Source organism: Leptinotarsa decemlineata, unplaced genomic scaffold (genome assembly GCF_025532065.1).
Source record: "Leptinotarsa decemlineata unplaced genomic scaffold, Ldec_3_MD MMD2_tig00026282_RagTag_RagTag, whole genome shotgun sequence".
NCBI classification, from domain to species: Eukaryota; Metazoa; Arthropoda; class Insecta; order Coleoptera; family Chrysomelidae; genus Leptinotarsa; species Leptinotarsa decemlineata.
Window position 1 is genome coordinate 1908628 of NW_027412668.1, and position 226104 is coordinate 2134731.

The window sequence follows — 226104 nt, forward strand, 5'->3', positions numbered from 1 at the left end:
CGAAGAATTTAGGAAAGTTACATAAAATTGAAATTGCCTTGTAGTTTGTGATATCGCTAGAGTCGCCTTTTTTTAATATCGGACAAATTCGGGCCGTTTTCCACTGTTCAGGGAAGGAACAAGTTGATAAAATTAGTTGAATATATATTGAAAAAAATATTCGTTCAACAACTCACAACTCGAATTAAACACACATGAGTCTTGCAACATCAATGCAAGTAATATGAAGAGTTTCTTTTAATTTTCTGCCCTAAGGGGGTGACAAAGGAGCTATACCCTCTTACGATACGTCATTTCTGACATCATGAACATGTAACTTGATGTTTTGCATCTTGGTCAGATACAAAAGGACATCTGGGTTTTCCAAATTGTACCCTCAAGAAGGCATGAAAATATGAAATTTGGTACTGAGCATATTTGTATAGGTATAAACCGACACGCCATCCACCGCATCAGAAACAATCAATCAATCAATCAATGTATTCAGTTCAGATACATATTCTTGTCTATACTAGATGTTAGCATATCTTTAATGATAATCACAGTAAATTAAAAAATTGATAAATAACAATAAATAAGTGCTAATTTTTCAATACCATGTTTATAAAAAAATGTATCTTTCGCTTCAAATAAGTTTCAGTTTCAGCGATGACCTCCTCATTTGAGCCAAATCTTTTTCCCTGGAGCATTTTTTTAAGATCAGCAAAGAGCCAGTAGTCACTGGGGGCTAAATCTGGTGAGTATGGGGGTGGGGAAGCAGATCAAAGCCCAATTCGTTTAATTTTGCCATTGTTTTCATCGACCTGTGGCAAGGTGCATTGTCTTGGTGAAAAAGGATTTTTTTTTCTCTGCATGTGCGGTCGTTTTTTTTGCGATTTCCTCCTTCAAACGTACCAGTAAGTCAATATAATAATCACTGTTGATCGATTTACCTTTTTCGAGGTAGTCAATGAAAATCACGCCATGCGCATCCCAAAAAACTGACGCCATTACTTTGCCAGCTGACTGCTGCGTTTTCGGACGTTTCGGACGGCTTTCGCCAGCTGTGCGCCACTCAGATGACTGCCGCTTTGACTCTGGAGTGTAGTGATGTATCCATGTTTCGTCCATGGTCACGTAACGACGCAAGAAATCTTTTTTGTTGCGAGTAAATAGCGATAAACAGCTTTCTGAATCATCGACTCGTTGCTGTTTTTGTTCCATCGAAAGCAATCGCGGCACCCACTTAGAAAAAACCTTTTTCATGCTCAATTTTTCATGAAGGATAGTAAATACACTTCCATATGATATCTGTGTCATCTCAGCAATCTCACGGAGCTTCACTTTACGATCTTTCATTACAATTTTTGTCACTTCACTCACATTTTCCGGTGTAACAGCTTCCACAGGTCTACCCGAACGTTCTGCGTCATTTGTGTCGGTACGACCACGTTTAAACTCGGCAAACCACCGACAAATCGTTGCTTTTGATGGACAAGAGTCCGAGTAACATTTTTCAATCCATTCTTTCGCTTGCACGGTGTTTTTACCCATTAAAAAACAATGTTTTATCAGAACACGAAACTCGGTTTTTTCCATTTTTTAAACAAACTACAAAACGACTTTACTCTAACCTCGATAACTCAGCTGTTTCTGGTCCGATCGACTTAAAATTTCGACACGTTTCAAGCAAAGGTTAGTACTCTAGAAAGACGTGGTTACTGGTTTACTAAGAGCGCCATCTCTGGGTTAGTCTCGGGACTTATTGATCCATGTAGTAATATAACAATTCGTCGAATATGAATCTTTCAAATCGACCCGGTACGTAGTTACATCTGGGGTACCACAAGGTTCTAATCTTGGACCTCTTTTATTTTTAATGTTTACGAATAGCTTGGCAACCTATTTGAATATTCCTAGCCTCCTATTTGGAGACGAACTGAAACTATATTATACAATCGACGACATTACTGACTGCCAATGTGTACAACATGAATTAGATGTAATCAAACTTTGGTGTAATAATAATCGTCCAAATCCAAATGTAATATAATATCATTTACAAGAAAAAAGCGAACTTTATTGTACGATTATTCAATCAACAAAACTACAATCAACCGCGTACATGAGATAAAAGATCTTGGTATAACATACGACAGTAAATTAACATTTACAACACATGTAAGGAATATGACTGCTGATGCAAATAGGATGCTTGGATTCATTCACAGAAATGGCATGAACTTCAAAAGTATTGCCATCTTAAAATTGCTATATTTTGCGTATGCCAGATCTAAGTTATAGTAAGGCTCTTTGTTATGGAATCCGGTTTATGACTACCAAAAAACATCAATTGAGAGCGTACAAAGGAAGTTCCTAAAATACCTATGTCTAAAAGTTGATGGTCAATACCCCACGAGAGGCATCGATCAAAACATATTGTTGACACGATCTGATATGACATCTTTGGAAAATAGGAGAGTTATCCTTGGTATAAAATTCCTTCATAAATTACTCAACAACAATATTGACAGTACGGTTCTTTTATTCGAGATCAATTTCTTAGTACCAAGAAGTGAAGATCGACACAATCTGAAATTCTATTGCGAAGCATCACGCACAAATATTATGCTACTACCATTGAATTTTATGTGCAGTAGCTTCAATAAAATCTGTGAACACTGCGATATTCATTTCGACTCTCTGAACGCCTTGGTATCTTGTATCAATAATCCATAATGTGACTGACTTTTTATTGAGATGGATATGGTCCTATTCGAATAACAGATCACAAATGGTGGCCATAAATGGATTCACGTCACTCCCCTTCACGGTATCCTCCGGAGTTCCTCAAGGCAACCATTTGGGACCTTTATTCTTCATTATATACATCAACAAAATCTCTAGTTGCTTCAATAAGTATAAATTTTTACTATATGCCGATGACTTGAAAATCTATCACACAGTAAAGAATTCATATGACAGCGGAGAAATTCAGGAGGATATGAAGCGGCTCAAAAAATTCTGTGATGATAATGATTTGTTTCTCAATCCACCTTTAATGAAATTTGCAATGATATTCAATATTTTGAAATCTCTTTAGACTGTTTCAAACGCAGCATGAAAAAAATTTTCATTGATAAGTTGTGATCATTTCTGTAGTCTCTGTCACTTTTATAAGAAGTATGTTATTCTTCGATTGTCCAATGTAATTTACAAAAAATTAAAATTTACATTCTTTCCTCTCAAAGCCCACTTGAACTAAAATTATAAAGTGGGTTCTCTATTGGATTTGTTAATTTGTTTGTAACCCCTATATTGGTAAATAAATAAATAAATGAATTTGCCATAAACTTCAAAGAGTAGTACGATTTTCTCAGTTTTCTGCATAGACTGTCAATATGTGGGTCCGGATTGAGTTTGCGTCAAAAGTTATATGCATTTTAACCGATGTTGACATTTCTATTTGACTGGGAGTACCATCAAAAAGTCTGCATTTTAGATTTCGCCCACACATAGTAATCAATATAGCATTAGTCTTTGATGTATTTAAATTCAGATTATTATTTTCTGACCACTTCAGCACATTTTACACGGTTACAATTTTCAAAGCATTCAGATCGTTCTGGACTACTAGTACATTAGTATCATCGGCATAGCACACCATATGTATATTAACGTTGTTAGTCATGTTGAGATATCTTATAAGGTCATTTGCATAAACTACATAGAGATATGGTCCCAGGATCGAGCCTTGCGGAACTCCTTGGGTATGTTTAAAGGATCTGAGTAGTAGTAGTAGTAGATTAAGTTTCACAACTTACTTTCGATTGCTTAGAAAATACTCTAGAAAGTGCAGGGGTGGGTACTCCCCTGACACCAAATCTCGATAACTAAAACTGAGGCCTATTTTGGGGCAAAAAAAATCGTTCTATAAAAGTGGTATTGAAATGTTAAAGCGAGGATGGAATGTTTGTGTGTCTCGTGATGGAGATTCCATTGATGAATAAAGCCAATTTTGAACAAAGAAACTCGTTTTTTTCTCAGGCCCGGGCCTTGTTCATGTTGAAATTTCGCGTTACACATCCACCAACTCGCCCTACCCCGTACATCGTCACGTATCGCGATCCCAATATCTCTGTACCGGATATGCAAGAGCGAAGGGCCAGAGGTTGAAATGAGAAAATCCCGGCGCAAAGAGTCATTTCGGTCCAGGTCCAGCGGTAGCGGTAGATAAGGGTAATGAATCAGAGGAGGCCACGGTAAGGAACGGAAACGGAAGTCGACCGGACACGGAGCAGGACACAATTTCCGGGGCGCAAGCCTATATAGAAACTGTCACCGAGGCCTTGCGACCAATCTAGGATGACCAATGGTCGTTAGAGGCGACGTTGTAATGCGGTCGCACGGGAATGAATTCGCTGTTCGAATACACCGACTCGCCGAATGGAGATAGAGATCGTTTTCTCTTCGATACGTATGTTCGAATTCAGTTTGAATAAATGAAAACTGTATTTGTCATAGTTTTGATATAATATTCACACAAAGACGGCCTTAAACATCCCGAGGCTCTGGCCGGCAATTCTTTGTGGAGCCTTGTAACGTTATCCAGCTGTTAACACCGCCAGATCAGTTTTTTGGGTGCATTCCTGAAGTTTGCCTCATTTCTTCTAAAAACACTGTAGATCCTGATACGGTGCATAGTTATAGGGCAAAACTAAAAAATTACAAATTCAAAATCAAAGACGGAACGGCTAACTTTTATAAAACTAAACTAAACCAAACTAAACAAGTATGGAATATCATAAATAATGAAAATAGAAGTGAAAATCCGTCATGTATAGCTTTGACATATTATAACAATCAAGAAATTGAAGGTAATAATAATAACAATAATAATAATAATAAATGGTCTTTATTCTTATCTTGGCGGAGTTAAGCTTACCTACGCTATTCTACCACTCAACCAAAAATATTTTTATACATTAGTGTATTAATAGTGATACAGTAGCATAACTTAAAAGTAGGACCTAATCTAGGTTTTAACATCATATGACAAAAGTATATAAAGGTAAATTAATTTGAAATAAAAACATGATGTGAAATGCATTAAATAGTTAATTTAGGTTTAATTTAATTTAATTTGACTCAATTCATGCAGATTCATTGTTTACCGAAAAGAATGACTTTCTTTCTATTTTTAAACGCACAAAAAGATAATGATTTCAGTTCGTCAGGATATGAGTTGTACTCAGTTACAGTGCTATGAGAGAAAGAACGTTCAAAAAAAGATAGAGAGTGACGCGGGAGGGTGTGCATATTGATGTTACGAAGATTTCTAGAGTGGTACTGGTGACGTGGAGTAATTTTGGCGTCGACGTAATCTGGACATTGGTTTCTCAATAACTTATGAACGAAGCATACAAGGTGATGTTTCCTTCTATTTAACATTTTCAGCCACCCAAGATTGTTTAAAAATGTTGTTACATGATCTCTTCGTTTCAGCGAAAATAATAATCGGACACGGGCATTCTGAACTTTTTGGATCCTGGAAGAAGTTTCTTGATCAAGGCACGGGCCATAGACAATATCACCGTAGTTGAAAATTGATGAAATAAGTGTATCACATAGTTGAATTTTCAAATGTTTAGTCAAGTAGTGTCTGTGTGGGTATAGATGTTTTAGTAAACCATATGCTCTCGGAATCAGAGAGTTAATATTGCTAGTGAATCTCAAATTGCAATCTAATGTCAACCCCAAGCATTTTATTTTATAGCTATATTCCAATTTGTGATTATTGATAAAAATTGAGGAATTATCTATGGCCCAACTCCTGTCCCTCTTATTACCAAAAATTATGGCTGATGATTTATTTGGTTGATGTTCAAACAGTGATTTCTTGATATTTTCAAAAGGTCATCTATGTCATTATTCAAAAAGTGTTCAACGGATAAGAATTCATCAATTTTCGCGGAAAAAATCAGATTGGAGTCATCAGCATAGGGATGTATTTGGAAATTCTTCAGTATTTTGGAAAAATCCGAAGTGTTAATAATAAATAGGAGAGGTGCAAGTATAGAGCCTTGAGGTGCCCCATGTATTACGTTCAGTTCTGATGATGAGTTATTATTGATGAGAACACGCTGTGTTCTATTGCTGAGGAAAGATTTGAAAAAATATTGACTTTTCTCATCGAATCCGTAATAACAAAGTTTTGCACATAGTGAAGCATGGTTCATTGTATCGGTAAAATATTAATAGGTCTCAAGTTATTGAATGTTTCCGGTTTGGATATTTTATTGATAGGAAGTACTGGCGATTTTTTCCAAATATTGGGATAAATTCCATTTTCTATACATTTGTTAACAATGAAGGTTATAATTGGTGTGATATAGGGAGTGTACAATAGTAACATTTTAAGGGATATGCCGTCGCTTCCTACCGCATTTGATTTCGAATTTCGTAGAATATTTTCCACTTGTTGATCATTGACGTTATCAAGACTTAAAGTGGCAGTGTTATTGAATTTCTTAGAATTATAAAAATCGATGACTTCATTTGGAGGGTCATTTGCTATCTGATTCACTGATGATATGAAATGGTTTTTCAAATCTTCGGGGTTATTCAAGGTATCCGGTAAAACTGATTTCCTTTTTGTCACAACTATATCAAGTAAACGTAAGGTATCCCATAATTGTTTTTTATCATACTGTCTTTAAATAAAGCTCAAGTATCCCCGTTTTTCGTTCCTCACTGCTGATGTGACCATATTACGAAGTTGTTTGTAATGATTCCAATCGTTATCATTTCTAGAATTTTTGAATTTTGCAAGTGCTGAATTTCTAGTTTTCATCATTATTTTTAAAACATCTATCAGCCAAGCTCGGTATAGAGTTGCAGATTGTTTGCTAGGCATTTCTAAAGTCTACAGCAACTGCAACAGCTATTTTAGATCATTAATTCTACATGCACTTTTGCCAAGAATATTATCGTTTAAAATAATCGATCTCCCAGAAATTTCACCGCTGAAACTTCAAAAACAATATGATGGTATTGGTATTGGTGATATGTCTATTGTTCCTTCAGAACAGATTTCCGATATAATCATTGAACCATTCCTTTTTTGCTGAACCATTTCTTTTGTGGGGTTTCTTTCCAGATGAATTAAAGAGGGATCGTGTTTTTCCACTGCACAAAAAAGTCAGATAGCAGAAATTGACAATTATAAGGAGATTTCGTTGATTTTCTAGGAGGTCCACAAGGATATGTCCTAGGTCCATTGTTATCCTTGATTTTTATCAATGACTTGCCTGAATACATATCAGATTTTCACATAACTATATATGCTGACGAAACTACAATAACTGTTTCTGAAAAAAAATATTTTTAATAAATCTAAGTCAGTATTGATAAAAACATTCGTTGGGTGGGACTTATGTTGTAATTCATTCACTCTGAATTTTCGCCGAGAGTTTTCATCTCTCAGAAACGACTGACAAAACTAATATTCGATCTGAGGTACCAAGAAAGTTGTGGACCAATTTTTAAAAGAGAACGCTTGTTGACTGCACCCGCAATATACAGGGTGTAACTGAGTAACTGAATTATTGAAGTAACAAATTAAGAACAGAACAACAACACACAATTAGTATTATTTCAATTTCGAAAATTCACAAACTGACAGCGTCATACCAATTTAATTGTCACTATCGCTAATAGCGACCTACTAGATAGATTAGTTTCGTATTTTCACATTTATGACGATGTATCTCTGTAGTTGTTCGTAAAATAATTTTTTGCTGCGAACTGGTTTATTTTGGGCAAAAAAAACCAAGAGATATTTTTTGTTTACAATGAAACAGGCTATTGGAAATAAATTTTTAAATGGTCAACAAATAATAACACAAAAAGTTACATTGAAAATAAATTTTAGGGGTTGCGTTTTTCACCCCTCACAACCATGGGATAAACCAAATAAATTTCTGGCTAAGTGTCTTTTTGGTAGTACAAAACGTCAGTTTAATTTCAATATTGTAACTTTTTTAGTGCTTGTGAAAAAAAATTTTATACTAATTTTATGTACTCCCTTTAAGGGGCTGTATCTTATCAAGGGATGCTCCAATGAAATTTCTTTATATGAAAGATCCTATCTGTTTTTTGATGAGGAATCACCTCCTTGAATGTTTTACACCCTGTATATGATGAAATGTGTCATTTTTGTGCATAGGAACCTTAATTTGTACATAACAAGCTCAAATTTGCAAATCTGCCCGTTCCAATAATTGAAAATCGATTCCGGCAGTGAATGATCCTGCTATGACACCTGTCGGATATACCTAATCCAACGCCCTTCGTGGTATTAGCCAGGGGAGTAGTTGTTTTCTGATAGGCGTGAGTCCGTGTTCCTTTAGATGATTTCACTTCAAGTACTCTCTGCAATATCATGGAGCCTTTCCACAGCTTACTCCTTCCCCCGTAGTACTAAAGCTAGAACCATTCATCTTCTGTCCAGCTGTTGGTGTTGGCTGCTGATTTTCAAATATCCACTAATCACCAAATTTTGAACGCTTCAGTGTATTTCTCTTATGACAATCTTGTCTCTGGTGGTGAGGCTGTCCTCATTAAGGGTATTCTGCTCAACTAGAATCGGTTAGCTGGTTATACAGGTATGATCAAGTTGATATTATCGCATACTTTTTTTTTGACTCCTTTCAGCTACAAGAAGCCCTTGATGGCGCCCAACGGGGGGCTTTACATTGTTTCCAATCTTTTTTTAAAGACTATCAACGACATTTGGAAAGTACCATATTTTTTTGCCGACAACAATACTCTTTGTTTCATCAAGATGTCCGATTTAATCTACAACGACTTGTCAGAAACACGTAGCTGCATACGAGGTTCAAGTCAATACATCTCGAACTATATTTTTGTTGAGAAGCCTGTCGTTTTGAGAACTGCGTCCTTGAAATATCCCCGAATTGAATATCCTTGAATTTTTCAAATGTCCTCAACGACATGTCCCTTGCAATCGAACAAATGAAGGAAAGATTACAAAATATAGTTGATGCATCACCCCGTAGCGAATAAAACCGAAACAACCGACGATCAAAGTCGTCACGAGGGTTAAATCGGTCCGGACTCGGAAGCAAAAAACTCTCCTAGAGAGAGGATATCTGGAACGGGTAGACAAATGGGTGTCGCTGCATATGTAAAACGAGGAGCCCGGTCACCCTTTCGTCTGTCATTTGTCACTGTCGGAACGCAGGGGAGGCACACGTCGTCATGGAAACACGCACACGCGACCGTTGACGGCATCGTCATACTCGTCCATAGCCCACTTTGCATCGAGTCGATCGCAAGAAGAGGAACGCTGCCGCTGCTGCGGTTATTTATTTGAAGGGAATGCGGCGTTTGCCTTTCGTAGATCCACTTCGGATCTGAGTGGTCTCGGGTAGTTTTCTTTTTTCGCTCTTCTCGAAGATACTTCAGGATATATGACATGTATATGCCCATAAGAGATTGGGGAACGTTGGAAATATAACGGCGGTTGAGGAGGTCTACAATGAGTTAAACACTTTACCGGCATTGAATAACTCATTTGATAGTAACTCGGGAGATTAGAGTGAAGGTCGACACAATCTGAAATTATAATGCGAAGCTTCACGCATAAATGTTATGCTACGATCATCATTGAATTTTATATGCAGTAGCTTCAATAAAATCTGTGAACACTGCGATATTCATTTAGACTCTCTGAACACCTAGGTATCTTGTATCCACAATCACTTTTGATAATACTATAAATAACATTTGTGTCAGTACTGCTACATTGCATGATTTGTAACTTTTTGTGTTATATACTCAATTTGTCATTCCTCTTTTGTAATTCTACTCATACCAATATGTTATATATACTTTGTTTTAACATTTACTTTTATACATTTCTTATTCCATTATTTTTAATATTTATTTCATATATACTCTGTAATAATAGCATTTTCTGTAACTGGGTACTCCTGTTGGAAACAAATCGCTTTTTTTTCTCTCACCCTCACTCTACAGATACAGATGACAAACATAAAACAACAGACCTGCAGAAGTTGGTGCAGTGAACAAGCTCATTGAAATAGGTTTTCAGGAGAAAAGGAAGCAAACGAAATGATTCCATATGGTTGGAGTTTGAAGAGAGAGACTTGAAAGCAATTGAGTCAGACTTCTTCCAAACCACACCAAAAAATGACGTGACCTAAAATCTGTTTTTCCGTCGTTAACCAGCTGTCGCACCCCTACGAACGACAACCCTCAGAAGTAGAAACTTGTGTGATGGTTCCAAAAAACGGCATGATTGTTAATATGCCTGTGAAAGTGTCATTGAAGATCCAGTGAATATTTGGCCACCTCCAGTGTTATTGATGGTAACAACCATACAGTTTCTACGTAGACTATAGACAACTGAATAAAGTCACTAAAACAAATGGTAGAACATTATCCAGGATGGATGGTACACTCACTACACTTATAAAATCGGGGTGGTTATCAAGGCTTCTTACTCATAAACCGTGGTTTATCCCGACGATAAAGGCAAAGTTTTGTTTTCCGTTAGAAAAAAACTGTGCCCTTCGGGTTGTGTAATGCTCCGGTTACTTCCAAACGGTTGATGAATTTAATTCGGAGAGGTCTGTCTAAACCTAAAGCTGAGGCGGAAAATTCTCACATGAGGTAAAAGATGATTTTATTAAAGAGTGTGGTGGAAATAGCAAAAAATACATTTCAAGTAGTGGCAGCAGATGTGGAAGGGGACAATGTCTATGATACAAAGGACTAACTGTGTCATATCCTTGAGGGCTTGAGTAGACTGAAAACATAGAAGGCTAACTACTGAAACTGCTGTCTAAATTGTACTATACAGAATTAAAAAATCTGAGTTGAAAGAAATCTGTGTTTTTATACTTTGTTTCACATTATATTTTGACTACATATTTATATTCATAGGAAATGTATGTATATTTAATATTTATTTACTAGCTTTGTCAACAAGATTTTTTCTTCGGACAATATATATATATATATATATTTTTATATATATATATATATATATATATATATATATATATATATATATATATATATATATATATATATATATATATATATATATATTAATAATTGTCCTTGAAACAGTCTGCACAGAGCATGAGTTATGAGTTGCAGAAACTCCATCGGAGTTTCTGCAACTCATGTTGCAGAAATCTCAACAAGCGCATTATCCAGCCTGGAACCGAACCAATAAAATCTTGAAAAAGCAACCGGTCTCCGGGAAATGAGTGAGGAAACCGCACGCCAAACGACCGAATGAGTGTATAAAACCATAAAATGATCTTCATCATAACATTTGATTCGGGTTTATGGTATCGTCTCCATAACAGTGATCACCTCGTTCACTTTACGAGCTGTATCTCTTCCAGTTTACTCTGGCTACTACATTTGCACTAGATGAGTACTTCCACGATACTTTTATAGGACAATAACAACCGCCGAAGTAGTTATTAAAATGGTTTATGGCGTTAGAATTGGTCGGCGCGAGCTGGCGAGTTTACTGGCGACATCTGTTAGAGAGTAGTGGAAATCGACGCGAATAGCACGGGAGCTAGACGTGAAACAATATTGATGGGCGATGTTATCTAACAAGAAATTTAACAACACAGTAACCTCAATTATAAACAGTACTTGACGTGAATAACTTCACATTTCTGAAAACTACGATACAGTATGAATTTCAGGAAACAAAACAACTTCGTTTGAAATGAAAGAAAGTTTTTTGAACTCACTTGGTGCTGAAATAAAAACCAACAGACAATGAGGATACCGTTGGAGAGAGACATCCGGATTCACAAAAGCTCTGACAACTTTATATGGTAAATATTCGTTTTGAGGTCACTCGGCGATTTGAAAAAATTTTCAAGTGTACTTACGTATTTTGATGCGTAGATTATGAATCCGAAAGAAAAAAGCGGCGCTCTCCCTTATTTACAAAATTACGGCCCTTCGAAATTCAGAAAAGGGCAACTTTTCAACCTTCTTTTTCACAAGGTAAACTATTTAGAAACACAAGCATTTTTCACAGGTCATCTTTACACCTTATTCCTCCTTGCTTGACACTTTTCACTTCAACAATCAGAATTTTTCCAATAAAAATGTTAAAAAATGTACGGAGCTGCTTTTTGGTTATATTTATCTGTAGTTACGTTTTTAAGGTTAATGGCATAGTTGCTACGAGTGATACTATCAATATTCCTAAAGTAATTCAAATGGTTTCTGCCTTCATTCTTGTGTTTTTCTATTCACTCACGTCAAACTAAAAATTCTATTGTGACAGAAACCTAATAAAAACAAAACACACTTGCAATCGTGAAAGAGCAATTTAAAGAAGAAAATGCACATTTTTATCAAATGTTCTGATTATGATGTTATTATTCTCTTAAGACACATTTCCTAGTTTCCAGCAATTTTTTTACCTCATATATTTTCCGAATTTGAAGGGATTACATTATTACACGTTTGGCAATACTGGCATTTGGTCTGAAATGATTTATGTACATGTGCCATGCCTAGACTTGCGCAGTACATTTTGGGTACTATTTTCTTGTTAATTTCTGTACTTTTTGAATTGACGTTGCGGTAGCAGTGGATGTCAGTTATGAGGTCTTCGGGCTTGGCTAACGCAGTCAAAGGTCTTATTCGTGCCCCTGCGAGACCATTTAGCGAACACGTCTTTGTCTATGGTCGTTTACCTTTAGTTCCTGGGTCAGTTGAATTTTGTGTGGGTGCAGGCCCAAGTCACGATGCAAAATTCGCCAAATTTTGGTCTGCGAAAGGCCGAGTTCTTGTGAGCGACGTGAAATCGACTGCCTTAGATGATTGAGACGCAGGTACCGAGGTATCTATGATATAAATAAGGTGCATCACAAATAAATGACAATTGATTTGACAGATGAAGCTTCAACAAGATGGCCGTAATCAATTGTCAAAATTAGGAAGCCCCTGTTGAAAGACCTTCCAGTTACATCTTGCTATTAAAATGAAATACACTTTTGTTCAGATTTTAATAAAAGTTTCCACCGAATTTTCCCTTGTATATAAACATACTTATTAAAAGAATAACTTCCTTGCGGTGTAGAGAATATTGAAGTCGACGAGAGTCCATTGGCGCTCCCAAATCAAAGGTACACATTAGGGCGGACCAAGCCCGCGGGCACCAAGACCATGAACTCCTCGACTCCGCGAACATAATCGTTTCCGATCACGGACACTGGCACAGCCGATTCGTTCTGTTCTTCTCGTTCCGTGCCGTCCAATCGCCGACAACCCATCAAAATTAAACGGTGGGCAGGTACGGGGGGGACCCAGACCAGATTCTAATTTGACCTCGACTTTTGTGTGTGCACCTCCGCGATGTGGTGGAGGATCGCAATTATGTCCGCCACCCCTTCAATTACTTTAATTCGTAGCTAGGTTCGGCCGGATTTTATTAAATGATATAGCTACGTCTCATAGCGATGAGGAGGTATTATGATGGTACGGCTGATGGGAAACGACTCTGTAATTATTGGCTACTCTTCGATGTTTCTTTTTAATTGTTTTCGTGGGTATTTCACCGATGAGCGCGCAAGAGACGGTTATTTTATTCTTTTTTGTCGGGATAACGTAACGGCTTTTTCCAGAAGAAGAGAATGCCTAATTACGTGCTTGCAACAGATTAAAATCACATATTATAGCGAAGTGAACATTACTACAGTCAATTATCCGGCTCGAAGGTCCGAATATACGGAGAAGTCTATAGAAAACGTACGCAGATATATCTGTCAAACAAAAAGTTTTTTGCAAAAATTCTGAAATGTTTTTGAAAAGAGGGAATATTTTGACCTAGCATAAAAGTCGATTTTGGGCATCATTCGATAATATCCGTCAACTCTAGTCCACCTTTGTTATATACCACACGTTTGTCGGATGAGTGTTCTTCCAATAGGGAATATGCAGACAATTTTTTAATTTTTTTCATTCAATATTCACTTCATTTTGACAAGTTCAAACGCTTCTATTTCTCGCGCGCTTGAGGCGTGACGTCATAAGGCACGTCCTGTCAGTTTATTGTTTACATTGAGAGTTAGTTTGATAGTTAACAAGGTGTTTTAGTTTAAATATCATGGAATAATCATGGAAGAAGAAAAAAAGCCATTTTATAGATATTGCATGGTACCAATGTGTCCGAACACTATAAAAAGTACACCAGACAAAGTTTCATAACCTTAAAGTTCATAACCTTATTTACGTATGTCATGCAATGAATGTAAACAACATTTGAGGTTATAGTGAGGGAAATAATTTTATAAGTGCAGGTATGCATAAAAACAGATTTACTAAATTAAAAATAGCATGTTTTACAATAATTACCTTGCAGCTTTTACTATCTTAACCTCAGCAGATGCTGTTGATGACGCTTAGTATTTCTTGACATTAAAATATTAGAAAACTAAGCTAGCTAGAATAGCAATACAACCAATTTTTCTCTCCAACACAACCTGAATGTATGAAAATAAATCACAGGTGACTGACAAGACATGCCGTATGACGTCACGTTTCATTTCGACCAATGGTGGGGCATTTTACAAATTTGAATTTCGCTGGTAAATTTTTCACTTTTTGATTTATGTTTTAAATAATTAAATACATATTAAATTAGAAAATAACGAATTGAGTGTAATACTAGGACCTTAAAAGCTCAGGAAAAAATCAGGCCATTTTATTTTTTATGCATATTCCCTATTCCATAACGAATGTTTGGAATAAAAACTGAATTGGAAAAAGTGATGTTTGTATCATTCAACGTTCACATAAAAGTAGTTGTTACGAAAGGGATTTTCTTTCAGTTTGTTTTTGAAAGTTACTTCTTTTTGAAATTGATTGCTTCTTCCTTTCTTTGGAAGATTCCCTGATTTTTTGTGTAAATATGGAAAAGTAGAAAGAGAAAACATTCCTTTCCGAAAAATTAGTCTCTCCTGAAATATACTCCTTTCAATTCAAAATTAAAAACATCCTCAGTAGGTCTGCGTTCAGACGGTGTATTTATACTTGTAAAATCAGCTGTTTCATGACTTCCAAACTCATCAACTTCTACGCAGCATGACCACATTTTATTTGAGAAATCTACCTACAGTGTCATTGAAAATCTACTGCAATATATTTGAAGAGCACCAACATAGTGAAAGTTTGAGTTTTCGACCACTAGGTGGCGCTTATGAAGACATTTGAATAGTAGCCTTTGTATATAGAATACAATGGTAGAACTGAATCTAGAGGCCTTGGTCTTCTTACGGGTATAGCCAATGGGCGTGGTGTAATACTTGAAATAACAAGTTGCTTTCTAGTAGGTTTTTGTTGTTGGTTATTTTGAACACTTTTGAACACACAATTCTTTGAAAGTTTGAAATCGAAGAGTGAAATGAGGATATGTATTATTATCTTCTTCTTCTTGCTTTATTCGAAGATCGGGGATACTCAGAAATCAGTAACAAGCAATTGGGAACTGAATGTTTTAGGATCTGTACCATTTTGTGTTCTGTGTATCGGGCAGAACCGCAGAACCTAGACACAATGAGTTCATGTCATTTGCTGTAGATGTCGCCACTCACATTGAAATGAAAATTCTATCGCCAAGGCGTTTTATCCAAATCTATCGAAATCTACCGGCGAAAATTCATCCACTGCAATTTTTAAATGTGTTAAAAATCTACCGAAAAAGTAGAAATCTACCGCATGTGGTCACCCTGCTTCTACGTAATGCTGCATTTTACTCTCTACCTTTATATTATGTGTCCTAAATACTATTCAATTATATTCTATTTCCACTTGCTGTTGTCTGATCCACCGAGTCTATTTTCTCCAAAAAAAAATGTAAACATTCAACATTGAAGTTACATTTGCTACACAAATTCAGAAAAACAATTTTTCAATAGCCATAAACATCATCAAAGGAATGTGCCGTTGAAATTAAAGAATCTGGTGAGGACTCAAAGTCTACATTTTCATGTGACACAAATGAATCAGACATATTTATAGAATCTCCCAAAACATTATCAGGCATATCAGAAGCACTTTCCTCAACAGAATGCATTACTGGAGAAGAAATAAAGCTATGTATGCCTGTGGAAACATTAGAATCATTTATTTCTGAACTGAAAGAAAATGCATCAATTTTACCATCAGAACAGTTCTGCAATACCCGGCGTCGTTTCTGGCGGGAGCCCAGCGAAAAAAACGTCTTTCTAGACATTGTTTCTTAAATTATAAGCAATGTCTTCATCGGATTGAATGAAAAAAATATTCTGCTTACCTTTTTTCCTATTGACAGGAACCAATATTTGTTTGTGAACGAAAATGAACTAAAATTGTGGAAACGACAACAGGTAACACCATAGACATCACAAATGACAGTTCATAACAAGGAACACTAAAATTGTTTCAACTCCCCGCCGTCAAAAATGTCAACACGCAAAGAAATTGTTCTGAAGATATATTTACCATACTCTTTATACAATGATAATACGGAGATAAATATATTATTGATATATCGCATGAACATCATTTTGTTGTTTGCAAAATCGTGAATAAAGTATTTCTGTGAATTTGTTGCTGAGCTAAAAATAAGCCACAATACTTCATTTTCATGATGGGAGTACTATATTAATAATTCTGTGTCTTTCCAATGTTACCCCTAGTTTATAAAAACGCAAGGTAACGAGGTAAGGTAAGGTAAGAAAGTTGAAGCATTGAGAAAACACACTTGCGTTCTAGATGAAAAGTAAGGTAAAGTAACGTCGGTAAGGCAAAGTAACGCAAGGTAACAAGTCGGCTATTTTCAACTTTCTGCGTTGCGTTCTTACCTCCGACCAATCAAAAAGCGCCATACTACGAACTTTGACGGATATATCCGAATGGTGTAAAGGTAATGTCACCAGATAAACTTAAACGTCACATTGTGAAATTTGATTTTCCTTTTGATAGATATAAATACAAAAATTGCCGCGATCGTGTCAATAGTAAGTGTGTATCTTTTACTCAAGAGAAAGAAACTAAAAAGGAGGAGGTTTAATGTTAGATCCATTCTGAGAAGCAGAAAGACTCACGTGTACACAAGAATGAACAAAATTTGTTTTGAACATTTACTAAGTGAAATTGTTAGCGCTTTCGTGGTTAAAAAAAAATAAGGATCGATATCTCCAGAAGAGAAATTGGCTATAACACTCCAGTAAAGTGAATTGTTGAAGTTGTAAATATGTATCTAACAAAACAATGTTCAGCTATTTATCGCAAGAAACTTCGCAACAGTCGGACACGTGGGCATACCATTTGGGAAAGACCACAATCCATAAAATCATTAGGGAAATTTGCGGTGTTCTGTGTGTTATCATAAATTATTGGGTATTGTTCTTTTAATGATATAAAATATGCGTCTTCCATAATATTATAGAAATGAAATATGAATGATTGCTCATGTCGAGATTATGGAAATGGAATGTTATGTCAATATTTTTTGTTTATGCATTCCTGCCAACCCCAAAATTACCAAAACCTATAACCACTATGGCAATTCTTCATACTTTACTTTTTTGTGAACGTCAAAAAATTGATACCTTGCCTTACCACTCTGCATTACCTCACCTTACTTTACCTTGCATTATCATAAACTAGGGATTAGCTTATTTACAAGCAGTAGCCATATATATTAATCTAATATGGAGTATGTTACACATCTGCATTGTAATTCATTTCCTATACTGGTCATGTAATTCATTTTATAAATTTTTGCTGTACCCAAGGGTATGTCACAACAACATAATATGCAATATTAAAGTACTCTCATATAAAATATTGCATGTATTCGGGATATAATATTTTGCACATATATGTGCTATAACCTGAAGTATATCACATTTTGATATCACAGCTCTGTACATTTTATATATTATTTAAAATGTAATTTTGTTCACCTGAACCATCAACAGTGAATATTATATAGCGTTTTTGGAGCCTTTGAATGCCGAAATTGCAAAGAAACGACCGCATATAGCAACACGAATTGAAATGGAGATTACGTTGATGAATAAAGCCAATTTTGAACAAAAAAACGCGTTTTCTTTCTCAGGCCAACCCAAGTTTTAAAACCTATTCTATGTGTCCTATTTTGATGTTCCTCTCATACGAAATGTTTCTTCGCGTCCGTCCCACTGGCCAAAAACTCGAAATCTTATCGATCGAAGTGTTTCCACAACTGTTAATTAAAATTCATCGGTTTTAGAGGCGGCCTAGTCGTTATTTATCTTGTCACCCATTAATCAGCGTTCACTCTGAACCTGAAACATTCAAAACGCGTCGACGATACAGAAAAAATTCTTGAGTCGATTTTGTTATCGACTTTCGATATTTTTCAAGGAATTATTGAAATGTTTTCAGTACCGGTGACACAGGATACCGTTTGAACCGATTACAAAGTTTTATGGAGTGGAGAACGAGAAAAAAATTAAAATAAGTTCCTAATTTTGTTCTGTAGTGGGAATAAAATCATATTATTATTATTAGTATTATTGAATTTCAGGGGGAACGTGTGTTATGATTTATATCCTCATTTGGGAAAAATGACGTTTATTTCTTGCAAAATAATGACTCCTGATATTTCAACATCTTCTTCTTTGGGCTTTCAGTTAGTTTTAATTTATCCGTTAGATATGCTTGCTGAGAGTCAACTTTTAGCATGATGATTATCGAGTTCCCTACGTTTTTATCAGAAGTTACATCAACTTTCCATTTTTGAATAGAATTCCCTGTATATGATATATATTTGGAATCATCATAATTTTTTTATTTGAATCATATATAGTATATATGCATTACTTTCTAATCATTCTGTCCTTCCATCTGGGAAAATTTTCGCAAAATAATTACAAGGAATGCAATTAATTCTCAAGGTACCAAAAAAAGTTCTAAATGCAACTTTCAGCTATAAATTTTAGCGTTTGTTTGAAGGTGGTTGAAAAATTTCAGCTGCATAATATATACCTACCCATTTCTCACCACGGCATCAAAATAAAACTTTGATGATGATTATTATATTTTATTGTCCAAAGAAAAAATCCTGTTGACAAAGTTACGAAATAAATTTTTGAAAACTCATAAATGTCCTATGAATATAAAAATATAGAAAAAATATAATGTTAACTGAAGTATAAAAAACACCGAATAAAAAACCACAAACAATGGTGGTAACATACATACACATAAAAGCTAGGTTAAAAATGATCGGTTTAACTATAGTTAACTATAGTTGAGTCTAGAGACTCAAAATGTCTTCAATAATTTCTCTGTATTGGTTGGTATCAATATTTGTATCTTTTGAGTTCAGTAGATGGTGATTCATCTTCACACCATTATAAGATAAGAAGTCATTGACCAGAGAGTTGCAAGGGATAGGTAATTTCAAATTGTTTTGTATGCTCTGACGAGTTATATAGATATGGGTGGTAACCTCAAGTTTCACAAGATGTTTTTTTAATCAAAAACAAAACACTGTATCCAGAATGAAAAGAGCTACAACCGTCTTTTTTTTATCTATTTATAAACAGTTGTCTGCATGAGTCACGAGGTTCAGCTTTACACACGTATCGTATAGATCTTTTCTGTAATACAGATACATACTCCAGCAAATTGAGGCTAAACACACCTCAAAAAGATACACCGTACATTAAGTGAGGCTCTACCAAAGCGTGATATGCTGTTTTTGCAATTTAAACGCACTCCTCCTGACGAAAATCAAGTGTTTTTCATAGAAGAGCTCTAAAACAACGCATTTTAAACTCATCAGTCCCAGAAATTTAGTACTCTCCCTGTTCTAAATGATACCGCTCGCTACAGATAAATTCTGAAGTGGACCTTCAAAAGTCATAATATTTGTTTTATAAATATCGAGGTAGAGGGGAATTACACAAAGGCTGATTTTTCGTATATCATGAGCTATTGTCTGATTGGGTATATCTATACCTTCACTATGCCACAATATAGTGGTGTCGTCAGCAAAAACAGTGAATGTTCCAGATATATTAATGTTCACCAAATCGTTATTATACAACAGGAACAATATGGGACCGAGAACCGATCCCTGTGGTACACCAGTGTTTATTTCAATACTGTTTGGACATTTAGTTGTTTTTACAATCTGACTCTGACCATAGAGATGCGACTCAATCCACTCGATAATAAAACTCATTAGTTTTTATAATACTTCATTTCAGACATTTTTTTCAATCATCACAATATCACTGAATACCACAGACCTTGAAAAGTGTATACCTTACGATTTGAACGATCGTCTTAAATTGTCACGTTTCGAGGCCTGTTTTTCTATGCTTTTGCGCAACCAAAACGATCATTTTTTTTATTAAATCGTCAGGTGTGGTGGAAACTGATCCTGTACTACAAGGGAGACGTCCAGGACAGTGGTTGGACACCGATGCATTTCCGGGCCTACATTTGAATGAACCTGTTTTTCATAAAATTAGCTTTTGAACACTAGTTTGCATTTTTTCACCACAATTAGAAAACACCCTGTATAGCGGAATTAACAAATGAATGATCGGAGATGTTCAAAGGCGTATATTATTCACAGATGTGATACTACGTGCGACATCTACTGCAAAAATTGTTAAACTCACTCAGGTTGTCTTAGGAAAACTGTATTTACGGGTTCGAGATACCTATAAGTTTCATCAATAAGCAACTAGATGGCACTGATAAACGATGAAAAAATTTGAATATTGAAGAAAATTGAGGTAAACAGCATGGGCTCAACTCTGTAATGAAAGCAGATCGACAGGTGAGGGAGCGAGAATATATACAGAAAAGCAACAAAAGAGAACTCATATAGATTATTACCTATATGAGTCAGTATTTTCATCTTTACACAACTCTATGTATATAACAATAATATAATGACATATACACATAAGAATATACTTTAGTTCTAGACAAATGCGCCTGTCCAGGAAGCAAAAGCCAACAAGAATAAGGAAAGAATATACTTTAGGTTATGCCTAACTGAAAACCCAGATAATTTTAAACACATTCTAGAACTAGAATTTGGCTTTTTTAATTTGATGCGTTCGGACCATTCTTTATTTTCGCATAAATTTCCATCACAAACCACTAGATGATTGAATGAGTATATTGGTCAACTAATGGCGCCATCTAGCAACCAAATTATAAAACATGAGTGTTTATAAAAAATTCTGTTTCTCGTATTGATCTGAAACAAGGGAGCAAGATGCATATACATCCTAGTGTTTTATCTTTGTATATAGATCATTCTAGTAGCTTTATATATAGACTATCCCTAGTAGCTTTCTATAAACAATGCTAGTAGTCAAATATTATGTTCGGAGCGGAGTACAGTTTCCTATCTATTTGTGCTTTTTTCTATAGTCATAGATGGCGCCATTATAGTGGTGGATTTCCTTATCAATTTTCATTCTGTAATTTTGGTTATGATTAGAAATCTGAAAACATAGACAAATACTAATTTTTTGTGTTCATATCTATTTTAATAATCCTCTCAGCACTTCATTCTTTTTTAATGTACTTCAACAGTAAAATAAATACAATATTAAAAAAAAAAACTTCAAAAAACAATAATGTTGAAAGTCACTTCAATTTCCTCCTGCCAAAAGCGTCCTTTTATAGAATTCAAAAATATGTTTACTTTCTTCTCTGCACAAATTAATGGCTTCTTCAACCTGTTGTTCGGAAAAGGCTCCCATTATCTGAGAATCGAGTATAGTCCCCTTAGTATTGTCGAACACGATAACGAATGATGCCTTCAAGTCTTTCTGATTCAGTGGGGGAACAAGGGTGAGTTCTTCCGAATTAGTCAAAAAACAAGTGACGGCTGCGAACATGCACTTCATGTCAATTCCTGAGTCGAGGCAGGCTAAGCAAGCTGCGTTTACAGCGCAGGATACTAACTGAAAAATATGATGAGAGTGTATGGAAAGGTTGTTTCCTATATCTTACCTGACCGCTGTTTTGCATCTCCTGTATCGCTACCAACACAGCAGACCGAGGATACAAAGAGGCCACCAATGCCGTTTCACAAATATTCCTTATGATCGACTCAAAAGATTTGATTTGCACACCTGAACAAAATAATAATGGGTTTTACATCATCCAGAGCTAAGAATGGAGTCTTTTTCACCTGGTAAACCCGATTTGGGTCGAAAATGGCATTCAACTGAGGCTTTGTCTATAAGAATGTTTTTCATTTTCACTTCCACTGGGCCATATACGCCGGCAACAACTGTAGTTTCTCCTAAAAGATATAATGAAAGTGTTTGTACCGAACGGTTGTTTTCCTCATCTCGTACCTTCTGATAACATGACAGATCCATCTGGTCGGCTCAATTCACCCAATCTGCAACTGCGGCTGAGTTCCCCCATTGTTTTTATTAGTGTCCTACTGCATTGATGAATTTGAAAATAATTTCCAAGAACTGTTGAGGTTACGTTAACTTTATTTTCAGTTTCTTCTTCTTCTTATGGCTCTAGTTTGCGAGCAATTAGTCAGTTTTGCTTTTTTGTCTTCTTCTTCTTGTGGTGGCCTAAGCAACTGAGACTATCCGGCCAGAAGTTTCACTGCTTGTTCGGGATTGAAGTTAGGTCACAGTACTGTGAATCTGGACAGCACAGCCAATCAATGTTTTCATTGGTTTTCTGTATCAATGTAAATTTGACATTCTCAAAGAATTGAAAAGGAATTACACATTTTTTAGAAGAGATTAGATTTTAGGAACTCTGATTAAACATGTAGGAAGTTATCAATATTTGAACTTTCTCAGGGAGATACTAAGTTCAGAAATATAGATAAATAGGTAGGTAGTAAAGAAGGAACATGCATGTATCCGTTTTGAAATTTCAACATCTGGTTACCCCAAATTAGAAGCAGAAAACACAAAAATTAATTTTGATAATTCCTACAGCTCTGTGGGGGTAATGAACATTTTGAAATTCTAAAACTGAGACACATTACCTATTCCTTAATACCTTACTATTTCTATATAATGAAATTCAGTATAAAGAAAGATCCAATATTGATCACTTCACAGGGAATCAATACATGTCTTATCAGAGACATGCCATGAATTATTTAAAAAACAGTCGTTTTTCCGTAAACCGGCTGTTGCCCTTCACGAACGACAACTCTAAGAAGTCGAATCTTGTGCGAACTAAAGATTAACGAGGTCCTACCTTTTAGGGTGCGGTTCTTTTTTTCGTAATGGGTCATTAAATTAAATATTTGCAGGAAACTATCCTGACTGAGAAAGCTACATGTTCTCACACATCCCTCCAAAAAATCAATGAACATAAAAAAGGAGAAACACTTTCTCTTAAATTTATTGGTACATTTTTGCATCTTAGTCTTATGAAGGTGACGTATATAATTTCATAAACAACAGAAAATAAATTATCAAATAACAAAAAATTAACACAAAAAAAGCATAGGAATATATGAATCCATAGTAATCTTATAATATTCAATGAAAAAAGTGTTCAAAAAATGTGGAACCATTCAAACAAATCAATAAAATAGTATGTCCAGACAGATATTTCATTTGAATAGTTTTCGATTCAAAGATGAAATATCTGTTGAAAAATATAAAGGTGTACGTAATAAGTGAATAAAAGGAAAAACTACAACCTCTGACGTAGAATAAATTCAAAACAAATACTTTTTCCAATCACCAGTTGGCGTCTTCAGAAGATGACGAGACCTCCTGAAGACGTCAACTTGTTTGGTGAAACGCTCATCGGGAAAAGTATTGCAGTTCTGGTAATTAGGAAAAGTGCTCGTCTTGCGATTAGCACAAAACAACTATATTTATAGAAATCCTCGATATCAATGATTTTGATTTGATTCAACATTTCACAAACTGAATAAAATTTGACAGTTGATATTGGAAATGAATTCAAAGTTGTTGATATAGCGGGGTAAATTGAATTTTTGATTATTTTTTGATCCTAAAGTTGTTTTTCTTCAGTTTTGTCAACATGGAACGTTAAAAATAAATACTATCATACAAAAAAATACATTACAATACGAATCAATACTCCAGAAAAAAATGTCAAGGTGAGTTTATGCACCTTCATTTAGCAAGTAACGAGTAAAGATATGAATTATCAATTGCCAAGGAACACACAGATGAAACGATAGCTGTTGCATTCCTAATCAAAAAGTCACAATAAAATAGTAGTAAAATAGTAGTATAACAGAAAGAAATCTATATCGACTTTATATATTTTTAACTCACCACTCAAATATTTTCCAGAAAATGACAATCAAATTAGACAAAGACTCGGGAATCAACCAAATATTTCACACATTTTTTATGTCATCAATCATCATGAATTTCCATTCCACCAAATATAGAAAAAACAACATTTTGAAATTTGAAAACTATTATCCTCTATTCCTTCTGTCTGTGTTCTAAAATGGACCAATCAGTGATCATTCGCACAACATACGAGCCTTTCATAACTAGAATTCGAACCTACAAAATGAAATGAATGTTTTGAAAAACTTTCCCCTCGTTAGACCCGAAGCAGTGTCTCTCAGCATGCATTTTGCTAATCAAGTCAACTTTTGTCACTGGTTGCTTGATATTTGTGGATTTTTCTGCATGAGCATGTCTATTGGAAATTGGAATGTTCGACTTACAATTGATAATTGATATTTCTCAAATGTTATTTATTACTTGCTAATCAAACATGCATTAATTTCCTTTGAATAGCTCTAGAGATTGTTGCCTCTGAAACTGTGGAATGCAAAATTCATTCAGAATGCACATCACTCCAAATTATACATCAGTCTTGAGAACAAATGAAACCAAAGAATACCAACTACTTTGGACCCTGGAACGAGCATATTTAATCACAAAATTTGGCAAAGCTCCGACCGAAACAAAGTACGTTTGAATCGCTCCACATTTTTTGAATCCTACCTTCGCAAAGACAAACCTAAAATCGACATCCACAGTTCGAGGTCAGTTCTACGTACGAATCCAAGTCTGTCCACAGTAATTAAAAACGAAAAAAGTGGTAAAAATCTACTGATTTTGCGCAGCAGTCGCCTGTTCGAATTTCTGAAGCCTCCTTCTCCGTATCTCCTCCTCGGGACTGACTACTTCGCTCGTCTGTGGAATCTCCGCTTTCGAAGTGCTCGGCTTGTCCGAACCGCTATCTGCAGGGCTCTCAGTCGACGAACTAGCCGCAGCGCTCGTAGTGGGGGCCACTTTGGCCACCTTAGGGACGCTGGTCGAGTTGCTGGACTGAAATATGTTGGAGGGAGGGGTAGTGGGCGTTGGCGAGGTCGTGGGGGCATCTGGGCTGAGTGAGCCACCGTGGTGCTGTACTGCTGCATCATTACTACTGCCGCATCGAGGAGCAACTGAAAATGGATGGATATACATAAAAATCGGCATGAGGATGTTGAAGAAATAAATCCCCTGAAGTATTCAAGAGACTAAAATTTCACATATATTGATTCAAAAAAAACGCAAAAACCAATTCAATTCATCACTTCATCGCTTGGTTCTGCTTAGATGGGGCTAGCTTCTTGCTATCTCTACCCTCTCTAGAGTGTACTTTGTTTCTTTTTAATTGTTAGTGAAAGCCTAAACTCCCCGTAATAATTTTCAACTTATGAGGCAATAAACAAACGAAACTCATATATTACTAGTTAGGCAATGATACTTTGTGTTTCCAAAATGAAAATTTTGCAACTCTCATGTACATGAGAACGAACACGCCTATCAAAGCTATTTTATAAAGAAACATGTGTTGCTGTTTTGTGAAATGTTCATTGAGAATCTCACAATAGTGTTTTACTTGATACATCACTATAAAATAGCTCCGTCAGGCGTGTTCAAACATATAAAGAATGAACACGCCTGAGGAAGCTATTTTATAACAAAAACACGTGTTGCGGTTTTGCTGACTGTTCAGTGAGGATCTCACAATAGTGTTTAACTGAACACAGCACTATAAAATAGCTCCTTCAGGCGTGTTCATACATATAAAGAATGAACACGTCTGGGGAAGCAATTATATAAAAAAACACGTATTGATGTTTTGTAAACTGTTCAGTGATAATCTCACCATAACGTTTTACTTGGTACTTCACTACAAAATAGCTCCCTCAGGCGTGTTCATACATAAAAAGTGTGAATACGTCTAAGGAAGATGTTTTATGAAGAAACACGTGTTGCTGTTTTGTAAACTGTTCAGTGAGAATCTCACAATTACGTTTTACTTGGTACTTCACTATAAAAATAGCTCCCTCGGGCGGGTTCATACATTTAAAGAATGAACACGCCAGAGGAAGCTATTTTATATAAAAAAACACGTGTTTTGTAAACTGTTCAGTGAGAATCTCACAATTAGGTATTACTTGTAACTTCACTATAAAATAGCTCCATCAGGCATGTTCACATGTTTAAATAATGAACACGCCTGAGAAAGCTACTTATAAACACGTATTGCTGTTTTGTAAACTGTTCAAGTGAAAATCTCACAACATTTTACTTGGTACTTCACTGTAAAATAGCTCCCTCAGGCGTGTTCACACATATAAAAAATGAACACAGCCGAGAAAACTATTTTATAAAGAAGCAATGTTTAGTGATGATCTGATACGTCACTATAAGATAACTCCTTCAGGCGTGTTCATACATATAAAAATGAACACACCTGTGGAAGCTATTTTGTAAAGAAACACTGTTCAGTGAGGATCTCACAATAGTATTTCACTTGATACTTCACTATAAAATGACTCCCTCAGGTGTGTTCATACATATAAAGAATGAACACGCCTGAGGAAGCTATTATATAAAGAAACAAAGTAAACTGTTCAGTGAGAATCTCACAATAACGTTTTACTTGTACTTCACTATAAAATAGCTCCCTCAGGCGTGTTCATACATATAAAGTATGAACACGTCTGAGGAAGCTGTTTTATGAAGAAACACGTGTTGCTGTTTTGTAAACTGTTCAGTGAGAATATCATAATAACGTTTTATTTGGTACTTCACTATAAAAATAGCTCCATCAGGCATGTTCACATGTTTAAATAATGAACACGCCCGAGGAAGCTATTTTATAAAGAAACACGTGGTTTGTGAACTGTTCAGTGAGAATCGCACAATTAGGTATTACTTGTAAATTCACTATAAAATAGCTCCCTCAGGCGTGGTCATAGATATAAATAATGAGCACGCCTGAGGAAACTATTTTATAAAGAAACACGTGTTGCTGTTTTGTAAATTGTACCGTGAAAATCCCACAATAATGTTTTACTTGATACTTCACTATAAAATAGTTCCCTCAGGCATGTTCATACATATAAATAATGAACACGCCTGACGAAGCTATTTTATAAAGAAAAACGTTTTGCTGTTTTGTAAACTGTTCAAACAACAACGTTTTACTCAATACTTCACTGTAAAATAGCTCTCTTAGGCGTGTTCATACATATAAAGAATAAACACGCCTGAGGAAGCTATTTTATAAAGAAACACTGTTCAGTGAGGATTTCACAATAGTATTTTACTAGATAATCCACTAAAATATAGCTCCCTCAGGCGCGTTCATGCATATAAAGAGTGAACACGCCTGAGGAAGATGCTTTATAAAGAAACATTGTTCAGTGAGGAGCTCTCAATAGTGTTTTACTTGATACTCCACTATAAAATAGCTTCCTCAGGTGCGTTCATACATATAAAGAATGAAAACGCCTGAGGAAGCTATTTAATAAGATATATTGTTCAGTGAGGATCTCACAATAGTGTTTTACTTGATACTTCACTATAAAATAGCTCCCTCAGGCGTATTCATACATGTAAAGAATGAAGACGCCTTGAGGAAGCTACTTTATAAAGAAACTCGTGCTGCGGTTTTGTAAACTGTTCAGTGAGAATCTCATGAATAAGTGTTACTTGAAATCGGTTTCATGGTTGTCTATCTCATTGCAAATAATAGCCATTACTACTGCACACTCGACTTTTCAAAAATCTTTGACAGCATTTATCACGATGCCCTATTATAAAAACATCTGAAATATAGATAATGCAGTCCAGCTTCTACTCCCATCAAAATATTAGGCACGGAGTTCCACAAGGGTCAGTGTTGGGATCATTATTCTTCAAAAGTTATAAGAGTGACCCATAAACTTCAAAGGCACTTTTGTTATACTTATGTATGCACTTTCTACATGAATAATGAACATTTTAATGAAGCATGTAGAATATCAGAAGGAACTCTGTCAAAATGTGAATAGCATTTTTATTCAAATGAAATACGAATGTTTGAATGAAAGCAAAATCACAAATACATATTCCTTTAAAAATTGAGAGATTATACACAACAAGAGCAATGTAAATTTCTGTAAATTATTTATTTCATCCTTCTTGAACTTTTTTATTTCTACCCTCGCTTTCCTCATTCTTCAGTCTTTTTCTCTCTATGCTCTCACTACTTTCACTAGTTTTTTTCTCTCATATCTTTCAACCTCTCTTTTTTTTTCTAACTTTCGAACAAAGGAATAGTTTCCAGCCTTTATTATATTCAATTTTTTTTCAATTAGTGACATACAATATGCACCAAAGTGTAGGATTTTCCTCCCCCTTTTTTTCATATTTCTAGTGATCTATGTATCTCACCTGTATATTCCTCAAACACTGAATCCTAGCTTCGACGTTTTCCCTCTCGTTCCCCTCCATCCTCTGAAGCTCCTCAGGGGTCAGCGTAGCGAAATTTTGCGGCGGCATAGGAGGAGGTAAAAACGGCATGAACCTGAAGGGCGGAAACATGAACCGAGGAACGTTAGATTGAGGCTGCTGAGTGGTTGCGTTCGGATCTGCAGAGCTGGTCGGAGGCCTAGCCGGCTCGGGCACCGGAACGTTTTCGATGTTCTGCTGGTTGAACACCTGAAAGGGGTTCTGCCCCATGAAGAAGGGATTCGCGAAGGCATTCTGTATGTTCTGGGGAACCGGTCGCTGCCTTTGGGGATTAGCCGTGTTGTTGTTGAGAGGATTCCTTAGAATGTTCAGCCGGCAAGTCGGACAGGTCTGCTGCCTCTGGAACCACGATCGGAGGCAAGCGGTGTGGAAAATGTGGTTGCAGGGTAGCTTCTTCGACGCCGTGGTCATTTCCTCGCGGCAAATAATGCAGACGTTATCAGCAGCCTCAAGTTCTTCACTAGTGGCATCTGGATACAAAGTGTTCATGTTGTGAATCGCCCTCCTCGACAAAATAACGTCGCTGAACGCCTTCTTGAAGTTGCGGATCGTGTAGTACATCGGCCTGAAGGCAAACAGCGGCAGAGTATATATCCTCACCATTATCGCTACGAAGGCGATGTATAGAATTACTTTGATGAATCCCATGACCAGCTCCGTGTACAGCAGAAAAACGGCCTTGTTATCCCAAGGCGTTTCGCTGTTCAGGTCAACAGAGTGAAGAGCATACTTTATCGCTATGTTTATGACGACCGTGATTAGGATGGCGTACTCAAAGCCAAAAACGAGCTGCACCGAAGCCCCTTGGTCATAGTCGACAGGTAGGCGTGCTGGATGAAATGCAGGTCGAGAGAGCCTAGTAGAAGCAGCAGAGATAGTACTCTGACATGGAAAAGTAAGCTGATAACAGGGCTTCGTTCCATCTAAAAAAGATCAATACTTAGTATGTTAGTCATGTTTTACGAACTGAAGCAAACTATAAATTGGTTTCTATTTTTTAACACTGCAAATATTTCAATGAACTTATACTTACATAATCCACCCTGTCTTCTGCAAGCCAGTGAAATGATTTTAGAAATAACAATAATGTGAACAGGGCAACAAATTTTGGATTGAAATCATCTCGGAAAACTGTAAATGCCAAGCAAGTTTCTGTTATGGCATACCAAGACCTTTCCATCAAGTGCTGAAATTTAAAATTTGTTAAACAATTAAAAAAGATAGACCTGTTGAAACACTTTTTCAAATAGTAACAAGACAGAAAAGGAAAATTACAATATAATCGTAGAATATCATTTCAAATGAATATAAGCAAAATGCACAAAGCTGAGAAATATCTGATCAAATATTCCAAATTATCCAAATGGACAGATTGCGACTTCTTCATAAGAAGAATTGTAACTGCGCTACCACACATCGATGAATCTACTGATGAAAAGAACTAATAAACTGAACATGATGAAGGAAAATTACAGAAATGAATACTTTTAGAAAAATTCAATACGAAAGACAAATGGAATGCTAATGGAGATTTGAAAAGATGAAATTTGTATCCTGCATAGAATTTTTTTTCATGGATATCAATTTGAAGTGATTGGTGTTATTTTTGTATTTCAAGGAATTGTAAACAGTAATGTCGATAAAACAAGTTATAAAAGTACCTCGAATTCAGTGGTCCTGAGCTGTCCGAAGAAAATCCTCCTCATGATTTTCCCACATATCCACACGCAGATAAAAGCTTGGATGTAAATTACCTGCAAGAATTGTTGTTATAAATTCAATCCACGATTCTAAAAAATACTTACAGCCATACTAGGGTTTGATTTTGTGATGTATACAACAGATGGATAAAATTGTTTCTTTTGATAGTATGCATTGGCGATAACTATTGAAGTTAAAGCTAAAGTTATGATTGATATACTAAGGGACCTCATGATTATTCACATTTAGACGTAAATGAAATAGATTTTTATTCACTCTTCACTGTTTTGATTTTACTTGAACATAATAATACGTCAACCAATTATATAGGGCAACGTCAAAACATTCGTGTCCCGAATCTAAAACGTCAGTGTCAACATGTCATATGTCATCAACAATTAAAGCTGCATTCATACTAATGTCCGATCGAACGCCACGTCAGTGACAATGATTAATAATTTTTTTCTCTTTTAATTTCAAAGATAAATAAATGATTATAAAAGGTTATGTTGTCGTTTGTGGTGTAAGAAAAACGACATACTTTCAAAATGAACTTATTTGTTTCTATGTTTGATGACGCTGATACAAAAGTAACAGATAGCCATAAATTCGAAATCATTCTAACGAGAAAACATGACTCAGGGTTTTTATACATCGTCAGGACAATAAATAACATTGAGCATTGTACTGTTTTAGAATTCACAACATTTAATTATTCTACATTGAATTTATTCGATATTTTATTTGCTAGTCATTTTCAAATCAGTAATTAATGTTCCCAATCCACAAATCATGAAAATATTATTTTCTGAAGAAAAAGGAATAGACCTTATTAAGAGATGCGACCCCATGGTTGCCAACTGCGTAAAAATAATGGCATTTGACATCTGCTAATAAATAAATGACCTATCTTTTTGATTTCCTTCTGCATTTTCATTTTTGGTAAATGAGAAACTGAATTCCAAAATATGTCTGAAAAGAGATTCCCAGTTGTCCTATATGAATTTGGGGCTCCAGAATGAAGAATCAGCTATGAAGAAATACAAGATGGTCTGTCCCAAAGATGAAAATGCAGAAGGAACTCAGAAAGATGGGTTATTTATTTATTAGCAAATGTCAAAATTTTACCGCAGTTGGCAACCATGGGGTCGCAACACTTAAGGGTCATTTCCATGAATATATCCCAGGGGATTTCGAATCATTGTTGCAAAATAGCATAAAGAAAAGGAATCATTAAACCATCATTTAAACATTCAATAATAATAAATAAAACTTGATCAGTATCATACATTCAATTGGTATACATACATAGTTTTTTACTGTCATGGAAATACCTGTTGGATCGAGAGAAGACTCAATCCATGAATATCGCCGCCCAAGGGACTCCTACCTTCAGGAACAGTTTCACAAAAATTTTTAAAAACCTACTTGAATCGTCAACTTGACTAGCAAATATTGAATATGTGGATCTTTGTTCAGGTGAATTCCTCCTAATTAGCATTCATTTCAAGAGAATAAAACAATGTATCCCATTATAAAATATATTTATTTAGGTACATTAAAATTCAACTATAAAAAAACAACATGGTTCAACAATATTAAGTTGCACTAACAATAAAAACATTCGAATATTATATAAAACTGGATATGATGAATTTTGATAAAAACTAAAAAATTACTAAATTGGCAACCAACGCATGTCTTATTCAACTGTAAACTGAATACAATAAAACTCGACTAGAAGAAAAGTTAAAAGGTGATTGAAAGAAATATTTCCATCAAAGTTCAAATTTCTGCCAAATATAAAGCTTCAAACATTAGATTTTTCAGGAAATCAAATATTTCTACCATATTTTCCGTTAACTGAATGTAAAAAGCCTTACCTATTTTTACAAGTTATTATCCCACTTCTGAATACCGTAGTGAGCATTCAAGGCCAAACTCGATCAAACTGAATATCCCCAGCTAAAATTCATCAACAGTAAATTTGGAAAAGAACACCACGTGATGTGATGGGTTAAAAGTCGGACTTTACAAAAACCATCCAATGTAGCACAATTTGATATGATTCAGACACATGTGGTTATCGGGTACCTTCCTGAAAACGGTGACAAATTCAAATATGACCTCCTTCCTTCAATTTACCGACAAGAGCATCAACATCCGGTAGGATAGCTCCAGCTTGTCGAGTGGGAGGTTCTTCTACACTCAATATTTGTATTCGAGGACTGATATCTACACCTAGATCCTTCGGGGTTGTTTTCTGTATAGGTTTTTTCTTGGCTTTCTGAAAAAGGCACAAACAAACTTGTTGAGCAACAGCAAACTATGTAAAACAACAATCACTCAGAATTCGTGAGCGATTGAACAAAACCATCAAATTTCACTACAAATATGTTTTATCTCACCATAATATTTGGTAAAGTGGCATAACGTGGTTCGTTGAGTCTCAAGTCAGCACTGATAACTGTAGGAAGTTTACACTTGATTGTTTCTAAACCTCCATCGATTTCTCTTGTAACCGTCAAATGTTTGTCGCCTTTCTCAATCTGAAATTAAGAATCAGTGAATGATCACACCAAGTCCAATGGACAAACATCAAATATCACCGGTTTTTCACAGGAGCTACTCGACAATGAATTGAGAGTTGATTCTACTAACCTTTGAGGCATTGGTAGCTTGAGACCAGTCCAACATGGCAGCTGTCATTTGTGCCGTCTGATTTGAGTCGTCATCAATAGCCTATAGAAAAGGAAAATTTATTAAAAACAATGTAGACAAAACTTCATTGTGAGATAGATCAGAAGTATGAGCGTTTACTTGTGGATCTCTCCCAAAACTTTATATTAGCCAAACAGGGAGAATCTGCTCTTAAAGAATGAAAGAACATAGAAATAGTTTCTAACTAGGATACTAATCATTTCACTTCTTTCTAACTCATTCTAATGAAATGAAGTTAGAGATGAAAATGTTGAAAAAAATATAGACATGATGAACATGTGGCAGATTCATGCCATCTATCAACCAATGCAGGAAGCACCACACCAGAGCCTAGATTGTCTGACAAAACAATATCAAATCAGCAATTACACCAGAGTTTCAGTCTCCCTAATTTGAAACATACTTTTTCGTGCAAACTGTAAACGGCTTTGGAGAATTATTGGTGGCTAAAGTCATGGGTATGTACGTTTACGAAAAGGGCCAACCTGTTTCCCAACAATTATGATATCAGCCTTTTCATTTTGGGCTATTTTCGCCAGGATTTTCGAGACGTGAATCGGCTGCAGGGTCTCGAAGTCAGGTCCTGATACTTCTACGTGAATTCCCTTATCGACTCCCATCGCTAGAGCGGTTCGTATGACTTCCTGGGACTGTGCGGGGCCGCAAGACACAGCAATTATTTCTGAGGCAATTTTTTTTTCTTTGAGACGAACGGCTTCCTCCACAGCTATTTCGTCGAAGGGGTTCATGGAATGTTTTACTCCATCCGTTACAACGCCTGTTTTGTCTGGTTTCACGCGGATCTGAAAATTTGGGGTTTTTCAACCTTTGCACTACATCAGTGATAGGAGTTTTTAGGAAATTGATAAGTTGACTCACTTTCACGGCATAGTCTATAACTCTCTTGACACCCACTAGAACACGAGCCATTATTCACTTCTAATAATTTTGAATCAATTGAAATAAAAAATTTGAATATTTTTGAAGTAAAAGGATCTGGACTTTGATACCCTGTGAATAAGGTCAATGGTCAATGTTGACGGTTGACGTTTTTGACAGAAACAAATTCACAAAGTATAGAACAGAACTATAGCTGCGTTTTTTTTGCGATTCCGTTAGTTCAAAAATCTGTTTAAAATCTGTTTTTCCGATCAGCTGTCGCCCCCATACAACGAAGTTGAGAAACTTCTGAGAGTCTTACGAGGTCTTACCTTTTAACGTGTGATTCCTAACACGGTTGCAGAATCATCCCAGCTTCAACCAGATAAATTCTCCCGAAAAAAATATCTGATCGAGGTAGGAATCGAACCCACGATCTTCCGATCGTGAGTCGGATTTAAACAGATGAAAGATCTGTTAGCTAAGATTAGTTGATGACTTTACTGAACGAACTGAACAAACGGCATCACAACGATATATTTAAGGAATACAATTCAAAAATTTATCGTTAGTTTAACGATAATCGTTCATGAACGACGTATCAGTGAGTCACGGAATGCCCCTATTGCTATTGTTCCAATATTTCCCATAAAGGCCCCATTGGCAACACTGCATGTTAACCTGCCAATACAGTCGGTAAAGTAGGTAGCCACCGTGACATTTTCTTCTGGTCCGGTTGTGCACTTTGTAGTGCATTGTGGAGGTGTGATTTTCATAAATTAATTGCCAAATTACCCTTTTGTGTGCTCCAAATTTTCTGCTAACGTTAAAATATGGCAGATCTAGATGATTTTTTTGCCAAAAAAGACCGAAAGAAGTCCAAAAGTACAAAAAAATTCGCTACCACGGAAGAAGTAGCAAAAAAGTTGGAAGACAGTGCGAAGAAGACTGAGAAATTGAAGAAAGAGCGGGCCCCCGGTGAAGGAGAAGACAGTGCTGCACCTATCCACGTAAGTTTCTGACAAAAAGTTACCCTGCATGACGTATGAAAACTGGTCAGTGGAGGTTAGGTTCAGTTTCAGTAGCCATATTGTATTGGTAAAATAAATATTTCCAATTAAAATAGTCATCAACTACAGAACGGTTTCGTAGAATTACCCCTCTTCAGTGCAGGTGTTAGCCATGAAAGTACTTCTTTCTTGACAGACATCTGCCAGATCTATTTTATACCTATGTATCTCTTCTAGACACAGTCTTCTGACTTATTTTTTATAGGAACAAGACGAATGGAAAGACTTTGAAGAAGAGAAAAAAGACTACACCGGTTTGAAAATCGGTAATCTAGCCATCACGACTACTGCGGAGGGCACTCCGGGAACCAAGGAACAAACTACGGAACAGCAGCAAGAGGAAGAATCCGCCCAAGAGATAGATAGAAAGGCAGGGCCCTGGAGGCGTATAGACAGCGAAGTCCAAGAAGAAATTCCCGTCAAAGTTGTTGAAAAGAAACCAGAGACTCTCCCAAATGTCACTAAAGGGACTTACGTGCCCCGGGAATGCGTAATATGGGTAACCAACAGCAGGCCCCACCAAGTCGGATGAAGACAAAAACAGCCCCTGACATACACAATGAGGAGTTTTTCCCAACTCTTTCCAAAACCGGTGGAGACTACAAAAAGTGAGTATAACCTAATTAGGTGTTATTCTTTCTGGTTTTCACCAGTTAACTCTAGGAGGATCCGATTTCAAGTTTGAATGAGTTATGCATGACCTAATTGCCACAAAAGACATTATTGTACAGTGCTAGGAATCGCACTGGTGGAATTAGTTGATTTTTCTGTTGATTATGAAGTAAAATGTATATCTTAATAAACATTTTACAATAGATGAATCATTTATCATCAAGGACAAGGAAATCAAGTTTCTTTCAGGCAATACTCTTACTGCAGTAAACTGGTTTTAATATTTTTTCTACGGTTGTTGACAATTCATTTCAATAAAATAATGTTGCATTCTTCTTATGAGCAACTAGTATAGATTGTGGAGCTAAACAAGAAAAGACGTACTAAAATGAAGTTCAAAAAAGTTTCAAATCTATTCACATCAATACAATCTTACAAAAAGTTGCAACTTATTAACTCAATGAACTGTTTGAGTTACAAAACCATATATCTTCACAGAATTATGTACAGACTTGCAAATGGAGGAAAAGAGCTGTAAATCTCTAATTCATTCTACAAGTTTCGATTCTTCTAAATGATTATATTTTCAGCTTTTGCTAATTTTTTCCTGTCTATATAATAAGTTATTTATGTCTGCTGTTGGTAACAAAACCTTTACTACTATTTTTTTCTAATTTTATTTCACACCCAAAGCTTATATTTTCAATACTGTATATCTCGTTCTTTTTTTCTTTCATTTATATTCCCATTGTGTAAGGGGATCAATTGTTCTTTAAAAAAACCATTTGTTTTCTGGCAAACGTTTCGAATTTGAATAAATTCTTCTTCCCATTTCTGAGACAATGAATTTTCACAAAACTTATAATTTTACGACAAATCATGGATTCCTAATTAAATTACTCACCGTAAAAGAAGTCTCTTCTAGTTTTAAAAACATCAGCCATATTAGATACCACAATAAAAATAGAAAAAACTAAAATAATAAAATTTTCAAAACAACACTACATAAAGACATGAAACGAACAAATAGCTAAGATGCTGATAAGGTGGTGTCTGTTTTTATCAATGATAGAAAAAATGAGAAAGGAAAAGGGGAATTATTCAGGTATTTTACTGATTAAATCGAAAAATGCAGTTATAAGGCCATCGATATTCCTTCCAGTGTTAACACTATTGTGTGTCTTTCGTGTGTTCTGAAACCCGTGTTTTAAGATATCATCCGGTTTGACCAGCATAGCATCTGGGAAAGCTTTCACAGTTCAATTTTCATTTGAAAAGGTCACTCAATTATATTTGTTACTATGTAACATTTCATTGGGTATATTTATGAAAATTCATCGTTACAGAGCCGGGAGGAAGAATTTAATTGAATTTAGAAACGTTGGCAAGAAAACAATTGCTTGAAAAATTGATCCTGCTACTAAACTAACCCTTCTTGAGAATAAAAATTGGATAACTATGCCAGTTAATTGATTATATTTGTATTGATGCAGTAAAATTTATTCTGTGTTTTAATAACCGCCATTCAATTTTGACTCTAAATCTTTTTTTGCAGGAATCGTAGTGAAGGCTCTTTCGAAGTGGTGCAGCACAATCGATCTTCCTCACACAGACAAGTGGAGTTATCGAAGATCAGTTCGTCGCAGGGCCCCAAGCTGAGCCTCGGAAACCGTTATAATACTCTCAGTAACGATAGCTAGTGTTGCTATCAACTCCTAGGGACATGTTAATATTGAGTGGTGGCCATGGAAGATATCCGTTTCGCCTGATTCACACCATCGGCTCGGCAAAAGTTTGAGATTACGAATCAAATCTCGCTGAATCAACCGTTGTATAATTCTTTTGTGAGGACTTTTCTGTCTGTTTTGATGGTGTGAATCAGGCGGTTGGTAATGTCTTGTAAGAAACCTATTGAAATTTTCGCATCCAGTCGTTGTTTTTCCATTCCCTGATTGTGCCGATCTGTTGACTAAATTTATGTTGCATCCAGTTCTAACGCCCTCCACCGAGGGTTTCAAATTGTGGCTTTCGATTTTTGAAGATCATTACTAGATTTTTTTTTTACAAAATAAATTATATTATTTCCATATAGTTGTCTTCTTTTTGATCCCTGGATGAAAATAGATTTTTTTGGTAGCACAATTTTTAGTTTCCGATTTGTTTGCTGAAAATTAGGAGTGTTGATCATAGTCTACTGATCAGATCACAAAACTTTCGTTCTACGGTATTAGAGGGCTGCTACTCGAACTAATTACGTCCTATTTGAAATAGACAGCAATGTGTTACTGAAAGGGATACTGATGGAAATGTAATGAAATCAGAAATGCTATACATTGTAAGAGGTGTACCCCAGGGGTCAGTGTTGGGCCCACTACTATACATTCTTTACACTAACAATGTGCCTGGAGTTGTTGATGGATACATGGTTCAGAATGCCGATGACTGTTCTGTGGTTTTCAGTTCAACCGATCACAACTACCTACCGCAAGATCTTTTTCAAGCTAAAGATTCTGGAGGAGTACTTTACATCACACAATCCCAAACTGGACAAAAACAAGACACAAATCATATATTTTACCCAAAACGGCACAAATAATACTTTTAGTGATGGTGTAACTATGTTAGAACCAGTGACCTAACTTTCCTTTCTTGGAATTATAATTGACTCGAAGCCGAACTGGAAGAGCCACATCGATAAAGTGGCAATACAAATGTTAAGGTATTGCTATGCCCTGAAAATAATTACCCAAAATATATCCACCGAGGCTGCGATGTTAGCATATACTGGTTATATTGTTCTGGGGAATGTCTGCACATATACAAAAATATTCATATTGCAAAAACGGTGTCTCAGAAAAATATTCAACCTTTCTCGGAGAGGAAGCTGTAAAAAAATAGTCGTAGAGAAAAAATATTAACACTAACAGGTATCTATATTTATGAATCTGTGGTATTTATCAAAGAAAATATATCTATCTTTGCGACTCATGATAGGAACCATACCCACAGCACATGAAACAAAAATAACCTTTTGAATATGAAGACACATTTGACCTATCTTCAAAATAATATACCTTTTTCAATCATTAATATTTGTAACATGATACCTAAATCAAATCAAACTGTACTTTATTGTCCAAGAATAATTATTCTTATTGACAAAGTGAGTAGATAACAATGAAGTGGATATCCACAAAAACCCCAAAAGGGTAGTCCGTATCTAATATGGGATTCTATGAGTGAAAAATATGTGTTTCTGCCAATAGCTGTACCAAGCTCGTTTGTCACTACTCTAATAGCATAACAGCCCGATGCTAGTCTTTTTTTCAAGGACGTTATATGTTCCTCAAACCCTAACTTTCTGTCAAGGTGTATACCCAGGAATTTAGTGCTCGTTTTGTTTTCTACTTGATGTGTTCCTAAGACCAAGTTTTCGAATTTGAAGGTAATTATATTAGTTTTTTCCACATTGAAACAAAGATTATTTGAGTTACACCAAGATTCGATTTCGCTGAGTTCTCTCAGAACTTAGTCTTCTATGATCATGTAGAATAAATTGAAAACTTTGCTTCTCTCCAAAGCTTATTATTCGCTGGAAGAATTCTTCAATGATAATTTAAACTGATGTTGTTCGCGTTGAATATTTCATGTCCTATCATTCTGCACTGTGATGTAGTTTAGTCTCTTTTTGAACCCTACATATAGATGTATATATTTGTGTTCTGTATCTAAAATATATTACATTAAGTATACTGACTGTGATAACCATGTTATTCATACATCCAATACTAATCAACCAATATTAATGATATTGCCTCATGATTTTCTACTACTTCTGTAATGTTTACTGTAATTGACATGTCCTACACCTGAAAAGATTTTTTATTACAAATAACTAATAAAGGATATCTATCTATCTATAGCAAGGTGCTGGTAAGTATCTCTCAATTGTCAAAGTCATATTTTGTACTACTTGAGGAAAATGAGAATCAATCTTAAGGCTGCAAGAAACGCAGCATATGTGTCTCAAAATCCATACTATATGACGTCATCCAGAGCTCTGAAGAAAGATTATAAGGTCCAGTTACAAAAGCGAAAAATAGAAAAGAAAACATATAGGAATGTGGACTTTCCAGGATGTGCCGTGGTCTTCTTCGGTGATAATCTCCAAACGTTTCGACTTCAACTACGTCAGTCATCTTCAGTGGCGTGATAGAAGTACTCTTGTTGAAGTGTCAACTGTACCTCAATCTTAATAAAAAAAATTACGGCGGCCATGTTTTGTAACCTAACCAAGGCCTTCGATTGTGTAAACCACATGTTATTTCTTCGCAAGCTAGAAGTTACGGATTTAGAGGTTCTGCATTATTTTGGTTTGAGACGTACCCTTCTCATCGGCGGCAGAATGTTCCATTAAATGGAATTTCATCAGATGAACGTTTCATTGGCAGTGTGGTCCCACAAGGTTCCGTTTTGGGACCGGTGTTGTTTCTCATTTATGTCAATGACTTAGTCCATGTCGACATAAGTGGTAAATTCACATGTTTTGCTGACGACACCAATATCCTTTGGCATAGCAATACTGCCTCAAATTTACTTAATCAAATCATCGTCGACATAAGAAGGGTGAAAGAGTGGTGATTCCAATCTTTTATCATTCAACATCGACAAAACAAATGTGGTCACGTTTAGATGTAACATAGGGGAAGTACACTTGAAAAATGTAAAAATTGATTGGAGAAAACAAATTTTTAGGGCTTTTCATTGATGAAAATCTAAAATTTGTTTCCTATGTCGACTACTTATGTAAAAGACTAGCAGCATGATGTCATGCAGTTGTTGCAAGAGAATTAAATACTGTTATTACAAGATCGCGATGCATTTTCACTGCAATCAAAAGAAAACATTCACTTCAATATTGAAGCCTTATAATCACCATTGATGCGCAAATACCTCACAATGTATCTTTTCCCATGACTCCCAGAGTCACTGTAGCTTTCATAAAAATGTTCGTTCAAGAGCTTTTCCTTGTAATTTTTTATCAAATAAATCCAGACTTTCATCGTAGATTCTGGACCATCGAGCGGGATAACGTCATATAAATCTCTCGCGTAAAAACCTGGATAGCCCTCCAAATCGTCCAGGTCTGCCATCACTTTATCATCAACTTCATACACTTCCCCTTTCACTTGATAACCGTTACCTAAAAACGATGAAAAGCATAAAAAATCCCGCTACAAACAGAGCATTTACTTTCCGGTCTAAATGGCCTAGTACGAACCTGGACTGTGCAGCAGGAAGGGAATGTTATACTCAGTCGCGATAATCAGAGGGAATTTCTCTTTCGTTTTGGCGTCGCAAAGGTACTTGCAGAAACCCTCGGAAGATTTAGAAAACCAAAAGTGATTGGGTTCCCCTTTTTTCAACGTGCCGTACACGAAAACTTTGTGAACCTTAGCGGTACTCATAACGTCGCTTTTACCGGTAGCCGGAACACTAAAAAATGAAAAATATAACTGTAGTCAATAGTCTAAAAGCCGGTGGAAGATCGAACTTCACCCATCAGATAAAAAAACTAATAAAAATAGCTATGTAAAGTTTACGATAGGCAAGTTATCATAAGCATGTTTGTTAATAAATTATATTTGATAAAAATATATCTCGAGTTATCTCCCACGGTCTCATCTACTTTAATGAGAGGTAGGTAATGAAGGTAAACGTTCATTGTAATTGGAAATACGGGTCATTTGAATGAGAAGCAGCAAATTACTAAAATAACTTACTATCCTTATTGAGAAACAATATTCATACTACGAACTTTGGTCAAGAACCGTGTCATAGTGTGAAAATTGATTGAGTATCTAACGTCATTTTCATCAAGTATTAATAAATAGTCGGGTACGGTCCTGCAGAGCCCGCTAGCGCCCCTATCATTTTTTATGGAGATCATCATTAAGTTAAACAGCTGATTGAAATGCAGAGGGGTGTGGTGAAGGTCTAGTTGCCATCCAGCGGAACACGCCTAAATCCTGAATTTCTAAAGAATTTGTTTGTGAAATACTTACAGGTGAGGCTTTTCTATTGATTTCCGAGGCTAAGCTATTCAACTACTGATTTATCAACAGGTTGTTCAAATAAAATAAAGACCCCCTGTGAGAAGTAAATAAATGAGTAGGCGATAAAATTCAAACGTTCGTTTATTGGCAAGGTTGATTGGATTCGCTTTGTTCGTGCTACAAATTTCAATCGGCGATTCCACGACCTAATTTCCACTGCTTTTCGTCTTTTGGCTTCTGTTGGAGCTGATACTGCCGTACTTCGGCTTTTTGGCGAGCAGCTTCTCTATTTCGACGAGGCCGTTAACATTGTTTCCTTCCAACGAAATACGTGATATGCCTTTATCATTGCTGTAATTACTTCTCTGATAGTCCAGCATGTCAATGACGTTTTGTAGTCCTTCCTGTTTGATTCGATTGTCTGTAAAGCATAGTGTTGGTAATTGAATTGCTTTTTTTAAGGACAGTGAATACATGATAAGTTGAGGTTCGTCAAAATGTCGTTTCCTCTGCAGTAGATTTCGGCCTCCAGTTCCTGGGAGTCCTGAATGAAGGGATGGTATGTCGGTTCGTTTATCGAATAACGATTCGAAGAGTTTGTCGTTCGTACTGAGTGTGAACTGTGAGAGGATTTTTCTATAAAGGAAACAAATATTGGTATGTACATTTCTATGTGTGGTTATTGAACATTCGAATTCAACAATAATAATAATAATAATAATAGTCACCATGGTGAGTGAAGACCACAATTTTAAGACATCGAAGTATGTTGCTTCGAAGTCCAAACGGTTTGAAACTTTCTAAGCAAAGATGATTGACTTTTAATATGTAGCAAAGTTTAGAAAATACTAGGGGGGGAAGGGGGGCAATCAATTCACTGTACTCTCAAACTTAATTGTAGAGTTCCTCATGGATCTGTCCTTGGGCCCCTGTTACTTTTCATTTTGATTATTGGTATGATAGCATTTACCTCTAATTTATATTCAAAACTGTGTCAAATTCATTCTCTCAATTTTAAATGAAAATAAAAAGTTCATCGAAATGATTCGATGCCTGGCAAATATTTCCCAAAGAGGTTCTTGTAGACAGTATTTTGGAAAATATAACTTTCACATCAGCCTATATATTTGAAATGTGTGTATGTGTATTTAAAAGTAAGTCAGATTTTTTATTGAATAAGAGTGTTCACCACCACGATACGAGAATCAAAAACCAGTTCCATGTAGCAATTGTTAAATTAAAAGTGACTTTTCTGGGCCAGAATATATTAATCCAAAAATTCGCGAATATCTTCCTGAATATATGAAGGCTTCAAAGCAACTGAATAATTCTCAACAAACACTGAAAGCATATCTGTTAGAAAATTGTTATTGTATAGTAGCAGAATTTTTTCATAAACATTATGTATTTCCTAATGTTTTGGAACTGATTTTCAATAGTTTAGTGCAACCCCTAACAGACCTAATAAATATGTCTATCGAAACACATGAATTCCCAGATGTGTTGACATTGAGTAAAGTAATAGCAGTACATAGAAGTGATAATAGATCAGATATCGATAATTACAGACCGATTAGACTGAAAAATTTTAGAAAGAATAATGTACCATAGACTCATAAACTTTTATCTGATTGTCAACATGGATTTCGCATTGACAGGTCAACATTTGGCAGGAATTTCCTTTGACCTGTGGAAGCTTTCGGCTGGATTGATAAGGTGTTTTTTGCTTCCAAACCATATAATATTGGTATTAGAGGAAATATTCTTAACTTAATCATTTTATTCGTAACAAATAGACAATTCTTCGTAAAATTGGATGGTGCAGAGTCAGATAAATATACAGTTGATGTTGGAGTAGCGCAAGGTTCACTTCTGGGGCCACTGATTTTCTTACTCTTTCTCAACGACCTCCCACTTAATACTGATAGGTGCTTTTATCTCATTGGCTGATGTCACAATCTCTGGTATAGATGATTCAGCTTTACCAAAGTTTGCGTCATCATGTATGATGCCTACTATAATCTTTGATTCATGAATAAATTCTATTATTATACGGTGAGAGCAGTTTCTAATGAGCTCGGTTTCCAGACCGCCGAGGGGGTGGAAGTGACCAGGTTGATAATAGGCGCAAAAGGTTTAGCCACATTGGTAGAAGCGAGTTTTTTTCTGAAGGAATGGGTGTTGTTTATTACTCCCTGCCCCCCCTTATGATTCAGTACAGCAGCAAAATAACCTCACACTAACCCTTGGCTGGCTTTTTCGAAGTTTTCATTGAACTTCTCTTTGATACAGCACTTTTACCTCCTTCAGCAAGTTCCAACATCTGAAAAGTTATTGTTAGATATATACAGTGTGTACAACACAATTCAAAGTAGAATGTAACCTTACATTCTTCCGCAGTTTCTCAAACTTTATCCTTCTCCTAATCACAATTTCATCCTGATTCAGACAGAATTTTTGTAACGTGTTGATAACAAGCTGGAGTCCCTTATTTCTAATTTTATTGTCAGCTAGATTCAAGGATAGAAGCACCCTTGAACAAAAGGAAGGTTTTAAAAATTTAAAAGTTGATTTGAAGACAAAATACAGAAATAATAATCAACCAGTAAGTCAACTCCCACCACTTTCATTCATAAATTCACAAAGTTCTCGGTGATCTCGAAACGAAGTGCGGAGCCGATTGCGTTCTTTTACCATAGGCGTGCGTTCTTTTACCATAGGCGTGCGTTCTTTTACCATAGACGTGCGTTGGTACTTAATTACCTTTCGGGAATCTATAAAATTTCTCACTACAATTATAGGCCTTGTTTTTGCAATCAAACAACAGCGAATAAACTAAACACAATATCAATTTCCGACCGTTTATTATAACCAATCCAATGGTTGTATTATTCTACTGTGACAAAACATTGAAAATCTTTTTTTTTGGAAAGATTTTCAAGGAATTAGGTATGAAGGTGGTTTTTAAAACAAGTCGCCCATCATATTTTGCAACGAAACCATTCCATAGACTTCAGTTCATTAAGATTAGTTAGACAAGTTAACAACAACAGGCAACTAGATGCCTATGAGAGTGTAGAAATAAGTAAACACAATAATATTATGAATAACGATGATGGACCTATACCAAAGAGCATACTATATAGCTTGTTAAAATAAAATAAAATAATGTTGTTGGGTTTACTGATTACTACATAAGGACACATTGCAAAAATAAATTTGGATAGGCAATATTGTGAAATTAATTTTTATATGGCTGAAAATTGTTTTATATAAACATATATTGTAAAATAATAGATAAGGCAAAATTGTAAAATTAATTTAGGTTGGTATGCCTGTATGGTTGGTACGCCTGGATGGTTTACCTGTATGAGGTACCTTTATAGCATAAATAGGGTTAGCAACGCGTTAGTTTCTAGTTTTAATCTTCCTCTTTGAAGATGATCACTTGGTGATCGAAAAATAACGATTTGGTGTTGGGAAAAACTCCAGTAATATTTATTACTACACCAAAAGTTCCAAACAGTGCATCATAAATACATACATACAGATGAAGCTAATATAAAGCGTGTAAAAAACAGCGAAACAATTAACAGATGAAAGAGTATAAATTTATGAGGATTCTACTTATCAATGAACATAAGAGAAGAAGGAAAATATGCTCCTCTAGCCAAGAAAGAAAAATTTCCATGGCAAAGCCCGTATAGTATGAAATATTAATATAACATTATGGTTGAAATGAAAACAAACATGGTTGAAAGTTCACCTGAAAAAAACATGGATTTCACATTAAAGTATGTATTATATGTATATAATTTTTGCGAAATAAAGGATTTGGCTTTCTATTTTTCCATCCTTATACAAAAAATGGAGGAATCTTCCTAAGGAAGAAAAAAAGCAAGGTATTTTGTAGTGCTCGCCGAGATGATAGCAACGTTTGAAAATTGAAACATCATTTGGACTAATTCTACCAAAGCAAACAAAAACAGTGTCTGTATTAAATATCCTGTGCAAAATTAAAATAAAAGCTGTAACATCATTTGCCACTAATAAGAATTGGTATGCTACATCCAAAAAAATTCTAATCACTCATAATTATTTAGAGAAATATCTCATATTGATTCACATATGTTATTGTAGTACCTCATTGTGAATTTAGAATGTCACTCATTGTCAACAGCGTTGCTAATAATGATTTATATACCTATTGATTCTCAAAAACTTTGCCACGTATTCCATTCCTTCGTCGTAAAGATTGTTACTGGCCAAGTTGAGATGAAGCAAAGGGTTATCTAAAGGTTTGCTGAGCTCTTCACAAATCATCCTGATTCCATCTAAGTTAATACCACATAATTTCAAGGAAAGTGATACGAGTTTGGTGTCCTTCAACAGAATATAAAAGTTCTGTTCTCTGTTTGGATTTCCGTTAACGCTCAGATGTTGCACCAATCGTTGACTCTCGATTAGGTCTGCCAGAAGTTCAATTTTCTCAGCTGTTAGGCCACAATTTTCAAACCTGAAAGAAATAAAAGGCAATTTGATTGTTGATTGTTGTATTGTTAATATTGCTGAGTCGATTCTGTTATCAGAATGTATCAAATGTATATAAAAGATCATTCGCATATATTGTCGGTAAGAGAGGGCCTTTCAGAGATCCTTGTGGTACGCAGCATATACCCGGCTCAAGATCTGATATCTCTATGTTAGAATAAGTGGCATTGATTTATATTTTGCAAAACGAATTCTATTCTATTAAATATCAATCATTCTTCTGCTCTTTTTTTGTCTTTGCTTCCTTTCGGCGCAGTAGACCAGATCAATCATTATCTTCGATGAGAGAATTTATCGTCTCTCTTAAAATTATCAGTGATTTTTTTTTCAGGATAACTATCGTATGCAAGATAACATAACACCAAATCTACTTGTATAATGATGGAAATTTTGATGATTAGTACCTATTGAAGGGCAGTTTCTTCAATTATTAACCTCACCAGAATGTATTATATTTTTTTAGTTGTATTCTTTTACTATTTGAGTTGAGTTGCACTATGTTCCGAAATTACGGTTTGAAGATAAGAATCCAAGTGGGTTGAACAATGAAAACTAAGTTTTTTTATTACACGCTTTATATTAGCTTCACCTGTATGTATGTATGTTTGTTGGTAACTCTAAAGCTCGGGATCTGTATTTGACAGAATTATCAACATTACTGCTTGATCTAGTCGCGGGCAGATGGCGCTGTACGTAACCTTGATATATCGACATTATTGCTTGATCTATTCGCGGGCAGATGGCGCTGTACATAACCTCCTTGGTAAATCGACATTATTGCTTGATCTATTCGCGGCAGATGGCTCTTTACGTAACCTCCTTGATATAATTCGAACTCACTTTACATGTATTTCTTCATTTGAAAAAAGTATTTTTCTATTAACACGCGCGCCTGCTGCCTTGGCCTTTTAACTTTATAGTTCGATGTTCTTTAAAAGCGTGTTTTTTTAGTTTTTTAAACTATATTCATTAATGTTAGACTCTAGGTAATATCCCGGTAATTTTTTTTCTGTATGCGTTAAATAAATATATTATTGATGACGTTTACAAACACCTACACTGTTTGAAAAAATCTAATTAATACTTTTTGCATTTTTTTTGCATATGACCTTGAAATAACCATATTTTGGATTATCGATAACTTCCACCTTCACATTTAATCTAACATGGAAATGAAACAACCTGTTTCTATCTTTTTGAATACATCAGTAATAAATGACATCCCAAAACAAAGGTTTTTCAGATGATAGTCATAAGTAGGTACATGATTTATAAGTCGTTTCAAAAAGTATCAAAATAATTGGTCTTTTTTACATTCATGAAATGATGTATTCAAAATCAGCTTGAAATTACGTCATTTTGAATACGGAAATAAAACTTTATATACGGAAATAAAATGTGCTTCTTGCGTTTTTTAATCCATTACAGATTTAAGTTGAACGAAAAAATACGTATTTTCATTTGCTTGAAGAAAATTATTTGATATGAGAAATACTTGTGAAATTCAATGTTTCACCATGAAAAAAATGTATAAAAGCATCCAAAAATGAACGTCATCCAGCTGAGGATCATCTAAACATAATTTATGAATCAGTTCTATGATCATCTCATCACGAACGTAATTTACAACTATTTTGGTATATCTCAGACATACAATGTTCACCGGGCGAACAAATTTGAAATACGAATTTACGACTTGAGTCAACTTACTTTAAAACAGTTATGGATTTATACAATTGTTGCCATTCTTTCAGTACAGGAAATATGCTGTTCTCAATATTCTCATTTTTGAAAATGATCGTATCCAACAACTCCTCTTGAGTGGTTTTTTTAAACGATAACCATATTTTTGGATCGTCGGTGTTGTCACAAGAACTGCGTTTCTGAAACGAGCCAAATTCGTATATTATGGCCTCGTTACTTGATTAAATGTTCTTAAAGAAAAATATGAAGACGATTGCTAAACAAAACAAAAATAACTATCTCAAATATATTCTTTTCGTGCTATTACTTCTATCACAATTTTAATCTCCATACAGAGAATCTACAAATATTTCGTTGAATTTTTACAAACCTTTTCATCATATACTAGGGGAATGGGCATTTTCATCCATTTGTATTTTTGACAGGTAGATCTGAATCTCAGGATAGCATCATCCACAGGCGACAAGCGATAAGCAAATTTTCCAGACTGAAAATTTTCGAATGAATAAATCACTCGGTATATTCCAAGCATCTACAGCTCAAAATTGTTGTCAAATTAATGATAACCCCTTTGAGATCCCTGCTAATTAGGAAATATTGGACAACAAATTCGTTCAATAGTAGAAACAATTGAAAAGTTCCAAAATGTGTGGTTTCACGTATATATAGGTCAAACTGGTTATCAAAAGAATGAAAGAACATATAAATGCTTCAATAGGAGAGTAATTGAATATTTGCAAATTATTTATTGATAAAGAGAGGAGTTACAGCATTAGAAAGAAATATATACAAGACCTCATTTTTCGGAATACTCAAAAGTTAACATAATTTTTAATGTCCAATAATCAGTTGGAATCGAATAATTCTTCTATTTTCAGTCTATTTTCTTATCCTGTTTCCCGACATTCAGGTTTTATATTAAACCATATTTCAGGACTCAAAGAATATTATGATTATACTTTCAAAATTTTAGTAATAGGCACTAAATTTATTGATCAATTATTGAGAATCAATATCGAACGTTTCTCGTGAATGAAATTCTTGATGTATCCACTTCAGCATTTAGAATCGGAAATATATCTGCAGTAAAAACCCGAAAATGTTTTTATACTTTATGATAAGGAAAATAAATATTCGTCATTCCATATAATCCGCTAAGAACAATGATATAGTCATTGACTCAATATAAAACAGATGAAAATGATTAATTATGTGACAAAAGTCAAAACGATTTGAGGTAATTTTCATACATTTTTACAATTTTAACATATATCAACAAAGTTTTATTTATTATTATTTTCTATACATACCTGCATGCATACGTACATACCTTCTATATCCCTCCATTCCCCCTCCCTCCCCCATCCATCCTTTCCCCTCCCTCCCTCCTCCATCCATCCATCATCCATCCATCCATCCATCCATCCATCCATCCATCCATCCATCCATCCATCCATCCATCCATCCATCCATCCATCCATCCATCCATCCATCCATCCATCCATCCATCCATCCATCCATCCATCCATCCATCCATCCATCCATCCATCCATCCATCCATCCATCCATCCATCCATCCATCCATCCATCCATCCATCCATCCATCCATCCATCCATCCATCCATCCATCCATCCATCCATCCATCCATCCATCCATCCATCCATCCATCCATCCATCCATCCATCCATCCATCCATCCATCCATCCATCCATCCATCCATCCATCCATCCATCCATCCATCCATCCATCCATCCATCCATCCATCCATCCCATCCATCCATCCATCCATCCATCCATCCATCATCCATCCATCCCATCCATCCATCCATCCATCCATCCATCCATCCATCCATCCATCCATCCATCATCCATCCATCCATCCATCCATCCATCCATCCATCCATCCATCCATCCATCCATCCATCCATCCATCCATCCATCCATCCATCCATCCATCCATCCATCCATCCATCCATCATCCATCCATCCATCCATCCATCCATCCATCCATCCATCCATCCATCCATCCATCCATCCATCCATCCATCCATCCATCCATCCATCCATCCATCCATCCATCCATCCATCCATCCATCCATCCATCCATCCATCCATTAGTATAGATAGATTAGTATAGATTTACAACTGAAATTTATTTTAAGATTTGCTAATAATTTCCATGAAATTGTAATATTTACTATATTCTCCACCTTTAACCGCTTAAACTTTCATTCACTTAGATGGAAAATATTGAAGAAATTAATTTACTGTATTAAATATTCAAAAGATGTTTTTGAGCCTTACCAAAACCAGATTCTATAATTTGCCACATATTAAAATGTATTAATCATACAGTTCAGATACTCTGTACATCATACTTTCAACATATTTTTCGAATGTAATACTTGTGAAATGAGAGTGAACCATTAACCTGTGCTATCGTCATAGATGGTGAACTCTTTCTTGATTTAATTTTTGGTATCATTTCCAGATTGCTTATAGCGGCCTTCGAAGTAGTCATTTTTCTGGTGTTCACAGAATAAACTACTACAATTGAAATTACTTTTACTTGAAGTTTTCATTTGACAGAAATGTCAGAATTGGTTCCAATCAAGATGCATGGTGTAATCACTTAGATCTTGTAAAATATTTTGATGGAAGCGCTAGATCTACGGCAATCTGGATTCTTCATGGAATAATAAAGAGATCCAACGTACTTCGGCATTCCGTTCACAGAGGCGCTAAGTGCACGCGAGTGTTTACAATTAGTACAATTAGAAACGATTCTTGCACCATCTGTCAACATGTATACAAAGTTGAGTCGATGTCATTTCCCGCGTCGAGAGTTTTTGACAAAACAAAAGTGAATCGGTTCAAACACCGGTTTAAAACTGCCAATGGAATCGATTTCAAATCATGTAATTTTTATTATTATTGTCGGTTGGATCGTAATTACCTAAATATGATAATATAATATCAAATATGGATAATAATTATGTGCACAGTGAAGGTTACAAGTTTGTATGACTTTGACGTGATTGTTTATTTCCAGTTTCGCTGTTAAGGAACGTCTGTGTTGGAGTAAATTGGACATTTGTCTTTCTGACAAAAATCAGTATGTGGTCATGTTAAATTTGCAAAACTTTGTTTATGAATTTCCAAGGATTCCAAATAATTGAATTTCCTATCCTTGTCTGCAAACAAAATTTCCGTATTGTTTAGATCAGGAAGTTGTGGTTGCATTCCAAGAAATGGATCTTATGGAGAAATCTGGAGTATATAAGCTTGAGTGTCCGGATTGTAGTATTGTTTATGTGGGACAATGTGGCCGAAATTTCTCAAAACGGGATGCTGAATATGAAATGTCCTTCAGATCAAATGTCATTCCGTCCGTCCACAAAAAAGATACGCGGATTTCATGGAATATCGCATGACTTTTTTTGTGTTTTGTGCATTGTGCAAAGTCTCCAATATGTTGAATTTTATGCAAGAATGTAAAGTGAGGGCCCCTTTCATTCACGCCGGTATTCAGGCAGGGTGGTTCGGATAAACACGTAAAGGGGGGTTATATATGTGAAAAACCCGAAAGTATCTCGGGGAGGAGGCGACTTAAAAAAGACGGGTGTGTTTCATTAAACAAATATACGAAAAAATTTCGGGTGGAAGCTTTGCTTCGAGCAAGACAGATAGAAGGAGGGTCAAATTCGCCCGAGTTGGAGGCAACAGCTATTAAAAAAAGAGAGAAATTACAATGAAATCATGAATTTTGTCTTTTTTTATAAGTATCTGCTTTCAATTATATTTTCCACAAAAATATACCTACGGTAACTTTATTTTGTAGTCAACTTATTAGAATATTTTTGGTCGGGTGCTCATGCAGAGCAAGATTTTTAAAAAAGTTCTTTTTTAATGTCTAGGCATTGAATAGGTAACTTTTAATGTCATGATCGATAAATGTCACCGAAATTGACGTTCCAGATGGAGAAAGACCTATTTTATGTATTCGTACTAGTGGCATTTGTTGAAAAAAGAATATATAAAAAAGTCATTTGTTATAATCAATTCTGCAATTATATTGTGTAATGGCTCATATAGAGAAAATTATAGTGACTTTCGTCAATCCTCGTGATAAATTATTATTCAATAAAACCTTTCAAATTTGATAGTATTAGTACAGTAGTATTCAAAATACACACATCGGAAAAGTCTAGGGATATTTTTATAACATACTAAATATCATAAAAATAAATGCATGAGGTCGTTTAATTTCGATTAAATTGGTACACTCGACCACCCTGTAGATTTCTATGGGTTGAACAAAGCCTGCAAAAACGGTAACTAATCTTTTATCAAGTTTTTTACAAACTGTAGGTTTTCGGCTAAAATGAATAATCTGAAAGTGTCGAGTTTGTACATTCTATGCAGTTCTTGCTCAGCAATTAAACTGGAAATATTGTGCTTCAACATGGAACGCCATCACTTACCATTGGCTGAGATGAATAGAGCTGTAGGGCTTCTTCAAGGTGGCATGCGACAAAATGATGTAGCTCTTCGTTTGGGGGTCTCCCAAAGTGTTATCAGTCGAATGTGGCGGCGTTTCCGTGAACCTGGCAGTCCAGCCGAACAACATCCAGGGCGAGGACGCGCTACAACTGCAGTTCAAGACCGATTTTTGGTCTTAACCGCAAGAAGACAACCGACAATCATAGCACCTGAGTTGGTTAACGTGTTGCAGCAGACGCACCAGGTAACCATTGGTCGTGATACTGTCAGAAATCGACTGTATGAAGCAGATCTCCACAACAGAAGGCCACTTAGATGTCCACCTTTGTCGAGAGGCAATCGCGGTAGAAGATCAGAGTGGTGTCAAGAACATCAAAACTGGGATGCAAATGATTGGGCCACAGTTTTGTTTACAGACGAATCTAGATTTGGATTTCATCCAGATTCTCGTCGAGTAAGACTGTGGAGACGACCTGGAAATAATGAACTTTTGAGACACGTCCAGGAAGTCCACACATACAGAGGTGGTACAGTAATGCTATGGGGCGGAATCATGATCGGCGGCAGAACCGATCTCGTTTTTCCAAATCGCTCCCTCACAGCTCGACAGTACCTCGACACCATTCTTCTACCTATCGTCCGTCCGTTTGCTGGTGCTGTTGGTGAAAACTTCCACCTAATGCACAATAATGCTCGTCCACATGTCGCGCGTCTAGTGACTGACTGGCTCACCAACGAAGGAGTTGATGTATTGCCATGGCCAGCACAATCACCGGACCTGAATCCCATCGAGCATGTGTGGGACATGCTTCAACGAAGAATTACTCCGCATATGGGGAACATTCACACAACGTTTCAATTGAGAGAGCTTTTAATCGCTGAATGGGCAAATTTACCTCAACAAGACATTGACAATCTCATTTTGTCGATGCACGATAGATGTAGGGCCGTAATAAACCAGCGTGGAGGCCATACTTTGTACTGATTCCAATTTTTTTTGTATTATGATTTTTTTTCGGGGTGCCAAAGAAGAGCCATATTTTTTTTAGTTTTGCTTATATGCGCACTCAGTATTTTTGACCATTTAATAAATTTTGTTGTAAGTTACATTCGTTTAATAATCACCCGTCAACTTTTTTTCCCTAAAGCGATCTAAAAAAAAATGATTGCCATTTTTTAAAATATCCCTAGACTTTTCCGATGTGTGTATGTATACTTACTTTTAACAATTGTACTCTGTACTCTAATTTTCCAAAAGAAATTGATATTAATTTTAACAGTGCTTCTCAATATGTCTCATATTGAAATTTTGACAAAATAACTGCAAAAATTTCAAGCAAAGCCGTTTGAGGTATCAAAAACTAAAAAGGTGAGATTTTTTTCCAGATGATTTTCCAATACTTTTGACCGCTTCCTGACCATAAACGAACACCATGTGGTACCTAATAGTCACAGCGAGAAGCCTGATATGGATGCTACTTGCCCTATTCTCCTCTCTGCTACTGCTAACCTCCCTCCTGAGCCCTTCTTGGCTTGTGGCGGCCCCAGAAACCATCACAGTTGGCAACGAAACCATCAAATTCAGACCCAGCTTGGGGATCTATGCCAAATGTGGGAAGCCCATAGGAAATACCTACCCCATTTGTACTCTGCTCGCAGTTCGGGGGTTGAGCGCTGATCCACATATTTATCCAAATGTTTGGAAAGCGGGGACTGTGTTTCTGGCTATGGGTGAGTAATGGACATTACTATACAGGGCGTTTCTTGAAAATGTGGCGTTCAAGGGGCTTTTTGGAGTCCATTTTGAGGAATAATTTCATAACAGAAAACCTATTTTTTTCTACATACTATTTGTATAATTCCCAAGGGCTTTCAATAAATTTCCCCATGATCCTGATTCCAAAACAGCTTTCTATTTATTTTGAGCTTCATCCATGTAATTGTCTCATTTTAACAAAGATTTTGAATTTAAGAAATCACAACCCTTTTACAGGTATATTCGTCATGTCCTTGACTGTGTGTACCGGCTTAATGAGTTGCTGTTTCCAAAGCATCTGCAAGAAGAGCATTTTCAACATATCGGGGGCTGCACAAGCAATCGCAGGTATAGCAGCTTTTAACTTTGTCTTATAAACAGGATTTTCATTCTAACTAAATTCAACTTGGTAGATAGTTGTATGCAGACACTTATTTCAATGAATAATCATAATTCTCAACCCTATGAATATCCCATTTCCGTAGCATTTATATTTATGAATTTTGTTATCCGGCTCGAAAGACCAAACTTCTATTCAATCATTTCAAAGAAAAGTCACTCCCACTTCCGGATTATTTCGACTTCTTAATCTCCAGGGATCTTCTACATCATCGCAGTTATGCTCTACCCAACGGCCTGGGGAATCTCGAAGGTGCAAAAACTGTGCGGCAGAGATGCTTCTCCTTTCTATCCAGGCGATTGTTCTCTGGGCACCGGACTCTGGTTAGCGATTATCGGGACTGTTTTGACTTTTGTGTCCGCCTGCTTGTCGGCGTCAGCAGAGAAGTCCACTAGCAGCGACAAGGTTCAGGACAAGATTTATGAAGGGCAGACGCTTATATGTTTGACATAGGAAATGTGAGTATCGCTGTTTGTAGCTATGGCTTGCGTGTAGGTTTTTGAACTGGAATGAAGCTGTTATGAAACACAAGTTCAACGAGTATAGAAATATCGAGTCAATAAATAAAAAAAAAGGGTCAAAAATCATTTTGAATAAGAAACTAAGCAATTTCTGGGACAGTAACTGAAAGCTCAATTTATTGAACAATAACTGATAAATGTTGTAGTCCTTATAGATTTTATGCAGCAAATGTTGAAAAAATTACTAAAAAATGATTTACCACGTGGAGATCCTTTAAATTGACAGATATTATACTGCCTCAAGAAATTTATCAGAGACATACATATATACATCAATTAATTGATTGATAATTGAATGTCATATTCTTCATAGATTTTATGGAATTAATGTTAAAATAAATACAAAGAAATTAATAAATTACCAGCAGTTTTTATAGTGGAATCAATTGATAGTTGTAATATGGCTTGCCAAAGATATAATACTGCTTTAATATCAATAGTTTTATCAGAGATACTCAATTTTATTGACAATTATTAATGAATGAATATTTATCAGAGATATTGATCAATTTACTGTGCAAGAATAGATAAAGGTAATACTCTCAATAGATTTCATGGAGTAAATGTTAGATGAGAACTAAAACATTTATCAATGATTGGAGATCTTTGAAGTGCAATTTATTACAATATAATACTGCTTCAATATCAAGAGTTTTATCAGAGATACTCAATTTCATTAACAATTATTAATGAATGCAATACTTTTGTACCCCATGGAGTAAATGTTAAAATTAATGGCTCACCCAGAGGTTTACAATTGGCAGATGAAATACTGCTTTACAAAGATGTTTATTAGAGATATTCATCAATCTACTGTGCAAGTATAGATAAATGTAATACTTTCAATAGATATTATGGAGAAAATATTAGATGAGCACTAAAAAGGTACCAGAGGTATTCAAAAGTGCAATGAATTATCACAATATAATACTGCTTCAGTATTGGTTTTATCAGAGATTCTCAATTTATTACCCAATTATGGATAAATTTAATACTAATAACATATTTTATAGAGTAAATGTTTGATGAGTACTCAAAAAAAAATATGTTGTCAGAAGTCTTTTACAGAGCATTAAATTATCACTATATAATGTGGCTCAATTATTGATAGTTTTATCAGAGATACTCACTTTAATTTGCAATCATTAATGAATATAAATACTCTCATATTTCCTGAAGATGTTCATCAATTTACTGGGAAGATATTGACAAATTTTATGGAGTAAATGTTACTGAAACATTCATCAATTATCAAAGGTCTTTCACAGTGTAATAAATTATCACAATATAATACTGCTTCAATATTAGTTTTATTAGAGATACGCAATTATCGATAAATTTAATACTCGTTATAGATTTTATAGAGTATAAATGTTTGATGAGAACTCAAAAAAAATTATGTTGTCATAAGTCTTTTACAGAGCATTAAATTATCACTATATAATGTGGCTCAATTATTGATAGTTTTATCAGAGATACTCACTTTAATTTGCAATCATTAATGAATATAAATACTCTCATATTTCCTGAAGATGTTCATCAATTTACTGGGAATACATTGACAAATTTTATGGAGTAAATGTTACTGAAACATTCATCAATTATCAGAGGTCTTTCACAGTGTAATAAATTATCACGATATAATACTACTTTAATATTAGGTGTTTTATCAGAGCTAATTAATATATTCATTGATTTATAGTTCAATAACTGATAAATGTAATACTTTCTGATAAATATATTCTAAATCAGATCTGAATACATATATCATGTTGGCTCATCCAAACATATCTCAATATCGAATACAAAGTTGTTTCCCAATTTATTCATCCTGTCCTAGCTTCTGCCAAACCAACAGCTTATTATTAGCCGGCATTTCATCGATATCAGAAAGTTTGATGCGATACTGCTCTGCAACTTTAACCAAATCGCAAATGTCTCTCACTCCGTACTCCGGATTCTGCTGCCGAATGCTCCTGTCAAAATCCCTGTTGGACTTTGGTTCCAGCACACCCCCATTCGCGTATGGTCCATAAGTAACTAGCAAACCCCGGGCTTCAACACCTCACTAACGTTTTAAACAACCCCACAGAGCACTCGAAAGGCGCCACGTGCATCATGTTGATGTTGATGGCGTAGTCGAAACCCCTGGGAACGTTCCACTTTGTCCAGTTATCCCTCACGTCTATCAATAAAGGCTGTTTGATGTTTGTTGCAGAGGTATCGGACACGTACTCTCGGATGCTGTCCAGCAAGTATGGCTCCTTTTCGGACGGTTGGAAAGTCAGCATGGGAAAACTGTTGGCGAAGTGCACCACGTGTTGGCCTGTCCCAGAAGAGATCTCCAATACGCTGCCCCGCTTTAGTCTGTCGAAGTATTTCAGTAGGCTTTGTAGGATGGGCGTCTTGTTCCTGTCCGTTGCGGGATAGTATATTTTCCTGCTGGAAATTTGTGCCTTCAGTTAACATATCGAAGCGAAATTTTGGAATGCGAGCGTACTGTATAACTGTGCTATACGGTGTGTCTCAGTTTTGCAAGACAATATTATTGAAACTTCTTTGCTAACTAATCACGAATTGATGGATATGCTTTTGAATACGGGTGCGGTTTGAAAAGTTTCTGACCTAACAAAGATACAAGACATTATTCAGATTTTTTTTAAGAGTAATTTTTCAACATAGTCTCCTTTTAACTCTACGCTCTTCCCCAAACGATGCTCTTGTCTCTGCAATCCGTCCAAATAGTACTCGGCGTTTTTATCTGTAAAATAATTGTTCACGAAGTTGATTGCCTCTTCATTTGACGACAATTTCTGTCCGACGAGCTCAATTTTTCAATCAATCTATCATATATTTCATTCAGAGAAAGATATTCTACTTTATAAAGGAACATTATCTTTATAAATCTACAATTAAGGCAAAATATAAATTATAGTTCAATACCACCTCCACAAGCCACATAAACAACAGTTGTTTTGTTATTTATTTATATGAAACATTAAAAGTCTCGCCATCTTCCCAGTCTTGACTTTCGTAAAGGCTCTTAAGTGAAATAATATTCATCTCGTATCATAATGAAGAGTACATTGTAGTGCATACTTGAGTATTTTTGTTTGGTAATTATAACAGCTCTGAGTATTATTTATCAACACTTCCATATCATATTCGACACTTTAAACTATGAACTGAGTATATTAAGGCTCATAAAAAGTGCTTTTGTGCTAGTTTACGTTTTAGTCTGACTCCTGTGATAGAGTTGAGGTCAAAAATATAAAAAATTGATTGTTATGTGTGAAATTGGTATTGAAAGAATGCTTTCAAAAGAATTCATATTTCGAAGTGAAATCTGGAAATAATCATCTCTCCCAACTACCTGCACAGCAGGTTCTCGTAAATGTCTGCCGGAAAACACTACTTCCCCGGCTATTACTACGCTGGATATTGAATTATATCCGACAGACATGAAGACGTGGCTGTTACTAGTTAACAATCTTTCTTTTAGATAAAGGTTCCATACATGCATGCCACGTTGAAATTATTCGAGTTCCAGATACTTTGCTGTCTGTGTAGGATCTTTCCTGCACTGACGAGACGTAATACCGCGGTCTGCGGGTGATCTGCTTGAATAATTTTAGCGTAGTCCTGCTGCATGAACGAGAAACATCTGCGAGACTTGCCTCTGTGAGGAATCTTGCACAACTGTCTTTCGGATATAATTCAATATCCAGCGTGGTATTAGCCAGGGAAGTAGTTGTTTTCCGGCAGGCATTGAGAGATGAGTATTTCGAAAAATGCGTATGTAACTCTCCTAGATACATTCTTCAGACACGGTTTCAAATCATACAGATTTTTCTGTAAAAACTGAGGCACACCATATGAAAATTTTAACTACTCAACATTCATCTCAAAGATGAATGTTTTTGTGAAACATTTTTGGACCAAGTACCACTCAAATTGTGATATTTACGTAAGCTCTCTGAATCCTACAATTTACCTCATTTTTGGAACCGTCTACTTGTGAGTTTTCGAATTTCTGCACCTGAAACAATTTTCATAATAATGGACTCCAATTTTTGTATACCAAATATCTAATCTTAATATACGTACTTATTGTCATATTACCATAGTCTTATATATTTATTGGAGCTTTAAGCATAGTAGCTTTTGTATTACCACCCGAATATCGTCGTTTTTTACTTTTTGTAAGTTTTTACTGTTTGTAATAATAAAATCGTATTCATTCAACAAGTGTTTTTATTTTACATCTGACTTTCTACTAACACGAAGGTGTTTTATATAATTTTTACATTTTTTATTTATTACATGTTATATCATTTAAATGATCCAAAAGAAGAATAAAGTTATTATCATTATGTTTCGATGTATATAAGAATATACATCTCAAGTTTGGTTTCGAGGGGAAAAACTATTATAAGCAACATCAGATTTGACCGAAATTCCTTTCTCAACTGGACATAAAATAGTCAAAAACAAACCTTATGAACGCAAGACGCAATGTGATTGAGAATTACCAAAACCTTTAGATGTTCATTTAAAAAAATCATTGAAAAAAACAATATATGACTGTTACAAAAGCAATGAGATTCCTACAACTGAAATCATAAAGAAGAAATTGAATACGTCCGGCCATAAAGTTAGCTGCTGTGACAAAACTCTTCAGAATTGGATAAAGAAACTAGGATTTAGATTCGAAATAATAAACAGACATCAAGAAGTTATGGAAAGCAGAAGAATAGTGGAATTGCGTAACAAATACTTGGAGCAAATAACTATATATATTGCAGCAGTATTTTAAGGAATCAAAATGCAAAAGTGTATTCCATTTTATATTTATTTTTAGTGTATTTGTACCTGTTTTATCCAAACCTTTATAAATTGCCAGTTTTTATCTATACACCATTAGTTATGCTTATATTTATACCTACAAAGCTTTGTCAATGGGATACAGAATCTGACAATAAAGTATATTTTGATTTGAAGAACAGCGGCAAATTTTCTATTTGGACAAAACTTGGTATGACACGACACAGTTACGAAAGGGTGGACTGATGGTTCGAGAATGTGTACGCCTAACATGCCTGTAAACAAAGGATCGCGACTAATCATTGTGCATCGCAGAGGAAGTAAAGGATGGGTTCCAACTATCATAAGAACATGAAAGCTAATATTTTCGAGGAATGGTTTGAAAACACACTGATCTCAAATTTGGATGCGGATAGTGTAATAGTTCTTGACAACGCTCATCAAAGTACCAAATATAAATTCGAGGAAAGATGAAATACAAAGTTTTTTAATGGATAACAATTCGTATTTTGAAGATTACTATACCAAAAACCAACTACTTGAAGTTTTACGGACAAAAACATTTGAGAAAGTGTATTCCCTTGAGAGTATTGCTGAAAAGTATGGACACACCATACTGAGACTTCCTCCCTATTTTTGTGTTTTCAATCCCATCGAGTTGATTTGGGGAGAATTGAAACAAAGAAACAGGCGTAAAAATAATTTTCCGGTAAAAAAGCTAATTAAAAAAGTAATTTTAGTTGAAACAGACTGTATGGAAGAGGAATTATCAGAAGCTTTCGAAGAAAATTAGTGAAGTGTTTTTGAAGCAATCGATTTCATATATATGTAAGTAGTATTCAGAAGCATTTTCAATTATCACCCTGATATTTGGATTCCTACTTTCCCACTATTATATAGTTGTGATTCTTATATTATCAGAAATGATTATTGAATAACGAAATTAGTTAGCTCCCCAACTATATTATTGAAGAGGAGCTGTTGGAAGATAGGTTGCACTATATCTTTTACTTGAAGTAAACCTCAATATGATATCCAGTGATTTTATTTATTTACATGTGTGTGTATTTTTTTATCGTGTCCAACTTAAATTCTGATAAGGCTGAAGTAATTTAAAAAATAACAATTGATTACAGTAGTGAAATGTTGACTATTTCAATAAATGTCTTAAATGTTGCCAAGTAATGTTTTCGATTTTTTTTTGAATTCTGTTAAAATCCCTAATACCTATAATTTTTTTTTGCAAAAAAATATCCTTCTTTCAATTCACTTTTCTATGATTTTGCTGATCCCTAATCAATGGTAACATTGAATTCCAATTTGATTTGGGTTAGAAAAACTAGAGAAATAAATAGGTCATACATATAATAAGTCAACAATAAATAAACTGAACAATAAAACAATCACAATATCTACTTTTCTCTCAAACTCTTCTTATTTTTACTTTTTAAATTTGATGGAATATACACCCCGTGTCCGGTTTTCTTCAAATGGTCAAACAATTTATTTTTAGAAGGAAAATTCGATTTACAAGTAACGCAACTGTGATCCGTGTCCAGTTCTTGTAGATCACTTCGACTAGGGGCTTCCTTTCTGTTTTTCTTGTCTTTCCTTTTTTCTTTTTTAGAACTCCTGATGAGAGTGCTCTCAGATGTTGAAGCTTCATTTTCGACTGTTTCAGCAACGATTTCATTGCATTCGTCCGTTTCTTCTTCCTTTATTTTAGCATTGTTTTTCTTCTTTTTGTTTCTACTTTTTTTACTGGAGCTAAAATCTTCATCAGAGTTATTATTTGTTTCTGAAATACTAATAGGCAGCGTTTCTTCATCACTGAGTACCAGAATATTACGAGCCTTTTTCTTTTTCTTCTTGGTCTTAATAACATCTTCCAATGAATCTGAATCTGACAGAACAATGTCCTGGACTATTTCTTCTTCTATATCTTCAAGATCTTTTTCAATACCTTCCTTCGAACCTTCTGAAGGATTTGACGCCAGTTCTTCATCCAGCATAGATTCTTTCAAGAGCTCAACGTTTTCCTTATGCTTTTTACTGCTCTCGTGGTTCTCAAATGCTTTCGGAGTCTTGAAAACTTTGTTACAAGCAACGCAGTATAAATTATTGAAATCTTCTTCGTCGTCTTCACATTCAGAGTTGGAGAACTCTTCTCCGAACTCTTTCACTAAACTCTTTTCAATTTCTTCCAGCTCGGATTTAACATTGTCGAATTTCGCCCATTCCGGTTGATTTATGGATTGGTTCAACTCCTGCTGCCTCTCTAACCGTTTCTGCTTACTCATCTCGTCTCTTTTTTTCTTATCTTCTGCTAATTTCTGCTCCTGAAGTTTCTTCTGGGCTTGTACTCTCTTGTCTCGCTTCCTTACGAAGGCTACCAGGTTCTGCACTTCTTCATTGCGTTCTTTTCTGGCCTTTTGCCTGACTTTCTTATTCTCTTTTTCTACCAATTTGAGATACCTCCGATCCCGGATATCCTTTATGTCATAAGGATCCAACCAGACATAGCTCTTTTTGGTTAAATAGTTGAGCCAGTATGCATAGAATTCAGAAACTTTCTCGTAATCGGTAGAAGAGTTACCAAAGCTCGGTATTTCACAAAATTCTTCTTTGTCTTCCATAAATTCCATATCTTCCTTAGCAATTTTGTCGAAAACATTGCGATAAACAGAGTAAAATCCATTTTTGTCATCACCATAACCCTTGAAACAGGTGGTGGTGAAATATTGGAAGACATCCAAGCTTTTGTCTTCGAACGCTGAGTTAGAACCTCTCAGAATCTGTTCTCTGTGGTTATCGTACCATGCTCTTTCTTGTCTGTCACTCAATATTTCATAAGCTTGCTGCACAATCTGGAACTGTTCTTTCGCTAGTTCGGCGTTGTCCAAATTCTTATCGGGGTGCCATTTGAGGGCCAGTTTTCGGTATGCAGATTTTATTTCGGCATCGTCTGCATCTCTAGAGATGTCCAAAACTTCATAATGACACTTCATTTTTGGTTATGTTTGATATGTTGTTAATTTTTTGACAACTACAAGTAAAACGAGAAATATTTCTTGTATTGTTAACTTTAAATAACTTTCAAGCAGCTTGTAACTCACTAATTGAAGGAGAAACGATTTCGGAAACGTTAATAAATTTAGATTATTGGTTTATAAAACAACGTGCAAGTAGAACCAACTACAAATAAATAGCAGAATTTGAAATTCTTACCCAGTGTTGGACTAAAGGAAAAATGGTGCCCACAATTGATCAAAAGTGCCCACTTGTCATTTTCTTCTTCTTCTCACAGTCAGTGGGAATCTTCCACATATTAATCTCTCCTAAAAATACATCCCTTTCAATTTAATCAATAATTATATTCCTTTATTACGTCGAAGGGCAATCTATTACGTTTTCATAATTCTACCGGTGACAAAGTCAGAAGTTGAACTAATTGCATTCTGAGTTTCTGAGCAAGCATAACTTGAGATATTCATTGAGTAGAGAGACTTCACCTTCTTTTGTCTAAGGTCTAAGGTTTTCAGTCACTGGTTCAGCCGTTGACAATAATGTCGATGTTTATGGAATTCCCAAATAACAACACTGTATACCATTTCCCAAGATATAGTAGTGTCTAGATACAAACATCTGTCTTCGGTTAGCGGCTGGTAAGCTTATTGACAGTTCTAAAAACGCAAACAAAAATGGGCGCGAATTTTGGGGACTTATTTTAAATGGATTCAGATAAAAATTCGAAAAACTGCTAGTATACTATCCTATTCTGAATAAATTTCAAGCATGAAAAAATATGTTTCATTCATGTAATATGACAGTCATATTCACGTCAAACTATGTGATAGAACTGACAGATACTTGATAAACATACATAACATATATATCCTGTAACCATTTATTGTGGTTCGCAGACGTTTCTCATTACTCTCGTGACTAAGCTGTTTAAGGAAAATCTCACAATAAAGTATCACTTGAACAATCAGAATAATAAATGATCTCACAAAGGGGCCACATAAATAGTTGCCCCGTATTGAGAGAGAAATTCAGGTAATCCACAGTTTTTTGGTTAAACTTGTAGCAGGAAATATAAATATTTGCTTGGTTTGTTATGTTACCTCAGACTGGGAACCGTTTCAAATTGATGCAGAATCAATGCGAAGAACACTGTGGTTGAGGATCAAAAATTCTGTAACAGTTTTTACAAATGAAAACAGAAGGCTTCATGTTCACGCAGTTGGGGCATTATCATTTATTTTTTCTTATTTTTTTTTTCGTGAATGCAATTGTAATTACAAATATTGAAATGGTATAATGTGAGAGTGTAAATAACACAACTACTCATCTTCGGACTTTAGCGAATTGAGAATCGAAACAAACCTCCTATCTCCCTTGTTCTCTAGCCTCTTGTCAGTTGTCAATTTTTCATCGCCGCCATTTTGTAGTGCTCTCACCTGTCATGTATTTTTCTACTGACTACCAGAGGTCGACTCTATCATTTTATTTCATTATAAAATATGTATCTGTCGTACAGGGACGGACTCTTATTACTATCGAGAGTTTTCGTTAATCTGCAAACAAAACTACATTTAGTTGAATGAGATAAATATGGAAATCGATATCATTGAATAATGATATCAATATAAATCAGCTAATCTGGGAAAGTGATGAATCACATTGCATTATCATTTATCTAAGGAGATAAGAGTAGAATTTGAAGTACACATTGAAACGTTGTTCACAAATGTTGAAATAAATGTCAACATGATTTCGCTTGTTCCATTTTTGGCTTGCTTTGTTATTTGTGCAGCCGTAGAAGAAAATGTTCTGTGCGGTCCAAAATCTTGTGATGTAGGTATTTTTTGTCTAATATAATCGTCAAATCATAATGATCAGCTGATATATATCATTTGGTATTGAAATTTTCAGGATGCCAAGTGTCCAGAGTTGCCAGAGAAGTGCAAAATCCAGAACGCTACTCACAATGGAGTTTTTCTTCCATCTCTTGAAATGTGCAATTGTTGCCAATATTGCTTGGAAAATTTAAGTAAGTATTTTTGTTATTTCAGACTCAATAATTATATTATGAAATTGGCCGATACTCAATGAATATACAACACAAAGGGTCTTTAACTGTCACTTAGTAAGTAGGTGATCCACATATTAGCCTTTCAAGCCAGAATTTATGATAATAGAAAAGTTATACAGGGTATAGCCACATATCGACGCATAAATTCGGGTTTTTCAGGGTGGAACAGCTTCAACGGCCTCCATAGATTTCAATATATTTAACTTGAAAAAAACTAAACTTCTTCTTCTCAACCAAACGTTAAAACCTGTTTTGATGATCTGGCATTTTCCATTATTCAAAATTCTAATATTCATGTTGCATAGTATTTGTGTTTTTTATGATTTAGCATTGAGTCCTATATCTTCATTGTCTCAATATAATTTCAGTTTTGTTATTTGTCTAATTAATTTATTGATTGATTTAGTAATTCTAAGTTAAGTTGATATATAAACACTTTGCAATGACACTTCAGCTTTTCACATTATAACACATCGTTTTGTCAAAATCTGTTCGAAATGCGAATAAATCCGATTTATCATTACTGATCAAACAAATCAACAATTTATAAAATGAAATAAAATAGAACTATTATAATTTTCAGATGAAGGGGAAACATGTAGCATAGGCAACCCCTCTACAAAAATGTCTCAAACCATCTGTGGACCGAGGTTATCCTGTACGCTTTCGCCAAATCAACAATATGATGGGACATGTGAAAAAAGTAAGGACACCGAATGTTCTAGTTGAAACGAGTATATAATTCACTCATGGAAACAAAATCGACAACTTTGACAAGTCTTGTGTGTGTCCATTGAGACAAAGGTTTTTTTTAAAACACGTTTATCTTCGATGGTCACAGTGCGAAGATTCATTTTTACAAAAAAAATTGTTCGGCTCAGATATCTTGCTCCTTCCGAAGGTTAAGAGGGGAGGGGGGACTTTAAGGTCCCATATACTACGAAACTTCCGTGCAGAGGTTCTCAAATTTATAATAGTCTACCGCCCACTTCGAGAATTAATTATTTTGTAGCGCCCCCAAATTCTTTTACTTTACTACATCGTAAGAATCACAATCGCAGTCATTAATTTAATAATTAATTATGTGTGTAATGTGAAAATAAAACTTTCTGATGAGGGTAATGTAAAACACCATTTTATAATATTAGGAAAACTTTTATTCATGTTATTAAAACAAACATTTCAATTTGAATTTTAAAACAAGTCTAATGTGAAGGATGAATTTGATGATTTTTAACAAGATTGTTAATATCAGGCTCGAAATTACTCAAAAACAGCCGTAAGTCACCGCGTTCGGTAATCTGCAATCGATTTCTCTTTTTAGTTAGCAACGTTGCCACAGCACTAAATCCACGCTCACACAAATACGATGATGGGAATGCTATCAAAAATTGTTGAACGATGGAACACAATCCAGCGTACAATTGCGGGATTGGCTTTTATAGCCAAAATTCTTGGTTCTATGAGTTCTTCTTCCAGCTGGGGTGATCCTGCTGTGTTGACATTTGAAAGAGGATCCAACACCCAGTCCGGTATTTCCAATTTTAAAATGTCTTCAAATCGTTCTGCGAAATTGTGGAGGTTCTTCAAATGTTGGCAGTAAACAAGCAAGTCGTCGTTGTTGAAGGATACATCTGACAAATTAGGGAAATTGTGAAACTCACGTCTGCCGATATTATTCTTGTATAAGGGCAATTTGGCTACAAAAGCTACAAACGCCCTTACGGGCGTTATCGCCCACTTTGAGAAATACTACTTTAGTGGATATTTATCGTCGCTTTGATATTAGAAACACTGGGAAATCTCTACAAAAACTTTTCATTTTCAGTGGATACATACTGTGTCAAAAATCAAACTAGTTTCGATGAGCGCAAGAAAAAAGGTACTTTGGGAAATATGGAGGTTAGAAAGAAATGCGATGACGATGGCCAATTTCTTTCTTATAACTGTATACCGGGACAATCGTAAGTTTGTGTAACATTTATTGTATTTATTGTATTAGTTTTAGAATGCCCATGTAGGACGAAACTGCAGTACCGTTAGTTACAATTAAAAGTGGTAAAAAACATAGAAATTTTCATTTCTCTTTTCATTATGATCTCCTACCACGTATCTCCTACCACGTAGTAGCGGCTACATCCATCATTTTTTTAAATCCTGAAAAATGTAACTTTTTCTAACTTTAAATAATCCAGTTTCATCATACAAGGACTGAGTACAATATCTCTAATCTTTTTTCGTAATTTTCATTTATGAATTTTAAATCACTTTTAAGTAAACTACAGACGTTTTGAAGGTACCACACCATACTACAATAGTAATTTAAATAGTAATACATGCCTGGGTATGGCTGATCCAACTAATCCCTTACAGACTTGAAAAAGTCTGGGACGCATCACTTGTTGAATCCGTAGGTGACTAAGAATTTGATGCATTTCCAAATGTGAATCACCAATCAGATTTTCCTCTAGATATATGGGACTACCAATATGATTTCCCAAAATTCCTGCCCAAACATTTATTTTCTCAGAAAAATATGTATAGGTTCAATTCTGACCAATATCGCATATTTTGGCGGTTGACATTCCCGTTCTTGTCAAAAAAAAGTGCATTCGTTAGTAAAACGAATACTCACAATTACTAACAAAACCCAATTTTTAAGGCTGACACGAGCAACTATTGTGGACCGCAGGGGGTTATTCACTTCAGACGAAACTATTTATATCTGTATCTCGTTGTTTGAAAATATTCAACCCAGTTTCCTGGTTGGGGATCATCAGGAAATCTTGCATTAAACACCGGCCTCAACATAAATAAGGATTCTTTTCATTTATTCCTCTGAAGATCTGGCGCGAAGCACTTTCGAAAATTTACACGAAATGAAATGAAATGAAATGAAGCGAATTCTTCTTCTTCTTATTTTCATTCAATGGCCTGAGCAACTAAGGCTATCCGATCACGAGCAAATTGTTAGTATCAGTATTGACAGCTGTCAAGATGACAATACTGATTATTCTGTTACTCGGTAACTCGGTGTAGATTTTTATGTACATAGTCGATTACAGAAGAGTCCCTAATCGAATTAAAACAGAAATAGGCTTTTTTTGTCAAAAACTCGAGTTCAATTTCATTCTGAACACGATTCATTTCCGTGAACAATTTTCATCTTGTACACATTAGAAACTTTGTGTAATCTGTGAAAACTAAGTTCAAAGATGGTTCTATCCTCTTCTGGATGTAGAATAACGAATTATCATTTTTCCTAGTCTCCAATACATACACCAATAACTCCGAAACCGGTTATCCAAATCCAAAACAGTAAAGGGTCCCAAGACCCACATTTCTATTTGCCCCGTTCATAATTGTGTGGGCTATTCACGTCTGCACCGTATATTATACATTTATACGTATCAGTAGAAAATTAAAAAGTTACATCGATATTACAAAAAATTGTGCTGAACAGTTGGCATATTATAGGTACTCCTTAAATATCAGAACGTTCCGTAATTTTTCACATGATGAATGATTTGTAAACAAATACTTGAAGAGAATCTGATTAAAAACTCATTAATAGTGTTTACTGTACAATTTTCACTATTTGAGGTTTTTCTAAAACGCCGACACGTTTTTCGCATTACAATAGCTTCCTCTAGCAGGAGCTACGAGGAAGCTATTTTAATCTTCCTCATTGAGGAAGCTATTGTGTAGCGAAACACGTGTCATGGTTTTTGTAAAGCAATTTATAAATAAAATCCCTCAGTAAACTGTGTATTAGTGAGTTTCGAACTGGGGAGCTTTATTCTGAAAAGTACTCATTTATGAAGCCTTCAAAATATTAAAATTTTTCCTAGGTGTTATTGCGTTGACGTAAACGGAAGCAGAATTTTCGGAGAAATGGATTTTACGTCCCTACCCGATGTTGACCTTCAATGTAGTGAGTATTGAATAAGGTGAAAAGTTCGCAGGTTAATACACAGATGGCGCTACTAGTATTAAATCCATATGATTTTTATCCTAACGTTATATCGCCCTTCACTAACATACCGCCCTCGACTCGAAGGGCGATATAACATTTGAATAATAAATTCAAATTCCATTCTAAGCTATGTTAGCTTACCAACTTCTCAGCCGATAAAGAAGTAACAAAATAAGCACTTATTTCAAACCATTATTCATAGCAACCTTCTAAAAAGTTGCATCTACAATTAAGTGCCAGCATCTATTTCAAAATCAAAATCGATAGCTGTGAATCGTATCGAAGGCTATTATGAAACTATGACACAAATAATGCAGTATATCTGTATCGAAACTCCTGAAATAATTCTCCGATTTCCTAGAGTGTTCCAGAGACTTGGCTCTAGCAAATATAATCATTGGCAGAGAACTGAACCCCACCGAGCATTTCCGTTGCACAGCTAACGGGGATTACGATAAATTCCAGAGAATTAATGATAAGTTCCTCTGCGTGGATTCTTCAGATGGGGCACCGACCTATCCCGATGAGCTCATGGTCAACAGTTCTCTTGCGACTCAGCTGAAGTGTTGTAAGTATGTTTTTCGCGGTGAAACATTCATTCTTGCCACTTTGAACCTAGTTTAGCTTCGGAAGATCAAATGAGTTCTTAAACATTTAAAGTAAGTTTTTGGGCATATTTTGAGTAGACCTATCGAAGGCCGTTTTACAAAGTAGTAAACATGTATTTAAAAAACGTATTCGTCTGTGATTCAAATACATTTATTATGACGTTAAAACGATGACGTTACATCAACTATGATTTGAAACGTATTCAGAACTAGCGTTTTGAAACGGAATTTGACGTTACGTCAGTTTCTGCTTTAATTTGATCGTTATAGTTTGTAAACTTTTGAAAACTTTTCATCAATTATGTAGTAAGGATATACAAAATAAAGCTGAAAATTATTACTTGCACATATTCGATTCTAATTGAGGGTATAAAAAATTTAAAGCTTCGTCTCGAATACGATTAATTTCACCCGCGCAACTCAGTAAATGGTACCTAATTCTCTGAATATTCAGCAGTTAATTTTTAAAGCTGTCGTCTCGACCAAATATTTCTTAGCTTGAAATAATGATTTTGAAAAGTAAAAATAAATATCAGTTTGTTCATGTTTGTTTCAAGTTAGAATCAGACAGCCAATTGTTGAGAAAAAGTTTGTTTTCGAGATTTTTCGGATGTAGAATTACAAATTATCATTTTTCCTAGTCTCCAATGCATACACCAATAACTCCGAAACCGGTTATCCAAATTCATAACAGTGAAGGTAGTTATATAGAGAATTGAAATACCTTTCGAGCGAAGGGTCACAAAACCCACATTTTTATTTGTCCTGTTCATAAGTGGAGTGGCTATTTACGTCTGTACTGTATATCATACATTTATACGTATTAGTAGAAAATCAAAAAGTTACATCGGTATTACAAAAAAATTTGCTGAACAGTTTACCGTTCGCGTCAATTTCAACTGCGGTAGCTATTTCGCTCGAGCTACAATCAGATGAACTATCTTCCATTTTCACTGTAATTATCTACATATAATTCATAATATTTGAAGATGTTGGAGGTTAGTTATATGGTTTATGATAGTAATGAATATATACAAAAATATTCTTCCTTTCTTTCATTATGTAATGGCCTCAGCTACTATAAGACTATAACGTATTCACTGCATTCAATTAGTCAATTGTCAGCTGTCAGCTTCAAGTGCTGTCCACTGCATCTTCTTCTTCTATTTTTTTTCAATATTGATTATTGGTAGAAAATTCCGCTACTTTATGTTCAAATCCGCTACGGTTGGCAACTCTGTAGAAAATATTCCCTATTGTAATAGATTTATTATGAAAGTAATAGAAGTGGTAACCCTACCTATGGTTTGTAGAAGTTGAAAACTGCACATGCGCTGTAACGTTTTTTCACAAATGAGAAGAAGAAAATGACAAGTGGGCACTTTTGGACAGTATCACAAAGGGGTTATAGAAATAAAAAAAATACTGAAAATATTTAAAACACAGTTTTTCGGCAATTAATTCTCTTCTCCACTTTTTTAACGTGTAGTTACATATGTAAAAAGCTACTTTATGAAGACGTATTAAACTATTTTTGCAGACCATAAAGGAGAAGATGACGATATGTATTACAACAAATGTGAAAAAGAATATGTGGAGGTTCTGAAGGAAGTCCAGAAGTACGACTATGACATTGTTTTTGGATACACATATCCCAAATGTGACCCGGACGGGACCTACCAGGCCGTCCAAGAAAACTCAACACAGTAAGAAATTGATCGTTTGAATATATTTAGTTATTTCTTTTTATGTTTTATTATTTCTTTTATACTTATATTCACTCATTTATATTTTCAGCAAAATGTGTGTGGATAAGCAAGGCGAGGTCCTGAATGTTGTTGATAAAAAAACTAAAAAGTTTTAGCGAATTCTATGAATTGTAGTAAGTTACTGAAATAACTTAACCGAAGTTTTTTATTTCGATGCCTACTGTTTTACCATAATTCAATCTCCCGTAGAATCAGATGAAGGCAAATTTTTCTGATTATATCAAGAGTTAAACTACGCGAGAACTAACTGTGTCTTGCACCATCTACTAACATGTTTAACGAGGTCTTATCTTTCAACATGCAATGGGGAATGTTCCTCAATTTGGGTTATTACAGCAAATGCAAGTTTGAACAAAATAAAGTTGGGTTTAATTCATGAGTTTTTCAAATTTACTTCGAAAAGTATTCAAATTGATGTTTCAAATGTTGGGTTTTCATTTTTAAAGGAATTTGTTTCTAATTCACATATTGGCAACAGCGCCTAGAACTTTACCTGCCATTCCTAAAAATATTTTACCTCACATATACTTTCTCAAGTTGAAATAATTTATACGTACCTAGATATTCTACTTTGAAAAAGGAAAATTATCTTTATGAATCAACAATTGAGGCAAAATATAAATTATAGTTCAATACCATCTCCACAAGCCACATAAACAACAGTTGTTTTGTTATTTATTCATTTAGAGGAAGATAGGTTAGGAGCACAAAATGTCATATGTTACAGAATGTCTCGGAACTCGGAACGTAAGTAAACAGAACAGCAGGCCTCTGAAATATGTCATTTTTGTTTGTCTCATACAGGTAACAGATTCATTGTCCTTTATTAGCTATATCCGATGTTGCCAAATGGTGAAATAGACGAACCCCTTTAAATGTTGAATGCATTATTTCATTCCTCTTTTTTAAGTATTTAAATAATTATTTAAAGAGAAAGGTTGAAATGATAAGTTTAAGATGCGTTGTTTCAGAACTCTTTTATGAAAACTACTTGATTTTCGTCAGGAGGAACATTCCTCGTTCGTAGCACTATAAATATTTCATTATTTTGATTTTCAGAGTGCAGCAGAGCTGTGTTAATAATGACGTCCGACGAAAAACCCACTTGCAAGGAAAATGGTAATTATGATCCGACCCAATGTAGGAGAGGAATGTGCAGATGCGTTGACATCGACGGAAATCAGGTGTGCACCAAAGCCAATTGTGAGGTCGAAGAACCTAAAAAAGCTACTTTGAAATGCAAGTAGCGGCTTCAAAGATTCATTGTGTAAATAGATTGAAGAGAAATGTTACTATATATTACTGTTATGAATAAAATGTACATATGTTTTTTTTTCGATACTTATGTTCATATGTTCTATTGTACACTGATTTATTGGGCTGACCTATGTAAGTAATGGAAGGTTAGCACGGTGTTCTATATATAACCACTATCTAATTGTGTGTCGTTCCCCTTTGACCCGTTTTTACTTCTCAGATATTCTAAGGTCATACTGAATAACAATTCTGCTCTCATTCATTCGAACTCTGTCTTTCAATTTATTTGGATGGATGTTCCCATTTATATGGGTTACTGCCACTATCTGTGTTTTCTTGACTACCTGTTTTGGCCCTATTACCTGAACTGACTCTCTGGCCTCTGCTATTCTACCTGTATTGCCCTGATGGAGCGGGGTACCTGCTCCATCATCAGTACTACCATGGTTTCTTCAGAACGGTTTGAACCGTCTGAGTATCACGACAAAACCAATATAATTCCAGATAGCCATTTACTCTTTCTACAGTTGATTCAGTGAAATATTCACTGCGCCACCTGCAGACAAAGCCAGGAATCAACTCCACAAACACATACGCCAGGGTGGGAATCGGAATAATGATTTATATTCCGGAGATATGAGATGCTCCAGGTTCAAGTGTAAACACCTTACCCCTTACCTCTCATGTAGACCAACGATTCTGTATGTACGTGTGGCAGATACACAACTCAAAAACAACAACTAACATAGCTAATGCCGCGCAGAGAGTTGCCGATTCCATTGAATTATTGAATCATCCGTTAAAAATAGCGCACACAAAAAAAAAGACTGGACCGAAAACCGAACCTTGCGGTACACCTGAATAACTTTGGAATCCTATCGATATATCGTTCATTCTCATCATATGATTGTGCTAAATACATACACAAATATTCATTGGAAAATTGGATATACTGTACATGTTTTGGCTAATTTTTTATTTTCACACTCTCTCTTTTGGATGACTGAAATAGAGGCAATACTTTTCCATAGTTATTCGTGATTCAGGAAAACCTCTCACCGACATCCTTGAACAAGCCCACAACGTTCTGAACAACGAATAAATATACGAAATAGTTGCCAACAAGAAAGGACATCAAAACGAAATGGTACACAAACGGGTCAAAATACTCGTCGATCTACGGTTTGAGAAATATCTTCGTTATATAACAGACTGCTTTTACGGAAAGTGTTGCGAAATGTCGAATCTAGCTTAAGGAATGCAGACTGTCGGCATGTCTTGCGAGCATTTTGCTTGGAGTGTTTAACAAAATCGGTGCAAGTATTTTGTTGTTGTTTCTGGGTCAACAACAGAAATTCGACCCGGCGCTATACTATTTCTAATTGATTGGTTATGGGAAATTGAGAAAACAACCATCAAGTTGTATCATTAGCTGCTTTTTTTTCTACAATTCCGATTACCGAAATGATCGCTTCCGTCGCTTTTATCATTCCGCATCAAAAGTATTTGGTAATATTATTGACAGTATTAACAGTTTATTCTTCTTCCAGAGAGAGTGGAAGATAGTCTTTTGTGAATCAGACAGTAATCATGGTTTTTTTGTGGGTTTTTGCCTTTGGACACTCACGTACCGTTTGTGTCCTCAAATCCTCGTCCTGGATTACTGTAGGTCGACCACTTCGGGGCTCATTTTCGAGGCTAAAATCTCCGGAAAGAAATGAAAATTGTGACTTTTACGTATGAAAATTCTCGATTGTTTTCAACGTATCTCTTTTATTATGAATATTTGTTCCTCATACCTAAATACAGAAATTGAGAATGGTGAGATCCAATATTTGGAAATCAAAACCAAATTCGGATATCGTAAAAAAATGATATAGGTACTGGAAGTACTTTTTTTAACATTTATCAAAACCTTTATTTGTGAAATTATAAAACAACAATAATAATTAATTGACGCTCCGGGGCGACTTCATTCATTCCAGTGGCGCATTTGCTTTTTCAGCTGAAGGAAAACCAGGAAAAACCTGCAGCACCACTTCATCTGAAGATCTTGAACTGCCAATGTCCTCTCTCTCATAAAACAAAATGTAGGGTGTCTCCAGAGGCTCCAATAAATGCAATACATCGCCAGAACACTTCGTGGCAGTCCGTTTCGTCTTTGACCAAGGCGTAATAATGACCAAATTCAACGCCAGAACAACATTTTTCGAAAAAAATCAATTCAGGGGCAAGAAAATTGGTATTTGTAAAAAATGTGATTTCCAACTTTTCATTCCCAAATTAGTTTTTGAGAGTTTTCAGATACATTTTGTACAGAGGAGTTTTGAGTAATGGTGAAACTGAATATGAAATCTATTCCAACATATAAATGTTTACAGCAATTAAACCTTTCCTAATACCCCGTCAAACAGTACGCCAATGCAAACCCAGCTATTTTTGAGGGGTTGAAAACTATTTGACGTGTTCCACGATTTTTTCACAGTCCCAATATTAAGTGACCTATTTAGAATGGCTCGTTTTAACTGCAATGCACTGTATATTGGTCTCTCTACCCCTATTTAGAAACAGGCCATCACTTCGAAAACCTCCAATGGTAACTTTCAGAGTTCAACGCACGGTCTTCAGGTTAAAACACGATTTTATATTCAACAATAACATATCTTATATCATTTATGATCAATCCTTTGAGCTCGATGTTGAAATATTGAGAAACACTGTAAAATTTATGAATATACTGACCCGTTGCTTGATGAAATTAAATAACACCAATATCTACGACGATTGTCATGGATACTGTAAAATTCATTACGAAGAGTCGATTCGAAATCGGCACGGGTAATAAAATTATAAGAAACAGATTTCTCACATATTAATTGAATTCAGTTTTAGGTTTATGAAATATTTCGTAAGCTTTTCTTTGTCTAAATAGGTAACCATTTGAAATGTAACACTTCGTTAGTAACGAAGTCTTTAGGTACTACGAAATAAATTTCAACAATTAGAATGATAATAGTGTTAATTCGATGTTTGATCAACAAGATTGGTTTGGCAAATATATTTGCATGATAGAAATGCTCGAAGGCACTGATTAAATGTGATAAACACGTGAATGTGATAATATTAACGGGTTTGTTGGAAGCAAATTCTTTTATGACCTATTTGATTCAAGGCAACACCGAAACAATTTCTGTGTGGTTGAATTGAAAAAATACCATTCAAATTATCCTAAATGGCTTCTTTCTCTCTCTCTCTCTCTCTCTCTCTCTCTCTAGGTCTGTGCTTCAGGTACCTAGTGGCCGTAAAATATGCTCGTTCTGATATATTAATCAACCGCAGATGTTGACTACTTTATATCAATGTTTTTGTATTATAGTATAATTCCAAAATAGTACCTACTATTACGGAGTAGTATAGTCCACAGTATACATATATTGAACTAAACAGCAAACACAGAAAGCCAGATTACAGTACTCAATTTGGTTACTATGGTTACGACTGACTGGTTTATTCCAACATGTTTTTCCATCCACTTTCGTTGGGAATATGGTTCTTTTCCCAATTTCAACTTAATTTTTCGATCACTAAAGACTTTATTGTAAATAAAGGAAAGTACTTCGCAGCCCTATATGGATAAACTTGTCTTTCAGAATCATAAGCATAACAATGTCGTCTCCACCAAATATATACATATATATTTATAAGTCAGAAAATTTAAAACATTGGAGTCAATGTTAATTAGAAATGTTTCGAGTCGAGGAAGCCACCCATCTTCAGTAAAACCAGAAACTGCTACAAAGATTAATAAATATGAGACACACTTGGTGATTTCAATAAAGTAGTACTTACATTATGAAAATTATGTAAATGAACATTAAGTTAGATTTGCAATTTTCTGACTTACAAATATATATGTATATATTTTGTGGAGACAACATTGTTTTGATTCTGATTGATTACCTTCACTTTGAGCTAAGGACTATTTCTCAAATAAACTTGTCTTTCTCACATGAAAGTTATCAAGATAGCCTATGTGAAAGCTATTTCTCCAATTTCCCCCAGCTGAGGCTGTTAGGCAGTATTTCTAAACTGATCAATTAATTAGTTATTGGTGATAATGGATAAACCATTTCAAAAACGTTCAGAAAAATTATTTCATTGAAAATCTGAGTAAGAAGTCACCACCAGGTGCAAAATATTTTTTATTTCAAGTCGAAATGAACCAAAGATCTATGAACCCCAAATTTACTAAAGTACCTTGAATTGTCAAAAAAGGATTCAGCAGTAGCTTGGGAATACCCGAACGAAAACAGTAGAAAACTCGTCGAAGTAAATATTCGAACCCCTAACTGATTTTTTCAAGGTCACCGAAATAGGGGACAAAAAGATCAAAGGTTCTGACCGTTAGTCTCTTCTTATAGGCAGAGTACTCTGTGTATTGGTTTCGGAATAGCTCATTCGCAACGAATGAGACTTCTTCGAGACTTCTACATTCTTTATCTTCCACGGTCTTCAACTTCTTCACTCTTTAGGTAATTTCTACGCTCTTCAACTTCTATGTGGTGATTGCCACCTAATGGTGTCACAATCTAAAAACGATGTAAATATTAATTGCTTCTGATTTATTGTTCTGAAAATGTGTCACAATCAATGTGTCAATTCATAATAATCAAGAAGGTTCAACATGTATTCACGAATATATAACAATATCAAGTGATCTTTCACGTATAGTCAGTGGGCATACTTGAAGACTGGCTATAAATCAAATCATCTAAAAGAACAATTCGTTCAGGCCAGTCTCAACACCCTACACAGTAGGTTAATGGACTGACACCTATCAGAAAACAACTACTCCCCTGGCTAATACCACGAAGGGCGTTGGATTATATCCGACAGGTGTCAGTGCAGGATTCTTCACTGAAGTTATTCCTGCATATGCTGTTTGCGATACAACTGCCGCAATAGATTTTCAATTATCGGAACACACTTGCAGACCGGTTTCGGGCTGTTTGGCCACTCGTCAGTGCAAGGTAGTGTATATCATCAACATAAAGTCGATGATTTCCGATAATTGAAAATCGAATTCCGTCAGAGTATCATTCCTCGAACTAAGCTGAAGACTACAACAAACAACAGGTTTGTCGTCGCTCCATCTGCCTGTGAACGAGGTAACCAACTGCATATCCAAATTTGCCCAATTCCTCGTAAAAGGAAAGAAATCTTTCACGTATAGTCAGTGGGCATACTTGAAGACTGGCTATAAATCAAATCATCTAAAAGAACAATTCGTTCAGGCCAGTCTCAACACCCTACACAGTAGGTTAATGGACTGACACCTATCAGAAAACAACTACTCCCCTGGCTAATACCACGAAGGGCGTTGGATTATATCCGACAGGTGTCAGTGCAGGATTCTTCACTGAAGTTATTCCTGCATATGCTGTTTGCGATACAACTGCCGCAATAGATTTTCAATTATCGGAACACACTTGCAGACCGGTTTCGGGCTGTTTGGCCACTCGTCAGTGCAAGGTAGTGTATATCATCAACATAAAGTCGATGATTTCCGATAATTGAAAATCGAATTCCGTCAGAGTATCATTCCTCGAACTAAGCTGAAGACTACAACAAACAACAGGTTTGTCGTCGCTCCATCTGCCTGTGAACGAGGTAACCAACTGCATATCCAAATTTGCCCAATTCCTCGTAAAAGGAAAGAAATCTTTCACGTATAGTCAGTGGGCATACTTGAAGACTGGCTATAAATCAAATCATCTAAAAGAACAATTCGTTCAGGCCAGTCTCAACACCCTACACAGTAGGTTAATGGACTGACACCTATCAGAAAACAACTACTCCCCTGGCTAATACCACGAAGGGCGTTGGATTATATCCGACAGGTGTCAGTGCAGGATTCTTCACTGAAGTTATTCCTGCATATGCTGTTTGCGATACAACTGCCGCAATAGATTTTCAATTATCGGAACACACTTGCAGACCGGTTTCGGGCTGTTTGGCCACTCGTCAGTGCAAGGTAGTGTATATCATCAACATAAAGTCGATGATTTCCGATAATTGAAAATCGAATTCCGTCAGAGTATCATTCCTCGAACTAAGCTGAAGACTACAACAAACAACAGGTTTGTCGTCGCTCCATCTGCCTGTGAACGAGGTAACCAACTGCATATCCAAATTTGCCCAATTCCTCGTAAAAGGAAAGAAATCTTTCACGTATAGTCTGTGGGCATACTTGAAGACTGGCTATAAATCAAATCATCTAAAAGAACAATTCGTTCAGGCCAGTCTCAACTGGCCTGTTGATGATATACACTACCTTGCACTGACGAGTGGCCAAACAGCCCGAAACCGGTCTGCAAGTGTGTTCCGATAATTGAAAATCTATTGCGGCAGTTGTATCGCAAACAGCATATGCAGGAATAACTTCAGTGAAGAATCCTGCACTGACACCTGTCGGATATAATCCAACGCCCTTCGTGGTATTAGCCAGGGGAGTAGTTGTTTTCTGATAGGTGTCAGTCCATTAACCTACTGTGTAGGGTGTTGAGACTGGCCTGAACGAATTGTTCTTTTAGATGATTTGATTTATAGCCAGTCTTCAAGTATGCCCACTGACTATACGTGAAAGATTTCTTTCCTTTTACGAGGAATTGGGCAAATTTGGATATGCAGTTGGTTACCTCGTTCACAGGCAGATGGAGCGACGACAAACCTGTTGTTTGTTGTAGTCTTCAGCTTAGTTCGAGGAATGATACTCTGACGGAATTCGATTTTCAATTATCGGAAATCATCGACTTTATGTTGATGATATACACTACCTTGCACTGACGAGTGGCCAAACAGCCCGAAACCGGTCTGCAAGTGTGTTCCGATAATTGAAAATCTATTGCGGCAGTTGTATCGCAAACAGCATATGCAGGAATAACTTCAGTGAAGAATCCTGCACTGACACCTGTCGGATATAATCCAACGCCCTTCGTGGTATTAGCCAGGGGAGTAGTTGTTTTCTGATAGGTGTCAGTCCATTAACCTACTGTGTAGGGTGTTGAGACTGGCCTGAACGAATTGTTCTTTTAGATGATTTGATTTATAGCCAGTCTTCAAGTATGCCCACTGACTATACGTGAAAGATTTCTTTCCTTTTACGAGGAATTGGGCAAATTTGGATATGCAGTTGGTTACCTCGTTCACAGGCAGATGGAGCGACGACAAACCTGTTGTTTGTTGTAGTCTTCAGCTTAGTTCGAGGAATGATACTCTGACGGAATTCGATTTTCAATTATCGGAAATCATCGACTTTATGTTGATGATATACACTACCTTGCACTGACGAGTGGCCAAACAGCCCGAAACCGGTCTGCAAGTGTGTTCCGATAATTGAAAATCTATTGCGGCAGTTGTATCGCAAACAGCATATGCAGGAATAACTTCAGTGAAGAATCCTGCACTGACACCTGTCGGATATAATCCAACGCCCTTCGTGGTATTAGCCAGGGGAGTAGTTGTTTTCTGATAGGTGTCAGTCCATTAACCTACTGTGTAGGGTGTTGAGACTGGCCTGAACGAATTGTTCTTTTAGATGATTTGATTTATAGCCAGTCTTCAAGTATGCCCACTGACTATACGTGAAAGATTTCTTTCCTTTTACGAGGAATTGGGCAAATTTGGATATGCAGTTGGTTACCTCGTTCACAGGCAGATGGAGCGACGACAAACCTGTTGTTTGTTGTAGTCTTCAGCTTAGTTCGAGGAATGATACTCTGACGGAATTCGATTTTCAATTATCGGAAATCATCGACTTTATGTTGATGATATACACTACCTTGCACTGACGAGTGGCCAAACAGCCCGAAACCGGTCTGCAAGTGTGTTCCGATAATTGAAAATCTATTGCGGCAGTTGTATCGCAAACAGCATATGCAGGAATAACTTCAGTGAAGAATCCTGCACTGACACCTGTCGGATATAATCCAACGCCCTTCGTGGTATTAGCCAGGGGAGTAGTTGTTTTCTGATAGGTGTCAGTCCATTAACCTACTGTGTAGGGTGTTGAGACTGGCCTGAACGAATTGTTCTTTTAGATGATTTAATATCAAGTGATTAGCAATAGCGAACAAAAGACGTATGAACACAGATCCACTTCATATTGTTGTAATTCTAATGCTGGAAATTACAATGAAATAATCCAACTCAAATTACGATCCAACCTTGTTTCTTGTGCGTTTACAGAAGGTAATGCAATCATCACAATTGCCTGCAATTGGCAAATTTAATAACAAAACGATTCCGAGGAATTGTAGACAATGTCATTTCCTTCATTAAAACACAACTTGAACGATTTTTGTTTGTCACACGAAAAATAGATTTACTATAATGTAGTCACTTTTTTCGAGGTTCTACTCAGCGGCGGCTCGTCAGAGGAGACAAGGGAGGCTTAGCCTCCCCATAAAATTTGAGGCTATTCATCGCAATAAGTTAAAAGCTATTGACAAATAATTATGATTTTTTTTAATGCTTGGGTATCATTACTTTACCATTAATTCTTAATATAAATACATAATATGCCTGAAAAAATACTATCACTCACTACGTAGTACGTACCACATTGTATCCTGCATCAACGAACCTCAAACGTATCGCCCACCCACGAACGAATAACGAAGAAACCGTCAACCCGAAATAATAAATGCCATACGTTGATACGTTGCAAGGGAGCCAAGCCTCCGACCGCTTTAAAAACACAAGACCCGCGAGACCGATCCAGCCGGCGACATATGTCCCGATTTGTAATTTTAGTTGCAGAAATTATAGGGTTAGAGGAGGCTAGCCTCCAGTTGGTCTTCGTTACTGTACGACTGCGTTTGTTTTTGATGTTTTTGATGTGATGATCCAAAATTACAAAATACATCTTTCAATTCACCTTTCAAAATGCGGGACCCTCGCAGACTATATTGAACTTGAATAATCGCCGATTAAAAGTAGTTTGCGGATGCCTTGTGAATTCACTTAAACAAACCAGATTTAACCTTCCTTCCTGCCCCATCCTTTCTTTCCTTTCCTGGCAAGATACGACTCGTGCAGGAGCTCCATCCATATGATACCATAACTTGAAACGGCATTGTTCAGAAACATGCCTTATGGATTCACCAACCACATTCCTAATTATATGCGAATATTTATCTCTATTCAAATTCTCTTCATAAAATACGGTCTTCCTTTATAGCGCAAAAACATTAAAACTTCATGAATCCTGGAAGTTGCGCTGGCGAACGAGCTTTGGATTTTTTGCTGCCCTAAAATGACTATTATGGCGGTTATACATACCAATCTTGGCAAATTTGGCTTCATCTGTCCATATGTTCTTCATGAACTCAGGGTCCTCCTGTATCTTGATAAGAAACCATTCGCAGAATTCCACTCGTGCAGGTAAGTCGTGAGGTTTCAGATTTTGAAGCTGGTGATATTTAAAGGGACGCCAGCTATGTTTGAATAAAATCCGGTTATTGACGAACATGAAATTCTAAGTGACTTTTTTGCGTCTTTCAAGGAATTTTCTGGATAGGCTGTGAAGTAGGCCAAAACTACAATTTCGATGTCCTCATTGTTTACGAGTGTTTTTTTTGGTGCTGACAGACGAAAAAAGATCCGAAATCACGGCAGTTTCTCAGAAGTCTTCTCAGAATATTTTTATTGGGTCTGTGTAAATTTGGAAATCTTTCTGCAAAAACACGACAAGTTCTGTTCTTTATCTTATTGCATTCACCATAAATGATTATTAAATTCAGGAAACCTTCATTAGAATACCCCAAACGAGACATTTTGCACACAAATAGAAAACTACAAAATACACGTCAATTATATCGCATCAAATTTTGGTGTAACTTCATTCGTTTTCAAAGCTTTCTTAGTTTGGTATTGCTTTGAATGATTTACATTTCAATTATTTCCCAAACTCGGATATATCTTGCCAGGGGTGTATTTTAAGGACAGGACATTCATCATGAATTTGATATTTTTTTTTTCATAGTATCCAAAAATAATAGAATAGTGTATGGTTTCCATTTGAAAAAATCGTGTTTCATCAGTTGTCTCGATGTTATGTTTTAGGTAGAAATTTCGACCACCCTGTAAATTATTTTCGAAAATTCGATGGACCTGTTCATGACTTGTTGCTTAAGGTGTGATTCTGTGACATTTCACATTTTCAACTGTTAATCTCTATGAGTTATGATTTTTTCGGAGTGGTGCTGTAACTGTCAAATTTTTCATAAAAAAAATAATATCTCGAAAACTAACAAATTTGGGTATAGGCATTGTTTATACAAAGTGGGCCTAAAATGTACTGAGAAATTCAAAAATGCAATAAAATACAGGGTGTTCAATTTGAAATAAGGAAGTTGCCCTCAACTTCCGGTATAACGGAAAGAGACCGGAAGTTGAAAATATTTCGGTTGAGAAGGCCATTTTGTAAAACCCACTACCTGTATACAGACCAGAACACTCATCGAACGATATTGTGCAGATACTAATAAGAATCAGCGAGATCGAAGCAAATTGACTTCCCGCCTACCTCTTGATCTTGCACAATGCGCGAAGGACCCCTCCATTCTTAAAGTTTATAAATTTAATCCGAGACGCATTTGACTGATAAGTAGGGTGTAGATTGGTCCTTATGATTTTGGTGTGTTCGAGGAGATTTTGTGCTTTGATGTGATTTGGATTTTGTGTAAGTTTTTCATATTGATGTGAAAATGTTGTCTTCGTAGTCTTGAATGTTTTTAAAAATAATCATACGTTTTCAAATTGTCGATGAATGAAGTCTCAGTGTAGGTAATTTTATTGTCAAAGGGTCTAATTGAATGTTGGAAGCTGATAGGAAGACGAAATCAAAACTTATCAGTTTGTAACATAAAGTTTAATGATGATACCCAGAAGTCCGTACTAAATGTTTTATCATTTAAGATAAACACGTGACATTTGATTGAATTGAATCATAAAACATTAATTAGAATAATGAACAGTGAATGAATATATTTTTTTACGAATATTTCACAAGGCTCTACTTGAAATTTGGGATTTAGAGCGTGAAGTTTATGAATTCAACCCGAGGAGATTTTGTGCTTTGATGTAATATGGATTCTGTGGCAGTTTCTCATATATCTCCTAAAATAATCCACCGTTTGCCGTTATTTCGGTATACCCAATATTACGAGTCTGTCGAATCTTTTGAATAACTGTCTCAAGCCGGAGAATTCCAAAATAACACTTCACAATGAAAAAACACAATATAATGATGTCTCTTACAAATTGATAGATGGGACATCACTCATGGATAACAATAATGGCGTTTATCGTTTACCTTGTAATGACTGTGCCATAAAGTACGTTGGACAAACGAAACAAAATTAGAAGAAATCATTCAAGGGCCACGGATATGATTGTTCCGACTGAAACAAAAAAAATAATAACAAAAACAGCTCTAAGTGTATATCACTTTGATTTCAGTCACACCTAATGTTTTTGTGAAAAAAAATTCATGGAGATGATGAAAAACACATTACCCCTTGCCTCTCATGTGGACCTACGACTTTGTAGGTACGTGTGGCAGATACCCGACGGAAAAACAACAACTGACCCAGCTGCAGAAAGCTGTAGCAAAACCATCTGGCCCCTGTCGCAAGTAACTTACTATAAAAAATGAAAAGTAGACAATAATTTCGTTTAGTCTGGACGACTTTCTATAGACCGGTTTCGGAGTACTTGCCCCTCGTCAGTACCGGGCAGGTCATTTCAGACGGAGTGAACCGTCTGGGTATCCCGAACAAACAAAATTAATTCCAACTAGTCATAATCTTTATCTGCACTTGATTCAGTAGGATGTCCACTGCGCCATCTGCAGACAAAGTTCGGAAGCAACTCCACAAATACATACATGTAGGGTGAAAAACACCTTAGCCCTTGCCTCTCCTGTGGACTTACGACTTTGTAGGTACGTGTGACAGATACCACATGAGAGGCAAGGGGTAAAGTGTTTTTCACCTGAACTTGGCCATGTCTTATGCACCTCTCCGGAATAGGTATGTTTACTGTTAGATCCACATGAGAGACAAAGAATAAGGTGTTTTTCACCTGGACTTTGAAGATTTCATATACCTCTCTCGGAAATAGGTATGTTCTTTATTAGATCCACATGAAAGGCAAGAGGCGAGGTGTTTTTCACCTGAACTTAGGGCATGTCATTCACATCTCTCCGGAATATGTTTATTGTTATATTATTAGGTTCATATGAGAGGCGAGAGCTAAGGTGTTTTTCACCTGAACTTGGCCATGTCATATGCACCTTTCCGGAATAGGTATGTTTACTGTTAGATCCACATGAGAGACAAAGAATAAGGTGTTTTTCACCTGGACTTTGAAGATTTCATATACCTCTCTCGGAAATAGGTATGTTCTTTATTAGATCCACATGAAAGGCAAGAGGCGAGGTGTTTTTCACCTGAACTTAGGGCATGTCATTCACATCTCTCCGGAATATGTTTATTGTTATATTATTAGGTTCATATGAGAGGCGAGAGGTAAGGTGTTTTTCACCTGAACATGGCCATGTCATATGCACCTTTCCGGAATAGGTATGTTTACTGTTAGATCCACATGAGAGACAAAGAATAAGGTGTTTTTCACCTGGACTTTGAAGATTTCATATACCTCTCTCGGAAATAGGTATGTTCTTTATTAGATCCACATGAAAGGCAAGAGGCGAGGTGTTTTTCACCTGAACTTAGGGCATGTCATTCACATCTCTCCGGAATATGTTTATTGTTATATTATTAGGTTCATATGAGAGGCGAGAGGTAAGGTGTTTTTCACCTGAACTTGGCCATGTCATATGCACCTTTCCGGAATAGGTATGTTTACTGTTAGATCCACATGAAAGACAAAGAATGAGGTGTTTTTCACCTGGACTTCGAACATTTCATATACCTCTCTCGGAAATAGGTATGTTCTTTATTAGATCCACATGAAAGGCAAGAGACGAGGTGTTTTTTCACCTGAACTTAGGGCATGTCATTCACATCTCTCCGGAATATGTTTATTGTTATATTACTAGGTTCATATGAGAGGCGAGAGGTAAGGTGTTTTTCACTTGAACTTGGGCATGTCATATGCACCTCTCTGGAATATGTTTATTATTAGGTCCACATGAGAGGCAACGGGTATGGTGTCTTTCACCTGGACTTTGGACATGTCATACACACCTTTCCGGAATAGTTATGTTCATTATTAGATCTACATGAGAGGTAAGGGTAACGTGTTTTAATCTGAACTTGAGCATGTCAGACGTACTTCTCCGGAATATGTTTATATTGTTGAACATATTGTTGAAACACTAAACCATTTTTAGGAAGTGCACAAAGACCTTTATAATTCTATCAGTATTTAAAATAAAATCCTTACTGCTTTATCTTTGAACTGGCACGATAAATATCAATTCATCAAAATGAACAACAGAAAACCGTTTAGATATTTCAAAGGGTATTTTAATGTGTAATTTTAATTGTTCTAGTCCCATAGTTTTCATCGCGTTTAAAATTTTTAATTATAAATGCACCTCATATTTTTCTAACTTCACATTTTTCAGAGATTTTCCACAAAAATACGATCCGCATTGGTAATAAAAAACTTTCTTTAGTTTTTTCTAACGAGTGGATCGGTGAAATTGAGTGGCCTGCTCATTCTCCCGATACGTCCTCGCTGGACTATTATTTATGGGTTCATTTAACATCTGAAATCTACTACCTACAACAGAACAAATAACACCGATGATTATAAAATTTGCCCAGGAATCAATGCAAAAACTTTTAAAATAATTTCAGCGAAGCCTTCACTATTGTCAATAAACAAGGGATACGAAGTTTCAACTTCTGATTCAAAATGTTTCCTGGTCTGTCGTTTACTTAGTGACATTGAAAATGTCAAAGTTCTCAATAAAAAAGTCTGGGAAATTTAGAAAACAGCGAAATGAAAACCATTTCAAATGGGACACCACATGAACCTCATTCTGTTTGAAAATTTTAAAGCCTATACTGTCACTACAACTTGAAAAATGCCGTTTCAGAAATGAAAATTGTCAATATAAGAATTTATGCATTACTTTATGAAATTACTGTAAATAGCTCGTATTCTTCGAGAAAAACTAGTTACCTATATTATAACATAACAAAATTATGACAAAATTCTGACAAATCTATGAAAATAAACGAATGCTGAAGCGAATACTAGGTACATAGTTTACGATTTAATGATCTGAAGAACACATATAGTAGTATTATTACAATGTTGCGTCTAGAAAAGTCATTAATATCATTGAATAAACACGTCGGATGTAAGATCCGCAATTCATAAACAAACTGCATACGGAATCGTATCTTTTGTACCGTGAATCAGAATCTTTTTTCCTAGTATCGAACATTTAGTTCAAGGTATACATTGCGACACTAACCTTTCTTATTTGAAACAGAATACTGCTTGCCCACATAAATAAAACAAAACTTAGCTAGCGGAACCGTACAACACCTATGCGGTAATTGGAACCTCCTTTCATTAACAACGAATGAATCATTATTATTTTTTGTGAAGTCAATGAAACAATAAGTTTGGATGATCATCAAGAAGACTTTTCACGTTTACTATACGGATAAATTTTCAAAAATACTAGGAAACTTCAAGTGATGAAGGATCATTTTATATACCCCAAGGAGAGTTCCTTGGGGATATCATTCAGTCACATTGAATTTAAATTTTAAGAATGTCAAATCACAATTCCCTACGTCTAAAAAAAAAGTATTGCAGTTCTGGTGTTTGGAAAAAGTGCTTGTTTTGTAGTTATTTCACCCTTTTATCAGAAAGTCTTTTAAATATGACGTTTCAATAAATTTTCCTTGAGTTGAGCAGGAAATGAGTTGGAAGGTTTTTTCAAAATATGCTAGCATGGCAAGTTTTCTATCGTTAATTCACAAAATTTTCTAGCTTAAAACTTAGTCAAGATGTCAAGTGGAGCAACTAGAAAGTTATTAGCACCAAAAGTCATTCGAGCTTTTAAAAGGTCATACTCCAAGGACCGGCCTTATTCCACCGCCCTAGGTGTGATGCCACGAGTTTACGAGGATGATATTTACGAGTACAAAGTCGAAAAAGTCGACGTCATCACCAAAGACTACAGCGAAATACCCGGACCAAAAGAGCTACCCCTCATCGGCAATGCCTGGAGATTCGCCCCTTTGATAGGTGAGACGAATACGGAATACCTCAAGGCGCAACCTTAGCGCCACGTCTTCAAACTCTCTATACATTTTCAGGTCAGTACAAAATCCACGAGCTGGATAAAGTAATGTGGTCTTTGAGGAAGGAATACGGGAAAATAGTCAAAGTAGGAGGTCTCGTCGGGCATCCGGATCTACTGTTCGTGTTCGACGGTGACGATATCAAGAAGGTATTCAAACGAGAGGAAACCCTGCCTCACAGGCCGTCTATGCCGTCACTTCATTATTACAAGCAGCATCTCCAGAAGGAGTTCTTTGAAGGAACGAGGGAGTCATAGGAGTGTGAGTTTTATTTGCTTACTCACTTATTTATCTCCAACTCCACTATCCACGGTTGTGAGGAGGAGCTAAATGTGTCAAAGCAGTATTTTGGGTTTGTTGACCATGGTCTGCAGGTTTCTATCAAAGGCGATGGAGCAACGGATATCGTCTGTTACCTCATCGACGAAACATCGGGCACACAAACCTGTAGACCACGGAGAACAAACGAAATGAAATACATTATCGATTTTCAGGCATGGTCCAAAATGGGATGTTTTTCGAAAACAAGTCCAGCAAATTTTGTTGCCACCTTCAACCGCAAAAAAATATGTGGAACCTCTAGACATTATTGCTAGCGATTTTTTGGACAGGTAAGAATCTTCTACCAGAAAAATTAAAATTGATACAATCAACAACAACAGAAACAAAATTATCGTATGTTATCTATCAATTGTCATCAAGTGGTGTAAACCTTCCTTTAATTATTCAAAAATTGTCATAATTTTTTAAGATTAGAATTAACATAGAATCCTAGATATTCCAGTAACTGTCAGTTTTTCTACATCACAAAAAAATCCATATTTCCAATTTTACAATATATGTTTTTGTGTGTGTGAGAGAGAAAGAAGCAGGGGTTTCATCACTATAACCACTATACTGATGTCATAGGTCGTATCTAGGAACCGACAAAAATGTATACAAAGCGTAAAAAATCGTCTACAAAGTGCCATGAACGCGTCTACGAAGCGTCAAAAACAGGTCTATAAAGCGTCAAAAAGGGGTCTAGAGAGCGTCAAACCGTCTACGAAGCGTCAATAAATGTTTTAAAATGTCAAAAAGCATCTACAGAGCATCAAAACGCCGTTTTGATGTTTTTAGACGCTTTTCAACTACCATTGGGGCATCAGGTCACTAATTGACCCCAGGCAGCACTTGACAAACATCTAAAAATCTCAAAACAAGGTTTTGGCGCCTCGTAGATGCTTTTTGGCGTTTTTAGACACCTTTTACCGCTTCGTAAATGCATATTGACGCTTTGTAGACGATTTTTCTCTTTATTTTGACGTTTTATCAGTCTGTCACTCAGTTCATCGAATTGCCATCTGTATGAAACAATTGTTATTTGATTCTCATATTCAAGAATTCTGGAAATAAAAATAAGGTTCAGGATCATTGCGGTATGAGTAAATTCTGTATTTTCAATAAAATCAGTAGAATCTCTGAACCAATTGTTCAATCAAGAATGATTGAACAAAGCGTCAAAAAGTGTCTACAGAGCGTCAAAACGTCTACAAAGCGTAAAATAAAGTTTAAAAACATCAAAATTTTGAAGTCAGTAATTATCAACTGTCAGAAACAGCTTCCTTGGGGGAAAATTACTTTTTTACCCTTGAAGCTGAAATGTAGCATTTCTACAGCTGTCCTTGATCCTCTTTTTAGTTCCTGCCAAAGACACTAGAAGTGGACAATCATTTTATGTTAGCTGTATTATTGGGTCAGGGTATCATTGACGTGTGTGAGACTGAAATGTCTGTTTTTCCTTTGTCAATATATTCAATATCTTGCCTTGAGAACCTCCATGAGAAAAAGCATGAAATTTTGAGGCAGAAGCGGTCTAGCCCCTTTACTAATATTCACCTATGATGACACAATACGTATGTGATTTCAGCCAAAATATTGAAAATTTTGTTATTCCGACACCCGCATTACTCAAGAATATAGAGCACACAATAGCGTATTTGTTCCAGTGAAATACCAAAGTTCATCAACAATCTCGGGTAACTGCCCTGTAATTGAACATCAAGCGATAACTTTGCTAAATATCAGCTGTTTGCTTACGCATCCGTTCATCTCACCTGAACTTGACCCACTTGAGTTCTGGTGACCGGCTGAAAAAATATCGCTGTGAGTTCGTTATATAATTGTGTTTGCGGCATGGTTTCAATTCGAGCCGATCTTACAGACGTAGACAAACAGGTTGAGAGTTATATAATATCTAGAAGAATTATTGAACTGGATTTTAATGAGGATCTTTATGGGCGTTATATAACGCAATGCACCGCATTGCGAGTCAACCCAGCTTGTGGTGTTTTTGGTTTGTTTTGAATTTGTTGAAAGTAGTCAAGAATGTGGTTTATGCCCTCTTTGGTATGATACAAAGTTGTTGGGTTATGTTTCCGATGGCGAAATAATAAAAACGAATATGGATTTATGCTTTTAAAGAGCATTATGTTGATTCTGAGAATATTAATTTAAAAAGTACACAGCCAGTTTTGAAGATTAGTTCCTATATAAAATATTCAATGCAGTACAATCTACGAAATCATGCACTCTTGAATACAGGGAGGTGGAGAAGTTAGGACCGTTTTAATTTTTTCATGTTTTATTATCTCTCACATCATTCTTATTATGTTTTTTTAATTATTTCAGCACGCTTTTTTTTAACACGCTTTTATTAGCTTCACCTGTATCTAACTATGTAACTCTCCTTTCATTTCATTTTTTTATTATTAGTTTCACCTGTATGTATGTTTGTCAGTTTGTTTGTAACTCTCAAGCTCAGGATCTGTATTTGACAGAATTAACGACATTATTGCTTGATCTATTCGCGGGCAGATGGCGCTGTACGTAACTTCTACGATATAATGTATAGGCCTTTTCATCACAATTTTTGTGTGTGTGCATGCGTCAGTATCAGCCATCTTTTTCGTACTGTTTTTTGTAAACAACCATGTTGAAAAGCCCGCAACTCATGTTTTAAAAATTATAATATGAATTGAAGTTTATTAATTGTAAAAAAAGTGAAAAAAAAAGTAGTAAGTCAAAATAATCAGAAAAAAATTTTTATACTCCATTATAATTATGTTATCTGTACGAAAAGGAACAACAAAACGGTGTTGTTATGGAGTATGTAAAAGTTGATGCACGATATAAATCATTCAAAACCGGTGCATACTATTTTATAAACTTTCCAAAGCCTTGTCTTAAATATCGCAAAAAAAATCAAATTATCAAGCAAATTACATATTAAAGCATGTGCAATGTGTGCGAAATGTGAATTATGGGTGATAAAATGTGGCAGGAGTGACCGAGGCTTTAAATCTAATGATGATGTTTCCAAGGATACTTATATTTGCTCACTACACTTCATTGGATAAAGTGGTCCAACTGAGCAAAACCCTGATCTTTTAAGCTATACTTATCAGGAATTTCAACATACGTAAATTATTTCTTATTGCATTTTTGACTGTAAATTTCATATATATTATGTTTTATCAAATATTTCCCTCTAATAAAAATCAATAAACATATTCAACCCAGTATTTACATATTTGTCTAAAGCAAATTCAAATCCAAGATAGAGTGGATGTAAACATTGACATGCCCTACGCACGTGATATTGAAAATCCCAAGAATTGGCCAGGGTCGTATTCAGAACCAACATCTTGTTGATCGCAAATGCTATATCATACTTAGGAAAACTTTTTTATAATAACGAGTGAAATGCACAAGTTAACGGGAAAAATGCAGATAATATGTGTAATATAAAAAGATTTTCATTGAATTTTTCACAGCGCACTCAAGCATTATATAAAAAGAGACGTAATTATTTCTTTATTGATAATTTTTATTTTACGTAAATTCAAAAGGAATATTAATCAAAATTATTCAACTTGATGAATTTGTCTCTTCATCTGTAGTGTCATCCTCACCAATCTGAATTATCAACGGCTCGATTTGTGCCTCTATTATGTTATCAAGCTTCCACATCTTTGTCTCGACTTCCGATATCACATGCCGAACACACTTCTCCCATTTCTCCGCTGTGACTCTTTTCAAAGCCTCATCAAAAAGTACTTTGAGATCTGCTAATTTGAACGTGGTGTTATGCTGAGCTACAAAATTCTTCACATCCGGCCATATTAACTCGATGGGATTGAGCTCGCAGTGGTATGGAGGCAGGCGAAGGACAATTTTGTTTTGGCCTGCTGCCATCTCATCGACTATATATTTTTGGTATTCAAGCTTGCGCTCCTTGACAATTTTTAGTAGATGTACTTTTAGCATTGAGTCTTCAAAGCTAATATTCTTTGATCGCAGCCAATTTTGGATTTCAACCTTCTTTGAAGACGTTGTCGGAATCTTCTCTAACCGTCGCGAATAATAAGGTGCATTGTCCATTACAATCACAGCATTATCCTCCTGATGGGGTAGAACTTTGGAAAACCACTGTTCGAAAGATTCACCGTTCATTTCTTCGTGATAATCTCCAGTTTTCTTCGACTCGAAACACCACAGCCCTTCAGCAACAAACCCATTCTCATTGCCGATGTGACAAATAATAAGCCGTTTTCTTTTACCTTAAATTATGAAGAGGTATGTAAGTAAATAAAACAAATAGGAGGGTTACTTTTTTATATTGAGATTGAGGCAGGTCTTAATATAAATATAAGTTTACCTGATGGATTTGTTAATCTGGTGGATAGTACATCTAGAAAGGCCCTCCTAGATGAGGTCACAGTTTCTTCGACCCATACTTTAGGGGTAGTATGACCAGCATTAACCCAGGTTTCATCCATATAATAAATCGTTCTCTCTTGTTCCCTATAATATTTAATTTTGGTCAAATACTCTCTCCTCCATAACACAATTTTCTCTCTATCCAATAATAAATTAATGGTTTGACGATTATGATTTGTATTCGGTTTGGAAAATGTATGATTTTGTTTATATTCCCGTAAAACATTGTAAATCGAAGCGCAACACACTCCAACTTTATCGAAAACTTTCGATACGACTTCGCCGACAGTCGATGTCTCAATTTCTTCCATCCCTTTATTGAACACAGTTAAAATCACTTCTTTCATCTCAACACTCAAATGTGTTTTTTTGGATCGTTTCCTGGCTGAACTCAGAGGATAGCTCACAGTGTCATCAGCAGTTTCTGTAATGGACATCTTGGAAAACAATTTTAAACAATATACTATAACGCACGCCACACAAACACACAAACGACTGATTACAACCCTGTGCTGGTACCGAACTCGTACCAAGAAGGCGAATTCACCAATGAACGCTGCCCTCTACATCCGACACCAGGCGATCACGTGATCATCACGCTTCGGTTTTGTTTTGTTTTACTCTATCTTGGATTTGGATAGACTTCAATTAATAATGTCATATGTACAGCATCAAAATAATAATGGCTTGATTAATTTATTAGTTTCATAAGTAATACTCTTGTCAACTGAAATATATTTTCAATTACATCGAATAAATTGAAATTATCCATAAGAATAAAAACTGTAAAACTGTAAATACTATTTTTTATATGTTTTTAGATAGTAAACAAATGCTGATACCTAACCTCTCAATCAGCTCACTTTTTTTCCTTTTTGCGGACGCACATGACGTTTTAACTACCTTTTTAATTGTTCACAATTTGTTTGTAGAGATAATATTCCTTGCCCAGCCATTGTTGATTAAAACAGTACGAATGTTTTGAATTACCGCCATTTCAATATGACAGCTACGCTTGCGCTCATCTTATGATGAAAAGTCCTATGTCTAAAAGAGGATCTATGTAGAAGGAAAATAGATAGAAGTAGATAGAATAATTAGACAGAAAGTTGGAATAAAATATGGAGAAATTGTCAGTATTTCATTGTTTTCAAAAAAATTAGTCGGTATTCTTTGCATAACTAAAACCGCTTGTATTATATGTTTAGAACATACTCCGCAAAATGCAACGCCGTACCTTGGATAAAAATAAACCTCTGCTAGTCCAAAAAACTGTTTTCGTACATTATTCGCATCAAATATTGGAATTCGAACAGAAAAATTCCAATTCTCATTTTTTTCTTGGCATCGACTACATTGGTCTTAGCCTCGTGTCCTGGGTAGGCAATGTTAATAACTCCACGAGCCACCTAGGGAGCATCATGACTATTCACAGTCCGTCAGCCATGTAACGTTACAGAATCATCCCAACTTCTCATTTATATTGTTATTTATATGAGAATTCGAGCACATTGATTGATTTCATCTGAATATTTTTGAACGGTCTTGGGAATCTTGATTTTGTTTGTGAGTGAATTGTCTGTATATCTTTCAGCGACATTGGTAGACTTCCAGCCAACGCGCCTCTTCAAATTTGTGATGTTTCCACCAATTATCATCAAATTACCTCGCTGAAATTCGACAAATGCTGTGGCCTGTGTTATTTTTGGGATTGAGTACATTTAAAATTTCTGAGATTCTCAGTACGAGATTCCCAAAACTGCAGATACCAACAGGCTGAATCGAACAATTTCCTTTTTTGTAATTCACGAGTAATCTGTAATGTTGAGTATGGAATGGCCTTAAAGATAAATATCGCCTATGCAGCAGCAGGTTTTCTCACCCAATTACAACAAAAGTTTTCTCGAAACGTGTCTTAACAGAAAAATAAGATACGGAGTAGGAGAAAACATAACTTATACATACTTAAATTATACCGTGACAAGTTTATCAGTCATATTTGTTTTCATAAACTGAGCTTCTATAGTATTCATACTGAAATACGAGTAGATAAAATATTTCAACAAAATCATTCAGTACAACTGTTCCACATTTACCATTTTTCCCAACGTTCAAGGCCTCAAACACTTCACTTTTGTGTAATACGTCATATGGTATTTGGGCTGCAGTAGCTTGTTATTACGCTAATATTCAACTATTAATTAATTGAAAGAACCGTATTCTCGACCAGCGCCTTCGTTAGTTCCAGATTATTTACGTTTGATTGAGGCTATTGTTTCGAAACCCATGTCTGCCAACTGCTATACAAAAACAAAAAAATGTTGGTGTTGATGAAATATTGGTAATAGAAGGAAACAATTAAATAATTCACGTTTTCATTGATAGGGGTTAGGTTGGGTTCAGAGTGAGTGAGATTGTTCGACCCTCCACCGCAACCCGCAAGGATTTATTGTGGCTCACACCTATTCACACTCTACCAAATAAACCCAGCTTCTTAACGAAGCGTAAACTTTATACAAACTATCGGAATTGTCTCTTTATCTCTGTCTAAAAAAGCCGATAATATTTATAGCCAAATAACTAGGTATACTCCAAGGCACAGATTTGAGCGTTGTACTATTCAACATATTCATGAACCTTCACATGGAAATGCAGCCTGACAGACTTACCTTCATTTTTGCAGATGACACCGCTGTCTTTCACGACGTTGATACAGAAGGAGTTTTCTGGCGCTCATGTATTCAAAACGTATTCGTCTGTGATTCAAATACATTCATTCTGGCGTAGAAACGATGACGTCACATCAAATATGATTTGAAACGCATTCATCATGATTAAAAACTAGCGTGAGTTTGGTTTTGAAACGGAATTTGACATAACCTTACGTCAGTTGTCAGTTTCTGCTTCATTTTGATCGTTATAGTCTATGAAGTGCTGAAAACTTTTCATCAAATACGTACAAAATAAAGCTGTAAAATTATTACCTGCACAAATCCGATTGTAATTGACATTAGAAAAAATTGAAAAGTTTGTTTTTATTATTGAATTTGACATCTGACACAAATTGAATCATTCCATTCTGGCGAATGTCGTTATTAATGACGTCACTACGAATAGTTTTTAAATACTAGTTCGAATATGATAAACCCAGAAAACACCTAAAGTAACTGATTTTAGGCGGAAAACGCTGTTTATATCATCCAATTTTAAATGTAGAAGAAATATTAAGTATTCATTTTTGCCTTTACTCAAAACACACACACATTCTAGAATTCAGAATTATAAAATACATGAAACTGACTTTGTATATATCATATTCCGTCGCTATCGATAATGAAACTTCTGAAAAAATACTTACACCCGAATATATGGCATTACTGATCAACAAGTAGTTTTTTTGTACTTGTGATGATCTGCTTGGAACCTTTGGTGTAGTAATGAATATTACTGGAGTATTTTTCCCAACCCCAAACCGTCATTTTAACACCTTGATACGTGTTTCGATCACCAAGTGATCATCTTCAAGAGGAAGATTAAACTGAGTGCTGAGTGTTCCTTATATCTTACTTTTTGTCTGTCCATAATATTTTGTATCGCAGTCTTTACATTCAATTTCGTAAATTCCAGACTTTTCCGAATTCTCGACTTAGTTTTTTGGACTTCCCAAAAGGTGCTGTAGTGTATGACTTATTTTAAAAACCACCTTCATACCTACTTCCTTGAAAATCTTTCCAAAGTTCTTCGTGTATTGGTGGTATGGAACTGAGATATATTTGTCTTGTTTTTGTCCTTTTTGAAAGTCGAGATTTCTTAACCTAACCTAAACTTCATATTATATTACAAACCCCATCTACAATACCCCTGTTAAACCGTTAACGTTTGTTTTTTAACCTGCATTACGTTTTTCTTTTGATGAACCTCAAAAATTCGGAATCAAAAGACGATGCATAAAAAATTCAACCCAGCATGCATGTTTGTGCTGTCCACAGTGAAACTCCATAATATTTATGTTTTGTGTTGTTTTGAGTGCTTTTTTTTTTAAGAAAATATAATAGTAATGTGTAAATTTAGGCTTATACACAAAGGAGACTTTTCATTTCATTTTTTAAGATAACATTGTATATATTGACGATTTCTCAAAGAAATGTCATGGAGAATTGTGGCATTTTGGTAAACATTTTATTAGACAATTACTGAGCGAACTCGTATCTATCAGTAAACACGATTTTCAACAGACTATTGAAATTATATATGCGATGATATCTTCTGAATAGTATGAGAAATCTTTATTCAAATAGGAAACATTAAATTAACACTAATTTCCCAGTAGAGGTCTGGTTGCGTTTGAGAATTTCCACACGATGAGGTTGCGAAGAAGATGATATAACAATTTAGTAATTCAAAGTGTAAATTGGATGTTTCAATTATTCGCACAGATAATTTCGACAATATCTGTTGTGTCGTTGGATAAGTTATTTTACTGTTTATCCATATTGCTTTAGGATATGGTGGCAAGCAATTTTTGTTTTTTTTTTATTTGATTTCATCCTAGATATTTATAAAAGTACCTACCTAAATAACGTGAATTTTAATTTTCCTCAAAAAATATTCATTTATTCATCAATTTCTATTTAGTCATACAATACCTTACCAAAATAACAGTGAGCAAAACTTTAGCATTTGATCGAACTCCAGAACCATTTTCTTAATTTCCTCAACATTTTCATCGGTTTTTTAATGTGCTGAGGCGTCCAGGGGGAGCGTTGTCATTCATATCTTCTTGACCCTCTGTGAAAAGCTCATACCACTTGTCAACAATTTACTGGCTCAGAGTATAATCACTGTATGTCACTGTCAACATTTCAAGTGTTTTTGAACACTCAACTACATTTTTTTCACAAAATTTGATGCAAATTCTTCGACTAGCGCTGAATTTGCTCTTTTTGGAAACTGTATACAATAACCACTTCAATTTTTTTTCAGAATGGAACAGATGCTGGATGATAATAGAGAACTCCCTGACCATTTTCTATCAGAAATTTACAAATGGGCGCTAGAATGTAAGTACATATAAATTTACTTCCTCGAGGTCCAGTATTAGGGCCACTTTTGGTTTATAATATATATACCTTCTATACAGTGCATTTCTTTGATGTCAACTCAAAAAATTGAAATTTGGGATAATGAAATTAATGCATGAATATTTTATTTTGAAGATAGATGAAACTTTCAAGATGGCGACTGGACGCCATTTGGGAAAGAATATTAAATGGAAAGGGGGTCTTGTGACACATAATTTTGAAGCTCCTGACGAATACTTCACAACCATGGAATATGAAGTCAATATCTTCACTTACTACAAAATGGCGAAACAATAAATAATTTCCTGAAGACAAACACATTAATATCGATATTTCTAGAAATATTCCTTTTTAATTGCCATATGGCAATTCCAACAAGCCGATAAGGTTTGTTAAGTTATTGTTTGTTTATAAAAACGACAAAAAATGTCAGTACGACAATGAACATCATTGTTCAGTTAGAATATTCTCATTTAGTTTTCGGTTTTACTGGTAAAAAGGTACCACGTCAACAATCTCTAAAATGGTCAATTCTCGTCCATTGAAAGAAAAAATTGAAGCGATTTTTATTTACGGTGCGACGCGTAACTTTCACGAGACCGAAAGGATTTTCAATGAACGTTTTCCGAATCGTCCCATCTGTAGAAAATATTTGGGGGACCTTGTATCCAAATTCACAGCTACCGGTAGTGTACATACCAAAAAGCCAACAGGTCATCTGTCCATTCCGGAAGAACAGCAAGTGCAAATAATTGGTGAGATGGTAGTAAATCCTGAACAGTCTACTTATTCTGTCGCGAATGTTTGTTAGGTGTCTCCTTCTACTATGTGCAGATTTTTGAAGAGGAATAGGTATCATCCATACAAAATTGAAAAGGTACACCAATTAATAGACTTCTGCGAAATTATGACAGAAACCATTGCAAGGCATCCTACCTATCTCCATAATATTTGTTTTAGTTTCAGTATCGAATGTACATTTTTTTAAAACGGCAATGTTCACAGACACTGGAGTGACACAAACCCTCACGTTTTCCGGGAAACACATACCCAATATCCAGGAAATCGGGAAATCATATTGTCGGACCTCTATTTATTGATAAAAATTCAACAGGGGAAACTGTATTTGAATATGCTGGAAACTACTGTTGACCCTCTCATCACTGAAATCGTCGAAGCGAATCCTAATGAATTCGATATGGATATTCTATTCCAACAAGATGGAGCACCACCACCTTACTCCAGACAAGTAAGACACTATTTGGATACTACTTTTTCCGGTCGTTGGATTGGCCGTCGAGGTCCTACAGAATGGCCAGCCCGCTTGCCAGATTTGACACTTTTGGACTTTTTTTATGGGGCTATTTGGAGCAAAAGGTGTACGAAACTGAACCTGCTTCAATATTGGATATACGGCAGAGAATAATAAATATTTTTAGAGATATTGACGTTACTGTGTTCGAACTGACCTCAAGCTTATTACCTCATATTATGTAGTTACATGTCAATGTATTCAAGCAAGTATTAAAAAGTTCGCCATTTTGTAATAGTTGAAGATATTGACAGTATATGTTGTGAAGCATTTGTCAGGAGCTTCATAAAGATGTGTCACAAAACCCCCCCTTTCCATTTAATTTTTTTCCCAGATAGCGCCCAGTCGCCATCTCGAGTGTTTCATCTGTCAATTTCACTTCAAAGTAAAGTATTCATGCAATAATTTCATTATTCCAAATTTTAATTTTTCGAGTTTACCTGTTCAAAAAATAAAGGAGAGGGTGCATTAAAGAAAAGCACTGTATATTGCTGGTGTGACATTTGTAAAGTTCAGTTTTCAATTAACTCCTTATATTTGCTGTTATTGTTTGAGGAAAATGAAATTGATGAAAAAATTATATATTTTCGTGAATTTTTGAACGATTATGTATTATTTAACTCAATATCAATCTAACTTTCCGCCTCATTTGATTGGTGAAGATCAAACAATTTAAAATTCAATTTTTATTCACGAAAGAAACTGAATTTAAAAAAGAGTTTATAAATTACTTGAATAAAATATAGTACTCAATATTATGTGGCTTCAATTGTGGTTTCCTGATCAATAATTGAATATATTTTCAGTCGACCATAATTTTTGTTCTTTAAAAATGTTTTATTGGAGGTTAATGTCATCGTTCATTTATTATTTCTGTCAAAAATCTACAACAACATTCAGGGGTATGATTTTCTATTTGTTTCATTTAAAAAGCAATCGTTTTTAATGTTATTTGCAAAGTTCTCGTATTCGTTTCAGCTGTGGCAAGAGTTTCTCTCAATACGAGGCTAGGTTGCCTGGAACCCACTTTATCAAAAGACTCTGAATCCCAAAGAATTATAAATTCCATCAACACATTCTTCTGGAACGTCGCAGAGGTGGAGCTGAAGTTCCCTGTGTGGAGGGTGTACAAAAACAAAGCTTTCAGAAAATATATCGGAGCACTTGAAGACTTCAGAACGTAAGTAGTAATTTATTAAAAAAATGAAAACTTTTCACACCGATAAATAGTTGGGAATTTATTTTTGGTGTTTGAAAATATATTCATCAGTTATTTCGCTGGAAACAGAAATTCGTTTTATTTAGCGAATTTACAGGTTTTTTATTTACTGTTTTAGTCACTTTTTCTCTCCTTTTCATCTATTTTCTTGTTCTGTTTTTTGGTATCTTTTCTTGTTGACCTGATTGTTTTACCAACCTCTTCCACTCTTTTTTCCCTCATTTTATTTCCATAATTTTCTATTTTCTCCTCGATTTACTATATTTCGGCTAATGGGGTTTCCTTCTCGACTCATCATCGATTGTTCTGTCAGGTTTCAACCCATTTTATCAAGTTTTTGAGATTTTGACAAAACTCTATTATTTGGCGAAGGAGCTAATGTTTATGTAGCTGTGGATTATTCTAAAAGTTCGACAGTGGTACAAAAATGCATTCGCTAAAAATATCCTATCAGAGTTGAGCATTTGATGCAATTGTAAAGAGACAGGGCCGTACTAACTCAGTTGTAACAGTGACGCCATAGAGACCATAGAATTTTACAAGACAAAAGATTCCCTTGCCGTTTTCAATTCTATGTCGAAAATCGAATAAACTAGTGGAAAGGTAGGTCTTAGGTGAATAGCTGACCTGCACAGAGGGAGTTTCTTTTCTCTCCGATGCAAACTCCAAGGAAAACTCCCTCAGCTGCAATGTAGGTACATTATATTAAAAATTCCGGGTATTCCTTGAAGGAGACGGGTTGAGATAGGAGGAGAGAGAAGGACAAGATGAACAGTAGCTAATGAAGTAAAGAAATAGAACTAAAACTCTTCCAATGAGTAAAATCCACCTTTCAGCAGGTACTTTCTAAGACATTATTGGAATGGTCACAGTTAGTGAGCTATATGAAAGATTAGTCCTTAAAAATGGCACATGTAAGTCATTTCGCTGTCTTGTATTAATAGTGTGAGTTTGATTATTAGTTCTAAAAGAGTTTGAGTTACAAAATACAAAAACACACACTTCAAATATGTACAAACACGGCAGGGTTAAAATTTGATGAGTTAAAAAAAAATATCTACAACTAGAGGTATGAGAGATACCAGTGATACAACGAATACATTTTTTTTGCGATCACATCATCAAAACAAGTGGATGGCCCTCAATAACATGTTCCGGATCTTAGTCGCGATTCGACTTGTGTTTAATATAACATTATCGGTTGTTTCTCCGTCAAAACTGATCTCAAGTTCCTGAATAGATAGCTGATTCAGTTAAGTTTCGAAAGTACCGACTCACAGTGTCTCCGTCAATCAAGACACTCATCGATGTACAGGACCAAAAATCTTACACATTATACATTTTCCAAAACTTCAGTTATTATTGATATTCACATGAATTTTAGGCACTTGTGTTTGCCTTTCCTGCATTTAGTTGCTATGCATCCATGCAGAACCAGCCATGGAGATTGGAAAGAACTTCATTACATATTTTTTCTAGAGAATAATTAGATGGGTTTGCTCTAGCGATATCATTTACATATATTAGGAAAAACATTGGGCCCACTACTGACCCTTGAGGAATACCCAAACTTATGTCAAGATTTCACGTATAGTCAGTGGGCATACTTGAAGACTGGCTATAAATCAAATCATCTAAAAGAACAATTCGTTCAGGCCAGTCTCAACACCCTACACAGTAGGTTAATGGACTGACACCTATCAGAAAACAACTACTCCCCTGGCTAATACCACGAAGGGCGTTGGATTATATCCGACAGGTGTCAGTGCAGGATTCTTCACTGAAGTTATTCCTGCATATGCTGTTGGCGATACAACTGCCGCAATAGATCTTCAATTATCGGAACACACTTGCAGACCGGTTTCGGGCTGTTTGGCCACTCGTCAGTGCAAGGTAGTGTATATCATCAACATAAAGTCGATGATTTCCGATAATTGAAAATCGAATTCCGTCAGAGTATCATTCCTCGAACTAAGCTGAAGACTACAACAAACAACAGGTTTGTCGTCGCTCCATCTGCCTGTGAACGAGGTAACCAACTGCATATCCAAATTTGCCCAATTCCTCGTAAAAGGAAAGAAATCTTTCACGTATAGTCAGTGGGCATACTTGAAGACTGGCTATAAATCAAATCATCTAAAAGAACAATTCGTTCAGGCCAGTCTCAACACCCTACACAGTAGGTTAATGGACTGACACCTATCAGAAAACAACTACTCCCCTGGCTAATACCACGAAGGGCGTTGGATTATATCCGACAGGTGTCAGTGCAGGATTCTTCACTGAAGTTATTCCTGCATATGCTGTTGGCGATACAACTGCCGCAATAGATCTTCAATTATCGGAACACACTTGCAGACCGGTTTCGGGCTGTTTGGCCACTCGTGATTTATAGCCAGTCTTCAAGTATGCCCACTGACTATACGTGAAAGATTTCTTTCCTTTTACGAGGAATTGGGCAAATTTGGATATGCAGTTGGTTACCTCGTTCACAGGCAGATGGAGCGACGACAAACCTGTTGTTTGTTGTAGTCTTCAGCTTAGTTCGAGGAATGATACTCTGACGGAATTCGATTTTCAATTATCGGAAATCATCGACTTTATGTTGATGATATACACTACCTTGCACTGACGAGTGGCCAAACAGCCCGAAACCGGTCTGCAAGTGTGTTCCGATAATTGAAGATCTATTGCGGCAGTTGTATCGCCAACAGCATATGCAGGAATAACTTCAGTGAAGAATCCTGCACTGACACCTGTCGGATATAATCCAACGCCCTTCGTGGTATTAGCCAGGGGGTAGTTGTTTTCTGATAGGTGTCAGTCCATTAACCTACTGTGTAGGGTGTTGAGACTGGCCTGAACGAATTGTTCTTTTAGATGATTTTATGTCAAGATAATCCGAATTACAAGGGTTCACTGTTTTCTCAGTTACCCCTGGAAGACTTCTGAGGTCACAGAAGATCCCAACAGGGCACTCACCCGCATCAGCCAAGTTAGTCAGGTTTTCATAAAATGAGTTGACAAACTGTCATCACTATCTTACTTTGGACCAACATTATCCTGGGTAAATAACTCAGGTTCAGAGGTCTGCTTGACATTAGTCAGTAGTCATTTGCTACACTTGTTGAAAGAGATAGATTAGGTTAAGATTTAAAAACATAAAAACGTTTCTTATCGTATCAAATTGTACAGTAAATTGTATAAACGAATCATGCAAAAATCTCTCTTTACAAATCCAATAATGCCGTCAATATGAATCAAACAAGAATGTCACCAATTCATTACATAAGGACCTAACGACAGGGGCAAAATTAATTCAAATCATCCTCATCTGGGTTACATCGGTTTTTTAATCTCCAGCAGCATGAAATGCTGACACACTTAGAACCCAAAACTTTCAGTTTCATTCTCAGTGAAAGTCACGGCAATGAACTTGAACTCGCTCTTGTTGCGTCGATGTAATAAGTATTGGGCTGTGTTTACACTGAGATTATATAATAATAAAATGCTTGGGAGATTACAGTTGTCGATGACCTTCAGGTTATTGGCAATATATAGACATTAACTTTTAATTTAAATCGGCTCCTCAAAAATAGTTGAATTGGAAGCCCCAGAAATTGTTTTAGGAAATATTTATTTCTATACAGAATAGTTCCTATAACAAAATGGGAAAAGTATATTTTCAATGTGTAACGTAGGACAAGTTATAAGATACAATAACTTCTACCTACATACCTACTACGTGAGAATTTGACGTTGTATTGACCAATTCTCTCCCAAATTCTTGTAAATTATAAACATGTTCTTTCTTACAGTTTGTGCTTGAAATACATCAACCAATCAATGGAGAAGATGGAAAGTAAAAATTACGACAACGTTAAAGAAGAAGATATTTCAATTGTAGAAAGGATATTGATCAAAACTGGAAATCCAAAATTGGCAGCCGTCCTAGCCTTGGATCTTTTGCTAGTTGGCGTTGATACGGTATGTAGGTACCAGAAATGAAACTATCAATTACAAAGACAGTCCAAAACAGGCACTTTTTTCAAAACCAGAACTTTAACTCTTCTCGAAGCGCGTTTCACTAGCCAAGTTTGCTTCTTAGGGAAAAAAGTAAACTACTCCTTGACTATGAAACTGGTAAGCAATGGGCAATTTGGAATGGGACCTGTGTTAGCTAATAGGAAACATCTGATAATCTAGTGTCACGTAAATATTATTAAAAAAAATATTTCTACATAATCAAATAAAAAATAAAGTAGACGCCAGTAACCAGGCTGGTTGTTGACGGATTCGACAAGATCGTCAGTGCGATAATAGATGTGTTATTTTTTTGTGAAAGTCATTTTCAGAGGACTGACGGCACCCTAGTAGAAAGTGAAATGTTTTTGTAAAAGGTAAAGTGAATGAGAAAACTTAGGGTGGCAGCATAGCCTCGAGCAAGACAGCTGCGCCCCCGGACGATGCTTTTGTTCACTATGGACAGATGGAGTCTGGCCAAATGCGCTCGACTAAGAAGCAACGGCCATATAAATTAAAGAAGGAGAAGTTGACTTCAGGGGGTTGGTTTTTCGTGGCGTTTCGCGCGCGCATCGTAATAATTTACTTCTATCATTTTTTTCCAGACGCGCGAAAAGAAGTTTAACTTGAAAAAAATAAATGGCTTTTCAGATTTTGAGATACGAGTTGTCAAAATATTTTGTTTGAGCTTTTTTGTATTGCCGAAAAGTTAGTAAGGTTTTTATAAACAGTTTTATTCCATTTGTATACCTTTTGATAAGCATTCTTCACCGGGTAGGTGCCGTTTTACGAATTTTATAATCTGCAAAGAGTGTGTTAAAAATAAAAAATACGTTGGACAGACTAAGCGAGCTGTCAAACCTGTCAAAATGAAAGCCATCTGAACTTGTTGGAGATGACACTGGACTTTTGAGTGCTTTCGGCAGTCTAGAAATGGCGAAGTGTGGCATGAGAACTATGAACACTGACAAAGCTCCCATTCCAAACAGTCCATTGTTCAACTTTCTGTGTATTTCTCTGTTGAACTAGCAGGAACTTTCACGAAAAATTATTCCGCATATGTCTACCCGAAATCATTGATGTGTGTTGAAAAGTGTTCGTGTTAGAGTTAAAAATTAGTTCACCCCCCCACCTGAAGACGTCAACTTGGTTAGTAAAACGCGCCTCAAAAAAGTATCGAAGTTCTGGTGTTTGTAAAATGAGCTTGGATTCATTCTAGGCCAGAGATTCCAGTTTTCTCTTTTTTAATGAAGACACAAACATATTGTACAACTCAAAAGAAAGTTGATTAAACTATATACGTGGTAAAAGCGAATATAAACTTCATGATACAACGTATGTGCTAAGAACTAGTATTTTGTAAAAGAAAATTTCCACATTGTGATAATCACACAAGACACAAGCTGATATAATAGCAATGTTGTTGCAATCAACATCTTTGAAGATGATGCCTATAGTCCAATATCAAACTATTCAACATTCCAGACATCCATAGCAGCTGCTTCAACGATATACCAGCTAAGCCAAAATCCAGAGAAACAGCAAAGGTTGTTCCAAGAGTTACAAGGCATTCTTCCCAATCCAGACTCAAAAGTAGAGGCATCGACTCAAGAGCATATGCCTTATCTGAAGGCATGTATAAAAGAAACTCTAAGGTAAACATGTCTTTGTTTTTAGTATCACCGATTATCACTTTAAAACACATATAATATCTCAGAGGTACCCATAAAAATAAGCTAATGGTGGTAGACATAGAAATCGAAAAGATAAAAGTCATACAAACCCAATAATTATCTTGAATACTTGAATCCAATATTAGGTTGGCTGATAGTTCGCAGGCTAATACACAGATGGCGGTATTAGTATCAAATCCATATGACTAGTCAGTCCTGACCATCAAATCAAAATGCACGTGCACAAATTTCACAGCTATCGGATTGTTAGTTTGTAAGATATAGAACATTTTAAGTGGAGCAACTTATGTTAGTTTGAAGAAAACTGATAAAAGGAATGTCGTATGTTGGTGAATCATTGCTTTTTAATAAATTGATGCATGTAGCCGTTAGTTACTACCACAGAACTATAAATTAGGGTTATAATTTTAAGTTATAGTTCTGTGGTTACTACGTGCTTTTTAGCGAAAATAACTGTTTAATCCAAGGCTTCGCTTGATAAACTTTATTCGAACTCTGCACCAGGAAAATCAACTGTTGAGAAGTGGTTTTCAAAGTTTAAACGAAGTGAAATGAGCACCGAGGGCGAAGCACGCAGAGATATCAAAAAACCGTGTTGAAAATATCGTGCATGAATATTTGGGTATGCGAGAGCTTTGTTGTAAGCGCGCGAGCTCACAATTGACCAAAAACAACGAATTGAAGATTCTGAGCAGTATTTGAAGCTGTTCCGCCATAAAAACCCCGAATTTAGGCATCAATATCCCCACATCCAGTGGGGTCCGTTAGTAATTGGGCCCCACTGGATGTATTTCCGGGTAACCTACTATGGAGCCTTTATACCCACTCATTAACATCAAAATCATTAAACGATGCATGATAACGACTTACAATAAAAGATATCTGAACTGAATTGAATGAGGAAAATCAACTATCAAAAGTATATAGATGAAAATCGAGATGACATAGAACAATTACAAGATATTTGCAAGCACAGAACACAACAGGAGAAGCACCACGGCATACAAATCAACTCGTGTTCTGAACAAACGGATCCCATAACATCTATGCATGCCATCTTGTTACAAAAATAAGGATTCATGGAAGATCCGGGCAGGGGAAATATAGTTATAGTAAATTGTGGAGACCATTGAGTTTTTATTCTTCGCAAATCTACTGCACTCCACTTTGAGTTATAATGGACTTCTACCGGAGGTTCATGAAATATTGATTGAAACTCGAAGTGTTTGAATAATCTATATTAATTAGACTATAAATCCGAGCCCGAAATAATAATGTTACGAAATCAAATGCTGAAAGATATATAAATTTATTATTTATTTCATATAAAGCAACTCAGATTCAGGAAAACTACTTATAGATTATATTGTCTACTACATTTACTAAATCGGTGATGAAATTTGAGTGAAATATGATTAATACATAGATTATTTTTTTAGGATGTATCCTGTCATTATAGGAAATGGAAGGAGTCTGCAGTCAGATACTGTCCTTGCGGGATACAAAGTACCAAAAGGAGTGAGTAAATTTTCAACATTCAATAGAATGTCAGATTCAATTTCATTTATATGAGAAATTTAGATGAAATCAGAGCCGAAAAAACGAAACATTCGTGATCCAATAGCGAATATCACTGTTTATACCTGTCATAGGAGTCATCAGTGATGTTATGCTGAACCATGTTTGCATTGTTGAACACGGCTGTTTTGTTTGAACTCTGGTTTCCCTTTTGATTGCTTTGCAGTGACAACTACAGAGGAAGATAGGTAAGCTTAGCAATTAACCACCCTGGAGAACTTGTTTATCATGGATAAATGAAGTTGAAGTTAAGATCCCATAGCTTCTTCGCATTACTTACTTATATGAGTTTGTTCATTTTACATTTTCCCACCTCTCCTTGACAACTTTCATGCACTTGAACCATTTCAACTATTTTTATAGTAATCACTTGATACTTATTCCAATACAGACCCATGTGATATTCCCTCATCTGGTGGTCAGTAACAGCGAAGAATACATTGAAGAACCAGATAAATTCATGCCAGAAAGGTGGTTGAAGTCGAGTCACCCCGAATGTCCAGTGCACCAAAAGAAAATCCACCCTTTTCTATCGTTACCATTTGGTTACGGAAGGAGGTCTTGCTTGGGCAGGAGATTCGCAGAGACTGAACTGAATATTTTATTAGCAAAGGTAAGTAAAAGAAGTAAAGTGACGTGTCTCATAGTTTATGTTTGGTATACTCATTCTGTAATAATTTTCTTATTTTTCATTTCTTTTCAGATTTTCAGGAAATACGAAGTCGGTTACAAATATGGACCACTAAGTTACAAAATAACCCCCACCTACGTTCCAGAGCAGCCTTTGAAGTTTAAACTCACAAAACGACAGTACTAGAAGAATATCTGTCACTTATAAATTTATTTGTTATGATTAATGTATTTTATAGTTTGGAATATAAATATTTTTTGTTACGACTTTTTTATCAACTGTGTATAAAACCAAAAGCTAAAGGAACGATATGAGTGAACCTTTTGGCCAGATGGCCTCAGTAGATCAGGCCACTACACGAAGAAGAAGAAGCAGACTGAGCGCCCCCATCAGAAATGTTAACAACTTTGAATAACAACAATAAACAGTAAACCTCATTTTATATTATATATTTTGGATTTCAACATTTCTCAAATTCCCTTCTGCAATTCACAATGGACGAAAGTAAGGGCACGCCGGAAAGTGATTTCAGCATAGAATGCTTCCAAAACTACACAGCTCCCGAGGTTTTTATTCAGGGTCTCGCTGGCATAGTTGACCAGCAAGATGTGGAATCAATGATAAGAGCTCAAAAACATATGTACGTTCGGCAAATAACAAAATTGTATTCTCTAAGTGCTTTAAATTTTTGAAGGTTACAGCGTTTCGAAAAAACCAACGAAATGTTGACCAACTGCAATGCTCTCAGCGCATCTCGACTGAAAACCGTAGGCCCAGAGTTCAAACGACACATGCAACTACTGAGTGAAACTAAAAAGGATCTAGACTATATTTTCAAAAAGATTAGGATAATCAAATCCAAGTTGTCAACACAGTACCCTGAAGCTTTTGCTGAGGCTGTTCGAAGCAGTTTTGCTGAGGAATGTGAAGAGGATGAAAGTGTGAAGACGCAAAAGGCTGAAAACGAAAACAGGAGAAGTTTGCATATCAAGAACGAAGCTGCTCAGTGTTCTGATACCAATAGAAGGGCTTCTAAGTAGGTCTCAGTAATATAAAGCTTTTGCTAAACAATATACAGTATGTTCAGCAGTGTGGTAGACAAGAAGAGAAAATTTCATTTTTCGAAGAGCATTTTTTTTTTAATGTTTACTTGCTGAAAAACAAAATTGTATGCACAGTGTGGTCTTTCCATTATTGATACGTTACAAATTTTTTGATTAACTTTATCATTAACTTTAGGTCGATGATGGCCACTATCTTGCACTGACGAGTGGCTAATAAGTCCGAAACCGGTCTGCAAGTGTGCCCGTTCCAAAATTGAAGGTCGACTCTTTCAGTTGTATTGCCAATTGCATATGCAGGAAATTTTCTGTGAAGATTCCTGCACTGACGCCTGTCGGATATAACCCAACGCCCTTCGTGGTATTAGCCAGGGGAGTAGTTGTTTTCTGATAGGCCTCGGTCCATTCAACCTACTGTGTAGGTATATCCGAGACTGGCTTGAACGTTTAAAGTTCATTTCTTTAGATTATTTATTAAGAGTTGAAAAACTAATTCATTTACAATAGTAAATACATTGTCACATTATAAATAAAATAATATTAATATGAAAAAATACAAACATTCTGATAAATAATACAAATGTATAAATAAAAAGTTACATTAGAAAGTCATACATAGGAATTTACTATATTTTCATCAAGAAATCCTTCAATTGTCTTTTGAATATATTTATCGAACCACTATCTTTGATTTCTTGAGGGAGGTCATTAAAACAATGTACTCCTTTATGAAATAAAGAATTATGTGTACTATATGTACATTTTATGATAACTATATGACAATCCCAAGACAATAAACTTAGAACACGAATCTATGTGTATGGCTTTTCTTGTAGAATGGTATATCAAAATTTAAGTTCTCGACAGCTCTAGTTCTTACTTTGTATGAGTCCGAGAACATCCATAATAGACACTGGTAACTATATAATGATCTTACACTAAGTAAATTATTCTCTTGATATAGATGATACCTTGAAAAACTTTTAAAATTGAGTTCTGTGCTATTTGGTAGCTATTAATGTGGTTGTTGAAAATAACACCCCATGGAATTATACATCTCATTATGAATTCTGCCAAAGCCTGATATATTAAAAATAAGTTGTTTTTTTGAAAGAATATCTCTGGGAGTATAAAATTTACGTGTGAGTAGTCTCATACTGTTGTCTACATCGCCGGACGCACTGTATATTGTGAATTCAATATTATGAAACACTGTATTGATTATTTCTCACTAGTATGTATTTTACTGAAAATCTGGTATGTTGGAGGAAAACAAATTGTATTTGATCTCAATTTTAAGTTTAGTGTAGTTTTTGAAAACTAAAGTTCTTGACATAGACTAAAGTGTGGCAAATTATTTATAAATTGGTTAAATTATTTTAATTTTTTAGTAATATATAATTGTTTGTGATATACAACTATTATTCAGTGAGTTTTACTCCAAAAAGGTGTTTAACATTAGGTCATATATCAGTGTTGAGGCATAATGAGTCATAAGTAGTTGGATCATTCATTTTGGAACATTCATGCAGGATCAATCTTCATTTTACATTTTCTACTATCGAAAAAAAATTGATAAAAAATTTGCAACTTTTTTTTTTGTAAACATTAAATTAAGTGCTCAGGGAGAGGCGGCCCATGGCTGGATCCGCCACTGTACTTCGGTAAAAAACATTGATTGGTCTTAGTTTGAATACGTTGATAGATTCTGCTATTGCAATGAAACAGACAGGATCAATGAAGTAATTCAGAACCATCCATTCTCTTTATCAAACAGTAGAGAAACAGGCATAATAAAAACTATACAACAAAAAATAAGAAAAAATTATCTTGTTTTCACGAAATCTGATAAATCGAATGCCATCGTTATCCTTGAACGAGAAACATATGTTCAGAAAATTGAATCAGTCATTCAAAATGAAAACCTTACTGTCATCAAGAAAGACCCAACGAAAAATAGTCAAAATGAACTGAAAAATTTTCTCTCAAATATTTAATCAGTGAAACGGAGAATCACCAACACGAACCCCTCTTGCCCTAATAAAAACACATAAAGAGGATAACCCCATAAGACCGGTAGTTTCGTATATAAATAGTCCGGTAGAACTGGGAATACGTCTAAAAAATTTGTTCAAAAATATTACCAATTTCGTCTCACCTCACAGCATCAAAAATTCACTGACTTCAGTAGAAAATATAAGGAACCAAACCACAATTTTAGTTTCATTCGATGTAAAGAGTATATTCTCCAACATACCGTGTACAACGAGTGTAAGCCCCTCATTTTAGACATATTAGATCAAGCCAAATCAGATCATATCACTTCCTTTGAAGTTTCGACAGCTTTCGATGTGTGCCTGAATCAGAGCTACTTACAGTTCAACAACAAGTTTTATAAACAGGATTCAGGTTTACCAATGGGCTCACCTCTTAGTCCACTTTTAGCTGAAATATTTATGAACAGCTTGGAGACCACTATAGTAAATTCCGACCCGGGTAAAAAACATCTTCTTTTTGGTACAGATATGTAGACGGTATTCTCGCCCTGTTTTAGAGGTACTACACGACAGCTGAACCAATTTATGACATTCTTGAATAATTTCAACAGCAACATTCAGTCCACACTCGAAATAGATACAGAAACAGATAAATTTCTTGACTTGACCATTACACACAATCAGAATAAATTTGAGTTCACTGTTTTCAGAAAACTTAGCTATACAGACATTACCATCTCAAGCGATTTTTTCTATCCAGACAGTCATAAATTAGCAGCCTACAATTCTATATTGCACAGAGCATTCACACTGCCTTTGTTTGCTAACATGAACGGTATGCTGAACATGAAAGTCCTAGCCTGAAGACTAGGTAAAAAGGATTCGACGTTTTAAAACCATTTCTTGGCATGCAACCATAAGTTCCCTAATCTAAACGATACAGAAATTTTGCACTATACAAGGAAGGGTTACAAACTCAATTATTTAGAATCCTTGGAAAGTCACAAGCATAAACATTTCGGGGCAACCTGTTAGATAATCAAATCGATTTAGTCAACCCAGATTGACAGTTACTGGAAACTCGTGAATCAGGTGGTTCAACTATTGTAACGGGCTTGATATTATTGGGACAAATAGCAGTTGAGTGGTGCTCTATGAAGGACACACCAACTATATTATCTGAGACAATTTTACTTTTTTGTCTGCGATCATCTGAATAAGATTTGAGCCATTCCAAAGCATTGCCACTTTTTTCCGACAGGGAAAAAATGCTTAGTAATATATTTCCTTTATCATGTGCATTGACAATAATTTCTGTAAATTATATAATAACAGTCTCGACAGATCTACTCGTTATACACTCATGTTGTTATTTTGAAGATTACGGGATATTAAGAAATACATAAATTGATTGCACATGATTCCTCATCAATATGTAAGTGAATGAGTAAAGTTTTTACAGCAACAAACAAAAAACATGACTTCATACGACTAGAAACTTATGGCTTAAGACTGGTTATTGGAAAGTAACAAAGACTGGTAAGTAATTGGAAAGTGACTGAAATAAAAATGAGTTTTATTGTCTTAAATTTATAAACACTAAAAAAATATATATCACATTCTTAGAACTTAAAAATTATCATCTGAAGTATAAGCACTTCTATTCTGTAGCATATTTTGCGGTCATCATCTCTGCTTTCTTCACATACTCGTCGTTATAGTTTTTGAATTCTTCGGCGATGTCTGCCATTAGAGGATCTTCTGGATTCGGATACTGCAAAAGCATCCTTATAGCAATCAACAGGCCCTCTAGGCCAATCGTGGGCTTCCAGTTGCCTGACGGAGGCATTTTAATCAAATCTAAGCAGATGCGACCATTGTCATCAATATTTGGATGATAGATTTTTGTAATGAACTTAATTGAAGGAGGCGTAAAAGGATACTTTTCTGGTATTACTATTTCTAACGTGAATATGCCTTTTTTGTACGGAGAGTCTTCAGGGCCGGTGAGTTTAACTTCTAAATGTTGTAGTTTGTCGTTTTTCTGGAAGACGCAAATTCCCCTTGGGGGCGAATTTGTCATTTTTTCCAATTCTCGAGTTAATCGATATCTCTGCATTTTGACTACAGATATGAAATAAGTAAATGTGCTATTTTTTACTTTATTTTTTTTATACCGGAATTCTGAAGACTAGGTTAAATATCAAATTTGAAATAACCACACAACACACAGATGTTCTATTGTCATTCTCGTTGTCATTTAACATGGACATGGCATAATTATGACAGCTCTGGCTGCGAAGAAAGTAACGAAGTATTATTTCAAATAAATTTTCGTAGTCCTTATGTGCAAAAACGTTCGATTCCAACAAGTATGTTGACTGTCAAATTTGAAATAATCACAGAGAGTACAGATTACAGATGTTTTATTGTCATCCTGAATAAGAAAAGAGGAAGCTCCTTCTCTCAAATATCAAATGTTCACTATATCGATAGGTCCTAAAAAATCATACTTATCTGAATTTGGATGAAAAGGAGTATATTTTTTGAAGAAATTAATTTTTCCCAAACTAATCTTTCTCACAACTGGAATCACAACACCATTTATAGTCATCGAAGGTCAAAACCTGAATAACCGTTATAAATATAATGCAAACCAATTTCCTTGACAAAACTTTTCTTTATTGTTTCTTGAGAAATGTTTTATATAGAAAGGAAATAATATAAATTATTTAATAGGAATTCTGAAATTCTTTATTACAAATCAAATGATGTGGCGCTGCAGGTTTTTCCTGGTTTTTCTGCAATTGAAAAAACAATTTCGCCACTGGAATCAATGAAGTCGCCCCGGAGCGTCAATTATAGAAACATAGTTAGATTTGGTCACAATACGTGAATCACATTTATTACATTTTAAGAGAAGAAGTTAGTTACAGAGTACTACGAGATATTCTCACGAAATATTACCAAACATCCAAAAAAAGCAACAATGTTCTCTTCATTTTCTATTTTTCTTTTCCTATAGTCTATACCTCAACGTATCCTCAGTTATTAAGGTAAATCCAGTGATTGCGTTCCACCGTTCAAAAATCTTTCAGTGGAGTTGCAATATCATGATACAATTATCCCTTTGGTAAGTTGCCGCTAGCTTCGGCCTTTTTTTATGTCAGCCTTGTCTCCAGAAGATCTCAGAGTTAATTTCATTCCGTAAAGAGAGAATTTCAACAAATAATTTCTTCGACAAAAAGTAACCACCCTTCTACGCCAGTCGCAAGTGTAAGGTTGCTAGGTTTCAACCTGTCTACTTCGCGCAAATATCATATGATTGACCGTGAGAAACATCTCTTCGACCATTGGTCCAGTAATTTGTTAGAAATAATAGATTATTTACGCTGACATACTTCGACAATGTTGGAATTTCATTCAAAATGTAATTTTCTGTTTCCTTAGGATTTTGCACTGCCATCTTGCGGCAATGGTCGTCTCGGATAAGGTCTAGTCCATTTTTTGTTGTCTGGAAACAAAGGATCCAAAGAAACAAAGAAGAAGAATTTTAATAATATGTTCTTTACCGTGATTGGTCATTTTGAAACAAAGTTGTTAGTTTTGAGTTCGCCATTTCTTTTCTACATTTCCTAACGAACTTTTGACTGTCAACAGCAAATCAATTGATTTTTTAAATAGCTCAAAATGGCCCTAAATATGAACTCGATCGTCGAGCAACAAGCTGATTCGAGAAAACAGAGCGATGACCAGGCGAAATCCGTGACAGACAGTCACGCCGTGACCAAAAGGTAAAAAAAATTCTTAACCTCAGTTATAAATTTACTAATTTTTCTGATGGATTTCTCCAGACTTCACAGGGAACTGATGAATCTAATGATGACTCACGACGAGAATATCTCTGCATTCCCGGACGGGGAGAACCTTTTCAAGTGGGTGGGCACCATTATGGGCCCAAAGATACCGCCTACGAGACGCTGAAGTTCAAGTTGAGTCTGCAGTTTCCCAACTCGTATCCCTACTCAGCGCCCACAGTCAAGTTCGTCACCCCCTGCTTCCACCCCAACATCGACATAACTGGAAACATTTGCCTTGATATCCTCAAAGATAAATGGTCAGCCCTGTATGACGTGAGGACTATCCTGCTTTCCATCCAAGCTCTCCTGTCCGAACCGAATATCGATAGCCCTTTGAATGCTCAAGCCGCCGAAAAATGGCAGGTTCCCGAAGAATACAGGTTATTAGTTTTACAGACCCATAAAGAGGCGTGAGGACGTTTTGAATATTAAATTAATTGTAAATTATTAGTTAGGGCGATCAATATAGAAGCTGCGGGTTATGAATTTGAGCGTATGCTTTCAACCTGAAGTATTTCAGGGCTGCGACGATCGATGGACAACTCAATATACAATTTTTTATGTGGTTGTATAATCATTCATATAAATGTTGTTTATTTTTATTTTTTATGGTAGTCTACCTCAGAATTTACTATCTTTTATACATTTTTATGGAAAATTGTATCGATTCTGTTTCTGGATTTGAAGTGACGCAGGTAAACGTAAATTGAATATCAAAGGCAGATTTCATATGTATTATTGACAACTTGTATTTGTAATTTTTTCTTATTGCGAGTTCAATAAAAATTATAAATTTCATTGCTTTGATTTATTACTACAAACACAAATTTCAGAAATGAATTTTTTTGTTTTTTCGAATGTGTGAACACGATGGTCCAAAAATGATGGTTGAATATAAAATTAGTGGAATCAAGAAATATTGATCACGAAAAATATTGGAAAATGTATTTGGAAGTTCAAAATGAGTTTTGGGTAAAAACACTTGCTACCCTCTCATCATGTTCATAACAAGCTTCTTCAATCTTGAAAAATGATTTATTGATAATATTCAATTATTAATATGTTTTATATTATTTCACACCTTGATGGGTTTTTAATACTAAAATAGCGATGCATTGTGTTGTTTATGCATCATAACGCACAAGCTTCAGAGATTTACTTATGTTCATTTCTCAATCTTATGTTAAAAGTCTCCTTTATGCTATTGAAATATTTCATCTTATTTTTGGAATGAACATTATTATTATTAAAACACAAATATACTCAATATGCTTCCAGTTTGGATTTTTTTTCAACCATGGAGTTAAAAAACGCTTTAGTACTTTCGAGAATACATTTTTTGAAACCTTTTTCATGGCTGGATCAAAATATAAATAGTAATAATATTTATTCACCATTTGTGATACATAGCGTATACATCGTAGGTCAATGATTAATTAGGTAAAACAAAGAACAGTACGTCATTTATGAATAAAATAATGAAATCAAAGCTTAAATAAAAATTAATATTTGCATATACAAAGGTATAGGTACGTATAGACATACAAAATACTAATGAAAAAAATGTGGCAATTTTGCTTGCCGTAGTCAAATAAATATATATATATATATATATTTACATACATACACATATATAAAAAAACGATAAAATCGCCAGTCAGAACACTGAAACTAAAGCAAAACAGCAAGTAAAAATTAGAACGATTATATATCTTATTATTCTTCTGTGAAAGAATCCTCTAAATATTCTTTATGACTGTAGTAACATTTGTCCAGTAATAAGTTTTTAACTTTCTTACTGAATAAATTTGCAGAATTCAACCTCTTTATAGAAAGTGGCAGTCTGTTATAAAAATTTATGGCACTATATAATGTAGATTTTTTGAAATGACCACTCTTATGCGAAGGGACCCTCAGAGCAGTAGCATGGCGAGTAAGTATCACGACCGTGAATGCTCAAGTTCGTTATGTACAAGTCAAGGTTCCTGTGCACAAAAATGACACATTTCATTATATAAATTGCGGGTGCAGTCAACAAGCGTTCTCTTTTGAAAACGGGTCTAGACAACTTTCTTGGTACCCCAGGTTGAATGTCAATCTTATCAGTCGTTTCTGAGAGATGAAAACTCTAGAAAATTCCTTCGCACATCCCCAAGCCATTGTGTTGAAACTGATGTGGGAGTATGCATTTGCAAAATAAACATTTAGTAAACCAAAACTATCTAAACAATGTTTTAACTGTTTGATCGAATAATACGCTGAATTGAGTTTACTGCACACTTTTTGTATGTGACTTCTCCAAGTGAGATTCTCATCTAAAATAGTTCCAAGAAAATTAACTTCTCTTGATATTTTTACGTCTTTCAAAGTGACTAAATTACAACAGAAATCCCTCCTAACAAATGTTTTCATCAGCACTGACTTAAATTTATTTAAAATCAGTTTGTTACGTTGACACCAACTACTGAATTCGTCAATAGCTGAATTAATTTTAATTGATAATTCATTGTTGTTTTTTTCAGAAACAGTGATTGTAGTATCGTCAGCGTACAAGGTTATGTGACAGTCTGATATGAATTCAGGCAAGTCACTGATGAAAGTCAAGAATAACAATGGACCCAGAACAGATCCTTGTGGAACACCTAGTTTCACATCATAAGGATCTGATGTAATTCCATTATGTTTAACCACCAAACTACGGTTTGGTGGTTGATAAAAGTCAAGAATAACAATGGACCCAGAACAGATCCTTGTGGAAAACATTGTTTCACATAATAAGGAACTGATGTAATTCCATTACATTTAACCACCAAACTACGGTTTCCATGTATGATTCTATCCAACACAACACGTCATTGGAAAATTTCAATAGAAATTTGGAAGAAACAGTATCGAATGCTTTTGATAGGTCTAAAAAAAGTGAAATAGTTTTTTGTATCTTTTTCCCTCATTGTGTTTTCATCATAAATATTTAATCTAGTCTTCATTGGATCTTTTCATACTTCCTAAATGTGTTTTTTTGAATATCTCATTTAATATTATACCAAAAGTAAATTGAGATCAAAATTAATCTGCATGTTTTCAGCTCAAAATGTTCTACAAAACTTGTTTAGTGAAGAAAGGATCGGGACCAAGATTTGTCAAAAAGATATGCATTTTAGGACGATAACGCATATTTTTACTCACACTTCGAATATTGGGAGGCAGGAAATTATTGATTCAAAAACGAACTCTACTTTGATAAATAAATAAAATCACCGAGTTTAATACTTTGCTTAAAATAACCATCTTATATACAGAAATGACTAGGTTTTGACAATAATCAGTATAAAAAACAGCATCACAATAGTGCCAGCAAGGACAATTATAGCGCACATCTTCCTGTTTTTTCTCTGATAAGCGTCGGCCTTCTGTAGCTGTTTGAACCCCTCCTGCACCTGCATCGAAGTCTGCTCGATGTTGAAGTCGATTCTGTCCAGCACGGTTCCTTGGTCCACCACCATCTGGCTCAAGTCTTTGAAAATCTCGTTCAGATCCAGGATGGATTTAACAATGGCGTTTACTTCTTGCTCGTGCTCCTGGGCATACCTACGAGCAATGAGGTCATATAGACATGACTATTGACTTTAAATTTACAAACTTTAATTGAAATTGACTGTTTATTGTAGAAGGTGCCGGAATTAAAATTGCTAAAGTAGTTCCTGTCTACAAGAAAGTTGTAAGAACGACATTAATAACTAGCGACCAATATCATTACTAGCATTACCTGGTAAGATATTTGAACACGTAATATATAATAGGCTCATCTCATTTATAAACTTAAATGATATTCTGTTCACTTTAAGTGATATATATATATATATATATATATATATATATATATATATATATATATATATATATATATATATAATGCAATTGTACAAATAACAGAGAATGCTGATGGCAAAAAACCTCGTACTACGTACAGTGACCTCTCAAAGACCTTTGACATGGTAAACCACGAAAAACTTCTAAATAAGCTGGAAAAGTATGGTATAAGAGGTGTGGGTTATGAACTGATTTGGTCATACATAACAAATCGATCCCAGATTGTTAGGTAGGGTGTACCTCAGGGCTAAATCCTTGGGCCGATACTCTTTCTTCTATATGAGATCTTTTTTCGAACTTTTAAACATTACTTCGACATTGCTTTTCCTCTAAAAAAAGTAAAAGAAAAACATGCATCATATAAAAGAAAACCATGGTTAACTAAAGGTTTACTCTGGAGAGAAATTGAAATATCTGTATACGCTAACCTTAAACGGAAATGAGGATACCAAAGAATATTATAAAAAATATAAAAAGTTATATAAACATCTATTAAATGTATCAAAAAAGCAATATAATAATGACATTATTGCAAACGCAAAAAATAAATCTAAAACAGCCTGGACTATTATAGGATCAGGCAAAAAATCAAAAAGGAGGTTGGAACCAATTCACTTAACTATTGATAACAATATTGTACAGGCACTCCAGAATGTAGCAAATCACTTTGTTGAATATTTCAATACCATACCCACACTACTGGCTAGCAATGTTAAAGAATCATCAGAAGAACCCACACTTAGATACTTCAATCCTTCTACTTTTTCATTTAAACCAACAACAGAACCAGAACTAAAATCCTAAAAGCATCTCAATCTACTGGTGATGATGAAATAAGTCCCAATCTTTTAAAAAAGTGTTCGTCATTAATTGCAGGCCCACTAACTTTTGCTCGTTGGAAGAAGGTATTTACCCTAGCTTAAAAATTGGAACAATAAAACCTATACATAAAAATGGAAATAAAACCCTAGTTGAAAATTACAGGCCCATCACTGTCCCCAGTGCTTTTGCAAAGGTTTATGAAAAATGGGTGTCAAATTCAGTCGTTTCATTCTTTTATCTTCATAAGCTATTCAATGAAAATCAATTTGATTTTAGAAAGGGACGTTCAACAACACAAGCTACAATAAAACTACTAAAAGAGCTATATAATAGTCTAGATATGATCTTGTAGACCACATAATTCTACTAGACAAATTGGAAAAGTATGGTTTTAGGGGAAACTCACTTAGATGGTTTGAAAGTTATCTCCAAAATCGAACACAATACGTTGATATAGATCAGTATCAATCTAAACGATTAAAGTATACTATTGGAGTACCACAAGGCTCTACTTTGGGACCTCTACTTTATATAATTTATGTCAATGACTTTGAAGGAAATTTTGTAATGTATGCGGATGACACTACACTACTGGTTAGTGGTAAGAATGTTACATCCACAGTAGACCTGGCTCACAGGGAAATTTTAAAAGCGCAGGATTCGTTTTCTAGCAATAAATTATTCTGCAATGATAAAAAATCGTCCTTCCTAAGATTTAGTTATGCCCCAAATGGTCATGATCACAGTTTACTGTTAAAATCACAGCACGGTTTAATGAAACAGGCGAATTCAATAAAATTTCTAGGACTTACTCTCACTGAAGATTGTAAATGGAATCAACATATTAATGAAATATGTAAAAAAATAACGCCTATGTGTTACTGTATCTATCAACTCAGTAAAATTATAGATAAGTCGGTGGTACTCATGTACTATCATGCCCAATTACACTCAACAATCTCATATAGTATAGTAGCTTAGGGCCTATCACGTGAGGCACAAAGGGTATTTATTTTACAGAAGACAGCTGTCAGAAACATTCAGAGTGTAAATAGACGTACTAGCTGCAGAGATCTATTCAAATTTTTAAGAATATTAACTCTCCCATGCATTTACATGTACCAGCTGTTGATTTTTGTAAAATCGGATCAGCGAACTTTTACTTTCTTAAACAAAAGTAATTACGGCACAAGAAATTCAACATTGTTAGAAATACCAAATCATAGACTGGCTAGATCAGAATCAAGTCCAATTTTCATGGGTATCAGGCTATTTAACAAATTGCCGAATCATGTTTTGGCTGTGTTTTGGGACCCCTTCTATTTTTGGTTTTTATAAATGATCTTTTGAGATTTTATTCAAAAGCTTCCATTCCTGTTATTTTTGCGGACGATACTAACATCTTAGTATCTGCAAGAACTATGTCCGAAGAAATTGTCAAAGCTAATGAAGTAACTGATCAAATTTCTGAGTGGTGTTCTATAAAAGGTCTGCACCTGCTACTAAATTCTGCTAAATCTCAAATGCTCAACTTTATTACAAAAAATACAACAATTGATAAAAGTTATTTGGTTAGATTAAATAATGAAACTTTACATCAAGTTAATTGTACTAAATTCTTAGGTGTTGATATTGATAATAAACTTACTTGGAAGTTCCATGTTGATAGTGTCAAACTGAAGCTCAATAAACATATATATTTACTTCGTCGGTTAAAACAAACAGTCTCTCTTGATGTTCTCAAGCTTTTATACCACAGTTTAATTCAGTCAGTAATTTCCTATGGTCTTTAAGCTAATGACGTTTTCGTTATTCAGAAAATCCTCAAATATGAATGTCTTTAAAAGGCGACTCAAGATTTTTCTATTGCAAAAACCATACTACTCTGTGGATGAGTTTCTCCTTGAATCCTTTTTTTTATGCATGTTTTATGTTTTATATTGACTTTTTTATGTTTGTTCGACCTGTTGAATCAGCCAGTATTTTATGATGATGTTGATGTTTTTTTTGTTCTAATGTGATTGTGAAGGAAAACTGATTCAATAAATGTTTGATTGATTGATTGATCACACTAAATTCTTATGTGTCACGATGGATGCAAACCTCAGTTGGTAAACCCATATAAACTTATTGAATAACAGATTGAGCTCTGTTTGTGGTGTGATACGATATTTGGAGGATCAAATCTATGTATGTAGCCTGAGAACATATTGCTATGCCCATTTGCAGTCATTGATTTCATATGGTATTATATTTTGGGGTTCTTCAGTATACTCACAAAAAATATTTATTACTAGAAAAAAATTTCTGAGATATATTCTAAATCTAGATCGAAGAAGCTCTTACAGAGAGTTCTTTTGTGAACTTGACATTTTAACAGTGCCCTTGTTGTACTTCTTGGGTCTTCTCTGCTTTGTAAAAAAATGTAACCTAAATATGAATATTAATACCAGGCATTGTAACAAACTGGCTATCCCTAGTCATAACTTTAATACTCTGAAAAATAAGCTTACTATCAGGCACTAAAAACATATAGTACTCTATCGAAAGAACTAGAAAAATAAGTCTTAATAAGTTTAGAGGTTCAGTCATTTCTTACTCGAGACATAAACGCTACTATTGCTGCAGGCTTGGTTGAAATTCGTCATGATTTTTTTTTAATAAAAACAGATATTTCAATTCTGTTTATCATGAATATTTTTAAAAAATTCCCATTAACTTTATGTAATTTTCAACTGTATTTTGTCAATGATGAAACATTTACTTATTGTAATACTAAATTCAAATCATTGTTCAAATTAATACCTACTTTTCCTTAGGGTGAATGAGAATCAACTTCTCAAAAGTTTCACTTTTGCTGTGTCCACTGCTGATCGTATGGCAATAAAAAACAATTATTATTATTACCTCGTGTTCTCCTCTTCCAACATGAGCAGCTGCTGATGCGACATGGGCTTGGAATTTACGAAGTGAGAGTCGATATCCTCCATGTCCTGACCGTTGAAATCCTCGAGATCAATATTCTGGTCAAAGTACATTTTTGATCTGTCCTCTCTTGACTGAATCTGCCGCAGATAGCCATTTTGGGTTGAACGAAATAACGTCGACATTTCTTGCAGAGCGACAGCTAGCGATGTGTAGACATTAACTGTGAGTCGCTTTTCCTTGGGCACTCCCTCCGAAGCATGGCTTTTAATTATTTGCAGCAGCCGATGGCATTCGTTGAACATCTTCGTTATTTCATGCGTACAGTTTTCGATGGCAACTTCATCGTCTGAGCTTTCGTCGAATGTTGACTTGTGTAAATGTCTGGAATGCAGGGATTTCAAATCTGTTATTTTGGCTTTCAGTTTTGGAATAATCATTTGAGCCTTTTCTAAGTAGTCTATCCATATCGGAGGCATTAAGTTCTCGTTTCTAGAGTGTATGCCATCTTCTAATTCATTCAGAGATACTAAGTGCATTCGTTCTGAAGAATCCTAGAAAAAGTGTCATTGATTTGTTTACCTCTTCTTCAAATGAAGTCCTTACCTGATCGGGATAAATGTTTCTACTTCTAATAGCATTGTTCCTCATCAACAGGAACACATCTGTTAAGCTTCTAGTGGCCATTTCAAAATTTAGATTTGATATGGAAAAATCACTAACTTCTGTTCAGCTCAACATATTTGACGTTTTACATTTTCAATGTTTATGTTTACGATAACACATGTTTCGCGTTTCAATCAAAAAAAGTTCTATATGCCTTTGATGACATTTCACGGCTATGTTCGTCGACAGGATAGCTCGATTTTAATTCTGTTAATTTAGCCAATCGTTTGCAACGTCACCAGCTCTGCTAATGTGCTAAGTCTGTATCTTTTTAAAAATCCGTTCTTTTTTCCGAATTCATGCTGCATGTTATTAATTTCTTTGTTTTTTTTCTGAAAGTATATATATTGAGTATTAGTACGCAGTGACCTCTCATTCAAACCGTATTAAAAATGTTTTGAATCACTGAATATTTATTTTCATTAAATGTCAGACGTGCATCTGAGATGAAAAAAAATTATTTAATTCTATTATATAAAAAAACTCGTATCACGATATCAGCACTCGTCTAAAACGGTATATTTGATTTTTATGAATGTTTTTATTATTATTTGGTAGGTATGGAAATACGTCGTAAAGTATATTTCATACCTATTTTTGATGGAATCGGCCGATACTTGATGAAAATCCATGACGTATTCAAAAAACAAATACGTAACACGTGTTTCGTCATACAATGGATTCTTCAGGCGTGTCTTTACTGTAAGGTCTTTCTCAGAGCAATAACATATTTAGAGGCATCATAGCTATCTATCTACTAAGTGTTGTATAGACTATGTCTATCCTTCAATGTCTAGTTTATAGACGAGAGAGGTGAGGCATATAGAAATCGAGTCGCTTACAGAGAGCCATGACACAATGACGTGGCCGAAGATGTTATATTCATTCTTCATTAGAAATGACCTACTGCTCATCAGGAATAATAGAGAAAACAAAATCCGGGCTGGTTGGCTCTGGTCGAACGAAACTTGTTGTACCAACTACTGCGGCAAACATGTTCAGCAGCTATTGACTCAACCAGCCACATCTTGTTTTCTCTACTCATGACCCGGCCATAGAAGTTTATTAAAAATCCACTTTTTTTTCTTCTATTTTTTTAATAATATAATAATAATCTTTATTCAAAATAGACATCCTAATATACAAATGGTAATATGATTGTGAATATTAAATAAAATTCTAGACGAAATATATAATATTATTAGATGTTAGATATAGTATTAGATATAACATGCGAAAATAAGAAAATGTACTAGTGGGAAAATGGATAATGAAAAGAAAACAATAGATGCAGATCTTAATCTAATAATTCTGTGATCGTATATATTCCATAAGGGAGTGTTTAAATTGTTGGAGTGAATTGCTTTTTTTAATGTTGATAGGAAGTTTATTATAATTCAATAATCCCTTATGAAATAACGAGTTCATTGTTCTTGAGAGACTAGTTCTTGAAACCCACAGGTCACTGCTACCTCTTGTAGGATAGTTATGAATTTGATGGTTGAAACTGATAAATTCATTGAAATAAGGTGCTATTTGACCAGTAAGTATTTTAAAGATGAAAATCATTGAAAAATAGTATAATCTGTCTTTTATTGTCAACCAGTTCAACGCGTCAATCATTGTTGCAATAGGAGTATATTTGTTGCACTTTAACAGTATTCGCATACCTCTGTTTTGTAGTTTTTGTAGCATTGATATGCAGTTTCCGTCAAGCAGAAAAAGTAAACTGGCACAGTAATCAAAATGCGGTTGAATTATTGATCGGTAAACTGTTAAGTTGGATTGAAATGTTAGTTGACGACTTATCCTTGTAAAGAAAAACATTTTTTTAGAAATTTTGTTGTAGATGTATTGAAAGTGTTTTTTCAGATTCAAATTGTTATCAACTATGAAACCCAGATATTTATATTCTTCAACAATATCAATAGATTCACCATATATATTAATATTGATTGTATTCTTATCAATTGAATTATATTTAAATGGAGTTGTTAATATCATGGCTTTCGTTTTGTTAACATTTAATTTAAGTTTATTTCTGTTCAGAAAGACTGTAATATTAAGTAAGCTCATATTTAGTTTGCGAATAGCATTATCTAAATTAACATCACTTGCTGCGAGTAGTGTATCGTCTGCAAACAAATTTATGAATTCACAGTCTGGAATATAGTTAATATCATTTAGGTATAGTATGAAGAGTAGGGGACCTAATACACTACCTTGCGGTACTCCAGTATTAATATTTCTTTCACTCGAAAATACATTGTTGACTTTCGTACATTGGGATCTATTGACTAAGTAACTTTTAAACCATTGTAATACATTGCCAGAAATACCATAGTATTCTAATTTAGAGAGAAGGATTGAAATGTCGATTGTTTCAAAAGCTCTTTTGAAGTCTAAAAATACTGCCACTATAAATTTATTTTCGTCAATTAATAGTTTCCATTTGGACAGAGTAAGTTGGAGGGCAGATTCACATGAATGCTTTGATCTGAATCCTGATTGATATTCCATTAATAAATTGTTATTTTCAATATATGTACTGAATTGGTTATATACAGCTAGTTCTAATACTTTTTCAAGTGGTGGTAAAGTGTTTATTGGGCGGAAATTGCAGACTTCATTAGTATTTGTAACCTTAGGTACTGGAACTATAGTACTTAATTTGAGCTTTTCAGAAAATTGACCATTTTTCAAAGATGTATTTACAAAATTCAATATAACATGACCTACAGCTTCAAAAATACTCTTAAGAACTCTATTGTTGATAATATCAGCATTGCATTTGTTATCTAAACTAGATATGATTGTTCTTAATTCTTTCATAGTAAGCATTTTGAATTTAGATAGTTTGGTCTTTGCTGTCCTTACGGCGCAGTAGACGGATCAAAATCCACTATTGTGTTGGTGACGCAATTATTTATTAATTGATGCATTAAATGCCAATTTGTCACGCCACTATCTTCAGGCCCTCCATAAACGAGTGTTTATGTTTTTTTACTCTGAGGTGTCTGTCAAGAACAAATCCCGAGTGAAAGTCGAGTTGGATTAAAATCGAAGAAGAATTGACAGCGACAAATGTATGTTGACATTCAGTTACAAATAAACAAAAAATGGCGACATATAATAGAAACACTTTGCCACAATCCGATTTATTACACTGTTATTTAACTGTGAACGTAAATAATATTTGCAGAATATGTCTGGAAAAGGGGCCAAAACTCATGCCCATTTTCGATCCAATCAAACCCCCTCATTTCTCAATTTTGATCATGGCATGTGCAGCTGTCCAGGTAACACATTTGCACCATTTTCCATGAAATACCCTGCCTCATTTATAACTACGGTTCGACAACTATTTCTAATTTTCAACTATATCTGTCCAATTAGGTGTGATGCCTGATTTCAGGTTCTACAAGGTGACGGCTTACCCCCATACATTTGCCAAAAATGTATATCGAAGCTAAACATTGCATTTCAATTTAAAACACAATGCGAAAGCTCAGATGCAAAACTACGACAGTGCTTCGACAACTTTCACCATTTGCCTTCTACACCTGACCTAACAGGCTTTGTAGAACTCAAGAAGGACTTCTCTCAAAACACGTTCACTGAAAACAATGATGGTGGGACAAATATTATACTGGACAAGCCCCAAGAAGGGATTCGTTTGGAAGGAGTGAATGCAGCTGAATTGAACTCTACAGAACAAGAAATTCTGCAAAGCATGCAAACAGATGCCGGGTCATCGTTATATGATTTTAGTAGAAATAGTTTGATGGATTTGAAATCGGAGATGGCTGACAGTAAATCTCAGGATTTGAAGGAACTGAAGGTTTGTTTACAAATACAAAAATAGCTCTCAAAGTTTGTAATACTAAGTCTATCCTTCCGAAACGTTACAAATCAAGTTTTCATTGTCTTATTGATATAGATTTTCATTAGGACACCCCCCTTTGGATTTTAAAATCTTTCATCCACCTACAGCAGTTTGAACTATGGAATCGGTAGTAACATCTTCCAGAATAACTTTTATCTTTTCTAAGGATGTCTCACTTTAGACCAAAATACTCGAATGTCTTGCAGTTATAAAACTTGATGCCATAGTTGTTAGATCGCTACTGCCATACTCCTCAAGTTACTATTGTAACTTTCTTATTCTTTTAAGATACAATCACTAATATTTAACCATCATTATCATCTTACACATCGTTTATATTTACAGACCTATTTATATGTTAATACTGTTTTAATTTGTTATTGCATGTATATTATTTTAAATTTTTTGAGCTACTTTATCGACTCCCAATTAGTATATAAGATCCTTCAAATATCAGATCATTAACAACAGCTTTAACGGATTCAAGAAGCGCACTTTAATGTTAGATTTTCCACCGAAAGTTTTTAAAATCTTGACACTTGTTTTGCTATACAATAGCATCTTCAATAGCATGTATTATATTGAACGAGACAATCTAATTCTGACATTTTTCAGTTGGAAGACATGATTCTGATTGGTACAGATGACACTAAGAAAAAATTCAAACGGCATCAGTGTGATACCTGCAACAAAATATTTCGAACCAAACCAGGCCTCGTCCATCATATCCGTATTCATACAGGAGAACGTCCTTATGTTTGCCATCTCTGCGAAAAAAGGTAATTCACATTAAAAACTCATTTATTTCAAGAATGGGAATTATTTGAGAAGTCATTGATGCTCATGTATTCAGGAGGACCACAGAGTGGATGACTCAATCTCAACTATTCAAACTCAAGGAAAACATTATTGCCATAAAGAAAGTTAGTCATAAAATTCATATATTCCTTGTGTTGTTTTATCTGGTGAAATTATCCAGTTTCTAATACTATGGGACTATTGAAGTCCCATAGTATTAGAATTTACATTGTAGAAACTAAATTCAAACTTAAAGACAATTTTGGGTCTATAAATTATCACAAAACATGTAATAAATCTAAAAGTATAGTTATAGATAATGAAAATATACACATTTCTCTTTATCAGGTCCTCTATGTCACAGAAATATCACATGATTTATACAGAGAACTGCTTTGCCTTTGACAAGCAATCTACTATTATCTTTCAAATGGTGGATTATTTCTTCTCAGAAATAATTCTTTCCAACAGATATTTTAAAATATATTTTGTTAATATAATCGTAATATTTCTTGAAATTCAAATGTTAACATCATTTTGGGATTTTCTTTGTTTTCCTTGAGTTTTACACCACCACCTTGTGCTAGAATAGTGTCAACTGTTTTCCAATAGAGTGGAAAAGAACAATAAATTGAAAGGAATGGTGTTTTCTAGTTTTGCGTTCATATTGGCCACATATCTTCATGAGCAGTGGCCATTCTTCTTTTTTTAACTGCTTATGGCCTTATCCCTTGAGGCTACTAAGCAACTTATTGTCGTTTTGTTTTGTCATGTTTAATGTTTTCAAAAAGTGAATTGTATTATTCACATAAACTATGCCATTACGTTTTTGTGGCTAAGTATTTATTGTTTAATTTCATAAGTTGGAGATGAGTGGATAAATATTACAACCGATTTTTTTTATGAAACTAATCATTCCTTTACTTATTGATCAATTTTTATTTGCTTTTTTTTACATCATCTCTTCTAGTGATTGTGTAGACTGCATGTTAAGATAATTTCGTTCCTGCATTATTGGGTAAAAAAAAGCAATTATGCATCCCAGTGCATGATACTATGTGATCTTCGGCGTATTTGATTGTATGTGTTTGGAAAATAAAGGCTCATCATTTTTATCATTTAACAAAACTATCACCACATGAACTTCCCTATTCAGGATTCGATTTTTTTGTCCGATAGGTTCATAAACGGTGGTCACCTCCACACTCACATGCGCACACATACCGGCGAGAAAAACCACGTGTGCGCAGCTTGTAGCAAAGCTTTCGCAACCGCGCAACAGCTGACGAAGCATACCATTGCCATCCACACATCGGAAAGGCCCTACGGTTGTACGTATTGCCCCAAGAGGTTCGCCAGCTCGAGTAATCTGAACACCCACACCAAAATACATACGGGAGAGAAGAATTACCACTGCGACCAGTGCGGAAAAGCGTTTTCCACTAAGGGGCAGCTGTACCAGCACATGCTGGTACATACCGGGGTGAAGGCTTACCTTTGCGAGTACTGTAATAAGAGGTTTTCGCAGAAGGCCCATCTTGTGAGGCACCTCAAAACGCATCGGGCGGCTTCCTAGTGAGGTGTTGGTGTGAGGATGTTTTATTTAAGTTAATTTATTTGATATGTTTTATATTTACTTGATGACTTTTTGTGTCTAAATAAAGTACATTGTTTTAAGACGGATTACTATTTTTGTATGTATGAGTTACTTTATGATTGTTCGAATGAGTCTGTCGGGAGTTCTATTGACAGTTATGTGCTATTTTTATTAAATGAGGTGTTATAAACGCTAACGCCCTCACTGATATATTTTTTCTCTACTTCCTTTCTGTAATTCAAAGAGATTCAATGTTAAAGGTATTCTCGATACTGATCACTTGAAAATAAACACGTTATATACTAGTGAACACTGTTCAAAAACAGCGGTTAAGATAGCATCCGACTTGAAGGAAAAACTATTCTCCAAGAGTTTTGCTTTTTAACTGTCCGCCGTATTTATATGAATTTGTTTTTTATTCAGTAAAGACAAAGTCACATGTTCAGCTTGGTTTAACTCGATTATGGAACTGGTATATTCATATTAATATCAGATTAGTGGCGGTCAGCTAAATTAGGTTAAAAATATTAGAAATTACGACTATTATACTTTCAATGAATTCTACAATATATTATTTGTTCAAATTATTTTCCATTTATATAACTGTTCATTGTTGGAATTATCAACAGTCTAGTCACATATTTTCGAGTGCTGTGATATGGACAAGCAGTTGATTGCTGTCTCTAAGAGTTAATTTGTTCGTGAATTCTGCTCTCCAGTGGTTTCTCTTCTTTTTCCATTAATGGCTTCAGCTGCCAGGGCTACCCAGCCAGGAGTTCCAGGATCATGTTGCTACTACAGGTGGAGCACACACTGAAGTGGATCTGAGTTGGACCCAAACCCTCCTGGGTGTTGGTTTCTCTGTGTATCTGTCATTGACACTAGTCAGTTGTACGTTACCACAGAATAACTTACAGAAGAGACATTCAGCACGGAACAGGAACCATGAACTGAGAATCTCGAGGTAGTTACTGTCAACCTAAAAATTTTATTGAGTCGTTAGTGAACTTGCACATGGTAAAATTAAGCTAGTTTGGTTGAAATGTTGGCCTAACAACCTGCTGATATGACATCGTAATAATTCTTCGACTGCAACCAAAATATATATATGATAAGTTTCAAATAATATGAATTTACCGCTAAAAATGACATTAACATAACACCTCGAACACAGATTGTAGGTCACAGAAACTTGACCACTCAATATAAAAGTGTTGCCTGCCAGATGTGTGTCCCTTCTGTAAGGTATTCTATGACGTTACTTCAACTAAATGTTACGAAAACTTAATGAGACATGAATATGATGCAAAGAAAACTACAAAAAGTGGATAATACAAACTGACATTGTCAGTTGACATAGGTAGACAAAAATACAGAATTGCCAACATGAAAAAATACGTTTATCATTTCCGAAATGGTATTTTATATTAATAAATTGAAAAAACTTATGAATATTAAAAATAAAATTCTTTCGGAAATGTTAAGCACAAGAAAATTATAACTATTTGATAGGACTCTGTTCTCGTTTCACTGTTTGACTTGACTTGGTTCTAATATAGACGACAATAGACTATAATTCCTATATTAAAGAATGAATACATACTATACGTAGCCTAAAATAGTTGAAGTGGGATTGAATGATGATATGAAATGAACAATTTTTAATGTATGAATGAGGTTTTATTCTCTTTATAATTCATGAAGTGAATTATATAAAACAAACCAATAATTATCAGGTACCGGAATAATAGACATAGACAGGAGGAACTGAAAGGATTTAAAATTCAAATATGGCATGAAGAAAAAAATATATTTTTTTAAACTGGTACTTTCTGATATTATTTCAAAATGAAGAACGAACATTCTCCTTCAGAAGATCCAATCTGGTTACAGAGTGCAGAATTATTATCTGCAGAAACTGTAGAATGCTTGCCAGTTATAGGCAGTTCTCAGGTGTCTTCAATACTCGAAAACTTAGAACAGTCAGGATCTGAAACAAATAATCAGAACTTGGATCTGATTATTCTCCCTTCGACGGATTTCAAACATACAGCCGAGAATCCACTGAGCCTGCATGACAACTACATTGTTTTAAATGAAAGTGGCAACGCTAAACGTCTACAAAGTGATTATACGAAAAGGAAAAAGGATGACTACGAAGACATGCTCTATTTCGTGTGTAACATGTGCCCGTTTTTATGTACCGAAGACACCAAAATCGCCGAGCACTTAGAAAACGCCCATATAAACAACACATCTGTTAAACTACCAGAACTGAAGTGCCCAGCATGTCCCAATATTTTCTACCATAAAATTTCACTGAGGTCGCACTTGATCCACGACCACGGAGTAGCAAACTCCGACTTAAGTCAAATCATCCAAGCTGTGATATATTATTCGCAAAAATCGAAGACGAAAGAGAAGGAAGACCAACTGAAGGAACAGAATCGTATCGCTGAGATTGTCAAAAAGGCCCTTGAACCTCAGAGCACCAGTTCTTTCGAGGCTGACGGTATTGAAAGGGGGCTGAAAATCTCGACGACATTTACTTGCCAGATATTAACACTTTAAACCAACCGGACGCGGTTATGAAATATATTGACCAGAAAAACAGAAGTAGATGTATTTTCCCAAATTGTAAGGTTCGCCTTTGGGGGGAAGAGAAAATTAATTACCATATGGCTTGCCACGTCAGCGATGGATTCTCATGCAAAGACTGTGGGGAGCAGTTTTCTGTCTGGAAGCCTCTGGCGTCGCACTTGTGGCGACTCCACAAGATCGACATGGACCTTTACTCGTGCGACAAGTGCGATTACAAAACCTACAGCCAAGCCAAGTTGAACAACGTACACAAACTCATACATAGCGATGCCAAGAACTTCCTGTGTAACGTGTGCAATAAGGCTTTCAAGAACAACAAACAGCTGAGGAATCACAAGTTGACACACAAGGATAAAGCGGAGAGGTTGATGCACCCGTGCGATGAGTGTACCAAAGTTTTCGTGGACCGCAGGCAGTTGAGGACCCACAAAGATGTGGTCCACAAGAAGATAAAGCCCTATCTGTGTAGTTTCTGTGGGTACAAGGGATCTTCAAGAAGTTCTTTGAAAATGCATATTCGGCAACATACGGGTAGGTATTAGGTGAAGCCAAAAAATATGAAAAGTATCAAGTATTAGATAGATAGATAGATAGATAGATAGATACTCTATTAATCTTCTTAGATTGTGTTTACAACAGCATTAGGCACGTCAAACAAGGTGCGAAAACAATACTTTCAGTTTACATTTATGAGATGAAATATATGGAATTAAACATATGAGAAGCTAATTATAAGTTAATTAGTCATATTAAAAGCTAATTACATAACAGCCAGGGTCATTGATAATAGTAATAATAATAGCCTTTAACCCAACAGTTAAAAACCATTTACAGGGTCAACTAAGTAGGTTAAAAAAAAGTAATATTGATCCTTATAATTACAAAGTTACAATTTGAGAAGATGATTAACAAAATTATAATATAATAATATAAAATTAAAAAAAAAAACTATACCAGGAAATTAAAAATTCTCCATGAAATACTGAGATGCAGTTTCGAAAATATATTCTAGGGAATCAAATTGATATTACACAAATTTGAAGTTAAATTGAAATTATTGCAAATGCTAAAGATAGGTGACAAATTGGTTCTGGCCAGTTGGCTGTAAAAAGTTTTTATACTTCTAGTTCTAAAATGAGGCACACAGAAATTTATAAAAGATAACACCTCCATAGCATCCACATTGTTGTGCAGTAATTTATACAAAAAAATTATTCCAGCAAGTTTTCTGCTTAATTCAAGACTTTCGATATTGAATGTTATGGTAAGATTAATACCTCTATCAGGATAGATACCATAGGATTTGAAGTAAATAAAGTTTAGGAAACGACGTTGAACTTTGTGGTTGGAAAAAGACAAATTTTGATAAAAAAATATACACCAAGAACTTTAATTCAGTTACTTCGTGACACTGATATGATATCTACTCGATAATTGTACTCGATGACTGACATTTTCCTACTAAAAGACACTACTTGATATGCGTTGAGATATAGTTTGATAATTTCACACCAAGTCTGTATATTTTCTAATTGTCGTTGCAATGTATTACAGTCTTCGAAAGTTTCGACAGGTAAATATATTTTCAAATCATCTGCAAAAAATAACTTATTACAATCGACATAATTACTGAGGCCATTAATAAATAATAAAAGCAGAAGTGGTCCGAGATTCGACCCCTGAGGTACTCCAGATGAAGGATTGTAATAAAAAGAATTATAGCCATTATAAGATACAAACTGGTCGCGTTGAAGTAAATAGGATTTAATGAAAAGTACTGCTGAGTTATGGAAACCAAATTGTTGGAGTTTTTGTAGAACGTTCATGTAATCAAGTCGGTCAAATGCTTCAACAAAATCAGTATATATCACATCAACTTGACCACGATTATCTAAGACATCACCAACATTTTGAGTCAATACAAATTTGTTATGTTGGATCTGTTTGACATAAATCCATGTTGTTGCTGAGAAATGATGTTACGAACTGAGGAATGTACGTGATTGTAGATGACAATTTCGAGAAGTGTAGCAAAGTTCGATAGGATTGAGATAGAACGTTTATTTCCGAATATCAGATGGATCTTCAGACTTAAAAATGGGACAAACTCGTGATATCGTCCATAATTCAGGAAAATTATTATTTTTAACTGCAAGATTGAAAAGTGTCGGTAAGGGATAGACCAATACACCAATGCAATCTTTTACCAAAAAGGGTGGTATCTTATCAGGATTAATATAATCTAAGGAATAAAATGTTTGAATCAAGTGATTTTAAACATCTGTTTAAACATTTTCAAAAATTGTTTCTGATTATGAAGGCGATCTTTTGTGCTGTGACCTGAGTGTTTATTGGAGATGGAAGATCAATAGATATATCAATATCAATAGATATATCAATAGTTTGTATAGATGAGTAGATGTGAGTATCAAAATATCTGCACAGTCAAGATCAAATATCATTCTGATAAACTCTTTCTGGATTATAAAGCCTCTAGATGTATCTGTGGACCTTCCCCATACCCCATAATCATATCAAGGTAATTGGTTTTAATGTGGTGTTAATGATTCTGAGGGTAAAATAAGTTCAACTTGTTCAGTGATATTGTTGATGATGTTGGAATAAATAACATTGGAATCACTCAAGTCCATATTCCTCAGTTCCATTTGATGAAGTGCATCTCAGCTACTATTGGTCCAATAACCAAATAATATACAGCAGCTCAGTTGAAGTAACATTTTTTGATGTATTTGAAAGAGCCAAGGTACTGCCTATCTACAAAAAACTGAATTCTACAAGAAATGTACAGATAAATTCTTTATCTTTCTCTAGTAGTGTTTCTCTTCTCTACAGATAAATTCCTTATCTTTCTCTAGTGGTGTTTCTCTTCTTCTCTACAGATAAATTCCTTATCTTTCTCTAGTGGTGTTTCTCTTCTCTACAGATAAATTCCTTATCTTTCTCTAGTGGTGTTTCTCTTTCCACAGATAAATTCCTTATCTTTCTCTAATGGTGTTTCTCTTTTCTACAGATAAATTCCTTATCTTTCTCTAGTGGTGTTTCTCTTCTCTATTTGTGTACTCCTCTCTATTTGTGTCAGTTTTTAAACAATCATCCACAACATTTGTCATTTTCAGGCGAAAAAACCTTTCTCTTGCAACAACTGTTCCTACACTACTTCGACCACAACTCGCTGCGTCGACACAACCTCCGCATACTGGTCACAAGCCATACAAATGTAGCTACTGCTCGTATGCATGTATCCAGAGCAGCACGTACAAGACTCACCTCAAGACGAAGCACCCCGGTATGGAGAAGGACCTCATGTTCACGTGCCACGAATGTCAATTCAAATCTGTCAATAAAGAGATGTACGTCTCGCACATGATTACGGTGCACAAGACGACTCCGCAGGAGGATTAGCAGGTTAATGGGCCGAGATCTTAGGAAGATATATCATCTGTGTTGAAGATAATTCGGAGGAGGTGTGTCACAGAATATTGAGAGGTTTTTTGTTTGGTATCGAGTTTTTGACGTAATTCACAAGAGAATTTCAGGTAATGTTTTTTGAAGACGACGGAGTGTATTGTTACATGATGCTAAATTATAACTCTGAATGCGTTCAGTTGAATTATAAAAAAACTTGGGATCTGGACATACCGGATAGATATTTTTCAGAGAAAAGATCTCATTTTTGTGTGAATGAAACTGTCTTCAATGAATGTATTATTGAATGGATCCTTTATTTCCAGATTTTGACGAAATTCGCAAGATAATTAGAAATAATAGAACTTTCAATATAAGTGTATTGCAATATAGCGAACTTATAACTCTAAATAAGTTCAGCAAATTAAAGACATTTCCTCAAATTATAAAAAACTTGGGATCAGGACATTCTATATGGATTTTTGTGAAGGAAATATTATATTTTTCTGGAAGAAACTGTCTTCAATGAATTTATTCTTGGATAGATCCTTTATTTCCAGACTTTTGACGAAATTCGCAAGATAATTAGAAATAATAGAGCTTTCAATATAAGTGTATTGCAATATAGCGAACTTATAACTCTAAATAAGTTCAGCAAATTAAAGACATTTCCTCAAATTATAAAAAACTTGGGATCAGGACATTCTATATGGATTTTTGTGAAGGAAATATTATATTTTTCTGGAAGAAACTGTCTTCAATGAATTTATTCTTGAATAGATCCTTTATTTCCAGACTTTTGACGAAATTCGCAAGATAATTAGAAATAATAGAACTTTCAATATAAGTGTATTGCAATATAGCCAACTTATAACTTTGAATAAGTACAGCAAATTAAAGACATTTCCTCAAATTAAGAAAAACTTGGGATCAGGACATGCTACATGGATTTTTTTGAAATGAATATTACATTTTTCTGGAAGAATCTGTCTTCAATGAATTTATTCTTGAATGGATCCTTTTTCCAGACTTTTGATGAAATTCGCAAGATAATTAGAAATAATAGAACTTTCAATATACGTGTATTGCAATATAGCGAACTTATAACTCTAAATAAGTTCAGCAAATTAAAGACATTTCCTCAAATTATAAAAAACTTGGGATCAGGACATTCTATATGGATTTTTGTGAAGGAAATATTATATTTTTCTGGAAGAAACTGTCTTCAATGAATTTATTCTTGAATAGATCCTTTATTTCCAGACTTTTGACGAAATTCGCAAGATAATTAGAAATAATAGAACTTTCAATATAAGTGTATTGCAATATAGCCAACTTATAACTTTGAATAAGTACAGCAAATTAAAGACATTTCCTCAAATTATAAAAAACTTGGGATCAGGACATTCTATATGGATTTTTGTGAAGGAAATATTATATTTTTCTGGAAGAAACTGTCTTCAATGAATTCATTTTTGAATGAATCCTTTATTTCTAGACTTTTGACGAAATTCGCAAGATAATTAGAAATAATAGAACTTTCAATATAAGTGTATTGCAATATAGCGAACTTATATCTTTGAATAAGTACAGCAAATTAAAGACATTTCCTCAAATTAAGAAAAACTTGGGATCAGGACATGCTACATGGATTTTTTTGAAATAAATATTACATTTTTCTGGAAAAATCTGTCTTCAATGATTTTATTCTTGAATGGATCCTTTATTTCCAGACTTTTGATGAAATTCGCAAGATAATTAGAAATAATAGAACTTTCAATATAAGTGTATTGCAATATAGCGAACTTATAACTTTGAATAAGTACAGCAAATTAAAGACATTTTCTCAAATTAAGAAAAAACTTGGGATCAGGACATTCTATATGGATTTTTGTGAAGGAAATATTATATTTTTCTGGAAGAAACTGTTCAATGAATTCATTCTTGAATGAATCCTTTATTTCTAGACTTTTGACGAAATTTGCAAGATAATTAGAAATAATAGAACTTTCAATGTAAGTATATTGCAATATAGCGAACTTATAACTTTGAATAAGTACAGCAAATTAAAGACGTTTTCTTAAATTATAAAAAACTTGGGATCAGGTCATGCTACATGGATTTTTTTGAATTAAATATTACATTTTTCTGGAAGAAACTGTCTTCAATGAATTCATTCTTGAATGAATCCTTTATTTCTAGACTTTTGACGAAATTTGCAAGATAATTAGAAATAATAGAACTTTCAATATAAGTGTATTGCAATATAGCAAACTTATATCTTTGAATAAGTACAGCAAATTAAAGACATTTCCTCAAATTAAAAAAAACTTGGGATCAGGACATACTACATGGATTTTTTTGAAATAAATATTACATTTTTCTGGAAGAATCTGTCTTCAATGAACTTATTCTTGAATGAATCCTTTATTTCCAGACTTTTGATGAAATTTGCAAGATAATTAGAAATAATAGAACTTTCAATATAAGTGTATTGCAATATTGCGAACTTGTAACTTTGAATAAGTACAGCAAATTAAAAACATTTCCTCAAATTAAGAAAAACTTGGGATCAGGACATGCTACATGGATTTTTTTGAAATAAATATTACATTTTTCTGGAAGAATCTGTCTTCAATGAATATTACATTTTTCTGGAAAAAACTGTCTTTAATGAATTTATTCTTAAATGGATCCTTTATTTCCAGACTTTGAGAAAATTCGCGAGATAATTTGAAATAATGGAACCTTCAGTATAAGTTTGTTGCAATATAGCAACATATAATTCTAAAAAAGTTCAGTAAATTGAAGAAATTTCCTTGAATTATATAAAAAACTTGGGATCAGAACATGCTAAATGCATTTTTTCAAAGGAAATATTATATTTTTCTGGAAAAAATGGCCTTCAATAAATTCATTTCAATCTCATACTATCTATAGAACTTTTCATCTCGAATGGATCCTTCATTTCCAGATTTTGACAAAGTTTGCACGATAATTTGAAATAATAAAGCTTTCTGTATAAGTTTCTTGCAATAAAACAAATTCATAGCTCTGAATGAGTTCAGTAAATCAAAAACATTTTCTTGAATGAAGGAAAACAGGAAGACACGCTAAATATATATTTTTCAAACATAAGATCGGATTCACTTCAATTAGTTTGTTCTTCCTAAATGAAATATGAAATGTTCTGCGGAAAAAATGTTTTCTGTTGCATTCAATGAATATTTTTTTGGTCAGCAATTTTTATATGTGTTTCAACATTTATTCTATGTGCAATTTGAGAAGTGTTGGAATTTTCTTGACAAAATACAGTAACAAGTAATTGAAGTAACTGACGATTCCTAAAAAATTAGAGTTGATGTGTATTTTATTGAATTCTGATTAAAATTTATCATTCTCTTGATGATAGATCAAAATGAAATATTAGATTCAATATTAGAAGATTTGAAAGTAATAATTGAGTAAAGATACATTTTTTAATATATTTGTAAATATGTAACATTGAAATTATTGTAATTTTCAAAACAAAAATATTTATTTGTACATAATACTGTCTTTTATACATCTTGTATATACAGCTATGAAATCTTTACTGTCTTTCACTTCATTATAATCCTTCAACGTCCACCTTGAACTGCCGAAATCTGGGTCGAACGGTTCTGGATCCGTATGTCGTCCTTTGCCATTTCCGGGACCGATTATGAGCACCAAATTTCCTTTATACGCTCGAATGTAGTCCTGGAAAGCTACTTTGTTGTTGAAGTAACAGAACAGCAAGGCGTGGCTTGAGTTGAACATACCCTCTTGTATTTTCTCGCAGTACTGTAGCTTTATGAATTGGGGATTTGAGTATTTGCTAGTCCACCATTCACGGTTTATCTCGTAGCCGATAACGTGAAGTCCTGAAATATTTCATAAACGCTACAAAACTGACCTGAAAAATGCTCATGAATGATGATATTTATTTTCATATGACTGCAAATTGTTTCTCAACAGTATATTGAAGGAACCAAACATTCAAATAAACCGCCATTTCGCCAACCAATAAGATCGGTTTCGGAAGAGAGAAACCATTAGCAGTGTTGCCATTTTACGGGTACTGTGGTTTTGGTAAAAAATATTTGATTAGTAAAAGTTCTGAACACAGACTACAGAAACAAGTTTACAATCAGTATTCTGTGGTTCTGAAGAAGCACTGGAGCAAATGAAGATTATCTTTTTCATTCTCAATTTCATTCAATATTTTTTTGTGATATGTATGACGTAACAAGAGTTTATCAATGAAAGTAGAGAGGAGTGTTTTGAGACAGTTGAAACTTGGCTCTAGTGGCTGGAAAAGGGGAAACCTAACCTCACTTTCTAAAAGAAAATTTTGAAATTGCTGATAACATTAGTAGGAATAAAACAACTTATATTAGCGTTCCATTTGCATGAATTTCAAATTTTATCGTCAAGAATGTGTCCTGATTAAAAAGTTAATGAAATTGTATTCCTGTAAGTGTCTTATCAATTCTATTGAATGGGTATTTCGTACTGACAGTATTTTTTTTCAGTTGATTTTTGGACTGCATTATATTTTTAGACATCATGGTTAAAATATGTTTTGTTCCTACTTGTAAAAACCGTTCATCCATAGTAGATAAAAAGTTTTTCAGTGTTCCAAAAAACACAGCTAAAAGGAATATATGGTTTTCTGCTGTTGGATACGGATCCACTTCAAAAGGTCATGCTTATTATTGTTGTGAAGATCACTTTCATGTAAGTATTTCTTCTGTATGAGTATATGTTAGATAAGTGGGCAATTACTCATTTTAGAATACTATGAGAGATACCAAAGATATCAGGTTGTTTGCTATTGAAAATTTTAGGTCGGGAGTGACACCTTTCATAATGTATTTATAAATATCATATTTTGCATACTAAATCTAATTATCAAAATCTCTGCAAAGAAAGAAGGTAGACAAGCAAATAGAAATTCATATTTTTTCCCGTACATTACTGGAACTAAAAAAAGTTGAAATTGGTTTGTAGACTACCATCTCTTACAGATCTTATGGACCGGAATTTGAATAGCCCCATATGAAACTTTTTTTTTTTCAGTTACCAGAAGATACTCGGAACTGGATGTGTTTCAGATTTGTTGAAGGAACAGTACTCAAACTGAGAGAAAATGTGGTGCCTCATAAAAACATAGAACCTCAAGTGTCAAGTACACCGTTAAACTTTCTTCCTACTTCATCGTCCATGAAAATTCCTCCTTCAATAGAGGTATCCCTGAAAAGTTCTTCCACTTCAGCTACCCAAATGTCTCCTCCACCAAAAATTGAGGAACTGTCATATTTAAAGGATTACGATGCTAGCCCCTTGAAATCAGATATATCTCCCACACACAATTCTAGTTCGTCATATAAAGTAAGTAATCAAAAATTATTATTAATTTAAAAAAAATCACCTGTGGATTTGCTAATAATCCATTCCAAAAGTCCACAACCACATCCTATAGAAGTGATCCCTTTACAACCAGAATCCTCGACTATTTTTTTAATAAACCTCAAGTTCTCTTCACTTGGCCACACCCACAACAACTTTACAGCACACGACAGGTCGGAATTTTCGTTCAATTTCAGCAATTCCCTCCAATTTTCTGCCTGATATAATTTCAATACTTCGTTCTTAAATACTTTATCCAGCATAATTATCAAACAATAAAAAGTTGAAGTCAATAGTTTGATCTTGAGAGCTGTCCGACTCGACTGTAAATGAGATGTAATCAGATGACGTCCGAACTCAAAAATTGGTTTTTAAATTAGTTTGCAGAACTATTTTTAAATTCTGCTGGCATTGAACTTGCATTAATCATTTGCCAAATAGATGAAAAAATTTCAGCAGGTATGTTTCTTGGCACGATTTTTTTTTGTGTGAGTAGGCACGTGAAGATCATCTGTTTTATATACAGGGTGAATAGAAAGTTTTCCATAGCCCTCACTTGAAACGAGTTTGATTTTTTTATTTTGTTTATTGTGTAATTCAACTAACTGGGAAACTTTTATCAAAGAATATAGAGGTTTTCTTGCGGCGAAGTTCTTGGATTTATTCTCTCTCTTTTCAATTCAAGAAGATTCAAGTCAACACATGTATGAAGCTCTTTATTTTTGAACATGAATCGACGACTAGTAAAATATAAGTTTTAAAAGGGTTTGCATGATCTACATATTGTTGTGAAAAGTTTATTTTGAAATTGATTGCTTTTCTCCTTTCTTTGGAAATTCCCACATTTTTTTGTATGAAGATGGAGAAGTAGAAAGCCAAAACCTTTACCACAAGTTTGTAATAACGAGATTCACTGATAATGGCGAATTTGTGTCTGCTCATCTAAGAGGTAGGCCTGAAAATTCGCTTCTTCTGATCGAAGTGATAGTTTTAAAATTTATTCGTTGAAATTCAACAGGTAAAAGCATATTTCCCTCTTGGCCACATTCAATAAATCTGGAAATAACTCTATATTCACAAAATTATTTTATGTAATGATTTCCAGTTTTGTTCATACAGGAAGATTAAAAAATCGATATAAAAGAAAACTAACTGTAGCTTCTGGTATTTTCAGCCAAGTAATAAATTGGATATAGTCATATGACAGATAGAACGCTGTTAGTAACTTGTAATAATCCTGTCTCACATGAACAGGCTGTAAAACTAGGTATATCTCAGGGTTCACTTCTAGGCCCTGTAGTTTTCCTCTGTATGTAAACGACTTTAAACCATATTTAGACCATGTTTATGTAACTGTATGTTTGCTGACGACACAAAGATAACGATATCTGATCAGAATAAGGCAACAGCTTGTAGCTAGAAGAGACATTGTCATAAATCAATTTTCTTCTTGGTGTTAGAGAAATGAGTTGAATTTATATACCTCATAATCGGAATTTTTTTCCACCAAAAACCCCGTCGGTTTTTTCAGTCAACCCGATAATACCCATATTCACGAAGATATCACAAAGAAGTTCTCTTCGAGATGTCAAAAACATCTTCAGGATGTCTTCTATTTCCGGAAAGATATATCTCAAAGGTGTCTTAAAGAAATCATTTGTTACAAATAATATCTTTATGTTATCTTTGAAAAACATCTCTAAGATATTTTTTAAACACACCTTCGATATCTTTGCAAATCATCTCAAATATGTCTCCAACCGATATATTTAAGACGTCTTCTTAAAGAATTTCACAAGATAAAAAGTAATTGTAATGTTTTAAACGCATTATGCCTGACGTTTCGTCTACGGCTGCGGTATACATCATTGAAGACGTATGTCTCTCTACCACATAACCAGTCTTTCATGTTCAGCCAAGTAAGTTTTATCAGCAATGATTAATGCGTATTTATATAGTGTATAATGCGCATGGTAATCAAATATTCTATGAATTCCAATAAATCGATAAACTTGGCAACGTCGCCCAAAAATTACAGTACGTTCTATGCTTTGCTATTCCTTTTAACCTCAAAATTAATATCTCAATCCTTCATTTATTTGGCTTAAATGTATCTATTATTTACAAACGTCAGTTCAAAGTTGTCTTGTGTTTTCTCATGGCAGTGGCTGTAAAGAAGTGTTTTGTTCCATCTTGCTCAAACAACAGTGAACAAAATATAAACAAACTGTTCATAATGGTCCCTTCAAAAGAAGACCTCAGAGTGAAATGGTGTGTCGCCAGCAGCAGACCGTATACAAGAACAAAATATATGTATTGCTGTGAAGATCATTTTGATGTAAGTATTATTTCGCAAAAGAGCTAGATTCCTTCTGAATCTTTTTCATGGATGATTATTACAATCAACAATTGGAAGTAGGACAATTATTCCAAAAAGAGAACACAACTGTCGAAAATCTGGATTGTATTACATTGTTTACTAAAGTATAAAATGAAGGTTATGAAAGTTTGACTTCCACGGTTACAGCATTGCCAAATATTTGTTACAATATTTCGTCGTTAGAGCAAACCAGAATAAAATTAGTGCCAAAACACACCTTATATGGTATGTTTATGTTTGTTAACGGTATACTAAAGGAGCTAATTAGTGAGATAATTATGAAATCGAAAGTTTACAAGTGGTGTGCAGTTCCTCAGTATGATATCACTTCAATGTAATTTTTATTCGTATCACACTCAATTTTAACGAAGTTTAAAGCCATTTATGTAATATTTTTTCAATAGTGCGCGAAAACAGCTGGCAGGTCTCATGACGTCGACTCTGACGTCACGCTTAGGTAAACATGTCATTTTGTCTATGCATAACAAAGAGAGTAAACAAACGTTAAATTAATTCGTGAGATGAAAATGAATTCCAAAGTTTATAAGTGGTGTGCAGTACCGCAGTGTAAAAACACATCAATAAAAACATCCAACAAAGTGTTTGTACATGTTCCAAACAAGAAAAGTATAAGACATAAATGGTTAAAGCTCGCGCGGCGAAACCCTAACGACGTTGTCACGAATTCGCCACTTTATTTCTGTGAAGACCACTTTGATGTGAGTATGTTATCATATATTGATGGGCCTTAAACTTGAAACATTTGTTAGACGTGAAATAGTTGAAATATTGAGGCTATGGAATAACTAATTTATTGAGGTTATGTTTGTTATCGTCTGGGCTATAATTCTTAATATCAGTTTTAATTGTTTACGTTTCTATTTGCAGTTGCCAAATGATATGGAGAATTATATGGAGTATCATGTGATGGGGTCAGTATCACAAGTTCGTATGAAACCAGGATGTATGCCCCATAAATTTACATGCCAACCAGACAAGAAACCACGAATATCTGATACAACAGAGCGACCCTATATAGCTAAGAAACGAAAAGTGATGATTCTTGAAGAGTGTGAAAAGGAATTTGAAGAAAAATGTATAGTTACAGAACAATCGGGTTTTGAAGAAATTGCATCGGGTAGTTCAGGTATATATTATTAACTTATTAGAATATAGCATTGAAAAAGTTAATTTTATTCTCAGTCTTATTACATAGCTACATTGTTGATACACTAAAAACTACATGGATTTTTCTGTGACCTAGTAATCTCCTATTTGTATTCATACTTATAACATTGCACATAACAAAATATTTTTACAGTTCAGTAGAAAGACAAGTTTATTGTAAAAATAACCTGGAGTAAAGATAAATACAAAATTCACTTACAAGGAAGTTTGCACGTTTCTAAACTCAGACGAGTAAAACATTAATATATCAATTCTGGCCAAATTTGAGTTATTTGCATTAACAAATCTAGGTTCCATTGTTATAGTAGAGTGGAGTCGATAAATCACACGTTACATAATAAAAAATAAATTCAAATGCGTAATCTGTAGTATTCACAACAAAACACAGTGAATGAGAGTATTAACAGCGGAGTTGACCTAATCGTGATGTCATGTGCTGTGATGTTTCAGTCAAAATAACCGATCGCAGTATTTTAATGTTTCATTTTGTTGAAAATCTTACTAATCTGATTTTTTTAAATAAAATTAAAGCAGTGAATTTTTACTTAAATTTCATGGTGTATTTTATTTTTCAGGTGTAAAAGTAGAATCATTAGAAAATACTCAACAAGATCTCCCTGAAAAAATAAAACTAGAATGCCTTCCTAGTTCTCTACATAGTCACAAATGTGAAGAACTTGATATACATCATGAACATATTAAACTTGAAAGTGTTAAAGACGAACCGAATGATAGCGAACAATTATTTCCTTGTGAAAGTTGTGAAATGGTTTTCAGTAGCGAGAAAGAATTAACTGAACATAAAATTGCTGAGCGTGACTGTATAACTCTAGAAGAAGATGAAACCGCATGGAACATTGAAGACTCTTCAATACAAGGTGAGGGTACAGAGTTATCTCTTTTTTTTGAGAATAGAGTAAGTGAATTTATTATAATTTTCATAGGTATATCCATATCTCGTAAAGGTACAGTTGAATGTTGGAAATGTTTCGAAATGTAGAGTACCAAGTTAAGTAAAAGTTAGATTATGTTCATCCTGTACAATTTTAGGATAGTTGAAGTCATTTTGTTCATTTTAAAATTGTGATTTGAAGTAAAAAATTTCATTGTTTGAAATTTTTCATGTGCCTGGGGGATCAGTGTCCAGCCACTGTCCTGAACATCTCCTGTTGTCCTATACAGGATCAACTTTTCATAACATGTAACGATCCAATCAAAAAAAGGTGCGTTTTGGTTGGGCAAAAGCAAAGAAGTTCTCAAAACGTGACAATTTCTGTCTATCGTAGTGGGGCACCAACTTTTCGAGCTCAATGACCTTTCCAATACCTTTTTAACCATCAAAAACCGCATGGGAGCTGACGCCCAGTTCTTCCTACATCCCACGCATCGTTGTGATGGGCCAGTCTCCTGTAGGGTACCCAAATCATCGTCCAGGATTACTGTAGGTAGCCAGTTCGGTGCTCATCTTTATAGCAAATGCAAGTTTGAACAAAATAAAGTTGAGTTTATTTTATGAGTTTCTCAAATTCACTCATCGTTGCCAAACAAATATTAAACAACGCGTGTTGAAACTTAAAACATATGCTTGATAAATTGTGTACTTTCCAATATAGTCACATTTTTCCAACACCTACTGCCATCTCTAGGCCAGGCCGGGTACTTCTGTGGCCACCCTCTGTGTGAGAGTAGCACTTATGTCATCCAATACACCATTGTATAAATTATGGTTCAAATTCACTTCTAGAAAATTGTCAGAGGTTGGCAATGCGAAAATATTGCACATATTACTATTCCAGAGAAATCAGAACTCATTATTGAATGGAGCTGTTTAAAATATCATTGGATGAAATAACAAAATGAATGTATCAATGCGGAGACGAGAGTGAAGACTTTCCTATACCCTACAAATAAGAAAACTATCAAACAATGTGAAAACAATTCAGAGAGAAGAATAAAGGTGTATGTTTACAATGGGGAATGTTCCTCAATTTGGGTTATTACAGCAAATGCAAGTTTGAACAAAATAAAGTTGAGTTGAATTCATGAATTTTTCAAATTCACTTTGAAAAGTATTCAAATTGATGTTTCAAATGTTGGGTTTTAATTTTTAAAGGGATTTGTTTCTAATTCACATATTGGCAACAGCGCCTATATCAAGTTGAAATAATTTATACGTACCTAGATATTCTACTTTAAAAAAGAAAAATTATCTTTATAAATCAACAATTGAAGCAAAATATAAATTATAGTTCAATACCATCTCCACAAGCCACATAAACAACAGTTGTTTGTTATTTATTTATATAGAGGAAGATAGGTTAGGTGCACAAAATGTCATATGTCACAAAATGTCTCAGAACTCGGAACAGAACAGCACGCCTCTGAAATAAGTCATCTTTGTTTGTCTCATACAGGTAACAGATTCATTGTCCTTTATTAGCTATAACTGATGTTGCCAAATGGTGAAATGAAAACGAATCCCTTATTTCATTCCTCTTTTTCAAGTATTCAAATAATTTTTTAAAGAAAATGGTTGAAATGATAAGTTTAAAATGCGTTGTTTTAGAGCTCTTTTATGAAAACTACTTGATTTTTGTCATTCCCCATTCCTGGTTCATTTTTTGGTCTGTTTTGGCAGCGCATTGGTTCAATTGGAATTTGTAGAGAAAAATTGTCCGAAAATCCCTTTACATCATATGCTGAAGAGAGGCAAAAAATTAAAATTTGTATAAAGTACAAAACTCTGTATCCATCAGTATATACTAGTACACAGAAGACTAAATATTTATTGAGATATGAAGCTACAGAAACACCTTTTGAAATAACTTATCATTCACAAATAGCATAAACAATAAAGGCTCAAGATTGATCCCCTCTTCTACGACTATAAACACTAAAAATATCTATGTCGAGTTGTAAACAGCGTATATTTGTTGTTAATAAAACTACGTGTTGAATATCTCCATTTGCGTTAATCATGGCCCAAGTTTTTTGTCTTTCTTGGGTGTCAACAGCATCGACTGCTTGGTCATTAGCCTCGTGTCTTGGGTAAGCAATGTTAATAACTCCCCGAGCCACACGAGGAGCATTATGGCTTTTCGCAGTCTGTCAGCCATATAATGTTGCAGAATCATCCTACCTTCAACTCCAAAATTTCATTGAATAAACATTCTTTTGTTATTTCAGATTTTGGAGTGCATCAGCCTGATATAAAAAGTGACGTTGCTCACGAGAAAGTACAGGTTAGTAAGATTTATCAGTGTAGAGCATGCCGAGAACGTTGCCGACAAAAAGAAGATCTAAGGCATCATGAAAAAATCCATGTCCACCTGTTGGATCACACCTACGCACTCTTTCCATCAGAAAACTCGTATGGATGAAGTATGTATGTGTGAGTCTTGTTGAGGTACAATTGAACTACTGCATCAGCAGGGAAGATTTTAAATATCGAAAAAACAAAGATGTAGTGAGCCGTCCTAGAAATGGAAAATAAACAAGAGCAGCTCTAAAGGTAAATAGAAACCCAATACAACTACAGTTGATTGATCAGTAGAAGATTCATGAACTTGAACAAACAAAGCAAAATTAAGATCCGGGACACAAGAGATCCACCCGACAATGTTCCACTTTACAAGCGCCTCCATAATCATTTCAATGGTTGATTGTGCCGCTTTCATAACCTGGAAGTTACAAGAAAAGAACCAGCCCCGGCAAGGGTAAATCTGCCCGTAATGAAAATGAATCAGTATCCATCTTGTTTTAATCTTAGGAATAAAAGAGGTAGGAAGCTGGGTCTGCTGACCAAACTTCACACGGGGTTAGAGTTACTTCTGCTATTCCAGACATGATTGCTAATGAGTATATGTGAAAGACAATTATATTCATTCCTGTTAGTAAAATTACTCTGTCAATAAAGTCTTTTTGAAAAAGTTTCATTTATTTAATAGGTAACTGACATATTTTCCAATTATGGTCTCTGATCCTGAAGTATCTCAAAGAATTACCACAATACAACGCTGGGTGCTGATTTCAGACTGAAAGATGATTTATGTAATCCAAATAATTGGCATAAGAGTGTAGCCGTAAGATGCTTTGACTTCAGAAAATATCACTCATACCAGCAACAAGGGAGTCCGTACACTGTTAACAAAGAAGAATTTTTGAGTATGAAACACCCAGCTAGCTATTTTATTTTCATTTATATTTGATCTGTACATATATACTTCGTGTTTCGACCACAGACCTCTTTTTCACTCTACCATACCTTCTTTCAATATGTGTACAATAGAAGAGTATTTTTGTTTTGGAAAGGGTGTTGAAGAATGGGTTTGACAACACTATTATCAATTCAATTTTATTGTATCTTATGGCGTTTTTCGAGTTTGTTAGTAAATCCCACACCTGACACCAAAATTGAATTACAAGGGATCAGACTTAATACATAAAAATGCAATAGGAAACTTTGTAGCGTTTTTGAAGATTAGGTCATACACTAATGATAGTTTAAAAAACAACCAACATGGTGTCTTCAGGAGATGAAAACACCAAACTGGTTGGTGAAACTAGCATCGAGAAGGGTATTGCAGTTCTTGTGATTGAAAAAGTTCTCATTTTTGGGTTCATTCAAGCACTCAACTATAGCAGCACACTCTTTATTATGCCAGAGATTAAAGCTATTAGAATTGTCCAAAATTTTGAAACCGACAATATCATTAATGAAAAGAAAGGATTTGAGAAACCGCCAAGATATGATCTGATCTTATCAAGAGCTATACACGAAAAATCCAGAGCTTTTCAGCAGAATTGAGAAGAAATAAATACCGCAACTTCATCATTAAGTCTTAAATAGACCTCTTCAAGAAAAATGAAAAACTTACGTGGAGTTTCATTATTTAATTATAAAATTTAGTGGAATCTTTATTAACGCTACAAATCGCACGACTTTTGTTTAACCAAAATGTACTGAACTTACCCTCTATTTAAACACAAGGACAGCAATTTTGACTTGAGTAAATGAGCACAATTTTTTTACTTTACTAGTTTTATTAGTAGAATCAGTTATAAAAAACATCAAATGCTTCCCCCCGTTCATCAACTTATCAATGCAGTAAAGTAATTCATAAAATACGATTATGAAATGTACTAAACCTATAATACTCGAGCTTTGTTAGAAATCGATATTCTAAACTAGCCAATTGAAAATATAGTCACAGCCCCTCACGGGTTGGTTTTAGAAAAAAAGTAATTTAAATGTAAATCAGAACGAAACCAAATATCTTGAAATGTTTGCGATTACAACAACCACAGTTATCAAAAGAAACTGAAATAATCCGTTTTGATTAGGGGGATTCAAACTCCTCACTGCCGAGAAAAAACCAAAAGCCGAGCGAAACCTGTTCAAGATGTTTCAGGTTCTTTGTTGTACGTCTCCATGACCTTTTCCATGATTTCCCAGTGCTTTTCCTTGGGGAGATCCTTGACGAAAATATTATACCACGCCTCGTCGTCGCTATCTTCAATCAGCGGCAACTGAATTCCGTAGCACTGAAGGGAAAGAGAGATGCAAGCGATAGCTACGTGTCTTGGGTTGTAGTCCAGGATGCTGGGGTCGTGATGGAAGTCTTGAAGAAATGCCGCGGAAGCTCTAGCGACGGGAATGGTTTCCCACTGGTCTTTTCCTAACCAACCTTCCATAGATCTGGATGGAACAGATTAATCGTTGTATTTAATATAAACAAACTTCCTGGATTATGAAACTTTTCATATTCCAGCAAAACCAGAATTAGTCACTTATCTAATTAAGTTTTGACATAAAAAGCCAAAATATAACCAAGTTTTGATATAAAATGCCAATATTTTACCTGTGTTTCTGAAAAAAAAAGGCATATTTATTACTATTTTTCAAAATCTGTCGGTTTTCACAGAATTAATAATTTATCAAATCAAGTTTTGGCATGAACTGCCAATATTTCATCTGATATACAGCGTTTTCAATTATTTTTTTTCAAAATTTACCTGTTTTAACAAGATTAATAATGTATTTGATCAAATTTTGGCATACACTGCCAATATTTTACCTAAATTCTTGAAGTGATATTGCATTTCAATTGTTTTTTCAAATCCTATGTGTTTTACCAGAATTAATCATCTAATTGAGATTTGACGTAAATGCAAATATTTTCCTAAAACTAATTAATACAGTTTATTGTATTATTTTCATTATAAAGGCTTTTACGCTCGAGGAAGCTATTGCATAGCGAAACGCGTGTTGCGGTTTTTGTAAAACCCTTTATAGTGAAAATCATACAATAAACTGTAATAATTAGTTTAAATATGGATTCTCATCAAGTATGGGCCAGTGCTATTCAATAATATTCCACCAGTTTTTCTAAAAGTAATACTGTATTTTAATTGTTTTTCAATATCTACCTGTTCTACCAAAATTAATTATTTATATAATTCAGTTTTGACATAAAATGCCAATATTTTACTTGATCTGCCAATATTTTACTTGATCTCTTAGAAGTAATGCTGTATATTAAATAGTTTTTTCAAAATATACCTCTTTTACAAGAATAAATCATTTCTGTAATTGTTTCCACACAAAATGCCAATATTTTACCTGATTTCTTAGAAAAATTGCTTTATTTCAAACAGTATTTTCAAAATATACCTGTTTTACAGGAATTAATCTTTTATCGAATCAAGTTTCGACACAAAATGCCAATATTTTACCTGATTTCTTAAAGGAATGCTTTATTTTAAATAGTTATTTCAAAATATACCTGGTTTACTAGAATTAATCATTTATCTAATAAAATGCCAATATTTTATCTGGTTTCTTAGAATAGTTTTTTCAAAATATACCTGTTTTACCAGAAATTATCATTTATCTAATTAAGTTTTGACATAAAAATGTCAATATTTTACCTGATTTCTTAGAATTATTACTTTATTTTAAATAGTTATTTCAAAATATACCTGTTTTACCGGAATTAATCATTTATCTAATCAAGTTTCTAACCAAAATGTCAAAATTTTACCTGATTTCTTAGAAGTAATGCTTTATTCTGAATAGTTTTTTCAAAATACACCTGTTTTACAGGAATTAATCATTTATCTAATAAAATGCCAATATTTTACCTGATTCCTTAGAAATAATACTTTATTTTAAATAGTTTTTGCAAAATATACCTGTTTTATTAGAATTTATCATTTATCTAATCAAGTTTTGACATGAAAATGTCAATATTTTACCTGATTTCTTAGAATTAATACTTTATTTTAAATAGTTTTTTCAAAATATACCTGTTTTACAGGAATTAATCATTTATCTAATTAAGTTTCAGACCAAAATGCCAATATTTTACCTGATTTCTTAGAATTAATACTTTATTTTAAATAGTTTTTTCAAAATATACCTGTTTTACCAGAAATTATCATTTATCTAATCAAGTTTTGACATGAAAATGTCAATATTTTACCTGATTTCTTAGAATTAATACTTTATTTTAAATAATTTTTTTCAAAATATACCTGTTTTACGGGAATTAATCATTTATATAATTAAGTTTTGACATAAAATATCAATATTTTACCTGATTTCTTAGATGTAATGCTGTATTTCAAATAGTTGTTTCAAAATATACCTACTTACCAGAATTCTACAATTATTATCATTATTATTCATCAAGTATCAGATCAGTTTCATAATCATAAACCACAACCTATCGATTCCTAAAACTTTTATACGAAACATTTTTTTGTAACATCCTTTCTCCTCCCGAACTTCTAACAAGAGCTCGATGCGACACATAAACTGTACATATCAGATGTTACAATCTCACCTCAAATAGTGCAGCATGAACTTGTGTGGATGAGTCGTGCCTACTTCGAACTTGAGCATGCGCATAATAAGCAGCTCCGCTTGAACGATGGCATCTCTCATGCTCCAGTATTCGTCACCGATTTCCAAAGGGCTGCTTCCCCTGTGGAGCGTGTTGTGGGCGACGTTTATGATGTCCCGTATCTTCAAGGGATCGTCCTTCACTTTGCCGGCCAGGTAGAGAGACGACGCTCCGATCAGCTGCAAGGTTTGACAGTTGTTGGTAAAAATTATCAATAATGATTTTGAACAAAAAATGTGAAGCTCTTTTTACAAGCTTTATATTATTGTCTACTGTACATTTATTTGGTAATAAAATGTTAAATTTTCAGAAATATTCCTATATGTTTAAATCAAAAAAGACTATCAATTGATTCAAAAGGTCCGATTATATTCCATAATGAAATTATTAAATTCATCATGGAGACAACATATTGAAATAATAAGAAAGAAAATAGCTCCATAATTTAAATTTTATTAAAAATAAGAACGTGTGTACCAATAAGATACCTTAAAATTGATTTATTTTTCATTGGTTTATTCAAAAATTTATTATCTATTAGTATGGATTATCGCAAAAAATTCCTTATTGAAACTAATGGAGAAAATTCAAAGTAAAATTATGAACTGTACATTCAAATTGAACTACAAGGAGTCTACAATCATCTTATATAAACAAAAAAACCATTAGATTTGTTATCCCTACATAAATACCATGTATGTACCTTCATTTATCTGGTCGAAAACAAGCTCAAACATTAAATGCAGTTGACTTGTTTACTGATAGTAATTGATTTAACAAAACTGAGAGGAGACAGGAACAACTACTGGAATGTTGTTTAGACTAGAATAATTAACAGAAGTGATAGGAAAACTTAAAAATAGAAGATAATAAACTACAAAATAATTACTTTGTTGATAATTTCTGTGAGCAGATAATTACAGCTCAGTTCAGAGAAGTATTATGGAATATGGAAATGAGTTGATTTGCTCAGCATGAATTTATTTGCATATTTTCAATGAACAATTCATGTCACACATACTCAATTGAATTTAATTTTCTCTTCACAGATAATGTATAGGATGAGGTAAATATTCATATAAATAATGATAGAATTTTTTTTCAAAATGTTCAGCTTATTTTGTGTGAATATGAAGACGAAATATCCCTGAAAGGGTTTTTCAACCTTGAGAAAGAAATGAAGCAAACAAAAATGTACTCAGGAAATTTCCATACATATTTATTTGAAATTATATTCTATTTCGACAAGCACATCACTTTTTTCATGCGTTTTTCGCTAACCATATTGGTATCATCAGGAGATGAGTGAGTCATTGAATGAAACAACAATTAATATTCTGGAAAATTGTTTCCTCTCCACTTCAGAGTTGTGTCATTTTCCACTTCAAATTAGTTTTTTATTCAAAAATATTCAGACCTTTCAACTTGTTATGTGAAATTATATAACTAGAAATTGCATAAAAATATTTGTTTTTAGGTGAATAGTATTAAAATGCTTTCAGTTCAGATGAATGGAATAGGAATTAATTAACAATCTAACTGAATAATTGATGAGGTAAGAAATGGATAAATTATGTGTCATAATCCGCCGATACGTGATGAAAATCCATAATGTATTAAGAAACTCTTTATTGTGAGATATTCACTAAACAATTACAGAAAGACGCAGCTCGTGTTTTGCTAAACGACAGCCTCTTCAGGCGTCTCTACTACAAGCCTGGTAATAGAGTTTCAAGTATAAAATTTTATGTTTGGTCATAGTGTTTGCATGTGAAAAATACCCTGTTTCAAGACTCATCAACATCAACTCATCAATTTTAAAACAAATCTGTTTAGAATGTTTCTCTATTTTCTGCAAATATTTCTATAAAAAAATATATTATTTCTTCCTATCAACCAGGAATCTACTTACAAAGCAATCATAATTTGATGGATCCACTTCTCTGAAGAACCTGTGCATGATAACTGCAGCTGTGGCTAGTGTTAGAGGCTGCGCACTAAGTTTCATTCCACATTCAAAGATGAATCTCGCTGGTGTAAAGCCATTGTTAAAATCCAACTGTTTGTAATCCACGGGGCTATTTTTCCTAGTTTTCTCTCGCTGCAATTCCATAACGTCAATCACGTCTTTCATCGTGCACTTCTATTAAGAAAACCTGAAAACGTGCTTTTATAAGTCCCAAGTTCATCGGATCTAATTTGTGATTTACCTCGTATAAATAAATTGATATTCGATCTGTAAGAATCTGCTACAACCCGATTCGAAGTGTGTTAGAAAACCTTTCGTTCTGACTAGGCATACACCAGATAAAAATCTATGAAAGTGGGGCAAGAAATGTGGGCGTTCACAATTTGTTTTCACCAGGGCACTGTATTTAATCTGTGACTAGAGATAGACTTCAAAACGAGAAATGCTGGAAATTGATCTGAAAAATCTCAAGCCATGCCATAGACAAGCTTGTAAACATTGACATAACCTGAAATAATCTGGCCATGGTTAAACAACCGACACCGGACTTTTACATCCTTAGCTGTTGGTCTGACCTTTCCCCAACCCTATTGAAAGTATATCAAAGTTTAGCATTTTTGGAGGATTTCATATCATTTTTAGAATACTCTTTAATGCAAATAAGTTAGAAACGATCTCAAATACCTATTCAATACGAAATTTGTGACATGTTATAAATTGCCAAGAATTCGAGTTTTATTATGTCGTAGACCGGAGGTATAAACACTTCGATTTTGAATATCTTTCGTGAGTAGACGCCACCTCGAGGCGTGGCGAATTCTGGAACTATTTAAAGGAGTAGTAAAGTTTCAAAACTCTCTAAGAAAGTATTTCTACCGATGATGGCGCTACTCAAACAGCTAACACCTGATATGCTTCTTTTTGGGGAGTTTTTTGGGTTTCGATGAGTTATTTAATTGTGAATTGTAAGAACAATGTTTGAATGCATTTATTATAGACAACAGAAACATGATGAGGTGAAATAAAATCACTTTCTCTCACGGAAAGCATAATGAACCAACAATAATTTAATAAATGAAAACAACTGACTTGACTTCGTTTTTGTTTTACCATCTATCTCACTTTCAATATGTCCGGTAGATGTCATATCTGGACAATGAACTTTCCTCTTCATATACTTGAACAGCTTCCAGCTGCCTTTCTAAACACATTTCCATGCTCACGCGATGGTATGTTAATCTCAAATAGGATAGAAATATATCGATCATTTTTGCAAAGCAAACTACATAGTACAATTATTTGTGAAAAAGAGAGTTGTGGCTGGAAAAGGAATACAGAAAAAAAGATTGTCATCTGAAATGATGGACGAATTGTAACGATTTTCAAATATTATAATGCAACAACGAATTATTAAATGTTAAGTTTTTCAATAGTTCAATAGAGTTCAATAGAGGTCGCTCAAGATTCAAAAATGATCTATTTTCACTGGCAGTTTGGCACTATCTAGTAAGGTTTGTTTCTGTCAAATTTTGTACATTTGTAGGTTAGTGTTTATTTATTTTCAAAAAAAAAAGAAGGTTATACAAAAGTAATATAGTGAGAATCCCTGGTGTAGGGGCTTTTTTCTTGCTGAAAAACAATTATGTCGGATAAGGAAATTCCAGGTAGCAGCTGTACCTTTATATTCAAAAAGAGAAATATAAAGAACAGAGGTTCTCGAAAGAGACAAATATCGGAATCTGATGAAGGTAAAAAGTTGAGGAAAAATGTATCCTCCAAATCAAATCGATACATTTTTCAGAACAGGCTGACCAGGAAGACAATCAAGTTGTTCAGAAACATACAAAGAGCAAAACAAAATTCAACCCAAATGTTCAAACTTCAAAACGATTGAACAAAAAACAAAATGAAGTAGATGACGAGAAATCGAATAGTGATGACGAAATTGGGGTTAGTTACAAGTCTAACAAATCAGCGATGTCAGCGGGGCCCACAGATCAAGGAGCAACTGCAACTATGGTTCGTATATTTTTGACATTCTTTAGATGCCAACTATAACTATTGAACAGAACTAAAGTTCAGTCAGCTTTGGAATGGTGAATAAATAAAAATTGAAAATGTTTAAGGAAATAGACACAGAAAAAGATCGAGATGCACAAGCTCTGTTTGAAAAGCGGTTAGAAGTGAACAAAGAGCTGGAAGGCAAGGAAGATGATAAAATATACAGAGGGTTAAATAACTATACACAATACTACAAGCCAAAAGATACAGCAGCCGGTAATGCCAGCTCAGGTAAAAAAGTCAATGGGGTCTAAATCAGGAATGTTTAGAGACTCTTCCATTGTTTTTTCAGGGATGGTAAGGAAAGGACCCATTCGAGCACCCACAAATCTGAGAGCCACAGTGCGGTGGGACTACCAACCAGACATATGTAAGGACTACAAAGAAACAGGTTTCTGTGGCTTCGGTGACAGTTGCAAGTTTCTCCACGACAGAAGTGACTACAAACATGGTTGGCAACTGGAACAAGAGTGGAACGAAGGCAGTTACGGCCAAGACGATGATGATACAAGATACGAGATACATTCCGATGGGGAGGAGCTCCCTTTCAAATGTATAATTTGTAGGGGTAGTTTTGTAGATCCTGTTGTGTCCAAGTAAGTAATTTTTGGAAAACTGAAGGTATCACCCTAAAACTTTTGCATATAATAACTTCATGATTTTAGGTGTAAACATTACTTTTGTGAAAAATGTGCTTTGGAACGTTTCAAGAAAAATAGGCGATGTTTCGTTTGTAGTGGTCCAATAACAACTTTTACTCCTGCGAATAACTTAATTGCTCGGCTGAAGAATTTGGAACAAGAGAAAGAAGATTCGGATCAGTCGTCAGAGTGAATTTTGTAATATATAATTCATAATTGCTTGTGTTTTCTTCAAAAAACTAACAAAAGGGAAGGAAAAATATTTTAATAATTTCTAGGAAATAAGTAGTTTTAATAAGTTCAATAATTCGAAACTTCATTTCAAAGTGATGTTTCAATGCAAAACTCAAGGAAAACCAGCAGATCAGTTATTTGCTAAACACATAGTGTGACTAATAAAATCCGCATTCTGTGGGATTTTTTATTAATGGCTTTATTCGAAATTTGACTTTAGCATTGATTTATGCTTAACGGACAAAACAAATACAGACTACAGATACAACCTACCTTTTCAAAGATAAATATTTTATGAAGTTACGTTCTTTTTACAGGGTCATATATTCAAATTTCAGCTGCCCTATTTGGATTTAGTTGAAAAACACATTCGACGGAGCTGAAGAAAATTAGTGGAATATTTCATTGAGTTATATTTATTTTCCATTTTGTGGAAGTTGTACCTTCTTCAGCACAATATGTCTTTTAAATCAATAAGTCATTTTAAAGAGATAACTTGTACATTTTTGTAAACGAATATTACAGTGACTTGACGAAACAAGGAGTATTAGAATATTTCTTGTGGCATTCAATATTTTTCCCAGAGTTTGACGTTCAAATTAATAAACCTAGATGTCGCTCGTTCTGTAGTCCTACCGTTGTCTAAATATTAATTTAGACAAGATTACAGTGAAATAATTGTTTAAATAATAATTAAGACAATGGTCCTACCAATTTCCAAATCTCTAAATATATTTTGACAATGGTCATATCTTATGAGTAAGTTACGCCATCTATGAATGAAATGTTACATTACTACAAAATGTATAGGCTTTGTACACAAAAATTTGTTAAAATCTGTTTTTCCGTTAAACAGCTGTCGCCCCCCTACGAACGACAACTCTCAGAAGTCGAAACTTGTGCGAGCTAAGGACTAACGAGGTCTTACCTTTTAACGTGTGACTCCTAACACAGGTTGGACGATAGCAAGTGAAAATCGATCGTTCAGCCTGGGGCTTGAACTACCGACCAATATGGCGGTCAATTTGAGGGGTGAACAAAGCACCAACATCGAACCGACCTGCTACCGATCACAACAAAGTTCCATTGTAATATTCATCAAGATTGTAGTACGTTTTTGTTGCAAGGGCGTCTTTAACAAGATTTCTGAACTTTTTATAGCTTTTCTAATGTGATTATACAGCTTTTTACTTTCATAAATTAAAGAAAATACTTTGTCTGACTTGTTTTTGGAACAGGAGATGTATTTTATTTTCTGTTACTTGCCTGATTATGTAGTTTATATGTTCCAACCATATTATATGTTTTTTGTAAATCAGGCAAACAGTTTCCAGAATGAAAATACCAGTGACGGCTCGTGCATTGGAGAACAGGGGAGGCTTAAGTCATATAGACATAGACTATATACACACAGAAAAGCCCGCCAGAGGCGCGAACATTTTCATGTTGTTGCACGCTCTGCTTAATATACTAAAGTTAGGGCATGGGCATGACAATGCGTAAAAAGTGCATGAGGAGCTATGGACTTAATTTTAGTTTGTAAACCATTTAAATGGCCGGTCATTACCGCAGCCCCATCATAGGTTTGCGCAATTAACTTTTGCCTAAAATTATAGGTGTCACACGTACGAATTAAAAAATTAAACAAATCGTCAGCTGTGCGCCCAGATGAAACATCATGAAAACCCATAAAACGTTCTACCACATTACCGTCTTTGACATATCTAAAAACGATTGAAAGTTGTGATGTATAGGCAATATCGGTAGTTTCATCAATTTCTCATGCAAAAAAAGAAACACTTTCAATCTCCTTGCTTATATTTTCCTTAATAATGTATGCCACACTGTTTATTTTGGATGATTTTTGAGGTGCCCGAAAAAACGCTACCGTTTATAAAAGTACCAAATTGTGAATCATATTTGACCATAACACGAGGTAAATTTTTTAAATCGGAATATCTTATTTTAGACCACGTTTGGTATTCGGTTTGTACGGAAAATAAAACACAGGGCCAACAAAAAAGTTTTTCTCGTTTAATGGAGCCGGTTAACCAATCACATTTATCGTACCAACTAATATTAAATCCACGATTTTGTCGATTATCTGACGATTTAATTAAAATCAAATTTGGTTGAGGCCTTCCCAGAGTTTTAATAATGTAAAATTTATTATCATAAGATAAAGACTTATCTTATCCATAATAATAAATGAAAAAAAAACTTACCGAAAAGTGAAAACCTGAAAACATCTTGAAATTGAAAGAAAACACTTTAAAAACACATTGAAAATATTACCAAAAAGCACTGCTATAATATAATACTGCCTGTTTTATACACAAATAATAAATATTATCAAGAAACACTAAAACGATTTACCGGAATATTTTTTAGTCCCGGTCCGTCACGGTATCCCGTCCGAATAATTAAATAAAAAACAAACGCATTTGTACACTAACGGAGACCAACTGGAGGCAAGCCTCCTCTGACGCTATAACTTCTGCAACTGAAATTACAAATCGGGACGTATGTCGCTGTTTGGATCGGTCTCGTGGAGCCTGTGTTTTTTAAAGCGGTCGGAGGCTTGGCTCCCTAGCAACGTATGGCATTTATTATTTCGGGTTGATAGTTTATTCGTTATTCGTTCATGGGCGGTGCGTTTGAGTTTTGTTGATGCAGGATACAGTGTGGTACGTACTACGTAGTGAGTGATAGTGTTTTTTTGGGCATATTATGTATTTATATTAAAAATTAATGGCAAAGTAATGATACCCAAGCATTTTTAGAAAAAAATATCATAATTATTTGTCAATATCTTTTAATTTATTGCGATGAATAGCCTCAAATTTTACGGGGAGGCTAAGCCTCCCTTGCCTCCTCTGACGAGCCGCCGCTGGAAAATACAAGTAACAATGTGAATTTTTCTCTCAAAATTAATGGTCTGTATGCATGACTCACGCACTCCAACTTGCATAAGTATCTAACCGCTCGCTTTTGCAAAAACAAACACTGAATGGAAAAGTTTTTGACTGCAAAATCCCCCGAAGGCAACACCATATCTCATGTGAGCCTCAATCAGGGAATGATATACCATTATTGTTGTGGACAAACTCAGTTCAGTAAAATCGGTAAATCTATTAATAATAAAATAACAAGGAATCCTGATTTAGAAACCTATGATACCAGCAAGAGTTGTAATTGTTATGCAAATAAAGTTCAGTGGTTTTTCATTATCCCCTAATTGGCCTTGGGCTCATCAATACGTTCATTACCTTTCGTGATAGAACTGTTAATTTTGGTCTACCGAATCAGGTATTTTCAAGGTACCAATTCAATGACATGGTTATCGTTTTGTCATCCATGCACTATCAGAACAAACAAACAAATGTTTCGACTGAATGATAAGATTTTTTTGTTATGATATCGCATATTTTCGTCCCTGCCAACTTATAACATCGCGATGACTACAATCGACCTGGTGCTAAAAGAAGAACCGTTTCTGAAAGTATCGAAGTCAGTGCGCCGAAAGTGAAAGGCGAACGGCCACATATCGGGTCCGAGACCGCTTCAGTCGTTGGTCCTTCCACCTCGCCTACTTTACAATATTTCAGTGAATAGTGAATCATCACCTAGAGTGTTAATATCGGCACACTGAGCAATGTCGCCGAGTCATATTTTTGTGTTGGTTCTTGCAGTTGCCAATATTCTTCTTTGCAGAGCGGTTACAGGTAGGCCTAGTTATTGTCGAGGATGTGCATCAACTTTCTAAATGAGAATATAGAATTTGTTGTCGTCTTAAGGACTGGTCACAAGATCTGAAAATGATGTTTTTTTCTGGGTTTTAAGGTGTTGTGGGACCAGAACCATGACTTCCGAAGTGTGTCGTTTATGTTTCTTGTTGTGACCTTGATCTTTAAGCATAAGATGTACGAAAATATCGCTATAATTTGGAATGAATATTTATATTGTTGAACTCGTTTTTGAAGTGTTTGTATTCATGAAATCATTTATATGCAGAAGGATGCGCAATACTCATCGGCATTACTTTAATATATAACGAGATTCCCGTTGATAGTACACCAATATATAAAGTTTCGAAAGCAACTTTTCAATATCGGCAACTTAATCAAACTCGTAAACGGAAAATAATATATTCTCTAATTCATGAGATCGTTTTCCACAATTTGCGGGACGGCTCAGAAAACGTTATAAACTTTGAAAGATTCAGAGAGTTAGAAGGTGACGTATAGCCGGTTAACTGATTTAGTGGTAGTCAAGTCCTCAGACAAACGGTAACGTGTTCGAATCCGCCTCAGACGAGATGTTTTTTGCAAAAATATATCTGTGTCAAAGGTGAATTGATTGTGCTACGTTATTTCTGCAATATTTCAGAGTTGATTCATGAGGACAGCATATTATCATTGTAATTCTCAGATAAAGTTGTTTTTATGACTACCAAAATTGATTAGAAAGAATATAAATTCCTATTCTATGGTAATGGAGGATGTTTGAACCAGTGAAGGAGATGTAGCATCAAAATTTATGGTGTAGCAAAGAGATTTTGAATATTTTTCAAGTTCCATCAAATGTCAATGTTCAGCCCACTGTTTTCTATTACTGTGGTATAGTGCTTCAGAAGTTCTTGCTACATGGTCGCACGGTTAATTATAAATAATAGAGATCCCAAAATAGTTCCTTTCGGTACACCAGTTGTTTTTTTTTTTCTCATTTATTTATTTATTTCATACTCTATTCTACAGGATAAACCCAATTACAGAATAGGGAGTAATAGTGGCATTTACAAATATGTACTTACATAATATAATTTGTGAATCTATATAAAAAAAAAATTAAAAACAGAACTGTCACAGTTAGCTAAGAAATATCTTTTGATTTGTATAATCCGGCAGTTGAATATATCTAAGAGATGACTAACATAATTAGAGATATCATAAATTGGAGATTTTTTCATTATATTTGTACGCTGTTGAGATAAAATGTGAGACTATTCCTAGATGACCGTCTAGGAACCCAAAAATTCATCATATATAACAGTCGAGAGCAGGTAATGATATTGTTTATGACCTTAAATAAGAAAATTGTGAGTTACAAGCAATTCATAATAGGGTATTCCTACAGGGGGATACGTGACTTGAAATTTGAAAGACATATATTTTAGAAAGCGCCTCGGTAGGGCTTCTAGTTGATTTATATGAACCTGATGGTAGAACCTCCACACGACAGATGCATATTCCAGCCTAGATTGAACAAAAGTGAAATAAAAGTAATTTCAATGTTGAAGCTTTTTCGAAGTCTTTTCTATTTATAACTTAGAATCAATACATGCGATAAGCTGCTGTTAGAGTAGTGTCAGTATGTTTATTTTGAAAGAGAGGGATGAATCAAAAGTAACACCTAGATCAGTAAGTGTGTCAGGACGCTCCAGAACTGGATTGTTTATGACGTAGTTGTGTAAATTCAAGTTTGTTTTTAGGAAGTAAGACATTACATTACATTTGGATATGTTGAGAGATAGAGTATTCTTCCGACATCATGTAGCAACGCGATTTAAATTCAGGGCGAGACGTTCGCAATCATTATAACATGTTATATTGTGATAGAGTTTCAAGTCATCTACGTATAAAAGGAAATTAACATCAATCTCAGCTCCGATATCATTAATGAACATATTGAACAGTAGGGGTCCTAGATTTGATCCTTGTGGTATTCCAGATATGGCTATATATTCGATAGACTTGAGGCCATTGACTTGGACGTACTGTTACGGTTATAAAAATACGATTTTAATAGGCTAATTAATTCATTGGATAACCCAAAAGTCGAAAGCTTGTTGAGCAGAATACTATGGTCAAGTCTGTCGAACGCTTTAGAAAAATCAGTGTAGATGATATCAGTCTGATACTACCATCAATACCCTCTGCCCTCTACAATACATTGAGTGATTGCTACAAGATTGGTGGTGGTTGAACGTCCTTTCATGAAACCGTGTTATATTGGTCTGTAATTTTTTGTTGATAGAGAGTTTTCCCACTTTAACAGTTTGAAATCGATTTTCTAAGTATGAGTTTTGATCAAAACTTATATAGTTAGAAAAATTATATAGTTTTAATTTATTCAAGAGAATTTCATATGATATACCTACAATCAAATGCTTTGCGTAGATCACAAAAAATTATTTATGAATACTATAGTTTTTCAAAAGTTTCTTTTTGTTGTTAAGATCTAAATAGTATCGCCATTTCATCGTTTCCTACCTTTTCGGAGTCCATATAGCTACTAACAGTCTGTGAAGATTCTCAAAATGATTACAATTTTTAGAGCTAAACATTTTTCAAATATTTTTGATATTAATTATTGTATCATCAAATTTGCAAAATATTGTGTATTAGTAACCAAATAGCAACAAATTGTGCAATCATTAGTTTTGCTTGTTTCAAGTGTCTCGATAACTTGATTCCAACAGACTTGAAATAAATGGTCAAGTCAGAAGGTTCCCGAAAGTACCCAAATAGAAACCAATACTTGAATACGTTTTAAATAGAACATAATCAAAATGTACTTAGCCTGAATATTTTCGGAAGAATGCGCTTCATATCCAGGGACGGCTTCACCTATAGTGCAGAGGGTGCGGTACACCTGGAAGCGCCAAGAGTCGCTCGCTTCACAGAGAACCTCAGTGTTAGGACTCTTTCACTCGGGGAGCTTCACGTCTGTGCTCTTATACGGAAGCATTCACGCCGGGAGCCTGTTTATCTCATGGCTCCTTGAGGTTAGTCGTAGAATGGATCGCATGCGAGCTGTTGCCAAACCTAGACGACAGAAACGTCAACAATCAAGAATGGGATGGATATAGTTGCGAAATCCACGTTGAACACCTCACAGACTTCCTTTCAATTCTTTACGACTTCACTTCGGTCCTTATAAATATTGAAACTTGTATCCCAAAGAGCGGGTCGATTGGAGACAGCACTAATTAACAGTTCCACATCGTAATCTGCCATGAAAGTGTGAAGCGTGAACAAGGGAGAGTTCATTCAGCGTGCGCTGTACCGCTTGCTGATGAATAATTTTAATTACTTGTATACTTTTTTTTGGCCCTCGTAGGCATAGTTCATAATAGCCAGAAACTAAATGGTATACTTTCTCACTTTCTATCTTCTTTTCTAGACAAGGGATGGGGTTTTAGGGTATTAATTTTCACCCATGGGGTCGATCAGGGTTACTTTGCACAGAATAGGTAGACCGCGGAAAGAAATGATTTTAAGGATGGGTATATATGCACATAGGAATCAAATCTAGTCACGTCTACAGCTTCAGGATACAATCATTCAGAAATTTCATTATAGCGTCTAAAACTTGGGATTTGTTCAGTGATAGTAAGTGCATGCATCTCCGAATTTCAGTCTGAGTATTGTGACAATTGTATTCCGTCCGTACTTCATCTTTGTGTGTCAGCTGGGATTTTTGGTAACAGTGGCTTCAGCGCCACTTTTATTTTCTATGTGTTGTCCTGTTCCGATGCCTAGCTTTGCCATTCCATCAACTTTCTCGTTGCCTATTAAGCCTGCGTGAGCCTGATATCAAAATTAGCTTCATGGGGCCTTCTGAGAAGGAGTTTCAATTCCATGATATGCGGGCTAAGTTGATGTGTCAGAATGTTGATAGGCTGTGATATTTTTGATAGTACAGACAGTGAGTCAGATATTATTACTGTTTTTTTAATAGATTCTATATATTCACAAACTTTGATAGCAATTGCTTTTGTATTTGTTAACTTATAAAACAATTTCTGTGTCCCCGAATCTGTCCACAACCTTTACAATCTACCTCACTTTTGCCAGTCACAGTAGCACACAGTGAAATATCATTATCGAAATTGAAAATAATTGAAAACTACCTTAGATCAACACTGTCGCAGAGTCGATTAACAACTTTCTCAATGAGTATTGAACACGAAATCAAATATTTTGAAACAACTACAAAGTTATCCTTTTTTATTTGTAACCCCATCTTTCCTAAAATACGGCGATAGGCCAATCTATCAAAAATATCAATTTTCCTCAACCAATTTTCAAACTTTCCGGCAAGAAAAACAAATTCATTCTCAATGAAAATTTTTTGACATGTCGTCGTGAAAAAAACAACGATATTGAGCTTACTGTAACGCATTCCAGCAATTTTTTCATTTTGGCCGCGCATTTTGTTAGAATAGGGCACCAGATCATTGATTTCACACGGGCGCTACATGGGCTAAAGCCGCCCCTGTTTGTATCATCAGATATTTAAAGCAGTTGGCTAATTACAGTGTACGCACTGTGGTTTCACAAACAATAACAAGATTGTCATGGTACTAATTATTTAATAATGTCTGTCACACTTTCTTTGTCTTCAAATTTTACCATATGGCCAATAAAGCGTGAAAATGAAGCCCACAAGTGGTAAAAATATCTAATAAGCTCAATTTTTATTATTGCGTACCATCGTTCATTGATTGTTTATAACAGTACCTACTAAGCAGTATTTCGTTGCATCAAAATTCGACTCTTGATAGTTCATACACACTAAATAAAAAGTCATAATTGTAATTAACCGAATAAAGTAAAAGTATTGAAATTCTAGCTTTCCCAGATTCTCACGAGATATTTCGGGCAAAAGTATGACGGATTTCGAATGAATTAAAAAAAATATATATGCCTATATAATTTTCAAACCCAATTGAACCATGATCTGTAACGAACAAATAATCTGTAGTTTCTTTGAACTTACGCTAATTTCAACTGAGTTCAAAAATTGTTATGTTGGTATTTTTTGTTATGAAGAAAACGTTTATTACTTTGATTGAATTGAAACGTATCCCGTTGATTAAAAAATTTCAGTGGAGAGGCAAAAGTCTTTTCAATAGAATAACTAATTTGTCAAACACGACGTTTACACAATTTTATCATTTTTACGAGTTCCTTCTCTTTTGTATACGTCGTTGAGGCTCCTGCATAAGCTTTTCGCTTTTCAAAAAATGAGGGACCCCTTCTTCCTTCAAGTACTTAGATTTTGTACTGAATTCTAAAATACAATCGAACAAATTTAAAAAATATCTGAGATATGTATACTTACCGATTGAATGACTAATTCTTCGCAGGTCCCACACATGGAAAGATAGTGGTTTGCTACTTAGGAAGTTGGGCAGTGTATAGGCCAAACAGAGGCTCTTTTGCCGTAGAACATTTAGACCCATCGCTATGTACCCACATCATATACTCCTTTGCTGGACTCAATGTCACGGAGGATTCAATGAGGGCTCTAGGTGAGTGTTTTATATTTGGATTTAGAAGTATTCTACGAATATCACCGTGCTCTTAGATTTTATTGAGTTTGGTCTCTACTGTACTGAGGTTAATGAAGTTAATTCGATGGAATTGGCCTATATTTTATGAAAATTCATAACATCGAACAGTTTACAAAACAGCAACACCTGTTTTGCTATACAATAACTTCCTCAAATGTTTGGAGTAGGGAAACGCTTAGGAAAGCTATAGTCCGGTGAAAATATCACAGTAAAGTGGGAAATTAATACATGTATATTACATTTCCGTTTGTAAGTACCCTGAGAAGAAGAAAAGAAAGAAGAAGAAGAGAAAGAAGAAGAAGAGGAAGAGAAAAGAGGGGAATTTGAAGAAAATTTAAAAGTAGATGAAGACGAGATGACGTTTTGAGTAACATCAGAAAAGTAACATCAACATAATAAGAGCTAAACAGGAAACAGTGCGATAATTTTAGAAGTAAGACAAGTCCCTTACTGTTTAATGGGCGTCAGGCATCAATATTTTCATACTTAATGAGAAATATGACACGCTACAAACAGAATCAAAGAATATAATAAAATAAAAATGAAATACGATAAAATAGTCAAATGAAACAGAACATAACAATAGAAAGACGTACAAAGGAGAATAGGTTGAATTTGACAATGTTGATACAATAACCCACCCAGAATAGAAAGTAATAGAAGGAAATGTGGAAAATAAACGACAGAAAACTCAACTCCCAAATTGCCTACGTCACTCTCACAAGAATAGAAATGACGTTAAAGATGAGAAAAGAATCGAATCTCATTTTCATCTTTAATTCAAAATATCGTTATTTTTCCTCGTTTCGACAATAATTGATGACACTGAACAATTAAACTCAACCTCACTTGGCTACCACACTAACAAAAATACAATGACTCTAACAGAACTTCAGACTAATTCTAAAATGTCTGTCGCCTTATTAGGGCACTTCGCAACGCACTTTCCGAACTAGACTGCCCCTCCCACGTGACGGTAATGCTTATATAACTCTATTGAACTCTTTCGAAGCCGGTGGAACAAATCTCGAATAGTGGCGGCATTCCAGAAAGATCGAGAGAGAGAAACAATTGGGGTTGAGCGTGACCTTGACCAAGTCGTAAGTGATCGGAGGACACCAGCGTCGGTTGTCGTTATTTTTTCAGAGGATAATTTACAGCATTATTACTTCTCAATATCCCTTTTTACAGTTCATTAGGAATAATTTTCAAATATTGTTGCACAGTTTTCGAACTTGGTTTTCTTTTACGAATTCTTGAATAATACCGTTGTGTGAAATCATAACCTCGATTTCGGTAACACTTTTTGAAACATCGTCGATGAAACTTTTAACGTGGCACCATTATTAAGTTCTCTAATAAAATTGAATTAAAAATTTCTTCCTCTCAGATCCCTGGCAAGATTTGACCGAAAACTACGGTAAAGGCGGATATCAAAGGATAACTGCTTTGAAAAGAGACTACCCCCACCTCAAAGTATCTCTGGCTATAGGAGGCTGGAATGAGGGATCTACAAATTATTCCAACCTAGCAGCAAATCCTCAGCGGAGAAGCAGATTTGTAGCCAATTCTTTAGATTTCATAAGGTAGGAAGTCACAAAGTATAATTGTATGTTTAGGTGTACTTATGTAAATATCATGGCAGGTGTATATCATAGCGAATTATTTTTGAGAACAGATTTCTGGAGCAGATTTATTTATGTGATTAGATTTGATCTCACTATCTTGATGACTCTCCCATTGTGAAGAAAAGTAAAACTGTCCCATGTTTACGCAGACCGTTGCCGCATCCTATTTGATAATATATGCCGCAGTAGCAGACGAAACGTCAGATTTAAAAACCTTTAGACCACGGCGGCTAATAATCCTGGAAACCTCGGACAGTTTTACTTTCCTTCATAATAGGACGGGAAACGTAAAAAAATTACAAGGTTTACAGCAAAATGAAATAACCTTGAAAGAGTTTTTTATTCATCTTTATTTATTTACTCAAACAAGAATTGTACTATCTAATCTATGTTTACCTTTTGATCAGAAAATACAACTTTGATGGGTTAGATTTGGACTGGGAATTTCCCGGAAAGAGAGGAGGGACCAAAGAAGACAAAGGAAACTTTTTATTGCTAGTGAAGGTAAATATTCCATCACACCCATTTCATCATAAAATTCTTTCTTTTGTTCTGTTTTTCCCTAATATAAACACTATATGGTATTATATTGGAAAATAAATAATTTTTACTTTATTATGCTCAATTTTCACACACCTTAGGAATTCAACTTTCTTTCAGGAGTTGAAAGCGGCCTTCAGAAAAGATAAGCTCCTCCTGACCGCAGCTTTTGGCGCTGGTAAGGACACAATTGATTTAGGTTACGATGTCGAAGGACTTTCTGTATATTTGGACTTCATTCATATGATGTGTTACGATTATCACGGAGCTTGGGATCGAAAAACTGGAGCTAATGCCCCTCTGAAGAGTACAGATGTTCTTAGTGTGGTAAGTAAAGATTGACATGTCCCATTCATTATTGTTACGTATTTACTATTATTTCCTTTTGCCGATTATTCGTACACCGCTGAGTTATTGTTACGCCACTGAAGGATCACATTGCCTCGGGTGATGGCTTCCTAATAGTTGTCACAGTTTTTTGTCTTTTACCCATTGTTGCCAGGTTACATAATGTTAAAATCTCAAAAAATAAAAATGAAGAGTTACCAACTAACGAAAATGCAATACTGGAAAACATATAAAAGTAAACGATGGGCTGTTTAGAATGGGACACAATAACAAATATTGTTTACAGTTCACATGCCATATTTTGCTATTTTCAGACTTCCAAAACATACAAAAATCTATTGACATGTAGAGATCTCAGCAATTTTGAAAATATCTTTTTATTCTATAGCCGTTCCCTAAGGTACCATTTCAACATTTTTTATTTATAGGAATACACCATAAACTATATGCTACAACTTGGTGCTGTTCCTAGCAAACTCGTATTGGGAATACCCTTGTATGGCCGAACTTTCATCATGGAAAATCCCCCGTTAGCTTCGTCCAAGAGGAAACCCAGATTGGGTGATCTGTCTGAAAATACTGGTTTTCAAGGTATCTACACCAGAGAAAATGGTTTTATGGGTTATAATGAAGTAAGTAAAAAGATCCTTTTATTATATGATATAATTCTAAAAGATTTGTTTCTACTGTGAATAATCTCGGCTAGGTCATACAGCTCACAAGGCATATTGATAGCACAAAAGAAAATTATGAGATGTACATTAAGATTGGATCATAATACTCCATAAAGGACATATTTTTCTGAACTAGATATCTCGACAGTGCCTTCATTGTATCACTTGTTTCCTACAAACGCTGATCAATATTCTGCAAATATAAACCTCCACACTAGACATCGAGGATAACTTCCTCATATAAGAAAGTGAACGTTTCTGGAGAAATAAGTGGTTAATCGAAGTATAAAGTACATATTATCGACTCCATCCAAATAGAAATTATCAGCACATATTTGTTCTCATTATCGTACACAAGTATTCACAAATTTTATAGGTAATTATTCAAACCAGGTATCATCCTATAAAAAAGGTCTAGACAATCTATATTTTGTTGCAGTTCCTGATTAAACAGCACACTGAAAATTTTCTTGTGTGTACTCTCTACACTTTCATAATTTCGAGTTTGAAAACGTAATTTCGAATTATTTTCAGTGTCGTATTTTTCAAGCAACAAATAATAAAAATATTTGGCCCTTTTGTGTCTCCTCTATTAATTATGCTCTATGGTTGGAAGGTGGGGGGAAACCACAGAACTAAATAGTTCTCTTACCACAGAACTATATATATCTGGCGGAAACTGTCATTAGACTGTGAGCTATGTAGTCACAAAAAAGACCTCCGTAACAGTAGTCGTGGTCTGTGTCTCCTCTATTAATTATGCTCTATGGTTGGAAGGCGGGCGGAAACCACAGAACTAAAGTTCTGTTACCACAGAACTATATATGTCTGTGGCGGAAACTGTCAGTAGACTGAGCTATGTAGTCGCAAAAAAGATCTCCATGACAGTAGTCGTGGTATCTGAATCATTATTGTCTTCTGTTGATATTGTTGAACAGTATTCTAGAGATTGTGGGTGCCCGCCATGATTACAGGTCTCTGGAGATTAGACGTGCAATCCCTTACGTCAAAGAGTTAATTCTTAAAAAAACTAATCAATAGAGTTTATTCTATGATTTTCACTATAAGGGTTTTACAAAAACCGCGACACGTGTTTCGCTATACAATATCATAGAATAAACTCTATTGATTAGTTTTTTAAATATGGATTTTCATCAAGTATCGGCCAGTTCTATTCAATGAGTTAATTCTTGTTGTGTCCCTTGACACTAAATTTGAAAAGTAGTGAACGGAGAATTTCATAGCTGGCTATGGACAAACCCCATTGTAGAGGTTAGTTCATAGTCAGCTAAGAAGGGTTAGTTCATATCCATCTCCGAACATTTATGGGAATGCTTTTACCTTTCACATAGAAAAGAAACTAATTATAAAAATAATAACATAAATCACAGGTGCAGCCTATCCGAAATTTCACCCTAAATTTTCATTTCCAGATTTGCATGGAACTGAAAAACACCACGTCAGACTGGAAAACGTACTGGGACAGCGAATCCCGCACCCCGTTCGCAGTATCGGGCAAACGCGTCATCTCCTACGACAACGAACAGTCCATCGCCGAGAAGATCCAGTTCGCCATGGAAAAGGGCCTAGCCGGCGCGATGGTGTGGTCCATCGACACCGACGACTTCAACGGAGATTGCTCAGAGGGAGACGACGAGAACTTCGTTAACTTCCCTTTGATGAAGTGCATTAACAAATCCATCGCGCAGGCGCTCAAGGATATCGAGAACCGCGTGGTGCACGGAAAGGACGAACAAGGAGCCGGGGGTTCCGGCGCTGTTGGCGCTAGTCAGGCGCTGTTGGCGATTGTTTTGATTTATTTGCGTTGGCTAGCTTAGGGTGCGGTCGCACGAGTTGAAGTAGATTTAGCGGTGAATTTAGTGTACGACTTTGGAATTACTACTACGAAATTTGTTTTTTGTTATTGGGTCTGTGATATTGTGATTTATATTCGAGAATTAGTAGAGTAGGTTTTTTTATAAAGATTGTGTAATTGGTAATAAAAATTAAAAACCTTTGGAAGTCTTTTGGTTTAGTCTTTTATCTGACTGCACGAGCACTGCTGATAATCCTTAAGACGCTCGGAAAGTGGTCCCTTGCGAAAGTAGCGATTTAAATCGAAGGTTAAATGCATGTAAATGAAGCGAGTGACTCTTCATTTAGTTTGAACAGTTTGAATTTGCCGCGTAATAACTGATGTATAAGTTATCTGTGAACTCTTTGGAATTTATGGATCTGTGGGTCACATGTCTCCAACTGTTGCCAGAGCTACCCCGTACGGGGTAGCTCTCTCTCGCTCCCCTCAAGTAAATCTACCTCGCTCAGGTATAAAAGAAAAGAATGAAAATAAAAATTGAAAAAATGAACTAATATTTGAGGTTCGATTTTGAATCTACCGCGTTACACTACCCTTGGCAATGTTTGCGTAGACGAGTGTCTGGTGCTGCTGGCAGCGATTCCCTCTTACACCGATAGTTCCGATTGAGTTTGATGTTTGTGATATGACATTTGACATTTTTAGTTAAAGTTGATAATGTAAATATGGAAATGTTTATACTCTTGCGCATATGAAACGTGAAGATCATATTGAAATCCTTGTCGAAATTTCAATATTTTTAAATAAAGGGTGGATTGACATTAACGCCAAACCATTTAGTCGTTACTGTCTTGTGGAGTTTCTTGAATAAGTTTTGAGTCGTTTCAGGGAAGAGAAAGTCCTCTTAGGGGTACATGTGGAAACAGGCAGTGTCGCCAAGATCTTTAAAAGTTTGTGAATGTTTGGAAATGAGGACTGGTTGTATTCTCCGAGAGCTTCTATAGCACATGTTGGTCGATCTAATTCAGATTCTTCCAGCCATTTTATCCGCCACATGTCTAATTCAACATTCACCAAGTCCCATTCTGAATATTTTTTATAGAACTCAAAGGAATATTCTTGATATTTATTAATGATTTGTTCTTTGCAACACACAGAAGGAATTAAAAAGTTGATAGATGATAATGTGGCTTTATGATTTTGGAATCTCGACTGAAGCTGATCAATGAAATCATCCAAAAGTGGAATCATTATAATAATTCTAAAATAAGTTTCAGGATCTTTTGTGTAGTAGTTTGTCCTATGCTCTTGGCGTGACGTTATTGGCGGAATTTTAATCTCTTCGTTTACAGTACAGAGCAAATTCTGTGCATTCTGGAAAAGTTCAGCAAATTTTGAATCAATATTTTGGCGAATATCTTCAATAGTCTTCATGATTAAATCGACATGTTGTAAAGCTGCTGCCAAATCGCAAATGGGAGATTGAAGTATTTTGCATAGTGTCAGTGTGTATGGGAACAACATTCCTAAGCAACATAAGCTTATAACAAAATCACTTGAAATGACTGATCTCAGAAAAGAATTAGCCTTTGACGATGTTCCACAATCCATGTCAGTGCTTAAGTCGTCTAGTATATCAACAATAGCTGTTTAGATTTCCTTGAATCTTAACAACCCATCATGATTTTCAATCCAACGGGTCTCGCACATTGCCGAAAGGTTTTTCCATTGTGATTCGGGGAAGTTTTTTTCAATATTCTCTTTCAAGCACTTGTTTCGTTTTGCCGAGGACTTGATAAAATTTCCAACGGATTTTATAATTCCAATAGTATTCCGAATAGGCTGAAGTTGGCAAGAATGAGCCAGAGCTAAATTCAATGAATGTGAGCTGCAATGGACGTATAAGGCTTCTGGATGTGACTCACGAATTACTGCCTGCACACCTTTAAAACTTCCTTGTCAAAATTACTTACATTATCGCGCCATTATTTAGTATTCCTCACAAAATCCTCACATTGTTCGGGGGGGGGATCAATCCCCCTTGATCCCCCCTGGCTACGGCCTTGCCAAGCACGCAATTATCTTACAAAGGAAGGCATGCGAAATGAAAATAACAATAATTTTCAGTTAATATATTGTTGACTAAACTTGACCTTGATGTACACATGTACATAAAACATTCATATATTGCTAAAAACTCTTATATATTTACATAACATTAAACACCATATTTTATCACATTTTTTCCAAACAAATCCCACAACACTTAGCAAAGTTCGATTACAATGATACATTATTCAATTGAAAAACTAAAAACATTTGATTAATTTTATCTAAATCGTTACATTGCAAGCAATAATATGTTTATAGTTAAAGGCAGTTATTATGGTTTACTGGAAAGAGAAATATTTCACGAAGGATTCTTAGATCAAGGTTCGTAGAGCGAGGAAACATCTGAAATATATTTGTTTGTTGCTACAATGAAATACAGAAAAACTGAACGTTCCAGAGATTTTGTATAACGAATTTCATAAGCGAACCAATGCGATAAAATATGGATAAAGACGATTCAGTACAATTCAGGGTGTCCCGAATCACAAAGATGACACAAACGCGGGGGAAGTGCACCATTAAATGACACGCCGGGACTTGACAAGGACGAATTTGAAAAAATACTTATTCCTGATACCCCAGCACATCGCAAGATGCACTCTTTTTGCAGCACTGTATTACAGTGACATTTTTAATACTAGAGGAGCAAATTAGTTTAGTTAAAGAAGACACCTACATATTTTACGGTATTACTGAGTTTTCCTCAGTGAAAAATCAATAATCGCGTCAAAATATCGACCACGATAATGTCATAAAACTCGAATTTTCAAAGATAAGGCTGTTGACATTGTACATACAGAATACATAGTTAATCTCATTATAGTATATATGAATAGCTCTTGCACGAAAAGATTCAAAAGAATATAACCAATCAACAATGTAAAATAATGAACAGTGACGAGCACTTTATAGAATAAAAATATGTCCATCCAAATCATCGATCCAACAGAAAATCAATCAACACTTTACAATAATTTATTATAATCACTATATAGGAATAAAATATACTTACTCTAAAATCTACTAATTTAAAAATAAATAACATTTATATACATCTTTATAAACATTTTGCCCGTAAATTATAGAATTTCCTATGAGCTACATTAATTATATTCCAGAGTAATATAATTTTCAGCTACTCAATTAAAATTCACAAACATTTCTACAAATCATATGAAGAAGCCAACGACAAAAAAAGTAAACAATTCCATTGGTTGTACTGAATATACAAGTCTAATCTAAGAAAAACGGACTAACAAACAAAAAAATGTCCATACTTTCGGAGGAATTTTTCAAAGTTTCGCCAATACTTTGGTCCTTCGAGACGGATAAAAGAATATATAGAAATCCACTTTTCTTAGACAACCCACTAATGGCAATAATTTGTAGAGATACTCGACTCAAAATAGAAGTGCAAAAATATAATCACCAACAATTCTTCCAATAATGAATTCATATAACACTTGGAGGTTATATACGAGCTTTCTACAATAAAAGTGGTGTAAGTCGAAAATTTGCAATACAAAAATGTTTTTGTATTGAAAATTTTTGTTCGAAATATAATAAAACCGTTTCGAGATATATAACCTTGATTTTTTAACTGAATGTTTCACAAAAACGTCAGCTCAAAACTTTGTTAAAGAGATTTACACCATTTTCACTCTAGCCAGCTCCCCTGAATTCAGCAGAAATGACACGCAGTTACCACCCTTCACCCCCTGATTGTTGCCAACATTCCAGATTTATGCTAATTCCTACATTGGAAAATATACTTGGTAACTTCTAGCGATCTACTTGGAAAAATCAACTGTTACATCGAAATGTATATGTCTGAGACTAGAATACTCCTTAAACTAATTACTAGAAAACAACTGAATAATTCCGACACAGAAAATGTTGGTAACATGCATCTTGAGGGTTGTTATTCATTACTTTTCCTGGACAAATATTCACAAGCTAAAGCTACAAAATTAAACTTATCAAAAATGAGTGTATGTACGCTATAGGCACATGTATTTGAAATCTTTAAGGCTATCTTTCAATGTGTTTCCCGGACCGGGAAATGTAAAATATTGAATTAAAGATAAAACACACTTTCAACGATCGTCTTCATTCAAATTATTGTCGCTCTCGTTATAAAGAATATGATCGCCGAGAGCATAGTCCAATATTGGAAATGTTTATGTATAAAAATAATACCCGAAAATGTGACTGCTTCAATTTTGTAATACATTTTAGAATGTTTTTCCAAATATTACCACAGAGTTCGATATCGACTCTTCTCTCACATAAATCTCTCCCAGATTGATAAAAAAATCGGGATGTCTCAGAACTCAAGCCGAGACACATATAAATAGATTTCACATTATAACCACCCTGTATGCTTCCGTTCTGAAATAAACTGTTCAGTGTTCTCCCGGAACAATAAATGCTTTGGAATGTTCAAATATACGAATTGTGGAAACGAAATAATATTACATTTTTGAGCACAATCGAACTGGACTCGAAACTCTCGACGATACCACATAAACTGAAACCAGTAACATTACAGAACGGTGCGATTTGAAACATTATACGGTTTGAAAGATTATGATACATCCATAAGATACTGAATACGAAAGAACAAGTTTAGATATAGGAAAGGCCACAGTCGAGTCGTTATACGTTGAAACGCGTTTCGGAACCGTCGGCCAACATCAGCGACACCGTTCTATTGTTCATCCATATCAGTCTGGCCAGCCTCATTGGATTCAGGCGAGCGACATCGGCTATGGGAGCTGTGCTGTAGGATTTTATGTTTTTCGTTTGAGACTGACCGAGACCAAACATACCTGGAAATGTGTTTGTTTTTTTACTGAGAAACAATGAAACGTTCATTCATTTGATATAGTAACTGAATTTACTTCTAGTCTGCTTGAAGCAGCGTTTTACAACCTTTGCTAGATCACAATCCAAATTACGTCGGCCTAGTGTAACTTGTATTCATTGTAAATTTTTTTGGAAATAACCAGAATCAGAATGGGGAATGTTCCTCCTGACAAAAATCAAGTAGCTTTCATAAAAGAGCTCTAAAACAACACATTTTAAACTTATCATTTCAACCTTTTTCTTTAAAAAATTATTTAAATACTTAAAAAAGAGGAATGAAATAATGCATTCAACATTTAAAGGGATTCGTTTCCATTTCACCATTCGGCAACATCGGTTATAGCTAATAAAGGACAATGAATTTGTTACCTGTATGAGACAAAGATGACATATTTCAGAGGCGTGCTGTTCTGTTTACTTATGTTCCGAGTTCCGAGACATTCTGTGATATATGACATTTTGTGCACCTAACCTATCTTCCTCTATATAAATAAATAACAACACAACTGTTGTTTATGTGGCTTGTGGAGGTGGTATTGAACTATAATTTATATTTTGCCTTAATTATTGGTTAATAAAGATAATTTTCCTTTTTTAAAGTAAAATATCTAGATACGTATAAATTATTTCAACTTGATATAGGCGCTGTTGCCAATATGTGAATTAGAAACAAATCGCTTTAAAAAATTAAAACCCAACATTTGAAACATCAATTTGAATACTTTTCGAAGTGAATTTGAAAAACTCATGAATTAAACTCAACTTTATTTTGTTCAAACTTGCATTTGCTGTAATAACCCAAATTGAGGAACATTCCCCATTGCTTTATTGTTATATAGAATCTTTCACGGGGTACTGAATACTTAATTTATTCAACTCAAACTGACCTGTAACTAATAATTGTGTTACATTTAAACTAGTTTTATAGTCAATGTCACAATAAAGCATTTCTATCTGTTCTTTATTCAATAAAGCTTGCTACTACATATTTATTCAATAGATATTTTTTTTTAACAGACTGATAGTATATAATGTAAGGTAATAGTGACGGCTTGGCGCCCAACGTGGGGCTCAAACTCTAACCCGTTTCGCACTTACCCGTACTCGTTTGCCAGAAGTTCAATTTGTTTTCGACACACGCGTAACTGACTAAAAACTTTCCATCTGGGCTGAACGCCAACGCAGTGACACCAGAGCCATGAGCTTTGATGTTAACACATTTTCCTTGTCGTAGCTCGTATATCGTGAGAGAACCTGTGTGAGATCCAACTGCGAAAAGACGATAACATCAAAATGTAATCCGTCAAAATAAAGAAGGAATAAATAATGATTTTTTTTCATTTGTTCAGCAAGTTACCACTTACCAGCTATTCTCCTCGTCGCGGAGCAATGTGACACCTGATTAAATCTACAAACTGCCGGGAATACATCCTGCAATCCTTTGTTCTTTAATTGACTAGGGTCCAAGCAATGCAGGATAATATCCATCAACTGGAAAAGAAAAGCGATTATAAATCCGGCTCGAAGGACCAAAACTCGAATCTCACCTCCACCAACAATTCCGACATCTCATTTTGCATTTTTTCTATCAGCAACTCTACTCCCCTCAATATTTCGGGTTTGGCTTTGTGTAATACATTGTTATTCATGTTTATATTTAAAGTTTGTGCATTTTGTTGCATGGCATTGTATCTCGCCACTTCTTTGGCCATTGTTGTTATGAAGGCGGCAGGTCTGAAAAATATGCAAGGTTTCAATAAGAAAATCACTCAAAGATTTATCGAAGGAATCACCTAGCTGTCGCAATCAAGGTCAATGCGTGCCGGGCCGTCCTGCAAGAGTCAGCTTGTGGGGTCAGAGGCAGCCCGTACGTCATATTCGGAACGAGCCTATCTGCTTCCGAACACAACTCTAACAGACCTGAATCAAACGAAAAATGTGTAGCTATGATATGCAAATTATCTCGTAGGACTCACCTAATAATACTTTACTAATATCTAAAAAGGGGGCCCACACGGTGAAGCCCCTGCCTATCAGATCGATAGCGGCTCTCCGTAATGGAATGTGTGCTGGTAGTTTTTGAGAAGGGGGCGCTAAAAGTAGATGGGACAATGCCATTGAAGTCAGTCTTGCTAAATTGTTGTTGCCCGGACCTGAAAACAAGAAACGTTTAATAATGGAACGGAAAATTACATAACCTGTACACTGTTTCAAAATGTGATATTGCATTAAAAGAAAATATACTTCATCAAACTAGTTACTCGTACTTACCGAAACCCTCGGCCACTGAACTCTTCCTTCTATCTTCGCTGGACCGTCTCTTATTATTATCCCCACCACAGGTGATGTCTTGTCCGAATTCAGCTCCTATAACCCCTAAAATTATCACGGCGGTCGATTGTTTCTTCTTCAGTTCTGACAAACTGGAAGGCTTTCTAATTTGTTCTTCTTCCTCCTCTTCAAATTCTTCATCCTGAAAATAACATAGGAGTATATTACTAGTTCTCAGCTCACAATTCAAAGTTTTGTCAACAAAACAAAAGTTTTTTTGACAATAAAGTATATTTTGATTGATTGATTGAGTTTACTCTCTCTCTCTCTCTCATGCTTACCAAGGCATCAGGCGTATTGGCCGGTTGACCCCCGTTCCCGTTGTTCTGGCTCACAGGAGAGTTAGCCTGCGTGTTTATTGTTTCTATCTGGGTGAACTGTGGCAAGTATTGAGCCCAAGCCTCTACCAGTTGCTTCCTTCCCTTAGGACCCATCCTAAAATGAGCGATGGTTAGAGAAAAAATTCTCGTAAATAATTCACACACTCGCACATTGACACAAAAGCTCTAAGTGAAAACGAACATCTTGTAGTTAGTAGCAAAAGCATACACAGAAATAGAAACAGGAAAATTTCACCTTGACAGTTCGGCCAAGAGTAACGTCTGTGCAGCCTCCCTAACCTCAACGCAATGGTGCTGCCACCTCTTGACCATCATTTCGACCTGAGGCCTTTTGAAGTTTTTAGCACCATGCTCTACAACCTAAAGATACATTTGACATAGAATCCTGAAACCCGTAGCGACACTTACCTTGTCTGGTAACAGGACGCAATGCAAAGTTGCCAACAAAGACCAGCCTTGTTTGATTTGCGCCTGCTGCTGAGTGTACATTTCTTCGTGCTCTTCGTCTGTTTTGCTCCAGTTTACACGCGTTGATTGCCTAGAAAGACATGATAGTATTATTTAAATATTATTTTGTGTCGTTTGAAATTCAGTTGTATTCATGAGAACATTGTCCAAGGCAACTGCACCACCGACAGCAAACACACCGCCCACAACAATAATCAATAGGCCTCCAGTTGAGTGTGACACATCATACCACCCAATTACCCCACCAATCAACCGTAAGGCTTCCCGCCAAACAGGCACACCGTCGACCAATCAGGACTTTCCATGCTACAACTACAGACCACGGCAACGTATAAATAGACAAGCATCGGCATGAATGACTTCATCCCCAGTCAGTTGTGTCTCGTTTGTCCTCCTAACGAACACACGTGTGACGCCATCTAGGGGACTAGACAGTAACTATTTCCTGTCCGATAGTTGTCAAACTGTACAATAGATGGCGTTAAGCTTCAATTCGAAGCGAGAAGTTTCTAGTCTCTATTCTCGAAAGTACTAGGCCCACCCGTTGCATCATATAAAAGCGAGCGCGCCATTCAGCCAGTAATGTCATTCGTCGATATTATGAAAACAAGTGAGTTTAGTTAGCGACTAGCTAGGTAAAGTGCTGTACGTGCGTTGGTGAATACTGTGAGTGGTGTCATTAGCAAGTTTTTAATACTCGATTCTTTACTTCGGCATTTTTGAAGACAAAATTGTCGGAAGCAAAAAAGAAGAAACGGCAGTATAGCGCGAAGTATATAAAATATGGATTTATTGAAAATCCCACAAATCCATCTGCATTCAGATAAAAAAGATAAAAGTGTGAGTTATTTTCAAGAACTGCAAAAGAAACACTGAGCTCAGCCAACTGTGTCAAAACTTTTTTCAGCGGCTTTTAAGCAAGACAACAAAGGACTCCTAGCTTCCTACAATATCTCCTTGCTAATTGCTCAAACAGGTAAACCTCACACTATTGGAGAGGATTTAATTTTACCAACAATAAAAGAAGTAATAACTACTGTGCTCCATAAACTAGCGGCAGATATTACCCGAAAAATTATTTTGAGCAATAGTTCTGTGCAAAGACGAATTGATTTATTAAAAATGAGAAAATATATCAAGAACTACTATTTGCCAGAAATTTAGAGACGGATACGAAAGGAGAAACCATATATAATACACTGGAAAAATTTTGTGATGAGAAAGGAATTCCACTCAAGAATATTATATCAGCTACTACGGATGGCGCTCCGGCTATAACAGGACGTGCAGATGTGCTAGCTGTACATTGCGTCATTTATAGGCAACATTTGATTGCGAAAAATTTGAGTGAGTGCCTCTCTCAATCACTGCAATATATCATCAAAGCAGTCAATAAAATCCGAAACAGCTCTTTAAATGACAGATTATTTAATCAGCTTTGTGTTGCTAATGTTGAAGATTTCAACCGATTGCTATTTCACACAGAAGTGCGTTGGTTATCAAGAGGTAATTGTCTGACTCGATTTTACAATTTATTTGACTCTGTAATAGAGTTCTTGGAAAACAAAGACAAAGAATTGCACGACAACCTCATCACTTCAAGGAATGATATTGCGTACTTGACAGACCTGTATAAATTATTTAATGATGTTAATCTTCAACTTCAAGGTGGCGACTTGAATTTGATTGAAACAAAAAATGTCATTGCTGCTTTTGTAGCCAAGTTGCTCCTATACAAGAATAATATCGGCACACATGAGTTTCGCAATTTCCCTAATTTGTCAGCAGTAAGCTTCAACAACGACGACTTGCTTGTTCACTGCCAACATTTGGAGAACCTCCACAGTGATTTTACAGAACGATACCAGGACATTTTAAAATTGGAAATACAGGACTGGGTGTTGGATCCTTTTTCAAATGTCAACAAAGCAGGATCACCCCAGCTGGAAGAAGAACTCATAGAACTGATAACGAACGAGGAAAAAAAATTCAAAAATGGATACCAATAATTTTGGCTACAAAAGCCAATCCCGCAATTGTACCCCGGATTGTGGTCCATCATTCAACGATTTTTGATAGCATTTCCATCATCGTATTTGTGTGAACGTGGATTTAGTGCTGTGGCAACGCTGCTAACTAAAGAGAGAAATCGGTTGCAGATTACCGAACGCGGTGACTTACGGCTGTTTTTGAATAAATTCGAACCTGATATTAACAAACTTGTTAAAAATCATCAAATTCATCCATCACATTAGGCTAGTTTCAAAATTCAAATTAAAATGTTTGTTTTAATAACATGAATGAACGTTTTCCTAATATTACAAAATGGTGTTTTACATTACTCTCATCAGAAAGTCTTATTTTCACATGACACACATAATTTAATTATTAAATTAATAACTGCGATTGTGATTCTCAAGATGTAGTAAAGTAAAAAAATTTGGGGGGGCGCTAGACAATAGTTAATTCTCGAAGTGGGCGGTAGACAAAATAAGTTTGAGAACCTCTGCTGTAAACCTTTCCAGCTCTAGTACAAAAAGATAATTGCTGCAGATTATTCAAAGGACCAATCCTAACTGATAATTTACCCCCCCCCACTCACCTGTACATCTTTCGATTTCGTTCCTGTTCAGGAACAAAGGTGGCGTTACTCATCGACATCAGCGTGTGGCTCAGAGCGATGATTGCCAGCAGATGATTGCTGGTAAGCGTCGTGCTCAATTCCCAATGAGTGTGAGACGTGAATATTCTAGTAACTTGTTCTTGCCTGACGAGCTCCGGAGGGAGACTGTTGGTGAGCGATAGATCGATAGGCATAGGCTCGTCGTCCACGGGTATCGTATTGTGCCACGTGGGAAGAAATAGAGACATGTGGTTGGCTTTGGACAGGACGCCGAATGATATCGGAACCTGAAGGATTAAATACTAGTTTATTGTTGGAATTTTCAAGTAGATTACAAGCATAAACTTTTGTGATTCTTTTTTTTAATAATAATGGTAAATTTATTAGTCCCAAAAAACATCAAATGTTTATAGTAGGTATAATATAACGCACATTTTGAACAAGAGTAATACACTAAATGAAAATATTTAAAACTACAACAATCAATTTGAATTTTTTTTTTTTCAGTTTTTTTTTTTTCTTCTTTCTTCCTTGACACAATATTTATTAATAATAAGGTGTTACAAAGTTCGCCTGGTGAGTTTCAAAATACTATAACTCAACCAAAAAAACTCACCATCGGCCTTAGTAATCCCAACTTCACCTGACAGACCCTATCGAGATCATTATCCAGACCCCACGAGTGCAACAGAGACAGCAAAAGCTTGGCGATCTCCATGCCGTGACTAGTTTCGAGGGGGCCCAAAGAATTTGGTTTGTTATTCTTGGAATTTGATTCGCTGCCATCTGAAAAATTCGTGATAAAACTCAGTGAGTCTTGAAAGCGAGAGAATACCTTTAGCTTGGTCGCCCCCTTGCTTTCAAGACGCTCTCAGCCTTCGCCAGGGCGGTTTCGGCACCTTCTTTCATTTTCGCGAGAATACCTACAGGGCGAAAAACAAACTCAATTCTCTAAGGCATCGAGAAAGCAAAAAAAAAATTAATTGATCTGAAACGATATTCACAGCCAGAAACAAAACCTCGAACCATCTTATTTCATAAACTGGAGAACCTACAGGCATTGCTTCTGGTGAATCAATCGAAAACAAATGAAAATACCTAGTTACAATGGGCTTGTTTCATGCTATTGAAAATGATACTGGTTTGCTTATAGATTTCTTATAGATTAAACCTAATCGGTCCCAAGATGTCTTTAAATTCGCAGAAATAGGAACAATTTGAGAAGCAAGAATTTAAATTTGCCGCGTATCTGTTGACCAATAAAATTGATCGTGTCTACAGCGGTGTTGCCAAGTGTATTGGTTTTCAATATCCAATCACAGAACTAAAATAAAGTGATCCAATTTGACAGACACCATTTTTGTTGTTATTGTTGTGAGCTCGGTGTGTTTAGGTAAATATTTTGCGATATTTAGATTTTGAGTACTGATTTTAGATATAGAAGCTATTTGCAGCCATGGTTTTCGTGTAAATTTTATTTATTGTGGGGAATTTTTTCCATTAATTCAAACGTTAACGGGTTCATATAAGGTTCGTTCCAACCTTGAGTCACAAACAGATTTCCAACTGTTTGTAAATCGTTGTCAACGCGCATGTCTGGTAAATATTGGTTTCTGATTGATTTGAAATTTGTGATTGGAACAGCTGATAGTTCAACTGAAGTTTGGCATGGAATTTCAACATAACCTTGAAAAATAAATCTAATCAAGTGTATTTCTGGAGAGTAAAAGAAGTTTGCAGTATTTTATATCTCTATTCTAATTACTAATCAACATGGAACGGTAGGTCACTGCAATAATTAATTTGTGTAATTAAAGATGTTCGTATTTTAGGTTCACTTAAAGAATTCATAATTTTTCCTGCGCCAGCAAATACATAATTTATTTTATTACAATGTTTGCAGGTTATGTTGTTTACAAGTTGCATGAACATAAAACAGAAACAATAATACGGAATACGCATGCGTCAGATTAATGGTTAGAAGATAATCCTCAAACCATTCTGATAGATTTCGAACAGGTTTGAATCTTGGGTGGAACAGAAAACTGATAGTTTACTAATGGTTGGAAACTCACGTTGGAACGCAATCACATTACTGCGCAGAATCCTGACTGTCAGAAACCGTTTCTGACGCTGGTTGGAACGAACCTATTCACTTCCATTATTGAAATTTATGTGATATCAACATTAAAATGTCTACTACAGGAGATATTTTAAAAATAACGTTTTTAGTGAGTTTTGTGTTATTTAGATCCCATGTAAAATTAATTCTCCCTTCCAATGCGTTTCTTGCACTTGTTTCTTAGATTTAGTTGTTGACTGTGAATGCGATTTTACTTTGAATCACGCCCGTGACGTCACGAACCTAGAAAATCTTATTTTCAATTGTTAATTACGGGGAAACAACGGTATTTAGAGAGCTGAAACATAGTGCACTGCTTCTCAATTCAAAATGACTATCAAATGAACTGTAAACCAAAATCATGAAACGATCCCATTGCTACCTAAATTCTACCCTTATCTGCAAGCTTTTACCGTGTTTATCTTTTTCCTTAATAATCATTTCCATGTTCTCTGCCTTGTTTTTCATTTTCCCGAAGAAGTCTTGCAAGAAAGAAAGTTATCCCAAATTAGAACGGTTTTCAGAAACGTACACAGTTTTCTAGTCGTGCGGAAACACTTACCCGCAATTTTTTTATGCGCGTCCGGGCTTGCGCTCTGGGTGAGAGCAGCCACTTTCAAATATTCGGCCTGCGATATCAATCCAGCCGACTCCAGGCTGCCGGGGGACATCATGTCGTATTCTTCGCTCAACAATTCGATTATCAAACATTCTATGTCGAAAAATAAGATGTGACTCTCGGGATCTAAAAAAACGATGATATAAATCACAAAGGTCTAACAATGAGCCACAATCTTCAAACCTAGAATATCTGATATAACAAAGTATCTCACCTTTGGGATTCGTTCTTAGGCCTTGTATCGATAAAGGGGAGTTGTGATTCCTCTGCATGTGAGGATCGTCATTGTTCGTATGGGCCCCCAGCATTTGGAGTTGATGGAGACCTCTTTGCGTTGCATGTCGTATTGCTGACAAGTTTCTGTGTCTCAAACCTCTGAAACGTTATTTTCATTCAGTATAGAATATTTTCCTGGATCGTAAACCCATTCTCGATAACAAAAAGTTTGGCGCCCAACGTGGGACCAATACACGCAACCAAACTTATAATTTTTACCTGAAGAAATGGACCGCAGGATTTGCAAGACCGACTTCCGAAGACGCGTTATTTGCTTCGTTTTCTTCACAGGCGTACAATACCTCCTCCGCCGCGATTCCTGGCAGAAAAAAAACAAAACTGGTAGCACATCTCATTTCGTAGCCTCGAAAACTATTTACCTTGTAGTACCCTATCTAAGTGACCGTTTCCATTTGCCAAACGTACACCGTACCGTCAGAACATCCGATTATCATGAAATCGTCATTAGGCCTCCACTTTATCGTCGTGACGGGGAAGAGATGCCTGGAAGCTAGGCACACGCATTTTCTTTCTGCCAAGCTCAACAATGTGACGGAATGATCCGAAGCTACTGAACATATACACTTTTGTATTCTCGCCTGCAAAAATTGTAGGGATTACTATTTGATTTCATTTTATAATGAGTGTGTGTCTACTTGGTTGTTACTTACGCTGCAATTGTTAGGCGGAACCAGCAACTGGGTGATTTCTCCTGCATGCACACAAAATCTGTGGAGTAATGTACCAGCATACAAGTCCCAGAGACACACCGCAAAGTCAACTCCACCTGACACCAGATGGTTCTTGTCGTACCGTGAGTGTTCTCGGTGCGGATATAGCAGACAGTTGACTCGACCTCCGTGACCGGAGAGAATTTGATGTTGCGGCCAACCTGAAAAAAAAAACAGCTTTTGTAGTCAACAAGAACTCCCAGTCAAGTTGAAGTTTAAAATCAACAAAACTTACCGTTATACTGCTGATGATTTCCGTGTAAAAGTTGCAGCATCACAGTCTGCGTTGCAGGTACTATAATTATGGAACCGTCTTCTCTGCCAACAACTAACCTGCTTTGAAGAGGAAGGTAGATACTAGCTGTCAATTTTATCGCTGAAACACATAAACTTAATTTAAATCATTGATTAGGATAACGAATGCTATACAAATTCTTGGAGTTTCTCAAGGATCGCAAATAGGCCCAATACTCCTCAATCTATTTTTTAACGAAGTAATTGACAGTTTTTGTGATGCAGAACATCAAGCTTTAAGCAAATTATCTTCTTGGTGTGATAAATAACAAATAACATTCTTAAGAACTGTGAACCATATTGTCTGGAAATGTGCTTTATTCTATTTTAGGCTTCCTTCAAATTGAACAAGGGTATTAAATAAAACTGATGATAATTTTAACTCGACATTGCTTTACTTTCGTGAGATAATTGATCTGAAAAACGTTTCAGACGAGAGACAGACAGCATCAAATTTTTTGGGGGAAGATAGCAGAGGTTATGAACATGTCAAAAGAGCGTGTTTGCAGTTTAGGCGCAATAAATCCGAGGTTTGGTACTGATTATTTACGGTACAGTAAATGAAACTTGGATACATAACTGTAAAGCAGGGGTCTCCAAACTTTGAAGCCTTCGGACCATAATGATTTTTTCAGTTTGTTCAAAGGGCCAATTTCTGCTCTTAAGTATATTTCTAAACTAGGATAGTCGCAAAGTGCGTGACCCAAGCAAACTTACGCTTTTTTTGCATTTCAATTATTATTGTGACACTTAACGACATCTAGTGGCGAGTAGTGGTACTATGTACTATCTTTTTCAGCTACCCGCTAGGTGGCATTAGGCGTAATTAAATATTTGGAATTACCGCGTTGGTTCGAGAAAGTTCTGGTTCTAGCTAGTGTATTCCGATCACCTCGAGATGGCAGTAATAATTGCATATAAAAAGGCTAGAGGCGCAACTGCGAGTTAGTCTGCGTAGGAAGCGAAACTGTCTATTGTGAAATAAAGTAACACCCGCCAATAAAAGTATTTTGATTTGACTTATTGTTTTTATGTGTGATTTGTTAGTATGGAAAAGAAGCGAAAAATCGACAGTGAATGCAGAACGTTCCAAGAAAAATGGATCTTTCAGTATTTTGTGATTGAGTCCAGTAATAAGGTGCTATGTTTAATTTGTAATGAAACCATAGCTGTTCTCAAAGACTATAACATTAAACGACACTATGAATCGAAACATCTTCAAAGTTACTCCAAGTATACAGGACGTTTGCGGAAGAAAAAATTTGAAGCTTTGAAACGCGGACTCAAATTGCAGCAATCTTTGTTTACCAAAGCGAATACTGAACAAGAGTCTGCAACTCGCGCCAGCTTTCGTGTGGCTCTTGAAATCGGCAAACGTGGCAAACCATTCACCGATGGAGAAATGATAAAAGAATGCTTGATTGTAGTAGCCGAAGAAATATGTTCCGAAAAGGTAAATTAATTTAGAAGTGTCAGTTTGTCAGCAAACACCGTGGCTCGGAGGGTGCCAGACATCGCAGAAAATATATCATCTTAACTGTCTGACAAAAAAGGACATCATGAGTGGTTTTCTCTAGCATTGGATGAGTCAACGGATGTGTCAGATATTACTCAGGTGTTGACTTTTATTCGCGGAGTAGATAAAAGCTATGAAGTGTATAAAGAACTTCTTGATATTGATAGTATTCACGGCACGACAACAGGGGCAGATATTTTTAAGGGAGTTGAAAATGACATTAATAAAAAGAACCATCGATGGAGAAATTTGAAATCTATAACAACTGATGGAGGCAAAAATAAAGAAGTGGTTGCACTTGTGTCAAAGGCTGTAGGAAATGATGGTGGTTCAAAACCATTAGTCTTACATTGTATCATTCATCAACAGTCCTTGTGCGGAAAATTTTGGATATGTCTGAAGTTCTAAAACCAGTCATATCAGTTGTTAATTTCATCAGATCCACTGGGCTGAATCACCGACAATTCCGCGAGTTTATTCAACAGATTGGAGAAAATGATTTACCATATCATTATGCCGTACGCTGGCTTAGTTGCGGAAAAGTCCTTAAGCGCTTTTTTGAACTTCGAGCAGACATCGAAATTTTTTTAAAAGAGAAGCAGCGCCCTTTTGACGATTTAGAAAATAGTGAATGGATATGGAAGTTAGCCTTCTATGTCGATTTGACAAATCATATGAACGAACTGAATTTGAGATTGCAAGGAGAAAATCAGCTTCTCCCTGATTTATACACCAATATCAAATCCTTCAGCCAGAAAATAATACTATTTCAATCGCAATTACGTAAAAAATGTTTCACACATTTTGAAACATGTGAAATATTCAGCAACACTACAGAAACTGAATTTCCCGATAATTTTGCAATCGAAACTTTCGAGTGCTTTGAAGATAAATTTTGATACTCGTTTTTCAGATTTTGATGTCATTGCGAATGAAATTAAGCTTTTTCAAAATCCTTTTGATTCTGACATTGAAACCCTGGCTCAGGAAGTCCAAATGGAAATTATAGATTTACGGTGCGGTGATATGCTTAAGAACAAATATCAAAATTCATCTTTGTTGGAATTTTGTAAGAGTCTTCCACTGGAACAATTTGATAATTTGCATAAATTTGCTCGTGGGTTGTTTTCTGTTTTTGGTACTACTTACTTGTGTGAGAAAACGTTTTCCAAGATGAAGTACACAAAGAATGTTTACAGATCCCAATTAACCGATGAGCATCTTGAATCTCTTTTGATAATTGGTACAAGTAAAATTGATCCACAACTACAAAGTATTGTCGGTGGAAAATCACAATTACATGAATCTCATTAGTGTTTTTGTTTTACTGTGATTCATTTCAATTATTTGTTAGTTATTAATATGCTTAAACTTAGATACATAAGTTAAGTTTTCTTTGTCATCATTTCTGTCGTTAAGTTTTACCTTGCACGTAAATAAAACCGAGTAATTATCATTCTGTGTTTTCTTCTTTAACTCATCTCAGCAATAGTAACAACAATTAGGTAATCATTGGCTGTCGCGGGCCGGATTGATGACACTGGCGGGCCAGATTTGGCCCGCGGGCCGTAGTTTGGAGACCCCTGCTGTAAAGTATTCAAAAAACACTTTATTGTGAGATTTTCACTAAATAGTTTTACAAAAACACAACTAAGGTTTGACTGATCCGGTGCTATGATATCAATTACATTGTTATTACCGGTAATTCTGGCGAGTTTACACAGTTGAAGCACGATAAAGGTTACAATCTTGATCTAGCAACACTTACGCTGTCCTTCTTGTTTCTCCAACTGATCCAGGATCCCAACAGGGCTCGGATTCATGCTCGCCCATGCTTCCGTCAAACTAGTCGTCATGGTGGCTACCATCGTTACCGGTTGTGGTAGTTTCTGTCGTTGAATCTCTTCGAGTTGGGCGGCCGATATTTCAGGAATGTTCCACACCAATACGTACCCTTCGGAATCACCCCGAATTAAATAACGCGACTTGGTCTGTTTGTTGTGACGGTTGGTAGTGACGAAGCGCATTGCAGGCGGGCAAGACAATGGCTGAAACGTAAAGACACAATAACTAATGCCTCGTACGATAAAAATGATTCAATTTACCTTGCTGTCTGGTTGATTCAGCAGGCAGTACAAAAAAGGGCTGTCGCTCTCTATACTGGGCGTATGGAAATCTGTGTTATCCGGTATGCTGCTGTAAACAGTAAATTCCAATTTCTCAACGGCTGAACGTGCCGAACCTCTTCCGAGAGTATAAAAATATACAGTCAGAAAAAAACGAGACAGTTGTAGATCCTGTATGTTATCACTGAATATTTCCAGCATCTACAACAATCTTTCTCACACGTGAATCACCCCAAACCTATTATTTTACGATTTGTAGAGCGAACTCGAAAGCATGGATGGCAAAGCGGAACACTTTGAGGTTATGCAAGTTATTAGAACTTCAATTAGTCATATAGAAAAAGTGAGAGTCATGCATGAGAAACAAAAAAAAGAGGCTGAAAAAGAAAAGAGTGCTGTGAGTGTAGGCTTTGCATGTATTAAATTAAAAAAAGGTGTTCAATGGTTGAACACAAAAACATTTACCTGAGAAACTGTTCTTTAACAAATGCAAGGCACGGAAATAAGCTGGTTTATCAAAATTACCCACGATTTTTCGGCGGGGTAATTTTAACCATTCCAGTTCTTGATTTCGAGGCAAAATTCTGTTCAAGTCAACTGTCTGTGAGGAAAAGGTATTCTTGAGTAACAGAGGTGATATGCCTTTAGATCTTGAAAGTAATGATTGGTTTATAGATCAGTCTTTCACTTTAATATACGAGGGCTGCTTAAAAAGTATTACGAATTCAAACTGAACCTAAGCCCTGCCGAAACAACCCAAAGAAGGCATTTGGCAAGGATAGTGTTAGTGGTTGACCTACAGTAATCCAGGACGAGGATTTGAGGGTCCTGGTGGAGACTGGCCCATCACAAACGGTGTGTGTAGCCCATATGTTTACCCCACTCTACAGATAAGTACCACGAGTAGACTTTTGACAATTCGCCTAATGTATATTGAGTATTGATCTACCATTTTCAGTTTGTGTAAAAAGTTAAAGCAAAGTTAAAACGTAGAGTTTTCAATGAAACTCGAGATGAACCTTTTACTGTATATTCGACCTTATTCAGTGACATAATTCACAACATATACAAATAAACAATCCAATGGGTGCTCATTTACGCTTAACGCGCGTTTCCGTGTAACGCCATCTAGGGGACTAGACAGTAACTATTTCCTGTCCGTTAGTTGCCAAACTGTACAATAGATGGCGGTAAGCTTCAATGCGAAGCGAGAAGTTCCTAGTCTCCATTCTCGAAAGTACTAGGCCCGCCCGTTGCCTCATATAAAAGCGCGCGCGCCATCCAGCCAGTAATGTCATTCGACGATATTACAAAAACAAGTGAATTTAGTTAGCGACTAGCTAAGTAAAGTGCTGTACGTGCGGTGGTGAATACTGTGAGTGTTTTTTACTGTCAATTCTTTTCTTTGTCAATTTTGAAGACAAAATTATGTCGAAAGCAAAAAAGAAGAAACGGCAGTATAGCGCGGAATATATAAAATATGAATTTATTGAAAATCCCACAAATCCATCTTCGCCTATGTGCCTTCTTTGTCAAAAAAATTTTTGAATGAAGCGATGAAACTGTCAAGGCTACAAGATCATTTGAATAAAATGCATTCAGATAAAAAAGACAATAGTGTGACTTATTTTCAAGAACTGGAAAAGAAACACTCAGCTCAGCCAACTGTGTCAACAGGGGTTTCTAAGCAAAACGACGACGGACTCTGAGCTTCCTATAATATCTCCACATAATGACACACGTAATTTAATTATTAAAATAATGACTGCGATTGTGATTCTTAAGATGTAGTAAAGTAAAAAATTGGGGGGCGTTAGAAAATAATTAATTCTCGAAGTGGGTGGTAGTAGACAAAATAAGTTTGAGAACCTCTGCTGTAGATTATATTTATTTTTTAAAATGACGTATCCATGACAACTATCTGTAGATCACCCACCATACAGTCCAGATTCAACCCCTGTGGAAGTGAAGTGCGAAAAGTGTGGAGATTACGTGAAAAATGCATGTATTTCGGGAGAACGAATAATTCTTTTTTCTGCAGAATGTTTTTATTCCTACTTTTCAAACAGCCCTTGTAAAAATAAAATGAAAAATTTAACCACTGGTACCCCCATTCCTTTTCAAGAACTGGATTTCTGCATGAAGCAAAATAAAAAAAATGTAAATGAGTGAGTTTCTAACCTATTAATAATACTCTTGCCACGTAGCTTGCTGTTTGTTGTCCAGGTGAAAATAAAAAAAGAAAGTATTAATATATTTTGCTAACAGTAGGTGCACATTAATTAAAATTAATTCTAACTCAAATTGCTAAATTAAAAAAATAAATAAAAACTCTGTAGTTAACAAGTCTTCAGTTTATATTTCAATTTAGGCTGAAAGAAATAAGATGATTAACAATTGTTAGCGAGGAGGGGATGAGAATAATTCAAGGCGACATCTTTTATTTTCCATCAAGAAGTATCATTTTTATATTCGGTTCAAACTGAATATGAATATATAAAAAAAGTTGTTAACGGGATTCCGCAAAACAAAAAATAAATATAAAATAGATATATCTGACAAATAGGAAGAACATTTTAGAAATAAATCATGACAAAAAATGTATATACCTCCATAGTTATAGTTTTTATATTACGATTACCAGTAAAAACTGAACATTTTAAATAAAATATGCGACTTTTAGATATGACATTTGATTCTCCACTGTCAAAATATAAACCTTCATTTAAATTGAAAGGATTATATTTTTGGAAGTGATTAAATTTTGGGAAAGAAAGTTTTTGGCTTTCTACCACTCCATCTTGCTACAAAAAAATGTGGGAATCTTCAAGATGGAGTAGTAGAAAGTCAAAAACTCTGTTTCAAAAAAAAATTAAACTTCATGTTTGCGACTCTTCACTCTCTTATGGAATTCTTGACAAAGTTCTTTGTAGCTTGTATCTTTTAGCATAGGAAAAAAACTTTTACGATTTGACATTACGGTTTTTCAGAGTTTTACTTCTTATTGGATCCGACAACCGCTAAACTTTGGAAGTTCCATCATATCCCACAAATACACTTGAATACATAATATAATTTTTCAACGCTCCAAATATCACTCCTACTAACACAACCACCCGCTCTGTATACAACAACCGTTAATGCATTCCCCAATCTAGTAACATCCTTCAATAAACCCACTGAACAAAGAATTTAAGACCAATCCACCGAGATGTTTGTTAAGTTAGGAAAAAAATCATCCCCTCGTCCAACTCATACCTCAAACCACCTACAAAATCAGTTATCTGAGCCTTACTTGGATGGCAGCTTGTAAAGATAACCTTTCCCGGCATCCGACCACATGATGATCCTATCGATGGCCAGAAAGTCCCCCGACATCCACCTCTCTCCCCTGGGAGCCAGATAGGAACACAAGACGCTGAAATCACCTTGAAAAGCACGCGTTTTAAAATTGGTCCTTCGAGCCGGATAATCACTACGACTTACCAGCATCGTATATTTGCCAATACTTGGTGCACACGACAAGCACCGTTCGTTGATTGTAGCAGCAGCACTGCAAACACACCGCGTTCAATGTCCGGATTTGCTTGCTCTCGTTCTCGTATATGGGCTCCTGGTGTCTGTGCTCTGCTCCGGTCAGCGTCCACACTTTGACCATGCCGGTTGTGGTTAAGGCCAGGACTACGTCGTCTTTACGCTTGGCCGGTCTCAGCACCTACATTAATTGCAAAAGGATTTGAATTACTGAGCCCCATTCAGCAGAGTTTCGAAACACATACATGCAAAGCACTGATCCAATCGGGGTTTTGTTTGGAGGAGAGCATGAAGAGCACCTCCAAGCTGAATGGGTCCATCACTATGATTTCGGGGTAGTAGCCATTGCAGAACAACCGAAGGTCCTCGCAATTGCACATGTGGTAGGCCTGGGAAAAGAGCGAATTTATAACTTATGTTGATATTCTTATGTCGATATTGTTGATGAGTGATAGCTTTTAACCAGTTGATAAGATCATATATTTTGTTTTGGAGGTGTTGAGTTTTAATTTATTGCTATTCATGTACTTGAAAACATTTCTTAGTTCATTATTCATTTGATCAGCTACTGTTTATATATTATCTCCTGAAATTGATAACAAAGTGTCGTCTGCAAAAAGGTTCATGAAATCACAACCATGGATGTTATCTATATCATTTAGGTAGATTAAAAATAATATAGGTCCCAAAACACTCCCCTGAGGTACCCCGAAAATGACATCGCGAGATGATGACACTGAATCCTTTATTTTGGTTACCTGTTTGCTTTGTGATAAATAATCAGTCAGCCATAACAAAACAGTTTCCCTGATACCAATACTTTGCAGTTTATTTAGTAATATGTGGCGATCAATTGTCTCAAAAGCTCTTTTAAGATCTAAAAATGCGGCTATAATATAATGTCCATTATCAATTGATTCTTTCCATTTTGATATTGTGACTTGTAATGCAGACTCACATGAATGGTGTTTTCTGAAACCTGACTAATATTTTAGTAATATATCATTATTTTTTAGATATTCAATGAGTTGATTATAAACTGCGAGTTCTAATATTTTTTCAATCCAAGGCAAAGTGTTGATTGGTCTAAATTCCCAGGACTTTCTGAATTTCACTGTATTAATTTCATCATCCACATCAATGTGTTTGCATCACATATATTCTCTGACTGTCAGCTACAATACGTACTTGATGTTTATGTTATTCATTTTTGCTAGACTCATTTCCCATTCAGTATTCTTAATACCTAGTTGAGGTAACTGTATGAACAATTAACACGACAACTGACACAAATGACAATCTCAACTCAGACAAACTAAACATGTGCTCTAAACGCAATATTTATCAGGTACAGGTACCGCATTCAGCCACCGTATTGACCAGATTTGGCTCCTATGGAAGGACTGCGTTTTGCAATGATTGAGTATATAAAAACCGAATCGATGAGAGAGCTCGATGACATACCGAAAAGTGTGTATCAGAACTGCTTTGAGGATTGAAATAAACGCTGATGCAAGTGTATTATATGTACATCGTCAAGGTTTTCACTACAAATGTTGGCAGTTTGCATTGAACACACGTAACTTTATTGGTGACACTTTATTTGCACTGTTTGCAGGAAGATACTTGGATTTTGTTGGCAAGAAATGAACTTGTGTCTGAACACGACACCATATTAGGTATACTACTAAGGGGGCAACTTCAAAGGAGACAAAATAGAAATGGGTGAATGTTTTTTGAGAAAAATGAAAATTCACTTTATTTTACCCAGATATTCTTTAAAAAAGGAAAATTATCTTTATAAATCAACAATTAAGGCAAAATATAAATTATAGTTCAATACCAACTCCACAAGCCACATAAACGACAGTTGTTTTGTTATTTATTTATATAGAGGAAGATAGGTTAGGTGCACAAAATGTCATATATCACAGAATGTCTCGGAACTCGGAACATAAGTAAACAGAACAGCACGCCTCTGAAATATGTCATCTTTGTTTGTCTCATACAGGTAACAGATTCATTGTCCTTTATTAGCTATAACCGAAGTTGCCAAATGGTGAAATAGAAACGAATCCCTTTATCAAAAGTATTGCAATTGGTGTATAATGAAATCAACAGCGGGGAGGCCACTGCAGCAGTGCTTTGTGACTTATCCAAAGCTTTTGACTGTGTCAATCACAGCATATTGCTTCGGAAACTCATAAGATATGGTTTTAGGGACAACAGTCATATTTGGTTTAGTTCATACCTTTCTGACAGAAAACAATTTGTAAGAACGTCATCTAACTCGGACGTGGGAGAGATACATTGTGGAGTGCCTCAGGGCTCTGTGTTATGTCCTGTGCTGTTTCTGTGACTGTGATTAATGATTTGACCAACATATCGATTACAGGAAGCTTTACCTTATTTGCTGACGACACCATATTAATGTGGCATGACAAGGACAAAAACAGATTGCATAACAAAATGTGCCAAGACATGAAAAAAGTGAAGAATTGGTTTGAATCGAATCTTCTATCATTGAATACTAGCAAAACAAATATATTAGCAGTCTTGCAGGTACTTATGTAAAGCAAAATGGTGGAATTCATGTAAACCCCTTTTTCGAGAACATAGATTACGGTTATTTCAATATTTATATTGGAAACCGTGTCAATTATACATAAAAATAGGGAGAACTATGAATCTACAGCTACAGCCACATATCACACAAGGCGGTCAAATGAACTGAGTCTACCAATTCCAAAAACATGTTTGATTCAAAACTCGTTGATATATAATGGAACAGGATATACAATAAACTTCCCAATGAAATTCAAGAGACTCCTTTCATCATATTTAGAAAGAAATGTACAAAACTATCAAGTGATAAAGCCTATTATGACTTACAAGAATATTTTGACGATGCCCTGTAATTTAGAATGTGATGAAACTGTGATTGTACTGTGTGTGAAACATATACTTTTATTCGTTGTCCAAGTTCTTGTCAAGTAAGTATTTCAATAATTTTTAAAGAAAAAGGTTGAAATGATAAGTTTAAAATGCATTGTTTTAGAGCTCTTTTATGAAAACTATTTGATTTTCATCAGGAGGAACATTCCCCATTACCAAGGTGGCAAAAGAAAGCAAAAAAAGGTCACTACCCTGTATCAATCATTTTTTAATCAACTATTTCTTGTAATTACACTAAAGATATAGATGTAGATCTTATCTCATAAAGAAAAAAATGCTGATGTACAATCTTACATCAGTTTGTTCTGAATCATGTATTCAAGTCATCCTGTGAAAGATCTAAAGTCAAAATAAAAAAAACAGTTTTACATGTGTTACATCTATACTATTTGCCAATAATGAAATGAAAGATAAATTTGACAAATATCATAAATAACTATTTATTTTAGGATCATACAATATCATTTATCAAATTGATAATCTTTCCAGAAACACCAACAATTCTTATGATTCAAAAACATAACAGGAGATTACTCCTGACGTGAATTAAAATTAAAAAATGTGTTAATTTTTTATGTAAAGACGCACGCACCTGTATGTTAGTATGCACCTGTGGCATCTTAATGGCTTCTCTGCACTTCCCATCTGTCAAATCCCACGTGCACATTTCACCTGCCTCGGAACTTGAAACGATGTAGTTGTTATCCTGAATCATCGAAGCTCGGGATATACACAATATTGGAGCCGTGTGTCCAACTAAGAGACATCTTGGAATCATATGGAGCGTATCGGGGTCAACTTGCCTGAAAAATGTATCAACAATAAATGATGTAGTAGAAAATGAAGTCAGTCCTGAAACTGTCATCTCCTGATGATGCCATATTGGTTGGCGAAAGTCGCGTTGAGAGACAGTATTTTTGTTCTGGCAAGGAAAAGTTTTTTTGATAGGTTAGGATCATATCAGACACTTGAAATTTTTAATGAGATCAATGTCACTGATCATTTTAGCACTAAGCAGGTCAACCAATTGATTGTGTATCGAAAACATACCGGATTTTGAAAATTATCTTTTATGAGGGTTACAATCTCCATGACGAATTAACTCTCTCACAACTATTAGATGTACTAAAAAGTTCAATTATTATTATTAATGAAAGTGAATGAATTTCACTAGTTCGGACTTCCATTGTCTACTATATAAAATGATTTGAAATCCCTGAAACAAGTAAAAAAGGATAATTAAAAAAGAATAGTTGAAAATAACAATTATATTAAGCACCAATAAACCTGAAATGAAATGATAGTGAAATAACCTACAAGTAAAAATATAATAATTGAATGAATAAATATTAAAGGAATGAAAAAAGAAAATAATAAAAAAATAAAAAAGTGTAGAGATTTTTTTTTATTATTTTCTTTTTTCATTCCTTTAATATTTATTCATTCAATTATTATATTTTTACTTGTAGGTTATTTCACTATCATTTCATTTCAGGTTTATTGTTGCTTAATATAATTGTTATTTTCAACTATTCTTTTTTAATTATCCTTTTTTACTTGTTTCAGGGATTTCAAATCATTTTATATAGACAATGGAAGTCCGAACTAGTGAAATTCATCACGAAACATTGTCAATCACCTTCAAACAAATGAAAGTGAATATTTTACCTTTGTATATGTTACCATCTTATTTTGATGAATTCATTATTTATGCAGATGCAGATTAACCAACTCGATGAAAATATTGTTTTATAAAGGTTTAAACCATTTTAATAAGCTGCCAAGAGACATAAAACAAAGCGAAAGTATTTATATATTTAAACCTAAACTAAACAACTATATTAAAACAAACACAATTTTGTAGGAAAAGACTCAATGATGCAGAACATCAGTAGTCTTAAACCTTAACATTTATTATCATGTATCAGTATGTTTTAAATTGTTAGTATAGTCTTATATAAGTTAGTTAACTTTGAATTTTATTTCCTTTTCTATTTTATTTCTCAACATTGTTAGGTTACAGTCATATGTATGACTCTAGTTATTAGTTATTATTATTATTGGTTAAGGACATATTATTAATGTTTACTGATTTATTATTATTATTGTATATTATTATTATTATTGTATGTATATTAGGATTTCCTAAATAAAAGTATTCATTCATTCATTCATTCATTCATTCATTCATTCATTCATTCATTCACCTTTGTAGTGCCCTACAATTTCCTTCAAATGGAGTATGCTAGATGTTGCTAGGAGATGTTTTTGTTTAGAAAATAGAGAAAAGAATTTAATAAAAACTTCAATCAAAAACGCTTCTCCAAAAGTAGTTTAAAACCTACAATTGGTGACCCCAAGAAGTGAATAGTTATTACGCATTTGATAAAACCATGGTCAAGTTACTTCAAAACCTTTCGCGAGAGCAGTTAGTCAACCTACTTGAATATTTCAATGTCAATCCTGGTGGAACTGTTCCCGACATGAAAATAATGCTGGAGGCTGAAATTTTTAAGCAGTATCCTGGAATGATAAATTCCCAAGACTTTGATTTCAAAGAACTTTTTTGCAAAATCATTGATCAGGAGAAATCTAAGGAATCTCAAGCAGAAGGTAGTGTTATTGAAAAGGTGAACAAGCTAGAGATTCTTTGTAATAAGCTGATTGAAAATCTCGAAAATAATAATAGGAGAAGAAATCATACAAGAAAGCGTTTTTGATTGAAGTTTTTATTAAATTCTTTTTTCTACTTTCTAAACAAAATCATCTAAACAAAAACATCTCCTAGCAACACCTAGCATACTCCATTTGAAGGAAATTGTAGGGCACTACACCTTCTTTAAGGACGTTGTGAAATTTAGAATTGTTTTTATTAAATACTAGTACTATGTTGCTGTATCGCTGGTGTTTCAATATTTTGACAGAATCAGAATCAACGAACTTAGGCGTGAGCAGCGTTATAGAACAGTGTTTTAAAAACATTGTTCTACAGCGCCATCTCGAGGCGAGTTACAGAAAATTACTTATACATGTCAAGTTTCATCACGATCGGTTGATTGGGCACCAAATTGTGGAATTGTATTCGATTATTGATCTAACAATTGAACAATATATGATTTTTATTGAAGTGAGAGATAGTTCATTTGCAGATCTAGATTGAAACTTAACATTTTTAGTGCTGATTGTGTATGTTGTTTTCAGTTCTGGTTGATTGATTTTACATGGCCGGTTAATGGGATTTTTGTTTTGGAAAAAAGTAAATTTTTCACATTTGTCTATATTTAATTGCAGTACATTTTTATCACACCAGCGAACAAAGGTAGATAAATCGTAGTGTAATAATTCTGTATCAGTTGAGTCATGAGTAACTTTAAACATCTTCAGGTCATCAGCAAACAAAATAAATTCACTGTAAAGAATAACATCTTTCAAGGCATTTACAAATAGGTTGCAAAACAATGGCCCTAAATGAGAACCCTGTGGTACACCCGATGAAACTGTGATTGAGGAAGATACTGAATTACCATATTTTACAAATTGTACTCTGCAGGCTAGATAATTTTCAATCCATTTCAGAATGTTTTCCTGAATACCCAAAGTGTTTAGTTTATGCAACAACAAATTGTGGTTTACTCGGTCAAATGCCTTTGAGAAATCTGTGTAAATATAATCCACCTGGATTCTATTTATTTTATTTATTCATTTATTATTTTTAATTTAAAAGTACCTGATGATACCCCATAAAATAACAACAAATAAAATCAATCAACTGCAATGGTGTTCTTAAAATAGATCATTATATTTTCAGATCAAAAACATCATCCTGATTTCTTCACATACAAGCAAGAAAAACAATGACTTCTTGAAAATAAATTGTTTACAGTATTATGGGTCTTATAAATATAATGATTCACTGCCAAGAATTTTGCAACGTTCCTTGGGCCACACTACTTTCACTGTTGTTTGTTTTCATGAAAAATCTTTATTACTTCTAATCTTTACGATATGATAAATCCAACATGACACGACTTTGATAAACATCAGTTACAAATTTGAAAAGGTGGTTCCGTTATTTAAAAAGGAAGATACAACATTCATTTAAAACTATGGACTCCTCTAGTATGGGTTGAAATCTTAAATACTGTTTTCTGATTTGTCTTGAATCATCTCTTCAGAAGCATGATAATTTTTCCTAATTAGCATGGATTTCGAAGTGGTTTTCCTAGGGTTACGGCTTTAAATGCTTTTTATGGTCTTGATCTTGTTTGTTCGTCCACCACAATATATTGACGAAAACGTAGAGGCAGGCATATGGAATCAGAGAAGCAGAATTGGAATAGCTTCAATAATTTTTGACTGGTTGACAGCCTAAATTTTTTAAGAATGAGACTGAAAAAACAAGTCAAGTTCCAATGGATATGGGAGTTTTATAGGGCTCCATTTTGGGCCTTGTGTTACTGTCTCTGTATGTGACCGAAATTAGTTCAGTAACATCAGACGCTCTCTATACAATATGCCGATGACACACTACTGGCTACTGCTAATCTCGGTTGAATAATAATGATAATGATAATATTTATTCACTTTTGGCAATACAAAGTATTTTTATTTAGTATGTCATAAAAGAATAGTAATACATGTTACTTGAGAAACTATGAAAATCTTTTTAATGTTTTTTTTTAAGATTATTGTCTAAACATTCTTGGAAACCATAACAATATTTCTCTAATAATAGGGCTTCAACTTCATTTCAAAATGTGTCATAAATTCCTGTCCTTTTGAATTATTCGGGTAGTTCGTTATGAAATAAGGGCTTTGGCTTTATTGAGATCTAAACAATCACTGTCAATGTGCATATTTCAATTCAGATCCTCTTATGAAGGATTATCTGAAAATCTTATTCTTTAGAGGATTGGTTATTGTCAATTATAAAAGGAGATCAGAATTGGAATATTTGTTCAATAAACAGTAAATATTCCTTCACTGAAGAGCGAATACAATGATAATTAAAGCTAGTCTTGGTTTTTATTTGTATTTATAGCCATCTATGACATCAATTGACTATTAATTTGTTTTTGTTTTGACTCACCGAAGTACTCATTGTGCCAAAACGGTCAAATAAAATAAATTACAATTTTTCTGAATTACGAGATTTTTGTGACTCACCACAAACAAATCTGCCCATCGTAGCACCCTGTGGCTAGCGTCTTCAGATCTTTGGAGAGATAAATGCAGGATATACAGTGTGTTGGAGCATATTTTCCCCAAAGCACTACAGGAACTACTAAGCTAGTCCCGGGCATTTTGATTTGCAACCTGAAAGATACACATAGTTTGTGTAATACCTAAAAACACATAAATGTGGTTTGTAGTGGAAAACATTCAAGTGGGGCAAAGTCAATTAAACAAATTAAACTCAATTAAAGGTTTGCTAAACACGAAACAATCACATGACTTTGTATGCTTCGGTCCAGAAATCATCTGCGTCTTATTCGACGCCAATAAATATTAGTTTAATGAGAGTAGATTGAACTGGTACAATAACATTGAAAATACTATTCCGCGTGAGGCGACGATCTATTTGCTTTTTCCACCACAACCTTTTCTTGTTAAAATTAAAAGATATGGCATTATTTCACCTTGTTATATAGATCTCTCGAAGGACGGATTACTCTCAAAATAATAATTTTTGCAATTTAGAGTGTGAAATATTATTCGCCATCTTAGCGAGCAATCAGCTGTTTGACGTTGATGTTGATGACAATGACGTTTCCCGAAGCGCCATCTCTCGCGGTTAGAAAATAAAAGTTTTTTTTGCAACCGATATTAGGAAATGACGTAATAGTTTCGTAATAGTCAAACAATGGTTCTGAAAGTTTTTCGGTATTCTTAGAAACTTAAAAGAGTACAAACGCGTAGAAAGGACACGAAAATCTATAATAATATTCTCCCACAATTCACACTCACAAATGTGATTTGACAAATTCACATTTACAACTGTGAATTCACACTTATACCTATAACCATTGTCTAATAAATCTATAGACAATGCTATAACATTGTCTAGACAATGTAGACAGCAAATTTCCCGCATGTACACTTAGTACTCGGTACGATATATGTCAGCACGTTACATTTATTGCACATTCATTTAGTATATAATTGTTAATGAAACAATTATATACTAATATAGATGAATTCATATAACTTAAGTTAGATTCAACTAGTGCAACTAGAACTTGGCAAACATGTAGATTTGGTTAGTTAAGGTTAGGATAAAAGTTGGATCTGGTTATCATTACTTGGCATCTACAGGCGCTTGTCTGCCAAATTGCAGTTTTGCTACAATTCGGCAGAAACTTTTGCAGAAAAAATGTAAAAGGCTGGCTCATCGCATCTACTCAGAGCACATGATTATCGAACCCAAAGATCGCTTACATTACGGTTGTGGTAATTGCTTAGTGACATCGGTATTTTCCGACCTGTGAAATCTTTTCAGTATCAAAAGAATAGGTACTAATAATATAATTAATGCTCTTATGGAATCATTATCATTAGGAGATTACAACCTATCCTTACAAATGAGAGGGTCGACTTTTGGCCATGAATAATATTACAGGCAGGAATTGCTTTTCCACTCGATCGAAATGAATAACTATATCATTGGCTCCACTCTATAGAGTCATCCTCAAAGATGCTTTTAGATCTTAACTAAATGGAGATTATCATCAAACTTGTGATACACTGTTTGGAACCTTTGGTGTAGTAATGAATATTACTTGAGTTTTTTCCCAACACCAAACCGTTATTTCAACACCTCGACACGTGTTTCGATCACCAAGTGATCATCTTCAAGAGGAAGATCAAACTCCAGTAATATTCATTATCGTCAAAGTCAAAGTTACAAATATCTAATGATGATGCACACTTGGTTTGTTGAGATTTGTTTTCTCAGTATTTTCTCTAGTTTGATGTCTAACAATATACAAATAAACGTGTATGATACATTCAAATTCAGCTACAACTAACAACCTTATTTTCTGATGTTTACCCAGTAAATACAAGAAAATGGAATAACCGAACGTTGTTCTGCTGAATTTCCTACATCAAAAATCGAACTTTTCTATTAGAGTTTTGACATTTTATAATATGGCGTCGACTGAAGCGAAAGATGTAGTAAATGATGAAAGTACTGAAAAAAATGGTGATTTGGAGGTGAGTCGTGATTGTTAACTACGTCCCTGCCTACCTCCTGTACAAATTGGGACAAATGGATTGTATGTTCAGCAAAAAATTGTTTTTGTTCCATCTCTCTTAAGGTGGATTTCAACGTCAATCCAATATGGAGTAGAGTATTCGCTGATTGGTAGAAATATTTAAATTTTGACATCTCCGTATATTTTTACCAATCGGAACACTGTAGCATGGTCGTGCGTCAACTGTAGGTTGAGTTGGTGCGACTATTGAAAAAAATAAAAATTAACTCCCCTAAAAAAAGATGTCAGTTTCCTTCTGAACTGAAAGCCAAACAAGCGTTGTTGTTCGGCGCCAGAAATTGAAGCATTATTTGGTTTTTGTCTGGGAAAAGGTAAAGTTAATTTTGATTGTTTATTCAGTTTTTAATATGCACTAGATCTAGAGGTATTATTTTTGCCACATGTAGGAATGTTAAAGTTGAATTCAATAATTTTGCACGTGTTTATCGGCGCCGGTTAAAATTTGCGAATTTCGTTGTTTGTAGATGATACCAATTACATTTTAGCACCATTCAGGTAATTTTTTTTCAATACTTTGTAATCATCAAGTTAGATTATGAAGAACTGGTGTGATAATATTAGAGTGTATTGAATACTCCCAAAATTTTCTGATGCCAAATAAATGTATATGATTTTGTTATATTAAAAATTATCTCTCCCCCAAATGTTTTAATATCTTGAGTTGGTAGGAAGTTGAAATACATTTAACCTAGAAGTAATTATTATGAAAAACGATGCTTTCAGACTGTTGTGCTACTAGGTTATAGTAAAAACGAATCTTTCAAAGTTCAGAAGAAAATATTGTTTCTTAGGCATTAGCAACTATTCTCCGCTTGAGAGTAACGTAAGATGTGGTTAAAAATTTGAAACAATTATTCCAATTTCATTTGAGTCATCTCTCAGTTTTAACTATGTATAGGTTTTTCCATGCGTTTCAACTTCACAAGTGTTTCGATACCCTTCAGATTTTAAAATATATTTAGGAAAACATTAATTTTCATGCTGGCCAATAATGTCTCAGAAGCTAGAGGAAAAACAAGGCCTCATTCTTCTTGTCTCCGACTGTAATACCTGATTAAATCTTACGCTGTGTCTTAACTTAGCCAGTTGAGCTAACCTCTTATTTGACTAATAGTAGAAATATGAACTTCTTTATTAATTTGGTCCGGTAGTAAAAAGTTTGTCGAATGGCTATATGAGAACAAAGGTGAGAAATACTTTCGAAGCACTTTGTAGAAATTTTGATATTTGTGATGTCTTGAAAGACATTGAGTAATTTAGGTGTTCAGTTAGGAATATATTGAATTGAGTAATATCGAATAAATTCATTATGCTCATTATTGTCGTTTAAATGGAAAGATTTATTGGATTGGAAAAAAACTTCTCTATCTATAAATGGAATTTGATTATTTGAATTTGGCATATTTGTCAGTTTATTTCAATTATGTTCTTGACTTGTGTAAAACTCGATGTTTAACAGCGCCAATAAACTATTCTTATTCAAATAGCTTGGTCAATGTGAATCTGACAATGAATGTTGTGATTTATTTCAGAAAAATAACAAACCACATACAATGGAGACAATGGAAGTGGCCGTCAACAACCACGTCACCAAGGAAGAAAAAATGGAAGACATCCCTGCAGACGAAATGACTTCAAGGGACTACTATTTCGACTCATACGCTCATTTCGGTATACACGAGGAAATGTTAAAAGATGAAGTAAGGACTCTTACATACAGAAACTCCATGTACCACAATAAACATTTGTTTGCGGGTAAAGTGGTCATGGACATTGGCTGCGGTACAGGCATTTTGAGTATGTTTGCAGCCAAAGCTGGTGCTAAAAAAGTGCTAGCAGTGGAATGCTCGAACATAGTGGACTATGCCAGGCAAATCGTCGAGACTAACAAGTTGGACCACATAATAACCATCATCAAAGGCAAAGTGGAGGAAATCAGTCTGCCTGAAGGCATTGACGGTGTGGATATAATAATTTCAGAGTGGATGGGCTACTGCCTGTTCTATGAAAGCATGTTAGATACTGTACTCTTCGCCAGGGACAAGTGGTTGAAACCCGACGGCCTCTTGTTTCCCGACCGTGTTCTCTGTTCGTAACTGCTATCGAAGACCGCCAGTACAAGGACGAGAAGATTAATTGGTGGGACGACGTGTACGGCTTCGATATGAGCTCGATTCGTAAAGTGGCCATCAGTGAGCCTCTCGTGGACGTAGTTGACCCTAAGCAGGTCGTAACGGGTCCAGCTCTGATCAAGGAAGTGGATCTGTACACAGTGAAGAAGGAAGATTTGGAGTTCACCTCTCCTTTCACTCTTACCGTGAGGCGTAACGACTATATCCAAGCTCTGGTGACATATTTCACTGTAGAGTTTACCAAGTGTCACAAGCGGATTGGATTCAGCACGGCTCCGGACGCAAATTACACCCACTGGAAGCAGACTGTGTTTTATTTCGAAGACTACATGACTGTGAAGAAAAACGAAGAAATCAATGGTGTGTTCACCATGAAGCCGAACCCTCGTAACAATAGAGATTTAGATTTTGTGATCGAACTGAACTTCAAAGGTGAATTAGCTGAAGTACACGAAACCAATAGATACCGTATGCGTTAGGAACTGAACATTGTGCTTCGTGCTTAGGATTTTCTTGGCGTCGGTTTTTTTACTTGTTTCCTCAACCGTAAAGCTAGTCGGAATTTTCGTGGACGTCGGAGTAGGAAACTGAGATGGCTCATATTGTTCAATTTAATATTTTGATGAGTGTAAAATTATAATATCGCTCTAGGATTTCTGTTAGGACTTTGAACATGTTGATTTATCTCCAAGTAGAGAATAGGATAAAAATGTAAAGTTTTCAGTTGGAATTTTGATGATCTGTGAAATATTTTTTTATTTTTACCTGTAAGATCAAAATATTTAATCCAATAATATTCAATAAATTTTTAAATAATGTCATGTTTCATTTACTTTCGAGATAATTTCACTTGACTCACTGGATGTTGGTACTTATTCTTCCGTTAGTTCTTCATTATAGAACAATATTTTCAAGTAGATACATAGATACATTACAGAAAATGCTGAATTCTAGTATAGAAATAGATTTATTAGAAATAGATGTCCTAATATACGTAAAGATTATACAAATATATCGGTTACTAAACATAACAGTATAAGCAAGCTATTTGGAATATTGATTCTGAATATTGAAAAAAGGGTCTCAATTATGTGACAGGTTTTTTGTTGGGGAAGTGGCTAAAATTGATCCATGACCGACACCTTCGAACTAACCTTGGGTAATAATGATGATTTATTATTATACAAAAATTATAAACGTTTTTAAAAAACTATACAAACAATAACAAATGCTCAGTCAATGGAAATTAAATATATTATCATACATATTGTATTAAAGGTAGTATAAAACTATTTTGAATATTATAGAAACTACATAGAAATATGTGAGACATGTATAGACACATATATACAAACATATGAATATTAACACTCTCATGGTGTAATTCCTACCTATCAGTCGAAGCCATATAGTAAAAAAAACAATACTCCATGAAAATGCGTAGATGAAGACTGACGTACCTCAAGGCTCAATACTGGCCCGTTCTTCTTTTTGGTGTCAAAAGTATGTGGACATTTTACATTGTGTGCTGATGGCACCACTATAATGTGGCATAGTTCGGATTTAGAGTTTGAAAATATATTAATTCATAATGATTTCAACGTAATTAGAAAATAGTGTAACTCAAATAAGCTTTTTTTCAATGTCTCGGGAACCAATGTTGTTGCCTCCAGAGGGCAGATTGAGAATATTTCACTAGTAGTAGAGTCAATTGAAAAAAAAACATACAAATTTCCTTAGGGTTACATATTGATATTGATATTCAAAAAAATAAACATGATAACTTTACGTTAAGATAATTTTTTCTCTTGATAAAGTAAATAAAAGTGAAATTATAAATAGTAAATTCTTAAAAGAAGCTTTCGATGTGTCTGGGCATATAATATTGAACTTTATAAATACTTCCTTATGCACGGGACTGTTTCCAAATTAGTACAAAGTTAGTACAGTGACTCCAATTCCGAAAATGAATAATACAAGTGATGCAAGTAATTTTCGTCCAATAAACAGTCTACCAACGCTTGAAAAAGTACTGGAACTGGCAGTATACGAACAACTAGTTGCATACTTTAATGAAAATAATTTATTCATCAAGAATCAGTCTGGTTTTTGTAAGAATCACTCATGCGAAACAGCATTACAACTAACAGTCACAGAGTGGAAAGTATTGATAAGAAAGAATATATTGTTGCTATATTTCTAGATTTCAAGCGTGCCTTCGAAGCAATTAATAGGAAAACTTTAATCAATAAACTGAAGTATTAAGGTGTAACTGGAAAAGCTTTAAACTGGTTAGATAGTTATCTTGAGCAAAGGACTAAAATTTATGATGTAATGTCAGATCAAATTATAAATGACATAGGTGTACCACAAGGTAGTGTTTTGGGACCACTGCTATTCATTATTTATATAATTGATATCAACTATGTACCCGGTTCACATCATATTAATTTATTTGCTGATGATACCCTTGTATATACGGAAAACTGTGATTTAAAAGAAGCTGTACAAAATATCAATATATCTTTAAAGAACATTAAATTATATCTATAAGTGAATGAACTCAAATTGAATATCAATAAATCTAAGGCAATGATTGTTACAACAAATTCGAATCAAAGAAAGATTGATACTAACGACGTTAATATCAGCATATTCAATAATCAACTCACAATTGTAAATGAAATTAAGTGCCTAGGATTCATTATAGACCATCAATCAAATTTGAATAAGCATACCGAATATAGGTACCATTAGAAAGATATGTAAGAAAATGTATTTTTTCTCTAGAATTTCAAAATCTTTATCAACCTTTGCTAGACTAACATGTTACAACTGCATAATAATGCCACACTTTGACTACTGTGCCACACTGATGTATCTATTCAACCAAAATCAAATGGGACAGTTGCAGAAACTACAAAATCGAGGTATGAGATATTTAGTTCGAAATAGTGACATTCATTCATATAACACAAGAACATGTATTACTTTTTATAGATCCCGAACAAACTATAAGAGTGGAATGAATTCATTGTTCTTTAAAGGTCTAGATAGTTTCGATAAGTTACCTGATTAAATAAAACATGTAAATTCCTTTAAAGTATTCAAAAAGTTATTATTAGAATATATCAAATTGTAATACATGACGCACTGTAAAATTATATACGTTTATAAATTATTCATATATGCATAACTATATATTGTATATTAGGATTCCTAAAATAAAGTCTACTACTACTACTACTAGCAGACAGTTTCAATAATCATATCGAGGCTCTCAAAAGCAAACTAGCATCTGGATATCTATTCCAATCTCAAATCTTGTGAGATTCTCTTACATACAATGGTTGTAAAATGTATAACAAGTCACCACTGGAGATAAGGACAATTAAAAACTCAACAATCTTTAAAAAATAATTGAAAACTTTACTCAGTGAGAAAGCATACCATTGCGTTGCTGACTTTTTTAATCAACCATTTTGAATTCGAATTCAATTGCAATACTAAAGTCATCTTGTTTTAGTGTAATTACCCTGATGTGATGTAGCATTCAATATGATGTATCTTCAATCATTGTTTTCTATTCATGTTTTGTTATGTGTCTCTTTTTAAACTATCAGACAATAAATAATACTTTTATCCTGCTCTCTATACAAACATAAATAAAAATCAACACCCCCAATCGTCGCTTGGGAGTGGGCATATTGAGTCTCATGCAGAGACCAGCGACGAGACCTGGAGAGTAGGTAGATTGAGACCCTGGCGTCAAGTCACAAAACACTTTAAGCGTGTCATTACCTGAGAAATAGGCAGGTTGAGACCTCAGAATAGTTATATTTTCTTGAATATGGCTTCATAAACCGAAACGTTGAAAAACTGAAAACTCTACCAATCATAGACACGCCTGAAGAAGCTAGCGGAAAACTTGCTGCATTTTCGTAAAATGAATCAAAATAGTTGGTTTATAAAAGTATTTATTTTCAATATAAAATGTAAATAATAATTCAAAAAACAACAATTCAAATAATTACAGTAAAATAAATTAAAGCTTCAGATTTATATCTAACTAAGAATGAACACTTTGGGAATGCCCTATCTAAAAATTTAAAATCATTTGTTTTTGTACTTTAAAATCGCTTCTGAGCTGTATAAAGTTGTGGAGAATCGGCCTTTCCAATTTAGCCTGAAAAGAAATCAAATTGAAAACCCGAACAACGTCACAACAAATTTTTCTGCAGATTATTTCAAAGGAGACTTTACCAAGGTGTCTTCCGAGCAGACTTGCTGTAGATTCTCCGGTTTCACCAGTAGCAGGTTGCAAAGAGAATGTAACGTGTCGAATAGTTCCGTAACCAGAGGTCCCAGAGTCTTAGTTGATGAACGGTACTCATTAAGATCGCAAATGGCCACCATAGCACCTACGACAAGAACTATCAATCACAAAATGAATTTAAAAAATACAAAAACATATCACACACTTGACAGTTCAATCAAAATAATTCAGAGGAGGATTTATTCACTAAATTGTGTAGTACTTGAAGCTGTCAGTTCTTGAAAAAAAAAATTATTTTTAAATCCCAAGAAACATTACATATTTACATATACACACATCGGAAAAGTCTAGGAATATTTTTAAAAATGGCAATAATTTTTTTTTAGATCACTTTAGGGAAAAAAAAGTTGACGGGTGATTATTAAACGAATGTAACTTACAACAAAATTTATTAAATGGTCAAAAATACTGAGTGCGCATATAAGCAAAACTAAAAAAAATATGACTCTTCTTTGGCACCCCGAAAAAAAATCATAATACAAAAAAATTGGAATCAGTACAAAGAATGGCCTCCACGCTGGTTTATTACGGCCCTACATCTATCGTGCATCGACAAAATGAGATTGTCAATGTCTTGTTGAGGTACATTTGCCCATTCAGCGATTAAAAGCTCTCTCAATTGAAACGTTGTGTGAATGTTCCCCATATGCGGAGTAATTCTTCGTTGAAGCATGTCCCACACATGCTCGATGGGATTCAGGTCCGGTGATTGTGCTGGCCATGGCAATACATCAACTCCTTCGTTGGTGAGCCAGTCAGTCACTAGACGCGCGACATGTGGACGAGCATTATCGTGCATTAGGTGGAAGTTTTCACCAACAGCACCAGCAAACGGACGGACGATAGGTAGAAGAATGGTGTCGAGGTACTGTCGAGCTGTGAGGGAGCGATTTGGAAAAACGAGATCGGTTCTGCCGCCGATCATGATTCCGCCCCATAGCATTACTGTACCACCTCTGTATGTGTGGACTTCCTGGACGTGTCTCAAACGTTCATTATTTCTAGGTCGTCTCCACAGTCTTACTCGACGAGAATCTGGATGAAATCCAAATCTGGATTCGTCTGTAAACAAAACTGTGGCCCAATCATTTGCATCCCAGTTTTGATGTTCTTGACACCACTCTAATCTTCTACTGCGATTGCCTCTCGAGAAAGGTGGACATCTAAGTGGCCTTCTGTTGTGGAGATCTGCTTCATGCAGTCGATTTCTGACAGTATCACAACCAATGGTTACCTGGTGCGTCTGCTGCAACACGTTAACCAACTCAGGTGCTGTGATTGTCGGTTGTCTTCTTGCGGTTAAGACCAAAAATCGGTCTTGAACTGCAGTTGTAGCGCGTCCTCGCCCTGGATGTTGTTCGGCTGGACTGCCAGTTTCACGGAAACGCCGCCACAATCGACTCTGATAACACTTTGGGAGACCCCCAAACGAAGAGCTACATCATTTTGTCGCATGCCACCTTGAAGAAACCTTACAGCTCTATTCATCTCAGCCAATGGTAAGTGATGGTGTTCCATGTTAAAGCACAATATTTCCAGTTTAACTGCTGAGCAAGAACTGCATAGAATGTACAAACTCGACACTTTCAGATTATTCATTTTAGCCGAAAACCTACAGTTTGTAAAAAACTTGATAAAAGATTAGTTACCGTTTTTGCAGGCTTTGTTCAACCCATAGAAATCTACAGGGTGGTCGAGTGTACCAATTTAATCGAAATTAAACGACCTCCTGCATTTATTTTTATGATATTTAGTATGTTATAAAAATATCCCTAGACTTTTCCGATGTGTGTAGAAAAACATACTGAGAATAATACAAAAAATAAAAATATGTAAAAATACAAAATTGTCAATCTATTTCAAAATATATAAAAACATAAAAAATAACTCCACTTTGAAATTTATGGGAATTTATTTAGATGAAAATTTAAAATTCTCTCAGCATACTGCACATATCAACAAAAAATTGATGTGATGACTGTCATCACCCGAAGACGATTGTAGATACCAACAATCGAAACGTCGTGAACTAACGTGACTTGGAATCTCTACACTTTTTTATTTTTTATTATTTTCTTTTTGCATTCCTTTAATTTTTATTTATTCAATTATTATATTTTTACTTGTAGATTACTTCACTATCATTTCATTTCAGGTTTATTGTTGCTTAATATAATTGTTATTTTCAACTATTCTTTTTTAATTATTCTTTTTTACTTGTTTCAGGGATTTCAAATCATTTTATATAGTAGACAATGGAAGTCCGAACTAGTGAAATGTATTTTGTATTTTCTGTGTATTATGATCATGAATTGAATTGATTTCTTTGAAACATAGTACTGAATGTTTTTTATTATTCTCAACATTATAAATGAACATGCATGTTTTGAAATAGTACATTCCCATAATATCAAATGATTTTCTAGCTTCATACAGATTGCTGGTTTTTTCTCTCTGATTGAGCTTAAATATACATTTTATGATTTTATATTGTAACCCTTGGAAAGGATTCAAATGAGAGGAATTAGCTGTTGCACAAACTGATGTTTGGTATTGAAGATTCAAAGACAAATAAATTGTTTACAAATATATTTCTTATTTTATAAAATATACCTAGAAGAGGTGCAATTTTATTTCTGAGTCGCCTGATATGTGAATTCCACGATAAATTCTGATCTAGATATAAGCCTGAAATTACGAAAAAACGTTTTGTAATCTGAATTTGTTCTGGATATAATTGTATAGCAAAATTTATAGAAATTAAAATGTAAATGACCGTTACATCATCAGCAAAAAGATTGATAGAACCACATTAATTCAGTTGTGCAATATGATTGATGTAAATTGGGAATAGAGTCGGACCTAAAACAGAACCTTGTAGAACTCCACGCTGTTTTACTGTCTATATGTATACTGCCCACAAAAGTTAAACTTGTTTTGAAAATCTACCTGTACTTTCCAATTGAAATTTCATAAATATAAAGATCAATTAAACGGTAGATCTGTTTATAGAAATAATTTAATAAAAAATGGGATGTTACTATTATTGACTTTCTTTGGAACAAAATATAAGATGATTCATCAAAATTCAAGGTTAATTTATGTGACTGAAGTCACATTGATATTATTGTTAGGTTTTTGTCTTTACTAAATAATAATTAGGCATTATCACCAGCATGAGTTTATATGAATTAAAAAAAATATGTAGGGCCTCGTATAGACCCTTGGGGTACACTACAAGAAATACATCGTATAAAGATTTTACCACCCTCAATTTGTACAAATTACTGCCTGTTTTCTGAATAATTTGCATTTGTTTCACTCTCCAATATAATAAATGAATAAACGAATAAACGTACCTGCGGTATTATACTGAAACTGTAGCATATGTTCATACACCACCCTGTGTAACCGTATTCCCAACTCCTGAAGAACTGCCGTTACATTATTTCCATCTAAACTGGCCTTTATCTCTTTGATGATTCTTTTAACGTAGTTCAGAACGGTTTTGCAGGCCTAGAGAAAATTGGCATTCAAACTGATCGGGAGATAACGTATTTACTTACTGGAGACGCTACTGTGTCAAAATCGTCAGTCTCAGGTTTGAAGTCGCTCTTCTTCTGTTCCGTCTGCAGGTACAGTTTTGCCCAAGTAGCAACGGCATTGAGACATCTGAATTTGTCCACGTTCGAATAGAACAGAAAAATAAAACAGCATATTTATATATACATTAAAATTCAGGAAAATATCTGTCACATATAATTAATTGGGAGTAGCAAAAAGAAAATGAAATCTTATTTGAAAATGAATGTACAAAATGTAAATTTCAAAAACTTTTTTGGTAAACTTTGTTTGACTTCAGTTCGAAATTATAATATTTCACGTTAGTTTCAACAGCAACAAGATGAAAGTTTTCGTTGGGTTTGTGGAGATGAATAATTGACTCTTCTTGATAAATATACAGGTATAGTTCATCTCCTGATGATGCAAACTTGCTGTTGAAACGTGCCTCCAAAAGAGTATTGTTGAATGTTCAACTGACCCCTATTTTTCGTGAATGAAACACTTGAAACTTTTACCAAACTATGTGTTAAGAATCAAACGTTAAAAGGGAAGACCTCGTTAATCCTTAGCTCGCACAATTTTCGACTTCTGAGGGTTCTCGTTCGTAGGGGTGCGACAACTGGTTAACGGAAAAACAGATTTAAACAGAAACAGATGAATAGTGATGAAAAGAACATGTTTCATGTAAGAGGGTTGAAAGCCCTCCCAGTTTTCTAGTTTGTTTACAGTATAAAACGCTGGTTATGGTGATAATCTTCAGTGCACGGATCTCCTACTGAGTTCAGAGATATTACCATAAAAGGTAATCTTTAAAAAAATCATCTTAGCGTGCATACTTAAAACTTGAAGTGAGAAAGTTCTGTTGTGAAAGAGCAGTGTTTGTATCACATTCATTCCAACTCCAATTCAGCAGTGAACTATTAAATAATCAATACGAATTCGGATTTATGATTCATTTCTTCTGATGTATATGAACTTCAAAATACGATTATATGGAACTTGAGCCAAACTTGAAATAATGTTTCGAATAATCTGGACTCGCAAGAAAATATCCAAGACGATGAATGGATAAAAACATTAGATATATATGCATGCATTTATTGAGAGAAACTCCAAAACAAATTAGACCATAAAAATACATTTCCTTCAAGAAAAAACAATCAACAACTAAAACAGCAAACTGGACATTGCAGTACTCTGCAAATAATGATCAATGACTTTAAAAAAGGAGAAGTTCTTGTTTCCATGAAAGTAGTTGTTTTGGGATGGTTTTTCCTTCCAGTTTGTATCTGAAAGTAACTCCTTTGTAGAGTTTATTTTGAAATCAACTGCTTTCTTCCTTTCTTACTAATTATTGTCATACTTGCAAAATGTTGCAAACTCCATTTGAATAATTGGATTTTGATAACATAAAAAATGTACTAACCTGTCCAAGCCTGTATTTATTTTCCTTTCAATGTCTTCCAAAACAAACTTTTTCTTCTGTAAGCAGTCATTATATTTCGGTGTATTCCTAAAAAACATACATAAATATTCATCACTCGATACATAATTATAGCAGTGAAATTTGGAGGGGATTCACATTTGCCTTAGTAATTATTTAGCATTACAACCTTCTTTATTTCATAATTTCTCTCAGGAATGTTCCGATTTAATGTTCAATCATCAACAAGATACGAAAATACCCTTCAATAATTACAACTTATATTTTAAATTGTACAACCCAACATTTTTACCACTGAATTCCTTTCTACTGTAATCTATGAGCAATCAAAGTTGTCCCAGGTCAGAATCTTGAGGAATACCCACCTTTACTCCTTCACATATATTATTACTTCATCTAATTTTACAGGGGTGGAAATATATTAATTTACAAGCTACTCCTCAGACAAGTTCATTGATTTGACTTACTTCTCAAAATATATGTTTGCATTATCAAAATGCTACTAATATGAGAAATCGAAAGTAAAACTCACTCGACTAGAGGCACGACCAGATCCGTGAACTGCTTCTCCATCAAGTGCGTAATATTGTTACTCTGATGAACTACGTTAAAAAAATAGAGAACTGGAGGACTTTTAGCGCCTTCGACAACTGGGACAGCTTGGAGTCCTAATTCTACAGCATAATCTACGTGTTCGATCAAAAGGCTGTTGATAAGTCTGTCCAAAATCTGCGTAGCATTTGATTCTTTCTCTTTAGGTTTTGATAACTGGAAAAAATGATTAGCAAACCAGAAAACTATAGTAAGAACAAGCATTACTCCGCAAAAATCAATTGCTCAAAACTGTTTCGAAGGTGTAAAGGTATATTCAATTATGTCAACTTTGACAATAGTAGCAGACAATTAATTTTGTAGTAATGATGCTTTTGGTGTAATTCCTGAATCAACTAAGCTGTTTTCAGCTAATAATTTATTAAATTGTTTACCGAGGAGTATTCATGTACATTAATGAAAAAACTCGCCCAGTACCAAATCAGGACTGTACACTGAACGATATTTTGAACAGGCACCCGTTCCTTCAAAAACTTCTCTCCTAACAACTGATTTATTACTCTCGACGGCTGATTTTGAACCATTCAGGAAATATATTTTTCAGTAACTCACCAACTGACAACGTTGGAAGGCTTGCTTGGTATCTTGGAGTATCATGATGGCAACTTCTTCTGACAAAAAAGTCTCGCCTCCATAGTTTTCTATTTGCGCAATGTTTATATTGGCTCTGGTACCTATGACGGCTTGTAAGTCCCTTCGCAGGTCTTGGAATCTGATCGAAATAAAGTGAAATTACATACTTATTTACGATATTCAGTTCAAATAGTTGAAAGATTTTTTGATTCGCACAAATCCAGTGCATTCTATTTTGTTCACTTTGATCAAATACCTAGTTCATCGGTAAATATTGCATATATTTAGTTAGCTATTACTCAAATGCCGATGAAGCAAATTTGCTTTGAAAACCTTCAACAAATAAACCCATAAAGACTCTCACCCTCCAGACTGGATCTGTTTTTTCTGGTGGTGTTTGGATTCATAATACTTTTGTAAATTGGCGGAACATCTTTCTTTGAGGCATTTCAATTCTATCCTGAAAAAAAATGTCGCAAAATAAACTAGGTAATCAGAGCCTCCAAGATTTCACTTACGTAATATATTCGTTTACGTATTTATTGAAAATATTCGTAGTAAGCTTGGTCAAATAGTTTTTGTCGTTTCCTAAATTGAAGGTGCTCAAGTTACTCGATAGCTGGTTAGTTCTGCAATACAGATTACAAGTAAAAGTATTTTGGCAATACAGCAGAAATAACTGAGGATCATGAACAACGATTGTCAACTGATTAGTTTCTAGAAAGTCAAACCTACTCACTTTGAATAGAGTTCAAACAGAGTTTGTAGGTAATTGTAACTGCCAAGATTGGGGCCCAATCTTTGGTCGATATACTCCACGATTTTCAACTGGTAGATGTTAAGGACAAACTTGGCCATAACCTGTTCAGGATTGTTGAAAATCCTTCTGATTATATCATTGTTGTATTTGCACAAAGTCAACAGATGGCCAAACACGTCTTTGGTCGAAAGGCATCCCTAAAAATAGGAATTCTTCAATCTGGCAATAGTGTTTTAAATTTTTCTTTGTCATACCACTTGACTTTGATCGATGTAAGCGTCAATGCACTGAGAATAACCCTTGAATTGTGATAAGACACTGGCTATTTCCTTCATTCGATCTAGATCTTCGTTAGCCATTGCGTTCACAAATTCCTCGATTAAGCTTTTTTCGATATCACAATATTTTCGTTCTATTTTACGTTTAACACTGTCAAATCTGGAACAAACAGAAATTTCAAACTGCATTTTGATGAACTGTTTGTTTGCTTACTTGGAAGGCAAATCTTGGGATATCATGTACAATTTTTGAATCATATCTGCAGCCTCATCTATCTAGAAAAAAACATTATTATAACTCAAGAATTTGACACCAGTAACTGATAAAGCCATCTTGAAAATCATATAGTTATTATAATGGATGATAGTTATTGTAATACTATAGTATAGCCACTAACTAAATAGGGATCAGTGAATATTGCTGAGGATGGTGGTCCAGTGGTTAGAAACTCATTCAGATGAGTCATCAAACGTTGGGCATCGACAACTCTAAGCCTGGGACCATTAACGCTGTCAAGTTGATCTCCCAAATGCAATACTTTAGTGGCAACGTGGTTTATTTTACCATCCAGTTCTTGGAAGGTGTCTATAGCTTGCTAAAATCAACGTTAAGTTAGCAGAGTAGCGAAAATATTAATTTCAGTTACCTCACTTTGTTTTGCTCCAACAAATTATAAATTTCCTGGAAAAACATTGCCTCGTCTTCTCTGACGGCCATCTCCAACTTTTCACATTTCTTCTGCTGACGATCTTGGAGAAGAGTGAGGTCTCTGCAATTTAAAGTTTAATATATATTGATCGTTGAAACTATTTTTTGAGGGAGGTTCGCTTACTTTATGGCCTGTACGAATGACTCATGTAACAAATTTGGGTTAAACTCCTCTTCCTCGCCATCATTTTTTGTCTCAGCAATTGTTCGCCAAGCTAAACGTTCCACGAATTCTTCGGCATTGAAAGGCTCCTAAAATTGTTTATTTACTACTGTAGGATGAAAATATTTACATTACAGGTTTGGAAAAAAAATCACCAAGAGGCCAGGAGGTTCATTTAGGAAATATACCTGTTCTAATTCTTTCATGTACTGTTGCATCATTTTGATAGTTTTCAGTACGTAAGAATAAAAATTAAAATTAAAATAAGGGGCGTAAAATTTAGAAAATTGAGGTTACGTTCATTACAGATGTCAATGTTTTAAATCAAAACACAGTCGATCTGTTCGTTAGTTGTGTTCGGATCTACTTTTTTTAATTAAGTTTCCAACTTGCTCAAAACATTTTTAATTTTTTTTTCCAGATTCAAACAAGTTTCGAAATTTAGAAATAACTGTATAATTTCTGTCAGTCTTAAGTAACACGTGAAGATAGGGGCATGGAAAATTTCAATTGCGTAAAAATTAAAAAATATGTCATTTTTAATATATTTCAGGCGTATTCATACTGATGAAGTTATTGTATAGCGAAATAAGTGTTGCGGTTTTGTAAACTGTTCAGTGAAAATCTCACTAAAATGTAACTTCAGACTATTTTCAAATTCAAATATTTTGAATTATTCTGAAGATGAAAAACGACTAGAGGAATTTCTTTGTTTGAAATTTCTCAAGTCTATACCAATCATTAAATTAATACAGGATTGTTCTTTTATTAAAATACACATCATTTAGTTCAACTGGGATGAACTTATTTTGTCGAGCGTATAAAATTCACCGCGATAAATATAGTCACTGGCAAAAACTTACTTCTGCAAAATATTCAAATAAGTAAGAATCTTTAAGCATTCTCAGTTTATTTTGCCTTTCCCCTGCCCAATGAGTAGGTACGCCGCTGAATTAAATTATTATAGGTTAAAAGGAGTATAAAAAGATAACGAATATAATAATAACGAAATGAGCTTTATCTTATTCTTCTTATGTTTGATGGATGTATTAGATTTTCATCTTGACCCACTTCATCAGCAAAGTACATTGGAACTATTGGAATCAATGGGTAGGAAGATATATTTGTACATAGGTACATAACTACTCCAAACTCGTTTTAAAGCAGATCGTGCAATTTTAATCGTGGTTACTTGAACATATTTCAAAATTGTATGCATGTCTAATTCAGAAATTCGCATTTGGTAGTTCTAAGGAAGACATGAAAAAGACAGTGAACAGTGTTTTTCGTTAAGCGATAATCGTTAAATTCATTTCATTTTTGGGTCGTGATGTGTTTACAACACCGTCCACAGATAATGTAATGAATACTCGCCTTATTTATGTCTTAAAATAAATCGAAAAAAATCTTGATGTTTATAACACCTGTATGTTTATATTATGAGTCGTTTGCCATAAATACTTGTTTGTTATGTAATAGATTAGGTACATTGGTGTGTTTACTTGTACAAAAAAAACAAATGAATACAAATTGGGTATCCTATCAATCGAATTGATAAGAAAAAAAAATATATGCATACATTACATGCCAACGTATATGTTCTCTTGACAACTTGATTTGAGAAATTTCAAGAGGTAGGTATAGTTAAAATGCTAGGCCTAGAAAGACATTTTGTCGATATAGATGTTTTCAAGAGTTATTGTTTACTTTTGTTCTCAATGTTAATCCGAGAAAAACTACTAATGCTTGGTATATATCTTTTGTATACATCAATAATCATAGCGTTTGTTTATTTACGTTCTCTTCATCACGTAGCTGAAGAATGATATTGTCAACACCTTACGTAAGAATCATTTTCAAAGAGGTTGATTCAACCTAATTAAAATTCATATCGCGTACATGAATTTCGTAATAAACTGAACCCGACAAACATGGGCTTTGGATCTTTTCAAATATCGAAAAACCAGTAATAAGTAACACGAATATTGAATGCTCAATTTCAATTAAACATACATGTAATGAATGAGCATTTAATTACTTGGGAAACAAAGGAAAACTGGTGTACACTATCTTCCTCTTTGAATGAGAGAGAATGACAATGCCAAAGTCGTGATGGAATGTCTTTTCCATCTAATAATCACATCTGGTCTAGAAAAATTCAAATCCCAGACAATAATATCCATATGATAAAAGCCCCATTTGTTATGCGAATTATTTCCCTTTGTCGAAAAAATGGGCTGGGCTTCAACACAGTTACCCTCTCTTTCGGCTTCGAGGGGTGCGATCGCAGCGCTCCAGTGGAAAACAATAAAATCGTGTTGAATTAAAATGGCGATTTCGTTCGAGTCGGGCTCATTTCATCTCCAGCTGTTGAACAGAGTGTGTCCTGACAGAGTGCATATACGTAGTGAAAGTGAATAATATTCCAAGACATTCGTGAAAATGAGCAATTTGTACCCAAAACTCGTGGAAAATGACGAGGAGCTGAATTTGGGCGAAAAGCTTCCCCAAGATGACGTCCTTCGACAAGACGCTGCGCGCGCACCTGACAGATTCGGCGCCGGCGCGAAGTTTGCCGAAGGCGAGCTTCCTGTGAAGAAACGGAAAACGAGACGCGGGAAATCCAAACGGAGGCACCCGTATTTGAAAAACGCTAGAAAGTCGAACAAACTGATCAAACCAGAGGCGCCCCATAACAGCAACCAGTTTTTGCTGGAGGATCACGGGCAAATCGAGGATCTCGATAAAAATTTGATGTCTCCTTCTGCCGGAGGACGAGGGACTCCAGTTTTAGTATCGATTCTGACGGGGACTTTTACTCTTCCCCTGATGACGAAGAACAGTTTCTTATAAAAGATTTCGACGACCAGTACGAAAGTCTCCAGGCCGTGAGGTTCCAGACATTGTCAAAGGGACAGTTGATCGAAGAGTATCTCATTCTCGAAAACAAACTAGAAGAGATGACAAAGAGATTGCAGAAATTCGAAGAAGATGACACTGAAGACAGCGGGCCGGAGCTCAAGCAAGAAATCGAAAGGCTCACCATAGAAAACGAGCGTCTGAGGAGAGAAAATGACGTGCTACGCAGCAAAGTGAACCCTTCGGATTCGATCGAAGACTCCGAGACTGACTCTAGCGATTCTTGCAGCACGTCTTCGAGTAGCCACACCAGCGGCAGATCCAGTAGGTCGCGCAGCCCCATCTCCACCGTGGATTACAGCAAGACAAACGGACACCTTGGCCCCGGCAAGCCTGTGTCATAACTGAACGGTTCCACTTTTTCTTCAAATCAGTGTTATTTTTTCCATTCCCTATTATAGAGAGTACCTAATGCTTGTAAAGATTGTTTTCTGGAGTTATATTTTAATATATTCGCAACAAATTTCCTAAGAAAATGTAGTCAGCACCAGAGATGTATAATAATTATGTAATTCAACTAAGTTGTTTTTAGTTAGGCACTCGTTTATTTCGTTATTGATTTGGTCTCATAATTTTAAAACCTCCAGTACAATTACCTTTAATTAGTGTTGAGGATTTAAGTTTATAAAACTTTGGTGTGTCTCTTACTGTTTTATTTTCTTGTCAAACTGAATGTTTTTTATATGGATATTTTGTAGATATTTACTAGATTGATTTATTGTAAAATAAGAATTGAATAAAATATTGAAGTTGCTTACTGGGAGAAATTTTGATGTTCTATAAGTGGCAAAATGCCACACTTGTGGAAGTTCTATAAATAGAATTACGATAATATATCATCAGGTTGGTCGAGAGGAAATTATTTTTCCTTTGGAGGGGGTATGGAACTATAAGAGGTTCAATGTTTGATCAAATGTATTTGACAATAACTATTTCTTGAAGAATTTTGGAGGCTCGGACATTTTCTGAAAAATATGACATATTTCAAGTCTGAGAAAGAAAAAATTACTAAGTTAGTAAAAAAGGAAAGTGGTAAGTTTCGGAGAAAAATAAACAGTTAAGTTCAAAGATACTAACAATAGAGACCTAAAGCAAAAGGAAATCAATCAGTGGGATAAACAAAAAGTACAAAAAAATATTGAAGATAAATCAAAATAATTTTAAAAAATATCAAACCAAGTTATCTCAGGATGTTTCCACAAGTGTCTTCTGGTGATAACATTCATATTTATTGGTTGCATACCTTCACTCGATTAACCCATTTATTTTTTCATTTCAGATCACAATAGTTTCTGAGAGTTGTTGTTCGTAGGGGTGCGATAGCTGGTTAACGGAAAAAACATAGTTTAAAGATATATTTCACATACGTTCTATTCATTTCTTCTCATTTTAGTATATCTCCCTATCTTTTGAAAGGTTGCTCGAGTGGTTGGTTGTTGGACCATTAATTTATATATATCTTTAGATATGATATTCAGATCGAGTATTTTCCAAAATTTGTGTTTTTTTTTTAAAAAGCCACTTCACAAATCTGGTAGTACAATCGATATTGAAAGTTACAGAGCAATTTAGATCACTTGTGCATCAGCCAAGTCATTGGAGCAATTTATTCATAAAAAATTATACAATTTTTCTAGCAAATATAGTAAACACAACATGATGATTTTATGGTGCAAAAATAATCGGGTATTTCAAGCCCTAGAAGTCAAATCTCAGCTAGATACGGATTACACTGATTTCCAGAAAGGTTTTGACAATGTAGACCATATATTATTCTGCAGAAACTGAATAAATTTGGAATTCCACGTAAATTTTTGAAACTAACAATTAGCTATCTACGAGATAAATCTTTAATAGTAAGATTTAATGGCTACACACCTGAGAAGTTTTATGCTAACTCAGGGTTCTAATCTGGGACCACTCCTTTTTGTACTATTTATAAATGATCTTTCCTCTGTTTTAGAATATGCTGACTGCTCGCTTTTTACGGATGATATCAAATGTATCAATACAGTACTGAACTGATGGTTATGTTACAGAAATATATTCATAAAATTGTTGAATGGAGCTATGAAAATAAGTTGTATTCCAATATAAAAAATCTATTTCAACAATAACTTGATTGAATTATTCTATCATGTTTGAATATTAGATGAATCAAGATGTTTTAAGGAAGCCAGAGAGCATAAAAGTCACATACTTTTCTCAAGAAAATATTTATTTTTCCATCAAGTTATATTTCGTCCCCTTCAAATGAGTCCCCCTTAGGTATAATACCCTTGTGCGAGCGTTTTGTCAAATTCTAGAAGCAATTCTGATATGCCCTGATATATTTCAAAACTCTTTTGACATCTGTCGAAGAAGTAAAGAAATAAATAATAGAAAAGGAATAACTGCTAATATCTTAGAATTTTTGTCCATTTCTGAAGACGGAGGCAGATTTTTACCTCCGAAACGTTAAGATAAGTATTGTATTATTTCTTAGCATTTTTTTTAATAGGCAAAATTGTTAAATACGACAGGTTATGATAAATAGAAGATTTTTCTTTGTGAAAAATACTTTGATTTTACACTCCATTATAATTTTTATATTTTTCAGATTGTGGAAGGCAACAAATACCCAAAAAATTACTTTCGTTGAAAATTTTCTTCACTTTTTCAATATTTCCATCCAGGCGCGTGCCTAGGGTAAATTCATGGGGGGTAATCACCCATTTCGGGCCCAATATTTACTATGAAGGGTTCATATATGTTTTAAAAAGTAAAACTTGAGTAACACTACATCTATTTCTTCAGTTTCAAAACTTTTTATTTCAATAGCTCCACTGACTCTATGTGCTCTTAATGGAATATTCTGCCGAGCCAAAAAGATAATGCTCTCAATAATAGAAGTGAGACGTTTCCTATTTTCGATAATTTGCTCCTGGAAGCTAGAAGACAGGTGTAAAAACCCTTAGTTGTGTCTTCATCATCATTTTTTAAGTTCGAAAATAAGAAGTGTTCGAAATTTTTTCTCTATGTAATCATGGGAGGGGTAATTACCCCATTACCCCCCTCAGGCACGCGCCTGTTTTTATCGGTTGTTGATGTGTTGGGGCGTTCAGGGCGGGCGACGTCATTCACATTCACTTGTAAAGATTTTTCTGACCCAGAGCAAACATTTCTAACTTTTATGCCTCTCACCAACAAACTTTACATGCTGAACAGTTGAAAAGGTAAACATTTGTTCGAAAAAAGTGTACCAACATAAAAAAATGAAATTTCGCTAATCGAACGTAAGTAGCCCGCGAAATTTAAACATTCACTTTAAAAAAGAAACATTTTTTTAAGTGATAAAGTGATTACAGTTTCAACGTTATTTCAATACACTTATTTTTCAGAAACTGTTTGTTAGAAGTATGAAAGCATATCAGTTCCTTCCGAAAATAATGAAAAAAATTGAAATGCTAAAAAAATTGAAAATCCACCAAACCTTCGCCGATGGCGGTCGATATACACAAAAATGTTTCGTAAAATCTTTAACAAGTTTGTTCTTGTCAGTTCCTATAACTTACGTTTACCTTACTTCCCAGAGACTATGCGAGTTAGCAATGATATTCATTTTGAAACTAACACATAACTTGCTTCCAACTTATTTTGAAGAATTCTGTATATATATAAATGTCAAATCCATAACCACTTGAGAACAGGGAGTAGCTCCCAGAAATTCCACGTTCCTCGAACTAATTTGACCAGTACGATGAAGTCTTTATCTTATAAAGGTTTGAATGAGTAGGTACAATAAACTCCCACTTTCGTTGAAAGATTCAATAAATGTTTTCCAATTTAAAAAAAAGCCATGAACTATATAAAATCTCATCCCTGCTTTTCTTTTTTCTGTTTAGTAATATGTTTGTTATGTATATCCTCATGTTGAAACCATTCTGGAATCATTGAAAAATGCATTTTATTTTCCTTCTATCATATCATCATTTTTGTTATTTATGTATACCAAAGTAATGTATGTATATTAAGACGTCCTAAAGAAATCAATAAATACTATTCTTATTACTTTAAATGTAGCAACAACCTTCATGGTAGGTAATTATATATCCCTTCCTATTTGGTGGTGATATTAATATCTACCCACTCTCAATTCTTTGAGGATGGAATTTATCAGCTAGGTAATGTGTAGCACTTATATTGTATAACTATATTTG

At 34.9% G+C, this 226104-nt stretch overlaps 26 protein-coding genes across 32 annotated transcripts; 14 read left to right on the forward strand and 12 right to left on the reverse strand.

The window, feature by feature from the left end:
* Positions 1-21639: 21639 nt before the first annotated feature.
* Positions 21640-22621, reverse strand: Rrp46 (exosome complex component Rrp46). Its single transcript, XM_023174434.2, has 4 exons — positions 22446-22621; positions 22277-22390; positions 22096-22217; positions 21640-22046 (listed from the first exon to the last, which is right to left on the reverse strand). The coding sequence occupies exons 1-4, from the start codon at positions 22516-22518 to the stop codon at positions 21732-21734; spliced, it is 624 nt and encodes a 207-aa protein (XP_023030202.2). The 5' UTR covers positions 22519-22621; the 3' UTR covers positions 21640-21731.
* Positions 22622-23454: 833 nt separating this feature from the next.
* On the reverse strand, positions 23455-30934 carry LOC111518150 (E3 ubiquitin-protein ligase synoviolin A). The gene is given in 6 exon segments (XM_023174509.2): positions 23455-25522; positions 28791-29677; positions 29680-29791; positions 29902-30054; positions 30530-30622; positions 30674-30934. Coding segments are annotated over 6 exon segments (1641 nt in total). The 5' UTR covers positions 30803-30934; the 3' UTR covers positions 23455-25255.
* A 1162-nt stretch (positions 30935-32096) lies between these two features.
* On the reverse strand, positions 32097-34331 carry Etfb (Electron transfer flavoprotein beta subunit). Its single transcript, XM_023174508.2, has 5 exons — positions 34170-34331; positions 33776-34093; positions 33231-33311; positions 32978-33118; positions 32097-32856 (listed from the first exon to the last, which is right to left on the reverse strand). Exons 1-5 carry the CDS (start codon positions 34218-34220, stop codon positions 32686-32688), a joined length of 762 nt encoding a protein of 253 aa, XP_023030276.2. The 5' UTR covers positions 34221-34331; the 3' UTR covers positions 32097-32685.
* A 540-nt stretch (positions 34332-34871) lies between these two features.
* LOC111518148 (protein CDV3 homolog) lies at positions 34872-37938 on the forward strand. Its single transcript, XM_023174507.2, is given in 4 exon segments — positions 34872-35179; positions 35445-35715; positions 35718-35847; positions 37407-37938. Coding segments are annotated over 4 exon segments (723 nt in total). The 5' UTR covers positions 34872-35002; the 3' UTR covers positions 37552-37938.
* A 2806-nt stretch (positions 37939-40744) lies between these two features.
* On the reverse strand, positions 40745-51033 carry LOC111518143 (uncharacterized). 3 transcript variants are annotated; one of them, XM_074179588.1, is made up of 8 exons: positions 50595-50959; positions 48533-48649; positions 48169-48341; positions 46112-46423; positions 44296-44440; positions 44152-44230; positions 42382-42543; positions 42033-42328 (listed from the first exon to the last, which is right to left on the reverse strand). In XM_074179588.1, exons 1-8 carry the CDS (start codon positions 50682-50684, stop codon positions 42114-42116), a joined length of 1293 nt encoding a protein of 430 aa, XP_074035689.1. In that variant the 5' UTR covers positions 50685-50959; the 3' UTR covers positions 42033-42113. The 3 variants fall into 3 exon arrangements, with proteins under 3 accessions (XP_074035690.1, XP_074035689.1, XP_074035691.1); XM_074179589.1 differs by lacking the exons at positions 42033-42328; positions 42382-42543; positions 44152-44230; positions 44296-44440 and adding exons at positions 40745-41054; positions 41133-41347 and having other exon boundaries at positions 50595-50921; XM_074179590.1 differs by lacking the exons at positions 44152-44230; positions 44296-44440 and having other exon boundaries at positions 42033-42543; positions 50595-51033.
* On the forward strand, positions 41764-59591 carry LOC111518144 (LHFPL tetraspan subfamily member 2a protein). Of its 2 annotated transcripts, none has more exons than XM_023174500.2 (5): positions 41764-41918; positions 54053-54397; positions 54660-54770; positions 55019-55280; positions 57562-59591. In XM_023174500.2, the coding sequence occupies exons 2-4, from the start codon at positions 54100-54102 to the stop codon at positions 55273-55275; spliced, it is 666 nt and encodes a 221-aa protein (XP_023030268.1). In that variant the 5' UTR covers positions 41764-41918; positions 54053-54099; the 3' UTR covers positions 55276-55280; positions 57562-59591. The 2 variants fall into 2 exon arrangements, with proteins under 2 accessions (XP_023030268.1, XP_023030269.1); XM_023174501.2 differs by lacking the exon at positions 41764-41918 and adding an exon at positions 42425-42564.
* Positions 57067-63567, reverse strand: LOC111518145 (methyltransferase-like 26). Its single transcript, XM_023174502.2, is given in 4 exon segments — positions 57067-57406; positions 57408-57785; positions 59338-59382; positions 63396-63567. Coding segments are annotated over 3 exon segments (624 nt in total). The 5' UTR covers positions 59343-59382; positions 63396-63567; the 3' UTR covers positions 57067-57165.
* Positions 61516-63419, reverse strand: LOC111518142 (dnaJ homolog subfamily C member 21). The gene is made up of 2 exons (XM_023174497.2): positions 63284-63419; positions 61516-63213 (listed from the first exon to the last, which is right to left on the reverse strand). Exon 2 carries the CDS (start codon positions 63173-63175, stop codon positions 61580-61582), a length of 1596 nt encoding a protein of 531 aa, XP_023030265.2. The 5' UTR covers positions 63176-63213; positions 63284-63419; the 3' UTR covers positions 61516-61579.
* A 1301-nt stretch (positions 63568-64868) lies between the features above and the next one.
* On the forward strand, positions 64869-72818 carry LOC111518141 (uncharacterized). Its single transcript, XM_023174496.2, has 9 exons — positions 64869-65027; positions 65106-65223; positions 65849-65968; positions 67094-67229; positions 69117-69199; positions 69603-69809; positions 71390-71555; positions 71647-71731; positions 72678-72818. The coding sequence occupies exons 1-8, from the start codon at positions 64941-64943 to the stop codon at positions 71711-71713; spliced, it is 984 nt and encodes a 327-aa protein (XP_023030264.2). The 5' UTR covers positions 64869-64940; the 3' UTR covers positions 71714-71731; positions 72678-72818.
* Positions 72819-83460: 10642 nt separating this feature from the next.
* Positions 83461-108792, forward strand: LOC111518140 (probable cytochrome P450 49a1). Its single transcript, XM_023174495.2, is given in 12 exon segments — positions 83461-83619; positions 87921-88178; positions 88250-88471; positions 88474-88495; positions 88729-88845; positions 97979-98055; positions 100367-100568; positions 104426-104594; positions 106116-106285; positions 107764-107842; positions 108294-108515; positions 108606-108792. Coding segments are annotated over 11 exon segments (1635 nt in total). The 5' UTR covers positions 83461-83619; positions 87921-87937; the 3' UTR covers positions 108720-108792.
* A 104-nt stretch (positions 108793-108896) lies between these two features.
* Positions 108897-111018, forward strand: LOC111518090 (kxDL motif-containing protein CG10681). Its single transcript, XM_023174432.2, has 2 exons — positions 108897-109173; positions 109228-111018. Exons 1-2 carry the CDS (start codon positions 109028-109030, stop codon positions 109571-109573), a joined length of 492 nt encoding a protein of 163 aa, XP_023030200.1. The 5' UTR covers positions 108897-109027; the 3' UTR covers positions 109574-111018.
* A 2132-nt stretch (positions 111019-113150) lies between these two features.
* On the reverse strand, positions 113151-113823 carry LOC111518089 (ubiquitin-conjugating enzyme E2 T). The gene has a single exon (XM_023174431.2). It carries the CDS (start codon positions 113708-113710, stop codon positions 113252-113254), a length of 459 nt encoding a protein of 152 aa, XP_023030199.1. The 5' UTR covers positions 113711-113823; the 3' UTR covers positions 113151-113251.
* Positions 113824-115153: 1330 nt separating this feature from the next.
* vih (ubiquitin conjugating enzyme vih) lies at positions 115154-116249 on the forward strand. Its single transcript, XM_023174493.2, is given in 3 exon segments — positions 115154-115385; positions 115446-115540; positions 115543-116249. Coding segments are annotated over 3 exon segments (522 nt in total). The 5' UTR covers positions 115154-115281; the 3' UTR covers positions 115866-116249.
* Positions 116250-118684: 2435 nt separating this feature from the next.
* Positions 118685-123881, reverse strand: Syx16 (Syntaxin 16). Its single transcript, XM_023174492.2, has 3 exons — positions 123675-123881; positions 123051-123622; positions 118685-119039 (listed from the first exon to the last, which is right to left on the reverse strand). Exons 1-3 carry the CDS (start codon positions 123753-123755, stop codon positions 118757-118759), a joined length of 936 nt encoding a protein of 311 aa, XP_023030260.2. The 5' UTR covers positions 123756-123881; the 3' UTR covers positions 118685-118756.
* A 2929-nt stretch (positions 123882-126810) lies between these two features.
* Positions 126811-130101, forward strand: LOC111518137 (uncharacterized). Its single transcript, XM_023174491.2, has 4 exons — positions 126811-127033; positions 127150-127575; positions 128236-128399; positions 129598-130101. The coding sequence occupies exons 1-4, from the start codon at positions 126854-126856 to the stop codon at positions 129992-129994; spliced, it is 1167 nt and encodes a 388-aa protein (XP_023030259.2). The 5' UTR covers positions 126811-126853; the 3' UTR covers positions 129995-130101.
* A 1400-nt stretch (positions 130102-131501) lies between these two features.
* On the forward strand, positions 131502-132586 carry LOC141484605 (uncharacterized). The gene has a single exon (XM_074179592.1). It carries the CDS (start codon positions 131864-131866, stop codon positions 132584-132586), a length of 723 nt encoding a protein of 240 aa, XP_074035693.1. The 5' UTR covers positions 131502-131863.
* A 17-nt stretch (positions 132587-132603) lies between these two features.
* LOC111518131 (zinc finger X-chromosomal protein) lies at positions 132604-139635 on the forward strand. The gene is given in 4 exon segments (XM_074179595.1): positions 132604-133158; positions 135754-135793; positions 135796-135825; positions 135828-139635. Coding segments are annotated over 4 exon segments (837 nt in total). The 3' UTR covers positions 136040-139635.
* Positions 139514-141952, reverse strand: LOC111518135 (uncharacterized). Its single transcript, XM_023174490.2, has 2 exons — positions 141498-141952; positions 139514-139947 (listed from the first exon to the last, which is right to left on the reverse strand). Exons 1-2 carry the CDS (start codon positions 141736-141738, stop codon positions 139580-139582), a joined length of 609 nt encoding a protein of 202 aa, XP_023030258.2. The 5' UTR covers positions 141739-141952; the 3' UTR covers positions 139514-139579.
* On the forward strand, positions 140229-148972 carry LOC111518133 (uncharacterized). 3 transcript variants are annotated; one of them, XM_074179591.1, is made up of 6 exons: positions 140229-140531; positions 140599-140803; positions 141146-141457; positions 144744-145002; positions 145619-145921; positions 148230-148972. In XM_074179591.1, exons 2-6 carry the CDS (start codon positions 140633-140635, stop codon positions 148421-148423), a joined length of 1239 nt encoding a protein of 412 aa, XP_074035692.1. In that variant the 5' UTR covers positions 140229-140531; positions 140599-140632; the 3' UTR covers positions 148424-148972. The 3 variants fall into 3 exon arrangements, with proteins under 3 accessions (XP_074035692.1, XP_023030255.2, XP_023030256.2); XM_023174487.2 differs by having other exon boundaries at positions 140230-140539; XM_023174488.2 differs by lacking the exon at positions 140229-140531 and having other exon boundaries at positions 140627-140803; positions 141181-141457.
* A 949-nt stretch (positions 148973-149921) lies between these two features.
* LOC111518134 (cyclin-Q) lies at positions 149922-155429 on the reverse strand. The gene is made up of 4 exons (XM_023174489.2): positions 155161-155429; positions 154863-155106; positions 152891-153129; positions 149922-150741 (listed from the first exon to the last, which is right to left on the reverse strand). Exons 2-4 carry the CDS (start codon positions 155082-155084, stop codon positions 150441-150443), a joined length of 762 nt encoding a protein of 253 aa, XP_023030257.1. The 5' UTR covers positions 155085-155106; positions 155161-155429; the 3' UTR covers positions 149922-150440.
* A 1029-nt stretch (positions 155430-156458) lies between these two features.
* Positions 156459-157839, forward strand: mdlc (RING finger protein mdlc). The gene is made up of 5 exons (XM_023174485.2): positions 156459-156667; positions 156721-156938; positions 157046-157211; positions 157273-157576; positions 157646-157839. Exons 1-5 carry the CDS (start codon positions 156562-156564, stop codon positions 157812-157814), a joined length of 963 nt encoding a protein of 320 aa, XP_023030253.2. The 5' UTR covers positions 156459-156561; the 3' UTR covers positions 157815-157839.
* A 3397-nt stretch (positions 157840-161236) lies between these two features.
* Positions 161237-172423, forward strand: LOC111518129 (probable chitinase 2). Its single transcript, XM_023174484.2, has 7 exons — positions 161237-161580; positions 167010-167174; positions 168607-168802; positions 169252-169348; positions 169505-169711; positions 170161-170364; positions 171840-172423. The coding sequence occupies exons 1-7, from the start codon at positions 161511-161513 to the stop codon at positions 172242-172244; spliced, it is 1344 nt and encodes a 447-aa protein (XP_023030252.2). The 5' UTR covers positions 161237-161510; the 3' UTR covers positions 172245-172423.
* Positions 172424-174339: 1916 nt separating this feature from the next.
* On the reverse strand, positions 174340-202932 carry Rbcn-3B (WD repeat-containing protein Rbcn-3B). The gene is given in 29 exon segments (XM_074179596.1): positions 174340-177165; positions 178301-178471; positions 178567-178693; positions 178750-178936; positions 178996-179122; positions 179179-179355; positions 179474-179675; positions 179815-179968; positions 180110-180234; positions 180283-180412; positions 182945-183252; positions 183582-183771; positions 183816-183888; positions 185501-185569; positions 185650-185832; positions 185921-186081; positions 186202-186301; positions 186363-186389; positions 186392-186581; positions 186654-186874; positions 186949-187089; positions 190292-190571; positions 190629-190719; positions 193945-194077; positions 194136-194364; positions 194429-194572; positions 197731-197941; positions 202305-202454; positions 202778-202932. Coding segments are annotated over 28 exon segments (4461 nt in total). The 5' UTR covers positions 202442-202454; positions 202778-202932; the 3' UTR covers positions 174340-176992.
* A 1267-nt stretch (positions 202933-204199) lies between these two features.
* On the forward strand, positions 204200-207364 carry Art1 (Arginine methyltransferase 1). Its single transcript, XM_023174474.2, is given in 3 exon segments — positions 204200-204353; positions 205948-206494; positions 206497-207364. Coding segments are annotated over 3 exon segments (1143 nt in total). The 5' UTR covers positions 204200-204287; the 3' UTR covers positions 207027-207364.
* Positions 207365-210507: 3143 nt separating this feature from the next.
* Positions 210508-219329, reverse strand: Sec10 (Exocyst complex component Sec10). 2 transcript variants are annotated; one of them, XM_023174473.2, is made up of 16 exons: positions 219175-219329; positions 218948-219075; positions 218767-218884; positions 218513-218710; positions 218329-218390; positions 218091-218274; positions 217816-218033; positions 217595-217705; positions 217441-217536; positions 217056-217215; positions 216424-216659; positions 215874-215960; positions 214450-214555; positions 214243-214399; positions 210811-210968; positions 210508-210733 (listed from the first exon to the last, which is right to left on the reverse strand). In XM_023174473.2, exons 1-16 carry the CDS (start codon positions 219205-219207, stop codon positions 210647-210649), a joined length of 2139 nt encoding a protein of 712 aa, XP_023030241.2. In that variant the 5' UTR covers positions 219208-219329; the 3' UTR covers positions 210508-210646. The 2 variants fall into 2 exon arrangements, with proteins under 2 accessions (XP_023030241.2, XP_023030240.2); XM_023174472.2 differs by having other exon boundaries at positions 219142-219309.
* A 1947-nt stretch (positions 219330-221276) lies between these two features.
* On the forward strand, positions 221277-222662 carry Hexim (Hexamethylene bisacetamide inducible). The gene is given in 2 exon segments (XM_023174471.2): positions 221277-221741; positions 221744-222662. Coding segments are annotated over 2 exon segments (819 nt in total). The 5' UTR covers positions 221277-221428; the 3' UTR covers positions 222250-222662.
* Positions 222663-226104: the final 3442 nt, after the last annotated feature.

Coding starts and splice junctions, on each gene's coding strand:
- Rrp46 (XM_023174434.2), bottom strand. CDS start 22,518: ATGGGGGAACTCAGCCGCAGTTGCAGATTGGGTGAATTGAGCCGACCA. Junction 22,218..22,276: donor ACCCAAATCGGGTTTACCAG/GTGAAAAAGACT, acceptor TATTTTGTTCAG/GTGTGCAAATCAAATCTTTT. Junction 22,047..22,095: donor AGATGCAAAACAGCGGTCAG/GTAAGATATAGG, acceptor CATATTTTTCAG/TTAGTATCCTGCGCTGTAAA.
- Etfb (XM_023174508.2), bottom strand. CDS start 34,220: ATGGCTCGTGTTCTAGTGGGTGTCAAGAGAGTTATAGACTATGCCGTG. Junction 33,312..33,775: donor TCATAATTGTTGGGAAACAG/GTTGGCCCTTTT, acceptor CCTTTTCTATAG/GCTATTGATGACGACTCAAA. Junction 33,119..33,230: donor AAGCTACCAATGCCTCAAAG/GTTAGTAGAATC, acceptor TCTTAATTTCAG/ATTGAGAAAGGCGACAAACA.
- LOC111518143 (XM_074179588.1), bottom strand. CDS start 50,684: ATGACTACTTCGAAGGCCGCTATAAGCAATCTGGAAATGATACCAAAA. Junction 48,650..50,594: donor CATCTATGACGATAGCACAG/GTTAATGGTTCA, acceptor GAAAATTTTCAG/TCTGGAAAATTTGCTTATCG. Junction 48,342..48,532: donor CCCTAGTATATGATGAAAAG/GTTTGTAAAAAT, acceptor GGCTCGTTTCAG/AAACGCAGTTCTTGTGACAA.
- LOC111518144 (XM_023174500.2), top strand. CDS start 54,100: ATGTGGTACCTAATAGTCACAGCGAGAAGCCTGATATGGATGCTACTT. Junction 54,398..54,659: donor GACTGTGTTTCTGGCTATGG/GTGAGTAATGGA, acceptor ACCCTTTTACAG/GTATATTCGTCATGTCCTTG. Junction 54,771..55,018: donor GGCTGCACAAGCAATCGCAG/GTATAGCAGCTT, acceptor CTTAATCTCCAG/GGATCTTCTACATCATCGCA.
- LOC111518142 (XM_023174497.2), bottom strand. CDS start 63,175: ATGAAGTGTCATTATGAAGTTTTGGACATCTCTAGAGATGCAGACGAT.
- LOC111518141 (XM_023174496.2), top strand. CDS start 64,941: ATGATTTCGCTTGTTCCATTTTTGGCTTGCTTTGTTATTTGTGCAGCC. Junction 69,200..69,602: donor CGATGTTGACCTTCAATGTA/GTGAGTATTGAA, acceptor CCGATTTCCTAG/AGTGTTCCAGAGACTTGGCT. Junction 71,556..71,646: donor GTCCAAGAAAACTCAACACA/GTAAGAAATTGA, acceptor TTATATTTTCAG/CAAAATGTGTGTGGATAAGC.
- LOC111518090 (XM_023174432.2), top strand. CDS start 109,028: ATGGACGAAAGTAAGGGCACGCCGGAAAGTGATTTCAGCATAGAATGC. Junction 109,174..109,227: donor ATAAGAGCTCAAAAACATAT/GTACGTTCGGCA, acceptor AAATTTTTGAAG/GTTACAGCGTTTCGAAAAAA.
- LOC111518089 (XM_023174431.2), bottom strand. CDS start 113,710: ATGCAGAGATATCGATTAACTCGAGAATTGGAAAAAATGACAAATTCG.
- Syx16 (XM_023174492.2), bottom strand. CDS start 123,755: ATGGCCACTAGAAGCTTAACAGATGTGTTCCTGTTGATGAGGAACAAT. Junction 123,623..123,674: donor GAAACATTTATCCCGATCAG/GTAAGGACTTCA, acceptor CACTTTTTCTAG/GATTCTTCAGAACGAATGCA. Junction 119,040..123,050: donor TTGGAAGAGGAGAACACGAG/GTAATAATAATA, acceptor CATTGCTCGTAG/GTATGCCCAGGAGCACGAGC.
- LOC111518137 (XM_023174491.2), top strand. CDS start 126,854: ATGGCGACATATAATAGAAACACTTTGCCACAATCCGATTTATTACAC. Junction 127,576..128,235: donor AGGATTTGAAGGAACTGAAG/GTTTGTTTACAA, acceptor GACATTTTTCAG/TTGGAAGACATGATTCTGAT. Junction 128,400..129,597: donor TGCCATCTCTGCGAAAAAAG/GTAATTCACATT, acceptor TTTGTCCGATAG/GTTCATAAACGGTGGTCACC.
- LOC141484605 (XM_074179592.1), top strand. CDS start 131,864: ATGAAGAACGAACATTCTCCTTCAGAAGATCCAATCTGGTTACAGAGT.
- LOC111518133 (XM_074179591.1), top strand. CDS start 140,633: ATGGTTAAAATATGTTTTGTTCCTACTTGTAAAAACCGTTCATCCATA. Junction 140,804..141,145: donor GTTGTGAAGATCACTTTCAT/GTAAGTATTTCT, acceptor TTTTTTTTTCAG/TTACCAGAAGATACTCGGAA. Junction 145,003..145,618: donor AATTGCATCGGGTAGTTCAG/GTATATATTATT, acceptor TTTATTTTTCAG/GTGTAAAAGTAGAATCATTA.
- LOC111518135 (XM_023174490.2), bottom strand. CDS start 141,738: ATGCTGGATAAAGTATTTAAGAACGAAGTATTGAAATTATATCAGGCA. Junction 139,948..141,497: donor GATTATTAGCAAATCCACAG/GTGATTTTTTTT, acceptor GAAATATTTCAG/GACTTCACGTTATCGGCTAC.
- LOC111518134 (XM_023174489.2), bottom strand. CDS start 155,084: ATGAAAGACGTGATTGACGTTATGGAATTGCAGCGAGAGAAAACTAGG. Junction 153,130..154,862: donor CATCAAATTATGATTGCTTT/GTAAGTAGATTC, acceptor CAAACCTTGCAG/CTGATCGGAGCGTCGTCTCT. Junction 150,742..152,890: donor TTCATGCTGCACTATTTGAG/GTGAGATTGTAA, acceptor TGTTCCATCCAG/ATCTATGGAAGGTTGGTTAG.
- mdlc (XM_023174485.2), top strand. CDS start 156,562: ATGTCGGATAAGGAAATTCCAGGTAGCAGCTGTACCTTTATATTCAAA. Junction 157,212..157,272: donor AGCCGGTAATGCCAGCTCAG/GTAAAAAAGTCA, acceptor TTGTTTTTTCAG/GGATGGTAAGGAAAGGACCC. Junction 157,577..157,645: donor GTAGATCCTGTTGTGTCCAA/GTAAGTAATTTT, acceptor TCATGATTTTAG/GTGTAAACATTACTTTTGTG.
- LOC111518129 (XM_023174484.2), top strand. CDS start 161,511: ATGTCGCCGAGTCATATTTTTGTGTTGGTTCTTGCAGTTGCCAATATT. Junction 161,581..167,009: donor TCTTTGCAGAGCGGTTACAG/GTAGGCCTAGTT, acceptor AATTCTTCGCAG/GTCCCACACATGGAAAGATA. Junction 169,349..169,504: donor ACTTTTTATTGCTAGTGAAG/GTAAATATTCCA, acceptor ACTTTCTTTCAG/GAGTTGAAAGCGGCCTTCAG.
- Sec10 (XM_023174472.2), bottom strand. CDS start 219,207: ATGATGCAACAGTACATGAAAGAATTAGAACAGGTATATTTCCTAAAT. Junction 218,034..218,090: donor ACATCGATCAAAGTCAAGTG/GTATGACAAAGA, acceptor TCCTATTTTTAG/GGATGCCTTTCGACCAAAGA. Junction 210,969..214,242: donor GTTTCAGTATAATACCGCAG/GTACGTTTATTC, acceptor TTCTTGTCGTAG/GTGCTATGGTGGCCATTTGC.